Genomic DNA, 223,437 nt, shown 5'->3' with positions numbered 1-223,437 from the left:
AAAAAGTCCTTTTCATTTGTAAAGCCCTAGAGGTAACTAGACAGGTCCGCTCGGGTCGCAGAAGATAAAGTCTGTTAATTATGGCTGCCACTTTTGGAACGAAGTTCCTTTTCGCACGTTTGGCGTAAAGGAGGCCAGACAGAATGATATATTTTGACCTCGACACTTTTTATTAGTACCTGCATGGTAGGGGCAGAGGGCGTTGATAGTATTCCTGTGCGTCAACTAGATGGCGTTTTTTGAAAATAATTAATAAACAGCGACGCGTTGTTAGTATTCCTGGGCGTCAATAGATGGCGTTTTTAAAAAATTTTTTGAGTGTATAATAATTACTAGATGACGCCCGCAACTCCGTTGCGCCAAAATTCGTTTATCGCGCGGAAACCGTACATTTTTCCGGGATAAAAACTATCTTATGTCCTTTCTCGGGACTCAAAGTATTTCCATACCAAATTTCAGCAAAATCGTTTCAGCGGTTCGCGCGTGAAGAGGTAACAGACAGACAGACAGACAGATACACTTTCAAATTTATAATATTAGTATGGATGTATCTATTACTAGCTGTTGCCCGCGACTTCGTCCGCGTGGACTTTATAGTTGTTCCTGTACATCGATTGAGTCGCTTACGCGCAAATCAAAAAGTATATTGTGTGGGAACCGCACATTTTTCCGGGACAAAAAACATTCCTTGTACCAGATTCAAATTAGTAACAATGAAAGAATTTTTCAAATCGGACAAGTAGTTCCTGAGATTAGCGCGTACAAATAAGCTATTTCAAATAATTTCTCCCGTTTTTTTCACACTTTCCTCTATTTCTTCTCCCCTATTAGTCTTAGCGCAATAAATTATAGCCTATAGCCTTCCTCGATAAATAGGCTATCTAACACTGAAAGAATTTTTCTAATCGGACCAGTAGTTCCTGAGATTAGCGCGTTCAAACAAACAAACAAACTAACAAACTCTTCCGCTTTATAATATTAGATTTATAGATACAGGTTACTTGAACATAAGAAATAACTTCGTTCCATTCAGGTATCCCTTGACACCTCTCAAGTCTTTTTAATTATTTTTTTTAATTGGAAAGAGTTTCATATCGTAGCCCAGTTACTGGGGGTTTTAGCAGATTTTTTCCACTAGCGCTTTTCAGTATCGTAAAAATATATGCCGTATAGTTCACCGTTAACTTTGTAGAACAGATGAACTCTTGTCGAAAAACTCTGAAACTGGGCATTAATGATGCATATTATTTTAGTAATAATTGTGATTGTGAATAATCGTCTGGATAAAAATTTAAAATCAAATATTATGAATTTACCAGAATTCTAGTACATATAAGAAAAACAAACAAAAATGCTTTGTAAACTAAAACTAACTAATCCTGGGATTTTTTTGCAAACATACCTTTAAAAAACAGGCATCAAGGACGTAGGTGTCAAGGCGGCTAAGCTGAAGTGGGTCACGTTAGCCGCATACATCCCGACTGCTGGGCAAGGGTCTCAACAGAGTGGGTAACCGAAGATAGACGCCGCTGTCGTGGCCGGCCTAGAAAAATGTGGCGTGACGAGCTGGAGGCATACCAGTCCAGCCAGGCTGTCTATCGGTGGCGCAGGAGCGAGAACAGTGGAAGATCCTGGGGGAGACCTTTGCCCAGGAGTGGGACACTACAATAGACTAATATAAAAAAATACAATAAAGCTCCATTTTCCGCGTAGGCTTTATAGTTTTTGTGTTCATTGTACATACTAGGAAAAATATTCCGGCAAAATCCGGCTAGCAATAAAAGTGTCCATTTTTTGATGTTTCTTTTTAGTGCCAGCCCTAGGTTACATTAAATTCGCCCTCACATTTTACAAATTAACATTCTTTATATTTTTAAATAAAATGATACTTAAATCTTTATCTATTCTTTATCTTTGATCTCACATTTGTTCGCCAAATTAGGTAACATTAAGGAATACCTTTTGATATTATTTAAGACCTGTGTAGATAAAGATTATCATTTTAATTGTAAATTTGTCGTTTTATGATAATCAGGGTTCCGTACCCAAAGCGTAAAAACGGGATCCCATTACCTAAGACTTCGATGTCCGTCTGTCTGTCTGTCTCCAGGCTATATCTCAATAAACGCTATAGCTAGATTTCTAAAAATTTCATATATTGTGTTTATCTGGTGCCGGATGCCGTTATAACAAGAAATATTAAAAACAAAATAAAAATAAGTCGGGCTCCCATACAAGTGATACTGAATACAACAAACGTGATTTTTTGCAATTTTTTGCTCGATTTCAATAATTGGTAACAGGTTGTATTTATAATTTAATAATGAATAATAAAAAAATAATCAAATAAATAATTAAGGAGGACTCCATACAAAAAAACGCTATTTTTTTCTCTCTATAATGGTACGGAACCCTTCGTGCGCGAGTCCAACTCGCACTTGGCCGATTTTTTAATAAGACCTTGATACAATAGGTAGATAGGTTAAATACTTTTATTATAAAAAGATTAGAGCTTGTATTAAATAAAATATAAATTATAAAAGCTTATTAGGAGTGAGATCGTTATCTCACTAGGCAAAGATTGTGCCACGGATGAAAAGAATAAAAGATAATATAAGTATAAATACTATAATCTATATATATAAAACTCAAAGGTGACTGACTGATTGATTGACTTAGTGATCTATCAACGCACAGCCCAAACCACTGGACGGATCAGGCTGAAAGGCATGCAGGTAGATGTTATGACGTAGGCATCCGCTAAGAAAAGATTTTGATAAATTCCAACCCCAAGGGGTTCAAATAGGGATGAAAGTTTGTATATAATAATACTTCTTAACGCGAGCGAAGCCGCGGGCAAAAGCTCGTTTATTATATAAGTACTAACATAATCCGCTTAGAAGAAAATAAAAAAGAAACATAATTATTCACTTTATCAGCCTATTTAGTTTGTAAATGTGGCTAATGTAAGCACCAATAAAAAGAAAATTGCGTAGCGATCCGATTTCATATCAAACTTTCGGAAGTAATATTACTATACGTTTGAATGTCGAATCGTGTAAAGCACACTGGCAACACCGCACACACACATAGCTGCCCTTGCAATCGCCCAGACGAGCCGGCGAGCCAGATGGAAAGAGAGGAAGAATGGATTCAACGCGTTAGAAAAGTACAGACTAGTGATATTGACCTTGCGTGCGGTGACGTCATTCCCGACCTCGCTGCAGCTTCCACCCCCGCGTTTCTGTGTGCGTGAACCAGACCCTGAATTTTCATAGTGTGTATTGTTTTCAGTAATATTAAACTTACTGGTGTGTTTGCGTGTGTGCGTTATCTGTACAACTCTATCGGCACAATAAATGGGTTGCCACCTAAAAGATTTTAGAATAAGTTAGGCAATTTACAGATCATTGGTTTCTAGCTTTGCTTAATTAACTGCATATTAAATTATGTAAGTATTTCTTTATATTGCCCAGAAATTATTAATCGCAAAGAAATTGTACCTACGTATCATCATCATCATCATCATAATATTAATACGCGAACGAAAAACTTTGTAACCCTTTTTACGAAAAATTGGGAAACGTGAAATAAAAATTGAATGAATGAAATTTTGCATATTTATAGTTTATATGGTGAAGGAGTGCATCGAACTAATATTATTTTGAAATTATTCTTTTATCATACATTTTTTTAACAAATAAAACATTACACACACTACAACACACACACATGAGAAATGACAGATTTTTTAGTGACAAGCCTATACATACGAATTATACTCTTTTATTTATGGTTGAAGTCTGTTAACAACAAGTTGGCAAATTGAAAATGGATTATAGTTTTTATGATTGAATCTAAGATACTATTAGACAATGCTTATACGGCCAGTCTGAGATCAGCTAAGTCCCAGGGACAAGAGTTGAAAAAAAAAAGTCAATATTTTTTACAAAATATAGCCGTAGTAGCCTAATGTCGTTGAAACAAAGTCGAATTTCGACCATTGGGCGATCTCTAGTAGTTAATAATAATTATGTTACCGTAAAAAAGTCTTAGGTATTTTTCTGTAGCGAGTTACGTCTTAATTTCTCCAGCAATTTATGCGCAATGAGGTAACAGAAAGGTGACAAGGGAATCTCTGCTATTTTGGCTTTCATGTATATCTACAGTCTTGTCTGCTCGTAGCGGCAGTGTTTTATGTTTACCAGTTACCAGTTAGGCGAAGAGCTAAACCTTTCAAAGGCAAAATCATACTACCTAATACCTTCATGACATTTTCTTTTTTCACGATCTTGAACAAGGTTACTGAATGACAATTAATAAATAACATAAGTATACAATATCTGCATAAAATTTATTTAACTACAGTCAAATTATACTAGGAATTTATATGCATACTATATATTTTAGTGTCCATTTCCATTTCGGGGTAATATTTTTTGAGTGTGGCAACTGGCAACTCCTCGTGCAACAGGCGGGTTTGTATGTGTGCCGACATTGATTTCTCCCTCGTAAAGCAACAGGCTCTACTTTTCAGTGCGTTAGCCGTTTGTTTATCAAAGAAATAATGTTGTATGGCCAAATATACACATACTCGTTGGCCATAACAAGAAAATTTGGATAGATTGATAGCGATTATAGTTTGCCATTACAAGAAAATTTATAAAACTTAGGTTCTAGGTTTTTTTAATGAAATAAAGGGGGCAAACGACCCAACGGGTCACCTGATGGAAAGCAACTTCCGTCGCCCATGGACACTCGCAGCATCAGAAGAGCTGCAAGTGCGTTGCCGGCCTTTTAAGAGGGAAGGGAAGGGAATAGGGGAGAGGGTAGGGAAGGGAATAGGGTAGGGGATTGGGCCTCCGGTAAACTCACTCACTCGGCGAAACACAGCGCAAGCGCTGTTTCACGCCGGTTTTCTGTGAGAACGTAGTATTTCTCCGGTTGAGCCAGCCCATTCGTGCCGAAGCATGGCTCTCCCACGTATAAAACGCGTGTAAAGGTCTTACAAAAATTAAGTAATTAGCAAATCTTTAACTTATGAGTTTCTTAGATTAAGTATATATACAGGGTGTAACAAAAACATGTGATAATATTTTAGGGTGTGTACGTGTTCCCTGTAGAGAGTTCACTGTGAAAGTAGCAGCGCTGAAAGACCAAAAATTTTTTTTCACTTTTGTATGGGGAAACTCGTGACACTCGGGCCCTTGCCCATACAAAAGTGAAAAAAAAAATTGGTCTTTCAGCGCTGCACTTTCACAGTGAAATCTCTACAGGGAACACGTACACACCTTAAAGTATTATCACTTGTTTTTGTTACACTCTGTAGATACATGACCTGTAAATGTATAGTAATTTACGGAGCCCTGCACAACCACATTAAGGAGATGCCGTTATTTACCGTTTTTAGAATATCATTAAGTCATAATTTGAAAGCTACAAAAAATACAGCAATAATCTTCAGTATATGAAAATTGCTTTCTCTTTTTTATTATATACTCATGATATCAGCATACAAAGTACAAAATACTATTTAAATTCTGATATGCTTGAATTTAAATTTTGATATGCTTGAATTTAAATATTATTTAAATTCAAGCATATCAAAATCAAAATCAAAATATTTTTTATTCAGAGTAATTTTTTTACAAAAACATTTCCGAACGTCGATACCTTCAAGAAAAGAGCGTATACCCTCTTAAAAGGCCGGCAACGCACCTGCAGCTCTTCTGATGTTGCGAGTGTCCATGGGCGACGGTAGTTGCTTACCATCAGGTGACCCGTTTGCTCGTTTGCCCCCTTATTTAATAAAAAAAAAAAAAAAAAAATACTAAGGTGCCTACTACCGGTTCGGGAACTAGCCCGGCATTCTAAATCATACATTCAGCATCTCCCTAGTATTTACAAATTGCGTTTATTTGAAACGATCGACAATTACATTAACTACAATATTTGTTGTTTGAATTTTTTTTAGGTCAATTTTGAACTAAGAAAAGTAAAACTAATAGTATTTTGGTGCGATCTCGGCAACGCGCGCGGCAAATGTATTATCAAGGTCGTTTGCTCAGTGGATGGCCTTAAGAAGCACTTAAAAATTGTAGCTTTTAAGTAGTAAATTCTCTAAAAAGGCTACTGTTTTTAACAATCGTACCAATTCGTTATTCAAATTGTTAGAATATCCATCATAATAATATTTTGTACAAGTTGTTACTTCGGCCTTTCTACCAGGAAATGATCAAGGGGTCCTCATTGACAGAAGATCTTGAGCAATAATTTTTGGGACGGGTCAAGTCTGTCAACTTTATCAAATTTCATCCCTTCTTACTTCGCAAAAATATTGTAACTTCCGTTTACAGTGTCAATGTTTCGACCTCAAAGCTTTATGGAAAGCTGTATGGAAGCGGATGCGCGTATCGCACACTGTGTCGGGGCGCAGCGGATTTCCGCTTCCATACAAATTGTATGGAGGCGGATTTTTGCGATGAGCCCCGGTACGCTGAGCCCCGGCACGGCCCTTCTCAGTGCGCTCACTCCTTTAGTGAATATTTCAAGTGTCTACCTGGTGCATTTATTAAATATTTATTTTATTTAATTTTTAGTATTTGTTGTTATAGCGGCAACAGAAATATACAATCTGTGAAATTTTCAGAAGTTTAGCTATAGCAGTTTTTGAGATGGAGGAGACAGACGGACAAACATCGAAGTCACAGTAATAGGGGACCCTTTGGGTACGGAACCCTAATAAACATAACAATAAAAGTTATTTAAAAAAAAAACGGATTGTTATGTTGAATTAAAAATTTTAACCTCCAAATCTACCAATAAACACGCAATAGACATGCATTATAAATATTTCAATTACGTGAAACTCCAAAACACATTTTTCGCAGTTTTCACTGAAATGTGGCAAGCAGACCTTAGCATAGCGTGGCATAGCAATTTACTGATAAGTGATAATAATAATAATACCTCGCACTCCGATTTCGGTAACGGTGACCGGTTTCATGAAACCAGGTGCCTTACTCCCTAAACTGATATCGATTTCCATTTTCGATTTCAACAGTTTTTGACACTTTAGACATGCTTGATGCTTTAGACATCATAGCGCTATTTTAGATGTCTAAAGTGTCAAAAACCGTTGAAATCGAAAATCGAAATGGATATCAGTTTCGGGAGTAAGACCCCAGGCCAGTTACGCAGGAGCAATTTTATAGTGCCCAAATATGTACGCAGTACACTAGATCACGCTCTATTCCTTTTACTACATAGTCTAGATAGGTGAAAAGGAGAAAGAAAAGGGGGCAGGACTGACTTTTTACATGCCCATCCGGTGATCATTTTACTTCAGACAATCAGCTCAGTCTGCATTGTCCTTACCAAGCTTGGAAATAACATGTTTTCGACGTGGGAATCGAATCCACGACCTCCGAATCAACAACCGTGCTCATAGGGACAGTCCGCACTGCGAATTTATTGACATTTTATCGCGAAATTTTTATCGCTAGTGCGGACAGGCCACGAAGCAAATGATATCATATTTTAGTGATTCGCACACAATGTTGTTTTGACTACGATAGACTTTTGCATGCTTAAGCGCTTGTTAGTGTCCCGATAGTTTGAAACTTTAACGAACCTTGTTATTGGTGAAACAATAATTGGCCGTTGTCGTAAATACAACTAGATCAAACAAACACGACACGAAATAAAATGTGATCTAAATTAGAAGCCAATTTACTAACTTACTTACGTAGTATTTAAAAAAAGAAAAATAAGTAGGGTAAACATGACTAGTGATTGGACATTACTAGTCATTGGATAGATCACAAAAACACTATAGGTATTGATTAAGGTTGCTTTAAAAACTACTTGTTTTTCTTTAAAATCAGGCTTTCTATTACTTTAAAAACAGGCGTTTTTTAAGGCTACCTTTATAAATATTGTGTTTTTGTGCCTTGTCCAATGATGGGTACTGTCCAATCACTAGTCATTTACCTATAATATAATTTAGTGTTTTTTAGAACATAGCGCGTCCTAGTCCTATCGTTTAATGTGACTTAGCAGTTAGCACACTGAATTAAGGTCTCCACTACTTTCCATAACACTAACCAAGGGACAATAAAAAGCCTAAGTAAAATGCTATTTTTTATTAACATAAAAATATTTACAAAATGCCCTACGGATACTAAAACATGCATTAATATTTCATAATAAAAGTATTCGACATTCCTTAAAATTTTGCTACTAGAAATAATCTTATTATCACATTCTGATGTTACCTTAGATACGAATACGAAAGTCGTTTATTATAAGATTTACAATATTTATGATAAGGGTGTGTTCACAAAGATAAAAAGAAATGCATATTAATTGACGAAGCTGTTTACGCATGAAAAGCGCTGCAACACGCGACGCAGCGCGACACGTCATTTTAGTACTCGTACATAATATAACGTTTTTATGCACAGTTGCATCGCGTTAGTATGAACTGACCCTTGAGCGAATACAAAATGTAAAGTTATGTACATACAAGCGACCCAGAAACTTCATAGTTATTGACATAGCAGATTGCATACGTGAGCAGCATTAGAATGCCGAGTCGTTAGACCCAAGGCAACAGAATGCGGGAGCTGCACGTATTTTTCATAAAAAAGTTACAACTTATAAATCGCTAGTGTGCTCGTGGATTTACGAACACGAGTACGCGAAAAATTCATAAAGAAATATAAAGAAGATGAATACGCTCAAATATTGGCACGAGTCAATTCAGACCGCAACGCGACGCGTAGATGCATTTCTAAGGCACGGCTTGTGATATCACACGCCGTGACTTCTCACGGCGGGATTCTTAAGGGGTGGCTCGTGATCGCCTGTTTGCTCAAGCCACGCCTTTGAAGTTACCGACTTTAATCGGATCGGGACGCGCCTGCACGAGCCGCGCCGCGCCACCCCTTCACACGGCGCGTGGCTCGAGCGGGCACGGCGCGGCTAGCACGCGCCGTGAGAACGCAACCACGCCACCACTACCTTAGGGCGCGTGGCTCGAGCTGGCGCGTGATATTAAACGCGCCTGCTCGAGCCAGCCCGAGCCACCCCTTCACACGGCGCGTGGCTCGAGCGGGCGCGGCGCGGCTTGCGATAATACGCGCCGTGAGAAGGCACCATAAATTTGTTCTGAATTGACAGAATGATTTGCATGACACCTCGCACAATTGAAATCTGTCAAATCCATACTGAAATGCATCTTAGCGTCGCGTTGCGGACCGAATTGACCCTAAGTGAACAACATAAAATCCCATTATACAAAAATGGTGCCAATGATAATAGGGACAGCCAATGGTTGGGTACAAAACACTCGAGCAGTAAATGCACTTGTTAAATATAATATTATGTTGGTAAAATAATATATCGTATTGTGAGTTGTCCCTCACACTGGTTCTGCCGCACTCAGAGAGGAATATTAATTACTTAACTGTAATTAAATGTAAATTTTGACATAAGCCCCATACATTGTCTGTGAAACTCTTCATTAAATTTTCATTCATCATTCAATGTTTCTGAATGCGGCCGTTACTTGTTAACATCATCCCCACATTTTCCTCGAACTAATCTATATATACAGTAATCCGTATAACCGATCGGATTTCGATCACTAATTACTAAATGCCCTCGAGGGAGGCATTCAAATGCTTTTACTGAGAATTTTGTAATTATATCCGATTTTTAATATACAGTGTGTTAGTGTAAACACCGTTATCCTCGAAACCATCAAATGAGCCCGTTAAAAATGAACAACTTTTTATATGAGAACAATGCTGGGTACTGAAAAAAAATGCCGTCTTGATACCCATACGGATGCCCGGATCGGCAATTTTTATGGCTATGAAGACGGATTTTTTTGAGTTCCCAGCATTGTTCTCATAGAAAAAGTTGTGCATTTTGACGGGCTCATTTGATGATTTCTAGGATAACCGCGGTGCTTACATTAACATCTTGTATATTTGTTTATAGTTCTAGCCGATTTGCTACATTATACATACCGCGCTATTTATTAACTACGGTGGCATATCCACTTAGAAAATTTCGATAGCGCGATGCAGGATTGTGACGCTAATTGTGGTTACCGCCACACAACCTCAGAGGCGGCGTAAGGCGTGGGCGGTGTGGCCGACCGCCCACGGCCTCGCGGTCCTAGGGGCCTCGCGCCACTTGGACAGCACGTTTTTTTTTAGGATTTACGAGTATCAAAAAAAATCTTTCAACGAAATCCGTCTTCTTGCGTCATCCATCAGGGGGCCTCGCAAAATATATTTTACCCACATAAAATTTTGGTCTTGCGCCGCCACTGCACAACCTACACACTACAGCGCGACAAAATACAGTATTAAAATTTTAAACTTCTATTAATTTCCTTCTAGAAAATAAAATTGCAAATCTTCAGTATCTAAACAAATATATCTTAACTAGAATTTATTGCAATTAACTATGGCATAATATTCCAATATCTAGTATAGTTCTAAAAACATGACATGCATACGTATGTAAATTCTAATTCCTACGAGTTTAACTAGTTTGAGCAGTCACAACACAAGTTTCATTAAATTTTTAGTACTTAAATATTTTTTACACTTATGTATTACTTACACATTAATTATTCTTTAACTATTTAAGGTTAGTTTTAGCTGTATATTTATAGTAATAATTATTTTAAGATTTTAAAACTAATTTATTTTTGAGTATACGAAGATAATTTGTACAAAAAAGTGCAAAAATTTGGAATGGATTAAGAATATTGAAATATTTTTTGTAAGTAAGTAATCAATATTATTCTGCACTGACGTTAGCTTGTAAGATATCTTTTATGATCAGTATTTCAATGTAGTATTTAAGTAAAGCTACAGTTAGTAGCACTTACAATAAAAATGTCAATATCATTATTCAATCTTTCGATCTAATACATTTTTGTGACACAAATTACAAATACCTTAATTTTCTACTAAGCTGAACTTAGCAAAATACAGGTGGTAGCTTAGAAAGCAGAATTTGTTTAATTTTAATTACAAAAGTTGTAATAATGGAAACACTAGCTCGCAGTTGCACAATACTCCGAGCGATGTTGTTATGTATGCAACTGTATTAATATTAAAAGTCACTTATTTTTTTACACAACTTTCTGTCTAGCTTACGTAGAAAGTGGCAGTATTTCTATCTGACCATCAGAGCGAGTAAATAGCACCACTTTTTATGACTGTTACGAACTTCTCATAAGGTCTTACGAGATTTATTCTAAAACAAATTAATTAAAAGAGATTAGGATTAGAATACTATAAATATAATCGTGGCATATAAAACGACAATGTACTTTAAATATTGAGGTCACTCGTAACATCTAAAACATTATCTGGACTTAGAATTAATGTTTATTCGTATAGTTTGTTCTTAGATAATTAAGATTCTGTAACTAAATAAATTACCAGTATTTGGATTGAGTAAATCTTATTTATAAATCTCTTTTTTAAATTATTTTGACCTGATGAGTGCCGGGAAATTATTCTTAACGGAATTTTCCATTTTCTCTCTCTTTTTGGAGAGAGTGAAGAAAAAAAAGCGAAGAAAAATCAAGAGCAGGCTTCACATCTGACGAGGCCGACTTCGTCGCAGTTCATACATTTCAAGGCGACAAATTCGGCAGTGAAATGGTTCCTATGGAGACTCTTCTTGGAGCCGTTGCAGATCCTGCAGGGGAGGAGCCGGAACCCACCGCACATGTTGCACGTCGTGCAGGCATCGGGACTCTGGAAGAGGAAAAAAATAGTTGACTTTTTATGCAACATAATTTGGTCGCGTCGTGTCAAACCCAGCCGACAGATGACGACGGGTTGAGTCGTGTCGTGTCGTGTCGTGTCGTGTCGTGTCGTGTCGTGTCGTGTCGTGTCGTGTCGTGTCGTGTCGTGTCGTGTCGTGTCATATTTATTTTTTAGTCGTAAAATTAAGTACGGTTTTTAAAGACTTAAATTAAGTTAATCAGATTTTAACAAATTCTTGAAACAAAACAAACTACAATCAAGCAGACTTAAGAAATCCAGTCAGAGATTTAACTAAAAAACAAAAATAAATTATAAGCAAAAAACTTTTTGAAAAAAAGCTTTTATTTAAATACTTACTTACTTTAAAAAGAAGGAAATAAATTTGCCCTTAAAAATTCTAACTATTAAGTTATAAACCTCAATAAGTTTATTATACAATTTGCATTATTATAAAAGCTTGTCGCGAGACTTAACAATCTGTCAACTGTTAATGGAATCAGGCGTTACTTTGCGGAAATCCATAGTTTAAATTTAGTTTGTTATTATTTTTAGCAATATTCCGCGAAAACGTTTTCGCGGAATATTGCTAAAAATAATAACAAACTAAATTTAATCTGTCAATATTTAATTACTTTAATAAAATAAAAAATATAATATCAGTTTACTCAGATAAGTTGGCACTTACTAGTTTATTATTAACAAATCACGCGACAAGCTTTTATTATCATGCAAATTGTATAATATACTGAGGTTTATAATTTAATAGTTAGAATTTTTAAGGGCAAATTTTTTTCCTTCTTTTTAAAGTAAGTATTTAAATAAAAGATTTTTTTCAAAAAGTTTTTTGCTTATAATTTATCATCATTTCATTGGTTCAGACTTTCTATTGAAATTCAGTAAATACCTAAACACAGATGACGTCGATTGCCAAAACACGTATAACTATACAAATTAGACAATAAGCGAAGATCAAAACTTATTGTAGTGAAGGTAATGTGACATTCTATTGTTTCTCAAAACAATAATTCTATCGACAGCGTAGTGAGGGGAAGACAATTACGCTGACAGTCTTATGACAGCACACCGACGTAGCTGTCAAACTTCATTGGTTAGGGCAGAGTAGACAGAATTATAGAGTATGCCGACTTAGAACTGATGTTGAAATTTTTAAATTTGACGTATTATGACGAAAATCGTCGCTAGGGTTGTTAAATTGTTACCTACGAATTTAAAACTATGACATATTCGCTGGACGTGTTCCTCTTTGGTCGTATTTTTCTTTGTGTTTTGGCACATGCGATTAAAATTGTCAGAATCCAATTTTGAAATTTTCATTTTAAATATTTAATAATAAATTATATCAGCCAGCGCGAGGCACATTCCGTTCATAATCCTAGTGAAACCCGACGAATTTGACAGATATTGAAACGGACAGTTTCTTTGCAGTCGAACTACTGGTAGTTATGTCTATTGTGGTTAGAGAATGCTATTGAGCAACGAATAATAAAAACTAAGGAAGCGTAATTACTGTGTCAAAAAATTTGTTCCGATTCTACATGAAATTATTATTTTTAACAAAAAATTGAAACCGACTTCCAAGGTAAAAACAATAATAACATCCATATTAAGTATATGAACTAAAAAGTATTAAATAATTTTTCCTATTTAATAATGCATTTTTCCGAATTCGGCTAAAACTCAACTATTTCTGTACTCAATCTTCATAATTTTGAAGTCGGTACCAGATATAGCTGAATCTTCAGTCTGCCAGAATATTTTAAACTTTTGGAACTGGCTGGCTAATTATTTATGGAAGTGACAATTATTGTCAACGGCTTTAATTTACCGGAGGCCCAATCCCCTACCCTATTCCCTTCCCTACCCTCCCCTATATTCCCTCTTAAAAGGCCGGCAACGCACCTGCAGCACTTCTGATGCTGCGAGTGTCCATGGGCGACGGAAGTTGCTTTCCATCAGGTGACCCGTTTGCTCGTTTGCCCCCTTATTTCATAAAAAAAAAACAATTTGAATGTTGTGTTTTGTAGAGCATTGTATTATTTTAGTGTGCGAAAAGGAACCAACTTCAAAATGGTTGAAGTATGGGAGTTACGTTTCCTTAGTTTTTATTATTCGTAGCTATTGAGGTATATTTACAAGGCTGTTTTGGCGAGTGAACAAAATTAGAAATGACGCCGCTATATTGGAAAATACACTAATATCTAAAGTTCGTACGGTGAATAAAGTATACAGGGTGTAACAAAACAAAGCGATAATACTTTAAGGTCTGTAATTTGTCTATGTATAGAGTTCACTTTACAGTGAACTCTATACATAGACAGGAAGCAGTGCTGAAAGAGTAACTTTTTTACCTTAGTATGGGCAATTTATGATGCTTACCCATACAATTTAAAAATCGCAAAAAAATTATTTCAGCGCTGCTACGGTGAACTCTACACATATGTATAACGGACACATTCAGAATACGTCCTGATTAAAAGTAAGTAAACAGTCAAGTCCAATCTTCCTGTTCGAGCTCACTAAATATGCTATAGACATTGGACACTAAAACATTCCACGTCTATGCACTAATCTAATATATAAAATTCTCGTGTCACAGTGTTTGTGCGCGAACTCCTCTAAAATGGCTCAACCGATTTTAATTAAATTTTGTATGTACCACCGAGGAAATTGATTTTTAGGCAGTCGACGGACCTATGTCGTCATTAATTGGTCGGCATATGTCAATTCAAATCAACTTCTATGATAGTATATTCGTTAGGCCTGAGAATAGGTATTTATCTACTTTTTATAGGTAGGTGTATAAAAGTTTTTAGTACTTACTCCTTATTCGCAAATTGAGCTAGCCGCGTATAATATTATATTGACATAGTACGTGTACGTCGCATATTTGCCGAAGCCGGCCGGCGGCACGGTACCGTTATATTTTACATGTTTAAACTTTTTATACTGCAAATAAGAATATTGGCATTCGGAATATGAGTTTTATGATTGTCTTTGCTAAAATCGTGTGTGAGTTCGTTTGTTTTTATTTATTGAAGCAGGAATCCAAAAACATATACAACAATGTTTAAAAGTTCGTGTACTATGGTGCATGTTTTCGATTTTTAACATTTTCCGAGAGTGATCGAATAATAATTTAGTTCTCAGAAAATACGCCTTTAGTCTTATCAGGGGGATGTTCAGTTTATTGAACTTATATTATTGAAAGTTAATTAATTTTGTAATAATGCCTTGGCGACTGGCGTAAAAATTAACCCCCTTGATAATTATTATTAAACAAGCCTATAATTTAACCGTAAGCTAACCGTAGAGTAGACTTGACTGTTTACTTTAACATTATTAATTAAGTAATCAAACTAAAAGAAGTACGTTTATCTTTACGTAGTTTATCTTTGACATCTTTATTTATACTTACAAAGAAAAGAAAACAGTAAGTAAACAATCTTTAATTAATCTTTTTTTAAGCAACAGTAATTTATATAATCCTCGACATCTGGATTTCGGGTTTCTAATTTTAGCGAGTTAGAGAAAATCTCCGACAAAAATATTTCAACAAACAAAAGTTTGAGGTTTCATTTTGTGAATTTTTACTGGCACGCCATAAATTGCCCAGTGCCGTTTACGTCTGTATAATATCTTTGTTGAAATAAATTCTTTTGTCTCGTCAATTTTTATGTTAAACGTTTTACGGTCAAAAATAAACTTTAGTGATATAAACTTTATGTGATGCAATATGGCATATCGACGTTCTCGCGTAATTTTGATAAAAAATATATAAAATAGGTAAAGCTTCCAAAACTTAAGAAGATTCTTCCGAAAAGCCGCTAAAACTTGACAACCATTAATTTAGGATACATTTAGGTTATATATGTAATTTACTTAGGTTCAAAATTGACCTAGTATCTGGCAATTTCCTAAGTACTGGATGTCCTAATGTAAGTGATAGTAATTGGACGTAGATAAATATCACTTAGCCGAACCTTCTGTCAACACGATCGAGCGTTCCCACTTCCCTTACATAATGTTGCTACGTGGAGCTTCTTTACGTTTGTAGGTAGTAATGAAATACAGTAGGGCCTTGTTAATTCGGAGAGGCAAAAACAAGACCCTTTTCGAATTATCGAAGCGTCCGGATTATTATAAGTATGCAATATTTAATGTTAATAAAACCAATGGTTTAAACAAGTGTTTATAACATTTTTGTAGTAAGACCGAATATGTTTAACCGTAGTTTCTTTAATCAATTTTTAAATTATAGCATAAAGACAAAATGTACATGTTCATAATAATTACAACCATGTAAGAAATCAGTTAGTTAAAATAGAACATTAGTTAATTATTATTGAAAAAGTCTGTAATACTCATGTGTTTATGATTTTCATACTTCATTACAAAAGCTCGGTCTCTAAGTTGACGGAAAAACATAACTTCATGGCTATCAATTTCCTTATCTTCCGTCTTCAGCCTTTTAAAGCAGTGTTTAAATCTCCGGCCGGCCGGATTACAGCGATCACCGGACGAGCGGCGGGAGTCCGGTTACCGAGACCCTACTGTGATATGATTTTTTTCAATCTAGTTATACATATAAATATATAGTATGCCTTCGAAGTTGTTTCAGAAGAAATGAAGAAAACTTTAATCTCATAGAGTAACCTCTTCAAATGTTTCTTACATATTTTTACTAAATAGTAAATAATATAGACACAATAATTATTATGGATACCTGTCCTTAAAATTTAATTGTTAAATATAATATTTTTAGGCACTTTAGAAAAATTTGCTCCGGGACATTGTATGATAGAAACATAAAATCGTTATACTTATAGATTTTTTTGCAAAAAGAATGGCAAGATACATGTCTTACTTACCTTATAAGGCTTCAGCATTTTCCTCAGCTCACCGCTCTCGTTTAGCTTTTCCACTGTGTCTGCATCCTGAAATCATAAAACAATAATAAATAATAATAAAAAAAAACACAAGCCACGTTTTTAATTGTTTTTTTCTTTTTTGTCAAAAACTTTAACAAATTATTGCATTGTCATTGGCTTTTAATACGTATGCAAAGTTTTGAATTAACTAGACTATTGGAGATAGGTAAAAATCGTGCTCAAAGATTCCGTTACGTACATACAGTCCGAGCTTATAAAATCGTGATAAAAACATTACATATTTTTCAATTACAGTTATTATTATGTTGCGTAGGATAAAAGGTTTGCTAGGATAACAGGCAATAGTTGTTCGTGTGCTCGTTAGCAACATGTATTATAATAAAACAATAATATTATGTTGTTTAAAAACATGGTTTACAATTATAAATCCCTGAAAACCTAAAAAGTAATAGAAGTTTACGCTTACGTTACTTTTTAGGTTTTCAGGGATCACGGCCATATGTAATATGATTTTGCTCATCGTTTTTCTCTTAAATAGGTATATAAGCAGCCTAAAACATAAAACTCTGTAGGACCGCCTAATTACTTTATACTCTTTTAACATAAAATCCACAAAGGCTTAGAAACTCAAATGATTAATAGATCAAAGTGATAAAACCGTTAGAATAAACACAAAAATGTATAATTTGTCTCCGAACAATGGTTTAAGAGAAATGTGGGATAGTTGTTCGCAAATACTACAATTAGACGTTTTACAATAATGGCTCATTGTTAACATTGTCGAATGCGTTTATCGCGCATAAACTTGTGGATAAACTTGGCTTCTGGGTTTTTACATGAATAACGAAGATAGGCTGTACGAGAGTTTTTGCTGGTGCCAAATTGTTAGGAACTATATTTCTGTAGGTTTGTAGGTAGTAGGGGATTTAGCACGCTCTTAATTTACCAGTGTGTGAGTTTTAATTAGTAAAAAAGTGAAAAACGATGGCAGATGAGTAAGGCAGTCAAAAGACGGTAATTATTTTGTTACTTTTGATACGTGTTGATACGCACATAAAATGAATCATTTGTGTCGTAATATTTTTGTTAAGTATATAACACAAAGGGACAACTTAATTTTGAAGCTTTGTATCATCGAAGAATAAAGATTCATAGGCTTTTTTTTATGAAATAAGGGGGCAAACGAGCAAACGGGTCACCTGATGGGAAGCAACTTCCGTCGCCCATGGACACTCGCAGCATCAGAAGAGCTGCAAGTGCGTTGCCGGCCTTTTAAGAGGGAATAGGTTAATATAGTAAGGAAGGGAAGGGAATAGGGGAGGGAAGAGAGGGGAATAGGGTAGGGGATTGGGCCTCCGGTAAACTCACTCACTCGACGAAACACAGCGCAAGTACTGTTTCACGCCGGTTTTCTGTGAGAACGTGGTATTTCTCCGGTGGAGCCGGCCCATTCGTGCCGAAGCATGGCTCTCCCACGTATAAAGGCTGGATGGACCTACGTCTATTGGTCGGATTTTGTCAATTCACAAGATGTGATCTGTCAGGTAACAAACAGGTTTGACATAATGCAACCAAATTTCCTAGGTCCGCCATGTTATGCCTATGAATCAACTTCTCTGATAGTACATTTTCTGTCCAACTCTTTATTTAAGTTAAGGGGCGACTAACCCTAAAGTGTCGATTTTATAATTCATTTTTATACTTGAAAATAAGCCCCAAATTGTTTCATTTTCTATAATTAGATACTACATTATATTTCCGAGAATTCGATCTGAGCAAAAACACGATATCTTAAAATTTTCTCCATAGAAAAAAATTAACAAAGATGCATCTAATTTTCACGAAATTTTCATTTATTGCCATAACCGTGCATTGAACTAAGTTAATATTTTAACACATTGTATAAAATTCTATCATGGAGAGATCGACCTAGCGGATTTTTAAAATGTTGCATATTTATCGAGTTATTGAGAAAAAACTAATCCGCGTCGTTCTTTTCCACCTGGCATATGAAAGACGGGCGTGAGTGTGAAGAGAGAAGGACGATGTTTGATTTTTGGGGTTAGTCGACCTCTTAAGTAATCATTAAATATCTTTACTTTTATTTTATTACATAACTGTAAGCCATATTGTAATTTTCCATCTTTTTAGTAAAAGATGGCCCGTGCGAGTTTTTTACGCCGGTTCTTCTCGCCGGGTTAGTTCCCGAACGTCTTTCAAAAATAGTATTTATGATACCTATTTTGAATAAAAATATATATTATTTATTTATCACTCAGTACGTAGGAGATGCTGATAGTCCATTAAGTTGTTTTGCAGCGGACTACAGTAATAACTAATAAGTGGAGTGGCGATCGAGTTCGCTGCACTTAATTGATACTCGCCACGTGTAATTCGAAGCCTTGGCCGCATCCCTGCGCAATTGCTCCATCGTTTATTATAATAAACATTAAATATTACCCTCCTTTCTTCATCATTTTATGTTAAGTAACATCTTGATTTATACGATCTAGCAGTTGTAGCTGGACAGTTTGGCCGTTGTACCATCGGATAAATTGATTCATAGGCAGTTGACGGATCTATGTCATTTGGTCGAATTATGCCATTTGAAATCTGTCGGTGGGTTTGACATAACCCGTCCAAACTACGTACGTCCACGATCTGCCAAAGAATGAACTTCTCTGATAGTATTAGCATACATGTTTATTGATATTGGCATGAGTAGAGCAGCGAGACAATCAGCAAACCAATCGGTAATCGGTATGTACTCGTATATCATGAATGTGCAGCGAGGGCACTGTCTGGCACTGTACTCGGTAGGTCTAATCAGGCCCTTGGCATGTTTTCTTTGTGAGCCTATGCTATCGTAATTCCGGGCAAAACTTTTTCTCGTTCTAGCCCTACCGCTGCGCGCTGGCCAGACTGGCTTGTATGCTCCAGCTCAACACCAGGCCATTCGAGGCCGACTACGATTAGCATCATTATTGTTCAAAAATCATTGTGTTTGTCATCAATTTGCTCAAAAATTCTATAACGAATCCCAAAATGAATACTATAGATATGAGTCACAACTGAGATAATATTATATTATTATGATCTATTAGATACTTCAACTGAATATAACCGACGAGAAATTACTAAATAGAAGACGTGCCTTTTCAAAATATAAAGAACCATTACAAATAGATCCTTCACGCTAATGAAATGCGATAAAGATGTTACACCATTAAAGGTCATTCATAATTGGACATATGTCGTCTTCAAACATACGGCAACACGTACTCCATTACGAAATCAAACATCTGAATGTGTGCTCTATTACATTGTAATAAGAGAGTTATCGCCGTTTGCATGTCAATAGGAATGGTTTAGGGTCCAAAAAATCATGTCTGCTTAATACAATGTGCAAATATCATGAGAACTACGAACAGAAAACGCTGTGGATTCTAGCCACACAATACACATTAGTACAATTCTAGCCAAATATGGCAGACAATAATACATTCATTATGTACATCTGAGTCGATGGTCGAGTTGTTAAGATCGAATCTTAAATGTACTTGTATATAATTAAAGTACACGTACCAGCTAGCAGCTACAGATACACAAGGATGGCGCTAGACTGAAAAATCTGATCCTTGCAGGATTGTAAGTTAAAACATCATAAAGATGCTTCGCAAATTCATACCGGCGCGGTGTCATGTCGAGAATTATATGCATGATATAATATGAGAAAATAGCATTTAGATTAAGACAAAAAACATAAAAACAATATTAATTTAAAGCTTGCATAATTCTAAAAAATTAAATATGAATAATCGTTCATTTTATTCGCCTGCTAATGCGAATTTAATTGGATATCTTTATCTTTGCATTAAAATGTCTGCTGTTAATATCGATTTTTCGTAATCCTTATAAGGATATCATGTATCTGGTCCAAAGAGATAACAACAGCCTTTAGCAACAAACTAGTTCCATATAAATGGGGTGAAATAAAAACAAGATCCACATTACCCGTTTGGATTTAAAACAACAGTTTTCCTATAAGCAGATGTAAACCTTGTTGCCTAGATGTTATGACTGTAACTCTCTTGATAGAGGCAATACAAATGCCAAATTGTTTATTGAAGACCAAGTTTTGTATTGTAATGCTTTTTATTTAGGAATCTGAAAGTAATTAGCATTACTTTTCATTTTTAGCTCACGCACACGAATTCCAATTAAAATAATATTATCCAGTTAAAAGCTGAGAGGATTATCTTGATGTGATTCCAGGCTCTATAGTCTATACGTTGGCCCGTTATGGACGATATACGAGGCGACTACGAATGTATGGAGTATGGAGACTAGAGTGGAATGTTCGTCTTTGATTGCCCATAATTTACGTCAATTAATTATATTTTGGAGATGGCCCAACGTGGGGAGGCAACAACAGCTGCAGCTTACAAAAGCATATAATATAATCGGTCCCAAACATTTTTAACATTAGTAACGTTTGTTAAGCTTCGCATCAAGTAACAACATTAATTTATTACAAAATACTAATTAAGTCTAAAAACGGTTCAATAACCGACACAGAGTCAGTAAAGCTAATTATGCACAATCACGAATTCTCGATAATGTTTCATATCAAATATTTAACGACGATACTCATCTGCTGAAATTAAACATGGAAACGAAACAAGAAACTCATCAGTGTGAATACCGACCGTATCATTATTATCAACATGGACTTAAATTGCCAATATCCACCCCTTCCGCAGTCCGATTTCGTATTCAGATAATAATATGGTCCGGTTCCTTTATCGAAATGCCTCCATTTAAGGATAAGTCCTTCATAATATAAGTAAAATGAGAATTTCAGTAATAAGATAATAAGTAATAAGAACAGTTTACAGTGGATACATACGAAGAGCGACGAATCTAAATTTCAAGTGCAAAGACGAGTGGCGACGATGATGGAGTTTAAAGAGAATTCGACAAAAGGCATAGCTAACCAGAATGGTTATTGATTGCATTAGCTAGTTTCAATAGCGAAATTAGGCATCAGAAAAGTTTGCGATTTGACAAAACGCATCGCGAGCGCCATAGCGATACGTTATGTCAAATTCCATAAAATGTTAACATTTAACTTTTCTGTTGAATCTAGCGAATGCAACATCATAATTACTGATAATATTATTATCAGTAATTATGATTTACTGATAATAATATTATCAGTAAATCATCAAATAATATTATCAGTAGATCATCATCGGTTTCGGTGACGGTGTCCGGTTTCATTAAAACCAGGCCAGTGACGCAGGAGTGATTTTGTAGTGCCCAAGTGTGTGCGCAGTACACAAGAGCCTCTCTATTCCTTTTACTCTCATAACCCAGTGGGACGGAAGACCGACACGACTGGCGAGAGATCAGGCGCAAGACCAACTTTTTTTACATGCCCATTCGACGCATGGATCATCTTACTTGTCAGACAATCAGCCTGCATTGTCCTAACCAAACTTGGAAATAACATATTCCCAACGCGGGAATCGAACCCACGACCTCCGTGTCAAGAAGAGCCACGCTTTTAGCCAATGGACCACGGAGGCGTCACAACTGATGACTAAGTTTAGACTGCTCACGAAGAAAGAAAGATCTTATAAGTCCAAGCAGAGAAGAAACGATGACGATGAAGAATACGACGAAAGGCGTGTAGAAGACGCGCGTCTCGTTATATTTATTAAACTTCGCATTATTATAAAGTTTTATAAGTCTATAAAGTTATTCTCAATGTTTAGTCACTTTCATATTGCTATGTACGAAAAAAGCCTGAGGCGTACAAGAAATTACAATTTTTCCAACATACTTTTACTTACATAAAATAGCATCGTACATTACATGATCTTAGATTGAAACTAACTGTATCTGACTCAAGGCAAAAGGTAAGAAATATTTGTCTTTATTATTGTAAATTTAGGTAAGTATAACATTATTATTATAGCAAACAAATAGATGATAGAAAGCAAAATGTCACTAAACGATAATATGATCTACGATTGTACCTTCTACCTGGGAACTTTAAGATAGTATAAAAGAAAATTTTCTGGTTTATCTCCGAGGTGAAAAGCAAGCCATAACATGTAATCATGCGCATCGCATTTCCTAGTGAAATTGAAGGTAAAAAGTGATTTCTGTTTCCTATCTTTGCTAATGCTCCCGTTGAGAACTAAACTGCTTTCTTTGCTGTTTCTTGCTGATTTTCTCCAGATGATATCTTGTAATCGGGGTTACGAGTGCCCTAATCATTGCTTTCCTGTTGATACTAATGGAAGCTCACAATATGTGACTGTGATACACAGTCCGGGAGCCCTCGCTCTATGTAATACATTTAGTGCGTCGCCGCAGCGTCGATACTATGGAGATTTAGAAACGCTAAGATATGCAAGGTGTCGCGAACCAGAATGCAAAATATAAAACCCATCAAACGACTGCAAGTTGCTAATTGGCCTATCACGAACCAGATATACCGTGATATTTCAGCAATGAGCAGGCTGATGTTAAAGAACTATAGGTAAGAACACTCTCGAATATGTCAGCTTTCAAACTAAAAAAAACTAGATCAAAATCGGTCCTCGCGTTTGGATACTACGATGCCACAGACAGACAGACAGACAGACTGACAGACAGACACGTCAAACTGATTAGGGTAAAAAAGGAATCTTATTAAACCAGAAATTATAATACGTTTTTATGAATCGGTGCGGCTTTTAATAAAATGAAGAGTTTTTGGTTTACGTCGATGATGTTATGACCTTTATATTAACCTGTTATGAAGGTTGGGAAGTAAATTCTTGAGCCACACCTGTTCTTTTTTATTTTTAATGACCAGTTCACACGCGATAATTTGCTTCGCTAGAAAATATAGCCTAAAGCAATCATCACACCTTCAGTAAAATTAATTAAATAGATCCTCCCCCTGCGTAGATTTTTACACTAACAATAATACCAAATAATTTATACGACACGATAAAATAATGATATTGTTATTGAGGAAATCTTAAAGCTTTTATATGATTGTTTGTCAAAAATTGCTTGTAACGAAATAAATAAAATAAAATCGCTTATGTTTTATATTGCCGATACGTGATATTATCATAAAATTTTCGCAGGGTTAATTGTAAAAATGGAAAATATTTTTTGTGAAAATGCAATATTCCAGGAAAATACGTTCAAGTGGGCATTATCTGTAATGATACGATTTATCATATTATACCGGCCGGTTCGCGTGGAGTCGAGTTTGCAGAAAATTAAAACGATAATATTACTCCGTTGTTATAAATATTTTTCCAATAATTTCCACTTATTGTTAAGCCGATTGTAAATGTTTGTTTCGAATATCAGTTATTCGAAATAGGTCTTTAAACATTCTTTAGTAAAAATTCAGAACTGAGGTTATGTAGCTTTGTCAGCTGTATGGAATATTTCTCGAATATAAATCTTCTATATACATATTATAAAACCAAGTCGCTTTTTTCCCTCATGTCTCTTTGTTCCCTTTAATCCTTAAAACTAGGCAACGGATTTTGATGATTCTTTCAGTGTTAGATAGCCCATTTATCAAGGAAGGTTATAGGCTATATTTATCACGCTAAGACTAATAGGAGAATGTGGAAAAAACAAAGGACATTATTTGAAAGGGCTTATCTCGCGAACTGCTGGAGCAATTTTTATGTTATTTGGCACAGATAAGAAGTAGATCACGTGAAGAATCATAGGCTATCGATTTTAATCATGTTTTCAGTGGCTATATATTTTATACCCGTGTGACGCCGGGGCGGATCGCTCGTATTTCATAAATAAGATTAAATATCGTAATAAAATTGATAATATCATAAAAATTGATGGTTGATAGTGGTATGATTGGTACTCCGTTCCAAGAATCTAACAATAGAAGCGACTTTGAGTAGATATGTCGGTATAAAACCTACAAATTTAATTTTCCGACCCAACGACGGTGCGCTGGACCTGGAATTCAATTTCAAACTTATTGTGTTTCTAGAAAATATGATACATCTTACCTACACATAGGTTTTTCTGTTACTAGATTTTACAAGCAGACAAAAGATTGAAATGAAAATCTGTTTTCGATGCTATATTAAATTTCAACGTTTTTAGGATAGGCTATTAATTTCACACCCTATGCACCCTATGTTATAATGGCCCCAAAACAAAGCGGGGTATTAAAAGTCATTTTGAAAATGTTGCATTAATTTTTAATATTATAATAATATCTAAAATAGCATTTTTATTTCATTGGTCACGGCAACATGCGCAGGCGGCTTGACCGATGAAGAATTTTGACGAAAAGTTACTTTTCATAGGAAGAAATATAATTGTGCACGGATCCTGCAGTATTTTGTTTGTGGCTTATGAAGTCGCAGGGAAAAATTAAATAATATAATCGATACTTACTAATATTATAAATGCGAAAGTGTGTCTGTCTGTCTATTAACTCTTCACGCCCAAACCGCTGAACCGATTTTGCTGAATTATGATAATATGGAGATACTTTGAGACCCGGGAAAGGACATAGGACTAAAACTTCTATTATAGGGTTCTGTAATCAACAAAACTTGGTAGACTACTGAACCATTAAACGGAACCCTAACAAGCTGAGTTTTTGTATATTGATAGGTTAATAGTTAGTACCTGGATGACCGAGCTTTGCTCGGTATAGCAAACACTCATTGACTTCGTGTTACCTAATAACGCCATCTGCTGGTCGTTAAAACAATTAGTTGCTAACAAAATAGTATTATTATTCGCCAATAGATGTCAGGAAGAGTCATATTTTTCAGTTTATCGATTATCGATAAAACACGAATAAAAATATATTTTCTGAAAATAATTCCTAGCTAGATCGATTTATCGCCCCCGAAACCCCCTATATACTAAATTTCATGAAAATCGTTGGAGCCGATTCCGAGATTCCAATTATATATACATACAAGAATTGCTCGTTTAAAGATGTAAGATATAATTTAAGAGTAACATTATCCTATAAATAGAACAATCCATATTTTAGGACCATCAAGTCAAAGTATGAAATCCTTTTTATTTCTGTTAGCTTCCACTTTCAAGATTTTTCACAAATAAAATGCTGTCCGTCTTATCAAAATGAAGCTACTCACAAAAAATTTGCCTGATAGTAATAAAAAAAAAATAGGGCTCCCGTACTAATACTTTTTATCCGGAAAAATGTTCGGTTCCCGTGTAATAAACGTATTTTAGCGCAACGGAGTTGCGGGCGTCATCTAGTAACCTTGTGTCCTAACCCACAAAGATTTTTTTTTAAATTTTGAATTAAGTCTTGTTCTAAATCATCTCAAGAACATAACTACATTCATATCATAACGTATTTATTATGTGGGTTAGTACACGAATGCTTTATTACAGCGTCCGATTAATATAAACACTTAAGGCTTTGGCCCACCACACATTCCCACAGCTGTATCTCTTGTGTCACCAGGATCGACAGCGGTATCCAACCACGAAATCCCTATAGTATATAAATACAGGCTTACCCCAATATGCTGTCCATCGACGAAAAGCTGCGGCACAAGTATCTGGTCGCTGCGCATCCTGTCCCGGATCTCGTCCTGGTACTCCGAGCTCATGAACACGTCGCGCTCCTCGAACTTCACCAGCAGGTTCCTCAGGATCTTCTTGACGAGGACACACCGCTGGTACGTCCCGCGGACGATGCCCATCGTCGTCGTGTAGACGACGACCTTCCCCGCGTCGCGCTCCTTGTAGCTCTGAAAGAAAAGTTCCTTTTAGCACCCTTGTATCACCTTGGGTATGGGACCTGTATGTATGTAACGGAATCTTAGCCGGCCCTTAGACGATCAATTGTACTGTCAATATCGCGCTTCAATGTTATTAAACTGTTTATGTGACAGTTAGATTGAAGATGCGCGATGTTCAATATCAACATTATCAGCGGTATCACGGTTAATAATATTACGCAATACGTGATATTCTTCAATGTTATTGTAGGTCTAGGCTTAGAGCACGATTTTGACCTATCTTCAGTACAATTAAATAATTCGAAACTTTGCATACGTATTGAGAGCCAATGACAAGTGTTTTTCGTTTTTTTTAAACTATTATTATAATTATTATAATTTTGAAAACTATATAGCTGTTGGACGTTTGTCGTGAATCGTGATGTTTCATAGAACACTTTATCTCCTAGTTTTTTTTAAGGTGAGAATGCACCATATCGTAACTTTTTACAGCCAAACGACGCGACAAGTCGCGGGCAAATATTGATTGTATAAATCTTATTTTTTATCCGCATGGCAGCAAAGATACGCGAGACTTGATACAAATTGCCGTATGTGAAGTATCGCGTTGCTCCACTGCAGCGTAGTGTCGCTTAGTGTAATCTCGCCTTTATTGTATTAATGTATGTATTAATGTATACGCCTTTACAATAAAATCCCAGAACACGTTCAAAATCTTTCCATTAATGAATTTAAAAAAAGTAGTCAAAGAGCGTTTGTGTTCCAAAGCCTAATAAGGTCAATGATTTCATAAACGATGGCACATCTTGGGAGCAGGATGGCTGCTTGCAAGGCTACTTCTACATTATTTTATGACTTACGATTATGTAATGTATGTTGACATTGTATAATCTTAAGTTACAACATTGTAAACCTTATTTTAAAAGATAGATTTTTTCTCACTTTTTTTTGGTAAAAAAGTGGGCCCCGTGTGAGTTTCTTACTCCGGTTCTTCTCGCCGGGCTAGTTCCCGAACCGGTGGTAGGCATCATGTAGACTTTCAGAGAACATTTGCAAAAATTGAGTTTGAGTTTATTGTTAAGTTATAAATTGTACTTTCAAATGCTTAGAAATATTTATGCAGGGACGATATTAAGAGCGCAAAGTCTAAATAGCCAAATAAATTATTTCCAAGACGACGGCAAGGAAATCGTACATTTTTCAATAAAATATTTTTATCACTAGGCACATTAATATGTTAACCTTCAAGTGGTCGCGCGACGTCGAATCGACTTCCCTCAATACATTTTCGTTGATATTATCGATATTTCTCGTTGAATCCGTATCATTCTCTCAGTAGCTTTTCATAATTTATTTATCTACTAACTAAATAGCTTACACTTACTCGCCACACCCCCTTTGAAGCAAGGAGCTCAATTGTTTTGGTCTCGGCGCCAGCGTCGAAAAGACTCCGCGCGCCTCTCTTATAATTTTATATGTCGTTTTTATATAATAGAAGCAAATTCTATGTTTATTTATAAAACTAAGACGTCGTTGACCGATAACATCGAGTGTTATTGCTAGATGAAGAAAAAAATTAGAACTAGGATAAGAAAATTCCGATCACTTTTTCTGCCCCTGTTCACACAAGATAAGCTACTTTGGGTCACCGGATTTTATAACTAAGTTTTTACTAAAAATAAATTTAATTTTCTGGGTGAGTTGATTACTTTTAAAAAGAGTAATAATTAAATTTATGAAATAATAAATAATATTAAATAAAAAGTGTTTTGTTTCCCAAATTCACCTACGACGTCTTTTAGGTTACGCGCGACCACTGCCGTTTCAAAATAGCGCGCGCCCGCTTCAAGGTTAAGTATCCCGTATAAGTAAACTCTTATTATTATTATTATATTAAGCGCATAATGTGTATGAACATAGTATTTTGTTAAGGTGACTTGGACCATAACGTTCTTATTACTATCTCCGGTCTGGGGTTGAAAACTTTGGTGCAGCATACGACATTTTTTAAGAAATTCCTGTTTTTTTTTTAATGATTGTAGGATAGGTTAAAGCGTTTTTTTATGGTACAAAAATACCTAATAGTATTAATATTATAACAAATATTTATTGTAGGTATCTATTTTTTGCACCGTATGACAAAGAGTGATAATAATTGAAAACGATTATATTCATGTCCATTCTATATAAATTATACTAACTGAGCTCTACTTTTTTAATACATTTTTCTTCTTCAAGTAACTTTACTGCTGCTGCTTCTTTAAGAGACTTTGAGACTCAAAATGGTGGGCCATTTTGAGAGATTGCATTTTCTCTCTAATTTGACACAATTAAAACTTACAATGTGTAAAAAGGTTGACGATTTCTGGCAGGTCGTTAAAACTATATCAATTTGAATGGGTTTATAGGCCGAGCTGGGGCGAGTTATCCCGGCAAGTAATCCGAGCATTTTCCATAGCACCTCCACTTAGATGGTATAATATGAACAATATCGTTGTATGTTACCACCATAGCCGCAGTATAATAGGCATATAATTAAGTATTATAAAAATAATAAAATACATTATATGTTAAGTAATGTAATCGTTATAACAAGTTTATTGTCAGTCTTTGCATCACGATGCTAAAAAGCTTTTTGCTTGTGCGAAAATAGTTAAAAAATAAAATTATTCTCAAACATGACCGGTTCCGTTTTTCGCCTTTTGGCTACGGAACTCAAAAAGTCATTGGATGCCTAATTGGCCAAAATCCAAATGTCTATTTAATAAAGTTTTATGCATCGTCTCTTCGACTGACTTAACCTACATAATATTTTTTAAATAGATATTTCGCTTATCAAATTGGCTTATGAAGTTTAATACGTATTATAATATAAACAACTTTTTATAATCTTTTTATACTGTAAAAAAAAATAACAACGTACAGCAAGCGTCATCTGTTCACAATGAATCGGACTATCATAAATTGTGTTCGGCAAATAACCTCACTTCCATGACATGATAGTGTTCTATAGCAGCGTATAGTTTACCGATGTGATGATAGATGGCGCTTGGTTAACTGATTCTTAATAATTAATCTTGGTTAAATTTAACTTAATTTTGAATGGGAATCTACAATTACATATTCATTAAATTAAAAAAAAGTTGTGAGATCTTGCCTTAAAGCATCCGGTATTCCTAATTTCAGTACCTAATCCGAAAGTTTTGTCAATCAAAAAAAACAATTATTATTAGTCTCTCTTAACAGACTAATAATAATTGTTATTATTAAATAAATGATCTTCAGTTACTAAGAGATAAGTTGCTGTCTATGTACAGCTTATAATGCCATTTTTTTCTCTAAGTCAGAATTAATAGGTAATTGAAAAATAATTCACAAATAAATAAATAACAAGGCATTCGCAAAGGACGAAAATATTAACGAAAATACTTGATTTCATGAAAATGTTAAGTTGGATTGCACTAGAGGCGTGGTTAAAGTTAATGTTATGGTTATAGTTAAATATGGCGTCCTTTAGCTTTAACTTTAACCGGAGAAATTCACAGATGTATGTTGCGTTTATTTTTTTATTGAAGCTACAGTAACGGGATTGAGGGTATAAAAAATTGAATTATCCGTAAAAATCGACAGGAAAATTAATATAACACTATAAAACATAATAAATTTTCAGATATACGTATGAGCGGAGGTTAAATGGTCGCTGTTAAGCATTAGTGTCCGAACCCACAAATTTTTTTGGTGATAAATTTTGAATGCAGTCTTATTCTAAATCATCTAAAGAACATAACTGCATTCATAACTCAATACGTAATTTTTATGTGGGTTAATACACGAATGCTTAACAGCGTCCATTAATATGGCATTTTTGGACGCCATATTTAACTTTAACCAAAGATTTGATATATTGCACTGTAGTTATAGATAAAGTTACAGTTATAGTTAAAGTTAGTTGGTGCAACCCAACTTTAGTGTACCTTGCCTTAATATAATTCCAATATAATTCCATTCCATACATTGAAGGTGGTTGATCACCACGAGTATACTGAATACAGTTGTAATAATGTACGGTAGAATAACTTCTCTACCTTACATTATTACTAGAACATAACACATTAATGTACCTTTTAAATGCCTATGTGAGTTTAACACCGTAACCTTTTCATGTAGGTCGTTGTTTGTTTAAGTTCTGTCTGTCACCAAGTGCGAGTTCGCACATCTTGCGTGTCGCTTACGCAATTTCTCCGTGGTCCGTGGAGCCTGTGAATATCTTGTTATTGAATGTATTGACAGGGTAAAAGTATGTTAAGAGGATTCCACACGCCATTTTTTCCATACAAACGTTGTCCCCTGTTTCCTCCCTGGATAATGCTAGTAGAGTTATAATTTTTTTCCTGAATATCTACGGCCACTAATACAATGTTCCTATGTTTTCTTTTTTTTCATAATTTAATTATTAAATAAGATATGAACGTTCAAAAACCCAAAAAAATGGCCAGATTTTCCACTGTGTTCAAACGTCCAGAAAACAGATTTGGATAGATTATACAAAAAAAGCAAAACATAGGAACACAGCTCAAGCCTTTTTTTAATCTTTAATGAAAAAAGTACTTAAATCGGTTAAGTTTTGGAGAAGGAATCAGGGGACAACGAATCGTTGATTTTCTGGATTTTCTGCAGTTGTCTCTATCGCGTTCTGCGGTATAGGCTTGAGGTAAGGGAGACAGCTATAGATTTTACACGTACTTTTTTTCATTTCTCTAGCCGCTGTGGTATCCTCTTAAGGTGTAACTACAGTGTACTATACTTACTCGTGACGAAATCTGCAGCAGCTACATAATCCCAACAAACATTTGACTGGTCGCCGCAACGTGCCAACTCTAACTTTTGATCGTATAAGCTGGTTGCCGCAACGTCGCTAAAACGTCGACATCACCAAGAAAAGGCCCATTTTACACGACTCAATGACGTATACAAGTCCTGTAGCCGTCGCATAACTTACTTTTTGGCCGTAAAGAAGTCATGTAGGGCATTTTTTGTCGGGAAGTGGTCGTGAAGAAGTCGTGAAGAAGTCGTGTAGCGCACTTTTTGTCGCGTTGTAGCGGTTTTCACCGCTGCTTCACGACATTCAATTGAGTAACTGTACGAAACTTGGTTGTAAAAGTGACTGGATAGTACCTATATTAAATTAATGAAATGCTGTCGGGAAGAAACTGACTGTCAAATTTATTGTTGGATGTAGTCTCAGCCATTTTATTTATTCTGTTGTGTGTTTACTTCGAAACTCAAGTTCAAGGGCTGTTGATCTGATGGGAAATAAATTTTATCGAGTTTTACGTGCTAGTTTTAAGTAAATAATAAATGCGCCAGTGAGATTTTTAAAATAAATGATATATCATTTAGTATTTTTAAAGAAAGTGCAAACAGTTACCTCTATACGATTCAAAGTGCAAAACGAGACTCCTAGATAACTTCTACACAACACGCGCTGTGTCAATTCGCATAAACATTCCGCCATAGAATCGAGTTTAGGGTTCAGTTAAGTTATTAACAAGAGCCTAAAACCTTATCAATCTTTCTATACAGTTATTAGTTGATCAATGAGTAAAGAAATCAATCGTGATACAATGGATATTGATAAGTTTTTAAATAAATTAGATTTCATTACATTGATACGTATGAATTTAAAATGGCCATGGAAATCTACACATTTTGTACGCGCTGATCGGTGTTTTGGTTGCGGATTTTATACCAATAGTGCCGAATACCCTGCACATTTTATGCTAACTAAGGAAACTGTTCAATACATGATAAATTTTGATTTTTTCTGGTGTCCGAGTTGCGCTTTGTTTGCCATATACGATCATTACCCAGACGATGAATGTGATTTCTGTAATAATAAGCACTATCTGAGCTTGGATTACAATTAAGTTGCACGGAACTACTCTGCACGGAACTACTCTGCACAGAACTACTCTGCACAGAACTTATAAAATTTTGTACGGAACCATCTCCAGTTGTATTATAATTAGCTTGCCATGTACCTATATTCGATATGATGCAATTAGAGGAAAGGAATGATGCATAGTTCTTTTTTACTTTTCTCTTAAAGTTTCCGCTCTTTTTTACACTAGCCCAGCTTTTTCTATCCATCACAACTACGTTAAATTATTTTTACAAAGAAACAAATGAATGGCGGTGATTGTAGACTTTGGTGAATTTTTTAACTCTTATACTACATTCCGTCACGTAAAGGTCGTAAAGAGGGGTTCAAATTCACTGAATGACGTGTAAGAGTATTTTATAAAACTCTAATACTATTGTCGTGTAAAGGTAGTATTCGCAACACTAATACGATGAAGGTCAGCGTAAAAGTCGCATAGACGTTTCTTATACCACCACACTGGTTACACGACTGAATGTAGTGTAATAGTCGTATAAATCAGTCGTAAAGACGTTTCTACGACGTTCTAACACGACAACTAGTCGTATAACTATTGGAGGCGCTATGTCGGGTAACAGCATAAAACGACTTCTTTGCGACGTTTAGACAACTATGAATCGCGTAATTTCTTCTTACTCGACTGAAATGTTTGTTGGGATTCTACTTGGGTGGGTGTATCTATTATTACAATTGGTTCAAGAAATGGTAATACAGGAAATGTACTTTACAAATTTTACAAAATTGAATGTTAAAGAAAAAGTCTTCATTTTTAGTACATTCTGACGTATTATCTAGTATGGTATTCGATCAACAGAATCCCCTCTTGACCAGGCAATTCGATGAAATCGTACAGCTCCGTTATATCGTGTGCACGCTTACATAATCATGTTTTAAACACACACTTCAACTAACTAAATCTGCAGTTGTTGCGGGCGCTTGTTTAAAAATATTTTCAGGCGGCTCAGTACAAGGATCTATGTTTTGAACCGGACAGTTAAATACTTTGTATATTTTACATAACGGGGCAATTAAATCCGTGCAAACTTTAAGTATGCAAGGGGAGGCTTCCCTCACATGCATGGGACATAAAGAAAATTATTTTTTTAATTTAATTCTAACATTGGACGCTCTTTACCTAATAGCAGAAATAAATGTAGTCCACACCTCTCTAATGTTAAAATATGCATATAGTGCACATAATGAAGTAAAAGTAAATGAATTTTCATAATATTATATTACACAATAGTTAGCATTTTGTTATAATTACCTTGTAATGTAACTGTTTTGGCCCATTACCGGTAAACTGTTATTTTAACTAAACAGTTGGTAGTCATATCGTACAGTGTACTACATGACTACCGACTGTACTACTACATTCTTAAATTCTTGGCTAGTCATGAACATAATTAAGAGGGAATAGGGTAATAGGGGAGGATAGGGAAGGGAATAGGGTAGGGGATTGGGCCTCCGGTAAACTCACTCACTCGGCGAAACACAGCGCAAGCGCTGTTTCACGCCGGCTTTCTGTGAGAACGTGGTATTTCTTCGGTTGAGCCGGCCCATTCGTGCCAAAGCATGGCTCTCCCACGTATAAGTGAATGTACATTTATAACGTGTTTTACACTACTAACAACATGATCTCAGTAATTACTTTTAAAGGAATTTGAACGAAAAGTTCCTTTATACTAGGACTGTTTGATAAGTTCTCGGCTTTGAGAATTTTTCCAATGAAATTATTTTTAGAACTAGAAGATGTGCCGTTAAAAATTCTAATTATTATAAATTTTAATGACTAAAAATGTTGATTAAAGAAAAGTCATACAAAATCATCACCGAGATCGACTACGTCTCGTCGTAATGTAAATATCTCCGTCTCTGGTAACTCTAATTTAGATTTAAAAAATGTAATGTAATACTGAAACCTTTTAGTTGATCGACTATTACTCAATAACTTATGAAGTCTTCTTAGCCGTGAAAGTTTTTCTTTTAAATTCAGCATATTTCCTACTCCCGTATTTTTTTTTTACATTTCCAGAAGCAACCGTTTGCCTGGCAGAATGGGGGGACACTGGACTCTTGACGATTTTTTCCACTTTAAAACTTAATATTTCACAAATGGATCCCTAAATCAGAAAATAATAGATAAATAGGATAATAGTAAAACTCATAATATTTTTAAAAAGCCGGGGTGTCGATGGGTTGTCGATTTTGATCGAGTATTCTATATAGGCTCCTGCTCTGGTATCAATATTCTATCAAGAAAGTGAAGTCAGTGAAGTCTCTTTTTTATTTTTTCTTTTATTTTTTTTATGAAATAAGGGGCAAACGAGCAGACGGGTCACCTGATGGGAAGCAACTTCCGTCGCCCATGGACACTCGCAGCATCAGAAGAGCTGCAAGTGCGTTGCCGGCCTTTTAAGAGAGAATAGGATAGGATAGAGGAGGGTAGGGAAGGGAAGGGAATAGTTGAGGGTAGGGAAGGGAACAGGGGATTGGGCCTCCGGTAAACTCACTCACTCGGCGAAACACAGCGCAAGCGCTGTTTCACGCCGGTTTTCTGTGAGAACGTGGTATTTATCCGGTCGAGCCGGCCCATTCGTGCCGAAGCATGGCTCTCCCACGTATAAAATGTCTCTGTAATAGGGTCTCCTTTTCATTTAAAATTTAAAAAAAATAAAACTTAATTTTGTATAAAATAAGCTTTAAAGATTATTATTTATGATACATTCAATTAAATTGTCTAAGATCTTATGATAAATTACCAATGTAATATTTTTGTTCAATATTTTTATAACTTTAAATAGCCAGCAGATAGTATACTATCTACTGGCTTTAAAAAAAGTTTGTATGATTTAATTACTGCAAATATATATCAAAAAGTGTAATTTGAAAAATTTGATAGTTGACACGTAGGTTGACACGGTATACTAAGGGGCAGTCGAATTTATCTATTGATTCATTCAAGATAGCAACTATTGGTTTACCATCTCACAAAACGACACACGATCTATTAAACTAGATATTATGACGCGCGTAACACGAATCGAATTACGAAGTATATCTTGTGCGATTAAGAGCAACCCGTTAGGTGGTTGCATCATTAACCAAGTGGTCACCGCAACCAAACATGGGTGTACCACTAACAATTATTTGTGTTCAAATAACACTTGGGTGCTTGGTACACATAAGATTGGTAGAAATGCAAAAATCTCCTTTCACTAATTTTAATTTTAGCGTAATTTTGTGTTGTTTATATTCATGTTTAGTTTTGTGAATTTGTTTATGATTTAATTTCTTTATAACTCTAAATGACTAGGCATTGGGATTATATTTTGCTTTATTCAGAACTAAATGACGCCCGCAACTCCGCCTTGGCAAGTCTATTTTATCGCGCGGGAAACGTAAATTTGTCCAGGATAAAAAGTATCCTCTGTCCTATCCTGGGACTCAAAGTAAACCCATAGCAAATTTCATCAAAGTCGGTTTAGCGGTTTGGGCGTGAAGAGGTTACAGGCAGACAGACAGACACACTTTTGAATTTACAACATTAGTACATACTTGGTAGGTTCGCTACATTAATTTATAAATTTACGGTAAAAGGTTGGTGTTATAACCCAAACGTGTTATAACACCAACCTCTTAATATGTAACTTAGAAGTGATGTTTACATTTAATGTAGTAGGTAGTATACGTGACCTACTACAAAATTCGTGTCATAATAAATAGTTTGAACGTTGTAATTTGAAGACCAGTAATATAGAAACATTATAAAATACTTGGAATGACGCAAATATGTTTATAATGTATGTTACGAAATATAACTTCAAGATTTTATACAGAGGAAGCATCAAGTTGTAAAATTAATTTGAGGTTATTGGATTGCCTATTAACCTACGAGAGTGGCCACTAACACATAATTTTGAAGATTAAACATCGATTTTAATATTTAAGCCACGATATTAACTATTATTAACTATGATTTAAAACTAGTATTGATTCATTTAAACTTCACTATCATTACGTTTTTAGGGTTCCGTAATTAAATGGCAAAAAAGGGAATCTTCTTTGCTTTTGAACCCTTCATGTGAGAGTCCGACTCGCACTTGGTCAATTTTTAGATGACTTTTAAAATAATTGTTTTTTAAGACTTTTGAAAACTTAAATTCTTAAACTAAATCATCATACTGTATGAGTTTAACTAAACTTAACCGACATACGGTTCAAAAGAAACTCACTTAAGTAAGACAAATAGAAAAGTAACTGGACAGCTGAGAATAACTGGACTGAACATTTCTAACGCTTGCTGTCATGTACACCACATGATTGTGGGCGAATTAGTCAGTAATTATACATTGTGTAACGAAGCAAATAATAGAACTACTGTTTTGTTATGAAGACATTATGAGAAAAATTCTCTACCTCAATTCTGTAAGCAGTTTTTGGGGTTTTATGCTCACAAAATAGTGTGTTGGACGGAACTAAACTCAGTTACGCCGGAGTTTCGTACGCCGATCCTTCTCGCCGGGATAGTTCACGAACCGGTGGTAGGCACCAGTAGTATCAACATTCTGAAAGTATTTTTTTAAAATCTACTCAGAAATAAAACAAGTTTTATTTTTATTTATTTATTTCAATGCTCGCAACTTCGATGCGCGTACATTTTGGCCAATTATGAAATATTATCCTAATAGGATCTTGCCCGAATCTTATCTCCATAATCATCTATTTCGGTTCAGCGGTTCACCGTTAGACAGATACACTATTGGTACGGATTCTTCAACGCTTAGTTTTTAATTTTAAGACAATGCTGCAAAAATGGCAATTTTTTCGCTTTACTAATTGTAATAGATCATATTAAGTAAATCTTATGATACAAAGTTATGTGGATATATTTTTGATATCATTTCCTTAATTATGATATAACTTGTAACCTACCGTGAGATTAGTCATTAAATGAATACAGAATTTTATTATTTCCCGTATCTATACGTGTGCCTGGGAAGCATAATATATTTAAAATAAATAATTAATTTAAAAATAAAATCGCAACGAACACGACTATAAAAAAATGAAGTACTTACAAGGCTTATACAGTAAATGAGAAAAGGCATATCATAATTTCGTTTCGTTATCTCTGTCATGTTTTAACTTTTATAGAGTTAGCTCTCTATAGTCTCGTTTAGTCTCTTTATAACTGGTTTAAGGTTTAATGTTTTCTAGATTACTTGAAACAGTCCAAATCAAAGTTATTCTTCGTATTCACAACCAAAAACTTTTTGAATAACCACGTAGTTAGTCTAGAGATAGCTAAACAAACTAAAATGTTATGTTGTCACCAGCATACTTAATCTGCATTCCTTTGCCTACAGAAAGCATGGTATTTTGACAAATGATTTACAATAATAACCTTTATTTTTATCGCCGAGCAAAGCCTTTCTGATTCCGCGAGGGATCAGAGGCTCTTATCGCGGGTATGTAAGACTCTCTCCACCCGAAGAGGAAGTAGACGCAGCTCTACCCACTAAAACTCGACGATACTGCAACAGCACTGGCAGACAGCACTAACAGACCTAGCCAAAGCCAAGGAAACGCCAATACATCTGGGACAAAACACAATGATATCATAGACTGGCGCAAGTTGACCGAACCCTTGCTCTTGCTCTAATAACTTGCTCTATATAAGCCAACATGACTTATATAGAGCAAGTTTTTTTTATTTTTTTTTATTTATTTAAATCAGGCTACGTAGGCCCATACAATATATACCTTAATGACTAACATACATAAAAATTATATAAACTTAACAACTACACATTATCACGAATTAACGGCGACGTGACGCGCGCTTCATTCCGGAGTCTCCCCCGGAACCGTCGGTAAACTACATCAGTCGGCCAGAATTCCTCCGCTTCAAAGGTCGGGAGAAGATGCGTCGGTACTCTCACCACAAAGGAACTGAAGTTGACCTTGTGGCGAGACTGCAGACGCTCGACCCTCAAGTGGAGGGATGTCTTCTTACTGGTGTAGTCCACGACGTCTTCGACCTCCATGGATCAGTTTTTTTTTTAATGACAGAAGGGGGCAAACGAGCAAACGGGTCACCTGATGGAAAGCAACTTCCGTCGCCCATAGACACTCGCAGCATCAGAAGAGCTTCAGGTACGTTGCCGGCCTTTTAAGAGGGAATAGGGTAATAGGGGAGGGTAGGGATGGCAAGGGAAAGGAATAGGGGAGGATAAGAAAGGGCCTCCGGTAAACTCACTCACTCAGTGAAACACAGCGCAAGCGCTGTTTCACGCCGGTTTTCTGTGAGAACTTGGTATTTCTCCGGTCGAGCCGGCCCATTCGTGCCGAAGCATGGCTCTCCCACATAATTATTGTAATTATCTCTAGATATTAAAATACTAGATGACGCCCACCACTCCGTTGAGCCAAAACTCCTTTAGCGCGCGGGAACCATTCATTTTCCGGGACAAAAAGTATCTATATCCTTTCCCGGGACTCAAAGTTTTATTCAGCAAAATAGGTTCAGCGGTTTGGGCGTAAAAATTGTAATAGACAGACAGACAGACCATTAGAGTTTAGACAGATACACTTTTGCATTTATAATATTAGTATGGATATTAACAGTGCCGTTAACTACAACTGACCGTCTAGAAATTAATTTTGCATATTCATTGGATATATATCACATTCCTGTGTGGCTATTAGGAAGTACTCTATTAAAATGATTGTGGACTGCAATTTATAGTGTATCATTTGTTTTCAAGGAAATATCGTCACGGTTAGCTTGGTATTCGATTAATGATATAGAACGAAAACAATTTAGATCGATATTAATCTAGGTCTGAACACAGGAAACAGGTAGTGGTAGTAGTGAGAAATGTTAAGGGGGTGTCTGACGTGCGAGTAAGTACGCGAACTTATGGCTTGACGATCTTAATCGCCTGTGTGTGTGTCAGCAAAGAACCACGAGCCGCGAACCGCGAGCCTGGGGGCATGGTAATCCAGTGTGAGCGATTCTTGTGTGTCACCGACGCGAGCCGAGTAAGTTCGCGAACGTAAAACCCTTTAAGTTCGTACGTCTATCAGTCACTTTAGTCGTTTTTAGTGGAATAAAAAATGTCAATTAGACAAAATCTCTTATCTAATAAACGATTTACATCATAATAAAAATTCAACGTCAAAAATCTTTAGTTAATATCTTCGTAAAATTAAAGTTAAGTAATCGTTTAAAGTATCTGAATGCCGTTAAGACTCGTGTTAATACAAACAAATATTTCCGCTAGATATTCGGTCCCCACTTTCCTCAAACCGGTACAACGCGTTAGCCTTACAAGGCCGGCCGGGACGCGGTACGGTTATCGTCTTCACCCATTCATTTTGTTTGTAGATGATGTTTGAACAACTATCGATATCGATGGAATATTCCAGAAATACTTAATGGCCAAATAATCAAAAAAACTTTAAAAGGTGTAGCTATAATAATATTATGTTGTTTAAATGTTTATCATTGATGGAGGATCACGTTTGGATAAACCGAGCTACTTTAATAGTATCACTCTCTAGAAATTTACTCGCCACTTTGTGGGCGCCAAGAACTTCACGGGAACTGAACATTTTTCTGGGCTTTTCTATACATTTTAGCAAAAACAAAATCAAAACGAATAACTTTAATTTTCAGCTTTCGATGCCCCCGAAACCCTTCGCAATATTTTCAATACGAAGCTGGTAACAGCTTGGTTTCGGGGGCATCGAAAGCTGAAAATTAAAGTTATTCGTTTTATTTTTGTTTGAACCAAGCGGTTCAAGCGTTTATTTAATATATTTTATGTCAGTTAGCAATTTTTTGCACAGTCATTATTCGTAACAAGACAGCAGCCGGTCTCTACATACATTCATACGCCAAACATTCCGATCAAGTGATATGACAGACCGTTTAGTCCACTCACTGAAGCCGTTAAACCGTTTGGCACGACACTGTTACATGAATCTATGCTTGATCGCATGCACATAATATCTAAGCAATGTTAGTAGGTAGTACTTACTTTTATAAATTAACACTCAAAATTCAATGAACAAATATTATAAATGATTTAGATCATTTATATTGACTGATTGTATTATAACTGTATGACGCAAAATGATATACAGACAACAGCCAGTACATTATACCTAAAGGTTTAGATCATTGCATTACAGCCAGTGACGGATTAAGACTATTTGATGCCCTAAGCAATGCATGCCTGTGGGTTTCATGCATTTGTAATATTATGTCAACTAGAATTATTAGTCTTTAAACCTTTACCACCTAAAAACATTAGTTTTTTTCCTAAAAACTTTTTGATGACGTGAGAGTAAGGGAGATCGCAGACGACAGACTTTTTGTGCGATCGAGTCTGCGGCGCCCTTACAGTCGACAAGGGCGCGCCATGCCCCTAAAAACTTTTTGATGACGTGAGAGTAAGGGAGATCGCAGACGACAGACTTTTTGTGCGATCGAGTCTGCGGCGCCCTTACAGTCGACAAGGGCGCGCCATGCCGACTGTATAGGCGCCGCAGACTCGATAGGCGTCGTAGACTCGATCGCACAAAAGTCTGTCGTCTGCGATCTCCCTAAGACGTGATGCCCTAAGGACGGATTTTTTTGAATTTTTTCTGGTGCCCTCTCAGACGTGATGCCCTAAGGACGGATTTTTTTGAATTTTTTCTGGTGCCCTCTCAGACGTGATGCCCTAGGCAATTGCTTAATTAGATTAAGGGTTGATCCGTCACTGATTACAGCAAAAGTCGGTAATATTTTTTCAGAGTTTATCGTGCTCTACCAACATAGCTCAATGTTCTGTCTTCGGTGTGACTTTGCAAATATATTAAAATATTAATTTAATTATTGATGTACATATTTCACTAAGACATGCCATTCACTTGTAGCTAGATCATCTAGATTCTACCTATCCTGGATGAAAACTGTTTTTACATCTCTCTTGTTTGTGAGAGAGCTACAATATTATGTTCGTCGTATTTGATGAAATTAGGACAAAAATATCACATTACTACATTGAAGTATAAAGTAATAAAATGTTACTCAAGCCGAGTTTCGTAATCGAGAATTTTCAAACTTGGTGCTGTTTGCGAAATCATCAAAATTATTGATTGTTAGTCAATATTATGATGTGCCCAGCAAAAACTGTGCAATTGTTAGTAAACACTCATTATGTTGTTGATTATATATTTACTTATTTATATATGTATTCGAAATTTTAATATGGGTCAATTGAAACAGCTTGAAAAAAGATTGTGTTGCTTGATGCTTCTGATATTATGACACGTTATAACATATTAAGACTGTGTTGCTTGATGCTTCTGATATTATGACACGTTATAACATATTAAGACTATCATAATATTATATCCACTCAGCCTCAAACCAAGTGGTGCACTTAGAGAGTATTTAATAACATATTTTTTTTATTTTAAAAAGTATAGGTAAGTAAAAAGATAATTAATTACTTCTTTAGCTATGTCGCGTGGCATGCCTGTTCTTCCTTCATCTTACGAATTTTCGATCACGTCACATGTCTCCATCTGAATTGTAATTTTTTTCCCGTTACAAAAAGCGTACAATACTAAAGATAACACTTTAAAATAAACGAACTACTATACACAAAAATGTAGCACTATAAAATTTTATCTCGGACGATTTAAGCCCAAAAAAACAGCCAAATGCGAGTCGGATTCGCGCAAAGGGTTCCGTACCGTTATAGAGCAGAAATAGGCCAAATATTGTGTTTTTTGTAGGGGAAAAATAAATTAAATAAACTTAAATACTTACTTAAATCTTTATTTTATTTTAATATTATTATTAATTATTGTGGCGGTACCCACAATTCGCCTAACATTCCTACATCGCGCTATCGAACTAACCCAACAATTATTAAATTACACAATATAACTAAGGGCTTACGGGGGCTAAGGGGGACGACTATAGGCTGATATGATGATGATGATGATCAACTAAGGGCTTTGTGAAAATTTCAAGTGCCTACCTGTTGCCATTATTGATTGCAAGCGAAAAAGGCCAAACAATCTCGTTTATTGTATGGGAATTAGGAGCCCTCTTAAATATTAATTTTGTTTTATTTTTAGTATTTGTTGTTATAGCGGCAACAGATATACACAATCTGTGAAAATTAAACTAAAGTTAAAGTTTATATAAGTAAATAAAATAAAATTAAACTTAAAGTTAAACTAGCTATATAGCCGTTTTTGAGATACAGCCTGGAGACAAACAGACAGACGGACAGACGGGCAGACATCTAAATCTCAGTAATATTTTTTACCAGCGTTGGCATTTAAAACATTTCACAGTAGGTCAGCAATTTGTAACCATGTCATCCTGCAGGTTGACCGCGGCTGATCACGTAATGTAGTTCTTGCTTGCGTCATCTCTCAGTGATAACGTTTGTTCTTTAAAAGCCTAAGCGTGCTTTATCTGCTTGTCGCAATCAGTGTTGAGGCTAATGGCGGAGTAATGTCCAGTTAAAAGAAAAATAAAGGCCATCGGGGCACCGGGGTAAAGGGTTTGTTTGTTATAGGAACGTAATAGTTTGTAGTGAAATTGAAACACTAGACAAGCCGTTATCTGTTATGTTATTTTTATATGCAGAAAGCTGTGTCCCGATCCTAATCTCAATATATAAAAATTAATGCCACTTTTCGTTGTAATTTTATAACTCAAGAACGGGCTCACCTATCCAAACCAAATGGCATTTGTTCTATTTAGTAGATGGTTTACGTGAAGTTTGCATAAAATCAGTCGAGCAGTTTTTTATCAAATTTTTAGTAACAAATTAATTAAATAAAAATGGCGGTTCATTTTGTTATGGTGATTTTGCTATGAAACTGAAACTTTTTCGGTGTTTTTTTTTTATGAAAGCAGGGGGCAAACGAGCAAACGGGTCACCTGATGGAAAGCAACTTCCGTCGCCCATGGACACTCGCAGCATCAGAAGAGCTGCAGGTGCGTTGCCGGCCTTTTAAGAGGGAATAGGGTAGGGATGGGAAAGGAAGGGAATAGGGGAGGATAGGGAAGGGAATTGGGCCTCTGGTAAACTCACTCACTCGGCGAAACACAGCGCAAGCGCTGTTTCACGCCGGTTTTCTGAGAGAACGTGGTATTTTTCCGGTCGAGCCGGCCCATTCGTGCCGAAGCATGGCTCTCCCACGTATATTGTTGTCCCACGTTGACAGTACAAGTTCCAATTTAAGATTTTTATTACTTCACTTTAATCTTTATACGTAGGGAAGCACGTGCCAGGCAGCTAGTATTATATCTAACCTAACATAATATAATATACAGTCTCGGCATAAAAAAATGTCACACCAAGTCAAGCGTTGATGATCAGAACTCAAAAGAAGTTTAGCATTTGTTTGATGAGTGATAGTTTGGCATTTGTTTGATGACATACTGATGAAGATTTGAGTAGAATCTGAATCGAAACTGTTTCCTGAACTAAAGTAGCAGAATTTCGTACTTGATAGTTCGGCAACTAAACCATAGATCGCTTTAAATGAACGTGTAAAATTTTGGAAAATACAAAGGTTGTGATTAAAATCAAATGGAAGAAACCAAAATAGAACACAACAATAGCGACCACAAAACATCCGTAACTGTTGAATTGAAATCACTTACCACAACGCGACCCGTATGCTCATTGACACCCAACTGTCGTTAAACTCAACGAAGCTATCATCAACCACAAAAACGAGTTTGTAAGTAATACAAACGAAACTAAACTTTCACAGAACCTACAAAATGTGTGTGAAATTCTGAAGTTTTCTATTTTATTTTCGTATTATTTGCAGTAAATAAGGCTTGGTGAGAACCCTGAGCTCATCAAGCAGTTAATTAAATAATGAACTTAATTTAGTCAATGAATTGTAAGATAGTCAACAAAAACTTAGAGACCATAATATTGACGTAATAATATTAAGTATGTAATTTTTATTTAATTAAAAAAGTAGAGGTCAGTTTAAACCAAATCGAGGCGTAAATAAATTTAAAATGTCATTTATTTATTATTTATGAACTCTATTTGTGGGAGTAAAAAGATTTCATTTGACAACTGTTTAATTGAAAACTACATCAGCTGTTCTATTAAAAACATTATAAGACTAGCGTTGTTTTGCTATAAAAATATTTTCCCTGTTTTCCTCCTTTTCTCTTGAAGTTTTTTCTGAAGTTTTTTTCTATAGACCTTACCGAACCACAGACCTTTCCAACGAATGCAAAACCGTGGAAATAGGTTCCTGTGTTCTGGAGTTATAGCGTCAGGAAGGAAAACCCGACTTATTTGTATATATTAGATAGCACTTTAATATTATATTTTAAAATTATAGTATAGAAACTATTTATTATTCGTAGTATAGAACTGAAAAAAACATATCGATCGTATTAACATATAGATCGAGTACCTATATATCAGCATTTCCGCGTTCCTGGCAATGTCGTGACGGGTCTCACCTCACTTCATAAATTATGTCATGACATATATCACCGATACACTATAGCTTGTTGGCTTAGATCATAGCCTAAGTACCAGTAATTGTCTATTTATAGCGGTTATAAGTTTAAAAATTACGTTAAACTACAACTAATTAATATTTGTATGCAGTATTTATTATATTGTTAAAAAAACAAAGGTTTTGATGTTAACCTAAATCTTAACTAGTAGTACCTACTGACTAGAAAATACTAACATGTTTATAATATTAGCTTTTAGCATATTCGAATACGAGACCTTTAGCTCATTTGAAATATTCAAGCTGCATCGCGCTACATAATATTTTATTTTGTATTTTTTTGCATGACAGTGTGTGTGACTTAATAATTTATGTTAATAATTGGCAGGCAACCCCTACAGCACAAGAATTTCTTAGTGTAGGGGCTGCGCAACTAACAAGATATTCTATACAGTAATAATTTTAACCATTTGGAATGTAGTAGAGGTTTAAATAGACTTGAAGTCTTAAATAGTTGGTTACCTTGCCCGTTTCAATATGAATCTCTCAAATCTGCTCCAGGGATCAGTGCCCACCATTATAGTTTGTAATATCGATTTGTGATATCGCACGAATCCAAATCGATTTCCACGATATAGCATTTTTGATATCACTGCGGTCCAAATATGTTGTAAACCACATCATCTTGAGATCACCGTTAATACTAATCTAAGTCTGCCATCGGTTATGGTTAGATCTGCAATTGCTAGAGCATAACCATGCCATTACATCTTTTGTTTGCTATGAGTGCAAAAGAAAGCATTATTCACACAAAGAAAATGAGCATCACAACTTTCTTGGCTTATAAGTAGGGTTGCCATCACCCAAATTGCCTTGGCCGGTCAGGTACGACAAAATTCCCGGACATTTGCCCGAAATGTGGTTATTACCCCGGACACCTCTTAAAAGTATTTACATTTTACAATTACGTTTTGTCAATTTTTGCTAAAATATCTTTCAGTAACTTAAGTCCTTGAAATCGTACTTTTTGATTAAAGAAGAAACCGTGTGTATGCTTAGCAAGTTTTTATATTTCGTTTGTTGTTGCATGACTAAAAAGTTAGGTTTCTTTCGACAAAAGTGTCCGGATTTCACCCGGACACTTTTAAAAAACCTGGCCGGATGGTCCCCGGACGTCCTTCAAACTAGGACAAATCCAGGGAAACCCGGACAAATGGCAACCCTACTTATAAGCAAAGCTTATGTTAATAGTTTATCTTATGTTAATAGTCTTAAAATAAGTAAGATATTGTTATTTAAAAAATATATTTTAAGTATGTTATTAGTCTATTTCATTTTTTTACACTTCCATAAATTATTTTGTTTATTCATTTCCATCTAAATAAAATAATTTATTTTAAACTTGACCAAATTAATGACACGTATTTATTGCGCGGTAAATAAGGGACATGAAAATTGCTACATAATTCCATCCACACAGAACTTTGTTTACAAAAAGATGAATATGACTTGAACCATAATATTATAATATTATGTAGTAAGCCTAGTAACGCCACTACAAAATATCTCCATATAATTATCACGTCACAATTCTTATGAACGAAACAACAGCGGAAAATTCCTATCACCGAAAAACGCTAACAGATTACTGAGAGCAGATTTTCCTATTATTATTCAAGAAAATTAAATTTCACCTACAAAGATGACGCCCATACGACAACAGATTTCTAACCTTATTACTAAGCAACAGAGTACACAATCATTATCTAATTATACGGATGCTATCGAACGTAATTAAGATCTGATCATAGTTTTTACAGCAATAGGAAGAATATTTGTTATACACTTCCTTCAATCTTTTCTTATCTGAATATGCACATTCCTATAATTTTATACATGGGAACTACTAAACAAGGGAAATAACCTAGCATTGTAAAGAGTACCTAGAATCTAGTTTTCTAAAGTTTCAGATAGAGTCACTTATTCGACACGGATAACTGGTAGTAAAGTAAAACGAAGAATTTTATAGAGAAATACTATTTATTTTATTTATTATATAGATTTTAATGAAGTCAATATTTTTTTTGTATCTTTAGTTTGTTAAATAAAATGAAGCACACTACGTCATTGTCAGTGAACGCGTTGAAATCTTTTGAACAACGCAACGCGTTTTAATGTTTTGATCATAGTATGGCATTATTAGATATTGCTATAATGTGGTCGAGTCAAGATTGTTGCATGACAAATTTTAATGTGATTTTTAAAAAGTGACCAATTAATTGAAATAAATAAAATGTTATTATTTAATTTTAAATGTAAATTGAATAGCACTGGATTTTGCCCGCAAATCGTCCGTTTTACAAGAAGAAATCGTATAATTTTAGCACATTTGCGCATTTATATAACTTCTAAATTATCTAGTTTTTTAAAGTGGTAACAGCTATTATTTGGCACGAAAGGGTCGGCTCTGCCAATTCAAACTGCAGTTATCACTGACAATCAGGTAAACTCTGTTTCTTTTTTGGTTTACAAAAAGTTATCGGGGTAAGTTAACGTATAATCTTTACTATACACACTATAGTCTATACTCTATAGTATCTATAGTCAATCGGAACAGTGAAACTAACCGGGCGTGAAACTCATTTAGTGGCACGCTCTCATGTTTTCTACAACATCTCTACTGTTGCCCGCGACTTTGAGCATCAAAGTTTATGGGTTTCTAAGTTTAGAGAAGGCTGTAAGACAAGTTATAATTTATTTGTGGAATAAATAGTTGTATATAATTTCTTCACTAAAATTTTTGATTGAAAAATAATTTTTAGTCTAGAAAATATAATATCAATATTAGGTGCAAAAGCAATAATTGTATAAGTGTACTATTATATAAAATAAGCAACTCCTTATGTATAAAATCTCTCATGAGATTACCAGCATAAGTAAGTATTGTGTTTGGATTTTGTTAATTGAAATAAACAGATTATTTATTTATTTATTATTATTTTTATTTAACTGTTATAACCTCAAACCGCAGAAGCTATTTTCAAGAAATTTGGCGTGGAGATTGTTTAAACTCCGTGGGATTCTTTTTGTAGGAACTATATCCATATTTGGGATAGTCTTTTTTATTTTTATGAAATAAGGGGGCAAACGATTAAACGGGTCACCTGATGGAAAGCAACTTCCGTCGCCCATGGACACTCGCAGCATCAGAAGAGCTGCATGTGCGTTGCCGGCCTTTTAAGAGGTAATAGGGGAGGGTAGGGAAGGGAAGAGAATAGGGGAGGGTAGGAAAGGGAATAGGGTAAGGGATTGGGTCTCGCACACAGCGCAAGCGCTGTTTCACGCCGGTTTTCTGTGAGAACGTGGTATTTATCCGGTCGAGCCGGCCCATTCGTGCCGAAGCATGACTCTCCCACGTATATATATCATAGCAAAAGTTCGTTCCAAGTGCGACAAACCTGCAATTTCTGCATAAACAAAGTAGGTTACAAGTTTATTACCGTTGTTTTATTTGTATTATAAATTTTAATTATACCACAGATGATGCAACATGAAAAATTGAATATTGAAAGATAATGACAATCTTATGATCAAGGTCGCTGATTGTTATTGCAAAAGGCTTCTTAATTGTGATCATAAATTATGATATTTATTTCTTCGGCACCCGAACCTTGTCTTGCCTGTTATTATTATGTATATAATGTTTTAAATTGTAATTTTCCATCTTTTTAGTAAAAGATGGCCCCGTGCGAGTTTCTTACGCTGGTTCTTCTCGCCGGGTTAGTTCCCGAACCGGTGGTAGGCACCTTAGTATCGACGTTCGGAAAAGTTTTTGTAAAAAAATTACTCTAAATAAAAATATTTTGATTCTGATTTTATGCGTCCAATTACAAGTGCATTCGGTGGCAGAGACTGTTGGTAAGACTGTCAGGTTATGTAAGATAAATCAATAGCAGATAACGGACCTACGTAACTTGGTCGGATTATAATATCATGACAGACAGCTGACACTGGAAACAGTCATGGCTTATTTTCATTTGATTGTACATTTTTCAAGGATAAACAGTATCCTCTTTCAAAAAATTTTATCAAAATCGGCTCTGTAGCTTCGTTGTTTGATATGAAACAAACTGTTCTTCTTTATAAAAAGTTATTGCTGTGACATTTATGTAGATATTTGTAACATAATACAAACTTTTATACGTGGGAGAGCCATGCTTCGGCACGAATGGGCCGGCTCGACCGGATAAATACCACGTTCTCACTACCACGTATTCCCTTCCCTACCCTCAACTATTCCCTTCCCTTCCCTTCCCTACCCTCCCCTATTACCCTATTCCCTCTTAAAAGGCCGGCAACGCACTTGCAGCTCTTCTGATGCTGCGAGTGTCCATGGGCGACGGAAGTTGCTTTCCATCAGGTGACCCGTTTGCTCGTTTGCCCCCTTATTTCATAAAAAAAAAAAAAAAAAAAAACTTATTCAAACCAGTAGTAGTAAGTCAGAATGTTGTAAACAAAATGCAAATGAATACAAGACACATAAGATTATTATGTTATGGAACGGTCTGAAAATATCAATTAAATATATAATTAGGAAGTAAAAGTTAAGTGCTAACGTAATGCACTGCTTAACTGTTCATTATGTTTAGCCTTGTTTAGTATAACAAATAATAATAATAGAGACAAGAGTTTTAAATAGAAGAGTTGTTTGTTTCCTTCAAAACCTACTGGAAACATTTAGCATAAAGCTTATAAAAAGTGGCTGTGACATACGGATGGACAGACAGACAGACAGACAGACAGACATGACGAATCTATAAGGGTTCCGTTTTTTTTCCATTTGGCTGCGGAACCCTAAAAAAGCTATTCATGATGCTTCATGTCGTATGTTTTGTAACTTGACTACGATGGAAAAACTTAATTTATCTAAAGTTGAAAAAAAATTGGCAGTTGATCTATCCTGAATAATAATAAGGCTAATAGGTGATTGATAATAATGAAACTTAAGAGATCCACCTTTTTTTAAAGACCTTATATAGATAAAAACAATATATTGTCGTCTCCTGAATACAGGTGTATATTATAGGAATTATTATTAGCAATGGGGTCAAAGTTTAGCGATGCGTAAACACTCATTTCTAAGGAAACGTCACGAATAAACCTAAGTAAATGTTGAATTATTAATAAAACATATTCTTAGTAACACTTGTGTAGAAACAGGATCTCCTTTTTAAGTAGAGCCAGACATGTCTGCATGTTTAAATATATTTATAATAAAATATGTATACTGACATTTTTTTTCTAGACAGATACGGTGTTTGTTCATACATTTCAACTGTCCTGCTCTAATTTTATGAAAAATATAGCCATCTCACTCACACTTACGAAAAGCTCAAAAGCTTGGCCAACTAGATGTATGACGTCATCCGCGACCAACTCGATTATTTATGAAAATCCTAGAAGGAAACAAAAGAACGCGTGGAACACGAATGGAACACGTTACACGTTACACGCTTTAGCGTGAAGTCAGCTATGGCTAGCAAGACTAAAGAGAAACAGATATTGTGGAGTATAGTATTTCTCATATTGTCATACAGAACCATTTGATAAAGTATATAATTCACGAAATAGTAAGATATAAAGGCAGACACACTTTTGCATTGGTATTATTAGAATGAAACATGGTCTCTTACATATCGTGTCATACAAAACCATTCGACAGCATTAGCATGTCATTCACGGAACTGACTGCAGCCTTGACTTATAGATCGCATGCGTCCACTTTCATTTATTCGGAATAAAAATTTAATTATCATACTATTAGCATGAGACGCCTCACTGGCTCTGAGCTTCATTCCTGTCGCACGCCAGGCGATAACCAGCACTAACGTTAATGATGATATCGCATTACAAAAGACAATTTTACTATCTTTTTAGCAAGCACATAATATGCATGTATTTTAATGGCAAAAATATCTTCACACTAGTAATAAAGCAAATATTGATTGATAAACGTATAAGGCAAATAAACTTAAAAGCTTACGCACTATGTGTTCCTCTTTCAAAATAGTCATCCACAAAAAAGTAGTAGGTATTCACAATTCCATCCCCTAGGCCTAGGGGGTTAAATAGGGGATCGACTACTACCTATTTTTGATCGAATCTTATTATTAAATTATTTGAGTGATTTCTTAGAAATTCATAAAACTTTAAACGTGTTTCCTATTTTTGGACTAGGAAATTTCAGGTCATAAGGCAGTTAGTATAAAGTGCTTGCATAGGAGCTAGTACATAAGAATATGAAACAATCTCTGAAACAATGACCAATATCTCAACAGAAGCACTATAATTGGCACCGCTATTGTTCGAACGACACTATGAAAGCTATTCTTGACTGTGTATTCACGATTGTATTAGACAAGGTACTAATCATACAATGTCACCTTGCTGCTACTGTTTTGATCTCAGTTTAAAATTGGTTGTTGACAGCAGCTATTGGTAAACTATTGTTTTCAACTGGAACCAAATTTGAAACTTTTCTAATGAGATACAAAGTCGTGCAAAGTCGAAATAAATATTATGGAAGTATTAACTGACGAAATCAGATCAAAATATTCATTTAAAATCAAAAAGTAATTAATGTGATGTTTTGTAGTAATTTACTTTCGAGTTCTCCGGTCTACGAGCTTTAAAGCCGGTACTTATAATGAGAGCTTACAGATTTACTCCTCCGCCTCCGTGGTCTAGCGGTATAGAGCGCGGCTCTTGACTCGGAGGTCGTGGGTTGGTGGTGGAAATATGTTATTTCCAAGTTTGGTTAGGACAATGCAGGCTGATCACCTGATTGTCTGACAAGTAAGATGATCCATGCGTCGCATGGGCATGTAAAGAGTCGGTCCTGCGCTTGATCTCTCGCCAGTCGTGTCGGTCTTCCGTCCCACTGGGTTATGAGAGTAATGGAATAGAGAGTGCTCTTGTGTACTGCGCACACACTTGGGCACTATAAAATTACTCCTATGTAGCTGGCCTGGTTTCAATGAAATCGACCATCGTCACCGAAAACGGTGTGGGAGCTATTATTATCACAGATTTATAAGCAGCTTTAAAACTAAAAAAACTTTCTGAATTTAAAAATCAGGGATTTCCGCCGCACATTTTGTTCTAGGTTAAACATTAACATTAAGTAGAATTAATTAAATTTGTTCAACGCTTCTGTAAATAATAAATATCTGACAGCTCAGGTAGGTTAAAAAATAAATGAAGAAATTACCTTGGTAGCGGTCTGGATCTGAAGGAATGTAGCGATGCCGGCACGCACGCGATTTTTAACACCGCGAATGGTTCCCTTTGAACTTTTAATCGTAGACTGCGCGTCCTCGCACTTGAAATCTTTCACTCCGGCGAAATACTCTATATCGGAGACGGTCGCACTTTTATCACAATTATCACTTTTCACCGGCACATTGTCAAATTGTTTCTCGTTCAAGTGGAAATCATAAAATTTATCCGTATCGAAGTAATGACTACTGTAGCAAATTTCTTCTTTCATCTTTTCCAGCTGCTGTCTCTCCTCGTAGGTGCTTTCCCTTATTATCGGTGATTTACACGCGGGCGGCGGCGATAAGTTTGCGTTGTTTTTATTCACTTCCTTGTTCAACTGCGAGACCAGAAGGAAGGACGTTAATTGTGAACTTTCTTTAGAAATATCTGGGGTCAACGCGTTATTTTCGTTTATTTCCTCGACCGCATCGACCGTGTCCACACTTTCGTTTTCGGTAGCAGTGAGTTTTGCCGAGCGATCTCGTATGTCTTGCAGGAGACCTTGCGGTAGAAAGCTGCCGTCTTTATTGTTCACTTTGATCGCGGCTCGGGGCGGAGGCTCGGAAGACTGTTTCGTTTCTTTTTTGCTTGCATCGTCGCTGGGACTTTCCTCGGCGTGCACGCTTCCATTTAACTCGCTACTATTTAACGAGTCGCACGATATGTTCGAGTCGTTATCTTCAAAATCGACCTCGCCGTGATTTTTTGCCGAACTAATTACCGTGACGGAGACGGCTTTCTTCGTTGAACTCGATTTGGACGTCTTCTTTTTGGGGAGTGGCGGAGGCGTACCGTCGAGGTCGCTGCACGTGCCCGAGTCCAGGGTGTCGCTTGGGGAGCACTGGCCGCTGGACATCATCAGATTAGAAATCGGACTCGTGTACGAGTTGCAGTAGATGAACGGTGGCTTGTCCATTTTGGATAGCTGCTCGCCATCTATAATTTTCGGTCGACTCTCTTCAACGTTTAGTGTGATCAGGCTTTTCTTGCTAGTCTCATATTTGATAGGCTCGAAGTCCACCTCGCTCTTCAGGTGGACGCTAGAAATCTTCGGCGCCCGCGACTTGTCGGCGTCGGTGTTGATCCTGATCGTGACCACGTGGGGACCGTTGTTGGCGAGTGCGTCTACGCTAGACGTGTTCACGGGTCGCTCTGGTTGGGTCGCCGCTACGAATACCGTTGCAGATGGCGATTTCGAATTAAGGACAAGAGAGTGCATCGAACTTAGAGAGTCCATGTCGGACTGGTTATCGAATCCGTTCACCCGCTGAGAGTCATCGCTAGTTATCTGCGTAAAAGTTGTAGATCCAGTTCTCTGACTTTTGGGGGTCAGAGAGATGTACTCGAGATTGGCACGCGTCGTCACCTCCTCCATCGTGATCAGTCTATTGGCATAATTATTTCATTCCGGTCGATATTCAAGTGCGGCTCGTACTTTAGATCGTCGGGGACGTATAAGGCATAATGCTTCCGGTAACCGATCGTGTGTAGGTCAACAATCCGCACGGGCGACCTCTTTACGTCACTCAGTTTACCTGGAAACGAAATAACAATAAATTAATGACACGCCTAATAAATTTTATTTTCAAGCGTTACTTTTATTTTTCAAAATTAGAAAGTGTGAAATGAAATATGACGCTATAAAAACAAAGCAAAACTCTGCAACGAATCCTACTAATATTATAAAGGCGAAAGTTTGTTTGGATGTATGGATGTATAGATGTATGGATGTGTGGATGTGTGGTTGTATGGATGTTTGTTACTCTTTCACGCAAACTACTGAACGGATTTTAATAAAACTTTACAATAATATAGCTTATATATCAGAATAACACATAGGCTACAATTTTAACCGACTTTCAAAATGGGGGAGGTGTTATGTTCGTTTTGTTATGTTAAACGATTACTCCGTCGTTTGTTAACCGATTTTCAACATTTTGTAGGGTATCATCCCAATTTGGTATTAAGTATATTCACAAGTGATCTGATGAAGGATCCATAAGTAATCGAGGGAACTCCTCAAAATTTATGGGGAAACATGTGGTGACTTCGGTTTCGTGAGAAGTATTCTAAGCATATGCTACCAACAAGTAAGATTTTGCACCGAGATATACCTGGTATACCGTGGTTCGGAAGGTGCTGAGAGAATTCCTGATTCTTTATAGATACAAGTTTGGGAGTTTCGGCGTTGTTTTAAGAACAGAAAGCATATGCTACTATGCAAATTACATTCTTCATCATCATCATCATCATCATCACTACCATATTATACCATTTCATAGTCTTTTAGATCGAGACTCGAGTTTGTCAAGCGATAATTAAAAAAAATCTATATCTACCTAATATTATAAACCTGAAGAGTATGTTTGCTTGAACGCGTCAATCTCAGAAACTACAGGTCCGATTTAAAAACTTATCTCAGTGTTAGATAGATCATTTATCGAGTAAGACTCATCATTTATCGAGAAGGTTATATTATATTATTACTCTAAGACTAATACGACAGAAGAAACTCAGGAAAATGTGGGAAAAACGGGGGAAATATTTTTTATGGGAAAATGTACCTACGGATTCTGTAAAATTTCTAATTTACGCGGGCGAAGCCGCGCGGGACTTCTAGTTATATTATATTATCACGCAAAGACTAATACGACCGAAGAAACTCAGGAAAATATGGTAAAAATGGGGAAAATATTAGAAAGGGTTTATCTCACGAACAACTGGAGCAATTTTTATAGCAATATTTGGCACTTTTATAGAGTAGACCACGTGAAAGGAGTATTTATAGCTATTTTTATTCGAAAATGTACGGTTTCTGTGAAATTCCTAATTTACGCGGGCGAAGCCGCGCGGGACATCTAGTATAATATATATTCGTTGCAGAGTTTTACTTTGTTTTTATAGCGTCATCTGCAACGAATATTTATACGTGGGAGAGCCATGCTTCGGCACGAATGGGCCGGCTCGACCGGAGAAATACCACGTTCTCACAGAAAACCGGCGTGAAACAGCGCTTGCGCTGTGTTTCGCCGAGTGAGTGAGTTTACCGGAGGCCCAATTCCCCTCCCTATCCTCCCCTTTTCCCTTCCCTTCCCATCCCTACCCTCCCCTATTATTCTATTCCCTCTTAAAAGGCCGGCAACGCACCTGCATCTCTTCTGATGCTGCGAGTGTCCATGGGCGACGGAAGTTGCTTACCATCAGGTGACCCGTTTGCTCGTTTGCCCCCATATTTCATAAAAAAAATAAAAATTAATAATAATCGTAGTTCTTTATGATCTGCTAGCACACGGATAAGCTAGTTATGCCGGATGAAATATGTTATCCTACGATCTATATCTAAAGTAATCAATACCTGCAATTAGATACAAAGGCAAATCGAATGTCTATCGACGGCTAATCTCCAACTTACGAAATGATTGCAGCAGTATTTTGCCTTATTAAATTATCGGTGTTATAACGAACGAATCTAAAAGTATTTTCATGGATGTAACTATTGACACTACTATTTTGTAACCGATTGCGTGAGCGCGGCGGCTTGAGAAAATTGTTTGCCGACGCTCGAGAGCCTACAGGAAATATTTTTTGCGTGTTGAAATCATTTTGACGAATGTCGTCTTAATGGTAAATGATACAGCCGTAACCGTATCAAATTAACGATAAAATTAAGTAATGGTAATTAAAAATCTCGTTACTGTCTATAACAAATGTTTTAAAGATTTTTTCAAAATATTTTCTGCACAACGAAGCACAATATTAATTGTTATTCTTGGTCAGTTATATTTTTTCTTTTATTGTTAGGTTGAATTTAAGGCTCATTGTAATATTTGTAAACAGCTTAAGCTCAAAGTAGAGATTTTAAAATATATTATAGTAGTCACGAATTTTATTTTTCTATTCCCAAGGAAATCCAAATAATACACAACAAAGTGTCATTAGTATTAATGTCTACGTTTTCGTAACAACAGGTGCACCATCACTTCAAATTTCTATGAAATTGATACTTATGTCACTTTTCACTTGGTCGTTAAATAGAATTATACGTTGTTTACGTTCGTTACAACGTATTGCTAAATCAAATTGAGTGCAGACATGATTTCTCGAAGTTCTCAGAAATTATTCGTCACGAGAAATTGACAGTTATTAAGGAAAAAGTAAACGGGTTCATTTAAATTTTGAATGGCTATGAGTCTATATTGCAGGGGTGGCCCCAAACTTTATTAGGCCTTAAATCTACTGTTTACTTACGAAACCCTGTGCGATCTACCAAGTTCATACTTCTCGAAATCTTAATAGAAACAGCATAGTTTAGCTTATTGGTCTGGTAGTCTGGTCTAATTATTTATATTTTTCGCCTGGCCACGATCGACTGGACTAACAGTCGCGATCGACCGGTTGGCCACCCCTGCTATACTTATTGTATACCTTAACAAGTATATAAAGTACCAAAGTTGTCTGTATAATATATTTAAATAGAAATAAATTATAACAATTGCATGTCACATGTTACAAGATCCACAGAATAAATAATATTAAAATACTATGGTTTCTCGCGAAGTGAAACGTCAAGCTACTATCGAAATGCAACCAACGATTTTGGTATCGATTTCGTCGGTCAATGACAGCTTATTATGTTATCAAATAATAACTTCCACGGAAGGTTTTAAGGCTTCTTTAAAGTCACTGTAAATTGAATTTTAAATGCTGCGATTAATGTTCACATTTCAATGTACTGTGTATTGTTTATAGGCTGTTTGTTTATAAGCACAGTTGACAATTGCTGTACTTAACTTTCACTGGGCGGCAGGTATTGGACGAATGTATGTACTTGGTATGACTTCCATGGCTTTCATTATGAAGACATTGATATTGTGAGGAATCTCTTCCATAATTCCAATAATACAATAATTACACTCAAGATTTTGTTTCGATTGCTCAATAATAATGTGTGAACAAAAGAAGTTTGATGCACAATTTTTATTGAATTTCACATATTATTTAAAGTTTCCATATTTTTTATTACACTAAAAACAATCATTAATGGGTTTCAAGAATCACTTGCTTACCCGGTAAAGGCTGTTGCCATAGTAAAAGGAGGGGAAGTAAGTTATCTTCATACAAAGGCACCGCGCGCGGCTTGTATGTGTGCGCCATAGTATCAATGCGTCGCCACGTACGGCACACAACAAAATCTCGGCCAGTTTTACTAGGCTGGTACCGCCGAGATTTTGTTGTGTGCCGTACGTGGCGTACGCATTGATACTATGGCGCACACACACAAGCCGCGCGCGGTGCCTTTGTATGAAGATAACTTACTTCCCCTCCTTTTACTATGCTGTTGCTATTTCATGTATGAAAAGTTTGTCAGATCTACCCGATAAGTACACAAAAATCAGTGCAGCCGTTTCAAAGGGGATTGGCAACAAACACCAAGGGAGGAGAATTTGTCATATTATGTGAAATTAAATAACAATTTTTTTTTACAAATATGAAAAAGTCTGGATCATTCTAGAAACACTCATTGTAGGTACAAGTAGAGACAAAAATTGACATTTGCGTCTTGAAAACCAAGTCGTAGTACCTTGACATATGAGTAATGCCTGTAAGTTGTAACTAGTCGTTTTGGTAGTAAAATTAAAATAAAAGTCATTCCAACGAGTCATATTAATGTACCTACCTATACTTTTTGAGTTATTTCTTAAGGTTATCGCTATGATTTTTTCTTTTTAACCCCTTTTGCCTAAGTTTTTTGCAGACAAATAGCAATTTCTAGGTTTAATATTTGATTGATAAAAATAAAATATAAAGTTTACGGCTTAAGTAGGTACGTAATTCGCAATATTTACATTAGATGTAAAATCCCAGGATATTTATCAGAAGAAAGTAGAACACGTCACCTAGATTTGAAGAGATATCGCTTGTTTCGAAACATCGGCAAGATAAGATTCGATAACATTTTTACTTCACTTCTGTGATCGGTACTTCTTAATTTTTTTTTAAATACCGTCATGTACAATTTTAATAATAAAGCAATAATCCATATCATTACTTATGTTATAAAACTAAACTATGAAGTTATTCTAAGTCCAAATAATACGAGTAGTAATTCTTATTATGAAAAATGATGTTTCAATGAATGAATGTTTGCGCAATAAGGTGGCGAGAAACATCTAGTAAAATATCAAAAAAAAAACGACGTGTTTATAATAAATATTTACCTTATAACCTTGAAAAGGATTTAAAGCTGTTTAATCTTTAAAGGGACTCTGCTGTACTTTGTAACTATATCTTGACATCGTACATGTAAATAGTTTGATCACAATCGTATGGCATTTGCAATTGATTGTTACTCATTCCTAACATTTAAATCGTGTTGAAAGTCACGCGTCAAGGCCGTTAATTCATTAAAAATACGCCTGCGCATCCTATCCTAACTCAGTTGTTCCTCTGAGGTCGACATCATTTGCGCCTGCGCATCCTCTCCTAACTCAGTTGTTCCTCTGAGGTCGACATCACTTGCGCCTGCGCATCCTATCCTAACTCAGTTGTTCCTCTGAGGTCGACATCACTTTATTGATTGAAGAGTCAGGACAATGGCGTGGACCGTGGTGCTAACAACTCCATAATATTATGACCAAAATATTTATTTCAGTACAAAGTTAGTTTTTGATGCAAGTGTAAACTCTTGCTTAATAAATACTTAATAAATAAAATTCGCAATTTAATTATTTGTTCTGTCAACGTTTATTATAAAAACCAAGCTAGCCATAAGAACTATAAAAATTAGAACAAGGACCAGCGATTATTCTCGAGTAGGTATGATCGGCATTCGAAACTCGCATAATTAAAGTCGACGTAAACGATACATGATCACCTTCAGATCACGAACTTTCCAAGCCCGAACTAATTTTCTATTAAGGGGGCGACTAACCCTAAAGTGTCGATTTTATAATTCATTTTTATAGTTGAAAATAAGCTCCGAATTGTTTCATTTTCTAAAATTAGATACTACATTATATTTCCGAGAATTCGATCTGAGCGAAAACACTATATCTTAAAATTTTCTCGATAGAAAAAAATCACAAAGATGCATCTAATTTTCACGAATTTTTCATTTATTGCAATAACCGTGCATTGAACTAAGTTAATATTTTAAAACATTGTATAAAATTCTATCATTGAGAGATTGACCTAGCGGATTTTTAAAATGTTGTATAGCTATCGAGTTATTGCGGAAAAACTAATTTGGCGATGAATCCGCGTCGTTCTTTTTCACCTGGCATATGAAAGACGGGCGTGAGTGTGAAGAGAGAAGGACGATGTTTGATTTTTGGGGTTAGTCGCCCTCTTAAGATTAATTCAAGTTCCAACGGATGGGCCAACCAGTTGCCTTATGCGCGTAAGTTTCTATTCGATTAGTTTTTATTTCTATATACTGCTATAAAAAGCCTTGTCTTGCTTTTTATGAAGTACGTTTCTGTTTCAGAATCAAAACATATTATCTTTGAAACATAATTAATAAATGATGATTTTCTTCAAACCAGACGAATGTAATCGAGGCTTAAGTGTCAATGAAAAAATATAGTCGCGGTGTATAAAAATAAATATGTAATCATAATAAAAACGTATTGAATATAATGAAATGCATACCAACACGCAAAGCGACAAATCTCAATGAAATAAGCAAATTACCTGCTGTCCCACAAGCGGGCGACCTTCTTAAAGCCTTCTAGAATTTTCGTGGGCGTAATAATAAAATAATTATAGCTGTGTGACAAGAAATAGTTCCATTAATTAGAATATTTTAATCAATATAATGTTACACTTTACCAGTTGCTCTGGTGTATTTTATGTAAACTTTTAGTTTTAAATTTTAACTTTATACTACTAGTTATGATAATAATTTTAGTTGATAGGTTTATCTTCAGCAAAACGAATAATTGTAGGTCTTACAAAATTTTTATTTTTCATACTTATAATTAACCGTACAAAATTATTTAGGGCCTGTTTCACCACTTCCTGATAAGAACCGGATAGGCTATCCACAACTTAACTTGACAGATAGAGTATGGAGAATCTGTCACAATGTTGTGGATAGCCTATCCGGCACTTTATCAGGAAGTGGTGAAACATGCCCTTAGTAATCCCGCATGAAATGTTGAATTGTTATTTTGTCCTATTTTTAGGGTTCCGTAGCCAAATGGCAAAAAACGGAACCCTTATAGATTCGTCATGTCTGTCTGTCTGTCTGTCTGTCTATCTGTCTGTCTGTCTGTCTGTCCGTCCGTATGTCACAGCTACTTTTCTCCAAAACTATAAGAGCTATACTATTGACACTTGGTAAGTAGATGCAGTCTGTGAACCGCATTAATTTTGATATAAAAATGGAAAAATTATAAAACTGAAACAAAAAAAAAAATTCATCTAACCTATGCATGTGGGGTATCTATGGATAGGTCTTCAAAAATCATATTGAGGTTTCTTATATAATTTTTTTCTAACCTGAATAGTTTGCGAGAGAGACTTCCAAAGTGGTAAAATGTGTGTCGCCCCCCCTCTAACTTCTAAAGTAGGGGAATGATAAGTCTAAAAAAAATATATGATGTAAATTACTATAAAAACTACCAACGAAAATTGGTTTGAACGAGATCTAGCAAGTAGTTTTTTTTTATACGTCATAAATGGTAAACCTTAAACCGACAAAAAAATTTTTTTTCATCTAACCTATGCGTGTGGGGTATCTATGGATAGGTCTTGAAAATTCATATTGAAGTTTCTAAAATATTTTTTTTCTAACCTGAATAGTTTGCGAAAGAGGGGCATGATAAGTCTAAAAAATATATATGATATATATTACTATAAAAACTACCAACGAAAATTAGTTTGAACGAGATCTAACAAGTAGTTTTTTTTTATACGTCTTAAATGGTAAACCTTAAATTAACTTTCATTATATCAACTGAGATATAAAAATAAATCAAAAACCTTTTAATTTCATAAAAATAAACCTTATTGCTGCTGCGGAACCCTTCATGGGCGAGTCCAACTCGCACTTGGCCGGTTTTTATATATTTCCCGAATCTCGTAAAAATACCGTCTCTATAAAAATACGTCAAATTACATTAATTCTGCAACAAAATTGTTTATTCCCAATACCGGCACTAAACAAGATCGCGTGTTTGTCGGCAATAATTTGATTCTGTGTCAAGTGATTTAAGGAAAGCGACGAATAGTATCAATTTAACAGCCATTACCCCTGTTACAGTCGCGGTATCTGTTACACTTCCCTGCTGTTATTGCATCATGGACTGGGCGGAGTTCCTAAAAAGTGCCGCGGAAGTTTTGTGATTACCATTATTACTTGTCTAAGATAGTCTCTTTTTGTTTCTAAATATCCTATATCACCTTATAAACAACTATAATACATAATATTTATAATTTTATAAAACATACAAAGACAATATGTCTGAATGTAAATGATCCAAGAACTGGGCGATTTTTGGCAATCAAAACGATACGCCCTTCCCTGGGATTAAATGTACATCTTTACCAATTTCCAAACTATAATTTACTGTTTAAAAATAAATTGATACACAAACTTTTGCCAGATGAAATTTAGATTTATCAGATAGGTACATTGGTTTCCTTATCGCCGTAGGAATGTTTATATAAATATATCCAAGTTTATTTGCAGGATACACTTGAAATGTATGCCAGGTGTACCGTTGCCGATCGCATTTAGAATTACTACGGAACCAGTTCGTACTTTTTATGGAACAATTTTTTACGCGCTATGGCATAAAGATGTGCTCTTGTAAACGCATTATCCTTCGCATGATCTGAACCTGTCATTAGGTGCACATAATATGTAATTATCAATTGCTTCAGTAGACAAAGAATATTATATTAATAACCAATTTTTATTATGTATTTTAATGACTTTTGTTTATTACTGAATCACAGACTAATAAATAAACAAACCGACTTTAAGGCGTTGGAATAGAAATGTTATTATTGTTAATTTGCTTTACATGCAAATTTTACTTAATTAAGCACCATCGAATTCGAATTTCACCAATCTCATACATTCATCAAAGAAAATTAATTGATTCGACCGTGACCGTTTATGCTTTTATGGATCATAATTTAGAAATCTCTAATCGTAAAGAGTCAATCGGAGTCAATTATTAAATCGATTTTTACAAATCAAACTTGAAAGTGTAGGTCCATTGACAAGGTTCTTAAAATGGCCGTCACGTACGGCTTTCATCGTTGTTGACCGACTTGTTGTTATGTTGTTTTTGCTTACACTTGAATGGAAGATAAAAACGCCCGTCAGTTTGTTACAAATATAAATTTCTATTTCCTCTCTATACCAATCAATGTTATATTTCCTAAAATAGATATACTATTTTCAAAAATATTTTAAGTGGACGCCTTGATCGGCGCGTATGAAGCTTTTTATAATATCGGTTTGTTCTCATGCAACTTAAAAACACTTCCCAACTCAATCTCTCATTGAGTTCAAAGAAAATTCTACCTTTGCTAACATCGAGCAAGGTTCAAAGTTGCATGTCGTCGATAAACTACCTGCATAATACATATAAGCACCTTTCCCAGGTCCGTATGATCAACGATTCAAACCATTATTGTTCCCGCTTTTTGTCTAGCATGGTCAACGTTCGGTGCTTCCTTGTATTTGAATTGTGATGATGCAAAATTGGATTTTATTTCCAAGCCGATAACATTTAATTTAGATTGACAGGTGAAATTTGAAAAGCACCTATCCTTAACTAAGTATGCCATGCGCAGGTTGCGTTTCCGGTCTATTGCTCACGGCTACTTTTCAATAAATCAAGCGATCAACCAGCGCTTTTAAATTTGTACAGTCATAGCTGGGTTTCATTTATATTACTTACGTTGAGGATTTACTAGTACATTTCTTAAAGTTATCTATGAGAATTTTACATTTGTTAGTAGTACTAGTCAACTGGTAACAAAATCGTTGGATCCGTTACGGTAAATATATTATAATATCAATATAAGTACTTAGTTCCTAAAATATTACGATCCTCAAAATAAAAAATATAACCTTTTATTCAAGATAAAGTAAATGATGATAAGCTGTAATATTAGCATCAAAAATTATAAGAATTTGCTCACATATTATGAGAAAACTCTTGAAGGTTTTTTTTCTTAAGTACGAGTATCTATTTTATTTAATAAACGCAATATTGAATCAGATAATTCAAAGTATATTATATATTCCTATGAAATATAATATAATCTTTAAATATAAGTCCACTGCCTGCCTGCTTAAGTTTCCAAGAATTATTGCAAGTAGAGAGAAATGTACAATATTAGTTATGATTTCACTTGTTACAAACACTAATGGAAGTAGCCTATTAGGTTTCTAGAATTCATAATAATTTAATTTAAACATTACGATTTGCAGCAATAATTCATTTATTCGCCAATTTCAAAGCAGGTACCGCGACTTTCAAGACACTAAACCAAAGAGTAATAAGTATTTTTTAAATGTTATTTTTTAGAACCCTCTAAAATCCAGTCCTTTGCTCCATCTTCATACCTTTGAAGGCGGTATTTTTATTTAAGGTTTCAGCAATTTTATTATTAAACTACACCAAAATACCAAAATTGATATTCTTAGTAGATACAATAAGCAATTACAAAGAGACTTTCTCTACATTCTAACGATTTCCATAATGAAGTCCTAAAACTGCCAATCGGATTTTGTAACATAATGATACCTCATTACACAATGTACCAATTAGGAATAACGCAGCATAAAAGGACAGAATCGGTTATCATACCGATAAATTATATTATTTAGTAATTCCCTAGGAAGTAGAGAATTAGGCAATACGGTGTAACCGCCGCGTTATATAACTAGCTGAAATAGAGCATTATTTGTTACAGTGTACTCAAGAAAACAATAATTACACTTCTTGCGATTGTTATTTAAATAATATTATAGTATTTAGTATTCGTAGCTTAGCCGGTACCTAACTCTAAAGTCTAATGGCCGGTTTACATTATCAAGTAATCCAATTCAATCCAAAGGTGTACCAGACAAACCTTGCAGGTTTAAGGTATACTCTCAATTAGAAATCTCTAAATAGTATAAAACAAAGTCGCTTTCCGCTGTCTGTATGTATGTGTGTGTGTATGTATGCTTAGATCTTTAAAACTACTCAACGGATTTTGATGCGGTTTTTTTTAATAGATTGAGTGTTTCAAGAGGAAGGTTTATATGTATAACATATGCATAATATGGTAGAGAAACACTGATAATTTTAGAGGTTTCTAATGTTATGTCGTAAATAAATTCATTTTTTTTGCGTTTATATTGCAAACGCTGGCTAAACCCTACTAGATAGATCAAAATAATGTACTACAGTATTGTACACCTTAATAAGGTAAACAAAAAAGTCCGCGATGGTATATGTCTATTTCTTAGGGATAACTCACAATAGCCATTTTTGTTCTTTACTTTTTACGAAAAATAATGGCTTATTTACGAAGCGATTTTAACAATTTACAACATTAACCCTTATCCAAATAAACATGTTTGGAAGCTAAGACATTAAATGTAGATTATAATTGTCTTTTACACTATACAATTTCGATCAATACTTTAGAAGTTTTCAAACGTATAAACTTACGCGGAATCAAAAAATATGTCGCGCGGCGGCGGCCGAGGGACATAGCGGTTACGGCGGAACCGGCCGGGGGCTCTCATAAGCTTCGGGCTTATGTTATTGTAGTAGATAGTGTATTTCGTCATTGTGTGGTTGTGCAGACGGTAACGCAGAGGAGCAACCACAGCGCTTTCTTTCAGATATTCATTGTTTCTGGTTCTTTGGTTTCTGAATTGTCGATAAAAATATATTTGACTTGGTTAGAAAAACGGACTTTTGTTTTTGCTTTGCGATTGGGTTATTTGTTGCTTTGTGGGTATTACTATACGATCATGCCTGGAAGACGTCGTCGTTCGAACATAGGTCGTAGTACAGTGAATGCCAAAAGAGCACGTTCAGTGAGATGAAGAATCGTCAACGGAACGTGAGACTCGCCTCAGCCAGAATAGTGATAGAAATCGGACACAGAGAGAAAGAGAATCGTCTGTAGAGCGTGAGGCTCGCCTCAGTCGGAAAAATGATAGAATTCGGATACAGAGAGAAAGAGAATCGTCTGTAGAGCGTGAGGCTCGCCTTAGTCGGAAAAATGATAGAATTCGGATACAGAGAGAAAGAGAATCGTCTGTAGAGCGTGAGGCTCGCCTCAGCCAGAATAGTGATAGAAATCGAATACAGAGAGAAAGAGAATCGTCTGTAGAGCGTGAGGCTCGCCTCAGCCAGAATAGTGATAGAAATCGAATACAGAGAGAAAGAGAATCATCTGTAGAGCGTGAGGCTCGCCTCAGCCAGGATAGGGATAGGCATCGAATACACAGAGCAAGAAAATCATCCGCACAGACACATAGCAACACCGAACAAAACGAACAACCAAACAGCCACAGACCCGAGAGAGTAACTAATTCATGGGTAAATAAAGAAAATTCTGCCAATTTTTGCGAAACTTTTATCGTTTACGCAGCACAATAGGAAAAATCACCCGATTTTGAAACATTCTTCATTGGTGCTCCGCTTCTATTGGTCTTAGCGTGATAATATATTATAGGCTACATCCTACTAATATTATAAAGGCGAAAGTTTGTTTGGATGTATGGATGTGTGGATGTATGGATGTTTGTTACTCTTTCACGCAAAAACTACTAAACGGATTTTAATGAAACTTTACAATAATATAGCTTATACATCAGAATAACACATAGGCTACAATTTTAACTGACTTTCAAAATGGGGGAGGTGTAATGTTCGTTTTCTTATATTCAACGATTACTCCGCCGTATGTTACCCGATTTTTATATTCACAAAAGTGGTGATCTGATGAAGGATCCATAAGTAATCGAGGGAACTCCTCAAAACTTATAGGGAAACGTGTGGTGACTTCGGTTTCGTGAGAAGTATTCTAAGCATATGCTACCAACAAGTAAGATTTTGCACCGAGATATACCTGGTATACCGTGGTTCGGAAGGTGCTGAGAGAACTCCTGATTCTTTATAGATACAAGTTTGGGAGTTTCGGCGTTGTTTTAAGAACAGGAACCATATGCTACTATGCAAATTACATTCATCATCATCATCATCATCATCACTACCATATTATACCATTTCATAGTCTTTTAGATCGAGACTCGAGTTTGTCAAGCGATAATTAAAAAAAAATCTTTATTTTATTTCTAAAAATAGTTTGACTATAGGCTATATTATATAATATATTATCACGCTAAGACTAATACGACCGAAGAAACTCAGGAAAATGCGGGAAAAACGGGGAAAATATTTTTTATGGGAAAATGTACGGTTTCTGTAAAATTCCTAATTTACGCGGGCGAAGCCGCGCGGGACATCTAGTAAGTTATAATTGTATTACTTAAATAAATAAAAATAAATTCAACGCTGGATTGCTACTAGAATAATGTAAGCGGGCAATGGAATGCAATATGATATTCAGTACATTCCAGTAGCATTTAAGTGCTGAATTGGATCACTGGATTGGAATAATGTAAACTTATTATTTTAGAGTTAACGTGTGTACTCACTATAAAATCAATACCAACATTTTTTTTTCTTAGTTTAGACAAAGTACATACATATTTCAAACCATTTAAATGTTTCTTTTGAATTGTAAACGTTGTTTCTTTAAGTTCACTATTTGACTTTTTTTTTTTTGCTGACACGAATATGTTATTATTATAAAACATAATATTATTTCTAAAAAATGGCGACCTCCTTTATGAAGTTATTGATGATATGGAAACACACAAATAAATTCGAAATACCATTTATATGCATTATTAGTTAAGATTTATTATACTGTAAAATATTACGTCTACTTTGGCCTTCGGCAAGCCTATAGAACTGCCTACGCATCGTCCATATAAATAATATTTAGGTAAATGACCAATAGCTCATTCATATTTTAGCGTGTTTCCAAAAACAATAATATATTACTTATTTATATCATTCCTATTTTATGGTCTGTTTACAAATTGATGAGTTTTGTTTTGTTTACCATCTTACTTTTAAAGCTTTTGTATTGCGTATTCTATTGTTACAATGCCTTCAAAAAGTAGTATAATATTATAATGTTTTTCAAATGCACAATATTTAGGCGTTTTCCATTTTAATATTATAATATTGTTAGTATTGAATAATCAATACTCTTTATAGCGAGAGCAGCAACAATATTTATACTAGGAATTAATTTCTACAAAACTAACGCTATGTTTACGTGGATACCTAACAAAAATTGTTTTGATTTTTACGAACCGTAACCAATTATAGCAAAAAGATATTATATAAATGCTGTGGCTAATTGATCGTTGAACCGTGTAACAAACGGCGGAAAATTTATTCCTGCCCGAACAATGTCAGGCGGGGCGGTTTCAAAGTTTTTACATAAGTATTGTGTCGGATATACCGTCAGTATCATAACTACTTTCATCAACGTTCTCATGTGAAATAGCATTTACAATACTCTCATATTCTGCAATTCAAACATAAATATCATTACATGTTTAAAAAGTGAACATTATAAATAATTGTGGACCTACAACAATACCCCAAAGTACTCCGTGAGCACTTGTAGCTAAAACACGTAACTCCTGACCTGAGGTCACAACGGACAAGGTTGTGTATTACGTGATCCAAGTTATTAACTGACAGGTAGCTTTATTGAATACTTTATCTAAAATATGCAATTTACCACGCAATCATACTTTATATTAATTAACAATTAAAATATGTACTGGAGGTATTAGAAATATCGTGTATAGTTATAATAATTATTATCATCAGTTTGAATGAGATAATAATTGTTTTTAACATTGCTATGATATAATTATTATTAATAGTCTCAGTAAATAAATCTCTAAAAATAATGTTTTTGTTTCCTTGACCCGTAGAATGAGTAAATGGACGGTGGTGAAAACAGTCTTGAAACATTGTAAAAGTCTGTGACGGCACGTACGGTTTCAAAATGAGTATTAACCAGTAGAGTGCCCGGCTGTTATAAAGAAAGCCTTAATTACCACTTATGAAAGTAGTATTTTTATTACGAAGACTATCTCTCTGGACATTAAAATTTTCACTATTTTCTTGAAATAGAGAGAGATATATAATATTACTAGCTGTCCCGGTGAACTTCGTGTCACTTTAAAACCTTTCCTGGACTTCTACGAATATTTTAAGACTAAAATTAGCCCAACCCGTTCAGCCGTTTTCGAGTTTTAGCGTTACTAACATAATTGAAAATCCATTTTTATATATTTGACTTTTAAGTATTATTACAAATCTTTTGTATGCGAGTATAGAAAAGTGTTGTTTTTAGACTTTTTCAGGAAATTTTAATTTTTTTTTTAGAATTTTTCTCTCCGTAAGAACCATCCTCGTACTTCAAGGAATATTTAAAAAAAAGAATTAGCGAAATCGGTCCAACCGTTCTCGATTTTTGCGCTTAGCAACACATTCAGCGACTCATTTTTATATTAAAGATGAGAAATCATTTATACAAAAATAATTACTTTAAATATACGAGTATAAGTGTTGTGTTCTCTAAAACGACATGGAAGTTGTAGGGGTAAAAGGTGCTTTAGGTTTCGAAAAGGACATAGTGGAAAAGTTTTTTTAATCGATAATCTGTAGTTACTTGAAAGACGTCAGACATATATTACCGTGTTAAAGGGTTCGTAAATATTATTACGTGATAATACTCCTACCAAATATTTTATAACATCACAAACGTAAAATGCCTTGATATGCAAGCGACCTTTAATGTTACATATACGAAAGGTCTATAAGAAAGCTACGTGTGCCTGATTTAATAAAGCATCGAGTACATCGATACCATTTGGTCGGCGACAGGTCGTTCACACTCTACGTCATCGAAAAGTGAAACATCTGGAGAATTGCTCAGACGGATATAATTCATTGGCTCGACTTGATTAGTAGGCGAGAAATTATTAGCTTGTCCAGATAAAACAATTTATGTGTTGTGTACATGATGATATAACGTATTTTGTAACTAGAAATATATTATGTCTGATATAAATTACTCTGAAGTTACAACTTGTTTAGATTTCTATTTGACTTTATAACACAGTTTCTGTGTAGTAAATTTTATCAAAACGTTTACTTGTAATTTGGTTTTAAAATAATTCTCTTCTAGACTAACTTCATATTTACTTTTTTCGTTGTTGTGTTCAATATTTCTATCTATTCTTTCAGCAAACTCACACTTTTTCATCAACAATGTTAGCGGTGGCCACATTTCTGAGCACGATGCTAATTCGACACATTCTTCACCATTAGTCTAATTGTTACGCATCATCGGCTTACTTTTCTTTTGCAATTCACTTCTTGAGTGAAAGTGGTGCGTTTGTCATTTTAATGTTTGTTTACGTGCCTTGTATACAAAGTGACACGATTGGTTATTTTTTGTCACCATCATTACCTTCTGAATATTAATCACGGAAGTTATATTGTGTCGTATTTTTCCACGATGTAAAATGTTTTATGGACAACATAATAGCTGGAAGTGATTCCAAATTGAAATTTTCTTCGATATTCTTTGCATAATTCTCGAGTATGAAATTTATATGAGGTGTTTGTTTAGTAACTAAGGAAAATGTTAACTCTTAAACTCCACGTATATGAAATGTATGGTGTGCGGTAAACGTTAATATCTTAGCCTTATGTTCATGTTATGGTACTCCGTTAGAAATCTTAAATTGCTCACCAGAAGAAAGTTTTATATTATGATTACGATCGTGAATTTCCAATTCTTAACTCATTTGAACCGCAGTAAACTATGCATCGAATCTTTTATAAAGCAGACAAAATAATTGACAAACTGGATGAGTTAAGCAAATCTAAATTCATAAAACACACTTTCGAATGCATAGAAAGCCTATAATCACTTCGTCTGGTTAAGATATTCAGAATTTAATTGCAACTTTTGGCAACTCGCTAATTGATGAGTCATGCTCCAATGAATTGTGTTTCTGCATGTTCATTCTTCTTTGTAAATCTTATTTGTTTCTTACTGTGTTACTTTGAAGTCAATGCGCTTAAAACATTTTGTTTAAAAAAGTAAATAAAAATTATTTTTGGCTGTGATCAGACCTTAAAATTTTTGAAAATGATTAATGTAAGTATATAAATTAGTTTAGATGTACCTATTTATTACAATTTAAGTTCTATTGTAAATTATTGTGTGAAATGACCTTAGTTTTTAAAAAACGACCTTAAATAAATAAAAAAAAAGATTATGTTGTGTGTGGAACATGGTTATAATATATTTTTTAAGTTTTGAAGATACCGAAGGAGGTTTTAATCACTTTAAAGAAGTAGACACTCGGCTGTGCAGTGTGCAATGTTTAACGAAGGCACAACATATTTTTTTACTCGAAATTCGTTGTGGAGTATTGAAAAATATTTACGTGAATGTGAAGGTACGTATTGCACGTTGGTATTACCAAATGTGAATACGCAATAGCTTTGGGAAATTACAGAATACAATAGCCTCAAGGTGTGGTCACAACAAAAATTAGACAATTGCACGCCTAATCAGCCGAAACGAGACAAATTTTGAAAACAATTCCATTGTTTGTATAGAAACTGAAACGTACGGGTTTTCTAAGACGAGAATGCTTGGAGAATCAAATATTCGGACTTGCAAAATCTGTATTTTTAAATGGGTTTCTCAATTTACTTTTATTAAATTACAATAATTACAAGGTATATATTATGCTGAAAGTGATTAAGGCATCGATGGGTACAAAAACATAAAATTAGTGTAGTAGTAGTGTAGTATGTAGTAACTTTTCTCTTGTTTCGTTATGTACTGACTATATATAATGAAAGAAGAGAAATGAAGCGCGGCCTCACTACGTACAAAATCAATACAAAATTTAATGTCAAAAATAATGACGATACACCGCTAGATATTTCAACTTTAATTCATCAAGCCCGGTATATACGGTCGCCGGTGACCGGGACACAATAGAAATTCTATTGTTCTCTTGTTGTTCGATGTAAACTGACCCTTATATTAAAGAAATATCCATTAGTAAGACATGTTATATCGCGTCGAGCTGCCTCTCAGCTATAATCGCTTATATTATTTTCCTCGTACATTCCGATGATAAAATTCCCTTCTCGACGCATTAGTAAATCAGACTGCAAATTATCCTGACACCCTGACAGACGTTTACAATAAATACAAGTCCTCGATTTCGCCTGAGGTCTCTGAACATCGAGGAACAGGTTTCAAAAGCTATAACTTTTAACAACTAATGACGCACAAAGAATTAGCAAGCGGACGTGGCAATTAATATAAAATGCATTACGAATTACGATCAAACCACTAGGAAGTCGGAGTTCTAAAATTGAATTACTTTAAAAGTCGTAGATAAAACAGTTAAAGGTTTTATTGTTAGTATTACCTAATACATAAATAAGATGGTTACGATGATTGTGCTCGTTAAAATAATATGGCTAAAGATATTGGGAACAGATGGAGGGCTATAATCTTCTAGACCTTTTTATGCTGGTCAAAGTACTTATAAAACAAGCATTATGCATTTGCATCTCGCGTAACGGGACCACTACACGACTTGCATTCTAAAACCCTTAATGCCGTGTGCACTATCAACATGTAAATCATCTTTTATCTTAATCGTATGGTAGAGGCGAGGTATGTAAATTTTATTGAGTCGATTTAGTTTTATTTATTTAGCTTTTGAGTTGAATTAAATTGAAATATTTTTCTCTTAATTACAAAAAGTAAATCTAAGTTCAACAATAATAATATGCACATTGCTGATTGCACATACCACAACAATACACGTTATTTTACGAGACAAACATACCAACTCTTTATATAATAATATGATAATAAACACGAATAGAGAAACTATAGTTTTTGAAGGCACACGTTTCAAATGTCAATGTCAAAGGAAGCAGATATATACACTCACTTCTGTAGCTTGTATGTCGCATACAAATGTTGTATTAACATTAAATTTACATTCATATTTTATTGATACAGCTCAAGGATTGTGCGTAAAATACACGGTTATAGAGATTTTATTGACAATACGACAATAGAAGTCCTTAAGTTTTGTTTAACGCGTTGATAAAATATTAATGCCAGCCAAAAATATCTTAAACGACTTTATTAATAACTATTAATAATATCTTTGCAGTTACCATGGTTTTGGAACGAAGTTCTTTATCGCGCGTTCGGCGTAAAGGAGGCTAGACAGAACGATATTTGACCTCGACACTTTTTTATTAATACCTGCATGGTAGGGGCAGAGGGCGTTGATAGTATTCCTGTGCGTCAACTAGATGGCGTTTTTTGAGAATAAACAGTGACGCGTTGTTAGTATTCCTGGGCGTCAATAGATGGCGTTTTTTTTAATATTTTCTTGAGTGTATATGTCATATTATGTATACGGGTTTTTTGAACATAGAAAGAAATAGAAGAAATAACTTCGTTCCATTCGGATGTCCCTTGACACCTCTCAAGTTTTTTTTATTATTGAACTACCGTTAAATTCCCTGTTTCTAAGATTTTTTTCACAAGTTTATCTTTTTACTATTCACAAGTTTATCTTAATTGGCCAACATTAAAGCTTAATCCTGCCAAAAAAAAACTCAGAAACCGGCCATAATATGAACTTTTGTTTTGTTCTGAGTGGATTCCACTCAACTTAACATTATTCGGTTATTTTGAAAACTGAGATACATATAATATTTCCTTATAATGAAAATACCAATGTTGTTAAGCTGTATAAAATATACCACATCCAACCTTCCTAACTCCCCAGTTGGTGGGCAGGAGCAAAGTGCGGTGACGCGTATCCACATACTTTTTGTACTTTTTAATTCCCATACCATTATCCCATGGTACTCTGTTCAACGACGCGACTCGGTCTTGACAGAAAGCTGATTAACAGTGCACATTCAAGATTTATTACTGACTCGCACTTCAAAAGCACATTTTTGCTTTTACAGTAGATAAGAAAAGGCTCAAAAAATACGAAAAAAAAAATTTTTTTTTTTGTAGTTTTATAGCTTGTTACTTTCATAATTCAATGAATAAAACACATTAAAACGTATATGGGGTGTAGGTAACAAAACTAAGTGATCTGGGGGGGATACACGGGACAATTTGTCGTTTCGATCGATCGACCAGAAAATCGTCCAATCGATCTTTTGAACGTCAAATCGTTTGCGATATTGCTACACACATACAATTTGTCGTTCGATTTTAACATCGAGGAGATAAATCGTTACGATAATTGTCCCGTGTATGGCCACCTTAAAGTTTACTATTTATGATGTAGAAAAAAACTACTTGCTAGATCTCGTACAAACTAATTTTCGTTGACTAAGTTTTTATAGTAGTGTACATTTTTTTTAGAATTATCATGCCCCTACTTTAGAAGTTAGAGGAGGGGGGGGGGGGGGGGGGACACATTTTACCACCTTGGAAGAGTCTCTCTCGCAAACTATTCAGATTATAAAAAATGATATTAGAAACCTTAATATGATTTTTGAATACCTATTCATAGATACCCCACAGGCCCACAGGTATAGGTTGGATAAAAAAAATTTTTTTGTACCTATGGGGACCACTAAAATTTTTAATAATTTTTCCATTTTTGTATCAAAATCTTAATGCGGTTCATAGACTACATCTACTTACCAAGTTTCAATAGTATAGCTCTTATAGTTTCGGAGAAAAGTGGCTGTGACATAGGTACCGACCAACAGACAGACAGACATGACGAATCTATAAGGGTTCCGTTTTTTGCCATTTGGCTACGGAACTCTAAAAAGTAACTCTTTCAGCGCTGACACTTACACAACGAACTCGATAAAGGGTATCTTACACACCCTAAAGTAATTATCACTTTTGTTGTATAATATTATACTGTATATTGTAATAGTTTTTGGTTATCTAAAGTCTGCATTTAAATCTTATATCTTTAAACGAGCAATTCTTGTATATATATTTATAATTGAAACCTCGGAATCGGCTCCAACGATTTTCATGAAATTTAGTATATAGGGGGTTTCGGGGGCGATAAATCGATCTAGCTAGGAATCATTTTTAGAAAATGTCATTTTCATCGAATACCGAGCAAAGCTCGGTCAAATAGCTAGCTAATCACACATCACTGTTTGGACCTTCGAGACATCGGTATTGGGAACGTAGGATAATTTCCAAGTAGAGTAATATACGAAAGTATGTTAAATATGTTGAACAGATATTAACAACATGGCTATCGACAATCCCTATCATTATTCAGTTACAAACCAGCTCTATCTAGGCTAACTTTTCACCTTGTTTTTCCCGTCATGTACAACTGATACTTGCTTGAAGAATAGACATTCGATATCGTCCCTGATATTATTATTACTAGACAGTAATATTTTATAACAGTTGCTAAAATCATCGTCTACGTGATAAATATTTTTTTTTATTTAAGTTAACTTAAGGTGAAGTCAATAAAATATAAAGAAAAAATTGAATAATAAACATGAATGAATATTCAAAGTATGTTAGAAAAAAAAACTAAAAATGAATTAAACCATAAAAATTCGAAACATTACATTAATTTCATGGCTACTTGCATAAGCTTTTCATATGTTTTAAATGACATTCCACAGCCTGCAAGGACGTCAATTTTTAGTCACAGATTAGTAAGATATGGGTTGAGTATTTTTTGGTATTGCAACACATAATTAAGGTCAGGCGCACACGCAACCTTTTCAAGTGTGAGAACAACTAATTAGCAGCATCAGTTCTCAGGATGATCGTTTTCTAAGATCTCTTCATACCAGTATAATGAAGATATCTTCATTCTAGAGGTTTCTTTAGATAGCAATGGCAGTTTCTCTTTAGTGGTAGGAGGGTCCTAAATAGGATGAATATTATAAGGTCCCTTAAGGTATAATATTATGCTCACAAATTGTTAATTTTGCAGTTAGTTATTATGTTACGATAATTATATGTAACTAGGTTAAGAAAACATAGAATATATTACAAAATAATTGGCTAACTTTTATTAAAATTTTCATTAAAATGTAACCTACCCCAATTTTGTTTCTTCAATATTTATAAGTCGACGGAGTCCCGCTACGGGCTTTTATATCTGGGTGGTTCACAAAAAAATAACCACGATGGCTTGCCCGATACGACTTTATTGGAACCCAATAAAGTCGTATTGGGCCAACATTGCTATTGATTACCTAAGAATTATAATATACTATTCTTATACAACACTTTTGGAATGATAAATTATCGACCCCTACTCACCACAGCCTTACGATCAGAGTTGGGCAAAAAGTAATTAGATTAACAATTACACAATTACAAATACATTGTAGTTGTTAATCTGATTACAAAATAATCAGATTGATGAAGTAATTGTGCACCTGAAATTAACCAGTAGTCGATTCGAATGTAATTGGAATAAATTTTATTCTAATTACAATGTAATCAGATTACTTGTAATTTAAATACATGGAATTACTTTTTTTTTTTCATAATGATAAGTCCTAGACCCTAGTTTAACGTCGGTGTATCCTGGATTGACAGTTCACAATAGGACTTCCCATTTCGTAAAATAATCACAAATATTCGTTAACTCAGAAATAATACTTATAAACTAATTTTTTTTTTATGAAATAAGGGGGCAAACGGGTCACCTGATGGAAAGCAACTTCCATCGCCCATGGACACTCGCAGCATCAGAAGAGCTACAGGTGCGTTGCCGGCCTTTTAAGGGAATAGGGTAATAGGGGAGGGTAGGGATGGGAAGGAAAGGGAATAGGGGAGGGTAGGGAAGGGAATAGGGTAGGGAATTGGGCCTCCGGTAAACTCACTCACTTGGCGAAACACAGCGTAAGCGCTGTTTCACGCCGGTTTTCTGTGAGAACGTGGTATTTCTCCGGTCGAGCCGGCCCATCCGTGCCGAAGCATGGCTCTCTCACGTATATTTAAATTGTGGTTCGAATAAAGGTGAATGGCAGGATCCATACAGCATAATTTTGTTGTTGTTTTTCAACAGAATTTTTACTATGTAAGTACACACAACAGAATTTTTATTATGGCAATTAGACTATCTATTTTGATAAACTTATCTAAATAGGTATTTATAATGTAGATCTATCAGGATCTGATGGCGATTTTTAGCAGCAGATTATCAAAAAATTTCCTTGATCATTAGATAGTTTTTTATATTTGCATGTTTCACACACAGAATCAGGCGCTATAAGAACCCCGGTATTGCTAGAGTCAATACTCAATTTACTTTCTCACTTTTTGCTATCAGATTCTAGTAGACCTATCATTTTATGTTATATTTTTTTAATGTTGCCATAAGTAAAATACTTAATAAATACTAAAGTTATTATAGAAACGTTTATTATGAATTATTATTAAACTCTTATTTACTTATATCTCATAATGAAAAGAATATATTACATAAAATCACATTACATTGTACATATTATAAATGTACTTATATTTTGTTCTAATTTTTTCCATCGATATTTTTTCTTGTCATGGCAATCAGTTAAAGAGGCCATTTATAAAGAAGAAGAAGAAGACAGATGAAGAAAATCATTAGAAAATCTCAAATCTCAATAGGTACCTAATCCATTAATCTCAACTTGAACCAAAGATTATGAAACCCGCGGTAGTAATTATTATAATATTATTATCTTTGTATGAAACTAATAATCAACATCCAACACAATCAACGGTAGCAGCATGTACCTATTAATTTGTTTGGGTAGCAGTTGTGAGTTGTGACTTGTGTTTGTCAGTTATTTTCTGTTGTTTTCAAATTGAGAACTGAGAAGGCCTGCTTTATGCGACGAGAGTAAAGATCTTGTGAATATTAATCGACTGTGGATATATCTTGGATATTATGTAAGTAGTTTACTTCAAATAATATATTTTACGTGTTAGCCTAACCATGAACTTTTTATTAAATTTTAAGTGTTGAAATGTTTTCCTTTCATTTTAAACCATGAAACTAATCTAGCAAAGTACCTATTATTAAGGAAAAAGTATGGAATAATTAACAATACTTCTAATCACTATCATTATTTCCAGATTACACCTACTGATCATATTTGCCATGCATGCTGGCAACTTGCGTATCATGCATCTACTGAAAATATGTCCAGCAGCAGCAGCGGTTGGCCATCATAATATCTGTGTTGTATCATGTGGATTATCCATAGTAATAGCAAATCGATGTAGAATTTTAATTGAAGGGACAAATGAAGAACAACAAAGAGTGGCTTCTATAGTATCTTCTTGGATTCAAGCACGAGAGGTAAACAAACAACCAAACAAATCTTTATTTTCACATAAAAAATTTACAGGATATTCTTACACAATCACTGATCTCCATACTAGGATTCCCTGAGTTGTGGAGACCAGTAAGGTATTAAAATAAATTTATATGTAGTACCATCACTAGTGTTTCTTAATTCATTATTGCAGTAGGAAATAAAGTAATTTATTTCCTCAGCGTGATACCGGATTCATGGCAAGCTTTTCTCTAATTATATTTTTATTTTAGCTTTGGTCTCAAGATGAAAAACCAGAATAGTCCAAGTAATTGAGGACTTTCAACCTGAATATATGGAATCAGCTTTAATGTGTACTGTATGTGGCCAGTCTGGACACCACAACTTCAGACTTAGAGTGGAATCCTGAAAACATTACTCGTTTGCTGGAGCAACAAGAGGTATATAGTTTAAACTCTAATCTAATAATCAAATTAACGTATGTCAGTGTTTAATTTGTTTTTTACTATTGTTGTTTTGATATCTGTCCATCTCATCAAATGATTTATTTACAGATGTCATCTTTGAATGAAGTTTCTGGAGTTTGTTGGAACCAATCTCGAGACATAAGGTCAGATATTCCAGAAGCTGATGAAAGATCCCAACAAAATATAGTGTTGTTCAATATAAAAAGAGCAGCTGAAACACCAGGACATTGCGTTTTTCAAGAATGCATGAATCCTGAGCAAAATGTTGTGCCTCGAGTTGCCTGTGCCTGTGTTGTGTTGTTGTGCTTTAAGCTAAAAAAAGTCCTGCCTTTTAACTGCCAACAAAATAAGTTTTTCCAGAAAGAAAAACTTATTTTGTATTTATTGTAACAGAAAGAAACATGAATGGTCAGGTCGCTATCAAAAGCTATTGCATTGTAGGCCTAAGAACAGTGGGATGCTGCTCACATGTTTATGAGCATCATTTGGTACCTAAGCTATGCTCGCCATGAGGGTACTCCTGCCCCTGCCCCTATCTTAGATAAATATAATTGTAATAAGAATAATTATGAAGTTATAAATTATGATAAATTTTTCTTAAAAAAAGTGTTGTTTTATTACCCGTGTATGTAGTACTTATATCTTAATGCCTGCACCCGAACCTTTTGTAATCTACAAACGTAGCGTACAAGCACAAAACAGCATAATATGATTATAGGTAAGGAAATGCTTAAGCAGCTCCGTAGTCTACAAAAATTATTATGAATGCCTTGCCGAGCTTAAAGAGTATGATCTAAAAACAAAGGGATTATGGTGTCCTGCAGACCAAGAGGAAATTTTGTGTTCAGCTGTCACTTAACATACAAAACACAACAGCTGAAGCTGTCATTTAACACTATTTTTATGGGAGTGTAGTATTTCCCCGGTTACCGCTGTCCATTTTGACTGCAGGTCTAGCAGCTTGGCACTACCACTATTAAACTTCATAATTAAGTATTGAATTGTTGCACTATGCTTTTATACTGAACCTAAAGGTATGTCCAAGTTCATCCCACTGAGTGGATACCATCCTCATCTCAAATTATCTTCGGACTGTTATTATGTAGAACGGTAAAAATATATAAAGTAGGTACGTTGAATTTATGAATATACTTAATTATTTTTAAAACATTAATTATTTACGTTTTTACGAAAACTATAAGTACTGATACACACTGTAGGTCAATAATGTTTTTTTTTAATAATATTGTAATGAGTATATAATATAATTAGGTAAGTAAGTAAGTATAAGTAATAATATCATAGCTGTAGGTAGGTACATAACCTCAAAATTTCAAACAAAACTGGCTATTACTTTTATGTCCCAAGTTTTAAAATCTATACTTAAAGTATTTAATTATACTTACTTATTAGGTATAAATTATAAATACGAAAGTGTGTCTGTCTGTCGTTCTATCTGTCTGACCTCTTCACGCCTAAACCACAGAAAGAAAAGGCTTTTTCTTGGTAAAGTAAATGTTTTTATTTTTCTTAGAGAATGTCATACTTCATGTTGTATTACTTATTTGTATGATATTATAAATTATTATTTACATTTTCCACTTCTTGTATCGATCTGATGGGCATATTTAATGCTTTATTTACCTATACCTACAGTAATTCCCTAAAAATAATACCTCTAGCACGGACGTAAAAAAAATAACCTCTAGATAGTAGATACAGTACTCTGTTTTTAACTCCTGACAGTTGACACTGTAATAATATTAGAGTAATTAGTCGAAACCAAAGTATTCAATTACAAAAGGACTTAATTTCAAATTAATTAGATTTCTTTGAAATTGGATTACATAGGAATCAATTGCTTTGTGTATTTCTATATTTAAATTTGAAAATATTTGAATTACAATGTAATTAGAATAAAATGTATTCTAATTACTTTGCAATTAGATTGATAATTAGATTAACCAGTATTTCAATTATGCCCAACTCTGCTTACGATGCCTTGAAAACACTAAAGTTAGTAAGTAAGTAACACGTAAACACCAGAAAACATAAGCTCAGTTTATCTCATGATTACGAAAATTTCAAATGCGAATTTCTCCTAAATTTTCCGGGGGTGGAAGTAGTACGGGGAGGTTTATCTCACAAAAAACATATCCTTCCTCAACCCATGTGACCACCAAAAAAAATTGGCTAAGGTTTACAAACCTACCCCAGGTTTGTAAACCTTAGGCCATTTGCATTTCTGAATTTCTGTTTGTTGAAGAAAGTCATCAGACGTCATAACTCATAACATCTATATATTAATACGTGAGCCAAAAACTTTGTATCCCTTTTGATGAAAAGTGGGGAAACGTAGGTGAATGAAATTTTGCACAGTTGTAGTTTATATGGTGAAGGAGTGCATCGAGCTATAAATATTACTTTGAAATTATGCTTTTATCATACATTTTTTTAACAAATAAAACATTAAACATACTACAACACACACACTAGGAAAAATGACAGATTTTTGAGTGACAAGCCTATACATACGAATTATACTCTTTTATTTATGGTTGAAGTCTGCTGACAACAAGGTGACAAATTAAAAATGGATAATAGTTTTTTTTATTGAATCTTAGATACTATTAGACAATGCTTACACGACCAGTCTGAAAAAGCTGAGTCCCAGAGACAAGAGTTGTAAAAAATATGATAAAGTCAATATTTTTTTACAAAATATAGGTAGTAGTTCTAATTAATGTTGTTGAAACTAAGGTCGAATTTCGACCATTGGGCGATCTCTAGTATAAGCAAAACTTTAAATAAACATTTTAATTTAAAAAAATTCGGAATGCAAACTATGGCCATCCTTTACTTAGCCGCTTAGCAAATTCTTAGTTTATTGCTAAAGTAGTGCAGGTGAAAAAATCTAAAATAATCCTGTTCAAGTTATAAGTAAAACGAAGGTAAGAATGCCCATAGAAGATAATAAATGGATATGTCATGACTTTTTATTTAAATAACCATTAGCTAAACTGGTTTAAACAGCAGTTTTTTTAAGAAACTTCAATGTTGGGCTTCTTTGTCTTCTCAATCTATATTATTTATAAACAATACACATACATACTTTTTTTTTACAAATTATACGTTTTTTTCTTGCTTATATTCTAGCCTATCTCGAAAGTTGAAAACCGGCGTGAAACAGCGCTTACGCTGTTTTTCGCCGAGTGAGTGAGTTTACCGGAGGCCCAATCCCCTACCCTATTCCCTTCCCTACCCTCCCCTATTCCCTTCCCTTCCCATCCCTACCCTCCGCTATTACCCTATTCCCTCTTAAAAGGCCGGCAACGCACCTGCAGCTCTTCTGATGCTGCGAGTGTCCATGAGCGACGGAAGTTGCTTTCCATCAGGTGACCCGTTTGCTCGTTTGCCCCCGTATTTCATAATAAAAAAAAAGTAAGTTGGCGAGCATTAATGCAACGATAGGCAAGTAAAGCAGAATTTTTGTATTAAAACCCATCTTTTGTTAAAATCCATGTACTATCCATGTACTTATAGACACTATGTCATACACTATTCAACTATTCATAATATTATGTACTATAGTACTGATGGTATTTGGATTTGAGCAGTACATTTTACCATTTCTAAAAAAAATATGATGATGATTAATTTATTGTACCTGTAGCTATTTTATCAGTACACAAAGCAATGGTGTAATAATTATTTATGATAAACATATTATGACCTTATCTTCGAAAAACCTTACATCCTTGTCAAGTGGCGTTGATGCAAACCGGATCTTCGACGAATATTTGAAGATGATTCATTTAAAGCTTTAAATTAAATTTGAGGGTAGACACCTATTTTTAAATGTCAATAATATTTTTGTCTTCAACATGTTATTTATTAAAACTAGTTGTAAATTTTCGATACAGCTAAAATATAATGATGATTGATGAAGTTATTTACAATAATATAAATGTGGATATTTTTTTATCTACAAAAAAACTTGTAACTAAAAAAGAACCCCAACAACTTTCCATAATAATTTTCAATGAATGCAAGAACAAAAAATTAATGAAGATGCATACGGAGCCAATATAAGTGAACCGGCTTTTGAGGATGATATCATCAAAAGAAAATAAAAACGAATACTGGACAGTGCACTGGGCGACAATAAATGACATCTTTGACAACTTTGAATTCAGCGTAAAATGAAAGTAAACAAATTACTTTCTATAAATAAAATTATCAACAAATAATTAGTACTTAGATGTGAAAACTTACCTTAAAAGTGTTAAGACATTCCAATATTTATAAGATAAATAAAAAAAAAACTATCACAGCAGTTTTCAATGTCACAAACACAATAACGGAACACACTTGTAAGTCGTGAAAAAGAAATCAAAGCGACAAGTCGAACGCAATTGGTCAGGTTGGTTCTTTAACGCTCGTAATAAAATTCAAATTGGCCAATGAGGTCACTGCGCACGCGCGTGCGTCATCTACAGGTGACAGCCGCAGACTGACTGGCTAAAGTGGTTTCTTAAATAACGACCGAGCTAAATCGAAGAGCCTTCTCCACGCAACCCGTCAAGTGGCTCGCCGACGTGATACTCGATAACAAGCCTTGGGTCTTCGTGAGTGGAACCATTACGCTGTGGCAATTAATTGCATTATAAGACGTTTCCGCCGTGCAGAAAGAAACTTGCCAGTTGCCACCTTGGTCGCCTTCATATGCGCACGAGTTGACTTTTTGCTATAACTTCCAGTACCATTCTTTTTTAATTTTTTTATCACCATATTGGTTGAAGTTATTTTTGTATCGACCTGTAAATATGTTCCACTATAAAAGGGTAATGCAGCTCGAGTTTCTAGATTATTTCAGATACTTGAGCTCCTCGTTTATCAGACCTTTAAAGTTTTTTCAAGTTTTAGTATTATTGAAAATCTGGGAACATTATTCTTATTATATTAAAAACTTTATAACACAAATAATTTTATTCATTTAACTCAGAAGAAGACCTAATTTCATTTTTATTTAAGCATTAAGCATATCTAAACTTTTAATTTCTGACTTATGGTCATTGAAATTTTCTGATCCTCCTGCTTTGTTTGGGAAGCTTGTTGAAATTCGTTGCGGGTTCAAGATATAGCATGTCTTATTCCTGAAATCATATCAAAGGGTTTTCATTATCGCTGTTACCGTATAATATTTACAAGTAACAACAGATATGCAGTTATCAGAAAACCAAAACCCGTTAAAAATTATAACATTACTAGCTGTCCCGGTGAACTTTGTGTTACTTTAAAACCTTCCCTGGACTTCTACGAATATTTTAAGGCTAAAATCAGCCCAATCCGTCCAGCCGTTTTCGAGTTTTAGCGCGACATTTGAAAATCCATTTTTATATATATATATATATATATATAGGTTTTGGTATGTTCGGTTCCATATTAGGTCACTTTTTAATTTTGGTAAGTATTTAGTTTTTTACATTATCTTATATCTTTAAACGGGCAATTCTTGTATATATATATATAATTGGAATCTCGCAATCGGCTCCAACGATTTTCATGAAATTTAGTATATAGGGGATTTCGGGGGCGATAAATCGATCTAGCTAGGAATCATTTTAAGAAAATAACATTTTATTCGTGTTTTATCGAATACCTAGTAGTCAAATAGCTAGTATTACTTATAATTCCAGATGTTATCACAGTTGGAGCAGTCATCTAAAATCCCCTGGTTTCGTTTTGTAGTTGCGTACATGGAGCAATGCCGCTTGAGTCCTGGCATTCCACTTTCGCTTCACTCTATTGGCTTCTACGTGATAACTTCCGGATATATTTTTAATGTCACATTTTTCATTTTAAACCTCACAACCACATAGATAGCTGAATAAAAGGTATATCTTTATTTGAGGCACCCACTAAAAGGTAAATATTTAAACACTGTTTGACATAAGTACTAAAATAAGTTTTTAGTCTGCAGTTAAGTATTGCAGATTAAAAAAATCTTTGTAAGGGTCACTTCAGACCGCAACGCGACGAGGCGAGGTGAGGCGCGGCGTGTCATAAATTTGTATGGATTTGACAGATTTCAAATGCGCGACACGTCTTGCGAATCTGTCAAATCATCATGCATCTACGCGTCGCGTTGCGGTATAAATCAACTCTAACACAATACATAGTGCATAGTCTAAACTTAGTCACATTTTAGTTGCACCTAGTAAATATCTCATTGTAAAATTCTTAATTATTTAATTAATAATAGTCATTACTGAGTTTCAATGCCGCAAGACTCGGAACACCAAAGAGTTAAGAACCTGTATGCACCTCTCCCATAAAAATCGTAAACGAAGGTAAGGTATATAACCGTTTACGTAACATTATCATTAAATCTACTTGGAGAGAAAGCCATTTCGTATTATTGGAAATTATTTATATCTTGATTTTGGCATTCCCAGAATTAAATTATTGTAGACCCAACGCACATTTTCACCTACAAAGCTTTTGTTGTTATAAATAGTCAGGTGTATATTAACGATAATTGCTTTTGTGAAGACAGTTTTATGCAATAACAGTTTGATTCAAATTATATTTTTTAAAACACATTAAGTACTTCAATCTTGATTATTGTCTGTTGTACCATCGAGGAAATTGATTCCTAGGCAGTTGACGGACCTACCTCATTTGGTCGACTTATGTCAATTCAAAGTTAGATGTGATCGGTCGGATGAGTTTGACTTAACGCGACCAAACTACGTAGGTCCCCCATCTGCCTAGGAATTAACTTCTCTGATAGTACATTGTACGAGCCACTTAATTCTATAAAGGCAGGGAAAAGCCAGTTTGTAAGCCAAATATATTTAAGCTAACATTCAAATAATATGTCGGTTTTCTGTAGCGCGGCGATCGTAATATTATCGTAAAATTGCACTTCTAGATTCTAGAAAACAGAAAACCGGCGTAAAACAGCGCTTGCGCTGTGTTTCGCCAAGTGAGTGAGTTTACCGGAGGCCTAATCCCCTCCCCTATTCCCTTCCCTTTCCATCCCTACCCTCCCCTATTACCTTATTCCCTCTTAAAAGGCCGGCAACGCACCTGCAGCTCTTCTGATGCTGCGAGTGTCCATGGGCGACGGAAGTTGCTTTCCATCAGGTGACCCGTTTGCTCGTTTGCCCCCTTATTTCATTAAAAAAGACAAGCTTACTTTTACGTTGTGACAAAATATTCTTAATCTTCTTTAAAATATTTTATTTGATCTCGAAACTCCTGTTTTCCTCAACAAAACTTTACCTATCTTGGACATAAACATTCTACGCTTCGGTCAGTCAATACACTAATTCTTGCGCCTTCCCTTCTCACAATACTTCTATGAGTGGGTTTATTGCGGTGGCTCCGAGAAATTTTCCCGTACTTACACATCCATACCGAATTCCACCTAAGTCAGTTCCGGGATTCAAGTGTGAAAGATCAAAGAAGTAACAAGATAGCTTTTCGCATTTTAACATTGGTATCGGATATGAATGTATTAAAACAGACATAATACAGTCCAACCGCTGTCTCGATTTAATTGTCTACAGTGTGCGCTGGCTCGAAATAAAGTCAACCGGATAGTGGAGGTCGTTCTTCGACATTCCTCGGCCATACTTTAGGTATCTCCGTCGGTCCGAGCGTTATACGTTACTTCATAAATTCAACGCCGAGGTCGGTCATTTCACTCGGCCAAACCAGTATACATCTTCGAAAGGAAAAATTAATTAACAATAAATCATCGTTTTTGTCATAACATTACAATCGGACCGCGAAGTTTATTGCCGCAATATATTTTCACTACTTGACGCCCGCAACTCCGTTGCGCCAAAATTCGTTTATTGCGCAGGACATTTGTCCTTTCTCGGGACTCACGGTATCCCCATACCCAGCAAAATCGGTTCAGCGGTTTGGGTGTCAATAGGTAACAAACAGACAGACACAATTTCCCAATTTATAATATTAGTATGGATATGGATATTGGATACACTTCTAGGGATCGTCACGTTGGACGGATTACCATTTTTTTTATGAAATAAGGGGGCAAACGAGCAAACGGGTCACCTGATGGTAAGCAACTTCCGTCGCCCATAGACACTCGCAGTATCAGAAGAGCTGCAGGTGCGTTGCCGGCCTTTTAAGTGGGAATAGGGTAATAGGGGAGGGTAGGGATGGGAAGGGAAGGGAATTGGGGAGGGTAGGGAAGGGAATTGGGTAGGGGATTGGGCCTCCGGTAAACTCAGCCACTCGGCGAAACACAGCGCAAACGCTGTTTCACGCCGGTTTTCTGTGAGAACGTGGTATTTCTCCGGTCGAGCCGGCCCATTCGTGCCGAAGCATGGCTCTCCCACGTAAAATTGCTGCCATGATCGCGAAGAACAGCTGTACAGTAACAGTCGATGATAGACAGTAAGTAATATGGAGCTTCTCTACGCAGATCAATGATGCAGGTCGAAATAAAGCGATTATTATAATTGTCAGATCAACGCAAAGAGGCCTTTAGCATCAGCCTGATACTCGCTGTAGTGTCATTTCAAAAACGTACTTTTTAATCCATGTTTCCAAGTTGTGTGTTGTCTATTTGGTTTCTGGGGTTTTTAACACTAATGGTTTTACTACAAAAGATTTAAACACTTGTTGACCAGTTGATTAGAGAAAAATTAAGCACAAAATGGTCTCAAAACAACTGTTCAATTACAGTTGTTTAGTTTGTTGTGGTAAGACCGTTATAGTTTATCTATCCTCTAGAGCAGTGTTTCTCAACCTTTTTTAGCCACGGACCCCTAGAAAGGCAAGCACAGTTCTCACGGTATACCTTAATAAAATAAACAGCAAAAAATCGGCTTATGTTTGGTCCAGAGAAGACACCGCAAACCCCAATACATATACTCGCAGACCCCCAGGGGTCCGCGGACCAGAGTCTAGTGCTAAAACATTCACCAATCAACAACGTCGTTGAATACCTATATAAACTTCTATCAAAAAATCAAAGCAGCTACGGCTTTAGGGTGGGCGCAGCTGGACAACCGCCTAGGGTGCCGGATAAAAAGAGGTGACTCGCACTTGGCTAATTTCTTTGTGGTGTGTATTTGAATAATTGCAGTTGGGAGGCGCCGAATAAATCTCGCCCAGGGCGCTGGTTACTAAAGCCGCCACTGCAAAAAATCTCAGCAAACAGGTACGTAAGACATAATAATTTAGAACAGTCACTACAATGGAAATTTCCTCAATGTGATTGTAAAACCGCTACATAGTGTTTTACATAACATACTTAATAATAACACCTTCTAGTGCATTCTTTCACATTCCTACACTGTATGAATGTGGATCATAATAATTTATATTACTTATAATAAAAAATACGTGTGGCACTCGGGGACTGCCGCGGTAAAGTTATTGCATAGCATTTTTTAACAACTTATGCAATTATAATTCGCATACGTCTAGTCGCACACACACAAACACCGTGCCGTGTAGGCACGGTGTTTGTGTCGCGTGTGGCACGCCGCACCTGGAGTAGTGTTAGGGTTTTCTCGTTATGGAATTTCCAGATTCGGTCGCCGCGTTCAAAGGCCGCGATAAAAGCTAATGTTATAATCATATTAAAGTTAATATACCTAGCGGAATAGAGAAACAAAGGCCTGAGCAAGCGAGATGTCACTATCATTAACACTGCGTGGTAAAAAGAGACGTGTGATACATGGCAGCAGAACTCTTTTTTTGACGTCCAATCGGCACTTATCGGCACGTTGACAAAAACGTACACATATTTTTATACGCAGATGAAAATTAATTTCGGTTTCGTTTGACAGCTCGAGATTGTTGCTCTTGATTAATATACCGCTAGGTATATTAACTACAGCATGACTGGTGAGACATGATTATAAGGAGAGTACTCGGTACTCGATTCTCATTATAATTATGTAATAAAATTAGGTACTTAATTTTTGACCAAATTACCCTTTAAATAAATGAATCATGGTTACTACGCACTATTACTATGCGGCCGGCGCGGCTCGCGCCCCGCGCCGCGCGCTACCCCTTCCACACGCGGTGTCCATGCGTTGGGTAAATAATTATTTAACTTTAAGCTACATTTACTCAGTGAACAATTGATATTATTTTTTATATTATTTTTTTCAACTAATATAATAGCCAAATATCACGTCCTCGAGTATTGAACATAATATTGTCTCACCAGTCAGGCTGTATATGGTTTTAATGCTGACTTTTTCACTTATCAGTTATCACCGAATAAAAGCAATAAAAGCGGTAAAGAGTTTTGACAATCCAACTTAAACAAAAATTCGTGCCACCTAATAACAGTCTGTCTGTCTGTTTACTGTTACCCATTTTGTTGAAATTTGGTAAGTACGGATATACTTTGAGACCTCAGAACAGGAAAATAAGAAAAATGGATAATAATAATTTACCAACCGTGCTATAAAAATAACATATTTTTTACACAACTTATATAAAAACAATTCTTTGTTAAGAATTAACGTTTCTAATTTAGTATAAAATTTATATCGACAATAAATTATATTGATAGTTTGATTTCTTCATATTATGTTGGCAATCAAAAGCTATGTATGTTACCGTTAGACTAATCCGAATATTGTGTTCAATTTATACCCGTTGCTAACTGGAGGCATGTTATAACTCGGAACATTGTTATATTTTTGTTTTTCTCTTTCATCATAAATTACGCTTTGTTAAACTATTATATCATGTTTATAGCATTTATGCAACTCACATAATACTTTTATTAAATTGAAAGCTATTTTAGTCTAAAACAAGTTAAAGCTAGTAAAACAAGACACTTGTCATTTTACTAATACTGATTCTGCTCTGTTGTATAACTAACACGTACTCACTGAGGATTGTATACAGGCTGTAACAAAAATAAGTGATAATACTTTAGGGTGTGTACGTGTTCCTTTTAGAGAGTTCACTGTGAAAGTAGCAGCGCTGAAAGACCAAATTTTTTAAGTGAAAACTTCTTTAGCGGCGTTGAGCACTTTTGTGGGATTGGAAAAACTGTGAAACTCGCGTTAGATTCTCGTGCTGATCGAAAAACCATAAGACGGTTGGAGAGTAGTGTTGTAACATCGAAATCGATTATTTAAAATCGATTTTCATAAAAAATGGGTTAAAAATTAAATCGATTGTAAGGGTTTCAATTAATTAAAAAAATCGATTTTTTAAAAATCGATTTTCATAAAAAATGGGTTAAAAAAAATTGTAAGGGTCTCGATTAAATAAAAAAAGATTTTTTAAAAATCGATTTTCATAAAAAAGGGTTAAAAATTTAATCAATTGTAAGGGTTTCGATTAATGAAAAAATTAGTTTTTTTAAAAATCAATTTTCATAAAAAATGGGTTAAAAAAAATAATGCACAACGTTAATAATCAAGTTTTCACATCTGCCGGCACTCCCGGAGTGCAACACGTCTTTTTTTGACAGTGAACTCTCTACAAGGAACACGTACACACCCTAAAGTATTATCACTTATTTTTGTTACACACTGTATAAATACCTATAGTGGTATAGCTATTTCAGTGTAAATAGAATAATATAGCTCACTAGTCGATGCCCGCAATTCCGCGTTTATAGCACCTGAATCGTACATTTTTCCGGAATAAAAAGTATCCTATGTGCTTTCTCGGTACTTAAAACATTATCTTCATACCAAATTTCATCAAAATCAGTTTAGCAGTTAAGGCGTGAAGAGGTAACAGACAGATAGACTTCCGCATAGTGTGTATTTTTACACTTCCGCATTTTTTTTAATAAGCATGAATATAATATGGTCTCAAAATTTCTTGTTTTATATTCTTCAGCTACGTAACGTGTATTTTAAAGCTCGTACTATAATTTTCACTCTACTTATTTTTAGTAACAACGATAATAATTATTCTTATGAGATTTTAAGTAGTACATTACGAATCGAATTTCCGTTTGTAATATGTAAATGTATTTTTAGTTCAAGTGTGTTTTAAGTTCTTCTTCTAGTGCCTGTCCAATCACTGAAGGTTTGTCAAACTTTTCCTTATGCGAGTTCTTCCACAGACTTAATCCCTGTCCATTCTCGGATATTCCTCAGCCAAGATGGTTTGCGTTTCCCGGCTATTTTACCCATCATTATGGTTTGTAGAAGCCTGTACTGCTTGCTTCTGAAGATGTGGCCCAGATACGCGACATTTCTTTGCTTGATGGTACGAAGAAGTTCCACTTTTTAAGCATACGTTTGAATACTTCAGCGTTTGTAACTTTGTCCGTCCATTTTATCCGCAACATTTGCCGGTAAGTCCACATCTCAAATGCTTCCAATTTCTTCCTAAGGTCTTCTTTCATAGTCCAAGCTTCACAACCATATAGGACTTGCGGCCAAACATAACACTTGAGCACCTTTTTCGTAACTCAAAAGAGAGAAGGCGGCTTGTGAATATTTTGTTCATTTTCATGAATGTTGCCCTCAATATTTCCATAATATACAAGATGTTTAGTGTAAACACCGTTATCCTTGAAACCATTAAATGAGCTCGTCAAAATGAACAACAACCCGAACTACGCGTTTTTATTATCTTAAATATTAAAAAAACAAACCCTTCTTTTTGTTTACTTTATTGTTTATAAATTTTGCATTTTTTTCAGCCGCTCTTGGAATTTTTACAGAATGTTCTAGATGGTATTCCGGATCGAATGAGCCCAAAATTATAATTTTCGGTGCTGGAGATCAGGTTTTGAGGAAAATGGCACTTGTGAACCAGACTAACGGGCACGGATCTCAGTCTCCCGTTCTCAGCTTTCCGTTACTCAGGATCCCAAGTATTTCTGCGGTCGTGTATCACGCGTTTCCCGTAGTCCCACCTTCAGGAGCAGGAACTCCGTTAGGGTTTTAGTAAGTAGTCCCGGGTGCGTCTTCCGTCCGCCCTGGTGGTCCTCCGCAGACCTCGGGGATGCGTAAACGTTTCCCCCAACGAAAACGAAAAAAAAAAAGGATCCCAAGTATTTGTACTTATCCACTCTCATTAGCAAGGTGCAGCTGTGAACTCTACTTATTGCATTTTGAGGGTTACTAGCATTAGTTGTACATTATTTTAGTTTTTGAAGCGTTCATCCTCAATCTCAAACAAAAATCATCAAATTGTTTTTAGTTAGGCTGCATTGTTATACATAACTACGAGATATGTATAGAAGCATTAATATTGCATTGAATTATATTTTTTTAAATAAAATAAGGGGGCAAACAAGCAAACGGCTCACCTGATGGAAAGCAACTACCGTCGCCCATGGAGATGGACATCAGAAGATTTGTAATTGCGTTGACGGCCTCTAAACCATAGTAAATAGGCGTTGCGTTTTACTCTTTATTTTAATATTTACATTCAATATGTTTTTGGGGGAATGAAAATACAGTTTTGGTCATTATAGTATTTTATTAGATTTTGACTAGACATTTTAAGCACTCGATAGTTACACATTATTCTATGAAGATAAATAATTTAATACTTTGACATTTTTTATACTTACATTGAAATTATTTTAATCATTAAATTATGACTTAAATTCATAACATAAGACGTTAGTTACTAATTTGGTAGGTACTAGGTAGGTACAAAGGACAAAAATATTTGATTATTATTAATATTATTTTCTTAAAGAAAATATTACACGTAGTTGTAGTGATTTTTGTTACACATGATCATGGATATCGGATATGACATGAATGATATGAAAAACATCTTTGTTGGGAATTTGGATATGAATTATTTTTGTAAAGAATAGGATAATGTTTTATTCCTTATTAAGTAATTCTTTAGTGTTTAGATGAATTTCATTCATCTAACTCAACAGTATAATTATCATGATTTATCAATGGTTTTGTAAATTAATTATTATTAAATATAGACAGACAAAATATAATATAAGTAGATTCTATAATATAACTTTTAATTATATACTTACTGACAATCTATATACCATGTGAATCAGAAAATTGATTCATGGGCTAATTAAAGGACCTCTTATTTGCATGATCGGGCAGCGGGCTATGTCAAGTTAATTTAAGTTATGTCCGCTAAGATTGATATAGCCCGACTCAATTACGTAGGTTCGAACTGTCTATGAATCAACTCTGTTATTACTTAGATCTACATTTTAGATTTCCCATAAACTATATAAAATAATTAAACGAGATAATAAAAAAAATATTAATTCGCTATCACGGATTTAACACTACCTAGATATTACTCATTTAACATTTAAGTTCTATATTTTAAATAACAAATACTTAATCGCAACCTTAATAAAATTATTAAATAACAAAACAAATGATTATTGCAATAATTAACTATTATGATTCATATTTTTGGTTTCTATTAGGTAAGTACTAAAATTCTTAAGAAATTGATTTTATTTTGTGGGTATTAAGTAGATACATAAAGACTTAAGTATTCCCATTTTTCCTACTCTTTTTTTAAACTATTTAAATTTAAAAAATAAAAAGTTAGGTTAACTAAACTGGAATACTTGAACTCCTTCTATTAAAAACATAATTTGAAATATAATTTTGAAAAAATTAGATATCTTACTACTTTTTCAGATTAATATCAGTTAAATTAATATGAAAACCTTGGACTAGAGTTTCATGCATTTTCCAGCATCTGAAAGACACCTTAATATTATAATGGATATATTATATAGAACTAGAGGTTATATACCCTTGCCTTTTATCTTCTCAGCGTCAGAAAGAAAATATTTGCCTAGCTTTTACCCTTTGCTTTACATTGTACTATCAGAGAAGTTGATTCCTAGGCAGATGGCGGACCTAAGTAATTTGGTCGCGTTACGTCAAACCTATCCGACCGAAATAACATTGAATTGAGATAAGCCGACCACATGACGTAGGTCCGTCAACTGCCTAGGAATCAATTTCCTCGATAGTACTTAGGCCTTCCTCGTAAGGAACCAGGTCTGCATGGGCTCAGCTTTGCCCTTCATAGACACGTGCCCACGGTAGGTCAACTCGAACTGGTCATCGTGGTTGTCCTCTTGCATCAGGTAACTGTAAAATTAACATTGATTAATCTTCACTGACACCCTTTTAGTGATGAAAATATTAACAAATTATATTGTAGACACTTTTTTTGTGATACGTCATGGAGAAATCCATGTGCCCTACGGCCGTAGCTAGAGGGGGGCATTGGGGGGCAATGCCCTACCTTAAAAATACCAAAACCCAAGAAAATCGTACAATTATGATATTTATTTTACTTCTGCCCTACCTGTAACCAATGCTGCCCTACCTCAAATCTGACTCAAGCTACAGCCCTGGTGCCCCCGCGTCATAGATTTCAAAATTGCGTGGCAAAGGTTACTCTTTCAGCGCTGCTACTTTCACAGCGAACTTTGTTATACTTTGTGTACTACCCTGCACTGAAAGAGTATCTTTTTTAGGGTTCCGTACCCAAAGGGTAAAAACGGGACCCTATTACTAAAACTTCGTTGTCTGTCCGTCTAATAATATCTAATAGCTAGAGAGTTGAAATTTTCTCAGATTGTGTATATTCGTTGCCGCTGTAACTACTAATATATTTATTCTGTGCTATAACAACAAATACTAAAAATAAAATTAATATTTACACCTACAACAGCATACAACAACAAACAACAACGAACGTATTTATACGTGGGAGAGCCATGCTTCGGCACGAATGGGCCGGCTCGACCGGATAAATACCACGTTCTCACAGAAAACCGGCGTGAAACAGCGCTTGCGCTGTGTTTCGCCGAGTGAGTGAGTTTACCGGAGGCCCAATCCCCTAACCCCTACCCTATTCCCCCTACCCTCAACTATTCCCTTCCCTTCCCTACCCTCCTCTATTAACCTATTCCCTCTTAAAAGGCCGGCAACGCACTTGCAGCTCTGCTGATACTGCGAGTGTCCATGGGCGACGGAAGTTGCTTTCCATCAGGTGACCCGTTTGCTCGTTTGCCCCCTTATTTCATAAAAAAAAAAAAAAAAAAAAACGTACAACAAACAACCCGTACAACAAACGTGATTTTTTTGGCCTTTTTTGCTCTATATCAATACCTAATGGCAACAGGTAGGTATACTTGAATTTTTCTCAAAGTCATGTGTTATGTATTTAATAATAATACTTATTTAAAAAAAAATAAGGGGGCCTTCCATACAAAAAAAAACAAATTTTGCTCTAATTTTTCTCTATAATGGTACGGAACCCTTCGTGCGCGAGTCGAACTCGCACTTGGCCGATTATTTTATTTTACAGGGACAGATACAAACTCTAAAGTAGATATTATCACTTAGTTTTGTTAAATCCTTTTGAACGTTACTTGTCTCATTAAAGACAAGGACATACACTACCTAAGCGTACAACTGTGTTCTTTACTAAGTCCTCATTATAAGGGAATATAATAATATTTTATTTAAATCTTTGTTTGCAACTGTATTTTAGTTACTGTTTTTTTTACCTCGAGCAGACAAATCGTGACCTCGCATTGTAAGGCTCGCAATGTATGGATCTATCCTAAGTCCTAATAGAAAAAAAAACAACAGCTAAAATAGTTGTGTGATAGATGCGTAGCTTAGGTCCCAGGAATCGATAAGGTCATCTAAGTCTAGGGCTTCCGTAAGCAGATTACCGTGCACTTGCAGGTTTTCTATGAATGAGGGGGAATAACAGATTTTGTCTATTAGTAACATTGACATCGACATTGAAGCAGGTGCTTTTAATTTTCAAAATGACGTGGAAAAAATTGTGACAAAATTTTGCAATAAGTAAAAAATTACAAAAATTTTAAGTGCAAAAAGTGATATGGATTCGTTTATGGAATATTACTTTGATGAAGTTTTTTGCAACATCAGACGAGACGGTTTGAACCAAAGACTCAAGAGGAGAGAACTTGTGGAATATTTCAATACAGTCATAACTGGATGTGCTAGGGGTAAACGATGCTTTTGTCTTGAGTTAAAATTTTTCGAATTCAAACATTACAATACCAAAATGTGTCGAAGTGCTTAAACCTCTGTAACATAAAGTGACCGTAACGACTGCAGACGTAGTTATTAACCAGAAAATGTGTACATGCACGATTTAAACTTATCACTAATCAGTGCAGATCACGCAGTAAATTAATCAAAATCACAATGTAAATTGTGTTAAATAAATTGTTAATTTAATGAATTTCCAGGGCAAAACAAATCAGACAATGCAACCTGCAAGTCTTTCGTCAATTCTGCTCTCCGATTCCATGGCAAATGCAAGACTGATAATGGCGATGTGTGTCTTATGGGGAAGTACCATGATATGCTATATATTGCTATGAAGCTGGCTTTCGACTGGAGTCTCCAAGATAACGGAGTGGTAGCAGCCCTGTTGGACGAACTTTACGCCTGTGAAGGAACTTTCGAGAGGATATTTCTAGGTAATAATAATAGACTTCAAATAAAATATTATGCCTAAAGTAACCAGCTCAAAATCATGACCTCACCAAGTTTTTCTTTTTTTCTTTTTTTTTTTAATGTAATAAGGGGGCAAACGAGCAAACGGGTCACCTGATGGAAAGCAACTTCCGTCGCCCATGGACACTCGCAGCATCAGAAGAGCTGCAGGTGCGCTGCCGGCCTTTTAAGAGGGAATAGGGTAATAGGGGAGTGTAGGAATGGGAAGGGAAGGGAAGGGAAGGGAATAGGGGAGGGTAGGGAAGGGAATAGGGTAGGAGATTGGGCATCCGGTAAACTCACTCACTCGGCGAAACACAGTGCAAGCGCTGTTTCACGCCGGTTTTATGTGAGAACGTGGTATTTTTCCGGTCGAGCCGGCCCATTCGTGCCGAAGCATGGCTCTCTCACGTCGTCGTAATTTTCCAAAATATCGACAGTATAAAACTATTTTGAAAACATCGACATACAACATTTCGATTCAAGAAAACTTTTCTAAAATTCTAAAAATTAAAAGGCGTTTCTTTGCCTGCTAAAATTATCACAGTTGTACCAACAGTAAACTAACTAATAATTATCTTTCAGGTGCAATATTCGGAACCTCTGCACCCTATTTCTTGGCCGGTTGGAAATCCGATTTCCACGACAAAGAAGAAAATGTGAGTGCACTAGTATTTTTCTTGGATCACGCGACAAACGCGAACCTGGAGTACACTGAAGGTAGTAAAATCTATCGATTTATTGACGTGCCTTTAGAAAGTTGCGGAAAAGCCTCTCCAGTAAGAGTCGTGATACAAATGGGGGCTGCGGAAATATTAATGATACTTCTAAGGTTTGGCGCAAGAATAACTGCCGATCACGTTTCAACCAACCCAATCGAATCGATTTTGGATCGACTCAAGGAGTACAATAGAAAATATCCCTACGAATTGGTAACTTGTTTGAAACTGTCACTAAGAGCTGTGCCCAGAATGAATTTCACGGTTGACAAAAATAGCATGAAGCATTTGGAACTGCCAGACGACTACAACTATCAACGAAGGGTTGCGTTGCAGAAGTATGGTGAAATTGTAGAGGACCATCTGCTGCCTACATCGAGATGTGGACTTAGGCCTGTGGAATTGAAGCATTTGTGCCGCTGCCTTATAAGACAGATGCTATGGGAAAATTTTGAATTGCCTTTTGGTATCAAAAAACTACCAATTCCGTTAAGCTTGAAGCGGTACATAGATCTGATGGACGATTAAATAAATTTCAAGATTTTTTCTATTGATGTTTAATTTATCTCTTCTAAAAACAAGATAAATTGTGAAAAAGGGGCTTCTCGATATTTATAAGTATATGTACTAGCAGAGGAGTTGATTCATAGACAGATGGCGGATCTACCTAATTTGGTCGCTTTTATGTCAAACCCAGTGTCGTATGTTAGTAGTTACACGCTCTATCTGGCATCAGTTCAGTCCATAAGGCTGCGTTTCCACCAGCGATGTGTTGCGAGAAATGTGTTTTTAAGATCTAATAGCATCGCCGCGCTGAGCGATGACACGGCAAGCTAACGTCAATTAAGCGATTCTATTGGTTCTCAAAAACACAGTCCTCGCAACACATCTCTTGTAGAAACGCAGCCTCAATCTGAGAGTGACGTCAGATTGATGGCTAAAAAGTACATAAAAATAAAATGATCAGTCCGTCAATCCGTGGGTTACACGTTCAGTTTCACATCAATATTTACCAGATTGATGGATCAGATTGATGAGAAACTGAACGTGTAACCTCCGACAGTCGACAGATCACGACTCATTGAATTGACATAACTCGACGCGGGTCCGTCATCTGCCTATGGATCAATTTCTGCGATGGTACATGTACCCTAGACACTAGATAGTCACTATGGTCCTTTACCTGTAAGTATCCTCACTAACGTTAATAGTCCCGGGCACTCCCGTAGTTTCGCAGCGACTGGTGAGGTTGACAGTGTTCCCGAAGAGGCAGTAGCGTGGCATACGGTGACCGATAACACCTGTCACCACTTCCCCAGAGTGAATGCCAATGGTGATACCCTAAAAAAAGACTCATTACTCGACTGATTCTACTAGCAGGCACAGAATTTCTAATATTTATTTGTCTGTTCAGAGTTTCTGTTACAACAGTCTTTATTTCAATTTTGTTAGTAACGCTTTGAGTTTCAATTTATTTGCGATGCAAGTAATATTATGTAACATAAGGTACATACCACTGGTTCTCCATCCACGGTAACAGTTTTTGAGAGATCCATCATCTCCAGTGCCAGCAACGAGATGTGCTTCGCATGCGCCACCTTATACTCTGGTAGACCAGATACCGCCATGTACTTGTCTCCAACTGTTTCTACCTGAAGGTTAGAAAAATATTGTTATCATTTCGGTCAAGTATTTAATAATAATAGGATGTCCGGTTCGTCCTACGAATAGTAAAAGTCGAAGCCACTGCTCCTTATTCACTCCAGTAATGCCACTTCCCTAAAGCTCATGTACTCGTATAACCATCAGCTTTTGGGAAGTGGCATTTAACAAATTTCATTTTTCATTCAAATTTGTAGCACTCGTATATAATACCTTGTACACGTCCGGGTTTCTCTTCGGATCGGTCAACACATCAAAAGCAGTGTACAGATCATTCAGCATCTTCACAATCTTCATGGCTCCTTTGTGGTCAATGTTTCTAGCGCAGTAGTTGGCGAAACCAACTATGCCGCTGAAGAGTAGGGTTACTGGGTCGTACCGGCGCGCTGGTACTGGACGACGGTGACGCAACTCCGTTGCCACGCTTATTGGCAGCACAGAGTAGAGAAGTCTGAAAAGAAAAATGTATGGAGTTACACATGGAACAAAATAGGCAAGGCAAAAGCAAAGTCTTTACAAATTATTTTCTTGTAGTTTCTGGTCTTACCCACTTTCTGGATTATCTTCTATTTCAAAATAAATTATACCTGTCTGTCTTCTGTTTTTCAGCTTCCAGCTCTCGGAATGTCTGCTGCAGCTTGTCAGTTAGAACTTCCAGGTTTTGAGTGAGTTTGTAGTCGGCTTCAAACTGTTCAGACATCAACACTAAGTCCCTGGTAGCATCGTGCAGGGGTATGTCGGAAATGCACAAACCGCGCCTGAAATATTTGAATAAATGATAGTACTAGCTCTTATAGTTATGGTTAGCATCGTTATGAATTACTATGTATTCAAGTAGCAGTACAAATTACCGGGTCAAGTCATCTAAGTTAGTGACGCTTGGGTAGCACTGGAACACCACCACATCTGTCTCTTGTATGTACAGCATTTGGCCCTGAAAAATAATAACAACAATCACGCAAAATTACCATATTTTGTGTCGGTTTATTTTAAGAGAAGGCTGAGAAATCAATAGCGGACAAAAACCTTAGATTTTTTTAATGAATTAGTGACGATGAAAACTAAACAGCAGAGAGGCATACAATTTTGATGCGGTAGAAGGAGAGGGGAGTTATATTACAGCGTTTACGTGAATTTAACATTGTTTAATCTATTTCAAAAAAGTTTAAAAATATTATGCAAAGGGTCATCGAAAAAATTCATAGGCAGTTCACGGACCTACGTCATTTGGGTGGTTTATGTCAATTCAATATCTGACGGCTGGGTTTAACGTAGCGCGATCAAATTATGTAGGCCTGCCATCTGCCTATGAATCAACTTCTCTGATAGTACCTTGAGACGTAATGCGATTTCCTCATGGGGATCGGAGACGCTCATTTCTTCGGGTTTGGTCTTCAGCACGTACACTGTGTTGATGTGCGCCAGAACATTCGCGAACGTCATTTCCAGATGTGGCCGCACCTGGATGGTATCAAATATTTGGTTTTATTGGTATGTACTTAACTTTTTATTACAACATTTTTTAATTGTCAACACTGGACAGAATTGATGAACATCCAATAACGTACATGCATTTATATGCATGTATACGTTATTGAATTTTCAACAACGTGGAGTAGCTGCATAACGTATAATATGCAGCTTCTCCACTTTCGAACGACGAATGTGTGGTCAATGTTTCTCACGAAAAAGGCCCAACGTGGAACGGGCCCCAACCTGCATCAACAAAACAAACTAACCGTCTCCAAAACATCAGTGATCTTGCACCCCGGCCGGGTGACCTTGGGCAGCAGCCGGGAGACAGTGCGGCCGGCCTGCACGATGTTCAGCTCACGGTCGAACATCAAGTGGAATGGGAACACCCGGCAGAAGGTCGCTGGACTCACTTTTGGCTCTGAAACATAATATAACAAGTGTTGCGTATTATTATATCGCTTTGTACTATCAGAGAACTTGATTCATAGGCAGATGGCGGATCTACGTAATTTGGTCGCATTGTGTCAAACCCAGACGATACATTATCCCCGCGTTCCATTAAGCGTTAAAAACGATCAAAACGCTCATAAAAGGAGGCATTTTAAGCGTTTTGATCGTTTTTAACGCTTAATGGAACGCAGGGCATAGCTTAGTATTAGCTCCGTGGGCATAGCTCATATTTATTTGCCATATTCTGTTATATCATTAACTGATTATTCGATACTGACCAAGAGACAATGTTTCGATTTCAGCAATTTCGGGGGCTGACACACGTCCAGTGGTGGAAGTCTCCGTGATCAGGAACTGAACGTGGTCGCACTCCTTCTTCGTTTTCAGTATCTCCACTTTTACTTCTGTGTTGTGAAGTTTGCTGGTGACTGTCTGAAATATATGAACAAAACATTTATGTTTTCGGATGGATGTATGGAGGATTCAGGAATATAATTAGCGACTAAAACGAAACTAATACTAAAGTATGAGTTCTATTTAAGACAATGACCGAGCCCTCAAATGTGCAGATACGGGTAGTTACTAGTAGTAAAGTTGGTAACTTTATGCCTGGCCTTGGGTAAGGAGTAGATTTCTCATATTATAATTAGGTTTGGTCGAATACACAGCACTGCAAAGTAATACATTTAGTACATAGATTTTTAACGTAAGTATAGGAGGCAGTACCATTATAATTATACCTTCACAATACCAATGACGATATGCTCCAAGCCTGGTCTATCGGAGTAGTAGTGAAGGACCAGCGCACCGTCTTCTGGTCTTTCGGTGCAGCGGAAAGACGGAGCCCTCATGCCGGGGTACAGAGTACCGAGATGGTCATGCAGACCGTCCAGGTTCTGAAATTGGTGTAATTTATGCATTTATTAATTGAAGATATTCTTATACTGATGCCAAAAATTCTTTTAGTTACGGTACGCTGTGTCAGGAATTTAATGCGCGCACAAAGAAGTGGATACATTATAGGCAGATAACGGCCACCTACCTAAAATTGGTCGCGTTATGTCAAATCTAGTCGACAGATCACAATTCACTCGTACATTGAATCAACATAATCAATTTCTTTGATGGTACCTTCGATCTCAACTGCAAAATTCTTAACTCTAGGGTAAAATTTTGCCAATAACACCTTATTTAGATTCGAGTAGATCCGAAAATACCTCTAGATTTTTCTTAACTAGTTTAAGAAATTACATTTGATTTACCTGCAGAAAGTCCCGCGGAGTAGCGCCGAGGACTTGAAGAATTTTGTCATACCCGGAGTCTTGGCAGAACTCGAAGAACGTCATACCAAAAAGCTCCAAAATAGCGTCTGCTGGGGTTTCTGAAAAATTATAATTAGAATCATGACAAAGGGCCAGGCCACAACATTGCGTTGCGGCATCGTATCGCAAAAATAACATATCACAGAAATTCGATGCATTGTTACAAAGCAAAAATTTCATCGGAAATGTGGGTGACGCATCGCAAATTTCCACGCTGCGTTCTGCGACGTCGTAGATTTTTAGGATGCGATGGCGCAACGCAGTGTTGTGGCCTAGCCCAAAGATATTACTAAACAAACAATATACTCTGCTAAAACTGCGGCGACTTCGATAAAAGGGAAAACCTTCAATATTATTTTTATGGTGAGATAAGAATATAACTTTACCTAGCACTTCTACGGCTGCACCAATTAAATTATATGTTAAATCATCTTCGTATATTTGACGGACCAAAAAGGATCCCTCCATTGACACTTCCGCCTTTTTCCTAAAACGAGAACAATTTAAATTTAAGATCACATAAAATTCAATTGAATCACATTAGCAGTCACATGGTTCAGTACAGTTGATCACATTAAAAAATTGGGGTCAAAATTAAGTTTTATCAAATGAGAATTATTGTCAACTAGATGACGCCCGCAACTCCGTTGCGCCAAAACTCGTTTTTCGCGCTGGAACCGTACATTTTTCCGGGACAAAAAGTATCCTATGTCCTTTCCCGGGAATCAAAGTATCTCCATGCCAAATTTCAGCAAAATCGGTTCAGCGGTTTGGGCGTGAAGAGGTAACAGACAGACAGACTGACAGACAGACAGACAGACACACTTTCACATTTATAATATTAGTATGGATTGGTTTACAACATGTAACCACCATGATGTAACCATGTATAGGAATAACGTAAGATAATAATAGACAAGTGTCAATAGATACTTGATGGTCTCCCATGTCTTCTCGCCATAGGTCTTCATCACCAGCAGCTCCAGTGCATAGTTCACGAAGCCATACTGAAAAATTAACCAATAAGATTTAACTTTTAAATTAGTTGCCAACGGCTCTTTTGACGGACCCCAAAAAGAATTGGGGGTCCGTCAAAAGTCTTTGAATTAATTGTCTCCATGCTGGCAGCTGGAGTCTAATGATATTATTTCTAAAACAATTTATGTAGGATCCTATCGCTTGCGGATCGCCTACAATGCCTTGGCGGAGCCCACTATGAGAACGGCTGGTCTAAGCGTTTCCACTGCTGGGAAAAGGTCCTTAAAGCCTTTGCCCAGAATTGGAGAACTATACGAAACGAAAAAAATACGAAATCGTTGGATAGGGACCGTGCAGAAACTATAGAGGGCGTCGTAATTCGACAGCAGCGACACGATGCGAGTAAAAGAAGTAACTTGTGAGTGACTTTGGCTTCCAATTCTCTTTGACCCCGGCTAGTTTGTAAGTGATTTTTTTATGTTTTAGACTATAAAATGATTTAATACTTACACTCCCAAGTGGCCACATGCGGTCGCGAAAATAACAACAGATTTTCAAGAATAAGCGATCGAAAGATTTAAGTAAAAGATTAAATGACGCCCGCAACTCCGTTGCGCCATAAAACATTTATCGCGCAAGAACCGTACATTTTCCCGGGATAAAAAGTATCCTATGTCCTTTCTCGGGGCTCAAAGTAAATCCATACCAAATCTCAGCAAAATTGGTTCAGCGGTTTGGGCGTGAAGTGATAACAGACAGACACACTTTCGCATTTATAATATTGAGTATGGATGAGTTTCTAACCGTAAACAAAGAACGAAAGCGTGAATAAAAATGTATAAAGCTTATCTAGTAACTAGTTATCTAAGAAAATATCTGAAAAAGCAATGATATTGTATGAAAAAGTAGAGTACCATCCATCAGCATAGAAATTAAAAACTTGATAAACATTGCAATAAAATAATGGATATGCAAAAATTTATTGAAAATGCTTGTGGATTAATAAAATAAAACAAGTTCACTAAAATAAATGTTTTTATTTCATCAACCTTCTGCGATTCGCTCGATACCATCTTCACAACTTTTGTCCGTCACTATTTTTAACTAATTTCATTCTGGACCTCATCAGTGCAAACACCATATAAGTATTCTTATTTCTTTAAATAACACACAAAGATCACTGCACTGCACTATAATCTTTTTCCTACTTGAAGAATCATCCTTTTGAGAACCAACACTTTGACAAGATGGTTCAAGTTCAATACTATCCTCAGTGGTGAATTCCTGGCAGGACTTCTTAAGATTATCCTTACTTTTGAATTTTGATGCAAATTTATGCTAATTAAATGAGCGGTGCTTATTGTGTGTATATCAATTTGTATGGAAGCCAGTTTGGATGTTTACTGAAAGAAGCAATGGTTATAGGTTAGGTTCATATTGTGTTCATCAAAAATGAATTTACGTTTATAATCTACAAAATTCAGTGTTTTTACGAGTCTACACATAACATTCATGGAACTTTTTAAATGCTTACTTATGTTTTTACCTGCTTTTATCCATTTCTTTCGTTTTTCAATATGCTAAGGGATGTGAATACTTTTGTCAGAAAAATAGTAAAATTTTACTCCGTTCGATTTGCCTTTTTTTTTCTTGTATGTATTAGAACATCCGGAAATACAACAATGCATTTTAAGTCTTGAAAATTCCCAAATTTGTCAAGAAATCTTATAATTTTCCGTAGCTTGACTAGACCTTGACAATAAAATTTTCGTAAAAGTTTCGGCAACTCGTCACTAGTGGCGGTGTCATCGCTCTGCACGGTCCCTATAGGATCTCGAACTACTACTAAAGAACTACAAGAAGAAGAAGTACTAATATGGGGAAATAAACTCACCATTTTGATAGTTTCGAGTTTTCAACCTATAACAAGAAATATAGGCAATTAATTATGCACTGAATAATAATATAATAACAATGAAATATAAAAATTATTCACTTATAATACCACAAGAGCTTCAAAATTATCGGGTATTTCCCGATAGGTTCGTTGCAAACAAATGAAGGAGTTCGTTGCAAACGACTTTATTTGTTTGCAGGGAACCTTGAGGGAAATGCCAGATAATTTTGAAGCTCGTGTGGTATTCGGGGGATTATTTTTCCGTCCCAAATGTCGGCCAATATAATTGCACCATGAGACACAATTGAATTCAACCTGTCAGTTTGACGTGTTTGTCTTTTATATATAGCAACTACCAGAGAAAATTTTCAAAAAATTATCAGTTACCATGTAGGTTGTACCACGTGACGTCGAATGGTGCAATTCTATTGGTCGATATTTGGGTCGGAAAAATAATCAAAAATATTTTAGCAGTTTTCATTTTATTTTCATCAAATCTTCAAGATGTTGGTAATTTAGGAACCTCGAAAATTCATCGTCTTTTTACGACAATTTCATGTCGAAAACTTACAAGTATACTTGAATCTTGATACAATTTTAATGGCTCTTGTTACTTTTTCTTATGAAAAGAATAATTGTAAAAGTTATTTTAGATTAAGTAGGCACATGGTAGGTAAGTGTTTCAATTGAGGAGCTGGTGAACAAAAGCGGATTAGTCCGCGAGAAAAAAAATTACACAGTGGTTAAAAAACTAGAATCAACTACAATCACTACTACTACTACTGAACTAATCCGGTTTTGTTTGAAAATTGACTTTTTAAAGCCTTTTTAACCGGATTTCATTGAAATAATTAACAGGAATTGACGCAAATGGGTTAAGAGAAGACGATTCGAAAAAAATATACTTTTGCACTCTGGTGGACTAGTCCGGTTTTATTCGCCAGCTCCTCAAATGTAATGCCAGTTTTAGGGTTCCGTACCCAAAGGATAAGAAACGGGAAAATTACTGAGAATTCACTGTCTGTCTGTCTCCAGGCTGTATCTCAACAACCGCGATAGCTAGACAGTGAAACTTTCACATATTATGGGATTTTGTTGCCGCTATGACAAAAAATACTAAAAAAACTTCGAAAAAAAATTTAGGGTGGGTTGCACCAGAGGCGTGGTTATAGTTACAGTTTATGGTCAAAGTTATGGTTATAGTTAAGGCTAACTTAACTTTAACCTTTGGCCACAGAATTTGACAGATGTCTGTTGCTGTTGCAGTAATTAAAGTCCGATAAGGCTTTAAATGGAAGTGGGCTGCTGGTAAAGGAGAACTGTCAAAAATGGGTTTTTTTATGATGACAGCGTTAATAATAATAATAATAATAATAATAATAATAATAATAATCTTTATTTGCAAAAATATGGTCATAAGATGGTACAATTTTACAGTGTCTCACATATTTTGGTCGATTTTCTCGACATGCAAACATTAAAATATGAACATTGGTCAAGACTCAAGATAGTAACATTAGTTCCATAATAATCATTAAATTGTCATAATCACTACACAATTAATAATCAAATTTATAAGTTAAGGCATATAATATCGTATTTTTAAACATGTCAATTAAAAAATATTAAAATTAGCAATGCATACAGTAATTAAATTAAATTCATCGTCTAAAACGATTTAAATAACAAAAAGAAAAAAAATAAATAAAAAGAGCGATAAGATGAAGGAGAATAGATGAAGAGAAAAAAAAAAAAAAAAAAAGAAGTTATAATGTCAGTGTCATCTTTACAATTCTGTGCTATACATTGTGGTCATATAATCAAGTTATACAATAATTATTTATTGATTATAATAATAAATTAAATAAAAATGTCAATCCAATAAAAATGTCAGTCAAATTTACAATTATTAAAATTATTAAATAAGGGTTATTTACCATAGATGTCAAAGAATTTAAAATTACAGAATTATTTAATTGTAGTAGGAAATTATAAAAAATATCAACAATCTAATTTTAACTTGATCAAAACCTTCCTACATTTTGTCTGTCTTCAAAATATTCTTTATTTGAATAAAAACATTTGTCTAACAGCCAAGAAAACAAACTATTTTTAAATTTATTGTAGGTTGTTATATTTTTTATATTATTTGGTAGCTTATTATATATATTTATTGACATGATAAATGCATTTCTACGATAAATTTCAAGATTTTGTTTATTTTGTAAAACCTAGAAAGTTTGTTGTTGTCACACATTTTATAGGATCTAATTCATTGTCATTATCATCAATTTTTTTATTAAATTTAATAATTTTTGTCTTATCTAAATTAATTTTCAAATTATTCTTATTTAGCCAATTTATTATATTATTCAATTCAATTTTAATATCATGATTTAATTGTCCTTTTTTACATTTAATTATCAATGTCGTGTCATCAGCAAACATAATACATTCATGATTTGTTGAATGTGGCAAGTCGTTAATATACAATAAAAATAGAATAGGACCAAGTATACTGCCCTGTGGGACTCCTTTTTTCGCCGTTAGATCCTTTTTTCGCCACGTTCGTTTAAAGCTCATTTAAAGCCTTGTCGAGCTCTATCTATGGTTATTATTTGACTAAATATTTGACATTTTGCATTGTATTTATAATTAAAGTTATAGTAATAGTGTGCAACCCACCCTTAACGACAGATTTTTAGAGTAACTAATCAGAACTCGTTTAAAGTTTAGTTTTAATAAACTTATAACTGATTATTTGCTTGATATCTCCTGCCTCTCCTGCCATAATATCTCCTGCTGCACGGATATAACTTAAACCAATAAACGGCAAACTATGCTGTATTAGCGCCATCTATGAAATAGAATAAAAAGTGTTGTAGAGATTGGCCACCAAGGCTGTAGTCACGCTGTAGTGGTTTATACTTGTGTGAAAACTCAGTGTTTAAGGGAAAACTCCGATAGATGTCACTAGTACAGGCGAAGTTATGATTTTCACGGAAAATATTATATTACGTTCTATTTAAACATACGCTGAATAATAAAGACCTACTTATTTCGTTAGTAATTTATTTAAAAATTAATCTTTGCTGAAGAAAAAGTGTAAAAAGGAAAATAATATCTAATTAAAAAGCCTTCGTGTAATTGTGCTAAAAGAATATTCGATTATAATAAAAAAAAATTGTAAAAAAATACGAAATACTACACCAAAATATCTCTCAAGTATTAAGTATTCCATTATTAAAAAATATGATCAAAGATAATATTAAATTATACACAATGATATTAAATAATATTTTTTTAATTGACTGTAATTACTACAGTCAATTGTTTTTCTTGCGAATAAATAAAAACATTTGAACACGAAATAATGTCAAAATTCTTACCTCGGCGAAAATTTTCACTTTCTTTTCACTATTTTTAAACCACTTTACGCCAAGCCATAAATATTTTACGTTAAAGTAGGCTAGTTTTTATTGGAACCAGCGACGGTTCTGCAACATTACTGCACGCGCTCGGAGTTTAGCGCACACTGACGACACACGAGCCAATCAGAATACAGTTAATTCTTTTTTCGTTTGCGACACGATATAATAATTAATATAAAGTATACTAAAATATAACAGACAAAATAGGGTAATATAACACGTTTTTAAGTCATTTTTCGATTGAAAATTTCTTTTATCTACTGGCTAGTTATTCTGATTTCAGTAGCGACATCTGAAGTAAGTTGCTTAATACATTATTTTTATATCATGTTGACAGATGGCGTGAGCGTATCATTTTATAGTTTTAGATAAAGAAGAATGGGCAATTTGGTCCTAAATCTTTATAATTAAGAACAACACGATTTTAGAACAATTAATTTGATGATAAGCTGCATACGGCTGACAATATAATTATTTTAATAACATAATAAAAATATTAATTATATTAGATTTTTTTTCCTTAAAGGTAATCTGACATTACTTAAAATTTAATTATTTCGTTTCGATTATTTTTAAATCAATTTCTTCTTCTAAGTTAGCGATTTCAATACATACAATTATTATTCCTTCTAATACAACAATATTAGAATTGTTATTTTCAGGCAGAGGCCGGCTAAGACTGGCAAGTATTAGTACAGTAGTAAAACTGTAGTTCAGATATTGGCAGTGACTTTTATGGCGAAACTTCTGCGACATGTATCCTCCTAAACGAAATTAACATTAACGATGTTCCCTTGATGTCTATCATCCCTCAATTAGAAATTAATGTTTGCCTACAAATAGCCGTCTTTCTCTTAAAAAAGAGTCCGAAAAAGCGATATGAGATTACAGTAGAGAAGAAAATCCAAATCCAACCACATAAATATCTAGTACGTATACACGAAAACGTAAATTTGACTTCTTAATCATTTAAAGGACAGTTACAAAATAGTAAATAACAACATAATATCAATTTTATCACGCAATATCAATAATTCTTTTTATACATTTCTTTGACCTACTTTTAGACGAAAGAGAAACCTACTTTTAATTTGAGAGAAAAATATGCGGGCTACTAGTCTACGTTTGCAGAGTGCAGGCAGAGTGCTGCCTTACGCGCAATTATTAAGTAAGTATTATAAGTTAAACTGGTGAATTTTGTATCACTTATATCCTCCTAATATAAACCTTCCCTAGACGAATATTTCAAGACCAAATTAGCCAAATCGGTTTAGCCGTTGTCCAGTTATTTACGAGGCTAACAAGTTTTAATTTTTTTAATAGATTGAATGCAATCGACATTCCCGCCATGAGAACGGCGGCCAGCTAGTAAGGACAGTCGCATGATGACTGTGGTTGACCGATTGGCCACAGTGCCCACACCCTGCCCATTAGCTAATTAGCCACGCCTGATACGTGGAATCAGTTTAAAACCACCCTCCTATACCTACTATTACTACAATGAAAACAACATTGACTAATCAGTGTAGTGTGTAGGGCAAGGTTGAAAATGATCATAATAATAATACGATTGTCTAATTTAAACCGCCTGAACTTAAACCATGCATTTTGCAAAAATCTTCAGAAGCGGTTAGATTTTGTGTGCTTGCTTGGTGAATCTGAAAATTCTCCAACACCTATTTTTCACATACTTAACTAAAAAATTGTAGCTTTCCGCCACACACAGTAAAACTCTGGAACAGACAATAGCCAGTAGCCCTAGCAAGGCCACCAGTAGAAATGCGAAAGTATGGACAAACTGTGGAGATAAACTTAAGAAAGCGTACCGATCTTTTTTCGTTCCCAAAAATTCAATTAAAATGTTACTTTATGACAGACTATAGACCTAAAAATTCAAATAATATCCTACTCTATGACATATACTATAATAGTCTGTCATAAAGTGACATTTTAATTGAATTTTTGTCGGTCGCGATAGGCCGCGGTAAAGATCGGAACGGCACATTTGCTAGGGCTACAGGAGTATTTCCGGACCAATACGACCTACAAACCTAAGTACAAGAAAACAGCGTATTCCCTCTTAAAATACCGGCAACGCACCTGCGACTCTTCTGATGTTGCGAGTGTCCATGGGCAACGGTAGTTGCTTTCCATTAAGTGACCCGTTTGCTCCTTAAATTTTGTAAAATACATGTCAAAACAGTGCATTGTTCCGACTGCAAAATCTAATATATAAAATTCTCGTGTCACATTTTTCGTTGCCATACTCCTCCGAAACGGCTTGACCGATTTTGATAAAATTTTTTGTGCTTATCCGGTATCTATGAGAATCGGCCAACATCTATTTTTCATCCCCCTAAATGTTAGGGGGATGAAAAATAGTTTTTTCTCACCAATCACCCCTAATTTTTTTTTATTTTTTAGACAAAATGTCTATTTTTTTATGATACAACATACAAAAATACATACAATCCTAAATTTTTACTTTTTTATCACCAACCCCTATTTTTTTATAGCCATTTTAGTAATTTAATCATTGTCCATCCCCGGTTTATATGGCAAAACAACGTTTGCTGGGTCAGATAGTACTACTATAATTCCTTCTATTATTATTATTCAGACCTATTATTATTTAACGTCAAGTGTTCATAATTTATATCGCGTACCCACTTACTAAAATTCGTATATTAGTAAGTGGGTACGCGATATAAAAATTAGAAATTGTATCATTTAAAAACATGAATATGCACAGTCGCATGATATTTATAGCCTATTAAACGAATGCCCAAAATGGGGGTCTGCTTGGAAAAGTCGAAAGCAGAAATTTTAACTTTGGTACTTTGTTAAGAGTAGTTAGGAGATAAACATACTAAAAGTCCTGACCCCTCCGAGGTGAGCCCGAAGGAGGGGGCGGCAAAGAAGGTCCCGTTTTTTGGTTTTTTGCTTACTCATCAAAAACGGTGCTTCGTACGAAATTCTTTTCTACTACATAATAAAAGCAAATAAAATTTTCTACAACTTCGTCCTTTACACTTTGTATCTATTTCCAATCATTGCATCGCTATGAGCTTCTAAAATTGACCGATTTTCAAAAGTGTGTTTTTTAGGGTTTCGTACCCAAAGGGTAAAAACGGGACCCTATTACTGAGATTTTGATGTCTGTCCGTCTTCCTGACCGTCTGTCTGTCCATCTGTCTGTCCGTCTGTTTGTCCGTCTGTCTGTCCGTCTGTCTGTCCTTCTGTATGTCCGTCTGTCTGTCTCCAGGCTGTAACTCAAGAACGATAATAGCTAGAGAGTTTAAATTTTCAGAGATTATGTATTTTTGTTGCCGCTATAACAATAAATACTAAAAACAAAAGTAATTAAATATTTTAGGGGGGCTCTCATACAACAAACTTGATTTTTCTCATACAAAAACAATAAAATGTTGAATATCGAACCTTTGCCTGATTTTTTCGTTTAATATCACTTTGGAGAAATCTATACTAATATTATAATCCTGCAGAGTTTGTTTGTTTGTTTGAACGCGCTAATCTCAGGAACTACTAGTCCGATTTGAAAAATTATTTTACTGTTGGATAGCCCATTTATTGAGGAAGGCTATAGGCTACATTTTATCACGCTTAGACTAATAGGAGCGAAAAAATAGAGGAAAATGTGGAAAAAACGGGGGAAATTGTATGAAAGGGCTTATTTGAACGCGCTAATTTCAAGAACTACTGGTCCAATTTGAAAAATTCTTTCAGTGTTAGATAGCTCATTCATTGAGAAAGGCTATAGGTTATATTTTATTACGCTAAGACTAATGGTAACGAATAAATAGAGGAAAATGTGGAAAAAACGGGGAAAATTTTATGAAAGGGCTTATTTGAACGCGCTAATTTCAGGGACTATTGGTCCGATTTAAAAAATTCTTTCAGTGTTAGATAGCCCATTTATCAAGAAAGGCTATAGGCTATATTTTATCTCGCTAAGACTTATAGGAGCTAAGAAATAGAGGACAATATGGAAAAACGTGGGAAATTATATGAAAGGACTTATTTGAACGCGCTAATCTCAGGAACTACTGGTCTGATTTGAAAAATTCTTTCAGTGTTAGATAGCCCATTTATCGAGGAAGGCTATAGACTATATTTTATTACGCTAAGATTAATAGGAGCAAAGAAATAGAGGAAAATGTGGAAAAAACGGAGGAAAATTATTTGAAATTGCTTATAATCTTAAGAACTACTGGAGCAATTTTTATGTTAATTGGCAAACATGAAGAATAGACCACGTGAAGGAACAAAGGCTATTTTTTGCGGAAAAATGTACGGTTGCGTGAAATTCCTAAATTACGCAAGTAAAGCCGCGCGGAACATCTATACTTATATAAAAAAATCGTAGAAAAGTCAATTCTGTACATTGAATATTTTTGTACAATAAATAATACTTGGGATGTGATCTAATATGCTAACGCGGACGAAGTCGCGGGCAACAGCTAGTTGTTTATAATTAGCAAAACTAGCGTATGGTGCAATAATAAAGGATGTTTTTTTTATTTCTTAGGAAAAATAAAACATCCTGTATTATTGCACCATTCGCTTTTTTATAAACAAATCGTCCAAGGTAACGATGTACGGTTAAATCCAGGAAAGGTTAGATTTTTAAGGTTTTATTGTTTTCCCATACATTTCTTAAAAATATGAAACAATATACTAAAATACAACACTTTCCTCAAGTTTGCCATATACGATTACTTTCCAGATGTCATTCCTTACCAGCAACACTATAAATTTATGCAATAATATAGGGTGCTTTTATGTGATTTTTTCTTACCTTCTACCCTCATTAACTTTTTTCTCCCATGGTTTAGAGATTTTTCGTCATACAATAAAATGTTTAACTTTTCAAGCCCTTTCATTTGGCGTATGTCTCAAAGTGCTACATTAGTTTGGACGATATGCCCCTCTTTCTTTAAAAAATAATTATTAATTATTTATTTTATTTTAATTTTATTTTTAATTATTAAAGTATAAATATAACTAAGTATTTTGTAAACATTTTAGCCTGCCATATGCCATGATAGATATCGAGCAAAAAATTGCAAAAAAAATCAAGTTTGTTGTATGAGAGCCCCCCTAAAATATTTAATTTCTTTTGTTTTTAGTATTTATTGTTATAGCGGCAACAGAAATACATAATTTCTGAAAATTTCAACTCTCTAGCTATTATCGTTCTTGAGTTATAGCCGGAGACAGACAGACGGACAGACAGACGGACAGACAGATGGATAGACAGACGGTCAGGAAGACGGACAGACATTAAAGTCTCAGTATAGGGTCCCGTTTTTACCCCTTGGGTACGAATCCCTAAAAAACACACTCGGCCAATTTTAGAAGCTCATAGCGAGGCAATGATTGGAGATAGATACAAAGTGTAAAGGACAAAGTTGTAGAAAATTTTATTAAATTTTATCATGTAGTAGAAAAGAATTTCGTACGAAGCACCGTTTATGATGAGTAAGCAAAAAACCAAAAAACGGGACCTTCTTTGCCCCCCCCCTCCATCGGGCTCACCTAGGAGGGGTCAGGACTTTTTGTATGTTTATCTCCTAACTAGTCTAAACAAGGTACCAAAGTCAAAATTTCTGCTTTCGACTTTTCCAAGCAGAATCATTCGTTTACTAGGCTATTACGACACAATGTATTTTTCTGTCTTAAAGCGGATTGGCCTCATTAATTTATTTTGTCATGCAAAAGGCCAATTTACCACCATTTTAAAATGAACGCTACTTTTAATTGCCGCCTCTGCGATAACGAGCGACGTATCCATGTTATTTTAAAAGATATTTGTGTTCAATTAACTTAAATGTACGAATGGAAGGAAATTTTTTCAGAGCTTTTTTACTACGACTTTAAAGAAATTATTTTTAAGCATTTGTGAAATTTTTCTGAAGATTTGTAATTGGGTGAATCAACTATTCTTTGCACGCGATCAAGTTTTTTTTCAAAAAATTCAACCATGCTTTATTTACTTATCACTATAGGGAATCATCTTAATTATACATTTAATTTTATATCAGTAGTTTCAGCACCGATTTTCGTTGACTTTTTGAGCGTTTTTTGGGAAAAATACGTCACGTTTAATTAATTGGATTTAATTTAAATATAATAAAAGATATTGATAGATCAAAATACTTTATTCATAGACGAAGTCGTAATGAATCAGAAAAGGTCTTCCTAAAAGGTATGGTTTGAACCTACGTTTGAACACAAACACAAAAAATATTGTTTTTTTTTTCTCTTTATATTTTTTTTTGTGGTTGTGTAATGTTCAAAAATCAGAATACAGATTTTATCTATTTATTTTATTTATTTATTTATTTATTTACTTATTTATTTAAAGGAATGGTAGCTGAAAACGGACGTAAATAACGTTAGTAAACCAAACGGTTAGCAAATTTAGTTAGAAGGTAAGCATCTTAGTTAGTAACAATTGTCTCCTGGGTAACGACAGGGGAACCGTTACCCAGGAGACATTTACACGTATTTTATTTTTTGTCGATGAATATAAGAAATCTAAAAATTTCTACATTATCCAGGAGAACTAAGACATAATATCCATATATAACCACAACAATTTATTGAAATTATTAATATATTTACCTTAATTTCGATGCTACCCCGCAGCTCGACAATAAAACACGCTGCGTCACTCAGAGTCTTAGATGAAATTGCCGATCAATTAGCTAAAATAAAGTGGCGTGACGAGTATCAGGTGAAACCCAAAAAGGTTTCCCACTTATCCAGCTATTTAAATGCTGTGTCTGTTGCACTTACCCCACCTTATGTGTCGTATGACAGCGGACCAGCGTATTTTACTTTTGGTGGGGACAATTTTGTTAAAGTCAAATTATCAAATAAAAAAGAATTTAGTAGCCTATAATTAAAGATTTATGAAGCGTTACAATTTCAAATACGTATTCGGAATGTTAAAACAGCCTTCGCTTTGGAACTTTTTGTCATAATATTAAAATTCAATACATCGATTTGTCAAAAGGACAACAGAAATTTGTATGAAAGTGAATTTTCGTCGGTGGGGACATGTAAGTTATTATATTTTTCAACAGAAAATGTCTATTAATTCCTACGTTAATATGATGGCAGTAGTTTTGATATACATATAAAAGCAGTTAATTATTATTATTGCCAATAGTTTTGTGACCAGAGCATTCCAATTGTGAGGGACAGGTTTTGGCAAGGAAAAGTTGATCCACCCAATTGCCTATTAATTTGTAAAATCAATATTAATTGTAAAGTTGAGTTGCAGTATGCGAACAAAGTATATCGGACGATTAACGAATTTCTACGCAACAACGGCTAGAGGATTCCCTAAAAATAATGTACTTAAAGAGCTAAGTAGAGTAACACCACCATCGTGGGTATCGCAGACACAATAGATTTTCAATTGCTATGCGGCAGCCGGCTGCCGCTTGGGGATTGATGGGTTAATCTAATTATTAGATGTTTATGTTACTTTTTTTATAATTTAATACCAACATTTAAATCATTAAAAAAAATAACATACCTAAATTATAAAAAAAGTAACATTGAAAAAATTGTTATTTATATTGTACTAGTTGACCCGGTGAACTTCATAATATTGAACTTTCTCCCTCGACTTCCACGAATATTTCAACTAAAATTAGACAAGTCACCTCAGAGATTTAGTAGCGATACTAAAAAAAAAATTAAAATACTTACATTTTTATTTATATAGAATCCGTAAGAATCCACCATATTTACTACAAGCTTCAAAGAAATCAGTACACGTCTCCGCGTTTAGCACGATAATTAGTTTGCCTTAATTAGTACTGACTAACAGATTAAAGTCTCAACCCTCGACGCCTTAGACTTAAATTAATGCTTGACTGCCCGACAGCCGGTGCTTAGCTCATTACCTCCTGTTACTGATTATTAAGAATAATAAATTAATATTAAGGTGAGCTAAAGGTGAGGAATCTATAGGTATATAATATGAAACAGGGGCTGGTCAAAAAAAATAATAAATTATGAATTTATTTTTACGAAACTACGGAATCGACATTGACTTATCATAATTTAAACCGATTAGATTATTTTTATCGCAAGAAAATGTACAGTTAATTCGGGTTTTTACGGGCCGTATTTTATAAAATCTTATAGAATCATGTTCAATGTCAAGACATCCTTATTGATAATGTTGAGGACAGCGGCCTCGCACCCGATAAACTCGTAGTGAGTGTATACAAACTCGTTAACAGTGAAATATGATAATAAACTCAGTGCAAAATAAGTGTTTTTAAAAAATAAACTTTAGAAGTGAACTGTGATAAATCTGTGGCTCCCTAAGAGGTAAAAAGTTGTTATTTTAATAAAATAGAACGTTAACTTATAATTATCAGAAAATTAGTGTCTGAAATATAAATAGTTTGGAAAATATTAGGAAAAATGTGCTAAAAAACTATGTAAATTGTATTAACTTTTATCTTCGCCTAGCTATAACTATGTTAAATATAAGTGTTATTATTTAGAATAAGTTGATTATTGTGGAACGATAAATAAAGAATTTCCCGAAATGCGTTTCAATTACCTTGGCTCATGGCAAAATAGGGAAAATAGGGAAAATAGCCGCTTCCGATAGTGAAAATAAGACTGAAGAGACGTACGAATCGGAGCGGCTCTCTATACGGCATTGCCGCGGTCGGGTACCTCAGAGGGGCTTTCTATATGGCATTGCCTTGAGCCGGGTAAGCGAGACGGATTTCGGGGCCTATGTTCTCCTCGACGACTCGTGTGTTTTATTTACGCCCCCGCTCAGCAAGATATACCGGTGTAGCCTTGGAATCTTCGAGTCCGATCCGAGCCAGCGACGAAGCCAGCGACGAAACCTATGGGCGAATACTGTCCCAAACAGTGAAGTGGTCCTTTGCGATCCGGATTTGAAGACAGTGAAGTGGTCCTTTGCGATCCGGATTTGAAGACAGTGAAGCGGTCCTTTGCGCGCCTGACTTGAAGACGACACTTAGAAGAATTTCAACAGTCAACTGGAAGAAAAAATTTTGGAAGACCGGACTTGAAGAAGATTGGACTCGGAGATACAAGACAACACCGCTGGAGGGGAAGCAAGGATTCGTAGATTTTTCGTCACAAAAACCTACTGAAGATCCTTGAAAATAGAAGATTCAACATAGAAGATTCAATATAGAAGATTCAAAATAGAAGATTCAACATAGAAGATTCAACTTAGAAGATTAAACATAGAAGATTTAACTTAATTTCAAGATGGTCGTCACGAGGAGTCAGAGCGGGGCGGAGGAGAACCAGCCACCGAAAGTATTTTCGGATCCGCCCAGGTCGCCGTCTGCAGCCGCAACCAGCCAGCCACCGACCGGGGGAAGGGCGGATCCGCCTCAAACTGCGTCGAAACCGAAGCCGGGCGCCAGCAAGACACCCGCGCCATCGGGAGTACCTGTAGCCAGGAAGAAGGCTATTTCAATAAGGTCGCGTCGATCGACAGCAAGTGTCGTCGCGCGCATCCGATATGAGGCGGAAGAGAAACTTGCCGCACTCCGTAAGAAGGAACTGCAGATCGAAGCAGAACTTATCAAGAAGAAGCTCATCGCTGATGTCGCCACTGCCGAGGAAACCAGCGATCCAGACGATGATGAGCCTTCAGAGCAGGTGGAGCAACGGGTCCGAGCCTGGCTAAGCGAACAAGGTCCTGACAACGAAGAGACGGCCAAGGAACGGGTCGTGCCAGAGGAAGAAGGGGACGCGCCGAAGCCAGAAGACATACCACCTGCGGGAGAGAGACGCGAGCCGCAGAGATTGAGGTTCGAGCGGCCGATACAAAGCCGCATTCGCTCACCTACACCTCCTGCAGCCGGGATCAACGGGGTGGAACAGCTTGCCGACACTCTAGACAAGCTGTTGAACCAACGACAGCCGCGCCATCAGACGGAGTTGCCCATATTCACGGGCTCTCCTTCGGAATGGCTGCCGTTCAAAGCAGCCATGGAAGATACCACCACATTCTACAAGCTCAAGCCGATCGAGAACCTGGCGCGCCTGAGAAGCTGTCTCCGGGGGGAAGCTCGAGAAGCAGTGGCGCCGTTACTGAGCATCGCAACACCACCCGAACAGATCATGAAGACTTTGGAGCAATGCTTCGGCCGGCCCGAGGTGATGGTCGACCGCATGATGGAAGATTTAAAGAAGCTTCCGAGGCTCGGAGGCTCGGCAGCAGAGCTCAACCACTTCGCGGTGAAGATTCAGAACATGGTGGCCATCCTGAGGAAGTTAAAGCACGGGTACCTCTTCAATCCGTTGCTTGTGAGAGACATCCTGGAGAAGCTCAGCCCGTACGAGAAGAGCAAATGGTACGACTACGCAGAAGAGACATCGCACTACCGGAACGAGCCCGATGTCGTCCTTCTCTCTGAATTCCTAATGAGAGAAGCGGACAGAGCACTGCGCTACGGATTCACCACGGCTCCGGCTTCGAGAAAAGAAACATCGCGTCCACCTCCCAACAAGAACGAAGTTAGACCGAGAAGACCAGTCTTCGCGATATCAGAAGAGGGCCGAGGCAAGCCGAGCCACAGCCAGCCAGAGAGAATGCGCGAAGAACAAACGAAGTGTCCGATATGCACCGACCGCCACGCTCTGTTTCGCTGCGCTGCTTTCAAGAAACTGAGTGTGCAAAAGAGATGGGACACAGTCAAGCAAGAGGGGCTGTGTTTCCTGTGCCTATCGAGCCGACACAGAAGATACAACTGCAAAGCGAAGCAGTGCGGTATGCAGGGATGCAAGCGGCCTCACCACCCACTACTACACGAGGAGAGGTCCGGCGGCGCTCCACCGATCGAGGACGCCGTAATCACCGCGTCGGTTGCCTCCGACCGCGCGGTGAAGCTGAAGATGAGAAGAATTCAAGTCGTTGGGCCACGGGGCGAAGCCGACATCTTCGCGCTGTTCGACGAGGGCTCGACGGTGACTCTGCTGGATGAAGACGTCGCTGAGGCTATCGGCGTGGACGGTCCACCGAAGATGCTGCGCATGCACGGGATCAACGCCGAGAGAAGGGAAGAGAGAAGCCGCCTCGTACAACTGGGCGTACGAGGTCGCGACGGTACCAGACACGACATCACCGCGAGGACTGTGAACGGGTTGAACCTCTTAACTCAATCCGTTCCGGAATCCCTTTTGCAACTCGCTCACCTGCGTGATCTCAAGAACGAAGAGATTTGCTACGAGAACGAGAAACCCCAACTTCTCATCGGCACGGACAATTGGCAGCTCATCGTGTCTCGGGAGCTGAGAATCGGGAAGAGGAACCAGCCTGCAGCCTCTAGGACGAAGCTTGGATGGGTGATACATGGCAGCATCCCCAAGCGCATCATAAGGCAGGACGAGAACGAAGACATCCTGCATATATCCACGGTGGAAACCAGAAACGATCGTCTGGAAGAAATGGTGAAGAAACACTTCGACATAGACGCTTTGGGAATAGCGGCTAAGGCGAAGCTGAGCAACGAGGAACAGCGAGCCATCGACCTGTTTGGCAGAACGGCCAAGAGAACGGAAGACGGTCGATTCGAAGTGGGACTCTTGTGGCGCAAGGATGGCGTCAAACTGCCCCTCAGCTACAACAACGCGCTGAGGAGGCTCAAGAACTTAGAACGCAAGCTCGACAGAAACCCCCAAGATGCGGTGCAGTATCATGGGCAGATGGAGAACCTCATGCGAAAAGGATATGCGGAGAAATGCGACGGGACGGAGGCCGGAAGCGAGAACACATGGTACCTACCGCACTTCCCGGTCAAGAACCCAAACAAGCCGGGCAAGCTGCGCTTGGTCTTCGACGCGGCGGCCAAAACGAACGGCGTGAGCCTCAACGATAATTTATTGGAGGGGCCCGATCTACTGACATCCCTACCGAGGATACTGTTCCGGTTCAGGGAGGAAGCCGTGGCCGTGAAAGCAGACATAGAAGAGATGTTCCTTCGCGTGAAGATCAGGAGGGAGGACCAACCGGCGCAGATGTTCCTGTGGAGGGAGGGCCGAGAGGAGCCGCCCTCCAAGTACAAGATGGTGGTCATGATATTTGGGGCATCGTGTTCACCGTACCTGGCACACTCAGTACGGAATCGAAATGCAGAGGAACACGCGGTATCGTGCCCAGAAGCCTATCGCGCCATCACCGAGGCTCACTACATGGACGATTATGTGGACAGCTATCCAGACTATGAGAAGGCCAAGCAAGTCGTGGAACAAGTGGACCGGGTGCACAAGATGGGCGGATTCCACTTGCGGGGATGGACGAGCAACGATCGACGAGCGCTGACGGGGCTACCGGTGGACCGCCTAGCTGATGATGTGGCGCAGCCTGTCACTAAGGGTGAACAGAAGACCCTGGGGATACTGTGGGATTCTCGAGGGGACACGTTGAAATTCAACACATCTCTATCAAGAGTCCCTAAAGAGGTCCGAGAGCTACAGCGCGCACCTACCAAGAGAGAGGCCCTTAGCACGGTGATGAGCATCTACGATCCGCTGGGGCTACTGAGCTGCTACACCATCACCGCCAAAGTTATCCTGCAAGGTCTGTGGCGTCAGAAGCTGGATTGGGACGAGCCGCTGCCGGCGGAGTCAGCCGAAGACTTCACTCGATGGCTGAGAGACATGGAGCACATCAGCCACCTCGAGCTACCCCGGAGCTACAACGGGGGGAGCCCCACAAGAAACCGGCAGCTGCACGTGTTCTGTGACGCGAGCAAAGACGCGTACGCGGCGGCCGTCTACTGGAGACTGGAGCAAGAAGATGGAGAAATTCGAGTAATGCTAGCCGCAGCCAAGGCTAAGGTGGCGCCGCTGAAGACACAGACGATACCCCGACTAGAGCTACAAGCCGCTCTGGTCGGAGCGAGGCTCGGGAACGCCGTCACAGCGGAACACAGATGGAAGACAGATGCGATTTTCTACTGGACCGACGCTCAGGTAGTTCTGTGGTGGATACAGAACGGAAGCAGGAAATATACGCCATACGTCGCACACCGATTGGGAGAGATCGCCGAGCTGACATCCGTACACCAGTGGAGGTGGGTGAGCACCAAGAATAATATCGCTGACATGGCCACCCGAACGGGCTATGTCACCAAAAGCGAAGAGGATCCGTGGTTCAATGGACCAGACTTCCCGCGTAGGCCTGTGAACGAGTGGCCCACGGAGAGTCCCGTTCAAGCCGAGGACCTAGAGGAGCACGTCGCCTTCCAGACCACGGAGGCGAGCGAAGTAGACTGTCTGCCAGACGTGAGCCGCTTTTCAAAGTACGAGCGCCTCGTGAGATGTACGGCGATGGTTCTACTATTCATTGAGAAGTGTCGTGATCGCCGGGCCAGTCTCGACGTGCGGCACCTGGAGAAGGCGGAGGTATTATGGTACCGAAAATCACAACACGATAGCTTCGCACGGGAAATAGAGAAGATGAAAAACGGAGGGACGGCGCCGAGATGGAGCTCCTTGTACCGGCTCAACCCGGTGTACAGAGACGGCTTGCTTACGCTGGACGGGAGGATCAGAGCAGCGCAGGTGCCGTATGAAATGAAGAACCCAGTTATCCTGGACGGAAGACACCCGTTCACGAGGCTGCTGGTGGCCAGGGAGCATGCCAGAGCCGGACATGGGAGCCGCGAGAGAGTAGTGAACGATCTAAGACAGAAATTCTGGATCCGGAAGCTACGGCCGACGGTGCGGAGCATCATACACAACTGCGCCTTCTGTCGGATGAGGAGGGCGCGCCCGAAAATCCCGCAACCTGGAGACCTGCCACCAGAGCGCCTGGGGGCGTTCCAGAGACCATTTTCCTACTGCGGTCTCGATTGTTTCGGCCCAATGATCGTTACCCTCGGCCGGCGTCATGAGAAGAGATGGGGAGCGCTGTTTACCTGTTTGACGACGCGAGCGGTCCACCTGGAACTTGTGGCCACGCTGTCGACCGATTCAGCATTGATGGCAATGAGAAGAATGGCCGCACGGCGGGGATGGCCGGCGGTCATGTACAGCGATAATGGGACGAACTTCAGAGGCGCGAACGTCGAGCTGCAACGAGCGTACGCCGAGTGGGTGCCGGCTATGACCGAGCTGGGCCTCACACACCGCATGAAATGGAAGTTCACTCCGCCAGGGGCGCCGAACCAAGGGGGCGCCTGGGAGAGACTGGTGAGGTCGGTAAAAACCGCCCTACTCACCACACTGAACGAGAAATCACCGAAGGAGGAGGTGCTCCAGACCCTGATGACCGAGGCGGAATACTCCGTGAACGCTCGACCGCTCGTTCACGTTTCCGTGGACCCCGACGATCCAGAGGCGATCACACCTAACCATTTCCTCATAGGGTCATCTACTGGTCAACCATACGTCGGGCCGTGCGAGCCGGCCGACAAGAAGACGTGGAGGGTCGCGCAGGCCTTGGCGGACGAGTTCTGGAGGCGATGGGTGAGGGAGTATCTCCCGACGCTCACGCCCCGTGGCGGGGCCCCGAGGAGCGGCCGCAACCTGGCCCCGGGGGACTTGGTGATCGTCGTCGACCCCGCGCTGCCGCGTAATACGTGGCCGCGAGGAGTCGTACACCGTGTCTACCCGGGCCCGGACGGACGAGTGCGTTGCGCGGACGTGCGCACGCGTAGTGGAGTGTTCCGCAGACCAACATCAAAGCTGGCGGTGATAGAAGAGTCGCCGCCGGAGGAGCCGACGGCGCCGGGAGAGGAGCCGGCCAGCTCGTGCTCAGCCGGGCAGTCAGCGGCGGGCCTAGTCAGCCCGCAGTCGCCAGAACGAGTCGCGACGGGCTTAACCAGCTCGTGCTCAGCCGGGCAGCCACCAGCGAGGCCAGCCTGCAGTCAACCATGGATTCGGCGAGCCCGCAGTCACCGGAGAAGGCTGCGTAGACCCTGGCTACTGCGCCGGGGGGAGGATGTTGAGGACAGCGGCCTCGCACCCGATAAACTCGTAGTGAGTGTATACAAACTCGTTAACAGTGAAATATGATAATAAACTCAGTGCAAAATAAGTGTTTTTAAAAAATAAACTTTAGAAGTGAACTGTGATAAATCTGTGGCTCCCTAAGAGGTAAAAAGTTGTTATTTTAATAAAATAGAACGTTAACTTATAATTATCAGAAAATTAGTGTCTGAAATATAAATAGTTTGGAAAATATTAGGAAAAATGTGCTAAAAAACTATGTAAATTGTATTAACTTTTATCTTCGCCTAGCTATAACTATGTTAAATATAAGTGTTATTATTTAGAATAAGTTGATTATTGTGGAACGATAAATAAAGAATTTCCCGAAATGCGTTTCAATTACCTTGGCTCATGGCAAAATAGGGAAAATAGGGAAAATAGCCGCTTCCGATAGTGAAAATAAGACTGAAGAGACGTACGAATCGGAGCGGCTCTCTATACGGCATTGCCGCGGTCGGGTACCTCAGAGGGGCTTTCTATATGGCATTGCCTTGAGCCGGGTAAGCGAGACGGATTTCGGGGCCTATGTTCTCCTCGACGACTCGTGTGTTTTATTTACGCCCCCGCTCAGCAAGATATACCGGTGTAGCCTTGGAATCTTCGAGTCCGATCCGAGCCAGCGACGAAGCCAGCGACGAAACCTATGGGCGAATACTGTCCCAAACAGTGAAGTTTTTAAACATAAATTGAGATTTGAGACCCACCTCTAAACAATACTGGTACAAAGCTTTTGGTTAAGGAAATTCAGCACAACTAGATTCCATTCAACTGTTAGTTAAAATACCCCCGAGAGCACTGCAGTAACAATTTACCAAATCAAGCTGTTCTAGGAAGTTTGCACGGAACGTTAGGTTGAGTTCATGTTAAGTATTTTATGATATCAAAAGGGAAAAATAATGAGGGAAAATTCTTTGGAGAACAAAGGTCGACATCGAAGGGACGTTAAGCACGATGATCTGTAGACGACTGGATAATGAGCAGTCATTGTGAATAATCTGTTTTGGGGGCGCAGGCTCCCAATAATTCTTGTGATTCGAAAGCCGTGAGAATCACAAAAATGTTTTCCATTGATACGATGATAAATCTGATAATTATTAGGACCAAGAATCTAAATATTTTGACTTATGCTATAAATTCTTCAGGGTATTTTCGTGTTTGTACAGACTATCCTCTGAGGGCTAAACACTGGTACTGACTGGATTTGGATTGGAATACCTAATCTCAAATTTTGGTGGAAACTAAAATTTCCACCAAAATTATATAAAAAATGAAAGTTGTTGACACGTTGAAATCCACTCTACTATTACTGCTATTACCTATATACTATATCGAAAATAACATTTAATATACATTTACAGGAAAGAACATTAAAATAAAACGTGAGTTAATTTCCTTTTTCCATTATCAGTCACAGCCCATGAAGGTAATCAGCGAGGAGAGAAATGGAGCGATGTGTGGGACGGACTGATTTGAATAATTCCGCCATTGTGTATGCGTGGACATTTTTTAAAGTTTAAAATCAATATGCATTATTTCAGATAACGCGCAACATGCGACATATTTAACTTGTTACTAGATGATGGCCATCACATCGTGGCACTGTAAATTGTGTATGCCGCGGTTCCGAGACTCAAATTATGTCCATACCAATGTAATTTATAGAAATGCAGTGTCGCAAAACATGCTTTAACATTAAAGTTTAAACGTGTATAGTGTATATTTACACGTAAGTATCATAGTAATAATTATATTAGGTAAAATACTCGTAATGTAGGCACACAATTATACACATAGTGATGCATACAGCTCAATTTCCGGTGGTACTTTGCTGGACTATATCAAAAAAATGTAGCTCAAATATTTGCCATTGTTTCGTGCCGTTAAACTTCGGACAGTATTTTCTTTTTACAACACTGTAAAAAGGAAATGCAAGAGTCAATAATGACGTTATTATAGCAAACACATTAAGTTCTTTACGACGTCATAAAACTATACATTGTTAGAAGCACGCGAAGTAAACTTTCAGCTTTTCCAGTTCACCAGAACACTTCCTTGAGTACTAGATGTTGCTCGCAACTTCGGTTGCACAGTTTATCTCCTGGAAATAGTACTATCCTGTACTTCTAGGACTCAAAGTATCTCTACCAAACCACTATTAGAAAAACGTTACGTCATACGCTATATACAGCTCTATGGACCGACGATTTGAAAAAAGGTGGAGGGGGAGCGCAGCGGCTGCTGGAGGGCTAAGGGCTCCCATACATAGCTGCGAATCCATTTGAAATAGAATGAGATTTACGTCGCCGCATGAACGCGTTCAATGGTGATTGGTGAAATCCCACCTCACTCATCACCTCAATCATAATATTTATTGAAGTATACAACTTACAGGATGCAATTAAATCTTCCTGCCAAATTTTTTCCAGGGCTTAGGTATCATTAGGTGAGTCCATTCAACCCAAAAAATTGGGTGTTATTTTTTTTAAGTTACATATTTTATCCCATTTAAAATCATTGCGGAACGGTCACTCGCGGCGCGGGGCAATGAGCGGGGGTGACGCGGGGGGAGGCACGCGCGCGGGGGCATGTCACGCGCAGGCGACGCGACGTGTCCATTAATTGTAGTGTTTTTTTTATTAGGATAACTTTCGGAAGCTATTTCTCAACATTTTAGTACTGAGTGATTATAAAAGAAAAAATACGCATATTTTTATTTTTTACAAGGATCAATGTATCGAAATTTGGCAGGAAGGTTTAATTGCACCCTGTATTATTTAATTACCAGGCACACTGAAAACTTCGTTTTATAAAACTTAGTTCTCCTGAAAATGTTGCTAAACAAAATGGTGTCGCGTCGTCGTCGGTTCGTCATCCGAACCAACTAAGTTATTCATTAGTCAAAAGTGAAATTATTTTAACCGAAACTAAACATACAGGTTTCGAGTGTCATTTGATTACTATTCGGGCTCCTTCAAGCCTCCTTCAAAAAATTAATAAAATTGTTTTTACTATTTGTTATAATATAATACACTACAGCGGCAACAGAAATAGGTACATAATTTGTGAAAATGTCAACTGTCAAGCGCGGTTCTTAGGTACTTGGGTATGGACAGGCGGGCAGGCTGATATATTATCATTGTGTTCGGGTCCCGTTTTTAAACTTTGAATACCTAAGGGACCATAAAAAGGAGAAAAGTATCCATTTTCGTTATTATACTATGCAACGCGGACGTAGTCGCGGGTAACAGCTAGTCAAAGGAATAAAAGCATTTCCTCCATTTTATTTTTTAAACGAATAAGTATCACAATATTTATTGAAGTACTTATACAAAATCTTTAATTATGTTTTCCTTTGATAAATAATTTTAACTTAGCGATTAAATAAAATTAAATCGGTCAAAGGCTAAATTAAATATAATATTTTGAGATGACTCGCGTTTCGCTTCTTCGCAATTAAAACGACAAATTTAAAATCAATGTCATAAATTCGGTAGCTGTGACTCGCTTGATTGAAATCAGTTAAAATGTAACTCATCAGCCTACATTGCTTTAAGAAAACTTAGAAACAGCACTTCTCCATTTTTCCAGTGTCGGAATCGAACCTACGACTTCCGAGTCAAGAGCCAAGCTCCGGAATCACTTAGGGGTAAAAATTCCTTCCCCGAATTAAATTCATATTACTATATTATAATTAATGCCGTGGGAGATGCCGCCATGGGAGGTGCCGGCCATGACGTGGGGCACAAATGAGCCGACTCAACCGGAGAAACACTACGGGCTCACAGAAAACCGGCGTGAAACAGCGCTTGCGCTGTGTTTCGCCGAGTGAGTGAGTTTACCGGGGGCCCCAATCCCCTACCCTTTTCCCTTCCCTAACCTCCCCTATTTCTTCCCTACCCTCCCCTATTCCCTTCCCTACCCTCCCTTATTACCCTATTCCCTCTTAAAAGGCCGGCAACGCACCTGCAGCTCTTCTGATGCTGCGAGTGTCCTGCATGGGCAACGGAAGTTGCTTTCCATCAGGTGACCCGTTTGCTCGTTTGCCCCTTATTTCATGAAAAAAAAATGCGAAAGTTTGTCTGTTTGTTACCTACGGCCAAACCGCTGAACCATTTTTGCTGAAATTTGGTATGGAGCTATGAGTCCTTTGAGTCCCTGAGAGTCCTTGAGAGAGAGTTGAGGGTAAGGACATATTTATCCCAAAAATGTACGGTTCCCGCGCAATAAACAAATTTTGGGGCAACGGAGTTGCGGGTGTGATCTAGTTCAAAATAAATCACAAAGTTAGCCTAGGGGATGAATTCACTGCCCATTGCACGAGCCCTGCCCGGTAGAAGAGCGCCCGGTGCCTCGGGCTGCTCCCCGGCGGTTTCAGCAGCTAATAGCTTGCAGCGGAGGAGTCTGTACACGCAGACACCGCTAACTGGGCTGCCGCAGATATCGCCCCCGTAGGCGGGTCCGGTGGCCCAGCAGCGTGTGGAGGAAGGAGGCACCGGTGGGTTTTAGTGGGTAAACCCGGGTGTTCCTCTTTACCAAAGCACCCACATATCCTGGCGGCCTTTCCCCCGGGTTGCTGGGAATGCGTAATGCATTTCCCACCGTGTCGCAAAAAAAGGGGATGAACTTCGGCGGATCCATATCTAAAAATAGTTACATAATGTATTTACTTACCTTTGTAGGTAGTTAGGTTAGGGTATGCAGTTAGGGTAAAAAGGCCTATTTTTTGTTCTTCATAAAATAGTTCGCTGAAAACTTCGCCGTAACATTCGAACAAACGAATTGATTTGATTACTTTACAAGGTTCATTAAATAATATTCCGTATTTTGTGTCACATCAACGTATGGACGGATTTTCATCTTTCATTTTGCCGGCCCATTTTTACGATTTCATTTATAGATGTGATCTTTTATTACCCCATAAACCTTTAGTGGTGTTCGATCGTGAAAAGTATTTGAGATATGATTTCTCCTTGTTACTTATAGATAGGAATAAAATATTGATCAATATAATGTTTAGTGTTGCAGGTACTAACATACAACAAATTATCGGATTTTAAATTTTTAGCTGAATAAATTGTTATAGGTGTGTTAATTTAAATAATACATAATATACTATGCCATATTCTAGCAAATAAAGATTTTGATTACAATTATAATATTATAAACACAATGCTTCAACTCCCAAGCAGCCACATGCGATCTTTTACCAAAAAGATGGAAAATTACAATGTTATTATGACTAAATAAAAAATAAAAAACTAAATACAACCAGTGTACAATATTACAATAAAATAATATACAGAAACAGCTCTGCAAGGGGCGACCTTATTCCCACGGTGTACTATCATTCATGAAATCAGTAACTTTATAGTATGCTTTGGAACTTTTGAACGTTTTCTGGGATCTTATTATAAAGGCGTATACATTGACCTTTAAAAGAATTTTTGACTTTAGTAAGTCTAGTCACCGGAATTTCAAGCTTATGTTTATTACGAGTATTTTTATCATGGGTATCGCATTTTTTCTTGAATTCATATATATTCTTTTTAACATATAAAACATTTGATAGGACATATTGAGAAGCAATAGTTAAGATTCCAGTTTCCTTATATTTTTCTCTAAGTGAAGTATTACGGGCTAGCTTATAGATTGCCCGAACAGCTCGCTTCTGCAGCACAAAAATTGTATTTATATCTGCAGCATTGCCCCACAGCAAAATGCCGTAGGACATAATACTATGAAAGTAACTAAAATACACTAGACGTGCTGTTGTTTCATCAGAAAATTGTCTAATCTTACTTACTGCATATGCTGCTGAACTGAGTCTGTCGGCCAACGCAGCAATATGAGGGCCCCACTAAAGCTTGGAATCTAGTGTTATACCTAAAAATACAGCTGTATCTACTAGATCCATAGTATCACCATTTAAAAGCACATTGATTTCTGTTTGCCTTACATTGGGCAGTGTGAATTTAAAACATTTGGTTTTTTTACTATTGAGTAAAAGATTATTAATGCTGAACCAATGTACAATCTTTGAGAGAGCATTATTTACTTCCTCATAACACGCATTAAGCCGTTTGATATTGAATGTAAGCGATGTATCATCAGCAAATAATACTATCCCATGTTTATCTTTGATTAAGAATGGCAGGTCATTTATATAAATAAGAAATAGGAAGGTTCCTAAAATAGACCCCTGTGGGACCCCCATATCAATTTTAGCACCAACAGATTTTTTACCATTTATGTCAACCCTCTGAGTTCTATTTGACAAGTACGATTTTAGGAGGGCGAGTGCTGTGCCTTTTATGCCATAGTGACAGAGTTTCCTGACCAACGTTTTGTGTTGCACGCAGTCAAAAGCCTTTGAGAGATCGCAAAAAACTCCTAGAGCATCCTGCGACGTCTCCCAGGCATTAAAAATACTACTGATCAATTCAATGCCTGCGTCTGTAGTAGACCGCCCCTTTGTAAATCCAAATTGTTTATTATGTAATATATTATTTATATTAAAGTGCGTTAGTAATTGACTAACGTTGTACTAACGGCAAAAAAATCTTTAAGAAGTAATTTACAAGAATCGTGTGTACTCAGGAACTTATAATTCAGTGCAAAATCGCAATATTTTTGATCATAGGCTATGGAGACTCGATGATCATGGGATTATCTAGCATTTTGAGAGACTTCAATTCCTTACTTCGCTCGCATCAGAGGCAGTTCCGTGATTGAATTAAATATAATTTCTATATCTTGTTGTTACAACAATCTAATGAGTTGAAGATAGTTTCCAGTAAAGGCTTTATGCAACTACCAAAGTTGCCGCAAAATCGTATTGCTGTGCTTACTTGAATTTATGCCAAAATCCAGCAATAATTTATCTGAGGATTCCTAGATACTGTAATGGTCTACGTTATTGATTGTAGGTAGATGTTTTTGCTTTAAAAACATAAAATTGTTTCGACTTTTGGCACAACTCCATTGCGCCAAAAGTAGTTTAGGGTGTTTCTTCGAAAAACGATTCTTCGTCTCATTACCGTGGTCAATTTTAAATGTGACTTGTTCGTCTGTAATTCATATTTTTATGATAATATAAAGGTCAAATAACCTACTTTTACTTATGGGACTCGTTTTAATAATGTAGATTTCGAAATATCAAAGGTCAAATATTTTGTGGCTAGGGTAATGATAATTGCATACACGGTAATGATAAAGACAACAAAAAATCAAAAACATTATCTAAATTAAATCAGTTTTATTAACAAAATAATCACAGTTTCATATTAACTATAACATTATTAGAAGAAATCATATAAATGAAGGTTAAGGACTTGCAATCAAAAAAATATGGATGTTGTGTTGCGATATTTGAGTTCCTAAGCCTCCATTATGAAAATAAATAAAAACTTTTATTACAGTCATAGCCAAAATTATAACACAAACATTATTTCTAAGAAAAAACAAAAAGATAACAATAAATAAATCAGTCAAAAGATTTTTTGCACATTGCTAGAAAGCATAGCTTGATAACTAAATTAATCAATAAAAATATTCTAATAAAGTAGGATATGGAACCCTAAAAACAAAATAATAACTTAAACATCTTCTAAGGAAAACTTATAGATATACTTAACATAAAGATAACAATGAATAAATCAGTCAAAAGATTTTTGGTATTTTGCTAGAATGTAATACCCGTAATAGCTTGATAACTAAAATAATTAGTTTAAAAATATTCTTATTTAAAAGAAAACAAAATAATAACTCTAAAGAAAAAACCTAACGTTTAACGATAACAATGGATAAATCAGTCAAAATATTTTTGGCATTTTGCTAGAAGCCATGATAGATAATGAATTAAAAAACCTACAAATTTAAATACATTCATTAAAAGAAATATTTCTTTGGCTTTTCTGAAGGAGCCAAGTTTTCAGAATCATCATCAAAAAGATTATGTCTTACTTCACGATGTCTCTTTTTAACATCCTCAGAAGTTGATGGTGATGTCATGTCATGAGCCACTAGTTCTTTTTTAACCTTCTTTTTTTCGCCTTGCGGTTTCTTAAAATAAAATATATCGTCAGAGTCTGAGTCTGAAAGTTCAGACAAATTTTGTATATTATGAAGGCTTGACAATACGCGACTAGTAAATTTTGGGGTTATAACTTTAATATCGACTGAAGATGTCTCAGCCCAAAAGCTGTCATCATCAGGAATTTCAAGCTCAGCAGCTGACCTTTTTTTAATTTTAGTATTTGTAGAATATACATATTTTTTCGGTGACATTGATACCTCCTGGTTTGAACTATTCTGGGGATAATGACTATCGATTATGTTATAAAATCCAAGGTGTAGACCATGAGAACATTTAACGGCATCTTGTGAACAATTATCCAAGCTACAACTAAGTTCTCTCATAGCTAAATTCTGAACATTATTGGCACTCCATACTACTTGATGTGTTTTCATGGTGCCTCGAAAATCCTTTAAATTTTTGGGAATCAACATGTCTTTCTGTAATATATCGGACTCGTTTATCCCTTCTAAAATAACTCCTGGGCATGCTTCCTTTAGATGGCTGACAAGAATTTGCATGTTTGGAATATCATGGCCTCTTGAGACTATCTGATCAGCAGTTCTTTTTAAAACACCACCGACACCATCTGGTGCCCCTTTCCCGTGTCCTTTTTCAGAATAGTTCCACACTAATAATCGTAAATTTGGTAAATACCAATGCATTTTTGCCATTATGTAAAACATTTTTCGATTACGGTATTGCGCAGATGGTGAATCAGATATGAAATAGAATCTTGTGACACATGGCACCTCTTTTTCAAGAAATCGCAAAATAGGCATTAAATGTTCCCAAATTGCGATAGCATCATGGCGTAAACACTCGCTGATTGTGCAGAATGACTGTTTACACTGCTTGTCATTTTTAATGTAATAAATGACAGACGTGTGCAATGTTATTTGTTGTCTGGAGCTCCCAAAATGGAAAGACTGAATCTCAGAGGCGTATTTAGTGTTATAATTTTCACTAAAATCGCAATGTATAATGCACTCTTCAGGTTTCAAGTTTTGTTTAATTTTTTTTGTATAATCATATTGAGCAATAATATTTCTGCAGTGAAGCATATAAGGCACTAATAGTTTTTCAAAATGATTGATGATATCTTTAGGATATGCTGCTACTTTCTCTTTGATTGTTTGAAGAGTTGTTTTTTCTTTTTGATCTTTTATATACGTTTTCTTTACTTTATTCCAAATCCAATAATATGCCTCTTTAGAATTATCAAACTCTTTATAATTAATTACCTTGTGTTTGCAACTATCACAGTTCTTAGCTAGGCAGTTAATATTTCTAGGATCACAACATAGTGTTTGTAAAACCTCATTTACCGATTTTTCAACAATCAAATTGTTTTGTCGAAGTGCCAAAACGACCAGATCCATATTTTCGTGATCTTTACACAAACATGTTTCTCGACTATTAACGTTTGGTATGCGTATCCAAAATGGACGAAGCTTGCAAAATGCACTATAACTTAATTTGTATTGAGGATAGTTTTTTATATATTTGTTATGTAAATTTAGCAAACTGTCGGTAAGATATTTTTTCTGTTTTTTTATTTTCCCTTTGGTAACGAATTCTTTTTTTCCTGCACACATTCTACTATTTTCATCATCTTCAAAATATTTTTTTACAATATTTTTAACTTCTGCGTGACAGGGTTCAATGGGTAGCTGGGATTTTTGTTCTATTATAGATAAATTGTGATTTTTTTTATTCAAGTCTCTTATTATTTTATCTCTTTGCAATCTTTGTATCCGCTTCAAGCAATTCTGGTTAATTCTCTTAAGTTCTTGGATTTTTTGGTCTTTTAATTTTAATTCTTTATTATATCTGTACTGAAATTTGCGTAAAATATGCTTCCAAGGCGATTTCTTTTTAGCAGGTCTGGGACATGAAATTTTCGGGCTACTGATATGAGTTGAAGGTGATGATACGATTGAACTTTGTGGGCTTGCAGCATGTCTAAAAGGCGACGAAAGGATACAACTTAGAGGGCTAGGAGTCCGTGGTAAATCTGATTCTGAAATCTGATCTAAAGTATTTGGTGTAGGTGAATTTACTATTGTATAAGATGCATCTACGTTGGAAATGACATCAGTGTCATTTTCTGTTAGATGCAAATCAATTCCCATCATCCTATTTTGTCTGATTGTAGATCTTGTTATACGTGAAGAAGGTATTGGAGATTGAGGTAATATTTTTGATGTACTGGGAATCTCAGGAGACCTAGGTATAATAGATACTGGCGATGATGGTAATTCTAAACATAAAGGATCAACATTTTTTTTTACAGAAACACTTTCGTCAATTATAATTTCTTCTTCAGATTCTACATTAATTTTTCTCTTTTGCATTTTTTTAGCGTAATATCTTTTGGAAGCTTCGCGATTTTTTTTTCGAATTAATTTTTGTTCCTTAGGCATTAAATTTGCAATTGATTTTATTTTACCTTCTTTTTTTTTCTTTAAATATCTTTCCTTTTCTTTTAATCGATACAGTGCATATTTATCCGGATCTTGTTTAATTTTTTCAATTCTTTTACGTTGTGCTAGCTTCTTTTTTATTTTTTTTTCTTCCGCAGATTGTGTCATTGTTTCTACGTTTCTTATATCTGTAAAAAAGAATTAAAATAATATATACCTGTCTTATGATTTTGATGAAACTTGAACAAGCATGTAAGTAAAGAAAATAAAGAACTTAAGGGCCTGCACTAGGTGAAATTGCGCACTTAAAATTTGAATAAGACCAAATGTAGAAAGACTTTTTATCAACAGTTCTTTTTAAAACATTGCCGAACCATCCGGTGCCCCTTTTCCATGTCCTTTTTAGGGTTCTGCAGTCAACAAGGAACCCGTATGGTTTCGGTCCGTCTGTCTGTCCGTCCGTCCGTCTGTCTGTCCACGGCTTAGCGTTTTTTTTTCGCGTCCACCCCACCGTGTGAAGTATTGTTGGATAGGTTTTTTTTTAAATATTACCAGTATTCAAAAACCATTTTCCGATTTAAGGATCCATATTTCGTGAAATATAAAGTTTTAAAGTGGAAAAATCGTTAGAGTCCAGTCCAGTTCCCCCCTTCTACCAGCTAAACGGTTGCTTCTGGAAATGTGAAAAAATTCACGGGAGTAGGAAATAATCTGAATTTAAAAGGAAAATTATCACAGCTAAGAAGACTTCACAAGTTATTGAGTACTAGTCGAAAGTACAAAGGAACTTTTAGTTCAAATTCCTTTGAACGTAATTATTGAGATGATGCTGCTAGTAGTGTAAAACACGTTATGAATGTGCATTCATTGACCATACAAAAATTATGAGAAACTAGCGGTACTACGAAACCCTATTTTGCGCGTGGCACGACTTGAACTTGGCCGGTTTTTCAGAATAGTTCTTCACTAATAATCATTATGATTTATGGCAAACATTAATTTACGGAATGGCAAAAATACAACTACAACACAATAACTACAACTATTTCAAAAAAAGACATGGGAAAGGGGAAGCAAATAGTTAGAATTTTTAGAAATAGAGTTCAATTTTGGGTGGCGCTAGTTTGTCCTAACATGAACCCTTAAAAAGTGAAAAAGTTTACATAAGAACATATTTCTATACTACGACTACTCTACAGAACTCGAGAATCGTACATATAAGTGCATATTTTAGGACAAAACTAATACATTTTTATCATTACCCTAGTCTTTTGGCTAAGGTAATTAGACACACAGAAATGAGAATTATGCCTATAATCATGCATAACTCATTGTTCTTACAAGTTTCAGTGTTGATATTTCGTAACATAAATATGTATCCCGCAAGCATTATTAAACACGCAAATTAAAATTTGAAAAAAGTAAGATAAACTAGATACAGTTGACACATAAATTATAATACTACACGAACCAAACACATGGTAATGATATATTTACCTTCGAAACACCGGGATCGAAAACAATCAGCTACACGTACGCCTTCTAGCTTGTTCCGCACACGACTGGCTTGCATAAGCGCGGTAAGCTGCATTCCCATTGTTTATACAAAACAAGTTATGATCGAGCGCAACTTGGGCCATAGGAATTATAACTTGACGTCGGACACTCCTTTCTTATCGATTTATAAATACTGTAATGTAGCCATGCCTACTGTATTTATTTTTTTTAACAGGTAAACTAATGTACTTTCGTTATAATTTAACTTTGCGTAGATTTGTCAAATAGAAAATGAATTATAGAGGTTTTTGTTGAAGAAAATGGCTAGAGGACGCCCTACGGTGATGAGAAGAACGGACTTTGGGATTTTTTTTTCTATACTTAGACTGCAATTATTAAAAAAAAAGCAGCTGTATCTAGGTAGACACAGAGCTTAAGTATATATATATAAAAAAAAATATTGTTTGTTTTTGCCGGGTAAAAGAAAAAAGTCCGATGCCGTCAAAAATTATGCCTCCGAAGAAACACCCTTTACCGCGCTAGAAACGTACATTTTTTTTATGAAATAAGGGGGCAAACGAGCAAATGGGTCACCTGATGGAAAACAACTTCCGTCGCCCATGGACACTCGCAGCATCAGAAGGGCTGCAGGTGCGTTGCCAGCCTTTTAAGAGGGAATAGGGTAATAGGGGAGGGTAGGGAAGAGAATAGGGTAGGGGATTGGGCCTTTCTAATTAAAGGACTTTATCGTAAAACGATAATGCCGTCACGCAACAAAAACTATAACCTATTTTCATTCCCGGGACTCAAAGTATCTGCATACCAAATTTCATCAAAATCGGTTAAGTTTAAGGTTTAACAGAGGTAACAGACAGACTGACACACTCTTGAATTTATAATACTATGGAAGTATGTATGGCTATCAACATGAGATCGGTCGGTTTATGGGCTATATTTTGCACTTACTCTTTTTTATTTCTTTTATGAAATTGTTTGTATCAATTTTTTACATTTAGGTATTATCAACATATTTTCACTTGCCTATAAAAATGTGAAGTTGGTTTGCGAAACACAGTAGGTATTGGATCAAAAATATTTATGGTTTCAATCAAAACTCTGTTGGGAATTTAAGGAAAATAGTGGTCAACCGGATGTCCTGTTGTTAAATTATGAAACAACTAGCGCTATAATATTTCCTCTAACCGGAACCTAAAGGAACTAAGATGGCGCCAGAAAATTTAGTATCAAAGTTGCACGAGTAATGTTCAGGTCTTTTGGCTTCCAATCATTGAGTCGACAAGTTGGTCCATTAAAAGTATTTAATCAAAGTGAAAGTACTGTGAGTTGAAGAATTGATTTGGTGTGTTCGATAATTATTGTTCCCTGTAAGACAATAAACCCTTTGTTACTTTGGAGGATTTTATTCATTTCTAATAACTCTTTCAATAGTTTGTAAGACCTGAACATTTCAAACATTCTTCGCCCGCTTCAAAAATTGGAAAGGAAAATACAAAACGTATTTCCTCCAGAGAGATGGAGAGAACATAAAATATGGCGAGACCTGATCGAGTTAATGAAATACCAGGCGCTGCAATTTCTGCTATGCACTTTCAATTGTTCCACAGCCACTTGTATTTGTAATGCATATTTGAAATTTCCTTGGAATCGGTACGTTTTAATAGAATTTTATGTAACTTGCTAGACGCTTATGTATTTTATTTTTGGTCTTGTAGGTTTTATGTGTGAGTAAAGTTGACTTTGTCGACAAAATATATTTCAAACGAGATGACGCTCGCAACTCCGTTGTGCCAAAATTAGTTTGTCGCGTGAGATACACAAGTATCGTATGTCCTTTCTCGGGACTCAAATCATCTTTATACCAAACTAGCTGTCCCGGTGAACTTCGTGTCACTCGAAAACCTTCCGTGGACTTCAAGGACTATTTTAAGACTAAAATTAACAGAATCGGTTCAGTCGTTATGGAGTTACAGCGTTACTTACACAATTGGAAATCTATTTTTACATATAGATTTCAGCAAAATCGGTTCAGCTGTTTTGGCGTGTAGAGGTAACAAACAGACACACTTTCGAGTTCATAATATTTAGTATGGATACCTATGTACCCGCACCTAAACATTATCAACTTTTAGTATAATATTAAAACTCGTTTAAGCCTCACACTAGCCAAACATCTATACAAGCTATACCGTACATTGCATTAATGATAAAGCGTTTAGAACGTCGCGTACGAGTATAATATCCATAACCGAGTTACACGTTAACCCAATTGACCGGACATAACGACGTTACGGTCAGCAAACACGCGCGCGAGGCGGCACTAATTGTTCTATCCCTTCATTAATAACCATAGATGAAACGTTAAAGGTTATTCATTTTCAATACACGTCGAAGCTAGAAGCTAGAATTGAGCATATTTCTCAGTTAACATCGATGATTAAAATGAAACGTAGCGAAAAGCGATGTGACGATACGAAATTGAAATATCAAACGATGTCATACCACACATTTTTTTATTACTGTAGATGTCTAGAAAAAAATCCATACTAATATTATAAATGCGAAAGTGTGTCTGTCTATCTGTCTGTCTGTCTGTCTGTCTGTTACCTCTTCACGCCCAAACCGCTGAACCAATTTTGCTGAAAGGTATGGAGATACTTTGAGTCCCGAGAAAGGACATAGGATACTTTTTATCCTGGAAAACGTGTACGGTTCCCGCGCGATGAACGATTTTTGTCGCAACGGAGTTGCGGGCGTCATCTAGTACAATATATAAAATATAATTAAAAAACAAGGACATAATTTTATTTATTTATAGTCAGGTAAAACTAAAATAAGAATATTTCATTCTGGTAACAAAATTTGTCTAAGATAACTATGAAAAAGAAAAACTTTTTTTACAAACAAAGAGCTAAATCTCTCTTTTTAATCAAAGACAAGGACTGCTAATAAAGTTGTATAGTAGTAAAAGTTTTTACTACTTTTTGAGATTTTTAGCACAGGGAAATAGAATAACAGGAATTTTCATAAAGTTTTTTTTTTAATTTTATTATAATTTTTGGAAAACTTACAGCTAACATACATAAACAATCTAAAATATATAGATACAATAAGGCCAATTAAAAGTTTCCACAGATGAAGTTAGAGTACAGTTAGAGTTTAGAGTATTCTTGTCTGAATATAATTTTCTTTCTCTGGCCCTCCAAAGGGTATGGTAAATTTTTTTAGACAGTTTTACACACACACAAAATATTGTCACCTTGTGAAACGCCTCAGAACTTCTTAACTAATATTGAAATATTTTTAACCTTATGGGTAAAACGATAACTGATAGGCCATTTCTGTCTTATTATACTTATTTTTAGAAAAAAATGTACATTTATATATTCCATACGGTCTACTACTCGATGACCGCTGTAGCTCAGTTGATGGCGCGTTGGTAGCGTAAGCCGGGTGTTCGAATCCTTTCGTTCGAAAAAAATCTTAAATAATGTATGTATACCTGATAAGAGTACCTATTAAAGATATTTCCGTTGTCTGGTACCCGTAACACAAGTCCTTCAGGTACTTAGCACGGGGCCAGACTGACGTGGGTGTGAAGCGTCCATAGATATTATTATTATTATTATTATTAATAATGCTAAAGTGCCTGTCTGTCTGTTACCTCTTTACGCCCAAACAGCTGAACCGATTTTGCTGAAATTTAGTATGGAGATACTTTGAGTCCCGGGAAAGGATAAAGGATTCTTTTATCCCGGAAAATGTACGGTTCCCACGCAATAAACGAATTTTGGCGCAACGGAGTTGCGGGCATCATCTATTGTTAAATAATTATATTGACCAGCCTCTAATTAGACTCTAGAGGCTAGTCACAAAATTTTAACTACTTAAACACTATTCTTGGTTAAAACCATAGGTCACATTTTTAACAATAAAACGGACAGCGCAGAATTTTATAATAATACCATTGGAAAAAAAACGATAATAAAAATTAATCGTTTTCCCCAATGGAATTATTTGGCAAAGGTTTTTAGTGACGAAAGAATTTTGAAGCCAGTTATAATAATTTATAGCAGCCTGCCCAGCCCCGATCCGGGTTAAACACATCAAATATTAACTCGCCAGTATTATATTTAGTGTAAGCAACACAGTTATATAAATACACCTACTTTATTCACCGAAATGAGGCAAACAGGATGAGTAGATCTATAATCCGAGTAGCGAAATTCAAGTGATAATTACATACTTTTTGATTTTTTATTTTTTAATGAAATAAGGGGGCAAACTAGCAAACGGGTCACCTGTGTCCTTGGGCGACGGAAGTTGCTTTCCAAGCAACTTCCGTCGCCCATGGACACTCGCAGCATCAGAAGAGCTGCAGGTGCGTTGCCAGCCTTTTAAGAGGGAATAGGGTAATACGGGAGGGTAGGGATGGGAAGGGAAGGGAATAGGGGAGGGTAGGGGAGGGAATAGGGTAGGGGATTGGGCCTCCGGTAAACTCACTCACTCGGCGAAAGATACCGAAAGCGCTGTTTCACGCCGGTTTTCTGTGAGAATGTGGTATTTCTCCGGTCGAGCCGGCCCATTCGTGCCGAAGCATGACTCTCCCACGTCTAAAACTTCTGAATATTTCTAAGTTTACTGGTATAATATGATTTTGCAGCTTCTAGTTCAATTCAAATTTTAATATAGAATTGTGTTCCACGAGTACGTTATACTTACCATAATATTATCGCTTTTAAATTTAATCCATTAAATTGTTATTTACTTTCCTTTTCGTAGAATCGTTTTAAAATCGAAATAAGCACGTAATAGGGAAGTATAATTACATTTGAAATTTGATCGAAATTAATCCATTTGAGGAATACACCGTCGGAAATTTAAATTTTAGATGAGAGGCGAGCACTAATTTGAGATGCAAATAATGATTTATGGGTAACTTGATAAATCAATCATTTTCATTAATTTTCCGTGTTGAGCTCGAAGTATAATTTCAATTTGCAGAGGTATGGAGTCCTATAATAGCAAAGCAATCAAATTAAAGTATCTGCTATAAATATAAAAGTTGTAGCAGTTGATACGCCTATATTAAAATGTAGGTATTTTATTAATGAAATTTAGCTGTAAAATTGTTTTAAGTATAAAGATAAAAATATGGTATTAGATATAGATAAAGACATTAAATATGATAAAACAAAAAAAAAACTTTTCAGAAATGGCTTGTACTAAAAGGGTATGTATATTATACGAATAATATACATACCCTTTTAGTATACTAATTCGTATAATATACATACTACAAGGGTATGTAATAACATACATACCCTTGTAGTTTGTATATTATACGAATAATATGACGAAATAGAGCTGTTGACATTAATTGTCACTTCTATATTTACACAAAATTGTGTACCGGCGAATACATGCATTAAGTATGCATGTACTTGGGGCACATTTTGTAGAGTCGTGGACATTTTTTTTTGACACAATTACTCTTCCTTAGTTTTTATTATTCATATGGTATATCATTTTAAATTAGGACACACGTAACATTGGATATTAGAAAAGAGCTACTTCATTATATTATATGGTATTGAATGTACTGTAACTACTTGGTGGAAATTCATGTTTCACAGTAAAGTAATATACACTTTTCATGCACTTATTTCACTTTTATAAATTAAATTAATTACAATTATGTTTCACACGACCGGTTTCGAAAAAATGATTGACCTGATGATGATTTTATCGAAACCGGTCGTGTGAAACATAATTGTAATTAAATAAATTAATAAAAGTCGAATAAGTGCATGAAAAGTTTATATTTTTACTACCTACTACATTATGTTGTATGGGATAATAATAATTATATCCACGCCATATTTAATAAATAGGTTCTGAATAATGAGTAGGCATTTTTTCTGTCACACTTCGTAAAGCCAATTTATTGAAAAAATATTTAAATTCGTTTATAGCGTAGGAACCGTAAATTTTTTCGGTATAAAAAGTATCCTATATTATGTCCTTTTCCGCGACTCAAATTATCTCCATACGGAACAGCAAAATCGTTTTAGCGTGAAGAGGTAACAGACAGACAGACTATATACACTTTCACATTTATAATATTAGTATTGATGATAGGTACCCATATTTTATAAATTTCTATGTAGCAACCCTATTTCGTCGTTTAACTTTTTTGCATCTGTACGCGAGGGCGTTACTGAAAGTCAGTAATATATTTTTAGGGTTCCGTACCCAAAGGGTAAAAACCGAACCCTATTATTGTAGATGTCTGTCCGTCTGCCTGTCCGTCTGTCTGTCTGTCTCCAGGCTGTATTTCGAAAACCGCTTTAACTTCTGAAAGGGGTTCGAACATTTTTAAAAGCTTTTATTTAACTTGCTCTGTACTCGTATGTATGTAAGTATGTATGTTCGGGTGAAATTTTGGAACTCAAATTTGAAGTAGATATATTTAACCGATCAAGCTGAAATTTTGCATGCACGTTTAGCTTGGATGACAATGCATGATATTGTATGTGACATCACTCTAAATCTAATATGGCCGACCATCCAAGATGGCGAAATAGTTATTTTCTATGCAGTTCTACAAAATGGATATTAAATTAATGAAAGGGGTTTTTGAGAGTAGCTCGAAAACGAATGTAATGTCATACTACATCCAATATGGCGGCTCACCCAAGATAGAGGTATAATTATTTTTAATGCACTTCTGCGATATGGGTATCAAATGAAAGGGCTTATTAAGAGTAACTCGGAAACGAATGTAATGTCATTTTACATCCAATATGGCGTCTCATTCAAGATAGGGGTATATAATTATTTTTAATGCACTTCTGCAATATGGGTATCAAATGAAAGGGCTCATTGAGAGTAACTCGGAAACGAATGTAATGTCATTCTACATCCAATATGGCGGCTTACCCAAGATAGGGGAATATAGTTGTTTTTAAAGAACTTCTGCAATATGGGTATCAAACAAAAAGGCTCATTGAGAGTAAACTGAAAAGTCATGTCGTGTCGTGTCGTGCCGTATCGTGTCGTATCGTAACATGACGTGACGTGACGTGTCGTGTCGTGTCGTGTCGTGTCGTGTCGTGTCGTGTCGTGTCGTGTCGTGTCGTGTCGTGTCGTGTCGTGTCGTGTCGTGTCGTGTCGTGTCGTGTCGTGTCGTGTCGTGTCGTGTCGTGTCGTGTCGTGTCGTGTCGTGTCGTGTCGTGTCGTGTCGTGTCGTGTCGTTTCGTGCCGTGTGTCGTATCGTGTCGTGTCTTGTTATGTCAAGTCAAAATCAGCCGGGTATTAGAAAATGCCCGGTTGAATCCGGTCATTTTTGTTATGTGATATTTAATTTTTTAGTCTTAAAATTAAGTACGATTTCTTAAAGACTTAAATTAAGTTAATCAGATTTTAACAAATTCTTGAAACAAAACAAACAATCAAGCAGACTTAAGAAATCTAGTCAGAGATTTAACTAAAAAACAAAAAATAAATTATAAGCAAAAAACTTTTTGAAAAAAAGCTTTTATTTAATACTCTAAAAAGAAGAAAATAAACCCCTTAAAAATTCTAACTATTAAGTTATAACCTCAATATATTATACAATTTGCATTATAATAAAAGCTTGTCGCGAGACTTAACAATCTGTCAATATTTAATTAAGACTTTAATAAAATAAAAAATATAATAATGTCAGTTTACTCAGTTAAATTGGCACTTACTAGTTTATTATTTACAAATCACGCGACAAACTTTTATTATTATGCAAATTGTATACTTAATATATTGAAGTTATAACTTAATAGTTACAATTTTTAAGGGGTTTATTTTCTTCTTTTTAGAGTATTAAATAAAAGCTTTTTTTCAAAAAGTTTTTTGCTTATAATTTATTGTATGGAGCCTGGCATATCTAGCTGCCGGCCATTTTGATTATTTTTTCAAAATTTCCGAGCGCGATAAAAGTGCTCGGAAACGTGACACTTTAGGATACCATGTTATATGACATTTTTTGTTTGTATAAGTGTCTTCTATCCAAATATACCACTTTTATCGTGCTCGGAAATTTAAAAAAAAATCAAGATGGCCACTGCCCCAAAGGTTCGTACCCCTTTTCACACATTATGTATATTTACAGCTATAAAAACAAATACTTGCCAAAAATAAATAAATAAATAATTTAAGGGGGACTTCCATACAACAAACGATATTTTTTGCTGTTTTTTACTCGATATTAAAAATGACAACACTCAGGCCCTTGAAATACTTTAATAATTTATTATAAAATAAAATTAAATGAAATAATTAAGGAAGGCCCCTATACAAAGAAGGCACATTATATTTTCACTTCAATAATTAATAATAATATTAAAATAAAATAAAAAGTAAAGGGGGGCTCCCATACAAAAAACACAATTTTTTGCCTATTTTTGCTCTATAAGGTACGGGGAACCCTTCGTACGCGAGTCTAACTCGCACTTGGCCGATTTTTAATATTTTGACAACAGATTTCAACCATAAACAAAAGATAATTCGTATATAATGTAGGCTTGTCATTTAAAAAGATGGTAGTGTGCACATTGTAGTGTGTGTAATGTTTTATTTGTTAAAAAAATGTATGATTCAAGCAAAATTTCAAAATAATATTAGCTTGATGCACTCCTTCACTATAATATAAACTATAACTGTGCAAAATTTCATTCACCTACGTTTCTCCATTTTTCGTCAAAAGGGATACAAAGTTTTTGGCTCACGTATTAATATATAGATATTTTATTATGATGATAATTGATAATATTATGCTATAATATTTAGTTAAGCTTTTTTTTTATGGAGTGAGGCTGAATGTGGCTACGAATTCGTTATGACTCTCTAACGACTCAGACGTTAATAAAATAGAACCTTATTTACTATTCTCTTTAAGCATTCATATTATCTTGATATCATCATATAAAAAATTACATACAAGGGATTCCATTTTATCATAATACTTATTATTTATTATTATCACAAGTCTAGAATAATTGATGGTTCCCGTACTTCGCACGAGCGAAATATAAAATAGCGTCAATCAATTGTTTTTTCATTAAAAATTGCCTCTTTCCTTCTAATATTAACACAATTTTTTCTCCTTCTAATTATTATATATAATTATTCTTATTTCCGTCTAATATATTTTGACTAATAAAATGCTCCTTTAGTTGGCCTTTTCCATGAAAACAAACATTACCTGTTTGTATTGAAGCGAAATTTTCCACAATCTTTTGATTTTAGTGTCTTTAATTTAATTTACAAAGAAAATAAAATTTCAAAACCGACAAGAGATAAGAATGGATACATAATAAATGAATGTTAAGGAATAAAGATTTAAAATATTTAACTGGAAACAAAAGGCGAACGTCTAGCGGCTCAAGTTGTTAATTTTGTAGCTTGTCGGTAAATATTGTAATGTTGACTCAGAAACCGGTAATAGCAGCTAATATATTGAAGTTTGATGCTATTTGATGCTAGTTAATGTTTTTTTTCAAAAAGCATTTCCTTTGCAGTAGAACTAATAATTACTGACATTAATTGATGCGATGTTGAATATTGAACTTTAGAACAAACGCAGTTTCTAAGAGGGAATCATAATATTAATACGCGAACGAAAAACTTTGTAACAATTTTTACGAAAAATGGGGAAACGTAGGTGCATGAAATTTTGCACATTTATAGTTTATATGGTAAAGGAGTGCATCGTACTAATATTATTTTGAAATTATGTTTTTATTATACATTTTTTTAACAAATAAAACATTACACACACTACAACACACACACATGAGAAATGACAGATTTTTGAGTGACAAGCCTATACATACGAATTATACTCTTTTATTTATGGTTGAAGTCTGTTGACAGCAAGTTGACAAATTGAAAATCGATTATAGTTTTTTTATTGAATCTAAGATACTTTTAGACAATGCTTTAAACACGGCCAGTCTGAGATCAGTTAAGTCCCAGAGACAAGAGTTGAAAAAAAATTATAAAGTCAATATTTTTTACAAAATATAGGTAGTACACGAGGTAGTAGTCCTAATGTCGTTGAAACTAAGGTCGAATTTCGACCATTGGGCGATCTCTAGTATTACTAAAAGCACTAACGGCCGTTCCCAATATTTGATCTATCTCTGATTTTGCCCTACTAGAGATAGGAATAGCTCACAATTGACATAAAATATATGTCTCTAATGTCTAATGTGAGCTATTCCTATCTCTAGTAAGGCAAAACCAGAGATAGATCAAATATTGGGAACGGCCGTAAAAGGTTGGAGCATAGCGATCTACTGGTACATACACTAAATATCTACGAACAATAAAAACTAAGGTAACGTAACTCCCACACTTCAACCGTTTTGAATTTGATTCCTTTTCGCACACTAAAATATGGAAAAAGCAACGAAACACTAACACTCGAATTTACGAAATAAAGCCGTTGACATTAATTGTCACTTCTAGGTATATTTACACAAAATTGTGTACCGAATACATGCATAAAGTAAGCATGTATTCGTGTCACATTTTGTAGACTCGTGGACAAATTTTTTGACACAGTTACACTTTCTTCGTTTTTATTATTCGTAGCTAAATATTAAATAATCTGACCAAATTCCAACACGTTGCACACGTAATATTAGAATATTGACTGAAACAATAAAATGTCGAACAAAACTTTTTGTTTACTGTCTATGCTGGTTGCCTCTAGCGTGAAAAAAATTACAATGAGCGCACAACTCCAAAGCCACAAAGCAACGAAAGACTTAGTAGTAACCGTCCATGGTACTAACTCTTATTCGTATGTAATTGCATTGCGGTCAAAGACGACCATAGTACTTTATAGTACGTTCTAGTACTCTTAAGTACTGTGAATGCGCCTTCAGTAATTATGGGCGTTGATTTGATTCAAGAGCTACTTGACAGTACTTGCCTTGTACGCATAATTACAACGGCAGTCGGCATCTTAATCTGGTTGATGAATGGTGTTTGCAATTTTAAGGTGTAATATGATTTAAGCAATAGTTTGAATAAACTATTTCTTATATCATGTTACCATTTAGCTACCGCTTAGAATTTGGGTTCAGATATCTAAGAACGTGGAAAAAAAATCGGCCAAGTGCGAGTCGGACTCGCGCGCGAAGGGTTCCGTACCGGTATAGAGCGAAAGTAGACAAAAAATTGTGTTTTTTTATATCCAGGGAGCCCCCTTAAATATTTACTTTATTTCAATTTTATTATTATTTACTAACGAGCAAATATAATTAAGAATTTCGTGAAAATTACAAGTAAGTACCTAGCTGTTACCATTATTGATTACGAGCAAAAAAGGCCAAAAAAATCACGTTTCTTGTATGGGAGCCCCCCTTAAATATTAACTTCAGACAGGCGGACAGACGGACAGATGGACAGACGGACCGACATCGAAGTCTTAGTAATAAGGACCTGTTTTTACCTTTTGGTACGGAACTCTAAAAATCAAGTCAAAAGCAGATAATTTTTTTTTACTATTTTTTATAGTATTTAGAAATACGTAACGTTGTACCTACTAGAAATAACAATAATATTTTGCACTATGCGATTTTATTCTCTCTCAATTTTTGTGCAATTTAAGAGTAAGATTTTATTTGTATAAATTGTATTTTTAACCGACTTCCAAAAAACAAGGAGGTTATATGTTCGGCTGTGGATATTTTTTTTTCTATTATGCGTATAGAGCCTAAATCCGCTTTCACCACCTTTACAAGATAATTTTTTTACTAATATCACTATACACTAAGTAAATGGTATGACCTAGTATGATACATTTTTAAAAATAAATGACTTTTTTAAAATTGTGTTCCTAAACGTAACCATTTTTTACAAAAACGAAAAAAAGTATTGCAAACCGTAGTCGATTTAGCATCTCGTGTCTCAACAATGGACAACTCTCAAAGATTTTCTAAGTAATTATTCTTGTATTTGCTAATTGCTCGCAAATGGCAGTCATTATCTTAATGCGTAGGCGTTTCAAACGGATCTAATCTTTCTATAGAATAGGCCCTATTGTTGCGTCGAGAAGGAAACGGCTTAGGAAATGAACCCTAATTCAAATATTGTGGTTATAATTTTTGGACTATTTTATACAATATTACGTCGACTTCTAAGTAAAATTCTGATAGTCTGTATATTATATACTTCGTTGCCTTAGTACTTAAATTGTTTTCCTTGATTATTTACCACCACTGCCCTGTTACAACAAAACAATGCAACCCGGGTTACGTCGTTTTGTAATAATATAGTATAAATTTATCTACTTGATGTAAGCTTTGTATTGATTGAACGCTAAAAATTGAGGACAAGTTTTTAACCGAAATATTCCATGTATCATTTTGCTGTAACCCAAAATGTGAATGAAATTAATTCGTAAAACACTGTAAGCCATAGTGTTTTGCAAAAATATTAAAATATATTGCAGCGTTTTGTACCCGTAGTAGGATAACAATCGACCAAGTTTGAGCTTATTTTTATTTTTGCAAAACGCTGCAAGCTGAGTTACCGTCACGACAAAAACATGTTTTATAGTATTTTAAAATAATAAAAAAAATACGATAAGTTATAAGTTATAAATGAAATATTATAACTTATAAGTAATCAGTAATCAGCTCATATAGAAACCATTACTTATCTAGATTGGATGAAATTTGGTAACGAGCTTAAGTAAAAAAAAACTCATTTTTTTAAGTTGACGTGTTACAGGATAAAGCATTTTGTCCTAACAAGGTTGACCATTTGTATTAAATTCCTATTAGTTCGCGCTGCTTCTGTTCGTATGAAGTTAAAATACCGTTAGACATAATATTTTGTCTTATAAGTAAAGTATTATAAAAAAGGGGTTTTACACATTTGTGATTCAATAAATTCAAAGATTTTTTCCACATAATTTTATATTTCTTAAGATATCTTAAGATAAGATTAAAAATATAAAGATAACAAGCACGCGCAGTTGATATTAATCTGAGGGGATCCACAGAACAATGCGACAGACGGTACGTGCAGCGCTAAGCGAAAATGCTTCAATTAAGACGCTTTCCACATCCCCGTCTTAATCTATCTATATATATCTGACTATCTTTATCTCTATCTTTCTTTATTGTGTGAACTTCAGTAACCAAGCGGCAGAATTTGATAAAATAGAATAATGTTTGTGCAACGCAATCGTGAAACTACGTTTGATTTCCCTGTGTTGCTATAAAGCATAGACGTTGATAAAATTTTACCACGCCTATTTCATATTAATTGAAATATTGTCAACATTTTTTTAACTTCTTATTCTGCTAGCGATCTGTCTTAGACATTGAACTAGTCGTTTTGAATTTCTTCTTTGTAGGCATGTATGGCACGCATCCATTGATGCGTCCACGTATTTACTATTTATCTTTATTTACAGAATAAAGGGCTCGTCTTTTTAATCTTTTGAATGTTTAATTTGGTAGGGCTTTCATCAATTTTTTTGCCAATATATTGGGATGTGATTTTATCCTTTTATAATAGTTTTGGAAGGAGTATTTAATTTTCTCTTTTACATACTTGATTTTTAGATCATTGTGGATTTGGATATTCGTAACATAATATGGGGCTCCAGTTATTGAACGCAGGGTTTTAGATTGGAATCGTTGTAGAATTTCTATGTTTGATGTGGAGGCTGTGCCCCACAACTGCATCCCATAGGTCCAGATGGGTTTGAGTATGCTTTTATACAAAAGAAGTTTATTTTCTAGTGATACTCGTAGTTGTGACTTGCGGCCTATCAGCCAGTAAAGCTTTCGTAGCTGCTTGTCTAAAGCCTTTCTTTTGTTCCATATATTATGTGTTCTCCATGTTAATCGCCTGTCGAGATAAATTCCTAGGTATCTAACATCGTTTGGCTGTGGTATTTTTATCCGATTAAGTTCTACTTCTGGACAGGTTTCGTTTTTCGACGCTTTTAACCACTTTGATATTTCGTTTAAGGTTCTTTGCAACATAAAGCAATGTTTAATTTTGTAAAAAGTGTATTTTAGATACTGTTCATAAACTAGCTAAAAGCCGAGCTTTGTGAGGGCTCGCGTCATCACACCTTGACTGACTGATGATTTCACATCATGAATAACTACATATTATGAATAAAAATAACTATGTTAAAGTATAAATCAATAGGCATGAAGTTTTTCCGTTAAGTTTATTACAAAAAGTAAAGGTTATGGGATATATATAAATGTACATTCATTTATATATATCCCATAACCTTTACTTTTGATATAATGAATTTATTATATTTATGTTATTGTAACGTCAGTTATTTCGAATTGAGATGTAGGAAATGATACATTTTCAAGATTCTGAATGTCGAATATCTATCTAAATATTGTAGCGTCTTAGGTAACTTCGCAAATTACTGAGTCTACTCTATACCTCTGCCGTCTTAATCAAAAACACACACCGACTTTTACTGGAAACGACATAAAATTTTACTGTTCATACAATAAAACTATGTTGCTCACAGTTACAAGTTTAACAACTGTATACAAGCATTCTATTTTTTTGCAACACTTCATTCAGGATTCAAAAATCACACGAACAAGACCAGTACTCTCATTTTAAAATATATAATAGTGGAATAAATATTTTAAAAAGTATGAAAAATGAAAAATTCCAATTAATTACTATTTTAACAGCTTCAAAGAATTTGCCCACAAGTTTTAGATATATGCTTTTCTTGTTTTTTTTTTAATAATTTCCGCTTGCAAAGCTATCTTCAATTATGATTTTTTAACAACGTTTATAATTGAAAAAAGAAAATAAAAAATCATTTTATTCCTTCAAACGTCATCACGAGTGGAAAACTGCAGACCAATCACAGAGTAGCCAATCATTTCAATGAAGCTTTATAAAAAAGGGTAAGATAACAGGAAATGGAAAATGTTATTATTGTAACATCGATTGTAACCGAACAGCTGCTAGGACAGAGAAGTTAACATAATTATTGATTTTTTAATCAAAACTGTTGATTTGTGCGCCACAGCCCTTACACAAGTATATAATTAACTGTTGAAATAATTATTCAAGCATAAATATAACACCAAAACGTTATAGTAGCGTCAACAAAGTTCTTTGAAACCGAACAGACCATGCAAATTTCACCATCACAAAAGTGATGTGAAAAATTTTATTCCTTTTTTCCGCAGTGCAGTCTTCGACCTACATTTTATAATGTGGCACTTTTAGCACGATAATATAATTTCAAATATTTTGTGTCCCAATTTCCAATAAAGTCTCTTAGAAAATGTGTGAATAACAACGTTCCTTTTGTATCGCTGCTGCGTGGAATATTCCGAATTATTATTATAGGCAATATAGATTATTCCGATTATTCCGATGAATTAAATACTTAAAGTTACGCGATACGTGATAAATTCAAAATGCAAAAGTGTTTAAAGGTCTTTGAAAACTATTAAGGTCATTTTTTTTTACTTTGGCTAACGTTTGCAAAGAAATTAGTCGCAGAAATCGCAACTATTTAATAACGACATGAAGATCATTTCATTTTATCATATACACTACACCTATTTTCATACCGAAAATTTAGTTTACTGGATTTACTGGATGCTGGAAACTGGATTAAGGCCGTGGCCTTATGGGTAGACCTTCGGCTCGCACTCCTCGAGGGTGCAGGTTCGAACCCAGGAAGCACAAAATTGCTGAGTAGCGTCTGTGGGCACGTTTTTTACATCGCCATTTGTTATGAAAAATTGATATGTAAGCTTCTACTCAAGTTCTATATGACCAAATTGGGCACACTTTATATAGCAAATTATTACTATATAGAAACGATGTAAGTAGCTTTGCTAAGAAGTTTTTGTCATTTACGTCGCTTTCACGTTACCAAAAAACATAGATAATAAAAATCTGAAATATCACACGAATATAAATGGTCGCTGTTAAGCATTAGTGTCCTAACCCACAATTTTTTTTGTTATTAAATTTTGAATGCAGTCTTGTTCTAAATCATCTAAAGAACATAACTGCATTCATAACTCAATACGTAATTTTTGTGTGGGTTAGTACACGAATGCTTAACAGCGTCCAAATATAATATGGCGACTACAGAATTAAATGATTTTTAAAACATTGACGTATTACATATATTTTATGAAAATTGTTACTCGCCATAATATGAGCCTAATTTTATATGCAAATTAAGTTTTACTGTTAATGTATCTATGAATTATAAGTAAATTTTATAAATTGTATTAATAATTAAAACATATTTTTTATATATTTTATTTTTTATTTGTCACTAAAAGCTGAAATTAGGTTTCTTAAAAGTCTAAATAGCTATTCGGTTAACGAAAACCACTGTTAAAAACAAGCTATTATTAGGCGTAACCGAAATTAAACGTTAAAATCGATAATTCATAAAATAAGAATGTCAAAAAATATGGCGATGCGACTTAAATTGCAAAAAGTGACGATTACTCATATACGAAGCTAATTCGAGACTGAAAACGATGTAGTTTGCTTTTTTTAGATCTGTAAGATACCTCTAAATTGCTATTGGTAATGAAATAAGCAAAAATTTTGACAGATTGCATTCCATCAAAACCAATTAAAGGTCTCTACACCAGATCTTCAAATATCGTAACGTTACTGCCTTGAAGCAGTAACGTTTATAAAAAAAACTATAGATAACGGTATGAAAAGGGGTATAATAAGTGAGCTAGCATATAATTCACCTTTCATGACTGTTTTTCTTATGAATGCTGAGTAATTTGCTTTGAAGCAAATTACTCAGCATTCATAAGAAGTGAAAAGAAGTTATTAATATAGCCTAGAAGCTATTAATATTTGCTGACCGCCATATAATTCACCTTTCATGACTGTTTTTCTTATGAATGCTGAGTAATTTGCTTTGAAGCAAATTACTGAGCATTCATAAGAAAAACAGTCACGAAAGGTGAATTATATGGCGGTCAGCAAATATTAATAGCTTCTAGGCTATATTAATAACTTCTAATTGGCGAAAAGCTGTATAGATGGAACTTACTTGGCTAGAAATTACTGTATTGGGAGCTTCCATATGGCAGCTATGTAATAACGCTATATATACGTCTACATCGTAATTTTACACAGCTTTTAATGAAAAAATATAGTTGGCTATGTAATATGGCGCTATTTGGCTCTTTCAAATGTAAGTCACCGCTACATCACTCCAATATGACCAAAAACGATATAAGCCAAATCTTACATAGCATTTGTGCTACCTGGGGGCGTATACCTATGAGACATTTTCTAATCTCAAGTACATAATACGGACGCTCGTACGGTGGAGGAAAACATCGTGAGGAAACCCGCACATAGTTGGTTCCAGACGTAGGTATTGACTAGTTCTTTCTTCTGGACTAGGCCGACTATGATGCGAGAATGCCATATGCGCTTGGGCAACCATACGGACATTTAAAAATCTCGTCCCAGGCACTACAGTATATTTTGAGGAGTGGTTACTTCGCTCTGAAAAATACTGTATAAATCATCCACAACGGATGTAAAGGCCTAGTTTTTACTGGACTAAGCGAGAAGGTGTACAAGGATTAATGACATATATGGATAATATTGGACAGTATTATGAAAAAGTATTATGATAATTTTCTAGCACCCAACAAAAAAGTACAACAGCATAATATATGACAGTATTAGAAACTGTCCAACGTGGACGGATAAAATTCCCATGCTGTCAAATATACGAAATGGGCCGTTTTAGCGCCAAAGGATCAAAGTTAGAATGTTCCGGGCTTTCGTATTATCATGTTGAACTAACATCGAATGCATTTTTTTAACACTCTGTGCTTAGTACAATCAGAGACCAGACATATTACTCATGGTACAATATAACTATAGGTGTATTCTTTTATTATATCTGATGGCAAATAGTGAGAGAATAAATTGACTCTAGCCCGGCTCCGGGGTAATTGGAATAAAACATTTTGATCCTTTTTTTCCTTATAGCGGCTGATTCTGTGTGTGAAACACGCAAATAAAAAAATAATTCAATCAAGGATATTTTTCGAAAATCTGCCATCTAAATATTCTGGTGGACCTATAAATTACATTCCAATGCACTCCTGGGCCCGTTTATATTGTTTAGATCATTCCAGCGCTGAATTTGATACTGGATTGGAATAATGTAAATAATGTAAAATTTTAAGGGAAAGTTGTTCCATATTTTAATTATTGTTTTTGAAGTAAAATAATTGCTTACTATCATTCTTCACACCCATAGACCTTACTGAATTCTGGATACTTAATGTACATATCATCATGACAGTTTGTAACACTAGGCTATTATAATTTTAAAGAAATAAACTTTTTCCGTTTTCTTAAGGTTTTGTGTGAACTTTAATAACTAGCATTTTTGATTTGCTGATATTATCTCAATAGCAACCAATCAAAAACTTCAGAGACCAGATTTTTATTTGGAGGTTAGCCTACACAATATAAAATTGATGGACCCAACGAATAATAAAAACTAAGGAAGAGTAACTGTGTCAAAATATGTGTCCACGAGTCTACAAAAAGTGACCCGAATACATGCATACTTCATGCATGTATTCAGGTCTTTATGCATGTATGCATATTTTAGTGTGCGAAAAGGAAGCAGATTCAAAACGGTTGAAGTATGGGAGTTACGTTTCCTTAGTTTTTATGATTCTTAGATGGAACCACAGTAATAAACAATTTTATTACACTTAGGTTGGATATGGTAATGTAATAGAGATAAAATGGAGTATCCAGTGACGCAATATCCATGAATAAATATTTCTAGCGAGCCTCAGAGAGACTGTCGGTATGCAGCGAATTCGCAGCTAAGCTTTTAATTAAGAGCTATATTTAAAAGCATTAAGAATCTGCGTCTAATATAAATTAGTGTCTTTATTAGGTAAAGGCATGTTCGTTATTTAAATTACAGTTATACGGGAGCTCTATAATTTTTTTTATTACTATCGAGCTAACTTTTTGAGTAGCTTTATTTTAATAAGACGAACAACATTTTATTTGCGAAGAATCTCGAAAGTGGTAGCTAACAGAGATAGAAAGGACAAGCTGATTTTTTGTATATTGATAGGTTAATAGTCATATAATTTAAAAGTAACATTGTCCTACAACTAAAACAGTCCATATTTCAGGACCATCAATTCAAAGCATGAAATCCTTTCTATCTCTGTTATTAGCTACCACTTTAGAGATATTTCGCAAATAAAAATGTTGTTCGTCTTATTAAAATTAAGCTACTCAAAAAAATTAGCTTGAAAGTAATTAAAAAAAAAAGTTCTAGGGCTCCCGTAGATAAACATATTTTGAAAGTAGAGCTTTCCATGTTATTTCAAAAAGTGTTAATATCATTCTCTGTCTTTTATATTGAACCCATCAATCCTCAAGCGGCACCTGACTTCCGCATAAGGCTGCGTTTCTAGTTTAGTATAATCTAGTCCCACGATCTAGGTAATAATATAAAATGAAGAACGAGATTGATGGAGACAAATTTTAACTAAGGCTATATTATATAGTTTGACGTAACTCCAGGTAACTGGGCTTGAATACAAATCAACCTTAAAACAGAAAAGAATAATTTCATAACATACTATGTTAGCTAATTCATGTCATATAACTCAAATGGATCTGGACTCGTTTAACAGAGTTCATTAACATAATGTGACAAAACATTGTTAAAATACTAACTCTATTATTATTTCCCTATACCGCTAAAATTACATTCAAATGTTTCATCCAATATTTTAACAAAATTCCCAGTTTATTTATTATGTTTTCACGCATCAACTGTTTATCCGACTGAGCAAATAATTTTCAGTTCCCAATATTCATTAGGGTATAAATTATAATGTTACAAATATCTTCAGTATTTGGGTTTATTTTCACAGAAAACCGGCGTGAAACAGCGCTTGCGCTGTGTTTCGCCAAGTGAGTGAGTTTACCGGAGGCCCGATCCCCTACCCTATTCCCTTCCCTACCCTCCCCTAATCCCTCCCCTTCCCATCCCTACCCTCCCCTATTACCCTATTCCCTCTTAAAAGGCCAGCAAAGGCACCTGCAGCTCTTCTGATGCTGCGAGTGTCCATGGGCGACGGAAGTTGCTTTCCATCAAATGACCCGTTTGCTCGTTTGCCCCCTTCTTTCATAAAAAAAAAAAATGCCTATGGTTTTGTTTAAATCAATCCTTGCTAATAATATAAACGTAAAAGTGTGTCTATCTGTCTGTTTTTTGCCTCTTCGCGCCCAAACTGAATCGATTTTGCTGCAATTTGGTATGGAGATATGAATCTAGTTAATAAAACATGAGCAATGATGGGTAAACGGCTTTAATTTTCTATATTTGGAAATGTTTTTTGCTTACCAATGTTTTGTTACCATTAAAACATTGGTAAGCAATGAAATAGCATACATAATTTAGCCATTTCATTGCAAGTAAATATTTTTTGTCGGTTATTAACTCATCAAGCCCCATAAGCTCACCGGTGAACGAGACACAATAGAATATCTATTATGTCTCGTTTTCCCACGATCGACGGGTTAAATTTACACGTGGGAGAGCCATACTTCGGCACGAATGGGCCGGCTCGACCGGAGAAATACCACGTTCTCACAGAAAACCGGCGTGAAACAGCGCTTGCGCTGTGTTTCGCCGAGGGAGTGAGTTTACCGGAGGTCCAATCCCCTACCCTATTCCGTTCCCTGCCCTCCCCTATTCCCTTCTCTTCCTTCCCCTATTACCCTATTCCCTCTTAAAAGGCCGGCAACGCACTTGCAACTCTTCACTCGCAGCGAGTGTCCATGGGCGGCGGATGTTGCTTTCCATCACATCAGGTGACCCGTTTGCTCGTTTGCCCCCTTATTTCATAAAAAAAAACGAGTTTTCGTAATTCGCAGCACATCTCTACGCACATTATACTTCGTAGCGCTGCGTAGCATTTCGTAGCAGTCGTAGCACCTTTGTTTATTTTTGACTTTTAATATTAGGTTGAAATGAAGACTTATCGTTAGCGGCGTTGTGAATATTTTGGGATACTCAAAAACTGCTTAACTCCCGTTAGGACACGTGACATGATTGAAAATTCGTTAGGAGAGGTATCCCCTTATCTTTGTATCGCGTGGCGAAAATTAATTTCTGCCGAACGTAACAGCAGGTTTCGTTTTAACTTCTGCACTTCCGAAATACAATCATTTGTGAACCAAAGCAGAAAAAAAAGACGAAAACATTTTATGCCTGATATTTACTTTTCATGACCAATTTGGTAGTATTACGTAATACACTAAAAGTCTTAGTAAGCATTCATATCGCGTACGCCGCTCAATAACACTCTGATTCAGCGTTACACAGAATATTATGGTAATATATTCCACAGTATTAAAAGAAAATAAAGTACATAATATCATCGATACAAATTTTATAAAGCTGCGCGTCCACTGGATTGGAATCGGAGCGTACGGAGCGGACGGAGCGGACGGAGCGTCGTCATTTACGAAATGGCGATGGGGTGCGTCCACTGCATTCGGATTCAGCTGCTGTGAACGTGCATTTGCATTATGGGGGATAGTGACGAGGATATTGTTGTGATTAGCTGTATTTTGTCAGAAGAGGAAAAAAGAAACAAGAGAAAACAAAATTCATTATTTGCCAAATTTCATACCAAATATTGTCTCTCCTCAGTTGGTTATGAAAATGTTGATGTTTTAGATTGTAAAGTTCTTCATCTTTTTCCATTAAAGTTATTAAAATATCGTCATCTATCTATCTATCTATACTTATAATAAAATCGTAGAGGTAAAATTTTTGTACATTGAAAATAAACTTGAAAAAACGAGTCAGGGGCATGTAAGAAGGGCAGTAGAACACATTTTAACTGTTTTTGAAATTTTTGTTTCTCTATCTGTTTGTCTGTATGTCTGTTTGTCTGTTTGTACAGGCTAATCTCTGAATCCGCTGGACTGATTTCAATGAAATTTGGCATGATGATACCTTACATCCCTGGTCAACATCTTAGATACTTTTTTAACCGACTTTCAATAAGGAGGAGTTAATGTTCACTTAGCTGTTTGTGGTCAGATTTTCAAAATTATTTTTTGTTGTATAGATTGCCCGAATTTGATACCATGTTTACAATAAAATCGGCCAAGTGCGAGTCGAGCTCGCGCACGAAGGGTTCCGTACCGTTTTAGAGAAAAAATAGGCGAAAAGTTGTGTTTTTGTATAAAATAGGAGCCCCCCTTAAATTTTAATTCTATTCTAATTTTATTATTAATTAATAAAGTGCACATATAATTTAGGATTCTGTGAAAATTTCAACTGCCTGCCTGTTGTCATTATTGATATCGAGCAAAAAAGGCCAAAAAAATTATGTTTGTTGTATGGGAGCCCACCTTAAATATTTATTTTATTTTATTTTCAGTATTTTTTGTTATAGCGGCAATAGATATACACAATCTGTAAAAATTTCAGAACTCTAGCTATAACCCTGTGTCGATCCTGGCGACACAGGGTTATAGCTAGAGCCCACCTTAAATATTTATTTTATTTTATTTTCAGTATTTTTTGTTATAGCGGCAATAGATATACACAATCTGTAAAAATTTCAGAACTCTAGCTATAACCCTGTGTCGATCCTGGCGACACAGGAGATACAGTGGTGGGAATGTGTGGTGGGCCAAAGCCCGTTTAGAACTCTAGCTATAACGGTTCTTGAGATACAGCCTGGAGATAGACAACGGAGTCTTAGTAATAGGGTCCCGTTTTTACCCTTTGGGTACGGAACTTTAAAAACGGTAACTTGATAAGTAATGGAATTGAAGGAACTCCTCGAAATTAACAACGTCAACCAATTCTAGCAAAGGTCGATCTTTAAAACTTTTTCTAATCTTCGTAAATGATTATATCCAAACCCTGGATGGATAATGGATATTGACCACTGCGTATCTCAATTCGTTACTGGCCATGGAAATTTTAAAGTCAAACTTTACTGATCTAAGTCACTAGCATCAGTCGAGCACATAGGTAGAAATGGTAGAATATGTACGACCGACGGCAATATGTTTGAATAAACCTCTCATCATGTTCTCTGGGAGAGTTTTCTCTGCCAAGACGAAATAACTACAATGCTAGACAACCTACAGTATAAATCTGATATCGCATACTACGGTGATATCGTGGACAGCGCTATAAGAACTTAATCCGTGCCTTCAAGCGTTTTTTGTCACAATAATTATTATTGGCAACAGTTCACAACAAGTAGCCCCCATCCCCTGTCCACGCCAAGCGATCTTCAAAGAAAGGATTTTTCAAAACGATAAGTATCTGAGGTTCAAGTTTCCTGGGTCTTTGATGTAAATTAACAATTTCGTGTGTAATATAGATCCAACTAAAATAGTCGTAGATGGGTGTTCAATTTTCTAAATCTCGATTTTAATAACATACATTCACGCGGACGAAGTTGCGGGCAACAGCTAGTCGTTAATAAGTATTTATGCATAATAGCCGTCGCGTCGTCGCAAACACGTCAGAACTTGAAACGTTCGGAATCCGAATGACGCGTTCACTGCGGATGATGTCATCGGCTTAAATACCGGTCGCAGGCGCAGAAATGCCGATCCAGTTGACGCAGTACGATAGAAATCAATACAAAGAAACAAATCCGTTCTCCGTGTTCGCTCTGATTCCGATCCAGTGGACGTGCAGCTTTAATACGAAAATGTGTCTGTCTCTTACCTCTTCAAACCGCATAGCTGATTTTGCTGAAATTTGGTATGGAGATACTTTTAGTCCCTAAAAAGGACATAGTGTACTTGTTATCCCGGAAAAATGTTCGGTTCTCGTGCGATAAACGAATTTTGGCGTAATTTAGTTGCGGGCATCATCTAATAAGCTATGTAACATCATAGTGTATAGAATTGCGAACTGTCGAGTCATGATTAACTTCCAATCATGAATTGCTGTTCTGTTGCTAATGGCGGCGTTATCGATATTCATCAAAACAAAAACATTTTATAAAACAGTGATTTCTTTCTTTTATATTTTTTTATTTCTTTAGTAAATGACTTGGGCTTAGTCAATAAAATTTTTGTTTTCTTCTTTAAGCAAAATTTTTGATTGTGTAAGAATAATATTTGTTACCTCCTTACCCAAAGAGGACTGATTTTGATCAAAATGATTAATTAACTTTTAGGAGTTGGCTACTTTGGCTACTTTTAACCCTTTTAAAATTTTTCATAGAATCTGGCCGAGCGTATAAAGTGTAGTGTCTATGTAGTAGGTATAAGTTAGGTTCACACGGCACAATCCGGCACGTTTCCTGCACGTTTTTTTGCAGTATACGTCTTAACAAATAAACAGTCGCGCATACAATGTATATGTCGCAGCCGACTGGTTTAAATAGCCGTTCAATCAAACAGCTAGCCCTTTGACTGAACAACGCCATTCAATCACACGTCTAGCTTTTATATTGAATATTTTAGTCGCTCAAAACGTTCTACACTACAGCTGATTCAAAAGCCGCCGTCTAATTGAAGTAGTTCAGCGCGCACCGCTGCGGCGCTAGGTGCGTTTTATTTACAATATGGCGTCAACTAGCAGGTGTTTGTTAGTGTTTGTTGTTGTTTTTCGGAAAGAAAGTCGTTAATAAAAGTTACAAGTGTTATTAAAGAGACAAAAATTGTGGAGGCACATACAAGTGAATAAAAATTTCAACAAATATTCGAGGAGAAATTACGGGATTATGAAATGGATGGACGCAGCCTCCCCCGAAAGGGGGGTTCGGGGGGCATAGCCCCCCGTCAAAACAAAAATAAACACAATCCAGAAAGTCCAAAAGTTGGTTAGGTTAGGTTAGAACTTAGACCACAACGCAGAGGGAGCCGAGCGAGCGCAGCGAGCGTGCTGCGGCAGCAGCCGGCGACCGCCGTCAAATAAAAGGGGGGCTTGGGGGGTGCAGCCCCCCGCCATAACAAAAACAAACCAGTTGGCTAAGCGTCGTCTAGCTGTAGTGTTGAACGTTGTAGTCAACAAGTCAGCTAAACGACGTATAGCCGTGTGATTGAATGGCGTTGTTCAGTCAAAGGGCTAGCTGTTTGATTGAACGGCTATTTAGACCAGTCGGCTGCGACATATATAGAACCATTCACACGTCGATTGTACTGCACGATTTGCTGCAGTACAATCGGCGTATGAATGTTAAGACGTATACCTACTGCAAAAAACGTGCAGGATTGTGCCGTGTAAACCTAACCATACTAGCTGTAGATAAATATTGCTTGTTATTGCGGGAAAACATAATATTATGTTTCTGGTATATTATTTTGAACATACAAGGTCGTGCGAAAAATCAAATTTCTGATAAACTAGGTATTTCGTTTTATGTATCTTATAAAGGGTGTAAAAAAATAAAGCGATAATACTTAAGGGTGTGTATGAGTCCTTTGTATAGAATTTACTGTGAAAGTAGTCGTGCTGAAAGAGTTACTTTTTAATTATTGTATTGGGAAAATTATATTGAGTCATTTCTTATAGAAATATAGAAGTCAAAAGTAAGTCATTCAGCATTCAGCACTTCTATATTGACAGTAGACAATAAAGTAAATATAAAATAAAATAAGGAATACATATAGTATATACACACCCAAAAGTATGACCAATTTGTTTCGTTACACCCTGCATGTAATAACCTACTTTTACAAACAATATTAGAACACAAGAATCCAACGGCGTCCAATAACATGCAAATTGTATATTTATCACAGCTAGACCCAAATTTTCCAACTCAATTTCACGAGATGAAAGTGCCCTGATACACTCAGTTGGTAAATTAATAATGATCCCCTTTTTTCTTGACATTTTACGTAATGCCGAAATACCCTTGGTGTTCAGACAGAGGGGTATCAGGGTTTTGAGGAAAACTGAAAAATCACAAGGCTCGATTTTTCTGTGTCCGCCCGAACGCGCGGTTTGGCGCCTACATCGCGATTGCGATGCTAATGAAATAAATAATTGTCTCAGGCATTTGCTTCTGATTTCGTGGTGTAGCCGCCAAACCGCGTGTTAACGCCGCCGCAAATAAATCTTGCCTAAGAGCAGGACATGTGGACAGCCACATGTCCACGTCGCGACGTCGTCAACGTGGAACGGTGCGGTAACGTGGCACGGTACGATGTCGCGTCGTGCAAATTTACGTTAACTTAACGTGAAAATGCACGTTACGACGACGCAACGTTGCACGTCGCGGTGCCTTGTAAAATTCTACCTATTGTGCACCGTTCCCGGTTCCACGTTGACGACGTCGTGACGTGGAGATGTGGACAGGCCGTTAAAGATTCTGATTAGTAATTGTTTGTAATACTAGAATGAAAAAAATTATTATAATGTTAAAAACTTGTATTCTTTTCGATTAAGTATCTTATATCTTTAAACGAGCAATTCTTGTATATAATATATATATATATATATATATATATATATATATATATATATATATATATATATATATATATATATATATATATATATATATATATATATATATATATATATATATATATATATATATATATATATATATATATATATTTATAATTGGTATCTCGGAATCGGCTCCAACGATTTTCATGAAATTTAGTATATAGGGGGTTTCGGGGGCGATAAATCGATCTAGCTGGGAATAATTTTTAGAAAATGTCATTTTATTTGTGTTTTATCCAATACCGAGCAAAGCTCGTTAAATAGCTAGTGAATACTTAAATGATTTCACATTTCATTATTATTACCTGAGGGTGGTACAGTCTAGACAAATTAAATTTTAGTGATATCATTACAACAGTCTTTAAGATAACGATTGAATTATACGACAGTGGAAAACCTAGTACACATAAAAACTAATTGTTGTACAATAAAATTGGAAAGTGTAATATATCTCTATTAATATAATTAATTTTATGATGTAAATATTAAAATGATATTAAATATCTATGCCAAAGTTTGTTATGATTTTGATTCTGATCCTAGTTTAGGTAAAAAAAATATAGCTTTTAGCGCATACTTTACTCCTCGTACAGTAAACAAATTTCGGCGTAAAAAGTGGCGGAAAACATTTACGACAGATTGTGAAAATAATAATATTTATTTTAGAACTAGATGTTGCCCGCAACTCCGTTTCGCCAAAAATTCTTTTATCTGCAGGAACCATACATTTTTCCGGAATAGAAATTATCCTATGTCCTTTCCCGGGATTCAAAGTATTTCCATAGATATGGTAATTTCAGCAAAATCGGTTCAGCGCGGCGGTTAGGGCGTGAAGAGGTTACAGACAGACAGACAGACAGATACACTTTCGCATTCATAACAATAATCATTAGTATGGATTATTATGGAAGTATTGTAGTCTTCCATTTCACGAAAGCCTTTTTATATTTTGCTTAAACTACCACTTATAATTATTATTCTAAAATCAAAATACCGTCCTGAAAGAAAAAGAAACTAAATATTATTACAAATTCTAACTCTTACACACATGGTCTAACGTTCAAAAGCTTTTCTTCTGGAACGTACAGCTTTATAGGGCATTTCAATTCAATGAAAGGATAGCGCGATTTAATCTTACAATAACGACCACATTTCACGACGCAGAGGAAAAACTTGTGGAGTATTTTTCTTTTTGTCACATTTCAAGTAAAGTCTCCCGGAGTTTTGAGTGGTTATTATCGTAAAGATATTGCTTTTGTGATTTTTATAGTTCACATGCCCATATTTCAGGATTTCTTTTCTATAAGTGGTTGAGCCTATTGTAGTAAATAGAATGGGCCGTGAAAATACTTTTTACACAAGACTACTTTAAACACAAAGTTAGGTTTTTTGTTCCTTAAATTTAATTTATCTATATCGAATAGGTTTTTATGCATTTAATTAATGTTTGCTTTCCCTTGTTAAATGTTTTTATTTTTTTGAACATCTAATAGGTATAAGAAACTTAAAATAATTATCAGTATATATTTATATACTTACTTGATTATAGTGTTATATATTTAGACATAATTTAATTAATACGCAAACATGTAGTGGATCAATTATGAAATTGTCATGTAGGTGGAGCCATGTACTTACGTAATTAAAAACACTGTTCGAGGCATCCAAATCACTACGAATTGAACTCTATTATGGAGAATTAAGGTTCATTCTTGTGTTGAATAATCGATTCAATATGTGTAATATGTAAAAGGGAGGTCAGTGTGTGGTTACTGGTTAGGCTAATCAAATAATTAGGTCGATTACTATTTACTATGGATTTATTGAAGTCGTAAATAGATGAACCCGATAAGTATCTAACATTTTATAACATGAGGATAATTATTAATTACTCATTTTATACCTTACAATTTGATTTTTTTTTTCGGACTATACTATATACTTGTTAAACATACTATATACTAGATGACGTCAGCAACTCCGTTAATCGCGCGGAACTGTACATTTTTCCGGCGAGAAAAGTATCCTATGTCCTTTCCTGGGACTCAAGGTATCTCCATACCAAATAGCAAAATTGGTTCAGTGGTTTGGACGTGAAACAGACAGACAGACACACTTTCGCATTTATAATATTAGTATGGATTAATGTTCCTTACACCTTTCTCCTCCAATGTCGTGATAACTTGGAATAGACGATAAAATAATTCAACGCCGCTCATTTTATATCACTCTTATGATATTACTTTCTATCTTTTCGTACGCAAAGTGAAATCTGTCTGAGGTAGTACCTACTTATTAATTTTTAAGTTTGTCTCCGAAATTTTTTTGCGTTTGAGTGATAATTTTTATGCAAAAAAACCAATTAGGAATATCCATTTTATAATCTGTCATCGGGTATAGAAGGTTCAAAGGTGAAACCTGTTTCTGGCATAAATAGCTATCTAATACTTTAATATTTTTTCACAAAATATCTGAAATCTGGGTGCACTACCACCCGCCGAGACGAGCCAAGCGAAGCGCAAGGGCACTACCTACCTTTTCTCGAAGTGTTTCGTCGTTTTTTCTTAACCCTCATAGAGTTGGTTTCCGATGTACTAGATAGTCCATATTCTCAGGGTATAATGCCAATAATAGACTTATTAAACATACAAAGTTTCAATTGAATAGTTTTAATACTTTAGATTTTATTGATATCTAAATTACGCTAAGTTCATCACTGACTCACTGACACACTGATGATCATCAAAATGTTTGGCTACTTCCTGCTAAAAAGCTGAAATTTGGTGTGTGATCTAAGTTTAGTACACAACCAATAAAAAAATTCATTAACTTATAACTTTCGTAACCATCCCCTAAAATGGGGGGTGGAGTTTCATATGAGACTTTCGCCAATTTTATGAATTAGGGCATATGAGTTTACACAGCACTGAGATAGTAACTAAAATACCTTTAAATAAATACTCACAAGAACCAACTTACAAAAAGAACTGAAATCCCACCAATATATTTCTAAAATTAATATCTAGCATAGGTAATAAATATATACCTAGAGGGAAAATGGAACAATCACGTCAATAGCTAAACCTGATGAAACGGGGCTGGCGGCCAGCCAAGTGGCAGTCGGGAGACAGATGTCCAGAGCTCCAGGGATTTGCTGAAAGATACTTCCAAACAGTTCACGATTTATATCAGGTACACAGATTTGGGGTGTAGCAATAAAATATAACTAACTTTATTTTTTATGCGATAAAAATACATTTAAATTTTTATATCCGTGTTCAATATGTCTATTAGATAATTGTCCAATTATCTTTATAATAGTGAGGTCGGGTAGATTTCAGGGCATAATCACACAAAATTTCAGACCATTAGTTATCTTAACGGTTTATCTCGTCCTAATTTAGCCCCTTTTCAGTTTTCTCCAGTTACTTTAGTCGAAATCGACAGGACTATAAAGTATATCAAAATCCGTAGGTTGTGATGACATTAGTCGCCGCATGATCACCACCATTCAAAATGAACTTCTGCCTGCCATCTCCCACATTATAAACTTCTCCCTTGATTTCTCAGTATTCCCAAATCTATGGCGCAAAGCCTTTGTTCGCCCGCTTCCGAAAATCCCCAACCCAACTGATCCTACTCATTTCCGTCCTATCTCCATCCTTCCTTTCCTATCAAAGGTTCTCGAAGCCTGCGTTCACAAGCAGCTGTCCAGGTTTGTGTTCGGAAATAATTTGCTCTCCCCACTTCAATCGGGATTCAGACCTGGACATAGCACAACCTCTGCTCTGTTAAAAGTAACAGGTGATATCAGAACTGGTTTCGAGAACTCTTTGATTACCATTTTAGTGCTGGTAGATTTCTCTAACACATTTAATAATGTCGATCATGACATCCTACTGGCAGCACTCTCTGGACTTCCGATTTCGTCTGAAGTACTTACTTGGATTTCCTCTTATCTTCGTGGTCGTCAGCAGTCGGTACGCACGGAGAGCTCATCCTCTAAGTGGCAGAACCTTGACCAAGGCGGTATTTTATCTCCACTACTTTTCTGTATTTTTATAAATCTGCTCACTAAAAGACTTCATATTGCGTATCATCTATATGCCGATGACCTGCAACTTTATATCTAGGCAGGATTGGAGCAGCTATCAGCAGCCATTGCGGAATTAAACCAGGTTTTAAGAGCAATAAAAGACTGGTGCAGTAACTTCGGATTATTAGTAAATCCCACAAAATGCCAGGCAATTTTGTTAGGTAGCCCGAGATGCTTATGTAAAGTGAACATAGGCGCTCTTCCACCGGTTATCTACAACGGTTCTGTTATTACTTTTAGTACAAGCGTAAAAGACCTTGGTTTACATATTGATTCCTCTCTAACTTGGCAATCCCATATTTCTAATGTGTCAAGTAAAGTCACAAATACGCTACGATCCCTTTACCGTCTCAAAAATTTCCTTCCTACTCCGGTCAAGACTTTGCTGGTCCAGACCCTCATTTTCCCTATAATCGACTATGGTGACGTGTGCTGTTTAGATCTTAATGCCGACAAACTCAACAAACTCGATCGATTGTTAAATAACTGTCTTCGATTCGTATTCAACCTTCGGAAATACGATCACGTTTCTTCGTACCGCTCTAAGCTGCACTGGTTACCAGTACGCCAGCGCCGCTCCATGCGAGCGCTATGTGTGCTATATTCTCTGCTGCATCATCCTAATACTCCTGAATATCTCGCCACTCATTTTCAATACCGTTGTAGCAGGCACGATAAAAACCTCCGATCCACTTCAAATCAGCTTTTAAGTTGTCCTTCCCATAAGTCAAGTTCCGTCCACTCTTCTTTTAATATCCAGGCTATTCTCCTCTGGAACGCTCTTCCTCCGGAAATCAGGATGTCAAAAACCAACTTTTAAGCGTAGAGTACGTGACTTCTACTTGAAGCAGTTGGCGGACTCTTAGTTTTGATATTCTACAGTAAGTATATTCATATTTCATTATTCATATCTAATATAATTTAATACCCATAATATCTTGGCAAATATTTTTACTATATTTATTGATGTAAGTATATAATATAGTATATTATATTTAAGTATATACTTAATATATTTATAGTCTTATTATTTATATATATTATCTTATATAATATCAGTGTATCCATGATATTAGTATAGTTTAATTTATACTCTATTAGTATAACTAGCTATTTGACCGAGCTTTGCTCGGTATTCGATAAAACACGAATAAAATGACATTTTCTAAAAATGATTCCTAGCTAGATCGATTTATCGCCCCTGAAACCCCCTATATACTAAATTTCATGAAAATCGTTGGAGCCGATTCCGAGATCCTAGTTACATACATATATATATACAAGAATTGCTCGTTTAAAGATATAAGATTAATATAATATAATGTTGTATTATTAGTAAGTTAGTTCTTTTTTCTTATTCTTGTAACTTGACTGGCACCTATACAATTTTGTTTCTGTATCGCCCAAAGGTTGACTGGCAGATAATGCCTTAAGGCATTAAGTCCACCTTTGTACGTCTTGTATGTGCATAAAGTTTTTAATAAAAAAAAATCATCGCTGGGTGAAAATATCATTATCATTATAACCCTTAGACTGCTACACCTAGACTCCTACAGGAATTGGAATGCTGTCATTGTATTATTACAAAGATAATATTATATGAATGTTTTATCTGCTACCTTATCTTATCCATCTTCGTAGAGTTACTGAAAAATATCTCTTATAAATAGATAATTTTATATCGACAAGCATGACATCAAGCACATCTTGTTACGTTTGTAACGTATTAAAAAGGTAAAATGTACGCATAGGTAAAAGTTAAAAAGTCCTTCCTTTTAGACACGAAAGTGTTATATCGAATAAGACTGAAGCGAGTCCCGGCATGTAGATGTACAAAACTGGGTTACGTTTGTTGCCTTGAACTGAATAATAAGCGACTATCTCCCTGAAAATTCCTTCAAATTCTTGCATTCGCATTTCGCTTATTCAATTTACTGTATAAAGAGATATTATTTTATTGGAAGCTGTATCAATCGATGACGTTAAAAGTTTTACTAATTTCTTAATAAGAGAGAAAGTATTTATAAAAGTAGCAACTCAACCACTTTAGGTTCATATTATGTAAAAAAATGCATACATAAGTCGCAGACGCGACCTTGAGCGTTCGGAAATCCGAACAGAATCTGGCTGGCTGGATGTTTTTGCGTCCGCGGACGTCCGAACAGAATCTGGCTGGCTGGATGTTTTTGCGTCCGCGGACGTCCGCAGATAAACCGTGCACATTGTTAAGGCGCATCCGTCAGTCGCGACTAATGGATGCGTCCGATTATTTGTTTCTAGCTTTATTTAATTATGTTTTAATGTCCACATCATTTCAGTCTTTGAAGTGTTAAAAACTTAAAAGATTCACCGGATATCGCTTTGAGAAAGGAAACAAACATTTCATAAAGATTTAATGGAGTAATAGTACACCGTCATGAATATTAATTCTGCGGGTAGAGCTGACCTCAAAAGTGCTGGATCACTTCTGCCCTTTATTATGCAAATTCACGATTGCTTGTTAGACCCGAAATATTTACAAACATCTTTCGACGTGATTAGTCTTTCGTTGAAAAAGTGAAAATAAGAGTTTAAGTTCTTAACTTGGAGTTGCTCTCGAGGTGAGAGCGATTATATTTTAATTTGGGTAATAGAGTAAAAGGAAAAATACGAATTGCTGAGAATTTAATGCTTTGTATGAAACGCACGACTTTTACATTTTATCAAAGCTGTATTCACTGGTATTCCTAATTCTAAATGTTTGATGCCTAGACATTGTAGGTTTAAATTTGTGATGGCTTGTGAAGGTACTATACGTGTAGATTTCGCGAGAAAGCTATCCCGTGATTTTCGCTGAGCGTAACAAATAACTCCTCTCTATCGAGGATAAGAACACGCTTGCCGTTCTAATTTCACTAGGGAAATAACGGAATAAAACATTGTATTTTAGATTTACTTTGAATTAAAGGATTCGTTTCGCTGGTATGTGTTTCACTGTGTACAAAAAGTGAGAATATGGCATAGAAAAGTACAAAAGTAAAATGTTAAAAATACTGTACGCAATGGCGTAATGTTACACCGTTGTTCCTATTCGCTTCACACTGTGAAACCTATTATTATATAAAATCTATACCTACTACACTTGAAGCTCGAGCTTCCCTAAAGAAGAACTAGTTCTTCCATATTATTATGTAACGCGTTTTAATTTTACAGACTGTTCTTACACCGCTTATGTTATTTTGGTCGTTTCTTATCATTTTATGTCAATTGCGTTTTGGCTAATTTCACATTTTGATGACGTTCACTATAAAATCGGAAGACGAATCGTATCAGCCAATCAGAAACACATTATTGCTTAAGAGGATACACCAGGGGCGAGAGAAATTGAAAATAGGTATTTGAAAATGTATTGCTGTCTCACCAATCTCAAGTCTCCCACCGCAGAGCGCGATAGAGACAACACGACAAAAGTTCTAATAAAAGAACAGAAAATCTTCGATTCGTTGTCCGCTGATTCCTTCTCCAAAACTTTACCGATTTAAGTACTTTTTTCATTAAGAATTAATAAAGCAAGGCTTGAGCTGTATTCCTATGTTTTATTTTTTTTGTATATTTTAGCCAATTTTGTTTTCTGGGTGTTTGAACACAGAGGAAAATCTTGCCATTTTTTTCGGTTTTTGGACGTTCTTATCTTTTTTAATAATAAAATTATGAAAAAAAAAGAAAACATAGAGACATGCTAATAGTGGCCATAGATATTCAGGAAAAAAATCATAACTCTACCGGCATTATCCAGGGAGGAAACAGGGGACAGCGTTTGTATGGAAAAACGGCGGTGTGGACTCCTCTTAATAACAAAAACTCCTAAAACATTTAGATAGTAAACCTGCTTCATGCCAGCTTCAGTATGGTATCTATACAAAACTATGCAATTTTGTTTTCTCTCTCCTAAAAAGTTGCTATTTTTGACTTACGCGGTGTTAGAACTGAAACGACAATGTGTCATTCCTGTGCCTATCAACACAAAGGCTGTGTTCGTCGGCGTATTTTTGGACAAACCTTTTATTGCGCATGTCCAAAAGATGTCATGGCAACGCCATAACAAGTTGCTGGTCAAGTCGTAAACAACGTCTTAATTGTTTATACATGATTAATATAATAAAAGCTAAACATAAATACATAAGCCTAAATTGTCTAACAGCCGCACAAATAATTTATTTAACACTATGATAGTGTTTGATTATTTTATTTTGGAAAATATGGATATAGATCACTTGGAAAAATTTAAAAATTTAATTGTTTTTTTTTATGAAATAAGAGGGCATACGAGCAAACGGGTCACCTGATGGAAAGCTTCCGTCACCCATGGACACTCGTAGCATCAGAAGAGATGCAGGTGCGTTGCCGGCCTTTTAAGAGGGAATAGGGTAACAGGGGAGGGTAGGGATGGGAAGGGAAGGGAATAGGGGAAGGTAGGGAAGGGAATAGGGTAGGGGATTGGGCCTCCGGCAAACTCACTCACTCGGTGAAACACAGCGCAAGCGCTGTTTCACGCCGGTTTTATGTGAGAGCGTGGTATTTCTACGGTCGAGCCGCCGGCCATTCGTGCCAAAGCATGGCTCTCCCACTGGTTTGTTCATTGCAACGCCACCAATAAATTGCAATTGAGTTAAATGTCAAGTCGTAAACAGTTGTCGTTGCCATGGCATGACATGATTTGGACATGCGCAATAACTAGGTTTTGCAGCGAATGCGATAAAAATTACGCCAACGAACACGGCCAAAGTCAAAAAATAAATAAATTGTCGCCCAGCATTTAGGTGTAAAATACACCTAATTTTTAATACACGTCGAGGGGGAGGAATGAAAAATTAAGCGGCACTCTCGACTGAAAGATAAATTTGTAAAGGAGGGTGTGAAAGAATAAACGCAAAACTTCAACACGTAATGTGGCACGAAATCTTTGCTGTTAGTTTCCCGCTAAGGTGAAAAGTATTTTCTCGAGTTGGTGGCAATAAAACGCGGAACTTTTATCCCCGCAAATATATATCATGGATGGCATATTTATGAGAAAACTACACACAATCTTGTTCCACGTGTGCTCTACGTCTCAGGTGTAATATCTTAGTAGGTATCTTTGAGCGGCGTCAGTTTGAACCCAGTAGTAGGATATAATAAATGCGTAAAGGGTAAAAGAAATATGATAAAAATCATATTTCTTTTACCCTTTACTCCAAATAAGTAAGAAAAATTGATAAGCCTGTTTATGTATGTATTTACGTTACTCGTATAAGTGTTTACTATATTATTTTCATCCCAACGCAATAAAAGCTTTTCCATCTAAAAGCGAAATGGCCTTTCTTCAAAATTTTATCCCTTCAAGAGGTTAATCCGTCAATTCAAATTAACATTGAAAGAATGAAAGACTATTTTTATAAAATCCTGCAGACACTAACATTTTAAGTGTAAGCCATTCCTATGTATTCAAAGTAAGTATAAAATAAGCTTGGCCGAAATACTGATTATGGGTAGCCAAAAATATCAAAAAAACTCAGCTATTCGTTGGTTGAAGCCAGTTTTTCAATGTCAAAAGAGGAACTGGTAAATTAGGAGATTTCGAAGTCCTTTTACATGAAAAACTCGTTATCTTTATAGCTTTTAAAATGAGAAGAAGATGATGTTGTTTGTTTTTCTGAGCCAAACAGCGCGTTTAGATTTATTTTACCTCTGGCAGGGCCTTATACCAACGACATAAAGGTCATAAATCCTTAGGTTATATAACTTTGAACGTCCTGTGACGTCATTTGATGGGTTCGCTCTTACGACCGGCTGCACTGAGTCAATTACTTAAATTACGGCAAAACGAATCGCCGACGGCAATAAAATTAACAATTTCAGCAAATTAAGCATCGCTTGTGGCGAATTGAGATTGATAAAGATCTGCCATGATCAAAGTTCGATGTAATGCCGGTTTACGCTTCCATTATCTTAAGCGAAGTTAAAAGTTTATAAAAACAATAAGTACACAATTATTTTGAATTGTTTATTTTTATTGGATACGCAGTTGAAAACTCGTAAATAATTATTATAAATAAATAGCAGTGATTAATAATTATTAAAGTAGTAATTATTAATAGCATGTACGTGAACACAAGAAAAACTGCTGAAATTAATTTTAATAAAATAACTTGAAAAAGTATTTTGGCCCATGAGGGGATCGAACCCGCGACCTTCGCGTTATTAGCACGACGCTCTAACCAACTGAGCTAATGGGCCGATGTTTCTACATACAAAACTGCTCTCCAATATCTGAACCTCATACATAATGATAAATTTGACCTAGAAATTATTGTTGATTTCGTGTAGTAATTATAGTCCAAGAGAGAAATCTATTGATACACTAGCTGTCCCGGCAAACGTTGTTTTGCCATATAAATAATTTTTGGTATGAATAATAGATGTTGGCCGATTCTCAGACCTACTCAATATGCTCACAAAATTTCATGAGAATCGGTCAAGCCGTTTCGGAGGAGTATGGCAACGAAAACTGTGACACGAGAATTTTATATATTAGATTTACTCAATGTTGATTTAAATTACAAAATAAGTTTAAGGCTTGGCTTGAATGTGATCTGAAAACTTTTTACGACAGAAGTATTAAAGCTATGCATAATGCAATATTTTGCTTGGCTTCTTTTACATTTTTGAATGTTTTTGGTGGGATTATATTATGTTCAGACTACTTGAACGGACAAAATATTATATTAAGTTTTTAGTAATGGGGAAAACTGAATAGTACACCAAGTACTTATAATTTGGCATTTGGTATTCGTACGTAAATATTCTTTTATATTCACGAAGCCTACGAAACGTAGTAGTAAAGGCGCATAATATAATATAATATTTATATATAAAACAAATAAAAAACAATTAAGTAGGTTTTCTACAAAACAATTAAATGATTTTCCAACAAAACTTAGGTATTCATCGGGCCGACCGTTTCATAAATATTAAAACAAAACAACGTTCATCAGAATATCTCAATATAAGAATTCTGTTTTTAATTTAAAACACAGACGTTGGAAATCGTTTAGACAATATTTTTATTTTAGAAGATGGCGGGGAACAGCGAGGATTTATTAAAAAAGTAATTTCAGAGATCCGTGGTTTCATTAAAGCCTGGCCATTTTGATAAGGAAACCCCGAACAGGCTATGTAGTCACACCCCCTTACTGATAAAAATATTACGGTATGTCTTTATCTGTTAAAATACTTTTCTAACGACGTGAGTGGAAGAACACGGTAAGTAACAGTAAAATAATGCCGTTTTTTGAATAAATGGTGGCATTAAGGCCGGAAAAATTATTTGAAATAAGTAAAACAAATTATATGTGTAGCCAGATAAATTATTATTATTCAGGTGATAAAGTAGATATAAGTACGTTTGTTTGTTCAAATTAAAAGGAAAAAAGAGTAAATGCCCGTATGTTACAAAATAATAGTTATCGTGTTCTACAACTCACTTCTTCAAATTAGACAAGGATTCAATTATTGAATGCGAAAAAAAAAACATATTTAAGCGAGAGTTTATTCTTGGCCGTGTTCGTCGGCGTAATTTTTAGCGCATTCACTGCAAAACCTAGTTATTGCGCATGTCCAAATCATGTCATGCCATGGCAACGACAACTGTTTACGACTTGACATTTAACCCAATTGCAATTTGTTGGTGGCGTTGCAATGATCAAACCTAGTGGGATAGCCATGCCTCGGCATGAATGGGCCGGCTCGACCGGAGAAATACCACGCTCTCACAGAAAACCTGCGTGAAACAGCGCTTGCGCTGTGTTTCACCGAGTGAGTGAGTTTACCGGAGGCCCAATCCCCTACCCTATTCCCTTCCCTACCTTCCCCTATTCCCTTCCCTTCCCATCCCTACCCTCCCCTGTTACCCTATTCCCTCTTAAAACTAGGCCGGCAACGCACCTGCATCTCTTCTGATGCTACGAGTGTCCATGGGTGACGGAAGTTGCTTTCCATCAGGTGACCCGTTGGCTCGTTTGCCCTCTTATTTCATAAAAAAGAAACAATTAAATTTTTAAATTTTTCCAAGTGATCCATATCCATATTTTCCAAAACAAAATAATCAAACACTATCATGATAGTGTTAAATAAATTATTTGTGCGGCTGTTAGACAATTTAGGCTTATGTATTTATGTTTAGCTTTTATTATTTTAATCATGTATAAACAATTAAGACGTTGTTTACGACTTGACCAGCAACTTGTTATGGCGTTGCCATGACATCTTTTGGACATGCGCAATAAAAGGTTTGTCCAAAAATACGCCGACGAACACGGCCCTTATAAGACTCCAAAGTTTAAAAGACGTTATAACAATATAATATATTGTTATAACGTCTTTTAAACTTTGGAGTCTTATAAGATTAAACTCTCGCTTAAATATGTTTAAAAGACGTTATAACAATAAAATATATTGTTATAACGTCTTTTAAACTTTGGAGTCTTATAAGATTAAACTCTCGCTTAAATATGTTTTTTTCCTATAGTCCCGTGTACCCATGATTAGCTATGTCCACACTATGCGCTTTCGTCTTCAATGTTCGTCATCTTCTTTCATTCAAATTTCGTTTTGGCGCATTCAATAATTGAATGCGTCAACGAACGCAATGCCAACATTGTCATTTTTGTTTTTTGGATACGGTCAGAGCCTCTGACCTGCGACGCATGCCCTCTGACTCAGAGGGCATGCGTCGCAGGCATGCCTCACGTTCGCTGTTGACCCTTGCCCTGATGCCCTTGACGAATAGAAAAAGGCACAGTGTGGACAAAGCTATTATTTTCGTACTACACTATAAAAACTGGCTTATTCGGCCCTCAGTTATACTAATTACTCAATTAACATTGATTCCCTTTGATACGTGCTTGTTATTAATTGTAATAAACATAATATGACATTATGTTCTTCATATTACGTACCAAACCCGCTTTACTTTATACGTATTCGAATTTCGATTATCCTAATGATTACAATTAGTCCGGTTAATCGAGTTTTAATAACATGTATATGAATTTACGTGAGAACAAATTCCAGCGATATAAAGTTTACCATAGCCAACTCTATCTGCTAAGTTTCATCAAAATTAGTGTAATAATAACCTGGTCATAATAATTTTCCTTTCCTCTCCAGTTACTATTAATAATAACAATAATAATAATAATAGCTCCCACAACGGTTTCGGTGACGGTGGCCGGTTTCATTGAAACCAGGCCAGCTACGCAGGAGTAATTTTATAGTGCCCAAGTGTGTGCGCAGTACACAAGAGCACTCTCTATTCCTTTACTCTCATAACCCAGTGGGACGGCAGACCCACACGACCGGCGAGAGTACAGGCGCAGGACCGACTTTTTACATGCCCATCCGACGCATGGATCATCTTACTTGTCAGACAATCAGGTGATCAGCCTGCATTGTCCTAACCAAACTTGGAAATAACATGTTTCCAACGCGGGAATCGAACCCACTAGACCACGGAGGCGTTACCAGTTACTATTACATTTTCTTGCACGAAATACCACATTTCACCTCCACTCACTAGCACTTACAAAGTTTAATAAATCCCCACGTACCGCACACGTTTTCATACATCTAGGTCACTGAGAACTTCAGAATGAACACTCAGAATTATGAAAATTAGACAAACGGTGTAAGAACAACTAAACCAGTAAAAATATGGTTTCAATGGCCCGGTGCATGCAAATGCTCTACTTTTTCCACGTAATGGCGAGGCTTACGTTGTCAAACGTTCAGTTAGGAATTTAGCTTTGACAATTTAATCCCGGGAAATATTGTTGCTCCGAACTATTCTGTGCTCGTCAATATTTTTGCAAACGAGTTTTGATTCAGCAAAATCTGGTTTATGGAGGTAGGTTTGGTTGGTGGAATTCAACCGGATAAATACCTGACAGGGCGATTGTGATAGTCGGAGCCCTACTTTTTGATAATGTCGTGAACTTTAAGATATACCCGCCTTTTTTTTATGAAATATTGGGGGCAAACGAGCAAACGGGTCACCTGATGGAAAGCAACTTCCGTCGCCCATGGACTCTCGCAGCATCAGAAGAGCTGCAAGTGCGTTGCCGGCCTTTTAAGAGGGAACAGGGTTATAGGGGAGGGTAAGGAAGGAAAGGGAAGGGAATAGGGGAGGGTAGAGAAGGGAATAGGGGAGGGTAGGGAAGGGAATAGGGGAGGGTAGAGAAGGGAAAAGGGCAGGAGATTGGGCCTCCGTTAAACTCACTTACTCGGCGAAACACAGCGCAAGAGCTGTTTCACGCCGGTTTTCTGTGAGAAACGTCCCACGTATCACGTCTTTTTACCAATCTCCTAATAAATAAATAGCTATTGCGAAAGTCATGCTCTTGTCGCTAAAGCTTCATGATGATTCAGCTCATTAGTGATTGCGACGTAGATCCCAAAAATATATTTAATATGTTTCTTTTTATATACAGCGTGTAACAAAAATAAGTGATAATACTTTAGGGTGTATACGTGTTCCTTGTAGAGAGTTCACTGTGAAAGTAGCACCGCTGAAAGACGAATATTTTTTTATTTTTGTATGGGCAAGGGCCCAAGCGTCAAGAGTTTCCCCTTACAAAAGTGAAAAAAAATTGGTCTTTCAGCGCTGCTACTTTCAACTCTCTACAAGGAACACGTACACACCCTAAAGTATTATCACTTATTTTTGTTACACCCTGTATAGACTTATTCCTCTTAATACTATAAACCTTCCCCACGAAAATTTTAAGACTTATTTTAGCCAAATCGGTTCAGCCTTTATCGAGCTTTAGCGAGACTAACAAAATATAAAATTCTCTTTTATATATTACTAGCTGTCCTGGTGAACTTCGTGTCACTTTAAAACCTTCCCTGGACTTATACGAATATTTTAAGACTAAAATCAGCCCAATCCGTTCAGCCGTCCAATTTATATATATATATATATATATATATATATATATATATTACAAATTGGCAGTTTTTTTTTTACCTTCAACCTGTTTTTATGTTATCTCGGTATGATACAAGAAGCATTAAAATCCAATTTGGTTAGATCGTAGCAACTTTCTTTCGAAACCTCCAAACCGACTCTTCAAAGTTATCTTAATTTGTATTATTACAGCCAAAATCCCTTTTTAAAGGGCGATGACATCGATCATCTTGCGATAAGATAAGCCGGATTTAAGGTTTCGAAATTAAAATTCTAAGATTAATTATGATTACTTAAATGGTTATTTAATTGCATTTTCAAGTGGACCTGATAGTTTGGTTCTTAGCATATATTATGCAAAAGGTAGAAAGTGCAGATGGGCTATAATATTATACGCCCTACTTTGATGCGTCATATTTATTATCTATAGCAGATGATGAGTTAATAGACGTTTTATGCAACTGTATTCCTAATAAACCCCGCGATAAAAAATATTTTAGGTCCATTCCCGAGAATCGATGTAGTAGTATACAACATTGAAATTGTTATATGCAGCTACGCGAATACGTGGTTCGGTGTCTACGTCGCGAGATGAGTAGCAAATGTATGATGACGCAGTGTAGAGCCTATCCACATGTCCACGTTACGACGTCGTCAACGTGGAACGGTGCGGTAACGTGGCAACGACCGTTGTAGTGACGTGAAAATTTACGTTAACGTAACGTAAAAATGCACGTCACGATGTAGGAATATTGTACATTACCATGCCTTGTAAAAACTGATACATTTTACACTACTTATCTTGATATGGACCGCATGGAGAGAGATTTAAGAAAAAAAAGACGTAAAATGTTTCTACACCATGACGTGCATTTTCATGTTACGTTGACGTACATTTTCACGTCACGTCTTTTTTTTTTTACAACGGGCAAAAGGCCCACCACACATTCCCACCACTGCAACTCCTGTGTCGCCAGGATCAACAGTGGCAACCAACCACGAAAAACCCTTTGATATGATCTCAGGGATGCCCGAGGGGCAAGCTAAATCTGTCTTGGGACCCGCAACAAAATTAATCAGAAGAAAGGAGTAGGAGATATCCAATTTCTTCGTCGTCTACGTACCGTACCGTGCCATGTTATCGCGCCGTTCCACGTTGACGATGTCGTGACGTGGCGATGTGGAAAGGCCGTAACCGAAAAATCGCGCGTTCGGGCGGCGGCGGCGGTAACAGGCAAACAAACACACTTTCGTATTAAAATTAAACGAATAAGCTATCACACGTAACATGTTCTAGTTTCTGCATATTATCTTTCTTGTCACCTTCTCGTTATAGTATTTAACTCATATTGTTGAGCCAGCCACGGTCTGGTGGATAATGGGGGCTGGTACAATACGGCATTAGTATGGAATTAAACGTTAACTGAACGCCGGAGATAAACTAAGCCTTTATTTCAAGGGTGTTAAACTAACAAACTGACGTTTATTTTCGCAGGAGGCTTGTTACAAGCAATTTATGCTTTTCATACTTTCTTTCATTATTTAATCATTTTATCCTACTATTTTGTGTTTGAAGAAATAACCTATACTTGAGCTTTATCTTTTTACATTAAAATTACTCAAAAGATTTAAATAAAAGTCTGTGGGAAGTACTTGAGCACCGCGCAGTACGCATAATTTTATGAGTATTGTTTCTCAATGAAAAATTTACGAATCTTGGGAGGCAAAATAAACAAATAAAATAAACCATAATGAAAATAAAGAAGAGTTCGTTTTTTGGTTTTACGAGTTGTGTATTTTTCCCATAAGTTTCTTCAAGAGCTACGTTATTTTCTTGGATTTGGATATTGGATTGTTGAAGAATTTCTTCCGCAATTCTTCAACAATCCAATCTCAGAAGTAACACTGGTAGTACAATATATCATACGAATATCATGCTAACGATGTTTGCGAAACAGAAATAAAGTGATGTTTACATCAAGTGGAAGGATCGTTTCCTCTGATAGTGATAATAAATCAATGTCAGGACCAGTTAACAATCTAAGAAAAAATGTTCCCCAGCCTTCGAACGTGACCCTCGTGAACTGAGCTGATCATTCGGTTTTACATTATATACCGAAAAGTCTCAGCGTTTTAGCGATATACTGTTTATCCAATCCATACTTTTACTATCCATACTTACTAATATTAAAAAAGTGAAAGTGTGTCTGTCTGTCTGTTGCCTCTTCACGCCCAAACCACTGAACGAATTTCGCTGAAATTTGGTATAGATTTACTTTGAGTCCCGGGAAAGGACATAGGATACTTTTTATCCCGGAAAAATGTACGGTTCCCGCGCGATACTTGAATTTTGGCGCAGCGGAGTTGCGGGCGTCATCTATTTATACATAATTATAAAAATGGATTTCCAATTGAGTAAGTAACGCTATAACTCGATAACGGCTCAACCGATTCTGCTAATTTAATCAAGTAGGTGGCTGTAATAGTATCCTAGTCTTTCCGCTCTCTGGGGAGATCAGGTTGCTATTGCAGCTTATCAATAGATAACCATACAGGAAAGCTTTTATGCCTATTATTTATATTTATTAGTTAATATTACATAATATATTGAGTGATTACCTACCAGGGCGACTTAATCGCTTAGCGATAAAGCCCTTTAAATTAGAATAAAAAAAAAGTCTTAAAATAATCCTTGATGTCCAGGGAAAGTGACACGAAGTTCACCGGGACAGCTAGTTTAGTATAGAATAATTTTTGTTGTGTTTATACAATGCTTGACTACAAGCATTGTATAAATCGCAATACAGAAAGTGCATAGCTGATGTGCATTCTCAGATATCTTCAATACAAAGGAAAATATCCCGCTTTTCTATTTGTAATGGCGGCTGCTCCGGATGAGTTTATAAAGTTCAGTGTGTATTGCTGCAGTTTACATCAGATTAAATAGGTTACAAGGTGCGGTCTCGCTTCCTATGATGGGGATGGGGGTCGCCTAGTACTAAGAGTCGTCGCACATTACCGCTAGAGGTAAAAATAGGTGACGTTATAAAATTTAATGCTCTATTTATTTATTTGTTTAAATTATTTTAAAAAAAATTACTAAGAGTCGTCGCACATTACCGCTAGAGGTAAAAATAGGTGACGTTATAAAATTTAATGCTCTAGAACTGCTTTGATGCTATGGGGATATTTTAACAATAGTTTTACCCCTGGCATTGTTGTCAAAACAGCCCATTATTGCAAAAGAAAAAAACTTTTACTCGAAAATACACAAACACCAATTCACTAGTTACGTTCAAAATTATACTTGTAAGTTGTGTGAGCCTTATAGGATTGAGTAACAACAATAATGTTGTTACTAATGTTGTTTGGCTCATAAAGCGACTCTTTACAATATTATTATAATAGGTGTTGTCCGCGGAGCTTTTAAAACTATATATTATGCACGATAAATAGTTATTTAGCTATCTATAGCCAGTATTGATTTATGCAGTTAATTTTTGAGAACCTATCTTATAAACCTGCCTGTAAAAATAAATTGGATTAATTTATTACTGCCTTTATCTAACATTTATACATAAGATATAACAACATGAGTTCTAGTCTTATTGTTAATTATTATTATGGCTGATAGTGTGCGAGGAGTCCTAAGTCTGTAAGCTCTGTACAGTGGTAGGGCCGTTACGCGTGAACGGTCTAAGATATGTTCATACCCCATTTGTAAGATAAACCCCAGTGGCCCGTATTTGGATACAACCGCAATCAACTATGTTCACAAAGTCCATTTATAACTACCGGCTCCAGTATGCTTGTATCTCATCAACCTGTGTACACAATATTATGATTAGGTTAGCCATTTAACATTATAAGTTTTCAGGCACTGTCAGTTCTGGATAAGAAAGGTGACTAGTTATAAGTTCCATGACATAATACTATAAGATGTATGGTCCAAAATACGAAATAAGTTACAAATAAATCATATTCTATCACATTTTTTTTGTAGAAAAGGTAAAACGTAGGTAATATAATTATACCTACTCTTTTTGCTTCAACCCATCGATCGTGGAATAACGAGACACAATAGCTTATCTATTGTTATCGCGACCGGATGCGGCCGCTTAGGGCTTCATGAATTAAGCAGACACAACATGTCGCGTAGCTAATGTATTTCGAAAATGTATTCAGCGATTTTAATAAGTAAACCGCGTTCGCTTTGGAACATGCCAAAAGTGAATCCATAAATTCCACGGAAAATCGTCAGAATTCCATACTTGAAGGGCCCTCGTAAGATTTCAATTCGAGCAGCATTTACATTTGTTGAAGAGTATTTTATGCAGGGCACTTAAAGTGGTATCGCGATGTTACTTGGAATATTTAAGTAGGTTTATCTCTTAACCAATATGGAGATATAATTCCTTGTGCATGATCTATTTATTCGTACAAATTGTTAAAAAAGAATTTCGTGTAGAAGGGCGAAAATAATTAACAATATTATGAATTGGCAAGGTCATAACTTAATTAGTATGAGTTTTTCAAACCAAATATAAGAAACGTGTGCAAGAAACCAATAACCATAATATGAAAGGTATAATAATATTATTATTTGTAGCAAAATCCCACAAAACCAAACACGGTAATGTGATTATTATAATTAATTGCGTTGCTTACACTTTATTCGCACAACAATATAGGTAGGCGATGGGCAGACGACTGACTCTCGCAAGAGTTAACTCGCCATGCCACGAATTTATAATATAAAAATGAGTCGCTGAATGTGTTGCTAAGCGCAAAACTCGAGAACGGCTGAACGGATTGGGCTAATTTTAGTCTTAAAATATTCGTAGAAGTCCAGGGAAGGTTTTTAAGTGACACGAAGTTCACCGGGACAGCTAGTATATTATACAGGGTGTAACAAAAATAAGTGATAATACTTTAGGGTGTGTACGTGTTCCTTGTAGAGAGTTAACTGTGAAAGTAGCAGCTCTGAAAGACCAAATTTTTTTTAAACTTTTGTATGGGAAAACTCGTGACGCTCGGGCCCTTGTCCATACAAAAGTGAAAAAAAAAATCGTCTTTCAGAGCTGCTACTTTCACAGTTAACTCTCTGCAAGGAACACGTACACACCCTAAAGTATTATCACTTATTTTTGTTACAACCTGTATAGCTGATTTTACAATTTATGCAATTACCGAGAATTATAACACACACTACATATACAATTGCCTATAATCTCGCGGTGTAGCGGCCAAATCGAGCCAAAACGATCGATCGCAAATAAGTGGTCAACCAAAAGTATGCAACTACGACCGGCTATAACAGAACTTTATCATTTTATCACAACTTCAGCAATAACTATAAACATCGGGAGTATTGCAGCAAACGTTATATTGAGGTTTATAGCTTTTTCATGTCCAAATGATACATAGAGCGTCCGTGGCCTAGTGGGTAGACTTTTAGTTCGCTCATGAAGGATAACATCGTGAGGAAACCCGCACATGGTTGATCCCAGACGTATTGACCTGTTCATTCCTCTGTTGTCTATGTCCGACTATGTTGCAAGAATGCCGTTCATGTACCTGCTTGTGCTCTATATGAATGCTCTCTTTAAATACTTTAGTTGGCACTGTGAGTTTAGTTGGTACCGAGTTTCCACTACAGTAATTGAAGTAACCACTCTTTACGTATGCTGTAAGTCACTAGACTTACACGGTCTTACGTGAAGAATGTTTACTTCGTTCTAAAAATATTATATTAATCATCCATAATTACCTTGATTTGATTTTGACATTGATTTGAGATTGACATTGATCTATGAAATTCAAAATAAAATACTAGTAGTTTGTGATACAGATTAATTTCTCAGGCCTGGCCCTCGGGAGTTGATTAAAATTTTAGATGCGCCCCAATTTTACGATAACCATACGAGGACGAGGTCACGTAATAATTAGCATAAAAGTAACAAACTAGTGTTAAAAAGTTATTATTAGTTGCGAGTGTGGTTTATTAAAAAAGGTTTTAATCAACGAATAATAAATAATTGAGGAACGAAGTTCCTTATCGCGCGTTGCGAAAGGGGGCTAGAGGACCAAAAAGTTGGCGCGACACTTTTTGCTAGAGACATAGAAGATAGATACTGCATGTGTATGTTGAACGCGCACAACGGTCTCTACTCAAAGTTATTTTTAAAAAAACCGTATAGATATCCCACCAGCAAACCTTACGAATGTTCACAAGTTTTATCGATCAGACGTTTGTATATTCTAAATGTCACATTATACAAACACTCTGAGCTCACATATGACCCTGATATACATACCAAACGAAGATCAGATAAGGTATGCAGTATACCTGAACACAAAACTGTGTTTTATACGCGTCATATATCCTTCCTTGCATCATATATCTACAATAGAATAAATAAATTAATAAATATCTACGACAAAACACGCAACAAATGTAAAACTCTCGTTAAAAAATGGCTCCTTACACTAAATTACAATGAATCAGAAGACCTAATAAAAATTATAAATTAGTATAATAATCCATATAATATGTGTATATGTGTATTTATCATAATATCATGTATTAAGATTTAAGTATATGTATGTATATTGTTAATAATATAATATTATTCTTATAAAAATATAAAACTATAACAAAATATTATATTACTTACTTACATAAAAATATTAATACACATAATATACAAACATCACACACACACACCCACCCACCCACACACACACATACACACACAGACAACACACGCGCGCGCGCGCACACACACACACACACACACACACACACAAACACACACAAACACACACACACACAAACACACACACACACACACACACACACACACACACGAACACACACTCGCGCGAACACCTTTTACTGTATCTGCGGGTGGAACCTGGAGTCCTGAAATACAGGGTCACCTAGTTTAGGCTCCAGTTCACACAAAGATTTAGCTATTGAGTATAATATTTCATGTACCTAATTATCTTGTAAGTTCCTGTTGTGTGAAGAATAAAACATTTTTTATTTTTTTTTATTTTTATGTACTTCGCGGGACATGCGGTATCTATCTTGGTCTATGTCTGTGCTTTTTGCTATTTGTAGTTGTAAGCCGGGTAGCGCGTATTTCTCTCTCTGTCTCTCTTTTTTTTTTAAATATACTTAAATATTTGTTTTTTGTACATAAGAAATAACTTCGTTCCATCCGATCCCTTGACACCTCTAAAGTTTTTATTATTCGTAGGTTTTAATGTATGGTACCTACAACAAAAGTAGCAACAATTTTATATTTATTTTATGATTGTATTACGCTAGTTAATGCTAAAATCTGTAAAGCATATTGTAAGTGATAAACTTTAGGAAAAGACTAGTATTATTATAAAAGTTCTAGTGTTATGCTCATAATCTTATATAATATATAATTGGAATCTCGAAATCGATCGATCGATTTTCATGAAATTTAGTGTATAGGGGGTTTCAGGGGCGATAAATCGATTTAGCTAGGAATAATTTTTAGAAAATGTCTTTTTATTCGTGTTTTATCGAATACCGACCAACGCTCGGTCAAACATCTAGTATTAATAATAATATAAGGCTTATAAAATTGGTAAGTACTACTTTATACGCAGATTATATCAAATCTTAATATATATATTTCTTGTGTGCGTGTGTATGTGACTGAACTCCTCCTAAACGACTGGACCAATTTTGATGAAATTTTTTGTGTGTGTTCGTGGAGATTCGAGAATGGTTTAGATTTACAGTTTGGTCTACTGGAAAATGTTTTTTCAATTAATTTCTTATTTATAAGGAGTTGTTGATTTTGGAATGTTTTACATTAGATCCGGCGGACGGCGCTATCATCGCATTCAATATTATTCTATTTCAATTTTAGTTTGTCCTGAGTCCTGACAGATGGTGCTACGATTAATTTGAAAAAAATTTTGTTATTCAATTCATGTGCTGATTAAAATATTAAATAAATAACACATAGGCTACAATTTTAACCGACTTTCAAAATGGGGGAGGTGTTATGTTCGTTTTCTTATATTCAACGATTACTCCGCCGTTTGTTAACCGATTTTCAAAATTTTTCTTTTGGTATATAGGGTATCATCCCAATTTGGTATTATATTCAGAAAAGTGGTGATCTGATGAAGGATCCATAAGTAATCGAGGGAACTCCTCAAAACTTATAGGGAAACATATGGTGACTTCGGTTTCGTGAGAAGTATTCTAAGCATATGCTACCAACAAGTAAGATTTTGCACCGAGATATAACTGGTATACCGTGGTTCGGAAGGTGCTGAGAGAATTCCTGATTCTTTATAGATACAAGTTTGGGAGTTTCGGCGTTGTTTTAAGAACAGAAAGCATATGCTACTATGCAAATAACATTCTTCATCATCATCATCATCATCATCACTACCATATTATACCATTTCATAGTCTTTTAGATCGAGACTCGAGTTTGTCAAGCGATAATTAAAAAAAATCTATATCTACCTAATATTATAAACCTGAAGAGTATGGTTTGCTTGAACGCGTCAATCTCAGAAACTACAGGTCCGATTTAAAAACTTATCTCAGTGTTAGATAGATCATTTATCGAGTAAGACTCATCATTTATCGAGAAGGTTATATTATATTATTACTCTAAGACTAATACGACAGAAGAAACTCAGGAAAATGTGGGAAAAACGGGGGAAATATTTTTTATGGGAAAATGTAGCTACGGATTCTGTAAAATTTCTAATTTACGCGGGCGAAGCCGCGCGGGACATCTAGTATATTATAAAATACTCGTGCCACAGTGTTTGTGCGCGAACTCCTCCAAAACGGCTCAACCGAATTTAATGAAAATTTTATGTACTTACATTCGTTAGGCCAGAGAATATAAAGTAAATTTTTATCTACTTTATAAATTGATACTAGAAATAATTATTTATATGGCAAAACAATGTTTGCCGGGTCAGCTGGTATATTATAAACCAACTGACCAAAAATATATCATGAAAATATCGAAAAATTTCTTCTAATTATAGACAGTTTCTTGCACAGTTTGTACCTTTAATTAAAGTCATAATAAACACGTCGTATGTACCGCCTAATAAGCTACGAGCTCCCTTAATATCCGGAAGTATCCACACCATATTTTAAGGCTAAGTAGTATGTACTACCAACGGCGAACGTGGCCACGAAATTTATACTTTGCGTTTTCAGATTAAGAGAATAATAGACAACAAATTATTATTTTTAGTCTTTAAGCTCATGTGGATCTTCTGCGAATGACTTAAGCAACAAGAACTTAAATAAATTAATTAGTCAGTCATGCCTCAGATTGACCTTTACCCTCTAAAGTCTAGACCTCTGTTGAGCACGAATTTTACGGGGAACTATAAGCCTTTTCTGTTCTGAAAAATATGTGAGAGGATTTTAGAAGTCACTCCAAGTTCAGGTAATACATATCTCTCTCGCATTTGTAACAGCAATGCAATAAATAAGACAGCCTGCAATCGAAATTACATTCCAGGTATTGAGAATCGGGCTTCGATCCTTGATATATTTTGTTTGTCGCGTTCATTGCCGCTTCCGCACTGGAGTTTCGTGGCTATACCATAATAGTCTTTCCAAGAAAACTGTAATTTTATTTAACTATAATGGAAATTGCAGTCCTTGGGCCCAAGCGGCGGCAAATTGAGCGTATGCCTTAGAAAGGGTAAACGATGGTCTTTATAAAAACCATAGAATAATATAATACAGTAGAGTACACGCGTCCTTGAAATCAAACTCGCTCGATGAAGATACAAGGTGTTACAAGCGTGTGGCGTTGAATTAACTTTTTAGCTAGTTAAAATTTTCTAAGAACACGCTTATAATGTTGTGAGCACCCTATTCAGGTGTGTAGATTGAAGAAGATGTACTGTGTAATGTTTGTATTGTATGAAACTCTTGATTATTCACTCGTTAGCTATAAAAACCAAAGGAAAAGTAGTACTTTATTTTGCATTCTTATAAGCCTCCACTTGAATTTTATGTACGGTCTACCCTTTTTTCATTGTGTAGGAAAATCGGAGGTATTTTGTGGTTATTTTAAATCCTTATATATACATCTACAAAGTTGCTTTTTATATTAACTAACAATTTCCTAACTTAAACAATAAAGTTGTTACTAATTATAAACACCTATTTAGTAGGTATTAGACCGATAGATTTTCGTCTCTTTTCGGTATATAACCAATAACCAGATTGGTTGAAAGTGACATAGTACCCAGAATCTTAATAGTTTCAGGACTGCGTGGCCTAATACAGTTTTATTACTTTGTCCCAAGTTTTATGACAGTGAATATTAAATAGCTGGACCTCTGCTCACATCGTAAAAGCACTGAAAATTAAAACAATAAAATATGACTGGGTTACTAGGTGAACTTTAGACTTGAATAACTACACTAGATTCTACCAGCGACAGCAAATTCTACAGTAACAGCACCTTTGATAAAGTTTCTTTCCGTAGTATTTTCGTCTGCTCTATATATTTTATGTCATCAATATCAGTCAACTACTTTCAGGCTTGATTTATATGCGTCCGCGTGAACAAGCGGTTTGGCCGCTATACCACGAGCTAGTAAGAAATTGTATACAAAAAACGGCACGACCGTCGACACGTTACATACAGGTATACTTGCGGTGTAGCGGCCAAACTATTCGTTGGCGCGGCCGCATAAAATCCAGCCTCAGAGCCAAATAAAAAGCAAGTAAATAATGTAATTGAATTTTAACCAACTTACAAAATACTTTTACTATGTGGCAACACGAAAGTGCGGTGCGGCGGCACACTTAAACCCATTAATTACACTTCAGCTAAAAACCTTAGTTGTTCAAGAGCTATCCACCCTGAAAGCTGTTCACTGTAAAAGCTTAAAACAAAAGAACCAAGGTGAGAAAGTACCAATTTGAGTTAAATTTAGAATAAAAAAGAAATCACTTTCAAGTTTGACAAGGAAGTAACTTCTTTACACTGTTTCTTTAATCCTATTGGTATATGTGCTGCGTGAGATAAATGAGATAACAATAACACTAACGCATGGGTGTACATTTTACATCTTAGTAATGTCATAATATTATAGCAGGTAAAGGCTATCATGTCCACAAGTACATATTTTTACAATATATGTACCTGCGGATATGTGGACTAGGAGTCCAATTTTACGGTCCGCAGGTACATAATATTTTATAATGGGGACTAGGGGTCCAATTTTGCGATGTTACTATTACCAGAGACCAGCCATTTATTCCTCTATTAGAGTCTATGCTATTATGATAAGTGAGAGTAAGATAAGTGGACTCCAAAACTTGAGCTACCTCAGAAAAACGGTGCAGAGGCAAACACATCTTTCTCTTACCGTTTTTGCTTTCGATATTATTTGTGATAATAGAAGCTTAAGTTTGCAGTTAATAGAGGAGGGTACGGAAGGGAATAGGGGAGGGTATGGAAGGAAATAGGGGAGGGTAGGGAAGGGAAAAGGGTAGGGGATTGGGCCTCCGGTAAACTCACTCACTCGGCGAAACACAGCGGAAGCGCTGTTTCACGCCGGTTTTCTGTGAGGACGTGGTATTTCTCCGATCGAGCCTGCCCATTCGTGACCAAGCATGGCTCTCCCACGTCAAAATGTTTTTATCTCTGAATATTATATTATAATCTATAGTTATAATAAAATCGTAGAGGTAAAATGTTTGTACATTGAAAATAAACTTAAAAAAATGAGTCAGGGGCATATTAGAAGAGTAATAGAACACATTTTAACTGTTTTTGAAATTTTTGTTTCTCTGTCTGTTTGTCTGTTTATCTGTTTGTCTGTTTGTACAGGCTAATCTCTGAATCTGCTAGACAGATTTCAATGAAATTTGGCATGATACCTTACATCCCTATTCAACATCTTAAATACTTTTTGTAACCGACTTTCAAAAAAAGAGGATTTAATGTTTGCTTTGCTGTTCGTGGTCAGATTTTCAAAATTCTTTTTTTGTTGTAAGTATAAATTGCCCGAATTTGATACCATGTTTACAAAAAAATCAGCCAAGTGCGAGTCGGACACGCGCACGAAGGGTTTCGTAGCGTTATAGAGAAAAAATAGGCCAAAAGTTGTGTTTTTGTGTGGGAGCCCCCCTTAAATTTTAATTATATTCTTATTTTATTATTAATTATTGAAGTACATATATAATTAAGGATTCTGTGAAAATTTCAACTGCCTGCCTGTTGTCATTATTATTATCTAGCAAAAAAGGCCAATAAAATTATGTTTGTTGTATGGGAGCAGATGTAAATATTGATTTTATTTTGTTTTCAGTGTTTGTTGTTATAGCAGTTCTGTTCAAAATGAAATCAAAATCTTTTTACAGATTGTGTATATCTGTATACACAATCTGTAAAAATTTCAGAACTCTAGCTATAACGGTTCTTGAGATACAGCCTGGAGACAGACAGAACATACATTAACGCGGACGAAGTTGCGGGCAACAGCTAGTAAATGAATAAAATATACTAAATGCGTTTTGATGCAAAACGGAAATGCGTCCAAAAGTATAATGTTTTGAATATTTCGGAAAAGTAATGTAAATTTCAGTTAGTATATTATATTGTACTTACTAAAGATTATAATATTATGCTATAGTAAAATGAAAAGGTAAAATCAAACTAATTAGGTGATTGAACGAGTTCGCGATGTATTTCGGAATATAATTGAAACATCAATAAGACCAATTAAGCCTTTGCTTGATAAACTCGTAGAATAATTAATTAAGGCTACGATCCTCCCGAAGGTATTAAATAAAGGTTTATCATCACAATTTATTGTAATTGAAAACTTTTTGATGCGAACACAATTTACGGATTTGTATATTATTTTGAAGTAAATTTTGTGAAAAATACACAAATTATTCAACATGACACGTTGTTTTTTCACAGCAGCATTCTCGATTCCTATTTAATTGGCCTGGGGTACCAATATGCAGGCCCTGGCTTAGTTTGGGTTTCTATGTCTCTTACGAATTGCATAATATGTAATTTTTGGGAGAAATAAACTTATTATTATTATTATTAATAATTCCGATTTGAAAAATAACCGCGCGCTTATTGGTCAGCGATAGGATAGGGGCGTTTATTGGCTGTCGAGTGTCGCGCTTAAACGTAATCCGAGTCGAAATAGGAATTGCGAACGTGGTACCTGAAATTACATTTGACGTTTGAGTTAGAAGTCAATAATTTATGAAATTCCACAAAAGTCATCGCAAGCGCCCATACCCATCAAATAATTGCAAGTTTGTAGAACCAATATTTTATTTTTGTGTAATAGAATTGTTATTTAACTAGAAAATTACCATAGTTTCGATGTGACATTTCAGGTTCGTCTTGACCAAAAGTTTAGTCGAAGGGCCGAAATAATTTATCTTACGCATAAACTTAATTTAGTGTAATGGAACAATACATCAAAGCTTGCATGATTTATGTGACCAGCCGCTGTCCCAAAACTTCTGGACCATCAATCGAAGTCCAGGCCATTTTCACCTTCACAAAGAATACGGATCGTGCCTGGATTATTGGCATTATGATCATCATCATGATATAAAGAAACACGAATTAAATGATATTAATATTATAACTAATATGTAAGGATTCAATTCACAAGTCACAACATTATGACTGAACTGTTTCTGCTGTTATTCTTAAAATATATTTTTAAAATACAACCTCAATATGTGCAAACAGCAGACAAAAAATCAACAATATTGATGACAACGCAATATTTCTTGTCTAAAAGTTCGTGTTAATTATATTTAATATCCTAGCAAAATTAATACGGCACCAGTTTCCAGGAACGACATAATGTGGGTAATAACAAACATTTTCGTAATAAATGTCCGCGTGTCACCCCGACATGCGTGTTCCGTTGCTAGTTAACTCTGTTTATATTCGCGACTTTGAAGTTGTTCACGCGAACTACCAATTTGGAATACGACAAATCCTTGAAAGTGTTTTACACTTAATTATAGGAGACCTTTGACTGTAAAGGCCCTAATATTCAGACGTGGGAGAGCCATGCTTCGGCACGAATGGGTCGGCTCGACCGGAGGAATACCACGTTCTCACAGAAAACCGGAGTGAAACAGCGCTTGCGCTGTGTTTCGCCGATTGAGTGAGTTTACCGGAGGCCCAATGCCCTACCCTATTCCCTTTCCTACCCTCCCCTATTCCCTTCCCTTCCTATCCCTACCCTCCCCTATTACCCTATTCCCTCTTAAAAGGCCGGCAACGCACCTGCAGCTCTTCTGATGCTGCCAGTGTCCATGGGCGACGGAAGTTGCTTTCCATCAAGTGACCCGTTTGCTCGTTTTATATTATTTCATAAAAAAAATATATACGAAGAGGCCTCATAGGTCGGACTGATAGCAGACCGACCTGACCGGATACGCATGAAACCGCACAAAATAAATCCGGGTATATCGCTAAAAGTAAGAATAGTAGATAAAATTCGAGTTTAAAACTGTAGCACATCCCATATTATTTATTTCATTTAATATTTTCTAAATAAGCCTCTCCCAAAAATAAATACGGACAAAACATTTCATATTTACCCCATTGTGAAACGTGCCAAGGACACATGTCAGGCCTACTATATAGATAACTCAATACATCCAAACGTTTGAAAATTAACTCCAAGTTGTAATTTAATTCCGTCCGTGATTCGGCTTTGGTCTTTTGTCCACCGCCACGGACGGGACGACACCGACAAAAATTCAAATAAAATGCCACTTTACAGACTAGGCTATAAGCACCTTTAGGTTTCATTGGATGACACCCGCAACTCCGTTGCGCTAAAATCCGTTTATCGTGCGGGGACAGTACATTTTTAGCGGATCTGTCTCTATTCTAATGTCATTTCCCGGGGCTCGAAGTATCTCATACCTTTCAGCGAAATCAGTAAAGCAGTTCGGGCGTGAAGATGTAACAGACAGACAGACGCACTTCGCACTTACAATATTAGTATATTCTACCATCATTAGTATACCTACGCCGCAGCTGCTTTGTAGAAGCAAAATGACACCTATTTGCCTATTGCCTTGTCATAAAGTGTTACTGCCGATCCACACTCGCGACAGTGCGCCGTGCATCGCGCCGCGGATCGCGCATTCTGCCAAATTTACTGATCCACACTCGCAAAGTTCGCGACATGTTCGCAATGTTGCCACTTTTTAATTTCTTTACTTTCTTGACGCACTGTAGTTTGCGCCCTTGAGCCAAATTTATCTTACTTTATATTATAAACTAGATGTCCCACGCGGCTTCGCTCGCGTAAATCATTAGGAATTTTACGGAAATCGTACATTTTTTCGCAACAAAATAGCTTATCTCTCTTCACGTAGTCTACTCTATATCTGTGCCAAATAACATACAAAATTGCTTTAGTAGTTCGTGAGATAAACCCTTGCTAATAATTTTCCGTTTTAACCACATTTCCTCTGTTTCCTCGGTCCTATTAGTTTGCGTGATAAAATAGCCTATAGCCTTCTTTGGTAAATGAGCTATCTAACACTAAAATATTTTTTTATCGGACCAATAGTTCCTATGATTACCGTGTTCAATCAAACAAATAAATATTTTTTAAATCGCTTGACAAAATCGAATCTTGATCTAAATGACTATGAAAAGTACCAATGGGTCATAATAGGCTCATAATCATGGGATGCATATAACTTTATAAGGTATAATATGGTAGTGATGATGAATGTAATTTGCATAGTAGCATATGCTTTCCGTTCTTAAAGCAATGCAAAGGAGTTCTCTCAGCACCTTCCCAATCTAATCATGGTATACCTTGGTGCAAAATCTTACTTGTTGATTGCATATGCTTAGACTACTTCCCACGAAACCGAAGTCACCACATGTTTCCATATAAATTTTAAGAGAGAGAAAATTTTGAAATTGTTTCACAAACGGCGGAGTAATCGTTGAATATAAAAAACGAACATAACACTTCTCCCATTTTGAAAGTCAGTTAAAATTGTAGCCTATGTGTTATTCTGATGTATAAGCTATATTATTGTAAAGTTTCATTAAGATACATTCAGTAGTTTTTGCGTGAAAAAGTAACAAACATCCATACATCCATACATCCAAACAAACTTTCGCCTTTATAATATTATAAAGTAAATAAAGTATAAAGTAGGATTAATTATATTCTGTTCACTAAACAATGCTAGCATGTCTTGTATGGCAAAAGCCCTTATTAAAATAAAGATTTAAAAAAAATCTCTTTGTCGCGGGACAGAAAACCGACAACAATTGGGGAACGGGCCGCGAAGTGCGAAACATATGCGAATCGGATCTCTCACTCATGCTTCGCAGGAATTTCGCGGCGCCGCGCACGTTTCGTGCGCGAGTGGGGATGCGGTCGGGGAACCAGCCGCGAAGTGCGATAAATATGCGGATCCACACTCACGTTTCGCGGAAATTCCGCGGCGTCGCGCGCGGTTCGCGCGTGAGTGGGGATGGGGCCTTATTTTATTTGTAACTAGCTTTTGCCCAAGGCTTCGCTCGCGTTAACAAGTATTTTTATATACAATCTTTCATCCCCTATTTTATCGGCTTAGGGGTGGAATTTATCAAAATTCTTTCTTAGCGTATGCCTACGTCATAACATCTACCTGCATGCCAAATTTCAGTCCGATCCGTCCAATGGTTTGGGCTATGCGTTGATAGATCACTATGTCAGTCAGTCAGTCACCTTTGAGTTATTTAATAAAAACTAAGGAAACGTAACTCCCATGGCCATAATATTACCGTTTTAATTTTGGTTCCTTTCGAACTGTTATGTAACGTCAGCCTGATACCGCTCGCGCTGAAGGCCACCTAAATATTGAAAATGTGTACCTAGGTACACATTTTTGACATGTATTGTTGAACATGTTTTTTACGGAGTTACTTTTCCTCAGTTTTTATTATTCGTAGGTTATATAATATATTTAGATTTTACTAGCTGTCCTGGCAAACGTTGTTTTGCCATATTATAAAGTTTTTCGATTTTTGCCCTGGATATTATTTTATTGAAGTGACTATATAAGTATGGCACCATGGCAACGTCTATCGCTATCCCGTCGTACAAAAAATATGGTCGCCGTCAGTCTCGAGTTGTAATAATTTACTATTATTTATTCAACAAATGCACTTATCAATATAAAAAGTACCCAGTAGTCGATTCTCAGACCCACTGAATATACATATAAAATTTGGTTAAAATCAGTAAAGCGGTTTCGGAGGAGTACGCGGCCTAACATTGTGACACGAGAATTTTATATATATAAGAGATGACGTCCCGGTGACGGCGGCGGTGAGCAAACGGTCTTTATTTCCAAACTCGGGACGACATAATTGTGAACAATGCCGCCGCTAAACAAAATTCCACTCAAATCAAAAAGTTGTAATCGTAAACAATATGGCTTTCATGTGATAGCTGGTTTACATTTTTTAATTCAGTACTTTATTCATAAAAATAAAATAAAGTTTCGGTTTTACTACAATAACTTGTTTATTACGCAACAATTTACTTACATCACTATAATAATTTTACTAAAATTAAAAATGTTTTGTTTATTACATTTTTTAATTAACTTTGTTTCTACTGTCTGATTTCAGTCACTAAAAATATAATTGAAAGTTACCTACTGAAATATAACACTTTACGGTTTACTTCTAGGTGGTAGTGCTTTAGAATGAGTGAAAAACAGTTTTTTTTAATATTATATTCAAAATAGAATGTTTTATCAAAATCGTCAAATTTGTCCAAATGAAAACAGAAATAGCACCGTTCGCTTGGATAATTTGGGAGACTGTTATATCTTTATAGCGGATACTTAGCGATAGGCGTGGGGGAGATAAGAAAGATTATTTCATTTTACATTGAGATAAGCCTTATCCTCGGAGAAAAAATATAAACAAATATTTTATCTAATTTTAAGATAATATAGTCCTGAATACACTTACCGATGTATTAATTCTCCTGAAAATAGTATATAATTAAAAAATAGACACTAAGAGCCTTTCCAAACGACGTATTATTTGCGCACTGATGACGCGCGTTTCTGATGCGCTCGTATTCTGCTAATATACTCACATACGGTTTTGCTCGATAGTTTTATTCCGAATTGAAGGAAATGACATATTTGACATATTTAATTCCATCGAGTTTTGGCGGTCCACACGGTGGTTATTCCTCGATTTGGAGTAAAACTATCGAGCAAAACCGTATGTGAGTACTTAGCATTCTGCATGTTTTCATCGCGTTTTGGCACATAATATGAAGCTTAAGCGTGTACACGACGCCGCAGCGGCAGCGTTTTTCGCCGCCGGCGCCATATGTAAGGGCAAAATATAGAAACACAAGGATACGTAATGTAGCGAATTTGTGTAAACAGCCTACACGTGTCGGCTTTCTTGCGTTTGCTGAGCGTTTAACTTGCGTTTGTGTCGATACAAACGAGCGTAAAAAAAGTCGTGTGTAAGGCCCTTATATTAACATTAAACACAGTAAGCAGTTTATTCGATTGCAAAATTTTATGCATAGTTACACACATGCAAATTGTTTACATAATAATGTTATTAAGCTCAAAATCTCTTTATCTATCAAGTTTTTTCTAACGTATCAAACAAGGATAAAATTGAAAATATTTTATTATGCTGTATCCACACATGCCGCCGGCTTATACCGGCGGCACGGTCGGCGGCCCTGCCGCCGGCTAATCACACATGCCGCCGGCTTCGGTGGCAAGGTAGTCTGAAATCCGGCGACAAACCCGGCGGTATAAGCCGGCGGCATGTGTGGATGCGCCATAACGATTTTTGTTTAGATGGATTTTTGAGTTATTAGTATATAATATTATGTAACACGAAGTGAAAGTTGTAAAATATATTTCCGAAACCGTACATTTTCTGAAAAGTCTCGTAATAATATTATGTCCTTTCCCGGTACTTAATGTATCCATACTTTTGAGCAAATTCGGTTCAGCGGTTTGGGCGTGAAGAGGTAACCGACATAATAGATAGACACACTTTCGCATTTATAATATTAGTATAGAAGTATGGACTTGTATTATCTAGGTCGCAAATATTTTTTTACTGTTAGTCACGACTCACGAGTCACAACCAATTGCTTCGTTTGTGACTCACGAGTCACAAGTTCACAACCAATTGCTTCGTTTGTAAATTCAGTGGAAACTAAAGCGATAGCTTTGAAACTAACTTTTGGAGTGTTCCGCGCTATTTGTTACAAACTAAGCCATTACCGAAGAATATTAAACTTCCGCGCACGCCATAAATCAATTTTATTTTACACTAACTGAACTCTGAGCTAACTCATATGGAAAGTGGCTTGAGGGACAAAAATTTTCATATCTTTCTTCTAAGAATGGCTCTAAAAATCCCACACGTCGGCGTTATTTTTATTAACCGACTTAAAAAAAGGAGGTTATCAATTTGACGAGTATGTATGTAATATTTCCAGAACTGTCCAGTTTTTGTATATGTTAATATAAAAGCAGCTTCTGAACAAATGTGGCCAAAAGTGTATGTATGTATGTTTTTATGTTTGTGCACGCATATCTCCGAAACTGCAAGTCTGTTTTAAGTGATTCTTTCTTTATTGTACTAGGTATTGTTCAACTTAGGGAAAACTGCAAGTTTCATCAAAATCGATTCAGTAGTATCGACAATACGTGGGAGAGCCATGCTTCGGCAAGAATGGGCCGGCTCGACCGGAGAAATACCACGTTCTCACAGGAAACCGGCGTGAAACAGCGCTTGCGCTGTGTTTCGCCGAGTGAGTGAGTTTACCGGAGGCCCAATCCCCTACCCTTTTCCCTTCCCTACCCTCCCCTATTCCCTTCCCGTCCCATCCCTACCCTCCCCTATTACCCTATTCCCTCTTAAAAGGCCGGCAACGCACCTGCAGCTTTTCTGATGCTGAGGGTGTCCATGGGCGACGGAAGTTGCTTTCCATCAGGTGACCCGTTTGCTCGTTTTATTTCATAAAAAAAAAGTTTTTGAGATAGGGAATTTTAATTCTTAATTACGTACAATTTGAAATCGGTTTTATCTTTTTAAAGTAATAGTACTTTAATAGTATTTCAATATGTAGCAATCATTCTAAGAAAACTTTTATTTTAAAGAGTATCTTATGTCCTTTCCTGGGACAGTAGTAGCGGTTTAAGCTGTGGTGACATACAATGAGTAGGAAGATAGTGAGGTTCAAAGTTCAACACACGTCACACATGTATCTTCTCAATTTTCATCGCTATCGTTTTGTTTATTTTTTGTCTCTATTGTGTAAATATGTATCGTCTCTTTCTAGCCTGTAAAATTTTGTATATAATAGCCGTAAGTTTCATGAATAACTTCTTCTGATCCTACAGTCGAGTTATCATTTATTCCTGTACCAAAGTCTCAACATTGGTGACCCCGTACTGAAAAAAGAAAAAAAAGACCGAGGAAGCATCGAAAATCAGAAGCGAAGAAGAAACTCTGGCAGCCGGACCATCGAGAAATACTGAAGAAAATCAACCTTGTCACGAACTCTCCGCCGTATCCGTACAGTCAAGACTCCTACCATTTTGGCGCGAAATTCCACGAGCATGGTTTATACAATTCGAAGCCGTCGTCGAACCTCTCAAGACATCGGACGACATGAAATTCCGCTACGTTCTTCAACAGCTGCAAAACACAGATCTCTAGTATCTCACTGACATCCTCTACAACCCGCCTAAGAAAGACAAATACGCAACGATCAAGAACCGCCTGCTCACCGTCTACGAGAAATCAGAAGTCCAAAATTTCCAGAAGCTCATCAGCGGCCTAGAACTCGGCGACCAGAAGCCTACAGGATGCGAGAATTAGCAGGCGGCATGATCACTGAAGATGGTCTAAAAATAGAATAGCTCAATCATTTGCCGCCTTACATACGTTGCGTGCTCTCCGTAAACAATGAATCATCGCTAGACACACTCGCAGCCGATAAAATGATGGGGTATTCCGGCGACAACAACACTATTGCAGAAGTCTCGTCGTCGTCTGCACCATCAACCAGCAGAGAAAATAGCGTCATAGAAATGATGTCCAAGAAAATCGAAGAGCTTACCGTTCAAGTGTGGCCGAACTACATACTCACTCATCGCGGCCGCACTATCGCCGTCCCTTGAATACGCGCGCGCGGTACTCTCGCTCCCGGTCAAAGTCCGCGCGCCGAAGGCCTGTAACGAGAGACGAATCGACGTGGGAATGTGAATATCACTTCCGATTTGGCGATAAAGCTAAGAGATGCGAATTGCCATGCTGCAGAAGGAATAAAACGTCGGAAAACTAAAATCGACACCGACTGTGGCGGATGTCGGTGTCCCCAAGACGACGAATCGCCTTTGTGTCCGCGATCGCGACACTAGCCAATGTTTCCTCGTGGACACGGGCGCAGATATCTCCGTGTTAGCCGCCACTATTAAAAACAAGAAAAAGGAAGAGGGTCCGTACACACTGTACGCCGCAAACAGCACGAAAATCAAGACATATGGCGAGAAAACTATCACACTGAACCTGGGGCTACGAAGATCTTTCACATGGACATTCATCATCGCCGACGTCAAGACATCGATATTAGGAGCCGATTTTCTTCGCCACTACTTCAACTGCTAGTCGATTTACATGAGAACAAACTAATCGACAGCGTCACAAAATTATCAGTGAAGACTATAGAAATCGCAAGTTCCGTCGACAGTATTCGCCTGTTGAAATCTGAGCAGGCATACCACGACATACTGAAGCAGTATCCGGAAATTCTTCATCCTTTTTCACTCAAGAAGCCCGTCAAGCACGACGTCGTCCACCACATAGAAAATACTGGACCGCCGCTACTGGATAAAGAGGCAACAGACAGACAAAAACACTTTCGCATTTATAATATTAGTCTGGATGTTTCCTATTTATACCTGCAATCCGAAAATCATCACTCAAATTGTTATCATAGCATGTATATTGCATACAGTTTTCAAAGTACCTCATAATATTACAATTTTAATTGAAAATGTGTATTCCATACAATTCCTATACGAAATGTATGAATGTATGGCCATTAAATCCCATCCAAATATTATCTGGAATCACGTTCCATTCATTAGTCATGCGTCAGCGAGTCAACCTCAAAGTAATTTACGTTCCTAATTTGTCTTTGTTTTAATTAAACTGAAGTATGCACACCTTGATTGGCTTCACTTAATTTTTTACGTCAAAAACTGAATATAAATTATAATAATACGACCATAAAGTTAATATACCTAGCGGAATAGAGCAACAATCTTGAGCTGTCAAACGAAACCAAAATTGGTTTTCATCTGTGTGAAAAATATGTGTACGTATACACTTACACAAGCATGATTGAACATGAATTCTATGAGATTAAATTGTCAACGTGCGGCACGTGCCGACTAGACGTCAAAAAAAGAGTGCTGATGTCATGTATCACACGTCTCTTTTTATCACGCAGTGTTACTTATAGTGACATCTCTCTTGCTCAGGCCTTTGTTTCTCTATTCCGCTAGGTATATTAACTTTATGAATACGACATATTTTAACCCCATTGTCAGTTGTGCATAACTTACATAATATAAAGATTAAAGGCCCCTCTTCACGTTCGGCTATTATGGATTACCATGATCGCAACTAACCAATAGTAGTTGGACCCGTTAGCTCTAGACGACCTTATGTCTGACAGGTCGGCTACACGTTTAACGTATAATATTATATATGTTTAATAAGCTCTTTAAAAAAATATACAAATTAAAACTTGTGTACATGTGTACAACAATCTGGACGACAAAATTAATTGCAAAAAAAATATCTGGTTCACTGAATTTTGAATCTTATCTATTCATATGCCAGAAAGTAGTTCAGCAGTTTCAGGAATAGTTAAACACCAACACACCAACAATTTTTTTAAATAAAAATCGGCTTTTCTCTATCAGCTATCGTGTACAAATTCGATCAATCCATAAAGCCAAAAAGGTACAACTTGTAAACATAGTAACCGTATACAGGCGGTGAAATCTAATCAGTTACAGAATTGGGGACAGTAAAGAAAGTTTAGGGCGAGATAAAGAGAATCAATCAAGACGCCGCCGAGATGAGTCTATCTCAGTGCTTTTCAACCTTTTTGTGATTGGCGCAGTTAGCAGACCAACATCATTTGGTCGGATCATGTCAATTTAATGTTAATTATTTTGATCTGTCGGCTGGGTTTGACCCCCGTCCTCCATCTGACTAGTACCTAATCAACTTCTCTGATAGATTCTCTGATATCATGTTATATCAACTTACGCAAATATGATTCGTATATAGTTGCACGCACAGAAACACTGCGCCGACGTCTGCCGAACGACGATGCATGGCAATACCACACCACCACTACAACACCGCTGAGAGTGTTAGGTTTATTTTCGTTACTCAATTATTTGATTCGGTCGCTGCACTTAAATCCCGCGATAAAAGCTAGGCAATAGCTTAATATTTATTGAGCTATTGTCTAGCTTTTATCGCGGGATTGGGAGTGGGGCATTTGCTTTTTTTTATCATGATTTTTGTACATGTTTATGGATGTAAAATCTCCTACTTAACATGTCGATATTTTCAATGTTTAATTTTTTTACTGAAATAAGTATAAGTAGGGCGGTCGCGAGAGGGTCGTGAGAACTACCCTCTCGCGACCGCCCTTCTCACGACCAACAGGTTGAAAAACACTGTTCTGTCTTAACGACATGTGGGGGCTCGCGTGACGTCACGGCCTTGTCAACAAAACTTCGTGATTAATACAGGTCTGGTTCTCCGTGGAAAATATAAGGCTTTTATCTATAATTATAATCATTAAGTCGTTTTTCTTTGATTTTTATTGTTGTGAACTTAAAAGGTTTTACGGTGGTGGTTGTAGTAAAAAATAATAAATCGTAACTGATATTAAATCTAGGTGTTGCTTTTATATAAATACTGAGGCCGTTTATTTAACAAAATAACCGTTTTAGTCGAAAAAAATCTTACTTTATCTGCGCAAGCTTGCGTTGATACGCTGGGTTCTTATACATAACACCTCGTTTTTTTATGAAATAAGGGGGCAAACGAGCAAACGGGTCACCTGATGGAAAGCAACTACCGTCGCCCATGGACACTCGCAGCATCAGAAGAGCTGCAGGTGCGTTGCCGGCCTTTTAAGAGGGTATAGGATAATAGGGGAGGGTAGGGATAGGAAGGGAAGTGAAAAGGGGAGGGTAAGGAAGGGAATAGGGTAGGGGATTGGGCCTCCGGTAAACTCACTCACTCAGCGAAACACAGCGCAAGCGCTGTTTCACGCCGGTTTTCGCGAACGAGAGGAGAACGTGATACTTATCTAAGCTAAGTATTCATTCTGCACTAAGCCTAATCCGCCGCAATCTACACAGGCTACTAACTAACTAACTACTAACCTAACCTAACGCGAAGTGAACAATATCAATAACATAACAAAGACAAAGTTGTCATCGCGATTAAGTAGCCCACAATGAACTTAATTAAAATGTGCTTTGAATTTTAAGCTCAAGTTTAATGCGAGCTTTCAAAGCTCCGCAGAGAAGGAAGGGTAAATAAGTAACACTTAACCGAGTAACGAGATTTGAAGTGCGATAATGTTGACTCGAGCCAGATGATTTACCCATCAACACAGTTTGCGGTGGTTGATTTAGCAAGTTTTCTTAATGAAATAAGGGGGCAAACGAGCAAACGGGTCACCTGATGGAAAGCAACTTCCGCCGCCTATGGACACTCGCAGCAAAAGAAGAGCTGCAGGTGCGTTGCCGGCCTTTTAAGAGGGAACAGGGTAATAGGGAAGTGTAGGGAAGGGAATAGGAGAGGGTAGGGAAGGGAAAAGGGTAGGGGATCGGGCCTCCGGTTTTTTTTTCAAATTGTATTGTATACTCTGTAAAAATCCATACTAATATTATAAATACGAAAGTGTGTCTATATATCTGTTTGTTAACTCTTCACGCTTAAACTAGTACTATTTATATATATATATATATATATATATATATATATATATATATATATATATATATATATATATATATATATATATATATATATATATATATATATATATATATATATATATATATATATATATATATATATATTATTTTTTTCTCTTTACTGTTTACTTTTTAGTTTTTAGTTCTTAGTGGTTCTTACTTTATTGTTACTGTTATATTTTAACTAGTTTTTTAATGTAGTGTCAGCGATATCTGGTGCATGATTAGCCATCTTAGCTATTGTTAAGTAAAATGTAATATAAGAATCTGTGGACAGTGCTGTGGGCTACACTATTATTATTATTGTACTTTGTTTATGCTGTAGTTCTATGTACATAGTGTAGCTGTTTACTGTTCCTTTATAATAAAAAAAAAATAAAAAATAATAATAATAGAAACACAATGACAGGCTGGCCCTTAGGTCTAGCAGTGGCTGGCGATAGACTAATGATGATAACGATGACATTGAAAATGGAATCAGCAGTTACTAACTCAATAATTTTCATAGTAAATTAACCGGATAATCTATACATCTATACATTTATTATTATACACATATGAATAAAATTGGAGTGTCTGTTTGTAATATTGAAAGAACCGTTTTTTACTAAATGCATATGAATGTATATAGGGTACAGACACCAAAATATCATTTTTTTTAATTTTTGTCTTTATGTCTGTCTGTTTGCCTGTTTGTTCCGGCTAATCTCTGAAATTTTTTAGGCACATAGCTGATGTAGTAAGGAATAACTTAGGCTACTTTTTAACCGACTTCCGAAAAGGAGGAGGATATATTTTACTTTTTTTATAAAGAAACCTTAAAAAGGAGATTTTTTTCTCTCTTTTTTATTATCTTTGTCATCACATTTTGCTGACGCGGACGAAGTCGCGGGCAACAGCTAGTATTATTATATAAACGTACTGCGTAGGCGCTGCTACGCAGGTTGCTACGACGCTTCGTAGCGCGCAGCTCCAAAATCTGTAATAATTCCAAGATTTAATTTTAAGCACAACATAATAAATAGATCGAAGAAGAATCGATCAAAAGATTAAAATAAGGTACAATATCATGTTACAATCGGGTAAACAAGCTCTTTTTTTAAGCCCCGACAAAAACATTGTTTAAGGTAACTTGTGGAATTTATTAGTAAAGAGGTAAATTACTACATTACTACGACACGCTGTTATTTGAACATTGCTACAACAAGAATTTATAATATAATTTTAAATTTCAATAAAATAACCTGAATCTTAGATTTGGCAACACTTGCTCTTATGATTTTATGGACATGGACTTGCCAAAATATTTAATAATTTCTTTGCCAAAGCGTCTTAAGCTTTGCCAAATATTGTATAATTTGACTGTTAGCAATATTTAATATAATATTAGTACATACATTTTGATAAAACTGTCAAAGTAAAGACCACACACTCTGAAATGAAACTTATGAATCTATGTAATAATCTATCAGTGGGTGGATTTTTTAAACATTTTAGTCTTAGTTTTATTAGTACAGTCAACAATACTGGTCAGAAAAAAACTCTTTATAATAAAATTACCACTTAATTCTGTAACAATATTAAAATGATAGACATTTAAATCTTATAGAATTAAACTAAGCTTTAAAAAATATACTTTTATTACAAAACCTTTTTGGCTCGCGGCTTTATTTACATTTGGATAACATTAAACAGAATTTTAAATATCGGATTCAGAAGTTTTTATACTATAATAATTCAGTTCGAACATCTTGATTCTTGACATTGTTTAATATTATGCCATAAATTTGTCACCTAACAATGGGGAGAGATGGGGCAGAGAGGGGAGGAGTCATTACAATAAAAGGTAAGGTGCGTAATTTGTGGGGCAGTTAATAACAGATGATGGCGATAACCTGAGGTAACGCTCTATTTAACAACCAACAAAATAGGTACATAATTGCGCTTAATGCTGTAAAGCCTTAGTATATTATGCTTATCAGAAAGTACCAAAATTGTGAAAGTGTTGTTTCTTAAGTTTTCTAATAGTTTAGATTTTCAACAAATAAATAATATTCTTGAAAAATTGCATTTCAGGCCTTTTAGGGCCTGTTTCACCACTTTCTGATAAAGTGCCGAATAGGCTATTCACAACTTTTTTACAGGTTCTTCATACTTGATCTGTTAAGTTAATTGGTGGATAGAATATTCGTCACTTATTAGGAAGTGGTGAAACTGGCCCTCAATTTATCTTATAGATAGTGTAGTTGGCCCGATGGACAAGACGTGTCTAATTTAATTTTAACATTACAAATGCAAGAGCATGCTTATCTTTTCTCGGCGCTTAAATCGAGTTTATTATAAAAACCAGTAACCTAGTTTTACTATAAACAAACTTAAAAAGTTATTTTCGAACTGATTGAAATCGCAAATATTAGAATCTACTTTGACCTGTAAAGTCCCAGTTACAAGTATTCAAATGTCTAGCGCAAATATTTTCATAATATCTGGGTTATGCCCACGTTACGCCGGCTCCACATTGTTTTCTTACCGAGCACGCGGTATTGACTCAGTGGAGCGCACTTCAAGTGCTTATGAAAACATCTCACGGCATGACTGGTAATACGTTAAAATGGGCGGATATTAAAAATATTGCCCCATCCATACTAGTATTATAAATGCGAAAGTGTGTCTAACTGTCTGTCTGTTACCTTTGACGCCCAAACCGCTAACTGATTTTGCTGGGTATAAATATACTTTGAGTCCCGGGAAAGGATATAAACTAATTTTTGTTGCGGAGATACCTAAGTTGATAATTTGAAAATTCGCTTGATAGAAAGTGACAAACCTACATTCCTATGACTGATATATAAAATTTTATTAGCTTCATAATGAGCCAAGTATTTTCCTTTTACAACAAAATTCAGCTACTTAAAACACCGAAAGGCTATCACCGATCTATTACCGAAGTGCTAAAGGCGTAATTAAGGTTAACCCTTATCTCCACGAACACCGAACATGAACAGGTTTGTATCGTGACGGCTGACATTAACCCTGTTATCAACGTTGTCTGAAACAGTCGGGTGACGCTTATTACGTTATTCCATGACAGACAGTAGCGGATTCAGGTGATACCCCCCCTTTGCGCCCCTTCGCGCACAGCACTAGCGTGGTGTGAAGCGTCCATGTGAAATGTCCATCATTATGAAAAAGTAAAAAGAAAAAAATGGGGCCCGCCCCGCTGCGCCTCATTCAGTGATGAGGCGCAGCGGGGCGGGCCCCATTTTTTTATTTTTATTTTTCATAATAATTTTAACAAATAACAATAATACGCTTCACACCACGCTAGTGCTAAGTACTATCAGAGAAGTTGGTTAATAGGCAGATGGAGGACCTACGTAATTTTGGTCGCGTTAAGTCACACAGATCACAGCTAACATTGAATTGACATAAACCGACAAAATGACGTACGTCTGTCAACTGCCTAGGAATCAATTTCCTCGATGGTACCTGAAAGATTTGTGTTACGGGTAGGTACCAGACAACGGAAATATATGAAATACTTTTATACTTTACATATAATTAAGAATTTAATATGTGATACACATATTTAATACACATTCATTACCCCGAAATATTGAAAACCTTTTTTTCCGTCGGCGGGATTTGAACCTGCGACCCCCGGCTTGAGCGCCGACTACGCGCTCAGCTACTGAGCCTCAGAGGTCATCAAATATAACCTGTATGATCGGGTGAACGATGAATCATAGGACCTGTAGTAATTATGCGTCTCTCTTTGCTGCACCCCGTCACTACGTGCGTAAAGCTGAAAGCACCAGTGACGATACATTGCGAGTTTCCGACGTTTCAAGGTTGCTTCGCACGAGCCTAAAGATATGAAAGTAAATGAAATATGGTTTGATGGCTGAATGATAGGTAAAATTTTATACGTGGGAGAGCCATGCTTCGGCACGAATGGGCCGGCTCGACCGGAGAAATACCACGCTCTCACAGAAAACCGGCGTGAAACAGCGCTTGCGCTGTGTTTCGCCAAGTGAGTGAGTTTACCGGAGGCCCAATCCCCCACCATATTCTCTTCCCTACCCTCTCCTATTCCCTTTCCTTCCCTTCCCTGCCCTTCCCTACCCTCCCCTAGTACCCTATTCCCTCTTAAAAGGCCAGCAACGCACCTGCAGCTCTTCTGATGCTGCGAGTGTCCATGGGCGACGGAAGTTGCTTTCCATCAGGTGACCCATTTGCTCGTTGTCCCCTTATTTCATAAAAAAAAATTGGCGAAAGTGTGTATGTTTATCTGCTACCTTTTCACGCTTAAAGTTTGAAACTGAATATTTTATTAACCCTTAACCACCTGTCATACGTCTCACAGACCCATTATTTTTGTTACACAGAAGATATTATTTTTGTTCATATTTTTGCGCCGGAGTGTTGTATTGACTCGTTGGCTTTTGTACCTTTTTCCTGCGCCCCTAGCTATCGCCCAACGGCTCGACGAGGTTAGGCATGCATGCATTTATCTTATAAAGAATTGCGGGGGTCTGAGAGACCCCTGTCACGAGGTTACGTAAGTTTTTTCGATTGTAAATTTTTTATTGTTTTGGAAATAATGGCTCTTAATTAAGTTCTTATTGAGCGTTTGTTGGATCAAGGCCTGAAAAATGATGAAAACATACCAAACGACGAATGCAGCGATGTGGAGCCGGTCAAAATTAATCATATTGTATTGGAAGATAGTTCATAGTGGAGCGTCTGATTCCGAATGCGAAGAACCAACTGCAGTGCAAAGAAGCTATTCATCACAAAGTTATATTCCTTCGGAAAGTGACCAAAAGTTTTCATTTGAGGATGATGTACCAATTAGCGGAAATTCGATCTAGACCTAGGAAGAATGATTATTTAGCCAAAAATCACTTTAGTTGGTCATCTGCCCTGCCTGAAATTGCATTCTAGTGAACTTATCTGTGCAGCTACATAGACAAAAGGTTGAAAGCAGTTACATGTTTATGGAGAAACTGGCTAAATAGTTTACGAGATCGCTTAGGGCACATTGTGTAAATTGTAACGTGATATGAAGAATTCTTCAGATTAACTTGACCCTCCAGCATATATCCCATGTTGCAGCACTGATGAAGAGTGATTGGCAATTCGTAAAAACTGTTCCACTTTCTTAAGTATTAAAGAAACATAAAACACAACACATGTGTTTTGAATGCTAAGCTCCTATTTGCCTTGAATGCTCAGACAAGATCTGTCTTCACGGCCATAAAAAGCTCTAAGTTTGGAGCCTGCAATTTTTTAGAATTAGTAACTATAATGAGTTTTTTTTTTTTAAGTTAATTAATTTACTTATATAAAAAACGTAAGAATAATTTCCTATCAATTTAATTATATTCTGAAAGTGTTAGTGAGTAATCCAAAAACACGAGATTGTACCAAATATGCTGTATTATTTCAAAATGTTGTTGATATTCAAGTTTTTATTTTTTTAACAAAGAGTTTAATAGTGCCTAAATATAATTTTTTAAATTAATATTTGCCTCCCCCTTTTTATTTAAAGTTATCCTATGTTTTATAGCCAGGGTCCCACAGACGTATGGCAGGTGGTTGTGTGACAATTATATGTGCTAGGTGGTTAAGGGTTAGTTACAGAAAAATAAATTACTGTTCCTGCGTCATCACTCATAAAGAAAATTCTTCAAAATGAAGTTAGCAAGATTTAAATCTAAACTAATATTAGGTATAAATTTTAAAGTGTGTCTGACTGTCTGTTACCTCTTTACGCCCAAACCGCTGAACCGATTTTGTTTGGAGATACTTTGAGCCCCAGGAAAGGACATAGGATACTTTTTATCCCGAGAAAATGTGCTGAGCCGATTTTGTATGGAGATACTTTGAGTCCCGGAAAAGGACATAGGATACTTTTTATCCGGAAAAAATGTACGGTTTCCACGCGATAAAAGAATTTTCCTGCAATGGAGTTGCGGGCGTCATCTAGTAAAATATCAAAACAGGATTAGTTTATCAACAACAGATATTTGAAAAATTATACTATCATACCAATTAGTATTTTACCAAAAAGTAGTCTAAAATAGTAAAGTATATAAACAGCAGTTAAATAGAGCACTCAGAGTCCACAAGCGCCTTGAGTTATTTATACAGTAAATAAGTTATTCGAACATAATCCTATTACGAACAATTTAGCTTCAAGAAGACTTAAACTATGACATGTTTACTTTTAGAGCCTACTGCTGATGTTTTATTATTTTAATGTAAGTAAATTCGTACTTTATAAAAGTTACATAAAAAAATACAAGATATGCGTAAAGATAGTACTACTATCTTTTGAAATTATTTTAAAGGTGCTCCCACACAGCATTTATATAACGTTATAAAACATTGTGTAACACGATAACATTTTAAAACCGCGTATAAATTACGCTACAACATGTTGAGAAATATACGTGTCTTTTGTAATAATTTGAAAAAAAAGTTACAAAACATTTTTTAATCTTTAGCTTTAAAAGTATCTAACATTATATAACTGCTGTGTGGGTGCACCTTTAGAAGCCATGATGTTATAGCACGATACCAATTCGTCTTAGCACGATGCTATGATGTCGGAGTACAATACCAGGCTGTCGTAGCACGAGGCTACGATGTCGTAGTACGATAGCACGTTGCCTTAGCAAGGAGCTACGATGTTATAGTACGATAGCACGTTGTCGCAGCTTGTTGCTACGATGTTGTTGTAGAATACTACGTTATCGTAGCAAGGAGCTACTATATTGTAGAACGATACAACTTTGTCGTAGCACGATGCTATGTCGATGTTGTAGTACGATACCATGCTGTCGTAGCACTATGCTACGATGTCGTAGTACGATACCGCGTTGTCGTACCACGGTGCTACGAAGGCGATGTCGTAGTACGATACCACGTTGTCGTACCACGGTGCCACGATGTCGTAGTACGATACAACTTTGTCGTAGCACGATGCTATGTCGATGTTGTAGTACGATACCATGCTGTCGTAGCACTATGCTACGATGTCGTAGTACGATACCACGTTGTCGTACCACGGTGCTACGAAGGCGATGTCGTAGTACGATACCACGTTGTCGTACCACGGTGCCACGATGTCGTAGTACGATACCACTTTGTCGTAGCACGATGCTATGTCGATGTTGTAGTACGATACCATGCTGTCGTAGCACTATGCTATGATGTCGTAGTACGACACCACGTTGTCGTACCACGATGCTACGAAACCATAGTACGTTACCACGTTGTCGTAGCAATCAGCTACGATGTTGTAGTACGATACCATGCTGTCGTAGCACTGTGCTACGATGTCGTAATATGACACCACGTTGTCGTACCACGGTGCTACGATGTCGTAGTACGATACCACGTTGTCATACCACGGTGCTACGAAGGTGATGTCGTAGTACGATACCACGTTGTCGTACCACGGTGCCACGATCTCGTAGTACGATACCACTTTGTCGTAGCACGATGCTATGTCGATGTTGTAGTACGATACCATGCTGTCGTAGCACTACGCTATGATGTCGTAGTACGACACCACGATGCTACGATGCCGTAGTACGTTACCACGTTGTCGTAGCAATCAGCTACGATGTTGTAGTACGATACCATGCTGTCGTAGCACTATGCTACGATGTCGTAATATGACACCACGTTGTCGTACCACGGTGCTACGATGTCATAGTACGATACCACGTTGTCGTACCACAGTGCTACGATGTCGTAGTACGATACCACGTTATCGTAGCACGACGCGATGCTATGTCGATGTTGTAGTACGATACCATGCTATCGTAGCACTATGCAACGAGGTCGTAATACGATACCACGTTGTCGTACCACGGTGCTACGATGTCGTAGTACGATACCACGTTGTCGTACCACAGTGCTACGATGTCGTAGTACGATACCACGTTGTCGTAGCACGACGCGATGCTATGTCGATGTTGTAGTACGATACCATGCTATCGTAGCACTATGCAACGATGTCGTAGTACGATACCACGTTGTCGTACCACAGTGCTACGATGTCGTAGTACGATACCACGTTGCCGTAGCACGACGCGATGCTATGTCGATGTTGTAGTACGATATCATGCTATCGTAGCACTATGCAACGATGTCGTAGTACGATACCACGTTGTCGTACCACAGTGCTACGATGTCGTAGTACGATACCACGTTGTCGTAGCACGACGCGATGCTATGTCGATGTTGTAGTACGATACCATGCTATCGTAGCACTATGCAACGATGTCGTAGTACGATACCACGTTGTCGTACCACAGTGCTACGATGTCGTAGTACGATACCACGTTGCCGTAGCACGACGCGATGCTATGTCGATGTTGTAGTACGATACCATGCTATCGTAGCACTATGCAACGATGTCGTAGTACGATACCACGTTGTCGTACCACGGTGCTACGATGTCGTAGTACGATACTACGTTGTAGTAGCAATCAGCTACGATGTTGTAGTACGATACCACGTTTTGTTATCACGTTGTCATATGTTATTGTAGCATGATGCAACGTTGTCTCAGTGAGGAGCCACGGTGTAAAACCCATTGCGAAGATGACGTAGCAAAATGCAAATTATTATCGAATTACGATGCTTGTAACGTTGTCGTACTTCAAAGCGACATTACTGTGCCAAAAATCCACCTTTGTCTTGTCATGATATTTTGACGTAAGCCAAATGCTGCATGAAGTTGTTAATATGTTGTCTTAATATATGTCATAATAGGGAGTCACACCGCCGTTTTCCCATACAGACGCTGTCCCCTGTTTCCTCCCTGGATAATGCCGGTAGAGTTATGATTTTTTTCCTGAATATCTACGGCCACTATAAGAATGTCCCTATGTTTTCTTTTTTTTTTTCATAATTTCATTATTAAAGAAGATAAGAACGTCCAAACACCTAAAAAAATGGCAAGATTTTCCTCTGTGTTCAAACACCCAGAAAACAAAACTGACTAAAGTATACAAAAAAAAAATGAAACATAGGAACACAACTCAAGCTTTGCTTTAATTCTTAATGAAAAAAGTACTTAAATCGGTTAAGTTTTGGAGAAGGAATCAGCGGACAACGAATCGAAGATTTTCTGTTCTTTTATTAGAACTTTTGTCGTGTTGTCTCTATCACGCTCTGCGGTGGGAGACTTGAGATTGGTGAGACAGCAAATACATTTTCAAATACCAATTTTTAATTTCTCTCGCCCCTGGTGTATCCTCTTAATGTATCGTCATATTTTGTTTATTTCTAATATCAAAACTGAAATATGGCGACTGAAATATGTGACAGAGACCCTTATCCAGAGAACCCTTGTTTAAGTATTTCAATTGTTTTATCTCGTCCCCTTTATAAAGCTGCAAATCCGAAGGGTGACAAAACTGGTCCTTAATACTTTCCCTTGGGGCCGATAAAGTATTTTATGAAAACTTTCTTAATGACTGTTATTTTTAAACAAAATACAAGTGGGCGTGTAAATTTTATTGTTTTTAGATACATCGAGATTTTACTGCTATTAAAATTTAAAAAAAAAACAATATCGACAACTGAATCTAAGAAATGCTAGTATTTTGATGGAACCTTAATTCCATCCTAGTGACAGTTTACCGAGGCGAGTACTACATTAAGTTTCGATAGAAAATAGACTAGATCAAACAAGAAATCTAGCTGCATTAATGGAGCATTAAAATAAAATAAATATAATTATCCCAATTCTATAATTTGAGTTATTATTAGTTAATATTATTTGAGTTATATTTCAGTTTCCAAGATGGAAGAAATAAAGGTTTTTGTGTTTGTTTAGTGAAACCAGTATTACCTGTCAGAGGTCAGTCCCTCGCGATTATACCTCGCGAGGTATCATTGATAATATGGGTAGCTCCCCATGGTCCTACTGATTTACCTTATCAGGGAGACCAGGGTCTATTATTCCCAGTCCCATCGCGTATTTATTAACACGTTTATACAACGTGCACTATAAGGGCCTGATTTTCATACTAACTTTATGAGATTCGAGTGAGAGTTTAGCAACTTCAAAATAAAGTTTGCGTATATATTATCGATAATTTAACGATATTATGTTAAATAGTTTAAACTTCGCGACATTCAACTTAGCAGTAAAATTACCTCTACATACGATGATAAGATTTTTGTACTTACAATGAATTAATTTATATAATTAACATAAACCATATATTATGTGCAGAATATTTTAGACTGTCTTTAGAATTGTTTTTGTATTTAATTAGTAACAACGGTTTTATTTGGTAGTTTTATGCAATATTATTATTTAGTTATTTTTTTATTTCTTACAATGTTGTAACATCAGTAAGCTATCATCATAATCATAAACTAAATGTTGCATAACTTCTTATACGCAGGTTTGTCAGCGCAAAAAACCGTACACTACCTATTCCTTTTCCCTCTTACCTTTTCCGAGAAGAATTGTTATATCTTCATACAAATTTAAACCAGTTCAGCGTAAAGACCGGTTTACATTATTCTAGTGCTCGTTTACAATATTCACGACTATTATACTACTACAGAGAAATATTGATCAGGTGAATCAATGGTGCTCGTCAAACGGAATAAATTTAAATGTTGTAAAATGCTATTATTATATTACAAGGTTCAAACACTTACGGATTTTGTCGCGGAGCACTTTTATTAATCCCGAAGTTTAGGCTACTTTACAGCGGCCGTGGTCACGGGTGGACTGAGGTGACAGGCGTCCAATTTATTGAAGTTCTTCAACTACCCGAAGATTCATCCATTTTTGTTTGCGTACCGATCTACGCAGAACGAATTTACAGTGTAAGTAATGAAAAGTTCGTTCTGTGTAGATTGGAACACAAACAAAAATGGATGAACTAATTTCTTATGAATCTAAATTAGCACACTTCAATTTAATTTCGCTGGATCATAGACGTCGCATCTCCGATATTGTTTTTTTACATAAATTAATTAACGGGAATTTAGACAGCACCCCACTTCTTAATAAGATCAATTTATCAGTTCCTCGACCGGGCAGCCGTACTCGAAATAGAAATCCTTTGACATACCTGTACACCACACAAATTATGGACAAAACTCCCCATTATAGTGTGCCTTATACAATAAGACCTGCGGTGAAATCGATATTTTTGGTACTTCTGTCTCATTATTCAAAGATAAGTTATATAAAATTGTAAGCAAAGATTAGGTAACAAGAATTTAGCACCATTTTTGTAACATAGATTTATTTTGCATGTAGTATTCACTTCAAGAAGGATGTACACTACGTTATGATACTTACTAACTTGTATTTAGAAATAAGTTATAAAATATGTCGTGTATTATCTAGTTTAGTGAATCAATAAAAAAAAATATTCAAGTAGTAGTCTAGCGCTGGATTGGACGGCAAAAATGGTCACATTCGCAATGATATTAATATAAACTCTGATTTATACGTCAACTCTAGTAAATAAATAAATTTTATGTTTGCTCCGAGTTTTATTAAATGCATCTATTGTGCAGCAATAAGCTGCAAACTACCACAGAGTAGTTTCGAATTCAGATGCGATTCCGTGGCGTTATAAAGACACTAAAGAAGCCGTATTGTTGCTGGAACGAGAAATGCGATTCTATAAGGGAGAATTTATTTTGTCACTGTCAGCTAGAAATACGAGACAATGGTACTGTAAAGACTGTCGTAGAACGTGCAGGAAATATTCAGGAATGCACTTGCACTAGCTTATTTAATTTAGGCTGGCCGCATGCACACTTATTCCGCATACATAATATTTCCGAATTCGTTTTCGTATTCGGCAATTCGTTACGTTCGTTTTTTTCCGCACGAACTGAATTCCACACGTAAGTTTCAAGTGCACGTTCGCGCGTGAAAAATTAATCAGCCAAGTGCGAGTCGGACTCGCGCACGAAGGGTTCTGTAACGTTATAAAGCGAAAAAAATTTGTTTTTTGTATGAGAGCCACCCTTAATTATTTAATTTATTTTAATTCTATTATTAAATATTAAATAACAAATATAATTAAGAATTTGTGAATATTTCAAGTGCTTACTTGTTGCTATCATGGATTACGAGCAGAAAATCATGTTTGTTGTATGGGAGGCCCCCCTTAAATAATAACTTCATTTTGTTTCTTACTTGTTGCTATAGCGGCAACAGGTATACACAATCTGTGAGCTTAGCTATTGCCGTTCTTGAGTAACAGCCCGGAGACAGACAGACAGACGGATAGACATCGAAGTCTCAGTAATAGGGTCCCGTTTCTACCCCTTACGAACGGAACCCTTTAACAACGAACGTTTTCGCTAATGTCGCAGAATTCCGAATACGGAAAACGAATTCGGATAGCATTAAATACGCGTGCCTTAGGGTCGGGTTAGCGATTGTCTACACTCTACGTAATCTTTTTTTTATTTCATTAATTCGGAGATACGAAATAGTCCGATTAAATTAACTTATCAAGAAATATACTAGGTACCTATAACGCTCTAGTATAAGATAATAATTATATTCTGGGCTCCCCTATTACAGGTAATCTACGGACATACATACAGATAATTATTTAACGTTAACCCCGTTAACTGGAGCAGCCTAAACGAACGAACGTTTTAAATCTGTAAACCATATTTTGCGGAAATAGAAACCTTTATACGTTACAAGCTGAAACATTTTTGTTTTTAATCTCTTTTTTGTAAATAAAAGGTTTATATTTGAAAAGATAGAGGATTAAAATTCCAACGCCTTGGGACCGCGGGGGCTTTACGGATCCCAAAAATTCCGGATGTTACGGGATTAGCGAAGTATTGTGCGGATTAAAGTAGTCTTTAAATCAAATTAAATAATCCTTTCTATTCCTTAAAGTGCCTTAAGGGAAGGCTTATTACTATTGTAATATTTTCACAAGAGATTATATTTTGTTAAGAATAATAGAGACAGGTATTTGTGGTCCGGGACATCCCTCCTTTATACGGCTGAAGGCGAACCGCAGGTGGTTTTAGTGAGTAAGAGTCTCACATACCCCCGGGGTGCTTCAGCTAACTGAGGCACACCCCCAACCCGGGGCACCCATTATGGGTTTCTCCTGCGCAAAAAAAAAGGTATTTGTGGTCCAGCCACTCATCGAAAAAGTAGAATTTTAGCTATTATACTTATGTCTCGTTAATATCGCTTGTCTTGATTATATTTTTAAGCTGTCCGCAAGTATGTATATGCATTATGCATACAAATATTACAAATGCGAAAGTGCCTTTGTCTTTCTGTCTATTACCTCTTAACACCCAAACCGCTGAACTGATTTTGTTGAAAGGTGTTGAGATATTTTGAGTCCCAGGAATGGAGGATACTGTTTGTCACGGAAAAATATACGGTTCCTGCGTTACAAATGAAATTTGGCGCAATGGAGTTGCGGGCGTCATCTAGTACTTTGTATTTTATTCATTTCCTTAATTTCAAAACGATAGCTTACCTGAAACTGTTGATACTGACTGTTTACGAGTTTTCGTAAATATCTTGATTCCAGAATTAATTGTAACTTTTTCAAGTTTGTTGCTTAAAAATTGAGTACAATAGTCAGGACACTTTTTTTCCTTAAAAAACATACGTAACAATCATCAATCCAGCCTTAAAAACAAAAAAAAAATGTATAACTCTAAGCAGTTATAGATAAGAATTAGTGCCTCATTCGCTCATCTTTTCATAATATTATGATATACGCTAGCATTAACAACTCTTATAATGAGTTAGCGCAAATGCTCAGGAATGAAAATATATCTTTTTCAAAAGAATAGACGTGAATTGTTAACATTTACCACACAGGCTTTAGAAATGGACTTTATACAAGTTTTTATGAAGACATTTTATATTTTCGCTTTTTCATCGCAGAGTGAGTTGAAAATGTGGTTCCTAATGAGGTTGGTATGTTTATTTTGAATTAAATATGCGAGTACTAAATACGTGTCCCAATTTTAGGATTTCGTAGTCAACAAGGAACCCTTATAGTTTCGGTCTGTCTGTCTATCGGCGGTTTTGCCTATAGGACCTACAAAGCTGTAATTCGTTATGAATGCACATATTAATGGTGCCGACAAAATGGTATATTATTTTAAAATCTTTAAAAAAATATATTTTTTTATGGGACCTCACGTACACATCAAGCGGGGATGAATTATTTTTTTCGCGCCCACCCCACCGTGTGGGGTGTCGTTAGTTAGTTTGTTTTTTAATATTACGAGTATTCATAGATCAATTTCCGATTTAGGGATCCATTTGTGAAATATTATGAGTTTTAAAGTGGAAAAAATCGTTAGAGTCCAGTGTCCCCCCCCTTCTACCAGCTAAACGGTTGCTTATAGAAATGTGAAAAAATTCACGAAAGTAGGAAATATGCTGAATTTAAAAGGAAAACTATCACGGCTAAGAAGACTTCATAAGTTATTGAGTAATAGTCGATCAACTACAAAAAAATGTATTCGGCGAAGTATAAAGGAACTCTACAGTGAGTATCATATACATCTATACATATAATAAAACTGTAGAAATGACAATTCTGTACATTAAAGATATCCAAAAAATAATAAGCGGGGGCTGTTACTACATCGCTATAGAAGCCAAAAATGTGGTTAGTTTTTTGTCTGTCTGTCTGTCTGTCTGTATGTTTGTTCCAGCATCACACGAAAACTACTGATCCGATTTGAATGCGGTTTTCGCAGATATATTTGTCTTCTCCCAACTTAACATCTTGTGTACAAAAATTTGTCCCCCCACCTCTCCAAGGGGTCAAAAGAGGGGGTAAGATTTTGTACCAAACTTTATTATTTAACACGAAAACTACTGATCCGATTTGAATACGGATTTCGCAGATATATTTTTCTTCTTCCAACTTAACATCTGGTGTATAAATTTTTCCCCCCTCACCCCTCTAAGGGGACCAAAGAGGGGGTCAAATTTTGTATCAAACCATTTTCTTCAATGGACTAACTTCATATTATTAACTGTATTTTTCAATTTAACATCTGATGTATAAAATTTTTCCCCACCCCTTTAAGGGGGCCGAAGAGGGGGTCAGATATTGTATCAAACTTTTTTTTAGCATGAAAACTACTGATCCGATTTGAATATGGTTTTCGCAGATATATTTGTCTTCTTCCAACTTCATATTTTTATACACCAGTATAAAAATTTTCCCCCCAACGTCGGTAACTTTACAACGCGTCCAGAATCGAGATTTTATTTGTAACGTAGCGTCAAAATTAGCGCGCTTGAAATAATCGAGATTTCATTCGATATAACGTAGCGTCAAAACTAGCGCGCTTGAAATAATCGAGATTTCATTCGATATAACGTAGCGTCAAAACTAGCGCGCTTGAAATTCGTTATAACGTAGCGTCAAAACTAGCGCGCTTGAAATTCGTTAGAACGTAGCGTCAAAACTAGCGCGCTTGAAATTCGTTAGAACGTAGCGTCAAAACTAGCGCGCTTGAAATTCGTTATAACGTAGCGTCAAAGCAAGCGCGCTTGAAAGAATCGAGATTTCATTCGTTATAACGTAGCGTCAAAACTAGCGCGCTTGAAATTCGTTATAACGTAGCGTCAAAGCAAGCGCGCTTGAAAGAATCGAGATTTCATTCGTTATAACGTAGCGTCAAAACTAGCGCGCTTGAAAAATGTAGCATATATTTTTTTTTTATTATAAAATTGGGGCCGTCTATGGACTGTTCGTCCATATCCTTTTTTTGTTATTTTATTATTTAGATTTTTCGCACCAAGGATAATATTATGAATTTTAATTAATTGTGGTCCATCACGCCATGGACACTTTTTTTTTTTTTTTAATATATATGTGTATATAAATATTTAATAGAATAGAGCATAATATGTTATACATATAATAAATAAATATATATATTTATTGTTTTATAAATTACATAATAATAATATTAATGTTTTGAACGGTGAGGTCCCAGTCGGTGTGGCGGCCAGTAGATCCGACATTTTCCGATTTCCTTAGATTTTATGCTGCTCCACCCTTTGCCTTTAGATGTTGTGACATTGGCTTGGTGGAGAGGGGTCACTCAAGCTGGGTGGAGTTTCTAGGTTGTTAAAAAGATATCGTTCTGTGTCGAATCTACCCGCCATGTGGCTTAGGACTTTATCGTTCCTGTCTTTTATAGCCATTTTTATATTATAATCTTTTATGTGTTCGGTTGACACCTCCGTCCGGCTTTTTTTATGAAGCTTGCCACAGCGTCTCCATCAGTGTCAGTGTAATAGACACAGGTGTTAGTGTGCCGGGATATAGCTACAACTGCATTAGGAACGCTGTCATGGATTGCCAGCTTTCGGGACTTGGTCTGTATGATGATCACCGAAGGACTCGTTAATCCCTGAGCTTCATGGATTGTGAGGACGCGAGAGTCCGTTCCCGATCCATAGCCTGTATTAGTTGCTTTCTCTTCTTGTGTGTGGACAAGATACAGGGTATTTAAATCGGTTTTAGGTATTCTCGCTCCTGTATACTTCATTAGCTTTAGGGCACCGCACAATTTCCTTCGATGAATAGATGTTATTATAGACCATGTTTAAGGCGTATGCCACATCCATAGGGCTCCTGGGTGATGCTGGTTTGGACGAGTGTAATTAAGTTTAAAGAGGTTTTCACGCTCTATAAACGGAAGTTGGTTAATATCTCCAATGAGGATGACATCGTTGGCGCCTGTTAACTGATTCGCCATGACGATTGAGCCGAAATGGTTCATGAGGGCCTCGTCAACTATCAACCTTTTGTAGGTTCCTTTTGTCCCATTTACCAGCAAAGAGGCCATGGTACGAACTTTATCTTTAACTTTGTTGCCAGTTCGTAGCGATAGCCTTTGCTTTAGATCCTCGGCTGCTTCGATTGTAGTTGTTATTATAACGTCTGTTTCCTCATTGAAGTTATTAATGATTCAAGTTGTCTTCCCACATCCAGGAACCCCATTGACCCACGAGTAGTTGATAGGTTTCGCGAATATGTCCCAGTCCATGCTAGATTCGGGGTCCCCAGATAGGACTTCTGCCATTTCTAGTATCCTGTCTTCCAGCATTATTCTGGTACATTCCGCTATTACCACTATTGGATCCTCAGATTTTGTGATAAATTTGAGTGTTCCCGTGCGTTTTGTCTCATCCTCGTCCAGAACCACGAATCCGCAGTCGGCACTTAATGCCGCCATATACTGCCCTGTCATCGCCCCGGCAATTATTGTGGAGGTGACATCGTCGTATATGGCAGCTTTTGCATCCTCGAGTCTAACTTCTAACAGGTTTTGATTTTTCCGCTGATAGGCCTGTATGATCTTATTGCAGGTCAAGAGCTTTATGGTCTTGTTTGCTCTTATTATTGCCTGGAACTCGAGGAAGGCATTTATTATAAATGATCTTCGGGGTTCTGGGCCAGTCTGAGTTTTGGCGGGAGCACTTGCCCGAGATCGGCCCTATATCTTTTTGTAGATGGTTCCCTCAAAAAAGCCTCCATTGCTAAAGCCTGCCGATTTGTTTGTGACGAAGCCTTGATCCGAGAAAGGGTGTTTTTATCCTCGATCATTCTTTCACGATGAAGTACTTTTTTGATGGATCCCACAAACGCTTTTAATTTGGCCATTGAGTTTAGAGACTTCTTAATTTCATTTTTATCTCTCTCTTTCTCATCCTCTTTTTTGTCCTCCCGTGATGCTTGGAGTCGTTCACTTGCGGAGGATGAGTTCGCCTTATTGCTGGGTTGGGACGCTGCTGGCTGATCATCACGATTCCTTTTGAGGAAGCTTAAGTCATCCCCTCGGTTCTCGTAGACGATTATCTCATGATGTTCTGAGGCTTTTACTATTCCATAGTAATTTGCAGCCCTGCCTTTGTCCTGTCCCAGTGACATGGCGTCTACGCTGATTATGCGTGGGGTGGTACTGTGTCTTATCCCCATTGCTCCCAACTCCTTCAAAGACGAACATGCCCGTTCAAAGGCTGTTTGCGCGTCCCATTCGAATACTATTATCGTTTTGGTGTCTGATTTCAGTACTCTGCATGGTTGGCCAGCAAAGGTAGTTGTTGGGAGAGCTAAATATTTGCTCATTTTATGTTCGTCTTTGATGTACTTCCGTTTAGGATTGCTGCTAGTCCCGGTGAGATGTTGACGTGGTTGGGAGTGCTAAGACGGCTGAATGTTATACCCAATGTTTCCGTTGGATTTGACATAAAGAGAGGGATCGGCCTTAGTTTAATTTTCGGTTCCCCGTTTTGTCCACGGGCTAATAATTGTTGGGTTTGCTCTAGGGTCGGCTGTGTTACAATTTCGGTTGAAACTGCCCGTTGTGTTTCTATGTATGCCTGTGATTGTGTTGGCGCATGTATTTCTAATGTAGCATATTCCATATAGCGTGTTATGAAAATATAGCCGTTAGGAACACCACTATTGATAATTCACCACGTTCGTAATTTAAAATATTATGATAAAGACAATTAATATCCTATAAACCCTATGTCTACAGACAACAACTAAAACCGTAGAAAAAAAAAGTGATTAGAAAGGTCCATGAACCTTTCACGGTTCACCATGGTAACTCATGGTTAAATGTTTACTAGCTACTCAAGGTTTACGCAATCACGAATAGTATATTGAATTTTAACCGAACGACCCATAAACCCGCCTTATTGGTGAGTCATAAACTTAACAACCTTCGCCCATCTCAGTGCGTCGTTAAGAGCCTCCTAAACGGACGGAATGCAAATTTACTATCAATATTTTAAACGCAAACGATTACTGTATTATTAATACATAAACTTTTAAAGCTCTTTTGGTGACGTTTATTGTAAATGCTGGTCCAATACACGTTGTTCTATCACACCACACGACAAGCTTATCTATATATTAATACGTGAGCCAAAAACTTTGTATCCCTTTTGACAAAAAATGGGGAAACGTATGTCATTGAAATTTTGCACAGTTATAGTTTTTATGGTGAAGGAGTGCATCGAGCTACTATTATTTTGAAATTATGCTTTTATCATAATTTTTTTTAACAAATAAAACATTACGCACACTACAACACACACACATGATAAATGACAGATTTTTGAGTGACAAGCCTATACATTACGAATTATACTCTTTTATTTATGATTGAAGTCTGTTGACAGCCTCTTAACGCCTAAACTGCTGAACAGATTTTGCTGAAATTTGGCATGGATAACTCCATAATAAATATATTCTTAAGAGTCCTTAGGAGTAAAAAAGGACATAGACAGTGGCGTAACTATAAGATCCGGGGCCCTGTAGAAATGACAATTCTGTACATTAAATATATCCAAAAAATAATAAGCGGGGGCTGTTACTACATCGCTATAGAAGACAAAACTGTGGTTAGTTTTTTGTCTGTCTGTCTGTCTGTATGTTTGTTCCAGGATCACACGAAAACTACTGATTCGATTTGAATGCGGTTTTTGCAGATATATATGCCTTATTCAAACTTAGCATCTGCGCTAGCAATCTAACCAAAACTAAACATGCAGATTTTGCATGTCGTTTGATTAACATGCGGAAGGCTTTGCCTCCGGCCGGTTACGCTACGCCCCCCATACCCCCCCCCTCCCCCTCCTGGTAATGTTGCCAAGCAAAAACATGTTGCACCGTTAGTGTTGAGTTAATTCTTATTCCTTAGAAACAAACTAAGTTATTAATTAATAGTGAAACATGTGAAACATACAGATTTCGAGTGTCATTTGATTAATATGAGGGAGGCTTTGCCTGGATATGGACAGACGGACAGGCTGATATTATATCTTTGTAATCGGGTTCCGTTTTATACCATTTGAGTAAGGGACCATAAAAAGGAGAGAATTATCCATTTCCGTTATTATACTATGGTAACGCCTACGGAAAACAGCTATTCATACTAATATTATAAATGCGAAAGTGTATTTGTTTGTTTGTTTGTCTTTTCTTCGCAGCCTAACGAAGCAACCAATTGACTTGATTTTTGGCATCGACTTAGTTGAAAGGATAGAGAGTAACATAGGCTACTTTTGGTCTTGGAAAAACATCATGTTTCTAAAGGAGATTTGCAAGAATATTCGTATTGTACACGATTTTCGAATTCCGCGCGAATTATTACAAACAAATTTAAAAAAAATTGCCCATTTGGGTCGGGGGCCTGTGGCATTTTGCCAGCCTTATATTTACGCCACTGGTCATAGGATACTTTGTGTCTCGGGAAAATGTACGGTTCCCGAATCCCGTGCGGTTACTCCGTTGTGCAAGAGTTATGGCACAACGGAGTTGCGGGCGTCATCTAGTAAATTAATTATATTAGGTACATATTAATCATAAAAATCAAAGAAAAATTTCTTTGATGATGAAATACATCTGCATTTTCCATTTTATTTTGCATGTATGGTTAAAAAGTTGCTGAAAATATATTTGTTTAGATTATTTAATACATAGCTCCACTTTCACGTCATACAGTCGATTACCTACTCTGGTCTGGGGTATTACTTTTACACGGATGATTCGTTCTCCATCATCATGGATTTCGAAGACTTCATGAACATGATTGCTTTGGAATTAGTTTGTGCTCTATAATTTTTAATTAGGTAAACAACCTGTTTTTAGTAATAAGTAATAACTAAGAAGATGATCTTACAAATAAATAAATACAAAGTAAAAAATCATATTCAATGAATTTGAAAGAATATTTCATGATCGTGTATATTTAAGTAAATATAGCTTTCGATAAGTACTGATTTTCCGCGGAAAAAGTCTGCGGAAATATTATGAAGTCCACAATCAATAATAATTTGGCTCATTACTTTTTATTGTGCTAAAAATATAAATTATTACCAAAAAAGTGCAGTGACTTGTATGAGAATCATATGAGAAAAGCGCCCATGAGTTTCCGCCGTCAACCGACCCGCGGCGTTGCCGTAGCTTAGCAACGATATCCAAGAGGCCTATATGGATTTGATAGATTCGCAAGACGTCTCACGCAATTAAAATCTGTCAAATTCATACAAAATGCCGCGCTGCGCCTCGCCTCACCTCGTCGCGTTGCGGTCTGAATTAGGGTTGATTCAGACCACAACGCGACGCGTAGATGCATTTCTAAATTAGTATGGATTCGACAGATTTCAATTGCGTCAGACGCCTTGCGAATCTGGCAAATCCATACTAATTTAGAAATGCATCTACCTACGCGTCACGTTGCGGTCTGAATTGACCCTTAACCCATAGGGCCAATTCAGACCGCAACGCGACGCGTACATTTCTAAATTTGTATGGATTTGACAGATTTGCAAGACGTCTCGCGCTTACGAAATCTGTCATTAAGTACAAATTTAGAAATGCATCTACGCGTCGCGTTGCGGTAACACCCCGTCCCCCGTCCCCCCCCCCCTGTTCGTCTCACGTTGCGTTGCGACGACGCAGCGCGCCGTGAGAATACCTTGGTTATTTGTGTGTAAAACAACGCAACGGCAGTGCTGAGTCGACGTGCCGTGTGGACTGGCTCTGAGTCCAGGGAAAGCAAAATTACAATAGGAATCATATTACTTACTGCTGGTAAATTCAACCAAAAAAGGTTATAATTATTTTCTCGTACCTACGACGATCAATAAAGTATTTTAGTACAGTAAAGCCGACTATTACAAACAATTGTAATATTCGCATTGCGAAAAAAATCCGCAGCCCTCATTTTCCACATCTGTAAAAATGGATTCTCAATTATAAGCGCCTTTGTGCTCTGAATAAATGAACATACAGTCGTAATGAAAGTCATTTCATT

General features: G+C 36.2%; 5 protein-coding genes, 1 long non-coding RNA gene and 1 other non-coding gene across 8 annotated transcripts; 3 read left to right on the top strand and 4 right to left on the bottom strand.

Annotated features, from left to right (window-relative positions):
* Window positions 1-9,910: 9,910 nt before the first annotated feature.
* On the bottom strand, window positions 9,911-82,749 carry LOC121725858 (glutaredoxin domain-containing cysteine-rich protein CG31559-like). The gene is made up of 5 exons (XM_042112997.1): window positions 82,521-82,749; window positions 52,239-53,823; window positions 26,281-26,514; window positions 16,694-16,759; window positions 9,911-11,792 (listed from the first exon to the last, which is right to left on the bottom strand). The coding sequence occupies exons 2-5, from the start codon at window positions 53,661-53,663 to the stop codon at window positions 11,616-11,618; spliced, it is 1,902 nt and encodes a 633-aa protein (XP_041968931.1). The 5' UTR covers window positions 53,664-53,823; window positions 82,521-82,749; the 3' UTR covers window positions 9,911-11,615.
* LOC121725861 lies at window positions 76,966-78,596 on the top strand. 2 transcript variants are annotated; one of them, XR_006035451.1, is made up of 4 exons: window positions 76,966-77,389; window positions 77,576-77,801; window positions 78,051-78,218; window positions 78,333-78,596. It is a non-coding gene; the product is annotated as an uncharacterized LOC121725861 (long non-coding RNA). The 2 variants fall into 2 exon arrangements; XR_006035452.1 differs by having other exon boundaries at window positions 76,968-77,801.
* Window positions 82,750-93,175: 10,426 nt separating the features above from the next.
* Window positions 93,176-107,768, bottom strand: LOC121725859 (guanylate cyclase soluble subunit beta-1). Its single transcript, XM_042112998.1, has 15 exons — window positions 107,637-107,768; window positions 104,245-104,270; window positions 102,306-102,379; window positions 101,759-101,859; window positions 101,313-101,431; window positions 100,791-100,946; window positions 100,329-100,482; window positions 99,864-100,018; window positions 99,457-99,585; window positions 98,976-99,058; window positions 98,712-98,882; window positions 98,338-98,575; window positions 97,977-98,114; window positions 97,646-97,803; window positions 93,176-93,343 (listed from the first exon to the last, which is right to left on the bottom strand). The coding sequence occupies exons 2-15, from the start codon at window positions 104,245-104,247 to the stop codon at window positions 93,226-93,228; spliced, it is 1,797 nt and encodes a 598-aa protein (XP_041968932.1). The 5' UTR covers window positions 104,248-104,270; window positions 107,637-107,768; the 3' UTR covers window positions 93,176-93,225.
* LOC121725860 lies at window positions 94,990-97,010 on the top strand. The gene is made up of 3 exons (XM_042112999.1): window positions 94,990-95,247; window positions 95,494-95,727; window positions 96,329-97,010. Exons 1-3 carry the CDS (start codon window positions 95,118-95,120, stop codon window positions 96,988-96,990), a joined length of 1,026 nt encoding a protein of 341 aa, XP_041968933.1. The 5' UTR covers window positions 94,990-95,117; the 3' UTR covers window positions 96,991-97,010.
* A 9,216-nt stretch (window positions 107,769-116,984) lies between the features above and the next one.
* On the top strand, window positions 116,985-122,747 carry LOC121726070. Its single transcript, XM_042113297.1, has one exon. It carries the CDS (start codon window positions 116,985-116,987, stop codon window positions 122,745-122,747), a length of 5,763 nt encoding a protein of 1,920 aa, XP_041969231.1.
* Window positions 122,748-130,610: 7,863 nt separating this feature from the next.
* Window positions 130,611-132,932, bottom strand: LOC121726069. Its single transcript, XM_042113296.1, has 2 exons — window positions 131,919-132,932; window positions 130,611-130,784 (listed from the first exon to the last, which is right to left on the bottom strand). Exons 1-2 carry the CDS (start codon window positions 132,930-132,932, stop codon window positions 130,611-130,613), a joined length of 1,188 nt encoding a protein of 395 aa, XP_041969230.1.
* Window positions 132,933-171,596: 38,664 nt separating this feature from the next.
* Trnai-aau lies at window positions 171,597-171,670 on the bottom strand. The gene has a single exon. It is a non-coding gene; the product is annotated as a tRNA-Ile (tRNA).
* Between the last annotated feature and the right edge of the window lie 51,767 nt (window positions 171,671-223,437).

Source organism: Aricia agestis, chromosome 4, assembly GCF_905147365.1.
Source record: "Aricia agestis chromosome 4, ilAriAges1.1, whole genome shotgun sequence".
NCBI classification, from domain to species: domain Eukaryota; kingdom Metazoa; phylum Arthropoda; class Insecta; order Lepidoptera; family Lycaenidae; genus Aricia; species Aricia agestis.
This window is presented reverse-complemented; position numbering and strand designations above follow the sequence as displayed.

Excerpts from the sequence above, each read along its gene's own strand:
- LOC121725858 (XM_042112997.1), bottom strand. The coding sequence starts at position 53,663 with ATGGAGGAGGTGACGACGCGTGCCAATCTCGAGTACATCTCTCTGACC. Across the intron at positions 26,515-52,238 it reads AGATCCAGACCGCTACCAAG|AGCTACAAGGAGCGCGACGC; the intron begins GTAATTTCTTCA and ends CTTTTCTTTCAG. Across the intron at positions 16,760-26,280 it reads TCGATGGACAGCATATTGGG|GATGCAGACACAGTGGAAAA; the intron begins GTAAGCCTGTAT and ends TTATGATTTCAG.
- LOC121725860 (XM_042112999.1), top strand. The coding sequence starts at position 95,118 with ATGGATTCGTTTATGGAATATTACTTTGATGAAGTTTTTTGCAACATC. Across the intron at positions 95,248-95,493 it reads CATAACTGGATGTGCTAGGG|GGCAAAACAAATCAGACAAT; the intron begins GTAAACGATGCT and ends ATGAATTTCCAG. Across the intron at positions 95,728-96,328 it reads TTTCGAGAGGATATTTCTAG|GTGCAATATTCGGAACCTCT; the intron begins GTAATAATAATA and ends ATTATCTTTCAG.
- LOC121725859 (XM_042112998.1), bottom strand. Across the intron at positions 100,483-100,790 it reads TCGTCATTGGTATTGTGAAG|ACAGTCACCAGCAAACTTCA; the intron begins GTATAATTATAA and ends CATATATTTCAG. Across the intron at positions 100,019-100,328 it reads AATCGAAACATTGTCTCTTG|AGCCAAAAGTGAGTCCAGCG; the intron begins GTCAGTATCGAA and ends ATTATGTTTCAG.
- LOC121726070 (XM_042113297.1), top strand. The coding sequence starts at position 116,985 with ATGGTCGTCACGAGGAGTCAGAGCGGGGCGGAGGAGAACCAGCCACCG.
- LOC121726069 (XM_042113296.1), bottom strand. The coding sequence starts at position 132,932 with ATGGGAATTGATTTGCATCTAACAGAAAATGACACTGATGTCATTTCC. Across the intron at positions 130,785-131,918 it reads TTCAAACAATCAAAGAGAAA|AAACCGCAAGGCGAAAAAAA; the intron begins GTAGCAGCATAT and ends TTTTATTTTAAG.